Source organism: Notamacropus eugenii, chromosome 4, assembly GCF_028372415.1.
Source record: "Notamacropus eugenii isolate mMacEug1 chromosome 4, mMacEug1.pri_v2, whole genome shotgun sequence".
Lineage (NCBI taxonomy): Eukaryota > Metazoa > Chordata > Mammalia > Diprotodontia > Macropodidae > Notamacropus > Notamacropus eugenii.
Window position 1 is genome coordinate 53,567,733 of NC_092875.1, and position 216,038 is coordinate 53,783,770.

At 42.1% G+C, this 216,038-nt stretch overlaps 2 long non-coding RNA genes and 5 pseudogenes across 6 annotated transcripts; 6 read left to right on the forward strand and 1 right to left on the reverse strand.

The window, feature by feature from the left end:
* The first annotated feature begins 3,781 nt into the window (after positions 1–3,781).
* On the forward strand, positions 3,782–5,137 carry LOC140502188 (inactive phospholipase D5 pseudogene; annotated as a pseudogene).
* A 30,654-nt stretch (positions 5,138–35,791) lies between these two features.
* On the reverse strand, positions 35,792–165,817 carry LOC140499509 (uncharacterized). 5 transcript variants are annotated; one of them, XR_011965472.1, is made up of 9 exons: positions 165,198–165,817; positions 156,262–156,349; positions 76,585–76,733; positions 75,465–75,554; positions 75,220–75,310; positions 74,412–74,499; positions 63,467–63,624; positions 45,842–46,000; positions 35,792–45,232 (listed from the first exon to the last, which is right to left on the reverse strand). It is a non-coding gene; the product is annotated as an uncharacterized lncRNA (long non-coding RNA). The 5 variants fall into 5 exon arrangements; XR_011965470.1 differs by lacking the exon at positions 165,198–165,817 and having other exon boundaries at positions 156,262–164,497; XR_011965471.1 differs by lacking the exons at positions 156,262–156,349; positions 165,198–165,817 and adding an exon at positions 81,262–81,893.
* Positions 53,669–58,803, forward strand: LOC140499505 (uncharacterized). Its single transcript, XR_011965469.1, has 3 exons — positions 53,669–53,761; positions 55,178–55,296; positions 58,726–58,803. It is a non-coding gene; the product is annotated as an uncharacterized lncRNA (long non-coding RNA).
* On the forward strand, positions 59,295–60,425 carry LOC140498697 (inactive phospholipase D5 pseudogene; annotated as a pseudogene).
* LOC140499507 (riboflavin kinase pseudogene) lies at positions 82,010–120,967 on the forward strand (annotated as a pseudogene).
* On the forward strand, positions 139,728–142,707 carry LOC140499506 (inactive phospholipase D5-like; annotated as a pseudogene).
* A 40-nt stretch (positions 165,818–165,857) lies between the features above and the next one.
* LOC140499508 (riboflavin kinase pseudogene) lies at positions 165,858–194,046 on the forward strand (annotated as a pseudogene).
* Positions 194,047–216,038: the final 21,992 nt, after the last annotated feature.

The following is a 216,038-nucleotide window of genomic DNA, read 5'->3' on the forward strand; positions in this document are numbered from 1 at the left end:
TGCTTTTGGAAGCAGATCTCCTGTGGAATCTCCAGAAATCTTTGCTTTGCCCAGTGTACCTTCACATTTCTCTTAGTTACTTAAAGTTATAGAGAACCTTCTTCACTAAATATGCAAAAGGCATAGAGCTGGAAGGAGGAGGTATCAACCCAGTGGATGACAAAGACAGCATAGGCTGCATGAAGATGAAATGTAATGGAAACAAATGCAAAATCATGCATTCAAGGTTTTTTTTTTTTTTTTTTTTTTTTTTTTATGTGAGGAAAGTAAGAGAGGTCTGTCTGTAGAGTGCTTGGAATTTCATTTGGATTGCAAATTTCGCATGGAGGAACACTGGGAATGTCTAAAGAAAAGAAATACGTTTTAGGCTGAAATAAGAGAAAATTCCTTCCCAAGATTCAAGAAGTGATAAATGAATGGTGAGCTTTGCACTGCTTAGACCACTTCAGGAGTATTATGTTCTGGGCTAGCTACCACACATTAGGAAGCTGGGAAAGAGGAATATCTAGAGGAAGGTGACTGGGAGGTGATGAGCATGGAGTTCACATCATATCATGATTACTTGAGGAACTAGTGATTTTGACCCCAGAGAAGAGAAGCCTGTCTGGGGAGAGGACAGGGAAACCTCAGTGAAAAGAGGATTCGATTTGTTCTGCCTACACCTCTCAGGTGGGATATGGAGCAATTGGTGCATCTAAGGAACAACTTTGTGGCTATTAGAAACAAAGTGGTTGCCTTGTGTGATTGGGGCTTCCCTCCCTCTCACCAGAGAACTTCAAGCAGAAGATGTTGGCAATGTTAGAAAGAGGATTATTCTTTATATTCAATTTGGTCTAGATGACCTCTGAGTTCCTTTCCAGCCATGATATACTGTAATCTTTGCTTGATATGGGCATTAGTCAGAAGTTTCATGTGCACAGATATTCTCCCCACTAATGAAGAACTAGGTTCAAGCTGTGTCCTAGCTCAGTCCCTTCCACTGCCATAGACCAGGGAGGCAGAGGTTCTTTCACATATCACTTGTTGGACCTTACACAATCACTGAAATTTCCCGGCCTCAGTTTCCTCATCTGTACAGTTAGAGGGTTGGATCTGATGGCCTTTGAGGTGATGAATAGTTCTTTCTGCAGCCTCCAGGATTGGAAACATCTTCCCAACTCTTTTCACTCCCTGCATCCTCTGGCAGCAAGAGCAGAGTTAAGGGCAAAGAACCTAGAGACCTCCTGGCACAAGGAAGTCTTAGGGACCAGACTTCCCAGGACATACAGGAAAGCTTGGCTGTGCCTTGTTCATGAAATATTTCACTCAGATTGTCCTCAAATCCCCACTCACTATCCAGCCCCTTCCCAACTTGAAAGGCCTGCAGTCTCTCTCCAAAACTTCTTGTTTTCTTCCTCTTAAACTTCTCCCTCCCTTCACACCGCATGACTCCAACATGCCCTGCCTACTCTTCTACTCTAGGCCACCCCAGGGTGTTCAACCTCATTCAGACTTTGTTTCCCATCTCATCTCCCTCTCCCTCTCCATCCCTTCTCTTCTCCATGTCACTGCTTTGTAACCCCTCTTGTCAGGGCTCGATTTTGCTTTTCTAATCCATCCCAGAAAGTATTGTGAGCTCATGAATTTGGAAGATTAAAGGTTTAACGTGATACAACCTTCTCAAAAATGCCTCAGACACTCACAGATAACACTTAGCTTTTGCTCTTCAACTTCTCAATTTAATGCCTTCAGATTTTGATTAGAGGATCAAGGTTTGATTCATGGTTCCACTGCAGGAGGAGAGACACAGAGAGAGACAGGCAGACACACACACACAGAGACACAGAGAGGGAGACAAAAAGAGACAGGGAGAAGGAGAGAGGGGCTAGAGAGATGGGGGGTAGGAAGAGACATGGAGAGACACATAGAGAATTCTAGAGCTAGAAGAGACCCAGAAAGCTCACAGTCCATCTAGTCTGGCCTCCTCCTTTTACCAAGAAGAAAAATGAGATTGATCAAGGTAGTATTGAGTGTCAGAGGCAGAATCTGAAGCCAAGTCATCTCAGACCCAGAGACAGTGGTTGGTCTGTCTTCTATGCCATCATGACACTAGATAAGCACTTGGGTCCCTTCCAAGTCTCAATTTTTGCTCCTAAAATCCTACAAGATTCTCACCATCCAAAGTTCAAAGTAAACATTCAGGAGCGAGAAGACTTTGCTTGTGTCAATTTTTAGATTATATCCCTTCAGAACTGCATTCTGGGTCATTCTTGGTGCCTGTCCTGACTGTGATCACTTCTTCTAAGGTGATTTCCAACTGCTCTGTCCTTGAGACAGTCCTGGAGAAAAGAAAGTGCAGCCAGGACAGCTGACACCACCTCAGGCCTTATGAAGAGGAAAAGAGTGTCCCAGACCAGGGAGATGGAGGCACTGGGCCCTCTGTCCCAAGTGGACTCCATCAGAAAGGTTGGGTCCAGTTGTGGATACCACATTTCAGGAAGGCCAGAGGAGATTGTGTCAGAAGGGGAAGGGAACTCTGAACCTTGTTCTAGGATGATCAGTTGGAACACTTCACCTGGTGATTTTCCTCACTGAGTTACAGGCACAATCGCAGACAGAGGCAGGAAGACAGGTTCCAGGGATGTTGTTGAGGGGTATAGGTCAAGGTGGGCACTGAGTTCTCTCGCAGTGCTTAGATTCAATGTGTCTGCAGCCTCAGGGGACTGGAGAAAAATGTTCCAGTGCTGGAATGCCATCAAAGGGCAAAGCAAACAGATCTGAGCTATGGGCTTCAAGTGGGGAAAAGAAGGGTGAATGGGGGGAGGGGAGTTGTACAGGAGATAGATTTCCACTTAATGTGAGGACATCCTTAAAATCAGAAACCCTGTGGTTGAGCAGGAGAAAGAAAAATCAACCTGCCAAGGACACTATAGAAGGGTTCTCTCCCTGCCAGAGAGATTACATTAGGTGAACATATCTCCACAGTGTCGAGCCCAGTACCTTGCCCATAGATAGAGTTCAGTAAATGCTACTTGATTGATCAATTCATCACTGAGGTTCTGTGGATCCCTCTCACCTTACCTCAGTAGGCTACAGGAAATATATCCACCTCAACTCATCTCAGGATTCTTCACTTGGAAGACCAAGGACACATTGGGAAGGGCAATTGGGTCCCCTGACCCAATGTCCTTCAATCTTGGTCCATAGCATGGGCTCAGTATTGGTCCCCGGCAACTGCAGTTTCTCCTCCAACTTGGATCCCCAAAGCACTGGACAAGTGTTTCTGGAGAGAACTCGGAATGCTGCAGCCCACTGGCTCAGGGATTTCTACAGGCTGCATTACCTGCACATGACAAGTAAGGAGGATCCAAAGGTCTCAGTGGTTGGGAAGGGTTTGTGGAGGTAGCAGATGCTGAAGAGGGACTGAGAGATGGGAAGCAGGGCTTGAGGTGAGCAGAAGCAGAAGGGAGGCACTTGACAAACTTGTACCCCAGAAAGTAGAGGTGACATCAAGACTTATGGGACTGAAACAGTGTTTGGCTATAAAGTTCCTTAGAATATAAGGCATAATGTTTAAATCACAGAGTTTCTTAGAACCTAGAAAGTTAAAGGTGGGAGAGTCTTTAGAAAGGATATTGTCAGAGGTTTGGGGGGGTGCAGTGAGCACTTAGAATCCAGGATGTCAGAGCTAGCAGGGTCCTTAGAACCCAGGATGTCAGGGGCTTACTGACTGGAAGTGTTTGTTTAGCCCAGTGAGGACTCTGGGAGGCCGCTATGGAGCCCCCTGGCTTTAAAAACCCCGATGTTGGTTTTTTCCTCTCTAGATCAGCATCTTTGTGAAAAGTTGCTGCAACTGGCTGCTGAAAATCTTGAGCTCAAATTAGTAAATGATTCACCAGGCCATTTAAAGTTTTGGAAGATGTGAAAATAAAGAGTGCCAAGGTAATATACATTGACACAAACGTTTCCAAGAAAGGTCAGCTCCAATCATCCTTCTGGATCATTGATGAAGAGCACATGTACACTGGTAGTGCCAGCTTGGACTTCAGGTCACTAGGGCAGATGAAAGAACTTGGTGTCATCTTTTACAACTACAACTAGCTGGTCTTAGACTTCCAAACAACATTTGTCCTGTATAGCTGATTAAAATACAAGAGCAGAGCGCCTCCAACTTGGTCAAAGGAGTTGTATGGAGTGTATGACAAGCAAAAAAACATGGCAACTTCAGCTGAATGAAACAAAGTCTCAGGCATTTGTGTCGAATTCTCCTACATAGTCTGTTGCTCTAAAAATAGGAGCTTCGACAGAGATGCCATCTATAGTGTCACTGACGATGCGAAGGACTTGGGTTCATTGCTGTAAGGGATTATCTCCCTGGACTTACACAAGCACCAGAAGAACTTACTGGCCACATTTGGATGGGAAAAACAAGAGAAGCATTCGTTTTAGGAAGAGTTGAAGTTCGACTCGTCAGTTTCTGGAAAGAAACAGATCCCCTCATTGAACTTTATTTCATATCTAAAAGTATTTGCACTGAAATTGCTAACTACAGTTTGAAAGCTAACTTCTTGAATTTAGAAAGAGACAGTGCCTGCTCCTCAAAAGAACAATTCCTTTCCCAAGTGCAATAGAAAGAAATGTAAGGTAACTGATGGAGCAGCTACCATTGGGAATTTTGATTGGATAGGACATGATGTTACCCAGAATGCTGGCACAGGCCTTGTTTTCAACCAGGCAGAGGTGAAAAACAGCACAAGCATCATCAGGCAACAGAAAGAGGTATTTGAAAGGGACTGGTATTCACTCCATGCCAAAAACTTTGAACCAACTAACAGTGACAAACTGAACAAATTGATAACAAACAAGACTGCTACAGCCTACAAGTGAGAATGAGCCCCTGAGTGCACAACATGAATGAAGAACCTAAGTGGATGGAAAGATAAACATTGCCTACCTACTAATAAGAAACTAGGGGAAGTGGGAAAGCAAAAAAAAAGTATTTTTTAAGGCATGATTTTTCTTTAAAAGAAAAAGTATTTTCTTTAAGGAAAATCGTGCATCAAAAATTTTCTCTGAACCGCATCCAGTAATATCTCTTAAACTACATATATGTATGTACAGCTCTATGTACAATGATTAAAGACTTTTATATTTTTTACTTCTGACAATGAATGTGGTTTCTGTTTAAAGGGTAGTTTTCAAGTTTTACATTTGACTTTAAAGACTTCAGTTCTCTTCGTGTTTCCTTGCCTGGTTATCAGCGCAAGATATGAGGAAGAAATGAAGGTGAGTTTTGTGATGCCACCTCAATATCTGGTGACTTGCAGAGGAGAGTGGGTATTTCACCTTAGAAGTGATCCCAGTAAGGGCACATCGATCACCCTCCATTCCTGCATCACCACACCATCGTCCAAGCCTTAGTAGTTTACTTTTATCTGTACATCCTCCAAAACTGTATGTAACAAATGCCATTGGGTCTTCTCACTCAATTGCTTCCAATACCATAGGTTTTATATTCTCTTCACCCCTTGTAAAATATTCTAATTCTAAGGATTCTGTCTAAATTCTATTATGTTCTTTTTCTACAATATTATTTCTTAGTACAGTATCTTTTCCAAATGCCTTATTCCTCTGAATGACTACACAAAGGAAATGGAAGTCTTCAATTTTCCCTTTCCAACTGTGCTTTTCTACTAAGCATTAGGTATCTTTGAACTGCAACCTTCTACATACTGAGCATTTTTGCCAGCTCTAAATGTCAAGTGGATTCCCTATTTGGCCAGAAAAAAATAATCACGACTCATTCCCAACAAGGTTAGGTGAAGTTAGATTTGGTTTGGGTTTGTTGGGCTTTGGATTGGGGGGGGAATGGAATCATTGTTTTACATTTTTATGGAATCTGGTATTGTGGAGGCAAGGCCTGTGTGGAACAGTTATTTTAGTTTGCTTAGAGTCATGATGATGCTTTTGAGAGTAAGTCAACAAAAGTTTGTAGTAGTGTTCCTCTATGACACCAAACGATTTTCAAAGAAACGTAATTCTAAATCCATGCTTTTCATATTTTACTAATCATATTTTCCTAATCAAAAGGATGCTGATTGGGCTTGTTCTATACTCTTGTGTGTCTGTATTTCAGAAATATAGTATAGAGAGCCATAAATATATTAGTTCAGTCTGTTGTCACATGAGAGAGGCATGGTCTAGTTTGAGCACATTGTTGGCTGCCAGGATGAAAACAGTGTCAGGGCTCCTCTTGGCTACCTCTATAGCTGGAGACAATACTCATTCCCTCTTTGCCTCCAGTTTCCATTGGTAATGTAGGGACAGTAATGCCCACCTACCTCAGAGGGATGTTGTGAGGGTTAGGAAATATTTGCAAAGTCTTTTGAAATCAAAAGAGCTGATACAAAGGCAAGCATTATTACACATAAAATTTCCTTTTTTGGGCTGCACTACGTGATATCCTTATGTAATACATATATATATATATATGTATACATATATATGTATGTATGTATGTATGTATAAAGTTCTTCCTGCAGTGCTGTTGTAGGAAAAAATCTCTTCAAAGCTGCAGATTTGGATGAAAAATCTCATGGAGACGTAAGAACCATGATGAAGCTTGAGTTATCATGGATGCTGGGTAAACATTTCATGGAACATTTTGGCTCAGTATGTAGTAACATCAACATGGCAAACTGTGCTGGTCATTTTCTTTGAGAACAACACACCAATGTATTTTCAGAACATGACAAAGCTTTTTCACTGGCCATAATGCTTCTTTTTCACCCACTTCATTTTTACCGTGCCAGAAGAAGTAGAGATGCATGTCAGTTTTATCAGCTGGATCGTAGTAGTTAAGAACGCCTGATGATTTGTCTGACTTTCATAAACGTTTTGAGTTGTTTTAAAATAATGCTAGGTTGGATGTGCCAATCAGCTAGAAAATAATGCATGTGCTAAAATTCCATTTTTTAAAAAGAGTATTTTATTTTTGGAAGGTCAAAGCAAAAAGAACCCAGGATGTCAGAGCTTAGAGAGTAGCCTTAGCATTTGTGTCGCAGGTTTGATCTGGGAAGGGCATTGGGAACTCAACCTTGTCATAGTGCAATTGAGCAAACTGAGATCCACTGAGCAGACTTGACCTAGCCCAAAGCTGCAGAAAATGTCAGAGCTGGGAAAAAAATAATTAGACTTCCAGACCATCCCTACGCTCTCCCAGTCCCATACAAGGAGCTGGAGGTGTTCTCTGTTCAGGGCAGAACCTCATCACTTTCCAAGTGCCTTCTGAGAGTCCCAATGATGAAAGTTTCCCTCAGGGCAAGATGGAGGTCTCAAAGTGCTATAGACCTCACATATCTTATCCCCTTCCAACTTTCCCTTCCATCTATTCCCCTGTGGCTGTTCAATCCTCTTTCGTTTAGAGACCATTTATGCAGCATCTCCAATGAAGTAATCTCTCCAATGCAATGAGAACATGATGGGTGTTTAATAAATGCTCATTCTTTTCTTTTTTAAAAATTTAATGTATTTTTGAAATACATTAATATTTGAAATACAAAAAGTTACAAACTCTCTCACTCCTCCTCATTACCTACTGGAATAAGCTACAGATATGTAGATGTAAATATGGAAAACCATTCTGTGCATTCTTCTCTCCTCTCCCTTCCTCTCCCTATCCTTACCTTCTCTCCCCTCCTCTACTCTCGCTTGCCTCCCCTCTTCTGTCCTCTTCTGTCCTCTTCCCTTCCCTTCCCTTTTGTTTTCTCCTCTCCCTGACCCTCTGCTTCCCACTCCTCTCTTCTTTCTCTTTTTCATCTCTCCATCCCTCCCCTCCCTTCCTCTCCTCTCCTGGGGATCATGCCTGGAATTTCATACATACAGAGAACTCCAGTTAAGGAACTCCCTTTACCAATGTACATCAATATTTCCTTGTACCTTAAAGTCTTAGAGAGTGACATTGCGGGGTAAAGGGTCTTGTCCAGGGTGAAACAGAATCTTCCAGAGGCAGCTCGACTTGAACGCAGGTTCCCACTGTCTATAGCCAAGGCACTGATTGATTGACCCCAGGTTCCCAGACTTACCTCTGAATTTCACCATCACCAGCCTGCCCTATGCCCAGGATTTGACACATTAGATTCTGCCAAGCAGCAAGGAACAAAATTGGCAGCAAGGATGCAGTGAGCTTCTAGTCCCTTCCGTTGGCCTTCTTGGAAGAGCCACAGCCAGCAGCCAGGCTGGGATCTCCAAGCATGCCCTTCCCTGACCTCTCCCCCAGAGCATGGTCCACAGAGAGTTTTAGGAGAGTCCTAGGCAAACTCGATCCACTATGTTCCCTGGAGAATAAGTGGCAAGAAATTGTGATCTACAGATGCTCTAAGAGGATGGGGTCAGGAGGGCAACGCACAGGACCTGTTGGGGGTAAGCAGGACATTCCCCCCCAAATTAGGTTTTCATTTAGTTTGACTGGACTTCTGATGTCATTGATAAGGAGATCTCTCAGGGAAGTGATTCCCTCTACCAAAGCAGGTCAGTGCTTCACCTACTACTTCTAGGAAGTGACCTATTACTTGAAGCAGCTCATGTGGCTAGTGTGCTGAGAGTGGAGTCAGGAAGAGACCTGACTTCCAATCCCATCTAAGAAACTTACTTGAGACCCCCATCAGGCCACTTGGCTACCTCTCCTCAGTTTCCTCCTCTGTCAGTGTGTGGAGTTGAACTTAATATGCTTGAGGGCCCTTTGCCGCTATAAATTTTGGATACTAGGATTTCCTAGCTACATTACAATAAGAGACCTTGGGGATGCCCTAAGATTCAGTAAGGACTCTAGATGTGTTTGTCAGCATTTGTGTGTGTGTGTGTGTGTGTGTGTGTGGGTGGGTGTGTGTGTGTGAATGTATGTGAGGATGGGAGGAGAAGAGAGGAAAGTATCCCTATGAGATAAAGTTTTTGTGGTGGCCCCATCTTTGCAAAGATGACTATATTTGGAGCCAGAAGACCTGGGTTCAAATCCTAATGACATACGTGACCATCATCAAGTCCCCTCTATGGCCTTCAGTTTCCTCATCTGTAAAATGAACAAATGGGATCAGAGGGCCTCCAGTATCCCTCACAGTTCTACATTTGTGATCTCATGATTCAATAGGCTTGTCAGACAGTGAGTGAGTGTGCATATATGAGAATATGTGGTCATAGTTGCATATATGCATCAGACTGGAGGAGTAGTTACTGTGAATGAGAGTGAGTGTAGAAAGTGGAAGTCAGTAGAATATGTGTTTATTCATAAATGAAGGAGGATGTATGTGCCTGAGTGAGAATTTGAGAGAGATTTCTGTGTCTTTGAGAGACAAACAAGACTAAGAAAATGAATAGTCCCTGACATATAGTAGGTGCTGAAGAAATTCTGTTGAATAGAATTGAAAGTGGAGAGGCAGAGTTGGAGAGAGAAGGAATCAGTCATGGACATAGATAGAGACTCAGCAGTTGGAAAGAGAGGAAGATTGAAACAGAGATGGAGAAAGAGATAAGGACGAAGGGACAGGCCAAAATTGAGGCAGAAACTGAGGTAGAGAAAGAGACAGAGAGAAAGAATGAATTTCCTTAGGAGAAAGTTCCAGATAGCCTATTTTCAGACTCTCCCTATTCCTCTCTTAATTAGTAGAGAGTTGTCTCAATGAGGCTCATGAACGAGGCCTGTTTGCCTTCATCCTATGCCTGGCTGGAGATTGGGGGTAGGGCCTGTGCAGAAATGTACAAAGCTAGCAGGGAGGACCATTTCCAGTAACCTGCGTTGCTGGTTGTGTTCCTAGAGTTCACCAGAGCTGCCTTCATGCCCCCTATGGGAAGCAAACGGGGTCCAAAGCTATGCACAAGAGGCTCTCAGCATGGGTCATGCCCCCATAACTACTGACCATCTTCTATTCCTCAATCCTGTACAAGTCACTACGTGCCTGCAGAAAACAGAAGAAGATTATGATCCCCGAAGGCAGAAAATTCCTTAAGAATGGACTATCCAAAAGATGTAGCTAAGTGAACCCAGACACCATTCTGGAGCGGACTCAGTTTGGGCTGGAATAAACACTAGGCCTTCCCCATGATGGATTGGACAGAATACCAACTCTGCCTCTTTCTTATGATTTGCCCTGGTGTGGGTGACTCCTCTGGAGAGCTCACAGGAACTGAGGAGAGAGAAGTCACTCCCCTAGTGTCTAGTGTCCATTATACCTCCTCAGGGGTCATTACAGTTCCCTGGCAGTCTGCTAGGCCCTCACGTGTCCCATCCCTTTGCCAAAATTGAGGAATCCAATCATAGATGATGAAGGAAAAGCCCAGAGCTCATGTAGGTCCTGAATACTGTGACTAAGGCTAAGTGACCAGATAAGCATTCCTGAAAGACCACAGGTCTAACAATTATGCACCACTGGAGTGTCCAGAAGGCAGTGGATGCATCGTTACCAGCAGCATTTCAATCTGAGATTCCCACAACCCCTGGCATCCTATCCAATAACCCTGCTCTCCCTTTCCCACTGTGACCTGCCATTGGGACATGAGCATCCACCTATCCCTATTTTCTAAGGGCTCTGCCTTGCCCAGCAGCTTCACATCACCCTTGCTCAAACTCCTACTCTGCTATTCCTCAGCAGCCTTCCACCTTGCCTCTTCCATCAATCCTATTAAGACTTCCCAACTGCTTTCTGTCTCACACAGCACTTTACTGTGATCAGCTCAGCAGGCTCCTACTGTGACCTCCAAAGCAATTTCCTTTCATCCTCCCACTATGACGTATCCAGCAGGTCCTCATGGCTATGACCTTCTATGAACTTCTTCTGTCACCAGCCTCATTGTCGGATCATCCCCAAACCCTCCCTTTACCCTTATATTCAGGGCCATATCACGCTCTGACCTCCCACTTTCATCAAGGTTACCCTTTCCATCACTTCGGTCTTCTTTACTGGAGCTGTGTCAGTTTAGACAAGTTACCTTCATTCACCAGGTGAGTAAAATGAGAGATTTGAGCTAACGAAGCCAAAAAGAAAGATCCTCTCTAGCCCTGGCATTGTGTTAGCTTGTGAGGGAGATTCCACCCTCACTACCTCCCTTCCTCGAATTCTCTTCCATGCCTGAGTGACCTGCTACTCAGGGTAACATCATGGCCTCCCTAAGAAGACCTCAACTCTAATTGTTTCAACTGATTGCACCTTTTCCTTTGTCTTTTTGACCTTGGTGATTCTAGACTCTTCAGTGGGGAGGGGGGAGGAAACTTAAAATGTTATCTCTACTTTTACTTTACAGAAGTGAAAACTGAAACTCAGTTGCTCATGATGATCATACACGTAGTAATCGTTCTAGGGTTTGAGCCAACATCTACCTAGACGAACCTAGGGCAGCTTGGTGGTGCATTGTTTAGAGCACCAGGACTGGAGTCAGGAAGGCCTGAGTTCAACTATGGCTTCAGACACTTATTAGCTGTGTGTTTCTGGGCAACTCACTTAGCCCTGTTCCCCTCAGTTTCCTTAGCTGTAAACGGAAATGGCAAAGCATTCTAGTATTTTGGGTAAGAAAATCCCAGGTGGGGTCATGAAGATTTTGACATGACTGAAATGAATGAACAACCTTTTACTCCACAGTCTAGCTCTCTTCCCAATATAATGCCCTCCAACTTCACTTCAGTGCAGGAATCTCTCTTTCTATGGCCTCCTTGACAGAGGCTCACAAAGATTTTATTCATCAGAAACTCTCCAGGGTGAGGAGGAGAACTGGAAGAGCCATACCGACCAAGGCTTCCCCAACCCTGGAAGGGAAGAGAAAGAAAGGGTCCAGGAAGAGAGCCCCTCCTCCCATCCAGGGCCATAAGGAGAGCACTGCTAGGGAGAGGGGACATACTGAATTCCCAGGTAGATCCTCTATCCAAAGGCTGGGGAGGTAGAGGCCTGCATCCCAGGGGTATGTTCTGGGGTAGGAACCATGGCCACACAGGGGCACTGGTGGACAAATATTGCCCCTTCAGATATGACTCTTTCCTGCTCAGAGACGTGAGGAGAAGGAACAACACATTCAAGTGCACAAGCGGGAGTAGTTAGAGTCAAGGTCTAGTCAAATGGTAAGTAGCAACATGTTCTTTTAATCTGGAATTGACATGGAGGGAATTGATCTTCTTGGCTTCCATACCATAGGCTGAGAGCTGCCTCCAGACCAGGCACAGCTGCAGCCAGAGGCTGTCTTGTAATCCCTAGCCTTCCCTTACTCCCATCCCCACTCATCTATCACCATCTTACCCACACAGTCAGGAGAGGAGTAATGAGGGTGTAGATTCTTCAGAACACTTTCCAGTGGCAAAGTTGGTGCTAACTGATCAAGATACTCGCATCTTCAGGGAATGGGTTTAGTTTCTTAAAAAAATGTTTATGCCCCTATCCCCTATTGAAAAACCAACCACAAATCCCTTGGAAGCAATATGCTGAGTCAAGCAGCACAATTTTCCACACAGACCAAATGTCTAGATGTGCACCTTATCTGTCACCTCTGTGAGGAGATGGATAGATAACCTGCTTCATAAGAGATACTCTTTGGTGACTGTATGCATGAGAGTTCTTAAGGTCCCTCCCAGCTCCTTATCTTTATAATGTTGTCGTGTAAAATATAAATACTTCTGGTTCTGTTCAGTTGGGTCTGTCCATATATATCTCCCTGTGACCCTTTCGTGATTTCTTCCCGGGTAATCATATTTCCTGACATCCATTGGGCTGGAATTTGTTCAGACATTCCTTTCACTGAGCCAGAAGGGCAATTGTGTCACCCCCAATAACCCAGAGTACACATGCATGCCAGCAAGTTGTGGCCTGGCTGCTATACTTCTGTGGATAGAAGGTGCCTCAGAACAGGGTTTGCTATTCTCCATCCAGACAGCCCTCCGATGAATTTACTTTGTGTATGAAAATTTGTGATTTTGAGAGGTTTCAATAAAAGAAACATAGCCCAGTGGTCAAGATGAAAGAGAAAAAACTAGCTAGCAATTAGCCCTGAAATAAAAATTTCATGCTTCATGGATTGACATTTTGGTGGAAATCTCAGCAGAGATTTATTGATGTCTGTTCTCTGTGTTCTAAATCGTCCAGATTTGCAAACCTCAATTCAATTTCATAGGAATGCCTCCCAGGTCAGAATTCCCTATGGAATTTGTCCTAGATGTCAGAATTCCTGCTTTTAACTCTGCCCACATACAGAACTACACACATACACACACACAGACACAGACACACACACCCATACACACACGCACACATACACACTCAAGTAGAGGGAGGCACCATTTCTTAAACCACAAATTCTCCAAAGTATTTTGCTACTATGCGTCCAGGTCTGTGAGGATAGGGACTTCTAGAGTTTGAACTCTTAGTGCCTTTAGAGCAATTTCTTTGTTAAAAATACTATTTTATTTTTCTGAATTACATATTAACATTCTCTTTTTAAATCTGACTTCTCATAATATACCATTCTCATAACAACTCTATAATGTGGGTGCCATTAAAGACATTTGCCAGATGTGGAAACTGGGGCCTCCTAAAGAGCTTAAGTAACTAAGCCAGCAAGTGAATATGTGAGGTGTGATTTGAATTGAGACCTCCCTGACTCAAAGTCCAGTGTGCTGATTCACTGCACCACCTGTCTGCAACGGGTCTGTACATGGGAATGCTCCCAAGGGTTCTCTTCTGTGGAAAATCTTGAAAAGAGGCAGCCTTGAATCCTAGGAACTGGAAGGGACCTATTAACCCCCCCCCCACCAGAGGAACAAATTGAGGCCCAAAGACAGGAAAGGACCTGCCCTCAAGATCACAAAGCTAGTTAAGAGTCCAAAATAGAATAGAAGCCAAGTGCTCTGCCTCCAAGGCCCACATTCCCATGGGAATCACAGAACTAGAAGTCACCTCAGAAGGCATCTAGTTGAATTCTTCAGCAATGCAGTGATCTCTCTCATTTCTGGGGAAAGGGTATGCTCCAGTTGGCTCACTTGTTCATTCAGCAAACATTTGTTAAAACCTTACTGCATGCACAGTTCTATTTTGGATATGACTGGGGGCAGAGAGAAGACAGTATCTACTGAAACTCTCAAACTTTTCATGTTATGGACTCCTGTCAGTCTTGTGAAACTTGCAGATTGCCTTAAACAGATTGAACCCTCAGGACTTGCACCACAGAGCCCTGAGGAAGAGGGCTAGGGAAGGGGGATTGGGATTAGGGCCTATGTAATGTGCTGAGTTCAACATAGCTCTGCTCTCTTGAGTTGGTGCCATCTTTTGGGCACTCTGAGGGAGCCCTTTCTCCAGAAAGTCAATAAACGAACTCTTCTTCTTCCTAATATCTCTGAGTCTCTGATTCACTGATAAGGGTCTCTGTATCCCACACATAGAGAAGCTTGTCATTTCCAAGAATTCTGAACCAATTCCTTTTGTAGAGATGTGGAATCTCTCACAATGAAAGTAACAGATACCCAGTTTCTCCAGGCTGCCCACCTGGAATATCCCACCTTGAGTTCTTTTAAAGGTGGACCATGCTCACAGTGCGTGTGAACAAATAGGCATCAACCCAGAATGAAATAATATCAAAGAGTCGATTTCTTTGTAGGGTTTGTGAATATTCTGGGTGGCAGAAGAAGAGGTTAATAAAAGTTTTGTGAGCTTGTAAACTTTTTTCTTTGTTCACAAGGACAAGTGTATATGTAGCAAATCTGAGAACAAACTTGATGCATGCACAGTGAAAGGTAAGAAGCCCAAGGGCTGTAATAGCATTTACAAAATGTTTAAGCAACTAAAACTGGAGAAGGATATATACTGTTTCATGGACTTTTATATATGAGCAGATGTAATAAGTGCACAGAATAAGGTATGTGTGAAATGAAATTTTATACTTATGGAAGAGGATTTCATACATGAAAGTCCAGAATCATCAAGGCCCTGAAATGTGCAGCAATGGGTCTGCATTTCCACACGGAGAGGAGTCCACATCCACACATAGGTAGGCATAGGTCTCTGTTCATATATAGGCATAGAAATGAAGAAAAACTACTTGGGATGAAACCACCCTCACATGAACACTGCCATGTGCCCATCTCCACTTCTGTGGGTGCTTCCTCCAGGCAGCAGGCCCTGAGGGGCTAAGTCATCACCCTCAGGGCCATACTCACTTTCTTGCTTCTCCCTGTATATGTTCTGCTTGTTGTTTCAACACCTCATTCATATCTCTGAGAGACACCATTAGATTTCTGTCAAACTGCAAAGACTTGAAAAGGAGAAAGATGGATACACAATGTGAGACGTTTGAAAGGGAACCATCTTTCAGTCTGCTCTGCGGCCTGCTTTATGGTAGGCGATGCTCTCTGGACAGGGGTCTGAGAAGTGGAATGAACATCGTGACTCCAGGTGCACTGGAGACTACCTGAGGACCTCCATCTACAGAGCTGAGAAGGTGTTATTTGGGGGCTATCTGCTGTCTCAGTTGTTGAAGTTTTCCCTCTGTGGATATTTGCTACTTGCAGTGTTGAGAGCTCCAACTCTGAGAACCTCTTCTTAAAATGAGACACTTTGGAGGAGCCAAGGAGTCGAACTTGTGAAGGACGTCCTGGTAGCCACAACAATCAAATTAGAAATCCCCCTGAGATAACTCTGCCAGTACCACCCAGACCTGTAGCTGTGTCTCCATTTCATCTCCTTTCTGCATCAGGTCCAGCTCTACTTCAAGGTCAGGTTATTGGCAGTTGGAAATAGGACACTTTCTTCTGTAACTTGGAATGCGCCACTTCTATCAACTTCTTTTCTCCCTCAACTTTCATTAAATCCCACCACAGATTTCTCTTCTCGAAGTCCAGTCTTTGCTTGGTGCTTTTCAATTCTCTGACCAGCTGGTGCTTGGAATTTGCTTCCTTCAGATATACTTCAACCATCACCTACTAGGACATCCTACAATTACACAGTGATCTTAGGATATGGTGTTGAAGTTGACTTTCTTGGTTAAAAATCCTTCTTTGAATAGTTTCAATGCTCAAACTCTGCAAGCAACTGCTTTTAGGGGGAATTCATGAGAAAGTTTATAAATATATTTTATGAAAACCAAGTCAAGGGTTAAAAGTCTATCTTCATGATCAGGTAAAAGATAATCCTTCTCTCTACAGGGTTTATTACTACATCAATCTGAATTTTCCCTTGTTTCTTTGATTTCAAGGAACTGATGAGGAGCATCACTCTACCTTTGGTTGAAGAAACTGCTCCTTCACTTCCTGAGTCTGTTTTTTTCAGAGCAATGCTTTCTTCTTGCAGGTTTTCCACCTGAGACAGGAAATACAGACACTCTGTTACACCAGCCCCTTGGATCCAGGAAGAAATTCATCCTAAAGAACCACTATCCAAGAGCCTATTTTTAGGCAGCCAAGCATGAAAAACCATCTCAAAGGCCATCTGCCTTGTCCTATTCCTTCCATTCTCCCAGGTTCCCTCAGAGTCTAGAGGAATCCTTGCCCTCCCCTCCCCTTTGCTCATCCCTGAATTCAATCAGTGGACAAATTCTGTTCACTTGACTTCTATCTTCTCTTTCCTCCCACCACTCACAAGGCCACTAACTTTGTTTGGGGCTTCATTACCTCTCAGCAGGACTCTTCCATAAGTCTTTTAATTAGTTTCCCTGCTTGCAGCCATCCCCTTCCCCAATCTATGTTCCACTAAGCAAACATGTCGACATCTATAAAGTTTTATTGATGTCTGTACTCATTTCCCAATATACTGCCTACTGCCAGATAACTCTGCTTTGTGAAGAAAAAGCAAGAAACCATCAAGTAAAACCAGACAACCTAGTGGGCAAGTCAAAGAATATAGGCAAAGTCCCACATGTATGGTAGGTCCCCTGCTTCTGTACTGGAAGGAGGAAAGTGTTTCACTAGCTGTCCTCTAGAACCAATATTAGCTATACCTTTTGATTTGAGTTCAAATTCTGTTTAAATATTGTTTTTACAACATGGAGTCCTTATGTATGATGTTCTCCTGACTCCACTTCCTTTGTTCTGCATCAGTTCGTACGAGTTTTTCTACATTTCCTATTCTTAGAGCACAAGTGTACTCCACTGTACATTAACACTTCACCTTTTGTTCAGCCATTGCCCAATCAATACACTTTGTTTTCAGTTTCTGTGGCCACAAAAAAAGTGTTCCTGTGAATATTCCAGTTAGATATGTGACTTTTCTACCTTTGAACACCTTGGGGTACATGAATATTAGTGGGGTCACTGCATCCAAGGCTGGTAAGAGCTTCTAAATTCATCTTGATAAGGCATGGGGAGAGCTTCCCTTGCTCAAACATCTTTAATGGGGAAATTTTTTGCATGCTTCTAGGATCAAAAGAAATAAATCCTTCTCTCTAGCATTGAGACCTCTCCCCAGTCTCATTCTCACGTGGTGCTCCAGGTTAATTCTCGTCATATTTCTTTCATTTATTTTGCTTTGTACTGGCTGGCTCCTCAAATTCAACACTGCACTTCTGTGCCTTTACAAGGGTGACCTCATGCCTGGAATGGATTCCTCCTTTTCTTTATCTCTTAGATGCCCTAGCGAACTTCTCTTTCTTTGTGTATCTCTATCACTGAGCCTCACACAGTCCTTAAGAAACCCTTCCAGTCATCCCCTACAGTGCTGCAAACCCTGAAGACAGACAGAATGCTCTCCTCCTTTCCTAACCTAGAAATGTTTCACGGAGATGTTCTGATACCTGAGATGGAACCGAGATACAATCATCAAGTCAAAACAAAGCATCAGGGAGACTGACACATTTATCATGAAGAAGGGCAAGAAGAACATCTGGAATTAGAGACTCATAGTTTGAATCATCAGGTTGAAAATCCAGCAGGTACAGGAGGACCTGGGGAAGACTTTGCAGTCAAAGATTTAGTTCATCAGGCATTCCCTGCCAAGCCACCAAGTACATGCTTCCCCCATTTGTTCTCTGAACTACACCAGCGATGTTTAAGAGATGAAGTAGAAGAGCTCTAGACTAACCCTAGTTAGTCTGGCCATAGCTACCAAATGAACAAATACTGTAAAACCAACTTCTCACCATTCTGTGACCAATTCATCCTCTATATTCAGTCCAAAGAGGTATTTCCTAGAACTCAGGTCCAGTCATGTCACCCCTTGTTCCCCCTACCCCCAAACTCCAGAAGCTCCTTATTCCCTCCAGCATCAAATGAAAAATGCTGTTTGGCATTCAAAGCCCTCATAACCTAGCCCCTTCCTCCCTTTCCAGTCTCCTTCCCCCTTATTCTCTCTCTCTCTTTTTAATTTATTTATTTAACTGTTAACATTCATTTTCACAAAATTTTGGGTTCCAAATTTTCTCCCCATTTGTCCCCTCCCCCACCCCAAAACACTGAGTATTCTAATTGCCCCTATCACCAATCTGCCCTCTCTTCTATCATCCCTCCCTTCCCTTGTTCCCATCTTCTCTTTTGTCCTGTAGGGCCAGATAACTTTCTATACGCTTTTACCTGTATTTCTTATTTTCTAGTAGCAAGAACAGTACTCCACAGTTGTTCCTATAACTTTGAGTTCAACTTCTCTTCATCCCTCCCTCCCCACTCCTTCCCATTGGAAGGCAAGCAATTCAATATAGGTCATAACTGTGTAGTTTTGCAAATGACTTTCATAATACTCCTGTTGTGTAAGACTAACTATATTTCCCTCCATCCTATCCTGCCCCCCATTGCTTCTATTCTCTCTTTGGATCCTGTCCCTCCCCAAGAGTGTTGACTTCATATTGCTCCCTCCTCCCATTGCCCTCCCTTCCATAATCCCCCCCACCCTGCTTCTCCCCTTCTCCCCCACTTTCTTGTATTGTAAGATAGGTTTTCATATGAAAACCAAAATGAGTGTGCATTTTGTTCCTTCCTTTAGTCGAATGTGATGAAAGTAAGCTTCATGTTTTTCTCTCACCTCCCCTCTTTTTCCCTCCACTGAAAGTTTTTTGCTTGCCTCTTTTATGAGAGATAATTTGCCCCATTCCATTTCTCCCCTTCTCCTCCCAATATATTTCTCTCTTACTGCTTACTTTCTTTATTTTTATGATTTGATCCCATCCTATTCAATTCACTCTGTGCTCTCTGTCTCTGTGTGAGTGTGTGTGTGTGTGTGTGTGTGTGCGTGCATGTGTAATCCCCCCCACTACCCAGATACTGAAAAGTTTCAAGAGTTACAAATATTTTCTTTCCATGTAGGAATGTAAACAGTTCAACTTTCATAAGTCCCTTATGACTTCTCTTTGCTGTTTACCTTTTCATGCTTTTCTTCATTCTTGTGTTTGAAAGTCATATTTTCTTTTCAGCTCTTTTCTTTTCATCAAGAATGCTTGAAAGTCCCCAATTTCATTGAAAGACCATTTTTTCCCCTGAAGTATTATACTCAGTTTTGCTGGGTAGGTGATTTTTGGTTTTAGTCCTAGTTCCTTTGACTTCTGGAATATCCTATTCCACGCCCTTCAATCCCTTAATGTAGAAGCTGCTAAATCTTGTATAATGCTGATTGTATTTCCACAATACTTGAATTGTTTCTTGTATTATCCTTTTATAGGAAACCTTCCCCAACCCCTCTGCTGCCTTCCCTCTGTGAATTATTTCCTGTGTATCCTGTATATTGCTTGCTTATGCATATTTGTTTTCTTGTTGTCTTCTCTGTTACACTGGAAGATCCTAGAGGGCACACACTGTCTTTTGCCTCCTTTTGTATCCCTAGTGCTTAGTACAGTGACTGGCACATAGTAGTCACTTAATAAGTGTTTACTAACTGATTTTTCAGATAGTGAAACTAAGGCTCCCAGGCATGAAGGAATCTCCCCTAAGTCAGAGGGAGTTAGTATAAGTAAGACATGAAACACAGCTCTCCCCTGAGGCCATAGTCCCTCTTGTGAATCACTGCAAACTGGTGGTACACATGACAATTTTATAATTCTCTCAAAGGACAAGCTGTACAACTTCACTCCATGTATATCTGGCCCTCTATATAGCTGTACATATTAATAGCAGGAGTAACAGGAAGGCTACTGTGCCTAAAAAGAAGTAGGTAGCAATGTTTGCATCATATGCCAGAGGCCACGTGGCCCAAGGAGGTGACTCAGTGGCTTCCAGGGTGGCCTGGCAGACAGGGTCCCCTGCACTGTGTTCCCCAGATTCTGTGTCTTCCTCTCAATCCAATCTCTCACCCTTGGAATTTCTAATGCCATCTCTTCCCCAAGGAAAACTTATATATAAACTTTAAAAAAATCTTCCCAAGTGAGTACCTCTCTGTAATCCCAGCACATGTCATCCAAAGAATGGCCCACTTCCTCACCTGGCTGCACTTGACAACTATCTCCTATCTCAGCTGCTCCAAGAGCTCTCAAGTGACTTCTGCATCCACCTCCAGCTACTGGGCTCCTTGATCAAACTCCTCCTTGCTCTATGGCCGAGGTGAACTGGAAGGAGAGAAGCCCCAGAAGGGGTAGAAAATTGCACTAGGACCCAGCTATGAGCTGAGCCTGCCTTTGCTCTAGCTCAGCTGAGGAGATCTCCCAGGATCAGACCACCCCTCCCCCACACTTAGCAAGCTAGCCCCAGGATAATCCAGGAAACACAAAACAAAAGGATAAACAAAGGTACCTACCCTTCAATTTCCTACACCAGCAGCCCAACAACAGATTCTCCAGCTTTTAACTAAAAGAACCAGAAGCCACAACACACAAAGCCTCACCGTCATGAGCAAGAAACAAAGGAGGGGGGAAAAGACCGTAGAATCTTTCTATGGGGACAAGGACCAAAACATGATTACCAAAGAGGTCAATATTGACACTGTACTCCCATCTGAAACTTCAGAATGGCCTATGAACAGCTCGCATGCACAAAGAGCTCTCCTGGAACAGCTGAAAAAGGAAATAGAAGAAAAACTGGCCAATGATTTTAAAAGTATGCTAAAAGGAATTCTCTGAAGACAACACCTCTTTAAAAAGGAAAATTGAACAAATGGAAAAGGAAGCACAAAACCTAACTGGGAAAATGGGAAAAATGGAAAGGGAAGAACAAAAAGTTATTGGAGAAAATAATTCCTTAAAAGGAACAATTGGGCACATGGAAAATAGAGATGCCAAGGTTAACTGAAGAAAACAATTTGATGAAAATTAAAATTGGAGAAGTAGAAGCTAATGACTCTATGAGACATCAAGAATCAGTCAACCAAAATCTAAAGGAAGAAAATGTCAAGTATCTCATTGGAAAATCAATTGACCTGGAAAATGGATCCAGGAGAGAAAATTTAAGAATCATTGGCCTACCAGAAATCTGTGATGAAAAAAAGAGTCTGGACAACATCTTCCAAGAAAACATCGAGGAAAACTGCCCAGTAGTGCTAAATCCAGAGGCCAAAGTGGTCATTGAAGGAATCCACCATTCACCTCCTGAAAGGGATCCTAAATGAAAAACACCAAGAAATATTGTTGCCAAATTCCAGAACTATCAAGTGAAGGAGAAAATACTACAGGCAGGCAGAAAGAAACCATTCAAATATTGAGGAGCTGCAATCAGGATCACAGAGGACCTTGCAGCTTCTACATTAAAAGATCAAAAAAATGTGAATCTGATATTCCCTAAGGCAAAGAAGCTAGGACTACAACCAAAGATGAATTACCCAGCAAAGTTCAACATAACATCTCAGGAAAGGAGATGGACATTCGACCAAATAAGGGATTTCCAGACCTTCCTGACAAAAAAGGCCAGAACTCAATAGAAAATCTGATCTTCAAATGCAGGTCTCAAGAAAGGAATAAAAAGGTAAACAGGGGAAAAGAAAAACTTGTTACTCAATTTGGACAAACTGATTACATCCCTGTAAGGGAAGATGATATGTGTTAATATTGAAAATTGTACATCTATCATGAAGTATAAAAGGGATGTATATAGATAGAGGGAGTGGGAATAAAGTAAATGATGTCATGATAAAAATGTGATTTATGAATGCAAAGGGATTGCAACAAGAGATGTAAAAAGGGGGAAGCAGAAAATGATAAATTACATCACAAGAAGAAGTACAAAATTATATTATAGTAGAGGGAAAGAGGGGAGGGAGAGCAGCATTGTTTAAGAGGTACTCTCATCTGATTTGGTTCAAGGAGGGAACAATGAACTTAATTAAGTATATAAATCTAACTAGCTCTATAGGCGGTAGGAGGAAAAGGCGGAAAAGAAGAGAGGGAAAGCTAAAAGGGTGGAAGAAGTATATAGGTTGAAGGGGAGCAAAAGGGAGGAGGGCTAAAAGAAGGAAGGGAAGACTGTGGGGGGTGGTGGTCAAAAGTGAAAACTATTGAGGAAGGGAAGGGAGATGCGAGAACTAAAAGCACAAATGGTGAGAAAGAGGATGGAGGGAAAGACACAGATTGTAATCATAACTGTGAATGTGAATGGAATAAACTCTCCCATAAAACAGAGATGGATAGCAGAATGGATTAAAAGCCATAATCCAACAATATGTTGTTCACACGGAACACATTTGAAATAGGGGGATGCACACAGGGTAAAGGTAAAGGGTTGGAGCAGAATATACTGTACTTCATCTGATGTCAGAAAACAAAGGCTAGCCATCCTAATCTCAGACAAAGCAAAAACAGAAATAGATCTAATCCAAAGAGATAAGGAAGGAAACTATATCCTGCTAAAAGGCACCATAAACAATGAATCAATATCATTGCTGAACATGTACGTTCCAAGTGGTATAGCATCCAAATTCTTAGAGGAGAGGTTGGGGGAGTTGCAGGAAGAAATAGACAGCAGAACTATACTAGTGAGGCACCTCAACCTCCCCCTCTCTGAACTTGAGTAATCTAACCTTAAAATAAACAAGAAGGAAGTTAAGGAGTTGAATAAACCTCTGGATAAGATAGGTATGATAGATCTTTGGAGACAACTGAATGCGGATAGAAAGGAATATATCTTTTTTCTCCGTGGTGCATGGCACATATACAAAAATGGACCGTGTTCTAGGGCATAAAACCCCCACAATCCAGTGCAGAGAGGCAGAGATAGTCAATGCATCCTTCTCAGATCATAATACAATAAAAATGATGTGAAATAAAAGGCAATGGAAAGATTAATCAAAAATTAACTGGAAACTAAATAATCTAGTCTTAGAGAAGGAGTGGGTAAAGCAACAATTCTTAGAAACAATCAACCACTTCATTCAAGGGAATGACAATAATGAGACCACTTACCATATTCTTATGGGATACTGCCAAAGCAGTTCTAAGGGGAAGTTTTATATCTTTGAATGCCTACATGAATAAAAAAGAGAAGCAGGAGATCAGTGACTTGGGCATTCAGCTGAAAAAGCTAGAAAAAGAACAAATTGAAAATCCCCAAGTAAATACCAAATTAGAAAAATTGAAAATCAAAGGAGAGATCAGTAAAACTGAAATTAAGAAAACTATTGAGCTGAGAAATAAAACTAAGAGTTGGTTTTATGAAAAAAAGTAATAAAATTTATAAAGCTTTGATCAATTTGATTAAAAGAAAGAAAAAAAACCAAATTAAGATGAACTCACTTCCAATGAGGAGCAAATTAAAATAATAATTAGAAATTACTTTGCCCAACTTTATGCCCATAAATTTGTCAATCTAAATGAGATGGATGAGTATTTTTAAAAAATATATAAATTTTCCCGATTAACAGAAGAGGAAGTTGAATACTTAAACAACCCTATCTCAGAAAAAGAAATTGAGGAAGCCGTCAATGAATTCCCTGGAGAAAAATCTCCAGGGCCAGATGGATTTACAAGTGAATTCTATCAAACAGTTAAAGAACAGTTAAGTCCAATATTACATAGATTATTTGGGAAAATTGGGGAAGAAGGAGTACTTCCAATTTCTATAATAGAAATATGGTTTTGATACCTAAACAAGGAAGAAACAAAACAAAGAAAGGAAATGACAGACCAATATCTCTAATGAATATAGATGCAAAAATTTTAAATAAGATTTTAGGAAAAAGAATAGAGCAACCTGTCATGAGAATAACACATTATGATCAGATAGGATTCATACCAGGAATGCAGGGCTGGTTCAATATTAGGAAAACAATTAGCATTATCAATTGTATGAGCAACAAACCTAACAGAAACTAAATGATTATCTCAATAGATGCAGAAAAAGCTTTTGACAAAATACAACACCCATTCCTATTAAAAACATTGGAGGGCATAGGAATAAAGGGAACTTTCCACAAAACAATATGCAGTACCTACCTAAAACCTTCCACAAGCAATATATGCAGTGGTGATAAGCTAGATGCATTCCCAATAAGATCAGGCATGAAACAAACATGTCCATTATCACCACTAGTATTCAATATGGTACTAGAAATGTTAGCTATAACAATTAGACAAGAAAAAGAAATGGAAGGAATTAGAATAGGCAAAGAAAAAACTAAGTTCTCAAGCTTTGCAGATGATATGATGATATACTTAGATAACACCAGAGATTCAAGGAAAACAACTACTTGAAATAATCAACAACTTTGGCAAAGTTGCAGGTTACAAAATAAACCCACAAAAATCTTCTGCATTTCTTTACATTAGTAACAAAGTCCATCAGCAAGAGACAGAAAGGGAAATTCCATTTAAAGCTAGGATAGACACTATAAAATATTTGGGAGTTTACCTTCCAAAACAAACCCAGGGACTATATGAGTACAACTACAAGACACTTTTTGCGCAAATAAAGTCAGATCAAAGTAAGTGGAAAATGGCACTTTAGAAAAGAGACTAACCCAAATGGCCAAAGAGATCCAAAAAGGCAATGAGGAGATTAATGTCCTGAAAAGCAGAATTGATCAGATGGAAAAGGAGGTTCAAAAGCTGACTGAAGAAAATAATCCCTTAGAGATAAGAATGGAGCATATGGAAGCTAATGAAACTATATAAAAAATCAAAAAAATTTCAAGCAAAGCCAAAGGAATGACAAAATAGCAGGCAATGTGACATATCTCACTGGAAAAACAAGTGACCTGGAAAATACAACCAGGAGAGGCAATTTAAAAATTATCGGACTATGAGAAAGTCAAGATCCAAAAAAGAGCCTAGATATCATCTTGCATGAAATTATCAAGGAAAACTTTGCTGATATTGTAGAACCATCAGATAAAATAGATATTGAAAGAATCCATTGATTACCTCCTAAAACAGAACCTAAAAGGAAAACTCCTAGGAATATTGTAGGCACATTCCAGAGCTCCCAGGTCAAGGAGAAAATACTGAAAGCATCCAGAAAGAAACCATTCAAGTGGAAATACTTGTCAAGATAGCGCGAGATCTAGCAGCTTCTATATTTAAGGATCTCAGGGCTGGGAGTAGGATATTCCAGAGATCAAACGAGATAGGATTCAAACCAAGAATCATCTACCCAGAAAAACTAAGTATAATACTGCATGGGAGGGTGAGAGGAAAGGAAGTGCAAACACTTTTTGTAGACAGCTATCTCAAGGACTTTGGACACCAAAAGAGGAGAGGTAAGGATGGATATCTGTCAAGGAGAGATGGAAAAAATGAAGGGTCTCTTTTGCTTTTCATTTTTTTTGCAGATGGATTAGTAGGGAAACAGCCAATAGACAAGCAGAGATTGAAGATAAGTGAGAGAGTGGGAGAACAGAGGAACACTGCTGCGTGAATAAACTACAGTTTACCATGAGACCATGTAGAGATAATATATTGTCCTGTCTTCCCCATGACTGTGATATGTGCACTCATTTGTAGCAACAGGTAGTGAGGTTGCTGTACTGCCTGCCACATACATCCCAGACCGAGGAGCACCAGGAGGCATGGCGGTGCTGACTAGTGGCCCACTGATGCCTGTGTCCGCTGTAGGTCCTATGGGTAAGTAAATGCCTCTTTTCTTTCTCTTGTGCTTCCTGGGTCCTTGTCTCCCAGTTTTGGAAAAAGGTAGGAACTCATCCTCACAGTCTGAGAACAGGACACTGTTGGTGGACTTTGTAATTAGACTGCAAGAGTTGGCAGCTTCATCTGCCACATGAATTCCTGCCTTGAAGATGCTGTGATAACAGACTTTGAATGAGGAGCTACTGGGGAATTTTATACATTTCTTGTATTCCCTTGCATGTATACCTACGATTTGCCTGTTAAAAGTGAGCTCCAGGAACACAGGGGTCATTTTGATTCTTGTCTGTGCTTGACCAGCACCTCACACTATGAGTGGCAAGAGGAGTAGCTGAAGCCTAAAATCATTGTGAAATGATGGTTTGTTTGAGCAGAACAAGTCCACAAACAGGCAGTTTGTCTGAGCCTGGGTCCCCGTCTCATCTTGTGACAAGATATCAGGAGAGAGCCGTCTAGACCTTGATCCCTTGATATTCAATAATTCTCAGGGTGGCCACCCACCCCAGAGCAGAGGTAGGTGGCTTGCAGAGTTCTTTTGATTGTGGAAAGTGCTTGTCAAGGAGACAGTTGAGCACTGGAGAGTAATGTGAGGGGTTGTGGTTTGGTTGTGGGCAGTGGGGAACTCTGTCCAAACGACTCCAAACTTCCCCCAACACTCTTTAGGAACACTCCAACCAACTGCTCTGCTCACAGGATTCACTAGCAAGGGCGCAGTGATACTAAGGAATCTGAGTGGGTCTGACCTGGAAAGAGAATCAGCAGAGTCCACCAGTGTGCCCATGACAGGCTCTTCCGGGAGAGATTTCATTTCAGACACTGAAACAGAGACATTCACCATGAAAACTCTGCCAGGTACAACAGCCAATTAGGCCTCCCATCTCCCTGTAGCTACTGGAACAAGTGACCTTAGGTCTGAGACACACAAGACAACCATGAACTCATCCATAGAAGCCCCAACTCCACCGGAAACATCTTCTGGAGTCACCATGGGCATCACAAGCCCCACATTCTCCATGACTCCAGCAGAGTCCATATCCAACTTGGGTTCCAATGGTCCCTTAAAGATCAGCCCAAATGGAACAATTTCTTCTACATTCCCTGAAGACACAAAAGAGACATTCCCTACAGAGAGTTCCAGCAACATCCTGACTCCGTGGCACACTCCCATTGATTGATTTCATACGACTGTCTCAGCCCCAGGGATGGCAAACAGCTCTAATTTGCTTCTGTCCTCAACTCCTGCAGCCCTAGTGCTATAGGAAGCAGGCCAAGCCCAAACTTGCCTGTGAGAGAAACCACCCAGAAGAAACATAATACCCAGATAACAGCAGAGCCAGTCTCAGCTGCCCTGTCCTCTACTCTTCCCAGCATCAACCCCACATCTTTCCATCTTTCCCATTGTAGGATCATATTCCACCCATACTTTTTAAAAAGCTTCTCACGTACATGCTCAGAAAAAGCTCTAAGCAAATGTTGATTGCACAGAATTCACCTTCAGCGACAATGAATGCAAAGTATGGGAGGATAATCGGGCAATAAGACAGTCTTCATCCCCTAGACACTGAATTTTGATTATGAGTATCACCTTGGGAAAGGGTGATTTGATCTTGTCAGAGGGGACACAAGCATTTTTTTTGATGTCTATAAAATGGCCAACAGAGGGTAAAACTGTGTCTAGCACCTTCTCAGACAACCCCAGAATCACTCACAGACAGCCCGTGTACTCTACAAGCCCAAGAGGGCCTGACAGGACCTCCGCCTCTCCTCTCAATCATGTAAGTGAAGAACTCAGCTACTGCAGGACCGTCTCCACACCCTCTGCGGAGAACATGACAAACATGGCCATGGCTGGAGCCCAGAGAAGCCCAGCTGAACCTCCTCCCCCAGACCTCAGAAAGCCCACAACCCCTGAGAAGGGCACTCCCTCTGTTTTACCAATAACTGAATTCAGAACCAGGGACAGTGCAGAATCCCAGTACAGTCTGGGAGTCCACCAGCACTCCAGTGGGGAAGACCAGCAGACCAGGTCACCCTGTAGCCTCAGATACCAGCACACTCATCCCAGGGAAGTTTCACCCTGCTGAGAGCACAGCTGACTTCACTGCAAGTCCTGTGGGAGGGTCCAGCCCAGAGTCAGCTGGCTCCATGACTCCATCCCACACCCCAACTTCTATAGGACCAGGCTTGGGGGAGAAACAGACTCATCTTTGGTACTGACTACACCATCATCTGCTGTCTCCATAACCAGCATCTCTGGGGATCTGCCTGACATAAGAACAGAGGTTCCCTGCTCCTTGACCTCAGCTGAAGCTACAGATCTCACCAAAGTTGCTGCAGATACTATATCTGCTTTGCCACACACCTTCTGTCTTTTGTCACCAATCAGCTCCTTTGAGGTTACTTACAATGTGAAGCACATGAGCTCTAAAGTTCCTGGGAGTGAAAGCCTAAGTGTCATCCTCAGTAGCAAGTCATAGACATGGTTTTTCTGTATTCTAAGACCTCTCCCAACCAAGAGCTTCTGGGTAGTGGGAGAGCATAATACAGGTTCTTCACTGATCCCTCCATTACCTGGACCTCCTATGTCCTCAGCCACTCTTACGGGAGAGGTACCAAGTATATTAGGGACCACTACTAGCACAACTCTACAGCTGACTGTAGCTTACAGAGTCTCATAGTGTAACAGCCCAGATGATTGGTGACATTTCTATGGCTCCTGCAGAGCACATCACAAAAGCTCAAGAATGCTGAATCCTGCTTCTTACCACGAGCAGCAGTTCCCTGACTCTCCCTGGACAATTTCCCCCTCATCTACCACAGCTGAAGCCAGAGGTCTTACCATCACTAAGACATCCACATGGCCAAGGACACTCTCTTCATCAACTCCCTGTAACCTTATCCAGAGTTACTCCCTTCACTGAGAACATGAACTCAACTGTCCCCAGGAAGGATGCCAAAAGTCTCATATTCAGCACTAAAATCACAGACATTGTCCCTCTTTCTCCTGTGGTCACTCTCAGCCCTGAGCTTCCAAGTACAGTATCAGAGAAAAGCAAAAATGCCCCTTGACCACTGCTTCTACTAAACTCCGCTGTTCACAGACACTAATTCTGGAGTTTCATTGGTCACCTCTGCTGGCTCAACTTCTGTGAAGACTGCAGGAAACAAAAGAAGGAATTCTGTTTTCACAGGATTAAAACTCCTCCCAGCTTTCAGTGAAAGCAGCTAATCAGAGTTGTGACCTAGCATGATCAGGTAACAGGTCAGCAACCTGTGCACAGTCTTGATGAACTCTTTGAGGGCAAGCCTCTCAGAGAGGAGAATATGAAGTGGGATGTTCAGGGGGCTTCATCTAGCCAATAGATGGCTAGGCAGGAGATTTAAATTTGAGATAGTATAAGAAAGCTTGCATTGGTCTGCATAATTGTAGCAGTCCCTTAGGAGCTACCCCTCCATTCAGAGGAAATGAACATTAATAAAAGCTTTCCTGATTTTTTTAAATTTTCTTTTATTTTTTTAATAGTTTTATTTATTTTTAGATTTTGACAATCATTTCCACAAAATTTTGAGTTCCAATTTTTGCTTCCATCTCTCCCCTCCCCCCATCACATGACACCTTGCATTCTGATTACCCCTTCCCTCAGTGAGTCCTCTCTTCTGTCAAACCCCACCCCACCACCCTTCCCTTATCCCTGTCTTCTCTCTTTTCTTGTAGGGCAGGATAGATTTCTATGCCTCGTTACCTGTATTTGTTATTTCCCAGTTATATGCAAGAACAGTTCTCAGCATTCATTTCTACTGCTTTGAATTCCAACTTCTCTCCCTTCCTCCCTCCCTTCTCATCCCCACTGAGAAGACAAGCAATTCAATACATGCTATATAAGTGTTGTTTTGCAAAAGACTTCCATAATAGTCATGTTGTGTAAGATTAAGTATATTGCCCTCCATCCTACCCTGTCCTCCCTATTTTTTCTATTCTCTCATTTGACCTTTTCTCTTCCCAAAATTGTGTACTTCTAGTTAGTCCCTTCTCCCATTTGCCCTCCCTTCTATCATCCTCCTCACCCCACTTGTCCCCTTCTCCCCTACTTTCCTGTAGTGTAAGATAAATTTTCACCCCCAATTTAGTGAGCATGTTATTCCCTCCTTAAACCACATGTGGAGAGTAAACTTCACTTTTCCCCTCTCACCTCCTCCCTTTCCTCCTCCATTGAAAATATTTTTCTTATCTCCTTTATGAGTGATATTATGCCCCATTCCATTTCTCCCTTTCTCCTCCCAATATTTTCCTCTTTCACCCCTTAATTTAATTTAAATTTTTTTATGGATATCATCTCCTCTGATTCAACTCAACCTGTACTCTGTGTGTGTGTGTGTGTGTGTGTGTAATCCTTCCACCTACTCAAATACTGAGAAAAGTCTCAAGAGTTACAAATATTGTCTTTCTATGTAGGAATGTAAAGAGTTCAGTTTTAGAAAGTACTTTATGATTTCCCTTTACTGTTTGCTTTCTCATGCTTCTCCTAATTCTTGTGGCTGAAGGTCAGATTTTCTCTTCAATTCTGGTCTTTTCATCAAGAATGCTTGAAAGTCCTCTATATCATTGCATCACCATTTTTTCCCTTGAAGTATTATACTCAGTTTTGCTGAATAGGTGATTCTTGGTTTTCATCCCAGTTCCTTTGACTTCTGGAATATCCTATTCTAAGCCCTTTGATCCCTTCATGTAGAAGCTGCCAGATCCTGTGTTATCCTGATTGTATTTCCACAATACTCGAATTCTTTCTTTTTAGCTCCTTGCAATATTTTCTCCTTGACCTGGGAACTCTGAAATTTGGCCACAATATTTCTAGGAGTTTCTCTTTTCGGGTCTCTTTCTAGAGATGATTGGTGGATTCTTTCAATGTTTATTTTGCCCTCTGGTTCTAGAATATCAGGGCAGTTTTCCTTGATAATTTCCTGAAAGATAATGTCTAGGCTCTTTTTTTGTTCATGGCTTTCAGGTAGTCCTATAATTTGTAAACTGTCTCTCCTGGCTCGCTTTTCCTGGTCAGTTGTTTTCCAATGAGATGTTTCACACTATCTTCTATTTTTTTCAATCTTTTGGTTTTGTTTTGCAACTTCTTGGTTTATCGCAGAGTCATTAGCTTCCCTGTCCTGCACTCTCATTTGGAAAGAACTATTTTGTTCAGTGAGCTTTGAAACCTCCTTTTCCATTTGGCTAATTCTGTTTTTTAAAGCCTCCTTGTCCTCATTGGCTTTTTGGACCTCTTTTTCCAATTGAGTCAGCCTATTTTTAAAGGTGTCATTTTCCTCAGCATTTTCTTGGTTCTCCTTTAGCAAGCTGCTGATGCTTTTCAAGCTCTTATATGACCTGATCCCATTTCATATTCATTTTAGAGGCACTGGAGGCAGAAACCTTGACTTCCTCTGATGGTATGCCTTGTTCTTCCTCATCTGAAAGGATGGAAGGGGACACCTGTTCACCAAGAAAGTAACCTTCTATGTTCTTATGTTTTTCCTTTTTTGGGGGATATTTTCCCAGCCAGTCACTTGAGGTCTGAATGCTTTGTCAAGAGGAAGGTCCTAGTGCTCTTCCTTTCCCTAGGACCTTTCTGAGGGCTGAGGTTCAGATCAGCTCCTCAATTCCCCAGAGTCTGTAAGCTGAGGTGCTGGACAATGGACCCAGGCTGCTTCCACTGCCACAGTTGCTGCCCACCACCTGCTGTGGCTGTTGCCGCTGCCTCTGCTGCTACCTGGGTCCAGCACCAGGGGACCCCAATCCCCTCTCACCCAACTGGGAGAGGCCTCCCACATTGACTTTTGAAGGTTTCTTTGTTGTTTTTCGGTTGAGGTGTCTGGAACCCTCGCTGGTGGCGATTCTGCTCCAGAGGCCTGTTCCAGTCCTGTTTCTGTGCCATGTGGCCAGGACTGGGCTCCACTCAGTGTCTTGTGGGAGAAACCTTTCCTGTCCTCCTTCCAGGTTACCTTTGGCTGGAACTCTCTTTCACTCTGTCATTCTGTGGCTTCTGCTGCTTTAGAATTTGTTGAGAGTCATTTTTTACAGGTATTTTGTGGGCTGTGGGGGAAGTGCTAGAGTATATGAGTCTTTCTACTCTGCTATATTGGCTCTGCCCCCCAAGCTTTCCTGATTTCACAACAAGTATTGTTTGTTGTTTAATGTTTCCATGTTTCTTGCATTTGGAGGCTTGTTTCTCACAAGATGGATGAGTATAGTGTCCTACATTCAGACTTAGAGGGAAGCCTAGAGCTTCTTCTGACCACTTTAGCCACAGAGACCACAGGAAGCACCGTTCTAGACAGGGTGAGAGAAGGCATCACCTGAGCTCCTCTAGGGCTCAACACTGGAGCTGAAGAGACCTCAGACATGCCTCCTCCTCTAAGTCCAGCAGAGACTCCAAAAAGTTCTGAGGCCATGATGACTTCCAGTGACATAAGCCCTTCTTCCTTCTGGCCAGGGGGGACCACAGTGACTCCTGAGTCCGTATTGGATCAGGGTCAAGTCTGGCTGCTGTGTCCCAGGCAGACCTCTCTGAAACTCAAAGTCCTTTAATCATCACCAAAGTCTCATGGGAGAGTGACCCAGAATGCCTATTGTCTCTTACTGCCACTGAGGCCACTCAAAGAGTGACCATAACACATTTCACTCTGATCTCAGGACTGGAGGAGAGCCAGACTTACAAAGTTCCATCTCAGGAACAGAGGCCAGTAGGACCTATCTCACCTTGTTTTATCCTTCAAAAAGACCCATGACACATGACACTAGTCGTGAGAGGGGAACATGTACTGACTAAGCACTGTCCACTCAACCAACTGAGAAATGACCTGAAACAGGCACCAGCTTAGCTCCTTTTGTTTCCTAATACTTTGGGAAATCACTGCTTTAGTACCATGGACAATTACCTGAGGGTTTCAAAGTCAAAGCATATCTACTCTGGAGGCTAAAACTGCCCTAACAGTGGGCACTGCCCCTTCTGGGTCCTTTATCTCTCCATTTCCAAAAGGTCACAGCTTCTATCAGCATGGATAAAGAAACAGGCTCAAATGTAGCTCCTTGGGCAGCCAGCCTTCAAGAAATTTGCATTCTAAGGGGGCAGCTAACACATATAAAGGAATGGTAGGCAATGAGTGGCAAATTGAGCTATGCATTTTGCAGGGATGGTGAGTGGGGATTCAGGGGAGTATATGGACACATAACATTGGAGAAGAATGGCAGAGAAGATTGATCCCAGTTCCAGATCTGGAGAAGATGCAGGGGATGAAAGTATACCCACCTGGTTGAGAGTAGGGAGTGAAATGAAACATGACCTTGGATTTTATGAAATACTAGGTCAGCAGAGTTGGCCTCCAATCAGGATTGTGGATGTGCATGGCAGAACTTTATCAGGACAAAGCATGAATCCTGTATGACTAGGCTTTGGTGTGGGCATCAGGGCGAGATGATGACAGTGTAGGTTAAAGTTCTCAGCAGGGCTCATGAAAGTGCTTTTGAGAATGGAGTGTCCATGATGGGTATTGGGGAAGAAAGTGAGGTACTGGTGATTGGGTATTATCCCCAGGCTAGAAGGAATCCTGGTGAGGGGAAAGAGATATCCCTGCCAGCATCACACAAAATACTTAGCAAGTCCTCTGTTCATTGAAGTCCCCATCTGGAGCACAGTAACACTGAAGAGGGTTAGTGGGTGTGATGGGACAAGCAGATCAACAGTCTACCAGCATCTCCATGACTAGCTCCACCGTGAGAGATTCTACTTCAGAGACTGCAAGAGATGTAGTTGTTATGGAAATTACTCCAGACACAACTACCATTCATGGCATTCTTCTCCCTGTGGTCATGGTCATAACTGGGCTGAGACCTAAGAAACACAGAGGAAAAATATTTGTCCCCAGAGAAACATCAGCTCCACCTGAGAGATCTCTGGAGTGATCATGAGTTCTGTAAACCTCCCATGCTCCTTCACTCATGCAGATCTCAGTCAGCCAAGGATGTAGTGAGCCTTTAAAGATCACACTAGTGATCAGGCAGGACCAGAGCCAGGTTGATCTGTTTTGTATTTCACTGCTCCAAGCACCATCCCAATAGATGGTGAAGGGGACACAAGCCCTTTCTCGGTGTCTCCTGATGGGCCAACAGAAGGTACAAACATCTAGCATCTTCCCAGGGAATACAGACACCTCTGGAAGCACTCACAGAGAGCACATACACTCCTCAAGCACAAGAGTAACCCTCTGGTTCGATAAGGCCTCCAATTCTTCTGTCCCCAGCCAACCTGAAGAGCCCAACTACCCCAGGACTTTGACCTCAACCATTTTGGGAAGCATGGCAAGCATGGACATGACTGAAACCCAGACAAGCCCTGCTGAATTATCTATCCCAGAGCCCACAGAGTTCACACGCCCTGAGGTAGGCACTCCCTCCTCCACTGCACCAATGACTCAATTTAGAATCAGGGACAGTGGAAAGTTACAGAGTAGTTTGGCTTCCACCAGCAGCCCAGTGAGGAAGACCAGTGGACCAGGTAGCCCAGCAACCTCAGATACCAGTACACTCATCCTGGGGAAGTTTCATCCTGCTAATGTCACGTCAGGTCCTGTGGGAGGGTTCAGCTGAGAGCCAGCTGTCTACAGAACTTCATCCGACACCCCTGGGACTACAGAGAACAGACTTGGAGAAGAAATAGACTCATCCTCGGTATTAACTGCACCAGCATTTGCTGTCTACATAACCACTATCTCTGGGATTCTTCCTAGACCATGAACTGGGATTCCCTTGTCCTCAGCCTTAGCTAAAGTCTCAGTTGTCATCATCACTGGGGCAGATACCATCCCTGCATGGCAAAGTATACTCTCTCTTTCAATGCTAATAACTTCATCTTGGATTTCCTGTAAGCCTGAGGACATGAATTCAGTTGGCCCTATGTTTGTATCCATAAATCTGACCTTGAGCACTAAAATCACAAATACTGTCCCTCTTTCCTGTATAATCCCTATGAGCCCTGAGCTCCCTAGTGGCAGAGAGCAACACAGATGCCCCACTGACCAATTCCTGTCCTAAAACTCCAGTGATGTCACACAGTGCTCCCAGAGGATCATTGGTCATCTCTGCTGGATTGATTCCACTAGAGAAAAAGGCTAATGTTATTCCACAGATAGACATAGAGAAAACCTTAGAGCTGCCCCTAACCACCTTAGTCCTAGAGACCAATATTTGTCTAAAGACGACTAGAGATATCTCTAGTTCCTTGGGTTCCTCCAAGACTCTGCACCAAAACTGAAATGAGACCTTCAGTTTCTCCTGGTAATTTCTCAGGAGTGATTTTAGCAAGTTCAGTGATTGAGATTCCCAGAAAGAAAAGCTCTCCATCCAGGTGAGCCACAATGACCATGGCATCTTTTGTCAGGTACAAGTCTGGCTAGGGTGAACCAGGCTGTCCCATCTGAGACTCAAAGTCTAGGGATCCCTCAAATATTGCAGGAGAGTGGCACACAATCTGTATTGTCTCTTACTACAGCTAAAGCCTGTGAAGCAGTCTGTAACAGTGTTTACTCTGACCTCAATATTAAGAGAGACTCAGGCTTCCATGGGCACTCTCTCAGGCATAGAAGCCTTATCTTATCCCCTCCATTAGAAAGCCCCAGGACACTACCCCTGACCCAGCCCTAACCAAGCACTCTGCCAACTGAATCACTGGAGAGTAGTCCCTAGCTCAGCTGCCTCTGTTTCTACAAAGCTACCTGAAATCACTGCAACAGCACCAGGGATAGACACCCAAGTGCAGTGGACCTGCTGTGGGGGCTGCCAGTTGTGAATGCTGAGAGATGGTGGAAGAAGAAAAGACACGGACCAGGCTGGGAGTGTGAAGAAGAGCTTTTCATTTATTAATCTGAGGGTCAAGGTTGATGTAGTCTTTGACAGGCAAGCAAGCAGGATTATTCCCATGAGAACATTCAAGCAAGCAAGGTTATTCCCATGAGAACACTTTTAGTTTACTTCTTTTACTTCCTAATCTAGTTCCTCTGGTGGGACCACTTTGGGGGACACGGTCAGGGTCAGGACAGTAGATCAGTAATATCTGGGGCTTTACAAAAACTACATATAGGGACAACATTCTTCAGGCTCTCTTATGAGTTTCAACTTACCAATCTGGGGATCCAAAAATACTTTTTTAATATTCATTCTTAAATTTTGAGTTCCAAATCCTCTTCCTCCTTTCATCCTGTCTGAAACCATTGAAAGGGCAAGCAATATGATACATATTATACATGATGAAATCATGGAAAGCACATTCTGCATTATCCATGTTGCAGAAAAAGCAAGAAAAAAAGTGTGCCTCAATATACTCTCAAAGTTCATGAGTTCTCTCCTAGCAGGCAGATGATGGGTTTCATCATGGATCCTTTGCAGCAATCTTGTCTGAGTTTATTTTTTAAAGTAGGTAAGATTTTTCACAACTGATCATCATTTCAGTATTGGTGTTCCTGTGGATAGTGTTGTACTGGTTCTCCTCACTTCACTTGGCATCACTTCTTAGTTTTCCCAGATATTTTTGAAATCATCCTGCTCATCATATCTGAGAGCATACTAGTGTTGCTATTGAGTCATTTTTCAGGGGTGTCTTACTGTTCATGACCCCATTTGGGGTTGTCTTGGTCAAGAGTGCTTCACAGTTTCCTTCTCCAGCTCGTTTTTAAGATGAGGAACTGAAGCAGACAGGGTTAACTGACATCAGAGCATCAAGCACAACTTTCACCTGCCCAGGGTCTTTGGAGTAGCCCCACTTAGGACATGGCCCTTGGGATATATCCTTGATATTGTCACTTTTCAAGAAATAGTCTGCCCCAAATTCCCCTTCCTTATCCTCTCCCCCATGGAATGTAAAAACACCAGAGAAGCAGGGCACCCAAGGAACGTAGGGGCCACCTAACTCAGAATCTCTGTCTGTATTTTTCTCTAAATTGCAATCATCACTCATCAGTCCTCCACCCCAGCATCGAGCAGTGAGTATTCAGTGACTTGATTTCTCTATTCACCCATGATCTGGCATGGGACAGCAGTGATTCCTCCTCTGCATCCTATTTTAGCCCATAATCTGCCAAGAAAAGGGACAGAGGGAGCCAAAGGACAGCTTCTGGTCTCTCTGCATTTTAACCCTCAATTTACATGGGAATGTTTAATAACCTAGCCAAACAGAGTCCCTTTCTCCATTTATATAGCTTATCCAAGGTAGTTTTCATTCCTGATATTTCTCACGTTTCAGCTCCTGTCTTGTGCAGAGTGACAAAAAATTTCTACTCAATCTGTACACCCGATTGTTCAGGTACCAATCACCTATGTCTCTGCCCTGTCTCTTGTGTAGTCTTAATTGAAGAGTTTCTTTAGAAAGTTAACTGTAAGTGGAGGAGATGGGAGTTGGAGAGAAAGGTGGTGGTGGTGCAGGGGAGGGGAAGGGGGAATGAGAGGTCCTATCACAGATGCATAATTGGAGCCACTATGGTCAGTTCTCCTTCCATTAAAGGACTGATCAATTTCAGTTCATTATATCTTGGTGAGTTGATGGATAGCAGAATGTTACAGTGAAAAGGGCATTTTTCTAAAAGTCAGGAAGACTTAGGTTCAAATCTCACCTGAGACACTAGGTAAGGAACCTTAGACACTTCACTGAATTCTCCCTGTTTCCTCACTTGTCAATTGAGGGGATTAGAAGGTTCATTCCTGGTCTAAATCTAGAATCTTATAAGATGGTGTACCCAAGGCTCAACCATGAGGGTTTCGGTCCTTCCCCCAAAGCAGTCATCAGCCTGATGGAGAATTTCACAATGGAGGTAATCATTAAAAATATGTATTCTGTGGGCAAGAGGAAACAACCAGATTCTGAGAAGTTCAAAGCAGCTGACAACCTCCTACAAAGTCTGGTGAGATTCATCACTTCCTGGCCTGCCTTCCTCCTGTTTGGGACTTCAGTCCACATCTATTCAGAGGTTCACTCATTCTCTCCCTTAGTTTTCATCTAGATCCCTTACCCATATGAGTTGTGGTTCTGGTAACTACATGGGATACAATCTCACCTCGCTGAGGTGAGGACACTGAGACAGATGGTCCCAGGTTGTCAGGGAGCCAGATGATGTCTGGAGGCAGTTCTTTTGATTGGCCCGATGTCACTTCTTATCCACAAAGGCAGGAAGAGTACAGGCCTTACAACACCAACTACCAGGGGTGTTTAGGTAAGGGAGCTTGGACACTTCACTGAATCCTCTCTGTTTCCTCACTTGTCAACTGAGGGGATTAGAAGGTCCATTCCTGGTCTAAATCTAGAATCTTTTAAGTCTGTGTACCCAAGGCTCAACCATGAGCGTTTCTCTCCTTCCCTCAAAGCAGCCAGCAGCCTCATGGAGTACTTCATGATGGAATTCACCATCAAAAACATATACTTTGTGGGCAAGATGAAACAGCCAGATGGCCCAAATTTCAAAGCAGCTGAACACCTGCTACAAAGTCTGGTGAGATTCATCACTTCCTGGCCTGCCTTCCTCCTGTTTGGGACTTCAGTCCACATCTGTTCAGAGGTTCACTCATTCTCTCCCTTAGTTTTCATCTAGATCCCTTACTTAAAATGAGTTGTGGTTCTGGTAACTACATGGGATACAATCTCACCTCGCTGAGGTGAGGACACTGAGACAGATGGTCCCAGGTTGTCAGGGAGCCAGATGATGTCTGGAGGCAGTTCTTTTGATTGGCCCGATGTCACTTCTTATCGACAAAGGCAGGAAGAGTACAAGCCTTACAACACCAACTACCAGGGTTGTTTAGGTAAGGGAGCTTGGACACTTCACTGAATCCTCCCTGTTTCCTCACTTGTCAATTGAGGGGATTAGAAGGTCCATTCCTGGTCTAAATCTAGAATCTTATAAGTCTGTGTACCCAAGGCTCAACCATGAGTGTTTCTCTCCTTCCCTCAAAGCAGCCAGCAGCCTCATGGAGTACTTCATGATGGAATTCACCATCAAAAACATATACTTTGTGGGCAAGATGAAACAGTCAGGTGGCCCAAATTTCAAAGCAGCTGAAAACCTGCTACAAAGTCTGGTGAGGTTCATCACTTCCTGGCCTACCTTCCTCCTGTTTGGAACTTCAGTTCACATCTGTTCAGAGGTTCACTCATTCCCTCCCTTAGTTTTCATCTAGATCCCTTACTTAAAATGAGTTGTGGTTTCTGTAACTACATGGGATGCAATCTCACCTCGCTGAGGTAAGCCCACTGAGAGAGATGGTCCCAGATTGTCAGGGAGCCAGATGATGTCTGGAGGCAGTTCTTTTGATTGGCCCGATGTCACTTCTTATCCACAAAGGCAGGAAGAGTACAAGCCTTACAGCACCAACTACCAGGGGTGTTTAGGTAAGGGACCTTGGACACTTCACTGAATCCTCCCTGTTTCCTCACTTGTCAATTGAGGGGATTAGAAGGTCCATTCCTGGAATAAATTTAGAATTTTATAAGTCTGTGTACCCAAGGCTCAACCATGAGCGTTTCTGTCCTTCCCCCAAAGCAGCCAGCAGCCTCATGGACTACTTCATGATGGAATTCACCATCAAAAACATATACTTTGTGGGCAAGATGAAACAGCCAGGTGGCCCAAAGTTCAAAGCACTTGAAAACCTGCTGCAAAGTCTGGTGAGATTCATCCCTTCCTTTCCTACATTCCTCCTGTTTGGGACTTCAGTCCACATCTGTTCAGAGGTTCACTCATTCTCTCCCTTAGTTTTCATCTAGATCCCTTACTCAAAATGATTTGTGGTTTGTGTACGTACATTGGGTGTAATCTCACCTCTTTGAGGTAAGGACACTGAGAGAGATGGTCCCAGGTTGTCAGGGAGCCAGATGATGTCTGAAGGAAGTTCTTTTGGCTGGCCCGAAGTCACTTCTTATCCACAAAGGCAGGAAGAGTACAGGCCTTACAACAGCAACTACCAGGGTTATTTAACCACCCTTTTTTTGGAGAAGCATTGAGTTACTACCCAGCACGTTCCACGTGCACTAATAGGTAGATAATATAAAGACAAAGGAGTACATGACCTCCACGAATTTACCTTCTGTTGGAGCTACAGGGATGCAATGTGTACACAGAGAAAGGTGTGGTGATCTGAGGAGAGAGAGACAGAGAGAGATAGACAGAGAGACAGTGAGAGGCAGAGACAGACACAGAGAGGGAGAGAGAGAGAGAGAGACAGAGATAGACAGAGGGAGATAGAGAGGGAGGACAGTGACATGGGAGGAATCAGGGAAGATTTTCCATAGGTGCCATGTGAGCTGGCTTCTTTGAAAGGAAGACTAAGAATGCCAGGAGACATGTTGAGGAGGAAGTTCATTGTTGGTATGAGAGATATCTGAAGGCAAAGCATTATGCCAAATCTCAATTCAAGGGATAGCTAATAGGGCACTCTGGTTAGAATGCCAAGTGAGCACTATAAAAAAGATCAGAGTGGAATGAGGAACTGAAACCGGATTGAAAAGAATTTTCAAGGTCTGACTAAGGAATTTTCTTTCACATTAGAAGCAATAGGGAGCCACTAGAAGTTTGTGGGCAAGAGAATGACATAGTGAGAGATGTGTCTTGGGGTGTTTATTTTGGCAACTGAGTGAAATATGGATTGGCCAGAGGGAGAGAGAGTGATGAATTGGAGGGATGGAGGGACTGCCAGCAAGGAGAAGAATCAGGGGTTATTAGAAGCATCTAGGTGAGGGTTGCTGATGAGACTCTTTGAGTGAGAAAATGTGAAAGATGTTGAAGGAAGTGGAATAGCCTATTGACTGGTTGTTTTAGTTGAGATAGACGGACAAAATAAGGGTGACTATGAGGTTTCAAAGCTGGTGATTGAAAAGACAGTGGTGCCTTTAACAGGAATCAGGAAGTCTGGAAGAGAAGACAGGCTTGTGGAGGGGGCAGGGGGAAGGGAAGACATACCACGTTCCATCTTGGATCTGCTGTGTTTCCAGAGGGCAATAGTACACACAGGTGGGAGGAGGCTTTTTGACCTTAGCTCACCCAAAGACAAGCTTGGGACGTCTACACATGCTCCCAAATGCACATGAATAATACATCAGCCAATCACATGGCACATGCTCATAAGGACTGGGTTCATTGTTCAGTCTTCCAATTAAGAAAAATGTCATTAGTTCCAATTAATTTCTATAGCTTAGATCCCACCCTATGTAGGAAATTCCATACCTTCAGAGGTTTGACTCTGCTCTAATTACATTTTTCTCTATTTCCCATTAAAGCCTGGTCTCTTGACATCTGCGAGAAAGTGAAGCCACAGAAAACACTTAGGTGAAAGAATTCAACAGACAGGCTGAGAGGGAGAGAGTAGAACTTTGAAAAACTGCTCTCACACCTTGTAGCTTTCAGTTAGAATCCTCTGTCTTGTGATCCCTAGGGGGACTCAATGGCCTGCCTTGAGCTTTTCCTTCTCTGACACAGCTCAGATCCCCTTTCATTTCCATAATTTTGGTTTGCCTACTACTCCTAGGTTGCCATTTTTCTCAGTCTGAGCCGAGGAAGCTCTGCAGAAGGCTAAGGACATCATTCTTCTACTTTTTCTTGCAATGTCCTTCTCTCTCTCCTTTCTCCTCCCCCATTCTTCTCTCTCTCCCTTTTGCCCCTTCCCCTCCCTTCCTTCCCTCTTGCCCTTTCCTGTCTCGTTCCTCCTATCCCCTCCATCTCTTCCTCTCTTTCCCTTTGTCTTTCCATTCCCTTCCTCGGTCCCACATCCATTCCCTCTTGAACTCCTGGTCTCAAGCCCTCCTGACAGCTCAAAGATTTCAACAGTCCAAATTGCATCCAAGACTGACAGGAAATGCTTGTCCCCTTGCACTACAAAGTTCAGTGTGCCATCCAGTTCTCAGACCTCCATTAGATGAGGAAGAACAAGAAACTCTCATAAATGAACTTCTGAAGAGTTAGAATGTGATCCAATTCCAATGAGATAGCCAAATTGGAATTGTTCAAAGACCCTGAAGTGGATACACAAGGAGCTAACCAACTAGCTTGGATTTTAAAAAAGAAGATATGTACAAAATACTTGAGTATTTGAATATGTTCAAAAGGGGAGGGAACAGAAAGACAATCATAGGAGCAGATTCTTGCAAAATTAGTGTATTGAGTGTAAATGCTTCTAGTGAGTTGGAGGTTGAGTAGGAAGCTAAGGAAAACAGAAGGAGATGTTTTGTAAACGTTGTGCTGTGGAAAGTAGAGGATCATGGGATAGACTTGCTAATTGGGGATGGATGTGATGATGGTAAGTGAGAACAGAAAGAGGAAGCATCCAAAGCTTATCTTCTTGGATGAGTTGTTTGCTCTGTCAAGGGAGATGATTTTTGGAGTAGAAATGATGGAACAAAATGACTCACAGGAAATTCCTTCCCAAGAGAAGCAGAGATGGGAGAAGAGAACACTTTGGTTGCCTTGATGAATTCAAGTGATGTTATTCCTTTTAGGTACGGGATAGACTAGCTGACCACGGAATTCTCCAACTCTCAATACTGTGATTCTCTGAATTGGGGAGGGAAAGGGAGAGGACATTTATGAAGTACCTACCATGTGCTCGGCGTTGTGTGTGCTCAGTGTTTTACAAATATTATCTCATTGAAACTGCAAAACAATTCTGGCAGGGAGGTGCTCTGATGATCTCTGTTTTACAGCTGATGAAACACAGTCAGGCAGAGGTCAAATGACTTGCCCAGGACAACACAGCTGATTAATGTTTGAAGCTGATATGAACTCAGGTTTTCCTGATACCCATGCTTGGCATTCTAATTATGTATACCACTTAGCTAAAAAGACATATTGTACCAACTTCATAAAAGAATGCAAAGTACAAAAAACCCCAGCAAGATCAGCAAAATCAATCTCACACTAAATACACCTACCAAAAGAAGACCACAGAAAGAGAATCAATGAAGAAGTGATGTTGAATGGAACTCTTTAGAGGAAGTGAGTGAAAAGTTGTGTTTGATGTTGAAAAGACTTTGTTGAAAGGTCAATAGTTGCAGTACATTTTTCTTTGGTTGTGTTGATGTTGAATATGACGTTTCCAGAGGTTGCTTGTTGCAGTGGCTTAGAGAGTAGGCCTCAGGAGTCAAGAAATCTGTCTTTAGGTCACCTCTCTGACAGAGACTGATTGTAGACTGATTGTGTGCACCTGGGCACATCATCTAATTTTCCAGGCAACATTATGAGTCGATATTTTGTAGGGAAGATGCTGACCTGAATTCCTGAAGAAAGGTCTATACTCTCCCCTCAGCTCCTTCAATCCATCAAATGATAGTTTCAAAAATTTTTCAAGAAATACTTATTCTCAAAAAACCCTGAAATTACTTTGGAAAGCATCTATGGTCCTTTCTCACTGCAGCTAAATTGGCATGCCTATGGTAAGCCTGATATTTGCCAGTCATTACCAGGGTGTCCTTTCTCAGGTGTGTGAAGAAAGGCACAGCCATTAATGTGATTTGTTACTATGAGAAAAGCCCCACTGGTGAGATCCTGGATTCCAGACAAGTCTATAAACACATGAAGAAGAACATCAAGAACAGCAGAAGGCTGGGGCCCTTGAAGCTCAGTTTAAAGAGCTTGTCCATCAATGGTGAGTACATGCAGTTGCCTGATCTTCATGCTTGGTCCCACTCCTATTAAGCTCTCCTTTGTCAAAGCAGTTTTCTGTGCTTATGAGGATCCAATTTTGCCTGGATGGCACGTGTCTTACTGAAAATACTTTCCTATGATATGTTGAGAGAGGCCCTAGAGAACCAAGCCCTAGATAGGCAGATGGACTTTTGACCTGGGAACTCTGTGAAATCCTCTCTCTTGAGTGATGACTCATACTGTTGCAAGTCCTTTAGCTTCTGTTGCTGTCTTTGATGTTTCTCCATAATCTTTTCTCAAACTCTTCTAGTCTTTCCATATATGGCTGTTCTCTCTCTCTCCATAGGGAACAACTATAGCATGCACCTCTACTCCTTCTTGTGCTGCTGTGACTATTTTTATCCTGGGAACAAAGAGAGAACACTACTTGTCCACCCTGTTCTAATAGGGACCTGGGAAAGAAAGGATGGACCAAGGGCAGGAGAGAGAGAGGGAAGTACCATGTCTCCGTCCTTCTCATCATTTAGGCCTCACTGGTTGACTCACTGGTAAAGCCAAATGGAGTCCATTTTCCCTGTGTCATACAGTCCACACTCTTCCTTGTCCCATGAACATTTGATCAATAGTTTTCATTCATGAAATTTTGCTTCATTTCCAGTGAGAATTAGACCAAGTTTCCATCTGGCTGGAATGTCCGAAGGTAAGATCTGCTTCCATCTCTGATCTCTTCTTGGGAAGGTTTGGCTTACATTTGGCCATGAGACTGAAAGGTAGAGTTCTGGATGTTATGATCCGAAGATAGGAGATCTTAGGATGACCAGGCAGGAAATTCCCAGGTCATGTAGTCTAACTCCTGTCATCCTACTGAGTTGAAGACACTGAGGCCCAGAGTCATGACCCCTCAATCTCCAAATTTGGTTCTGATCAGCTGATTCAGTTGTCAAGCCCAATGGAGTCCATTGTCCCTGAGTCTTACAGTTCATACCCCCTTGTTGTCACATGGTACAAAGTTATGACTTATGGTATTTCCCTTCAGTTCCAGTAACAACCAGCCCATCTCCACGTGAATCACGAATTTCCATCGGTAAGGACTGCTTCCAGTTTCGATCCATTCTTTCCAAGGTTTTGTTTATATTTCTGTATAACACTGATGGATAGGAGATTTTAGGATATTTGGTTTCAAAGACTGGACATCTTAGGATCTCATGGCAGAACAGTTTTCAGTCATCTCTTTGAAATTCTGCTGTCATTTTGACTTGAGTACTCTGGTTCCATAGAAAGTTTTGCTAGGTTTTCGACATGAGAGTGAGAGGTAGGTTATCTTAGCATCTTGGGATTTTAGGATCTCATGGCAGGACACTTCCTGTCCTTTAATCCAACTTAAACCATTGTATTGAGTTGTGAACACAGAGGCCCAGACTCATAATTCAGTCCCCAGCAGTTGACTCACTTGGCCAGACAACATCTATGCCTTGACCCTGGGGTTTATGGTGTACACCCTTTCTTGTCATATGGATATTTGACCCACAGATTTCTTCCATACTATTTCCTTTCAGGTGAAGTAACAGCCAACCGTGTAGTGTCAACAGAATAGTCAACAGGTATGAGCAGCTTCCATCTCTGATCCATTCCCTGCAAAGATTTCCTTACATTTGCCCTGAGAAAGAGAGATAGTACATCTTAGCATCTTATGATTTTAGCATCTGGTGGCAGGACACTTCTTCTCATCTACTTCAACTAGAAACACCTTTTTGAGATGAGGACACTGAGACCCAGACTTCTGTCCCTCTCAATCTCATAATTCAGTCCTCACCAGTTAACTCAGTGGCCATGCCAACAGAAATCCATGTTTCCTCTCTCTATTATTCCATACACCTCCTTGTCACAAAGACATCTGGTCAATAGTTTGCAATCATGATATTGCCTGTCAGATCCAGGAACAACCAACCTGCTAGGTTCATCAGTAATATGCACAAGTAAGGTCTACTTCCACCTTTTAGACATTCTCTGACAAGTTTTTGTTTACATTTGTCTAAGACTGAGAGATGGGAGATTACGCAGTATCTTAGGATCTTAAAATAGAAGATCTTAGCATCTGAGGGTAGGAAATTTCTAGCTCATGTACTCTAACTCCTGCTGTCACTTTGGGTAAAGGACCCTGAGTTTCAGAATCATGTCCCCCTCAATCTCCTAATTAAGTTCCCACTCATCATCACACTGGGCTAGATAAAATGTGTCCATTGTCCCTGTGGTTTACAGTCTATACCTGTCGTGGTAACATGGACATTTGACCCACAGCTTTCTTCTTTGGTATTTCTCTTCAGGGGAAGTATCAGGCAACCTTGATGTATCATCAGAAGAGTCGACAGGTATGATTTGCTTCAGTCTTTGATCCATTCACTGCAGGGATTTCCTTACATTTGTCCTGAGAAAGAGAGATAGTACATCTTAGCATCTTATGATTTTAGCATCTGGTGGCAGGACACTTCATGTCATTTACTCCCACTAGGAAAATCACTTTTAAATGAGGTCCCTGATGCCCAGACTTTCCCCTGAATCCCATGCCTACTCCCCTGGTTAACTTAACCTTTCTTTTTCATGGTCGAAATTATTTAAATTGTTTCCTGCTCCTGAGCTCTGTTCATGTTCCTGTGTTATGCAAAATTTTAGGAATCAATTGAATTCAGCCATAAATGGAAGCAAAGCTACAAAGGACAGGAATCCAGGAGGGTCAGGTGATTAGCAATGTTAGGCAGAATTCAAATTCTATAAAGTATAGAAAGGTATATCCTGTCTCAGAACTTGATATTTAAGAAACCTAAGGTTAAAATACAAATACAGAATTAGAAAATGAATTTGATAACCAGAGCATGATTGGGACATGACTAGAAAGAATTCCTATTGTGAAGTGTTTAAGAGTTTAGGAGTCTGAAATCTCAACCTAATCCAAAGTCTTATGGAAAAATATACTTAGTCCCCATGCAGGTCAATCTAGACCTTGTAAAGGGGAAGAACAAAAATGATTAATCACAGGCCCTTGCCTGATCAGCCCTCATTGAGCATGCTCTGTTGTATTCTGAGGAAACAGGCTTGAGATGGAAAATATAGGGAAAACAAATGGCCCTTATGTGAACTGAAAGCTGCTTCATAAAAGGATTGTTGGAAGGAACTGTGTTTATTTACTACAAATAGAAGGGGCTTTAATGATTATCTTCAAATATTACAAGGCCTCTAGGGTTATTGCACAGCACATCCTTCTCCTTGACGTCAGTGAGCAGAATGAGAAATTTGAATGATAGTTGTTGGGCACTATATTTAGATTCACATTAAGGGAGTATTTTCCATGAATTACACCACTGAAAGTAGAATGCAGGAACAAAGGGGTGGAGCCAAGATGGCGGAGTAGAAAGACACACATACGCTAGCTCCAAACCCACAGCCCATCAAATATCTGTAAAAAAGACCTCCCAACAAATTCTGGAGCAGCAGAAGACACAGAACAACGCAGCAGATGAGATTTCTGTTCCAGAGAGCCTGAAAACCTCTCGCAAAAGGTCTGTCATGCTGCGGACCTGGAGCCGAGCCCAGCCCTGCCTTGGTGGACTGGCACCGAGAGGAGCGGATCCGAGCAGGCTTCAGGGACAGAATCTCCAGTGGCTGCACGGGTTCCTCCACCCACAGGCCCCAAAGGTTGGTGAGAGGGTCTTCTAGGCTTGCCGAGGGGGGACTGGGGTGCCCCCATAACTTAGGCCCCCTCAGGAGGCAGCAGTGGAGGCAGCAGCAGACCTTGGCTCCCCAAGCAGGCAGGAGCTCAGATTCATTGTCGAAGGTCTCCCCATAAACACCCTGAGGGAACTGAGCCCCGTGAGGTAGCCCTGCCCCCACTTGAGCAACTGAACTTAATCTCACACTGAATAGCAGCCCCGCCCCCACCGAAGCCCTGAGGCTGGGAAGCAGCATTTGAATCTCAGACCCCAAGTGCTGGCTGGGAGGATCTGGAGGCAAAGTGGGGGTGGAAAGAAAACTCAGAAGTCAAGTCACTGGCTGGGAAAATGCCCAGAAAAGGGAAAAAAATAAGACTATAGAAGGCTACTTTCTTGGTGAACAAGTATTTCCTCCCTTTCTTTCTGATGAGGAAGAATAATGCTTACCATCAGGGAAAGACACAGAAGTCAAGGCTTCTATATCCCAGCCCACTCAATGGGCTCAGGCCATGGAAGAGCTCAAAAAGGATTTTGAAAATCAAGTTAGAGAGGTGGAGGAAAAACTGGGAAGAGAAATGAGAGACATGCAAGCAAAGCATGAAAAAGAATTAAACACCCTGCTAAAGGAGACCCAAAAAAATGCTGAAGAAAATAACACCTTGAAAAATAGGCTAACTCAATTGGCAAAGGAGGTTCAAGAAGCCAATGAGGAGAAGAATGCTTTCAAAAGCAGAATTAGCCAAATGGAAAAGGAGATTCAAAAGCTCACTGAAGAAAATCGTTCTTTCAAAATTAGAATGGAACAGATGGAGGCTAATGACTTTATGAGAAACCAAGAAATCACAAAACAAAACCAAAAGAATGAAAAAATGGAAGATAATGGGAAATATCTCATTGGAAAAACAACTGACCTGGAAAATAGATCCAGGAGAGACAATTTGAAAATTATGGGCCTACCTGAAAGCCATGATCCAAAAAAGACCCTAGACATCATCTTTCATGAAATTATCAAGGAAAACTGCCCTGAGATTCTAGAACCAGAGGGCAAAATAAGTATTCAAGGAATCCACAGAACACTGCCTGAAAGAGATTCAAAAAGAGAAACTCTGAGGAACACTGTGGCCAAATTTCAGAGTTCCCAGGTCAAGAAGAAGATATTGCAAGCAGCTACAAAGAAACAATTCAAGTATTGTGGAAATGCAATCAGGATAACACAAGATCTAGCAACTTCAACATTAAGGGATTGAAGGGTGTGGAATAGGATATTCCAGAAGTCAAAGGAACTAGGACTAAAACCAAGAATCACCTACCCAGCAAAACTGAGTACAATATTTCAGGGGGAAAATTGGTCTTTCAATGAAATAGAGGCCTTTCAAGCATTCTTGATGAAAAGACCAGAGCTGAAAAGAAAATTTGACTTTCAAACACAAGAATGAAGAGAACCATGAAAAGGTGAACAGCGAAGAGAAGCCATAGAGACTTAAGAAAGATGAACTGTTTACTTTCCTTAATGGAAAGACAATATTTGTAACTCTTGAAACTATTCAGTATCTAGGTACTGGGTGGGATTACACACACACACATGCACGTGCACACACACACACACATAGAGACAGAGTGCATGGAGTGAATTGAAAAGGATGGGATCATATCTTAAAAAAAATGAAATCAAGCAGTGAGAGAGAAATATATTGGGAGGAGAAAGGGAGAAATGGAATGGGGCAAATTATCTCTCATAAAAGAGGCAAGCAAAAAATGTATTAGTGGAGGGATAAAGAGGGGAGGTGAGAGAAAAACATGGAGTTTACTCTCATCACATTCCACTAAAGGAAGGAATAAAATGCACACTCATTTTGGTATGAAAACCTATCTTACAATACAGGAAAGTTGGGGATAAGGGGATAAGCAGGGTGGGGGGGATGATGGAAGGGAGGGCATGGGGAGGAGGGAGCAATTTGAGGTCGACACTCATGGGGAGGGACAGGATCAAAAGAGAGAATAGAAGTAATGGGGGACAGGATAGGATGGAGGGAAATAGTTAGTCTTATACAACACGAGTATTGTGGAAGTCATTTGCAAAACTACACAGATTTGGCCTATATTGTTTTGGGGTGGGGGAGGGGACAAAAGGGGAGAAAATGTGGAACCCAAAATTTTGTGAAAATGAATGTTAAAAGTTCAATAAATAAATAAATAAATGTAAATAAAACATCAAAAAAAAGAAAGAAAGACAGTAGAATGCAGTGCCTCAGCAAGCAGTAGGCGTTAGTTCATGCTAAGCCTGGATGGCATGTTCCTGGAAATGGAGTTGGAAGAGTTCTTCTGCAGGAAGCTTGGACCACAATGAATGAAAGAAGACTTTCATGTGGTAACTGTTGTGCTGAAGGGATCTTTTATGAGCTGAGAGATCACTGGGTTACTCCGTAGGTGGCTTGGGCTTCTGCTATGGTAATGCAGGCCAGAACATAACAGTGAAATGAATCAGGGCTCTCTTTGCTCCATCTAAGTCCCGAAAGCTTTACGGTCCATTCTTACCTCTACCTTCATGACGGATCTTCATGGCACAGTAAGGAAGTGCCCACAAGAATACTACTCTCCTCCCTTAAGGGGATGAGAAGTGCACTCAAACTCTTACCTTCCCTTCCTGTCTAAGGTTCAGGGTGGGCAAGCAGCAAAGGCAGTGCCTCTATCCAATGTCCATTTTCTCCATTTTCCCATCTGAAAATGGTTTAATTCAAAGTCTCTTCATTCATTGGAACTTAGGAATGTGATTCCTCTTGTCTGCTATGTTTTGGCACAAATGCAATCATGATGATAGCTCTTCATCTCATCCTGAAGTTCATCTAATTTCCTTTGTCTTCTTTTTTGATCTACTTCCCTTCATTCTATCTTATTTGCCTTTTCAGATTATCATGAATGCCACCCCAGCCAAGTCTTCAACTGTGTTTTGTTATCCAAATCAACTTTGAGTCCTGTGTTCCCTTTCACTTTAGTCAACTCTGATGTCTTTAGAAAGGAGTTCTATACCCCTCCCACCCCACCCCCACCCCCAAAGGACTGCCTTGATACATAGCAAACTTCCCATCACTAAAAATCATTTTGAAAACCCAAGATGATAAGAATACTTCAGTAGAACGTTCGAAGCACTCTGAAGGCTTTTCTAGAACTGAGAATCTATGTAGGAAATGTCCCAGAGGGAGAAGTAAATGGACTCTAGCTCCTTATGCACCTTCACAATCCAGAAATATTGTTGTATTGCCCGGAATTCTTGGCCCTCTGTCCGAGACAGTACAGCAATTATTTAGCAAGGCATCCCCTTGGAATGCTTAGGGGAATTCACAGTGGAGCTCAGCTCTTGAAGAAAGATTCTGTAAAGGTGAACTCACGATGGTGTCCCTTGTATAGTGTCAGCAGCAGGGTGCTGTAGCCATTGTTCTTATTCAGACTCCTCCTGTGAGAACCCAGGCAGGTAAGTCAACCTGAAGTGTCTGTCCACATTCATTGATTCAGCCTTTTGTCCAACACTTAGGAGGCAATCCCTCCATGTGGAAAATTGAAGTGATGACCTCATTAATATTGGGACACCCTACAGATTGCTTGGCCATAATGGTCTCTGTCAATTTTCAACATCTCCTCCTCCTCCTCTTTCCCTTTCTTCTTCTTCCTCTTCTTCTTGTTATCCTTCTTCTTCTTCATCTTTTAATTTTTCTTTTTCTTTGTGTTTTTGTTGTTCTTCTGTTTTTCATTTATGTTTTTGTAGCTAGCGGTACACCAACTGTTTCATCTATTCCAACTTTCAAGGAGCTCTCAGGGTGTGGAACATTCACAGGTACAAATTGGGCAACATTAGAGTCCTGGAAAATGTCCCCTGGGTTCCACAGGCAAGCTGAGGAGAGAATATGATTTTGAAAAGGAATCTTGATTTCAGCCTTATGTGCTCACCTTCCAAAGAGGGGGGCACACCAATATCTGAGACTGGGTTTAAGGACTTGGGTGGTAGAGGGTAACCGTGCTATGTTACATATTTCTAAGCCCTCACCTCATACCCACATACACACAAACACACACAAAAGGCAGACTTGACTTTTTGTCAGTTGATTTAGCACCAAATCAAAAAGTATTTCCATAGTTCTTTGAACTGATCCTGTGTCTCCCATGCAAAACCTAAAGAAATTGAAAGCCTGGGGCATTCTAGCCAGGAAGCACAGAGCCTGACATGTTTTGTCAGTAGCAGCCATTTCACTAAATTCTCTTTCTTCCTGTGGCCACTGAGCACCATCCTACCCTGCTTTGAGTCCTCTCCAAGGGGTTCTGTGACTCATCCAGCTAATCACTTTGCCCCCACATCCACTAGAAAATTGTCCACACTTTGACTTTATCAGTGCTTTCTATTCTCCATGATTTCTCCTCAGGACCTGTGAGAACCTGTCACCCCCGAGGCACCTCATCAACTGCAGCAACATTCTCTAGCACCTCAGGTAAAAGGGTACCCCTATTATGCATTTCCACGAGTGTTTTATTGTGCTTAACTAGAAGATGAGAAGAACAATGGGAGAGTTCTCAGGAAGGAAGGTTTGGGAATTGCTAGAGAATCCTCTGTGTGGATGTCAGTGTGGCCATGATGTATGAGTTTCCTTCCAGGAAGAAAGAGGCCAACAGAAGAATAGGGTGTGAGAAGGGTCTCTTTGGTTGATGTACCCAGGGATCAGGTATGGGCCGTCAGTTTTCCTCAAATGTGAATCACAGTGAATACAAAAGCCTTTTCTGTAGTCACTGTTGTGCTTAAGCGTTCTTTCCTGCTCTTAGTGATTAGTGGAATAGTCAGTATGTGGCTTGGCCTTCTGCTATGATTCTTGAGGTCAGGACGTAGGAAAAACAACTGAAATAGGATTCTCATTGCTCCATCTCAATCCCCAAAGCTTTAAGGGCCCTTCTTGCCTCTACCTTCATGGAGAACTTCATGGAAGAGGAAGGAAGTAGCTAGAAGAATGCTACATTACTCCCTGAAGGAAATGAGAAGAGAACTCACAAGTTCACTTCATGACTAAGGTTCAGGATGAGCAAATAGCAAAGCCAGTACCTCCACCCAGTGTCCATTTCCTCCATTTGGCAATCTGAAAATGGTTTCATTCCGGTTGCTACATTCATAGGTCGTTTGGAGAGTGAATCCTCTTGTCTGTCATGCTTTGGCACAAATGCTATCATGTTGATAGCTCTTGATATCGTCCTAGAGTCTATCCAGTTTCCTTTTTCTTCTTTTTTGATCAGCTTCCTTTCATTCTGGTATTTGGCTTTACAGGTTAAAATGAATCCCATCAAATGCACATCATAGCAGGTAAGTGTTTTGATATTGAAATGACATTTGAACTGATGTTCCTTTCACTTTAGTCAACTCTGGTGTCGTTAGAAAAAAACTTCTTTCCTTCACCCACCCCCCCACCCCCAAAGGAATGCTTTGAGACTTAGCAAATTTTCCATCACTGCAAATCATCCTAAAGACACAACATGTTAAGAAGGCTTTAGTAAAGGGCTTGATGCACTCTGAGGGCTTTTCTAGTACTGAGAATCTCTGAAGAAAATATCCCAGATGGAAAAAAAAAAATGGACTCTTGTGCACCCTCATTATCCAGAAACATTGTTTTCTTCCCTGGAATGCAGGTCCCTGGAATTGTCGTAGGGTGCATGGGGATAACTTAGCAAGACATCCCCTTCACAAGTGACCTCAGTTCTTTAAGAGAGTTTTTCTAAAAGAGAACTCATGATGGTGTGCCAGCTGGATACTTTAGCCATTGTTCTTATCAAAGACTGTTCCTGTGAGAATCCAGTCCGCTAAGTCCACCCAAAGTGTCTGCCCACATTCATGCTTTCAGTCATTTGTCCAACACTTATTAGACAATTCCTACATGTGGAACACTGAACTAATGACCTCATTAATATTGGGAGGACCTGACAGAGTGCTAGGCCAGAACAATCTCTGTCACTTCTCAATGTCTTCTCTTCCCCTGCCTCTTCTTCTTCTTTTTCTTCTCCTCCCCCTCCTCCTCCTCCTCCTCCTCCTCCTCCTCCTTCTGCTCCTTCTCCTTTTTCTTCTATTTCTTCTTCTCCTTCTCCTCTTCCTTCCTCTTTTTCATCTTCTTCCTCATCTTCTCCTTCATCGTCTTCTTCTTCTCCTACTTGTTTTTCCTTTACCTCTCCCTTGTCTTCTTCCTCTTCTTTGGCTTTTAATTCTTCTTTTTCTTCTTCCTCTCTCCTTTCTTCTTTTCCTCTTTTCTTCTGCTCCTCCTCCTCCTTCATTTTCTTCAACTTGCTCCTCCTCTACTACTCCATTTTCTTCTTCTTCTTCTTCTTCTTCTTCTTCTTCTTCTTCTTCTTCTTCATTTTTTGTTCTTCCTTTCCTTCTCTATATTTTTACAGCTGTTGGTATACCCATTGTGTCATCTCTTCAAGTTTCAAGGAATCCACAGGGCCTGGAGCCTCCACAGGTACCAATTAGGCAACATTCGTACCCTGGGGAACATACCCTGGGTCTAATTTGCATGCTGGGGAGAGAATGTGATTCTGAAAAGGCAAACTCCTTCAATCCTTAAAAATTCTCTCATTCTAATACTTCCCTTCCAATCAGGGAGCAAAGCAGTTTCTGAGACTTGGTGAAACATCTTGGGTGAGCAACACTGACCTCAGTATGCTGAATGTTTCAAAGCCCTTCCTCCCCGCCCCCCCCAAATCTCAAAGTCGAACATGAATTTCTGGTGGTTGATTTATCAAAGTGTCCAGATGACTTTTTTCTGGGAGATAGTTGAGAGGATTTCCCTAGGCTCGATTCCCTGTGTAAGCCCCTTCCATTGTTAACATGCTGTGAGGAAGAGATCCCAGACTCCTGGGTCCTCTGATGCCTTCCCAGTATTGGTGTGATGGTGATGGGTTTCTCATTTCCTCCATCATAAGGCTAAAATGGTATGAGGAAGAAACCCCCGTACCTCTGCATCTTTTGATGCCTTCCCAATAGTATATGCATGGGCATTGCTTTCCTTATTCCCCTGTCAGAGCTTGGGTGGTGAATACTTTTCAAACTTAACCCCAGAGAGGTCATGGGTAGGTGTCAGGTCAACTTTAGCTCAGTGGCAAACAGCAGTATGTATGTGGTGGAAAAACCACCTCATTAGATATCTAGTAGTCCTGAATTCCATGTCCCTTATGAATGAAGTCCCTGAGATTATACGTCAGTTGATGATCTTCAGCTGTTAGACACACACAGACATATATTCCGTTTGTTCAGTCCTCCATTAAACAATCATTCACTTAGCATCATCTATTTGTGGCAAAGTGTGCCTTTGCCTAAAAGACCTATTTCACTCTGTAACCATGGTCTTAGTGTCCATACCTAATGACTTTCCTTCTTACAGCTCCTACATTAACGAGCATACTACCACATGCAATCCCTTTGGGACCTATAAGATCTGGACACTGGACAGGTAAGAAAAGAGGGAAGCATCAATCCCCTGGAGAGGAATGACTTAGTCCCATGCTTCTGACAAGGAAGAATTTGCTGTCTAAAATGGAGATCAGCTCTAGGTCTTTCCAAACCTCCATCATTCCTCTGCAAAATTCAGGCAGGGCTTGGTTTATTACACTGGGTGCCTTATCATGAAGGCTGGAACAGATGTAACTGGCAAACTGTTGACCTTAAACCTTACCAGAATAATCATGTGGAAACATGCTGTCTTGTCTCTTACTGAAAACGCAAGGAAAATGAAAGCCCGTGGTACTCTGTGGATAAGGCCCTGGGCAGACAAATTTTGGCACTGAAAGCCAGGGATATAAGTATCCTGGTCCCCTCTCGTGGTCCCTGAACCTTGCAAAGTCCAGACATGGTCATTTTTCTCCCTCTATTCTTGCAGCTAGTGACCAGAGACTGCAACATTTTACAGTCAACTTCACCATCACTAATTGACCCTACACCCTTGGACACCCAGGCTCTACCAAAATGAACAAAGAAGAAGGGGCCCTTTAGCATCTGGTGAGATTTTTGCACTTCCCACTCTCTACCTACATTCTGTAGCCATTCTTTGTTTATCTGAGCATTCTCTAATCACTTTCCTTTGTCAGCTGAGCCCCTTGTTCACAAATAGCAAGCTATGTCAGAAACTTTCGTGAAAAACAGGAAGCAAGAGAAAGGATGATAGGAATACTGTTTGCAGTGGATGTGACAAGTATGAAGAAGGAGAGAGAGACAGCATAGAACCTCCCCTGCTTTTGGAAGCAGATCTCCTGTGGAATCTCCAGAAATCTTTGCTTTGCCCAGTGTTTTTTCACATTTCTGTTAGCTATTTAAAATTATAGAGAGCCTTCTTCACTAAATATTGAAAAGGCATAATGCTGGAAGGGGGAGGTACCAACCCAGTGGATGACAAAGTCAGCATAGGCTGCATGAAGATGAAATTTAATGGAAACAAATGAAAAATCATGCATTCAGGTTTGTTTTTTTTTTTTTATCTATGTGAGGAAAGTAAGAGAGATCTGTAAAGTGCTTGGAATTTCATTTGGATTGCAAATTTCACATGCAAGAACAATGGGAATGTTAAAAAAAAAAGAAATATGTTTTAGACTGAAAGAAGAGAAACTTCCTTCCAAAGATTCAAGAGTTGATAAATGAATGCTGAGTTTTGCGCTGCTTAGACAACTATGGGAGTACTATGTTCTGTGCTAGCTACCACATATGAGGAAGCTGGGTTAGAGGAACATCTAGAGGAAGGTGACTAGAGGTGATGAGCATGGAGTTCACATCATATCATGATTGGTTGAGGAACTAGTCATTTTGACCCTAGATAAGAGAAACCTGGTTGGGGAGAAGACAGGAAAACCTCACTGAAAATAGGATTCGATTTGTTCTGCCTAACCCCCTCAGGTGGGTTAAGGAGCAATTGGTGGATCTAAGGAACAACTTTGTGGCAATTAGAAACAAAGTGGTTGCCTTGTGTGATTGGGGGTTCACTCCCTCTCACCAGAGATCTTCAAGCAAAGGATGTTAGCAACGTTGGAAAGAGGAATCTTCTTCATATTGAATTTTGTCTAGCTGACCTCTGAGGTCCTTTCCAGCCATGATATACTGTAATCTTTGCTTGATATGGGCATTAGTCAGAGGTTTCATGTACACAGATATTGTCCCCACTAATGAAGAACTAGGTTCAAGCTGTGTCCTAGCCCAGTCCCTTCCACTGCCGTAGACCAGTGATGCAGAGGTTCTTTCACATATCACTTGTTGGACCTTAGACAATCACTGAAATTTCCAGGCCTCAGTTTCCTTATCTGTACAGTTAGCGGGTTGGATCTGATGGCCTTTGAGGTGATGAATAGTCCTTTCTGCAGCCTCCAGGATTGGAACCATCTTCCCATCTCCTTTCACTCCCTGCATCCTCTGACAACAACAGCAGAGTTAAGGCAAAGAACCTAGAGACCTCCTGGCACAAGGAAGTCTTAGGGACCAGACAGGACATACAGGAGATCTTGGCTGTGACTTGTTTATGAAATGTTTCACTCAGATTGTCCTGAGATCCCCACTCACTATCCAGCCCCTTCCCAACTTGAAAGGCCTTCACTCTGTCTCTACAACTTCTTGTTTTCTTCCTCTTAAACTTCTCCCTCCTTTCATGGTGCATGACTCCAAAATGCCCTACCTACTCCCCTACGCTACAACACCCCAGGGTGTTCACCCTCATTCAGACTTTGTTTCCCATCTCATCTCCCTCTCCCTCTCTATCCCTTCCACTCTCCATGTCACTGCTTTGTAACGCCTCTTGTCAGGGCTCGATTTTGCTTTTCTAATCCATTCCAGAAAGTATTGTGAACTCAAGAATTTGTAAGGATTAATTGTTTAATGTGACACAGTCTTCTAAAAAATACCTCAGACACCCACAGATAACACTTATCTTTTGCCCCTCAACTTCTCAATTTAATGCCTTCAGATTTTGATTAGAGGATCAAGGTTTGATTCACAGTTCCACTGCAGGAGGAGAGACACAGAGAGAGAAAGGCAGACACACACACACACACACACACACACACACACAGAGACACAGAGAGGGAGACAAAAAGAGACAGACAGGGAGAAGGAGAGAGGGGCTAGCGAGATGGGGGGTAGAAAAAGACACTGAGAGGCAGACACATAGAGAACTGTAGAGCTGGAAGAGACCCAGAAAGCTCACAGTCCATCTAGTCTGGCCTCTTCCTTTTACCAAGAAGAAAAATGAGATTGATCAAGGTATTATTGAGTGTTAGAGGCAGAACTTGAACCCAAGTCATCTCAGACCCAGAGACAGTGGTTGGTCTCTCTTCTATGCCATCATGACACTAGATAAGCACTTGGGTCCCTTTCAAGTCTCAATGTTTGCTCCTAAAATCCTACAAGATTCTCACCATCCAAAGTTCAGAGTAAACATTCAGGGGTGAGAAAACTTTGCTTGTGTCAATTTTTAGATTACATCCCTTCAGAACTGTATTCTGGGTCATTCTTGGTGCCTGTCCTGACTGTGATCACTTCTTCTAAGGTGATTTCCAACTGCTCTGTCCTTGAGCCAGTCCCGGAGAAAAGAAAGTGCAGCCAGGACAGCTGACACCACCTCAGGCCTTATGAAGAAGAAAAGAGTGTCCCAGACCAGGGAGATGGAGGCACTGGGCCCTCTGTCCCAAGTGGACTCCATCAGAAAGGTTGGGTCCAGTTTTGGACACCACATTTCAGGAGGGCCAGAGGAGATTGTGTCAGAAGGGGAAGGGAACTCTGAACCTTGTTCTATGGTGATCAGTTGGAACATTTCAATTGGTGATTTTCCTCATTGAGTTACAGGCACAATCGCAGACAGAGGCAGGAAGATAGTTTGCCAGGAATGTTGTTGAGGGGTTTAGGTCTAGGTGGCCACTGAGTTCTCTCACAGTGCTTAGATTCAATGAGTCTGCATCTTCCAGGGACTGGAGAAAAATGTTCCAGTGCTAGAATGCCATCAAAGGGCAAAGCAAACAGATCTGAGCTATGGACTTCAAGTGGGGCAAAGAAGGGTGAATGGGGGGAGGGGAGTTGTAGAGGAGATAGATTTCCACTTAATATGAGGACATCCTTAAAATCAGAAGCCCTGTGGTTGAGCAGGAGAAAGAAAAATCAACCTGCCAAGGACACTATAGAAGGGTTCTCTCCCTGCCAGAGAGATTACATTAGGTGAACATATCTCCACAGTGCCAAGCACAATACCTTGGCCATAGATGGAGTTCAGTAAATGCTACTTGATTGAACAATTAATCACTGAAGTTCTGTGAAGTCCTCTCACTTTACCTCAGTAGGCTACAGGAAATATATCCACCTCAACTCATCCCAGGATCCGTAACTTGGAAGACCAAGGCCACATTGGGAAGGGCAACTGGGTCCCTTGACCCAATGTCCTTCAATCTTGGTCCATAGCATGGGCTCAGTATTGGTCCCCAGCAACTGCAGTTTCTCCTCCAACTTGGATCCCAAAACCACTGCACAAGTGTTTCTGGATAGGTCTTGGAATGCTGCAGCGCATTGGCTCAGGGATTTCTACAGGCTGTATTACCTCCACATGACAAATAAGGAGGATACAAAGGTCTCAGTCGTTGAGAAGATTTTGTGGAAGTAGCAGATGCTGCAGAGGGACTGAGAGATGTTCTCATATCTTGAGGTGAGCAGAAGCAGAAGGGAGGCACTTGACAAACTTGTACCCCAGAAAGTAGAGGTGATATTAAGACTTATGGGATTGAAACAGTGTTTGGCTATAAAGTTCCTTAGAATATAAGGCATAATATGTTTAAGTCACAGAGTTTCTTAGAACCTAGAAAGCTAAAGCTGGGAGAGTCTTTAGAAAGGATATTATCAGAGGTTTGGGGGGGGGGGGGTGAGGCCTTAGAATCCAGGGTGTCAGAGCTAGGAGGGTCCTTAGAACCCAGGATGTCAGGGACTTACTGACTAGAAGTGTTTGTTTAGCCCAATGAGGATTCTGGGAGGCTGCTATGGAGCCCCCTGGCTTTAAACACCCAGATGTTGGTTTTTCCCTCTCTGGGTCTGCATGTTTTCTGCAACTGGCTGCTCAAAATGTTGAGATCAAATTAGTAAGTGATTCAACAGGGCATTTAAAATTTTGGAAGACAGAAAAGTAAAGAGTGCCAAGGTAATATACATTGACACAAATGCTTATAAGAAAGGTCAGTTCCAATCATCCTTCTGGAGCGTTGATGAACAGCACATGTACACTGGTAGTGCCAGCTTGGACTTCAGGTCACTAGGGCAGATGAAAGAACTTGGTATCATCTTTTACAACTGCAACTATCTGGTCTTAGATTTCCAAACGACATTTGTCCTGTATAGCTCATTAAAATACAAGAGCAGAGCACCTTCAACTTGGTCAGAGAAGTTGTATGGAGTGTATGACAAGCAAAAAAGCATGGCAACTTCAGCTGAGTGAAACAAAGTCTCAGGCATTTGTGTCAAATTCTCCTAAATAGTCTTTTGCTCTAAAAATAGGAGCTTCCACATAGATGCCATCTATAGTGTCACTGAGGATGTGAAGGACTTGGATTCATTGCTGTAAGGTATTATCTCCCTGGACTAGCACAAGCACCAGAAGAGCTTACTGGCCAGATTTGGATGGGGAAAACAAGAGAAGCATTCGTTTTAGGAAGAGTTAAAGGTCGACTCCTAAGTTTCTGGAAAGAAAGAGACCCCCTCATTGAACTTTATTTCATATCTAAAAGTATTTGCACTGAAATTGCTAACTACGGTTTGAAAGCTAACTTCTTGAATTTAGAAAGAGACAGTGCCTGCTCCTCAAAAGAACAATTCCTTTCCCAAGTGCAACAGAAATAAATGTAAGGTGGAGCAGGGAAAAAAATTGGGAATTTTGATTGGATAGGACATGATGTTACCTAGAATGCTGGCACAGGCCTTGTTTTCAACCAGGCAGAGGTGGAAAACAGCACAAGCATCATCAGGCAACTGAAAGGGGTATTTGAAAGGGACTGGTATTCACTCTATGCCAAAAACTTAGAACCAACTAAACAGTGACAAACTGAACAAATTGGTAACAAACAAGACTGCTACAGCCTACAAGTGAGAATGAGCCCCTGAGTACACAACATGAATGAAGAACCTAAGTGGATGGAAAGGTCAGCATTGACTATCTACTAATAAGAAAGTAGGGGAAATAGGAAAGCAAAAAAAAAAGTACTTTTTAAGGAAAGTCATGCATCAAAAATTTTCTCTGAACTGCATCCAGTACTATCTCTTAAACTATATATATATGTGTGTGTATATGTATATATATATATAAATACAGCTCTATGTATAATGATTAAAGACTTTGATAGTTTTTACTTCTGACAATGAATGTGGCTTCTGTTTAAAGGGTAGTTTTCAAGTTTTACATTTGACTTTAAAGACTTCAGTTCTCTTCGTGTTTCCTTGCCTGGTTTTCACCACAAGATATGAGGAAGAAATGAAGGTGAGTTTTGTGATGCCACTTCAATATCTGGTGACTTACAGAGGAGAGTGGGTATTTCACCTTAGAAGTGATCCCAGTAAGGGCACATCAATTGCCCTCCATTCCTGCATCACCACACCATCGTCCAAGCCTTAGTAGTTTACTTTTATCTGTACATCCTCCAAAACTCTATGTCACAAATGCCATAGGGTCTTCTCACTCAATTGCTTCCAGTACCATAGCTTTTGTATTCTCCTCACCCCTTATAAAATATTCTAATTCTAAGGATTCCGTCTAAATTCTGTTATGTTCTTTTGCTACAATATTATTTCTTGGTACAGTATCTTTTCCAAATGCCTTATTCCTCTGTATGACTCCACAAAGTTAATAGAAGTCTTCAATTTTCACTTTTCAACTATGCTTTTCTACTAAAAGTAGGTATATTTGAACTGCAACCTTCTATATATTGAGCATTTTTGCCAACTCTTAAGAGTCAAGTAGATTCCCAATTTGGAAAACAAATAATCACTACTAATTCCCAACAAGGTTAGGTACAGTCAGATTTGGTTTGTGTTTGTTGGAGTTTGGATTAGGGGAGGGAGGAAATGGGATCATTGTTGTATATTTTAAAAGAATCTAGTATCATGGAGGAAAGACCTCTGTGGAACAATGATTTTAGTTTGCTTAGTCATTATGATACTTTTGAGAGTAAGTCAACACAATTTTGCAGCAGTGTTCCTCTATGACACCAAATGCTTTACACAGAAATGCAATTCTAAATCCATGCTTTCCGTAATTTACTAATCATATTTTCCATATTTTACGAAGCAACAGGATGCTGTTTGGGCTTGTTCTATAGCCTTGTGCATCATTCGTTCATAAATACATGATAGAGACCTATAAATATATTAACAGAGGCTGTTGTCACATGAGACAGACATGGTCTTGTCTGAACGTTATTGGCTGCCAAGATGAAAGACTCCCAGGGCTCTTCCTGGCTCCTTCCATAGCTAGAGACTAGAAACATCACCCCTTTGCCTCTAGTTTCTATTGATAATGTAGGGACAGTAATGCCCACCTCCTTCAGAGGGATGTTGTGAGGGTTAGGAAATACTTGAAAAGTGCTTTGAAATCCAAAGAGCTGATAAAAACGCTAAGCATTAATACATATAATCTTCTTTCTTGGGCTCCACTTGGTGATATCCTAATGTAATGTATACTAAGTTCTTCTTGTGGAGACGTTGAAGAAAAAAAATCTCTTCAAAGCTCCAGATGTTGATGAAAAATCTCATGGAGACATAAGAACCATGATGGAATTTCGAGTTATCATGGATGCTGGGGAAGCATTTAATGGAATATTTTGGCATGTCATTTTGTCTCAGTGTGTAGTAATATCAACATGGAACACTGTGCTGGTCATCCTCTTTGAGAACAACAGACCAATTTGTTTTCAGAAAAAGACAAAGCATTTTCACTGACCATAATGCTTCTTTTTCAACCACTTGGATCTTACCATGCCAGAAGAAACAGAGATATATGTCAGTTTTATCAGCTGGATCCTAGTATTTAAGGATGACTGATGATTTGTCTGACTATCGTAAAAGCTTTGGGTTATTTTAAAATAATGCTTGGTTGGATGTGCCAACCAGCTAGAAAATGATGCATGTGCAAGAATTGCATTTTTTAAAAAGAGTATTTTATTTTTGGAAGGTAAAAAAAAGAAGCCAGGATGTCAGAGCTTAGAGAGGAGCTTTAACATACAGAATATACAAGGTCTGATCTGGGAAGGGCCTGGGAGACTCCAAGCCTGCCATTTTACAGTTGAGCAAACTGAGATCCAGTGAGCAGACTTGGCCTAGCCCAAAGATGCAGAAAGTGTCAGAGCTGGGAAAAAACAATTAAACTTCCAGACCATCCTTACACTCCCCCAGCCCCAAACAAGGAGCTGCAGGTGTTTTCTGCTCAGGGCAGAACCTTATCACTTTTCCAAGTGCCTTCTGAGAGCCCCAATGATGAAGGCTTCCCTGAGGCCAAAGTGGAGGTCTCAAAGGGCCATAGACCACACATTTCTTATCCCCTTCAGACTTCCCCTTTCATCTATTCCCTCTGTGGATATTCAAACCTCTTTCATTTAGAAAACATTTATTTAGCATCTCCAATGAGGTGATATATCTAAAGCAATTAGCACATAATGGGTGCTTAATGAATGCATGTTCCTTTCCTTTTTTAAAATTTAATGTATACTTGAAATTCTTTCCAAACTCTCTCCCTCTTCCCCACTGCCCACTAGAAAATGCCACAGATAGAGAGATAACAATATGCAAAAACATACTAGGCATTCTTCTTTCCTCTTCCCTCCTCTCTCTTTCCTCACTTCCCATCCCCTTCCTTCCCCTTCCCTCCTCTCCCCTCTTCCCTCCCTTTCCCTTCCCCTCCACTCCCCTCTCTCCTCTTCTGCTCTCTCCTTTCCTCTCTCCCTTCCTCTCCTCTCCAAAGGATCATGCCTGGGATATCATAGATTCAGAGTACTCCAGTTAGGGACCTCCCTTTACCAGTGCACATCAATACTTTGGATAATATTTAATATAAATTTTGGACTTTAATAAGGGCCAAAGTTTGAATTCAGAAGAGCCTGGACCTAATAGTCTCCTTGTTTAACTTAGAGGACACCTTTTGATGTCAGGCAAACAAATGGGACTTCCTTACCAGACCCTTCTTCTGGCATCTCAGGAATAAGGAAAAACACAGATATCTTGGGTTGTCACTTCAGCTTCGTCAACTCTGTTAAGATACCACAACTTCAAAGGCCTGGATATCTGTCATCACAGTGGTGAGACTTTCTCCTTATCTGAAGTCCCAGAGACCTGTTACAGAAAGAAGATTCCCCCACTTGGAATCATAAAACCCAACTGACACTACTTTGTTCATTGTCTTACCAAATTTACAATGTGTTTATCTAAGAGAGCTCCTTTCTCATGGTAAAAGGTACTTCAGACAGTCAACTTCTGTACTGAGGGAGCCAATTCTGATCCTGGCTCCATAGTGCTATGTAACTGTTATCTTTATGGGGAATGGATTAATTAATTAAATCATAAAATGTATGCATTTAGCCTGTTGCCTTTTCTCTAATCAAGTTTTCAGGTCAACACTTTGTACCTTAAAGTATTAGAGAGTGACATTGAGAGGTAAAGGGAGTTGTCCACGATCAAACAGAATGTACCAGAAACAGCTGGCCTTCAACCTAAGTCTTCCTGTCTCTGAAGTCAGCTCTCTACTCACCTCACCACATTGCCTCTCAAACAGATAACAGAAGAGATAAGAGTGGAGGCTGGATCTGTAGTTTTGTCCATGAACAGAGCAAGTGCCTGAAAATTTTCCTCTTCAAATGTGGATTTTAAACCCTCTTAGGTGTGAGGAGAGTTGGAGAGTTGACTGGGATAATACAGACTATTTGTTTAGGAATGCATTAGGTCTGAGCATAATGGAGAGCACTTTCCATCTGGGGGCTAATCCTTTTGGGAACTTCTGGACTTCAGACAAATGCAGAACAAAAGTGTCCTGGGATAGATGATCACAAGAAAAGGCTTAGATTAAGTGGCAGAGAGGTCTCTGCATGTAATGAAGAAACCTCACTGCCCTTCAGCCTTTCCACATATCAGATGAGGGAATTAAACTCTTCAAGAAGCCTCCAGCTCTGGTCATCTACGGTTCTAAATCAGCAGACTTTTCCTGGGAGAATTTGGGTGCTTTCTGGCCTCCTGAAATGGACATCGGGGCCATTTTTCTTAGAAAGTCAGCATATGAGCCCGAGAAACAGTCAGCCATCTATCCCTAGAGGAAGAGGACTCTGGCTTATATGACCTCTCTTTGACCTCTCCCAGCTTGGGCTTCCATCAACATCAATAGCATTATCATCTTTTTCTTCTTTCCCCAGAACTGGAACTAACCTTCCCATTATGTGCAGACAAGGCACCGATTGATTGACCCTTGATTCCCAAACTTACCTCTGCAGTTCACCATCACCAGCCTGCCCTATTCCCAGGATTCAACCAAGCCTCAGGGATAAAAAATGGTATCAAGGATGTAGTGAGCGGCCTTGTCCCTTCTGTGGGGCTTCTTGGAAGTACCATAGCCAGCACCAAGGCTGGGATCTCCAAGCATGCCCTTCCCTGACCTTTCCCCCAGAGCGTGATCCACATCAGAGTTTTAGAGAGTCCTGGACAACCTCAATCCACGAAGTTCCCTGGAGAAATTTCAGGCTCAGATCCAATCCAGCTCAGACTCTGTCTAGCTGGGATTCTATCTGGCCCACTTGTGAATACAAGCATTACAAATGCTTAGATTCTTTAAGAGGCAACCCAATTTGGCGAATCTTTAGTAAACTTTGTTTTCTTTGGCTTTAAGAAGACTTGAGTCGAATTCATTCGAGCACGACCCAGACTGTCAGTATTTTGGGGTCCCTATCACCCCTAAACCTCTTCATTTATGGTTCCCTGCCTGGGAAAGCTGCTCATCTCCAGTTCTTCTGCTAAAACTGGAAGGTATGTAAGCCTCCCTCTCTTTCTATCCCCTACTTGCTCTCCAAGCACCTTGGAAGCAGATTTTTGGACCTGGCTTCAGGTCCCAGTGTCAGGCTAAGTCTTTGAACTTTCTGAGCACTGGAGAGTTAGAGACTCAGGCTGTTGGTCCAGTGGCTGTGTTTGAGGTCATGGACCTGGGCATACCCTCCAAAGCACAATTCTCTGCAGTTTCTGGGCACTAGAAGGTGAGAGAAACGTCAGTTAAGTGGGTGCAAGGAAATCAGGGAAAACCTGGTTATTTTTGTCCTCTTGATTTTTTTTCTCAAGGTTTACTTCCACATCCTCCTTTAAGGAGGGGGGGGAGGGGACTTGCAGCCCCACAGCAAGAAATGGGTCAAAGTTCATCAGTCCTAAGGAATTTGCCTTTGGGTTGTCTTTTACAAAATGGACAAAATTTAACTTCTAAAGAACTTAGAAAGAAAAAGTTGATATTCTTTTGCAACACACTTTGGCCTCAGTCTTACCTGGAGGACAATGAAGTGTGGCCCATGTTTAGGACCTTACAATGTAATATCCTTTTACAATTACAATTATATTGCCTCCAAAAGGAAAAATGGAAAGAAATACCTTACATAAAGGCCTTTGTCAAACTCTCTCAGGACCCCATTCTCAGGAAAGATTGTAAGATGCTTGTAGCTAGAGCTGTCCCACAAAAGAAAAATGGGGGTGAATTGGATGTTTTGGATGACCCCCTGTTTATGGCTCCGAGGGTCTCGGCCTCACTTCCTTCCCTATCTCTGTTCCCAACTCCCGCTCACTTCCCAGCCAAGGAGCTTGCTGAGGTGCCTCCCTCTGCAGCCCCTCTCACTGGGGCAACCCTCACTCAGACCTCAGGCCCCACCCCCACGGCAGTCTCTATAGTATCACTGCCTGTAACTCACCCCTCCTTCGGGACTCTACCTCAGTCCCCAACTATGGGTCTTGCTTGGGTGCCTCCCTCTGCAGCCCCTCTTGCTGGGGCAACATTCACTCAGGCCTTAGGCCCCACTCTCGTGGCACTCTCTGGGGCATCTCCCCCTTTGATCCCTACTATTCCTCAGGCACCAGCAGATCTTTCCCCTTGCCAGCCAGATCCCCTGGCCCTGCAGCCTAATCCAGTTCAGCAGGTATTCCCCAACCCCTCCCTCACAAGAAGTAGGACTCCTATCTTCCTCCACAAGCCCCTATCCCCACTGGGCCATCAGGGCTGTTTCCCTGGAGAGAAGTGCCTACCCCACCCAGTGGGACAGCCAGGGTGCATGTTCCACTCTCTCTTTCGGATCTCACCCAGATTCAAGAGAAACTGGGGAGATACTTGGAAGACCCCACTAGGTTCACTGAGGGGTTTAGGGACATATCCCTACAATTTGAACTTTCTGGGAAGGATCTACATATTCTTTTCTCTGTCTGTTGTACCGTTGAGGAGAAAGGGAGAATTTGGCAACATGTCCAAAAGTTTGGGGATCGTATGGCTAGCAATAATCCCATAAAATACCCCCCAGGAGCAGCTGCTGTTCCCACTAGTGACCCCAGATGGGATTATCAAAAGAGTGAGGACAGGGGAAAGAGAGACCTTATGGTAATTTGCCTGTTAGAAGGCTTAAAAACTGCATTTCAAAAACAAGTACATTTTCAAAAAATTAGGGGAATCACTCAGGGAGAAAAGGAAAACCCTGCCCTTTCTCAAAACTGCCTAGTAGAAGCTATTAAAAAGCATACCAGTTTGGATCCTGACTCCACAGAAGGGGCAGCAATCCTTAGCATGTATTTTATTAATCAGTCTGCCCCAGATATTCGGAGGAAACTGCAGAAATTGGCAATGGGACCTCAAACACCTCAGCCCAGTTACTGGAGATGGCCTTCGGAGTCTTTAACAACAGAGGTCTAGTTGCAGCAGAGGAAAGGGAACGAAGGAGAAGGGCCACAAAAATAAAAAAATAAAAAAAAATAAAATAAAACACAAAAAAAGAGAGAAATTTCAATCAGGAGATTCTCTAAGATGATGAGGTCAAGAGGGCAACACATAGGACCTGTGGGGGATGGAGAGGAAGACTTTTCCCCAAAAGGTGTTTTTTCAATTTATTTTTACTGGACCTATGATTTAATTGATATAGAAATCTCTCAGTGAAGTGATTCCCTCTACCAAAGCAGATCAATTCTTCATCTACAACTTCTAGGAAGTTGCCTATTAGGTGAAGCAGCTCATGTAGCTAGTGCGCTGAATGTGGAGGCAGGAAGACCTGACTTCAAATCCTATCTAAGACACTTGCTTGTGACCCCCACCATGTCACTTAACCTCTTGTCAGTTTCCTCCTCTGTCAACGTTGGGAGTTGGACTTGGTATCCTGGAGGGCCCCTCACAGCTCTAAATTTAGGATACTATGATTTCCTAGCATCACATACTCATTATGTCTCAGAAGGAACCCAAATCCATGTCTTCCTTGAAGCCAGGTATGCCACACTACCTCTAAGGGGACAGGAGAAAGACAGCTGAGAAGAGATTCAAGGAAGCAAAGACCTAGAAAAAGTAGGATGAAGAGATGGAAGTGACTTCAGACCCCATCTAGCGAGCCCCTTCATATTGCAGAATGAGATACTGAGTCTGAAAGGGTTTCAGCGATTTACCCAAGATCACTCTTTTATTGAGAAGGAAACAAGTGGGTGGTTTGACCCTGAAACAGGAAAGGAAGGCCCCTTCTAGAAAACTTGTAAAGATGGTGTAGGTGGGCAGGGAGCCTACTGTGGCTAGGATGGTCCCTGGTGCCCAGGAAGGTGAGCTCAGCCCATTGTTTGCATTGATCTAGGCCCACCTGGGCAGGTATCTATCAGAGAGAGATGCTAGCTCAATAGCATGAGTTTTCTCTTTTTTTTCTGGACACAATGTGACCTGAGGATGGGATCCTAGGACATGTTCCTTTTTCTTACAGCTAAACTGGTTCTTCAGAAATGGCACCATCAAGAGCTATTTTTCTGTCAAGTGCAGACATTTAGGTGAAGTTTCTCCCCAGGGCCAGCTCCGTCTAGGTCTCTACTTCTCTCTAACTTCTCAGAGTCCATATTAGTTCTGAACACGATGGTTTGGCTATGTGACCAGATAAGCACCCCTGAAAGACCAGCTGACTGACAATTATGAACCACTGGAGTAACCAGAAGATATTGGATACATCTGTATCAGGAGTCCTCCAATCTGCACAATCTCCCCTTACTCCCATCCCCACCAATCTATCCCCATCCTACCCACACAGCCAGGAGAGGAGTAATAAAGGTCTGGTTTCCTCAGGTCATTTTTCAGAAGCAAAATTGGGGCTAACTGATCAAGATTCACACATGTTCAGGGAGTGAATTTAGTTCCTTAAAAAAAAATAAAAACACTTTTATGGCCCTATCCCCCACTGAAAAATCACCCCAAAATCCCTTGTAACCAATATCCTGAGTCAAGAAACACAATTTTTCACAATGACCAAGTGTCTAGATATGCACCTTGTCTGTCACCTCTGTGAGGAGATGGATGAATAGCATACTTCATCACTGATACTCTTATTACTGACTGTATGAATGAGAGTTCTTAAGGTCTTTTCAAGCTCTTTATCTTTACAATGTTGTTATGTAAATTATAAATACTTCTGGGTCTGCTCAGTTGGATCTGTTCATATAAATCTTCCCAGGTTTCTCTGACCCTTTTGTGATTTCTTCCAAGGCGTTCATAGTCCATGACATTCATTGGGCTAGAATTTGTTCAGACGTTACTTGCACTCAGCCAGAAGGTCAACTGTGCCAACCTCAATAACCCAGAGTACACATGGCATGCCAACAGGTTGTTGCCTGACTGCTATCCTTCTGTGGATAGGAGATGCCTTGGGACAAGGTTTGCTATTCTTCATCCAGACAACTCTCAAATGCATTTACTTTGTGTATGAGAATTTGTGGTTTTGAGAGGTTTCAATGGAAGAAAAAGAGCTCAGTGGTCAAGTTGACAGAGATAAAATCTGCTTGCAATTAGCACTGAAAGAAAAATTTCATGCTTCATGGATTGACATTTTGGTAGAAATCTCAGCACAGATTTCATAATGTCTATTCTCTGTGTGGTAAAGTTTACCGATTTGCAAATCCCAATTTGATTTCATAGGAATCCCTCCCAGGCCAGAATTCCCTATGGAATTTGTCCTAGATGTCAGAATTTCTGCTTATAACTCTGTCACATGGTTGGCTGGTTGTTGCCTTCATCTTTGAAGAGGAACAAAATGAAATCACCATTGTAAAGTGAAATTTCAATGCATCCAACTGCGGCTGATCAGACCAATATGAGCTCAGAATACTGTAACACAGGTTGGGCACAGATAGTCCATGTGAAGATTTGCGGTGAATATCCCAAATTTGTGCAATCTGTGTTTACTTTGTGCTGTCTCAATTCTGCTTTGCTCAAAAACCACAACAACTTTTCTTATGTGGGCATGCCATGCTGAGCAGTCCTATGCCAGTGTCTCCCATAAATCCAAAGTTCTTGAGAGAGACCTTGAGAGTGTCCTTGTATTGTTTCTTCTGGCCACGATGTGATCACCTGGCCCACGCAAGTTCTCCATAAAATAGTCTTTTGGGCAAGCATACATTTGGCATTTGAATAATGTGGCCAGCCCATAGGAGCTGCACTCTCTGAAGCATAGTTGGAATACTTGGCAGTTCAGCTTGAGCAAGGACTTCGGTGTCTGCTACCTTATCCTGCCAGGTGATCCTTAGAATCTTCCTAAGACAGTTCAAATGGAAGCAATTCAGTTTCCTGGCATGGCACTGGTAGACTGTCCATGTTTCACAGGCATACAACAATGAGGCCAGCATAACGGCTGTGTAGACATTCAGTTTGGTAGTCAGTCTAATACCTCTTCTCTCACAAACTTTTCTTTGGAGCCTGCCAAACACTGAGCTAGCTCTGGCAATGCATTGTTGCTGTGTACATCCCTGGAAAGTACACTACCAAGGTAAGTGAACTTATCCACAGCATTCAAAACTTCTCCTTTTGTTGTGACTGATGGTTCCACGTATGGATAGTGTGGTAGTGGCTGATGGAGCACCTGTGTTTTCTTGGTGTTAATTATTCGGCCAAAATTAGCACAGGCAGCAGAGAATTGATCCATACTTTGTTGCATCTTGGCTTCAGAGGCTGCATTGAGTGCACAATCATCTGCAAACAGAAAATCATGCACCAACACTCCCTCCACTTTGGTCTTGGCTTGTAGCCTTTTCAAATTGAAGAACTTACCATCAGTATAGTAGTTGACCTTGATGCCATGTTCTTCCTCATTGAAAGCATTTGTCAACATGGCTGAAAATATCATGCTAAAAAGCATGGGAGCAAGCACACAGCCCTGTTTCACTCCATATGTGACTGGGAAGGCACAAGAGCTTTGTCCATTGTCCAGAACCTGGGTAAACATGCCATTGTGAAATTGACTTACAATATTGATCAACTTCTCCTGGCAATCAAATTTTGATATAATTTTCCATAAGCCCTCATGACTAACAGTGTCAAAGGCCTTGGTCAGGTCTACAAACACTGTGTACACACCTCTGTTCTGCTCCTGGCACTTTTCCTGGAGTTATGGGGCAGCAAACCTCATGTCGACTGTTGCTCAGCCCTTTCTGAAACCACACTGGCTCTCAGGTATATGGCCATCTTCTAGGTGAAAGATGAGCCTATTAAGAAGAACTCTAGAAAGAATTTTGCCAGCAATGACTAAAACAGAGATCCCTCTGTGATTGTTCCAGGACAATCTATTCCCTTTACCCTTGTAGAGATGGACAAAGGAGGCATCCTTGAACTCTTTGGGGATAACTTCTTCTTGTCATATAACCTGGAAAATTTCAATCAGCTTTTGTATGAGCAATGGTCCCCCTACCTTGTAAATCTCAGCTGGAATAGAATTAGCACCAGGTACTTTGCCAAATGAAAGGAGCCTAATGGCCCTCAAAACCTCTGCTTCAGTTGGAAGTTCAGCTAAGGAGGAATTGACTTCAACCTGAAGTAAATAGTCAGTGGCCTCAGCATTGATTGATGATGGTCTGTTGAGAATACTATGGAAGTGTTCATCCCATCTCTCTAGGATCATGTCCTTATCACTAATCAATGTGGCTCCATCAGCGCTGAGTAGATGTGATACACTATAGGTTTTTGGTCCATAAATACCTTTCAGTAAATCATAAGAGCACTTTGGATTATTACTATCAGCATAAAACTGAATTTCATCAGCTTTCTTACTGAGCCAGGAATCTTGTGTCTCTCCAAGCTTGTACTTTGCTTTTGATGGAATTAAACGGTGCCTTCTTAGAGGTGGATGAGCTATACTGCTGGTAAATTCTGTGGAGTCCTTATTTTTCATTTAGAGGGGAGATGACTGAGGATGAGACAATTGGAGTCAAGTGGCTTGCCCAAGGTCACGCAGCTAGTGAGTGTCAAGTGTCTGAGATGAGATTTGAACTCAGGTCCTCCTGTCTCTATCCACTCTATCCACTGTACCACTTAGGTGCCCCCTTCTGGAGAAGGTAGAAATCTAGTGAAGGGGAAAATGGAAGGTGCCTTGGTAGTTTATAGACTCAAAGATGACTTCTTTGCAAATTGTTTTTTGCAATTTAAAAAATCCTGTCCTATAGTCAACATCTTGTTAGCCTGTATTTGCATTTGTATTTGCGTTTAAAAGCCCTTTTTCTATTCGGTGATGGCTTAAGATGAGTCAAATCTTGAGGAAAACTAAAAACCACTAGGTGGTGCCATAAGAAGCCAAATTCTAATGTACTGTGAGGAGCCCTGGGTTACAGCAAAGCCCTGCTCCCACATAAGGTGTTGTATGAGAAGCCCTCAAAATTGAACTCAGTCCATCTTAATCCAGAGCTCATTTTCTGTAACAATAAAAGACTTCAGGTTAATTTGAGAGCTTGTCCAGAACATTTAATTTGTGTACATGAGTTTAATTTTGAGTCCCCTCAAAATTGTGCCATACAGATTTGGAGGACCTATCTAGGGCCATTGTTTCTTGATTGGGAGTGATGTTTCTTTCCCTCATTGGCTGTTCTGCGGTCTTTTTTCGGTCATATCCAACTCTTGTTGACCCCATTGAGGGTTTTCTTAGCAAAGATAGCAAAGAGTGAGTTGTCATTTCCTTCTCCAGCTACACCCTCCAGATGAGGAAACTGAGGTAAACAGGATGAAGTGACTTGCCCAGGGTCACACAGCTAGTAAGTGTCTGAGGCCAGATTTGAACTCAGGAAGATATCTTCCTGACTCCAGGCCCCACACTCTATGCATTATACCACCTCACTGCTTCTTCACTCATAGTGGCCAAGTTTAGACAGACTCTCTGATCAGCATAGCAGGAACAAGCACATCCTCCAAAATAACTATAGATCTGACTACCACATATTTGGTAAAAGGCAGCTCTGATGAGGTTTAAGGGTGCTAGGGACTGAGAATGTTGAATATAAAATTTTGGAATAATCTCTTTGTTCTCTCTGAAGCAGACTCAGAGAATGCCTCTTCCTGTGTCAACAAAAGCCAGGCAGGGCTGACTTCACATTCCTTAAGAGACCTTTAACCTAAGACACTACCTTGAATAATGGGACGTTTTCCATATCTTAATATTTGTAGACATATAGTATGTTATGGCATGTTCATGGTAAAGAAAACACAGACATCTTGGGTCGTAATTTCTATGTGAAACTCTGTCAAACTCTGTTATCTTATTGTATTTACAACCTATGCAATTAAGAAATTCCTTTCTAATGGTCTAAATAATCACTTATGGAGACCATAAATCTGAAGGACACAGAACACTTCTTTGTCCTAAAACATATTTAAGGCTGCCCAATTCTTTCTATCAGTAGCCAGAACATTTCTGGCTCCATAATGCATTCTGTTACCGTTTTCTTTTAATAGGGAATTGATTAATTAATTAAACCATAAAATGCATGCATTGAGCCTGTTGCCTTTTCTTTAACCAAATTTTCAGGTCAACAGGACCCTGAAATACTGACATGCTGGGTCCTGCTGGAATGAATTCAACTCAAGCCTTCTTAAACCAAAGAAAAACTTTTTATTAAAGATTCACCACACTGGGTTGACTCTTAAGGAGCCTAAGCCTTTGTAAGGCTTGTATTCACAAGCCAGCCAGATAGAATCTCAGCTAGACAGAGCCTGAGCTGAATTGAATCTGAGCAACTTGATGGAGGCAAGATGTCACTTAAATATAGAAAATGCTATAGGAAGGATCTGGGGGTGGTCTGGTAGTCTAGGGTGATGGGAGAAGGGGTTGAGGGAGTGTCTTGAGGAGAAGTCCAGGGAGGGAATGACTGGAAACAGCTGAAACCAATCAGGAAATAATAGACAATGGAGGGCTTGGGTCAGAAGCAAGTGGGGCAATCCAGACTTCTAGATAGGGGCAATATGGGAATGACAGGTATCCTGGGGTGAATACTGATAGAGTCTAGGGAGGATCTTGAGGGGAGTGGTCAGCAGCCTGGGGAATGGGGTTTTGATGGGATCAAGGGTGGGGAGTGCAACAGAGACCAGGGGACAGAAGCCCATGGGCTTCCAGAGACTGCCCGAACTGAGACTGCTTGGAAGATTAGATTTCAATAAGAAAGACCAGATTAAGTGGGAAGATTCAAGGGAGCTCAAAGAGGCTCCCAGAGTCTGAACCCCATCAGCTCCTCTACCAACACCCTGCACTGTGGCCTTAGAGTGCCTCTATTTCCCAAATTTCAAACTGAGACACATGGCCATATAGACAAATATCATTCCTTTTCCGAAGGAGGGGGGAAAGGGGGGGGGCCTTATTTAGCAGCTTCCCAGAGTCCTTGTCTGGCCAAACAAACACTTCCAGTCTGTAAGCCCCAGAGGAAAACCCACACCTCAGAGTCTTTATACACTTTTAAGAGCCAGAGGGCATCAGTTCCTTCAGAAACAAAATTAACAAAAGGCAAGAATCTCACAAATCTTCCCAGGTCTGACCAAGGTTGGGAAGGATCCTCCTCAGTCACTTTCTAATACAGACATTATACTTCTTGATAATACTAAAACAAAAAGCAGAAAATCCTACTTTACTTACCATTACAACTCCTAGGTTGGTAGCCTGAAGGCCTGGCAGGACAGCGTTAGCCACTGCAGTCACAGAGAGGTTAGGAGGGGAGGATTGTCTAAGCGGAAAGAGGATGAGCTAAGTTGGGGACATGTTGAATTGAAGATGCCCTATATTCATAAACAAATGTATTTCATGGCAACTTATTATCATCATCATCATCATCATCATCATCATTTCAGCGAACATTTATTATTTATGTTTTACTATGGTACATTTCTGTTCTATTATAAATGATAATGTATTATAGAATTATATTAATTATTAAGTGATCACATAAGTTACTGTACAAATCATTGCACACAGTAGATAACAATGTATCATACAACATAGAACATGTTTATAATAGATTCTGTTAACATGTATTGATGAACACCTTACAGTTTGTATAAATCCCTTACAAATGTCTTAGTGCTAGGCTCACAGCAACCCTGAGAGGTAAATACTACAATTATACCGATTGTGCAGATGAGGAGACTGAGGCAGACAGAAGTTAAGGGACTTGTCTAGCGTAAGCGTCTGATGCGTAGACATCACCGTTATACTTGCAATGAGACATGTTACCTTTTGATCTGGCCATTTGCCCTCTAAGATAATCATCTTCATCACTTTTAAAAGATATCTGTCTATGTATGTATGTGTGTTAAAGGAAACACACAGTGAGGGTACAGTCAGAAACTTGAGCTCTGCACCAGTCACAGAGGCAAGGGCTGGGCTTGGGAAGTTGGGGTGGAGGTAGGGAATCCCAGAGAAGGTCCTGGGAAATCGGTTTACTCACAGGACTTTTTCTTCTATTTCTCAGTCTGTCACCAAGGCCTGAGTTGGGTCCTTGGGGCTTCCCAAACTTCCTAGGTAGGACTGTCAGGATCCTTGAAAGAGAGAGAAATGCTTTTGTCCAAAAGGAATTAGCAAAGTGTAACTTTTCCCAGTTATGGATAGTTAAAGTTATTTGAACAAATTGCTCTTCCAGGGAGAACAGGGGCTTCTGGGTTTGTTAAAAGGCCCCCCAGCAGTGACTCAAACCTTAGCTCATGGAAGTTATTTGGAGGAGAATGTTGAGAATTCAAGTGGGTTGACTCTAACGTGCCATCTTGGTCAACTCCTGGGATATACCTAGGTAATAATCATAACTGAATGTGAATGAATTTAACAATAAAATGAAAGAGGAGAGCATAATGGATTAGAACCAGAAACCAACAATATGGTGTTTCAAGAAACATACTTGAAATGGAAAGATACACAGAGAGTTAAAAAGAAGCTAGTGCAGAATCTTTTATTCTTCTCATGAAGTACTGGTTAGGTAACAGTCATGATCTCAGGCAAAATCAAAGCAAAAATAGACCTAATGAAAAGGGATAGATGGGGAAGCTATACTTTGCTGAAAGATAGCATACATTATGAATGAATATCAATACTAAACATCTAGGTGCTAAATGGTATAACTTCTAAATTCTTCAAGGAAAAATGAAATTAAATTAGAGAGAAATAGAGAGTAAAATTATAATAGTGGGAGACCTTAATTTACCCCCTCTTGGGTCTCCATAAATCAAACCAAAGACAAAAAAACAAACAAACAAAAAGAAAGAAATGAAAGACCTGGATAGGATTTTGGAAAAGTTCAATAGGACAGATTTCTAGAGACAATTTAAAGAGAATTGAAAGGAGTATATCTATCTCAGCTGTGCATGGTCCATTCACAAAAATCAACCACGTATTAAAGAAGAAAAACCTCACAACCAAATGTTGACAAATTACATGTGTCTTTTACTGACCACAATGCAATCAACACAGATGCAGGATAGAAAATAAACTCATGAAATCATCAGTATTTCTGTATATTACAACAAAATATCTGAAGAGTTGTGTTACTTTTTTTTTTTCCAATTTATATCTAGGATAAATGGACCAATTTACAACTCCACCAATAGTGTATCAGGATGTCTATCTTCCTGAAGCTTTTCAACGTTGACTATTCCCCTTTTTGTCTTCTTCACTAATTGGTGTTGTGTAAAGTGGAACCTCAAAGTTGTTTTAATTTTAATTTTTCTCACTACTAGTGTCTTAGACAAAGTTTTTGTGTGGTAATTTATAGTTGGTATACTTCTTTTGAAAATTGTTTATTTTCATACTTTGAGCAACTTACAGATAATTCCTGTCTCCATTTTCCAGATGAGGTGCTTGGGCTCAGAGAGATTAAGCGTCTTGCCCATGGTCACAGAGCTACAGAGTGTCTGAAGTACATAGGATTGATCTGATGTCCAGTCTAATGCTTTCCACTGTACAAAACTGCCCCTAATTTTTAAAAGATAGTCTTTTATTTGGAAAGGTATCAAAGTGAAATTTTACTATATTTCCTTTCATCTATAGAACTATCAGCTCCCACAGAGATTCTTATGGGTTAGTCAGGTATGATTACTACCCTCCTTCCCTCCTCCAGGTAGTGTTTGCTTTAGTATTCAAAAACCAGAATTACAATTCATGCAATTTGCACTTTCATTTTATTCTTGTTTTTCTACAATCCCTGACTTCCTTACCCTTACTCTCCTGATACACACAAAAGATAGGCCTCTTTGCAGCTCTGCTTCATTCAAATTCCATCACCCTCCATCTCAATTCCTTCCTGGCATCTAGAGATGCTAGACTCAATCTGAAGATGTTGGAATTCTAGCCTCAAAGTTAGGGCCCCAGGCCTTAGGATTAGTTTACAAATTGAGATACATCCTTGCAGGAGACCACAGGGCCAGAAATGCAGAGGACACTGAAATGTTCTTAGAAAATCTCCCCAGAATCAAGGTAGCTAGCACCTGAACCTTGGTCCCCTGGGAGGGGAGGGAATACAGTTTTTGTTTGTGCTGGGCCCTAAGGTAAGAACATCTCTTGCCTCAGTTGCTTTCTTTGCTCTGTTGGAGAGAAAATTAATTGGGACTGAGACTGGGAACCTTAGAGGCTAAATTGGCTGAGCCAGACTTTGAAGATGAGATGTTGGGGTCAACATGTACAGTGCATCCAATGGTGGCTGATCAGAATAATATGAGTTCAGGAGGCCCATGAGGTTGGCTATCAATAGTCCATTTGAACATTTGGAGTGAAGATGTCTCTAAATTTGGGCCTGTTTCTTTTGAACTACTGCAATACTGCTTTGTACCAATGAACTGTTCTGACTCAAAATCTGCCACAGAGAAGAGAGCCTCTGTCTCTCTGGAACTTTTGTCCACATATTCAGGTCCATCTCAGAAGACAATCACAAGACTTTTCATCACCACATTGTAAAAGGACAAGAAGCAGTCACAGAATTTCTGTACATGCTCTGTAGCAAGGGTTAGGCCCTTCTGTTGCTCACCATCATGCATTTCTGGAAAGAGGCTCAGCAAGCCTCAAGAAGACATGTGGCTGGCAACACATATTTCAAATGAAGCTGAAGATTACATCCTTGGAGACTTCCAACATGGTGGGGTAGAGAAAGCACTCAGTTGAGTTCTTCCAACATTTTCTTCCAAACAATGTTAAAATCATGTCTCAGATCAAATTCTGGAGTGGCAGAGCCAACAAACTGTCAGAGTGAGATATTCTTCCAGCCTAAGACAATGTAAACAATTGCAAAGAGAGATGTGGGAGATGGTGGTGAAAGCTGGCCCATAGCCCATGTGGATGAAACAGCAGTGGTGGAACCAGATAGGAGTTGAGGGCATAGCATGCTGGGTGGTGCTGGGCCAGTGTTTCCCATGTCTCACAATTGATTCCAAAGTTCCTCAGAGACCCTGAGAGTGTCCTTCTATTGCTTCTTCTGGCTTCCATATGAGCATTTGTCTCATGCAAGTTCTCCATAAAATAGTCTTATGGTCAAATGTAGGTTTGGCATTTGAACAATGTGATCAGTCATCAGTTGCCCTCTCTGAAATAGAGTGCAAATGCTTGGCAGTTTAGTTGAAGAAAGAACCTCACTGTCTGGTACCTTATATTGCTAGGCAATCTTCAGCATCTTCCTAAGAGGATTCAAATGGAAGAGATTCAATTTCCTGGAATGGCCCTGGTAGACTGCCCATGTTTCACAGGCATACAACAATAAGGTCAGCACAATGGCTCTGTCAACCTTCGGTGGCCAGTCTAATACCCCTCCCACACTTTCCTTCAGTCTCCTAAACACTGGATTTTCTCTGGCAATGTATGTGTTAATCTCTTAATCTATGAGGACATTCCTGAAAAGTATACTGCCAAGGTAAGTGAACATATCCATAGCATTTAAAACTTCTCCATTTGCTGTAAATGATGGTTCCACTTGTGGTTAGTGAGGTATTGGGAGCACCTGTGTTTTGTTAGTGTTAATTGTCAAGCCAAAATTAGCACAAGCAGTAGAAAATACTTTGTTGTATCTAAGCACACAGACTTGTTTCACTCCACTGAGGCCTGGGAAAGTGCTAGAGAATCTTCCATTATCCAGAACCCAAGCTAAAGCATGGTCAGGAACTGCTGCAGAATGCTGATGAACTTCTTTGGGTAACTCAATTTTGTCGTGGTGTTCCATAAACCCTCATGACCGATATGATCAAAGGTCTTGGCCAGATCTGCAAATGTTGCGTACAGACCTCTGTTCTGCTCCTGGACTTATCCTGAAGTTGTCAGGCAGCAAACACCATATAGACCATTCCTTGGTCCCTTCTGAAGCCACACTGGCTCTCAGATACATGCCCATCTCCCAAGTGAAGGAGCAGCTTATTCAGGAGGAATCTGGCAAAAATCTTTCTGGCAGTGACTAAAAGAGATCCTTGCCCCTGCGTGATTGTCACAAGACAGCTTATTTCCTTTTCCATTATACAGATGGACAATGAAGGCATCCGTGAGCTCCTGGAGGATAATCCCCTCTTACCATATAACCTGGAAAATTTCAATTAGCTTTTGTAAGAGGAGTGGAGCCCCTGCCTTGTAAATCTCAGCTGGAACAGAATCAGCATCAGGTGCTTTGCCACAGGACAGCAGCCTAATGACATTCAAAAACTCTTCTTCAAGGCAAATGTTAGTCATCACTTCATCTGACTGATGTGGGAGAGGAGGTTGATCTTTACTCACCTCAGTCATGTCTGACTCTGTTGCCCCATTTGGGGTTTTCTTGGCAGAGATACTGGAGTGGTTTGACATTTCCTTCTCCAGCACATTTTACAGATGAGGAAATGAGGAAAACAGGGTGAAGTGACTTGCCCAGGGTAACATGGCTAGTAAGTGTCTAAAGCTTCATTTGGACTCAGGAAGATGTCTCCCTGATTCCAAGCCTAGTGCTCTATCCACTGCACCACCTGGCTGCTCCAGGAGAGGTGGGGTGAGAATAATTGAAAATGCCAAGTAATCTAAGCAGAAAATCTAGGATTTAGGGCAAGAAAAGACCTTTGGAGTCATCTAATCCAACTAATCCAACTCTCTCTTTTTCTCCCGAAGGCAACAATTCAAGAATGCTACATGACCCAAGAGGACATAGGGAAGTAACTAAAGCCAAGATCTGAACCCTGGTCTTCTGAAAGTTATGTTCTTCCCATAGTTATAAGTTTCCTCCTTTCTATGTGGCTTTCGAAGATATGTCATGTTCGAGTTAAAGTCAAGTCAGTCCAACAGGTGTCCATGCATTCATTCATTTATGATTTTGCAAACAGTGAATCTGGGTGGGATTCTTATGTTATTTTAGGATTTTTTAAATTATTATTTATTTATTTTAGCTTTTTTTTTTTTTTTATCTGTCAATTCCCTTTCTCCCTCTTGGCCGCTCAGAACCCTCAGCCAAGGACGTGACCTCCCGCGGCGAGGAGACTAGAAAGGCGGGAGGGTCCTTGTGATTCTGAGCTCTGAGCCGCAGGCACTTTGAGGGAGTGGAGGCAGCTAGGACAGGGAAGTGGGAGGGCAAGGCCCCGGGGCCCCCACAGTCTCACCTGAGAGGCTGGGGCCTCTGAGGTTACCCCGTTCTAGGTCCACGCCTTTGTGGATCGCCCCGGGCCACTCTTCTAGCCAGACAGTGGAAGAGCTGCGCTATAGCAGACGCGGACGCGCCCCACACTTCCCACACCAGAATCTGTCCCTCATCCGGTCCCTTGGCTCCCCATCCCCTCATCCCAAATCCTCGGCCCCCCAACCCCCCCGCAAGCCCCTCGCCACACAGCCCAACACCACACCACAGCGCCGACCCCGTCCCGCCCAGAGCACTGGGGCTTAATCTTCCTCTCTGGCTCTGGCCCACTCGGGAGCATCAGGGGTCACTGGTTTCCTCCAATCGCCTCGAATCCACTTCCCCCGGGGGATCGCGAAGACAGTAAGGGCCTCGCAGTGAACCAGACACAAACAGGGACTAGACAGCCAGGGAAAGTTCCAAGTTCCCGAAGTCACAGGCTCAACAAGGAGGGCACCCGAATGCCAATGCGCAAGCGCACTCGGTGGGCACTGGATGAGCCCGCTAAATGATCTATCCCTGCTCCCCCTTAAAAGGAATGGAGCCAGTTCTGCTCCGTCCGGTCCAATGGAACCTGCCCCAGTATCCCCACCCCATCCCACCCAACAATCCCATGGACACTGTCCCACAGGAGCCTCCTTCCCCGCCCCGGGGGCTCCCAGCCCCAGTGAGTCCCCAGCCCCATTCTCCATGACCATTTAAGATGGTCAGGTCCTTTCAGATCTGCTCACGTCCTAACCCTCCTAACGCGTGATGATCCCTACATACCCCACTCGTGTCCGCCCCACTGACCCCATCCCAGGGACGCAGGCAGGATTCTGCAACAGCAGTAGCCTCTTCAGGAACACCACCATCACTGGGCAGAGGAGCTAGAGCCGGTTGGTAGAAGCTCACCTTGGAAACTGGCGACGTCTGCAACCCAGGGCTTGATGTGCTGCTGTTGTTGATTAGATGGTGTAAACTTGAAAGTGCGTCCAGTGGGTGCACCCTGCCACCCTGCCAGCTGGTAAACATTTACCAGCACACCCCGGATTCAGGCCAGAAGAACGAGGCTGGGTTTTGGTTTTGGTCCACACCTCTGTTTATATCGGAGTAGGGAAATTCCTATGAGAAGAACCTCCCTCGACCTATGAAGATCAGCCTCACTTCCGCAACTCGGGGATGGTTCCAGGGCCCACCTGTCTTCACCGCGATGCTTCCGCTCCTTTGAGTATGATTGGGTATGACTGAGCATCATTTGGGTACGACTGGGTGTCAGATCAAAAACTGCCCTCCAGGCAGAAAAACCTCACTTCAGATCTTGTCTGGATTCTCTCCTATCGTGTGACTCAGAGGAAGTCATTTGACCTGTCTGAGCCTCCAAAATCTAGAAAATGGGGGTAATTAATAATCATTCTATTAACAATACCGTTTCACAGACCTCCGAAGTTTAAATGAGCTACGTATGTGCAAAGGAGAATCGTTCAAACGTGGACGATCAGGAGCTATTGCAGCTTCTGTTGGTCGGTGGAGTGCTGAAGTTCGGTAGTGAGCCGGTTGCCTGCAGCGTTCCAGCTGGGGCCGTTGGCCGCTAGTCTGGCGCTGTGAATTCGCACCTGATCGCGAGCCTGCCTCGCGCCCTTCGCAACGCGCCTCTTCCCGCTCCCCGCTGGCCGGTTGGAAACCGTTGCCCTGAGTTTGAAGGAGACTTCTCCAAACTCTCCCTCTGGACCATCCGTAGAGCCTGCAACCAGCGGCGGGATGAAGCAGCTGCCTTATTTCTGCAGTGGTAAAGTGAGGAGGACGTTGCTCCAAGCAGCTTGGCATCCCCACAGCTACTTTCCTGGCCAAGTAGTAGAGAATCTCCCAAGTCATTTATCTACTGGAATTTACTACGGTTGGGCAACCGTTGCAAAGGCAGATGTCCAGAAGATGGTTTGAAGCCTGGGATGGAACCCATTCTACAAGAATACTAAAAAATCGATGGAAACTCTCGTTACATATAACCTTCAAAGAGAATTTCTATGTGGAAATCCTATGTAGAGTCATGAGTGGTTACATCAGACCAGAGAAGAGCTTGAGTTCCGTGGAGGACCTTATTTCAACAATTTAAAAAGATGAAGAAGCTGCGAGACAGCTGGATTTACCAGAACATTTGAAACTCAAAGAAGACAATTTCTTCCACATGCCAGAAAGCAAAATAATGAGTAGCCATTGATCAAAAGGGATTTTATTTACTTGTTCATTTTTCCCTTGTATTGCCCTCCTCTTTATCACTGATGCAGCCCTGTATTTGTTTAGCTTAAGGGAATTCTCCCAATAGCTGTGAGCTAGTTTATATAGTACAATGCAGTTGCCATTTGATGCTTCAATTCGCTTTACGTTAAACCCATCATGCAGCAGTACCAAAGAGGTTCATTTAGAAATCAAGAATATTTTCTTTTTAATACGCTGAACTCTACAGAAGATTTGTGGAACACACTACAGTAAAAGCAGAGAGCAGAGCAGGATCTCAACTTTTTTAGGATGGCAATGATGAGGGCTAGAAAGAGGGGTGTAAGACCCCCACAAAGAAGACCACGGTACCAGGAGCAGGTCATCTGGAGAAGAATTCATTGATTCAAGCACTGTTGAATCAAGGTAAAGATTTTTTACACTTTTCAGCAGCCAAGAGTCCTTAGGGAACCTGCAACCTTAAAGGGATACAGGGAAAGGATATATAGGATATCCTATAGTATCACTTGCCCCAAATATGCTAACTAGATGTTTGGGGGTGGGATTAGGGAGTGGTTAAGGAGTGGTCAGTTCTTCAAGGAACATGCGCTATTGTTGGCTACTTCTCAGGTATTTTACCCAAAATTACCCCAAGTTGGGAAATAGCCAAAGGGGGAGCTACGTAGAGGTGTGGTTTGGAGCCTAAAAAGTTACTAAGTCAGCCAATGGTCAGAGCTAGCTCAGAAATACTAGGTTGCTCTCATCAATGGCTTGATAGACAAGATCAATCTAAAGGACTATAGGTATATCTCAGTCTAGGATACATATGATTGGTCAGTGAGTAAGTAGTAAATGTTGTTATGACCCAGTACACAGCCAGTTAAGCCAGTATACAGCTGGTTCAAACTAATGAGTTCTACAGATGCAGCTGGAAGAAAGATAACAGTTGCTGCTAGGGCAGGCTGTGTCCTTGCACTGGGGAGAAACTGCCTGGGATAGTGTTTTGAGGCTAGGGAGAAATGTGATTTTTAAAAAGAAATGCAATTTTAGAATGGCAGCCCAAGCACATGCACCCAAGCACCCCCTCAGAAGTGTATGTTTGTAAGTCGAAACTGACTGGCTTAGCTCTAAGTCATTTGTGGCAGATGGGAACAGAGATCATTTGTAGCAACTACAGATTTTCTAGAACACTTCTGACTTCCAACTAATGCCTCTAGACCTAGATAGCATAGAGAAGTAAATGGGCATTGTATGAAGCTCATCGAATGTCCTGAAAGGAAGAAATGGTAGAATGTGTGTTTCATATGTGTAGCGTGTAATATATTTTGTTTGTTAAAGATGAGATTTTGTGGAATTTCATTTTATTGGGGATTATTTATTAAAAAGAAGTATCTTATTGGTATCATGCTATTGCACTGTTTTTCATTTTATATTTGTTTTCATGCCCTGAATTCTAAGGGTTTTGAAGTTTTAAAAATAGTTCAGAACTATCTCTCTCAATTTTCCATGTATTTTCTGTCCTCTTATAGTTGTAAATTTAAATTGGTAAAGCTTTCTATGTATTTCCTAGTATTGTTCATGTAAAATTAAATATGTCTTTATTGTGAAACTTGGAAATCCCAACAGTTAGACAAATGACTTCTGTTGTACATTAAGAATTGTTAGAGTATGAAATTAGTTGTTACAGAGTTCTCTAAAAACTTCTATTTTTCTCAAGTATATTTTATGTTATTAACATTATAATAATGGCTTCAAATTTATTTTTTTGGATCAAATATTTGAGCCTGGCTATTTGAAATGTCTATAAGTTGGTATTAGGTGCACTGGGGATATGGTATAAGGTCTTGTAATCCTTAAACCTTAGAGCTTCAAGATTCAGAGCTATAGCTTCATACTTATAATTAAAATTAGAAAGTTTATAAATCAGTGCCTGGGGTGACTCCCAGGCCTTCGCCTTCTACTTACCTATCCCCGGTCTTCGGACGTCTCCGGCCCCTCTCCTGGTTGGGGGAGGGGAATTCCCTCTCCCTGTTGGGGAAGGGGAATAAACAGGCAGAGCACCCGAAAGGAGTTGCAGCCAGCAAGCTTTATTGCCTTTCTTCTCCTCCAGCTCTCGTGGTCATCCCCTTTTATTATCCCCTGTCTCCTCCCCCGTACCTCCCATGGGCGGGCGAGCTCCTCCCAAGTGCCTCCCCGTGGGTGGAGCCAGCCTGTTACCAGGGCCATCCCAGTACCCCACAAGGGGGCAGGTTCGGACCCTCAGGCATCTCACGGTCCTCACGGGGGACCCCGGTCCAGAGCTGTCCCCCAACATCTCCCCCTTTTTGTTTTACACGGGTAGGTTGGGCGATTCCCCCCATGGGGACCTGCCCTCGCGGTGTCTCAGAGACAAGACATCGCCTTTAAGATTCTCCAGTGCCCGTGTCAATAATTGCAGGAGGCACTTCAGGAGGCACGGCAGGATGAGACACATAAGGACAAGAACTGCAACGGAGGAGAGCACCCCTGGCAGCCAATGCAAGTCCAGGATTCGTTGTAACCAATCGAAGATGGAACGCTCTTCTCGTTCACACTTTTCCTGAAACGTTCTGGAGAGGTTATTCAGCTGATCAATGAGCAAGTCCAACTGATGGATGTCATCTGTGGCGTTATAAGCCAGCATAGCCCCCTGGAGGGCTTTGCGGACCGCCAGCCATTGATTGGGGAAGGTTGAGGAATCAATTGGGAGATTAAGTACGCAAAGCGGGCAATATTTGTAGTGGCACTGCAACATCTCGTAGCGTTGGTGTAAAGCCATCTGGTCTCCTAGCCAAATTACCGTGTCTTGCAGGGCGGTGATTTGGCTTTGGAGGAGATGGTCTATGTGGTCCTGACGGTGCCACACCGCTACCTTTGATTTCATGAAAGATTGGAGAGTGGAAGCTAATAATTGTCCTTCCTCTATTAGTTGTTGAATCTGAAACTCTTCATAAGGCGGGGAGTCCCTGTGCTAATGCCTAGTAGGTGTCGTCCCTTTGATCCCCGGCTCGCTGCTCTGCGGGAGTGGCGTTGTACCATTTGGACTGGACAGCCTCGGACCCAGGAAGGAACTGTTGTAAGGCCATCAGAAGTGTGAGCATGGTTATCTCACGCTGTTTGCACACCCGCTTCGGACGGTGCCTTCCTCTCCGCCCTCGTCTCCTCCTTGCTTTCAGCTTCTCGCAGCTCAACTGCCCATCGTGTGGGGATCCAGATCTCCGTCCCTGGGTCGGCTCCATCTGGTTGGACACAAAGATACCCCTGACCTCTCGCTATAACTACTCCAGGGCCATGCCATTTGCCTTCTTGGTCCCTCCACCGGATTCGAGCTCCGGTGAGGCAGGCAGTAGGGGCCTTTAACGGCCTTTCCCTTCTGCCTCCCATCTCGTGGAGATAAAATCTTTGTGCGGGGCATGTGCCATCGTCTCGGATTTGCAAAAAATTGTGAGTGAAGACGGCTTGTGCCAGATCACCTCGGGAGAGGCGCCCCGCCGCCCTTACTCCCCCTTTTTGTTTTAACAGAAGAGTTTTTATAGTGCGGTTAGCACGCTCAACAATGGCCTGACCTGTGGGATTATATGGGATGCCAGTAATATGAATAATAGAAAATTCTCTACAAAAGGTGGCAAAGGCAGAGGAAATATAAGCTGGCCCATTGTCTGTCTTTATGGCTCGAGGCACCCCAACCATGGCAAAGCAACCATAGAGGTGGTTGATCACTGCACGGGCTGTTTCCTTAGGCTGTATAGAGGCCATAATAAAATTGGAGGCCGTATCAATACAAACATGTATAAGAACTTTGCCAAAATGTGTTACATCCATTTGCCAAAGATCGTTAGGGAGATCACCACGGGGGTTAATTGCGGTGTCTCGGGCAAGAGGGCGAAATGGGGCACAATTGATACACTGTTTGACTATTTGGCGAGCATTTTCTCTGGACAATCCATAAAGGCGTCGCAAAGATCGGGCAGATAGGTGATACTTATCATGGGCTGCCTGTGCTTCTAAATGCAGAGGGAATATAAGGGCTTTATCTACAATATCATTACCCTGATAAATGGGTCCTATGGTGGACATATGTGAGTGAATATGCAATACGTAAAGAGGAGTAGAGCGTTGTAACATGGACTCTTGAATATCATATAGGATTTGAGCTATAGTTGAAGCACGGGGATTAATGAGGGCAAAAGGTAAAGCAGCAATAGCATTTGCACAATACAAGCTATCAGTAACAAGATTAAAGCTCTCATTAGGTAATATGGAGAGAGCATATTGTATTGCCAGCAATTCATTTTTCTGGGCTGAGGAATGCTCGGTGGTGTACACCTTAAGGAATTGCCTGGAAGGGATATAAACCGCAGCCCTATGGTTTTTAGTAGCATCCGTAAAAACAGTGGGTCCCGTAACTGGCTGTAGAGATACAATAGTAAAAGGCATATGGATAGGAAGGACTTCCCATCCTCTAAGCGCTGGGGGGAGCGGAAGCTTTATGGTATTACACATACATAAAAGAGAGGCCCATTATGGAATCTCATCAGAGAAGCACCTTAAGGCTTCCTCTGATGCCTCTAAATTCAAAATGGGAAATCTGCCCAAAGCCAATAGGCAGCTCTCGGCACCTAAAAGAAAAAATTGGGCGACCATTCGCCATTTATGTGGAAGGGCCTTTTTGTTGCGAGGGGGGTACAGCCACTCCAAAATGCCATGTGATTGATAGAGGCACCCAATGAAAGTACTGGCTTTTAATATAGTGGCATAAATGGGTTGGTTGGGTTCCTGCCGCACAACAACTGTGGAGCATCTGTTGAGGATGCTCTTGGCTGCCATTAAGGCCTCAGATGTCCAATGTCTGGGTGAAAGCAGAGCGGGATCCCCTCGCAGCAAATCATACAACGGGTATAATTCACCATCAGGGATAGGGGTAACTGCCCGCATCCACTGTATAGCGCCAATCAGCTTTTGAAAATCGTTGAGAGTGGTGAGGTGAGAAAGATCAATGCTCGGAGGATGGCGAGCAATCCGTCCTTGTTTCAATTCATGGCCAAGATACTGAAAAGGGGGTGTAGTCTGTACCTTGTCTGGAGCCACAGTTAGCCGTGGGCAGCTAAGGTATCGACCATAAGTTGAGTAAGCGCCATCGTGGAATCCTGACTAGGTGTGGCAATAAGAATGTCCATATAATGAATAATAATGGCCTTGGTGAAGCACTGTCTGAGTGGGGAGAGGATGGCGTGGACATACATTTGGCACATAGTAGGACTGTTTGCCATCCCCTGAGGGAGCACGGTAAAATGATACCTTTCATATGGCTGCTGGCGATTTTCAGAGGGAATGGAAAAGGCAAATTTGACTCTATCTTGTGGATGTAAGGGAATTCTATAGAAACAATCTTTGATGTCAATAATTGTCATACTAAAATCTCGGGGGATCGCAGCAGGGCTAGGGAGACCAGGTTGTAGTGCCCCCATAGGCAGCATGCATTTATTAATCTCTCTAAGGTCTATGAGCATGCGCCAAGATCCATTTTTCTTTTTCATAACAAAAACAGGAGAATTGTAAGGGCTTGCAGTGGGCTCAATGCGGCCCTGCTCCAAAAGGGAAGCAACTATAAAGCGTAAGGCGGTGAGCTTTTGAGGGGTTAGGGGCCACTGCTCAACCCACACAGGGGTCTCGGTTTTCCATGTTATAGGCGGGCTGCTCACCGTCACAGTGGCCCCAGCATGTTTAACTGAAGGTGTTCTGGAGTGGTAAGGTGTAACCCAAGTTGCTGAAGAAGGTCGCGCCCCCAAAGGGCTTAGGCAAGGCCGGTCAATTTCAAAGGCCTAAAATACCCCTGATGATTCTCAAAGGTCCAATTCAAATGTTTAGCAGCCCGTAGTGCCAAACTGGCACCCCCTACTCCAGCAACCTGGGCAGCACCATCGTTCACCGCCCAACTGGGGTCCCACTGGGATGCATTGATGACTGAAATATCTGCTCCGGTGTCGAGCAGACCCATGATTGGGCGTCCTTCAACCAAAACTTGTACCATGGGGCGATCGCCCACAATGGGAGAGCACCAATTAACTTGATGGGTTTCCTGCCCGGACTCTTCAACCCAAGGCAGAGAGATACCCCTCCCAACGGGAGTTCCTGGGGCAATGTTTATGGAATAACAATGAGGATTGCTCAAATAAATGGTAGAGGATCCGCTAGCCAACAATTGAGTATGGACTATAAATGGCACATAGCCAGAGGGTCCCACCATCAGACGGGGGAAAGGAGCGGGGGGCACGTCGATCCCTTCAGTATGCCAAGGTCTTATAACTAAATCGGCATCGGGGGAATCCGTGGTAGACGTGCATATTAGGGTTGCAATTTTTGGAGAGCCTGTTGATACTGCTGCGGGAACAATAGGGGTACAGAATTCCCGGGCTGGGGGGCAGGGACAGGGCCTACAGCCTCCACTGGGAAGATCTGTTTCTGGGGTCGGGGGACCCCCCCGAGGGAGGCCCCCTTTCCCGTTTCCCGACCGAGGTGGTTGAGGCTGCTGCTTTAGATGGCAATGTTTGGCAATATGGCCCGGTCTCCCACAGCGAAAACAGGTGGGCAATGCTTCCATTTTAGCGACAGGGCACTGGCTCTTAAAGTGCCCCATTTGGCCACAGCAATAACATTGTTTCTGGGCCTTGGTACCTTGAAGGGCCTGAGTCACCCCTTGGGCCACCGCCATCACCATGGCTTGGTGGGTGTCTTTAGGTGGAATGTCTAACAGCCTCTCTACTATCTCTTCGAGGGAGGCGAGAGGTCCCAAGCCCGCTAGGGCTTGGGAGCATTCTGGACGCAAGCCATCTCGGACCAGCTGAGCTATCAGGGAATCCGTTCCTGGTCCCGAGCCAAGAGACCGCTGGACCACAAGCTGGACCCGACTCACAAAATCAGTGGGGGACTCGCTAGCCCTCTGCTTTAGCCCTACCAACTTGTCCCTCATAGTCCCCGGGGCGTCAATCTTGGCAAAACCCCTAATATGACAATACTGAACTGCAGCCATCACCTGAGGATCGAATTGGAGCTGGTCAATAAGCTGCGAGTATGGCCCTGCCCCTGTTATCATATTCACAGCGTCCTCTGTCTCTGCAATATTGTGTTCCTTGACATATCTGAGCGCCTCTTGTCTAACGGCGGCGCCATAAGCCACTAACTGTCCTGGTGTAAGGATAGCCCCCGACACTTCCTTCCAATCAGCTGGGGCCCACGGCCAAGTGGCTGTGGTATTCGCAAAGAGATGCTTCACATAACGTGACGAAGGGCCATATTTGGAAACGGCCTCCTTCAGTTCTTTCAATAATTTGAAGGGCACCGGTCAATGGAAACGGTTCTCGTTTCCCATCGGATCCCGCTCCACAATGACAGGGCAAGCGCCGGCCCCCTCCCACTCCTCTAAATCTATCTCCTGTCCCTCCGCCAAAGCTGCGGATAGGCTCTGAGTGAGTACACTCAGAGGCTCCGAGGGCCCAGACCGCCCGTAGGTAAATGACCGTGCTCCTTGTGATGATTGTGACAAGGACGTGGTGGCTGGGGAGAAGGAGAGGGCATTCAGCCCAACCTCGGGAGGACTGGGAGTTCCCAAATTCCATTGAAATTTCTTCCTGCGAGTTCCCCAGCCCTCTCTTGCTGTTTCAGGGACTTCCCATTCCTTCTTGAGTGTTCCTCCCTCATCGGACTTTCCCTTTGTCTTGGGAACTTTCGACTCCCTCTTGGGCGTTCCCTCCTCATCAGACTTTCCCTTTGTCTCGGGGGCTTTCCAGGGGACCTTCCACTCCCTCTTGGGTGTTCCCTCCTCATCAGACTTTCCCTTTGTCTCAGGGGCTTTCCATTCCCTCTTGGGCGTTCCCTCCTCATCAAACTTCCCTTTTGTTCTTCCCCTCGGGGCTCTAGAGTCCCACCCCTTGCTCAGCCATGCGCCATCTGGAAGGGCGCAGTCCTGGTCCCTGCCTGCACATTCTCTTAACATACCCCATGGATATAAAGGCTTGGGGTTGGGATCATCCTCATCGGATTCCTCTTCTTCTTCTGTCGTCCCTTGAAGGGACTGCCCTGTCTGGGTCTCGCCGTTTGATCACCAGGGGGGACGGGGATCCGAGCACAAAAGTGCGGCGACCACTTGAAAGAACGTAAAGTCCTCCTCTGTTAATACACCCGGGTTCACCCTCTCATAGGCAACCATCTGTTGTCCCACTATGCCCCATTTAGCTGGGCGTAACCCACAATGTTCTAGCCAAGGGGAGACATCCCAGATCTTTTCCACAAATGCTCTACAGTCCCGAATGTGGGGCTTAAGCCCATAGATCTTACAAAGCTTATACAGCTGACAAGCAAGTACTCCTTTATCTTCGGGCTTTAAACTGGGAAAACTATTTCCCTGACCCATCCTGGCCACTTCCCAATATTAAGACTGCCTGAATCTTCCTGCAGTAGCGAGGCAAGGCCACTTCTCAATACTGAGGCTGCCTGAATCATCCCGCAGTAGCGGGGCAAAGGCGGATTCTCCTCTCCCTACGGCGGTCCCAGTTCGGGCGCCAGATGCCCGGGGCAACTCCCGGGCCTTCACCTTCTACTTACCTATCCCCGGTCTTCGGACGTCTCCGGTCCCTCTCCTGGTTGGGGGAGGGGAATTCCCTCTCCCTGTTGGGGAAGGGGAATAAACAGGCAGAGCACCCGAAAGGAGTTGCAGCCAGCAAGCTTTATTGCCTTTCTTCTCCTCCAGCTCTCCTGGTCATCCCCTTTTATTATCCCCTGTCTCCTCCCCCGTACCTCCCATGGGCGGGCGAGCTCCTCCCAAGTGCCTCCCCGTGGGTGGAGCCAGCCTGTTACCAGGGCCATCCCAGTACCCCACAAGGGGGCAGGTTCGGACCCTCAGGCATCTCACGGTCCTCATGGGGGACCCCGGTCCCGAGCTGTCCCCCAACAAATCAGTTTATGTTAAGGAAGCAAGTTCTATCAAAATTTGTTTAGCTGAATTGAAGCCACATGGAACAGGATGAACAATTTTCTGTGTAAGGTAATTTGGAAATGTATTTAGCTGAATTGAGGTCACCTGATTGGTGTTTTGCTTCATGTTTCAAATCCATATTATTAATGATATTGTGTAGTTTGGTAAACTATTGTAACAAATATGCTGTTAGGAAAGCAGCTTTTCTTTCATCTGTATGCTAGAATGTTGAAAAAAAGTTAAAAGAGAAAAAAAGTTTGAAAATTTATGTGATATGTAATATTCTGAAGTATTGTAATTTAAGAAAATGGAAACTTCCAGGTTTGCCTATAGTCAAAGACGAAATTTGATCACTTATAAAAATGATGAAATTATTGGTTAAGTTATTAAAGGTTATTATGAAAAGGTTAAAACCTATGAAGTACGTAATCAGGCATATTTTTAAAAGGGCAGGATATTACTTGCTCACTTGATAAAAAAGGGAACTTGAGAGGGAGAAAGACCTTGCCTAAATCTCCTTATTTGTAAATCGACCACGTAGTCAAACTCAGCAGGGTCAGTTCTGTGGAGAAAACTAAATCCCCTCCCCCATTGCAGCTCTCCTTGATGAGAGAGAAGAGCAATTAGAAATTTGTCTGTAATCTAGGACTCTGTGGTGAATTATGGATTTATATCCTCAGTGGTCTGTGTTGAAATTACATTTTTAACCAGCTTTGTCTCGCAGGTCCCCAGTCTTTGAAATTTGATTTTGTTACAGAGGTTCATATACCTTAAGACATGGATATCTCCTACTCTGGAGGTTTTTAGCTATTCTCCAGTGTTATTTTTGTGGGTATCTGAGTAAACACCAAAGAACATTATGGTCATTGTCTATGTGAAATTGTAGGCTATAATTATTCTATCGATTGCTTTACACCAGGATGAGTTTAGACTCTAGAAGGAGGCCAAGAAGAGGACATTGAGTATATTATAAAGACCTGGTGAACTTATTGTTGCAATGACAGAAATAATAATAATAATTACCTAGCCCTAACATGTGTTTAGTGAAACTTACTACTTGAGGTGAAATCTCAAGGGACTGTAATCTGATATTATTCTGGGTTTTGATTTCCGGTATGATTGTCTGCATTTTCATGAGGCTAGTAATTGATGGGGAATGCCAAGGGCTGCCTAAAGGGATTGCAATCTGGGAACTATTGAAGGTGGAATGTCTACTGGAAAGTTGAGAGGATGTATGATTAAGGAAATTTATGGTTCAGATTCGCACCTACAATAAGACTCATTTGAGAAGAAGAAGCTGGATATTTTATGGATTTACAGAAAAGGCAAATGCATGAACAGTTTAGAGCTACAGCAGAAAGAATCAATATAGCCTAATACTAATATAATTATAGCAATATTAATATAGATAGAAGAGGAAATAGAAAAATATCACCAATTCAGGGAGGCACCAACTCCCGAATGTTCTCACCTGAGGAATCCCGGGATACAGCTTTCAGGGTCTGAATTGGGAGCAAGTGGTCCCAGGCAGAGCGTCCTCTCCATGGATGAGATTTGAGGACTTACACTAAGCAAGGAGAGTTTATAGGGACCTAGACAAAGAAGGCTTTTTTCCAACGGCTCCGCACACTGTTCCAAGCTGGTCAGGCACATGGCCATGGGAATACAGGTTTTGTCCATCAAGGAGATACCATACGGGGGCCACAAGATATAAGTTAATTAATCACATACTAGGAAGACTAGCCAAATCTTCCAAGTATTATCTATGCGTTCCAGGGGTGGCTAGTTCCCAAAACATTAATACATGGCCAACTCGCGCATGTTATGTTCCTTGAGAGGTCACGAAAAGGACAGAGTGAACTTACTTTATTCAAGGGATATGAAATATTCCTTCAGAGGACAACCTTGGCATGGCTGAAAGTAGAATCTCCTTGACTCAGTTTCCCCATTGTGTTACTTCCTCCTGAACAGGAATCTTTGCCACCTGGTTAAATACTGAGTCTGGCCTTGGCACCATGTGAATGAAGTGAGACTTTGCCAGAAACTTAACTGTGAATCTTATCTAGAATCAAAAAGAACCAAGGTTGCTTTATCCTGATAACACTTGTATTGAGTCATTGTGTCTTTGGGCTTGGGCCTGGGCTGTTACAACCATGTCCCTGTTTCTTCCTCTCATATGAAATTTCTATTATCAGGACAGGCTAACAATGGAAATCTCTCATTGCAATACTGAATCTACTAGTTATTAGAGTACTACTAAGACATCCAAATTTCTTTCAGTAGCAAGTGAGAATGATCTTACTGTTTTCTATCTGTATTTCTAATCATATCCACAGTCAGAAGAAGAGCAAATTAGTGCTTGAACTGTCATATGTCATGTGGACAGTCTTGGGCAGGTAAAAGTGAGGACTTCTAAACCTTAGAGTTTTCATGAGGCCCCCCAGGGAACAGCTGGGAATTGAGGTGTGAGACCCAGGCTATCTCGTGCATTTCTGCCTCTTCCCCATGGGAAACTTGCTGGGGAGAGCATCCCACCCTTGAGATTAATCCATGGTCTGAGCACACCTGTTGTTGTCTAGCTAAGGGTTGAGAGCAGGCACGGTATTTAGGTGCAAACTATGTGGTAGGAGAGCTTAAGTAGGGTCAGGAGGATAAACAATTTGATATAGGTTATATATGTGCAATCATGTAAAACTTATTTTTATATTAGCCTATGTTGTGAAAGATGAAACAGAACAAAAGAAAAAAACAAAAAGAGTGAAAATAGCATGCTTTAATCTTCAGACTATCAGTTCTTTCTCTAGATGTAGATAGCATTTTCCATCGTAAGTCTGATGGAATCACAAAGTCCAAATTTGTCAAAAAAAATAGACTTAGGACTTACACAGTTCCTTAGGGTCATTTAGATTCTAGCTGGTTTGAATTGCTAGGCATTTTAAGGTACAGGACATGATGAAAAGAGAATGGGGTTACTAAAGTAACAGGAAAAGAACTTCTAAAATGGATGAGTTAGCTTTACCCTACCTTCCCAGGATTCTTCTATGGTGAAGACACACTGGCCTACTTACTGCTCCCTACACTCAACACTCCACCTCCTTTCTCCTACCTTTGTACTGCCTATCTGAGTGTACATGCATGAGTATATATATGCACATATATACACCAAATGTATATGTATATCTGAATGTACTCCTGTCTCTTGGAATCTCCAATTTCCTTCAAAACTCAAGTGAAATAACATCTTTACTAAGGATTCTTAACCCAAGCCTATGGAACCATTCTCAGAATGATTTTAAAGGCATTAAAATGAGTATATTGAAATGCAATTATCAAAATGTTTAAAAAATGAGGTAATGTACCCCAGGTTACAAACCCCTGGTTCTACACAAAGCCTTTACTAATCTCCTCAGCTGTTACCGCATTGCCTCCTCAGAACTACCCTTACATATATGTCCACATTTCCTACTGAAATGGAAGCCCCTTAAGAACAGAAGCTGCTTTACTTTTGTACACACCTATGCCTTAGCACAGTGCTTGGCACAAATTAAAATGCTCAATAAATGATGCTGTGTGTGCTCCCATGTGTACATATGCACATATCGTTAGCATCCTGTTCCCTACCCCTATAGTCTATTCCTCTCTGCTCCCCTCTACTTGATTAGACAAGAAATTTAATACAGTCTCCTCATCTGGGAAGAGGTGATTTAGGTCCCATGTACTTTAGGAATCAGACACACAAATGTTCATTTCTGGTAAACATTTTATTTATTCACCAACACAGTAGTTCTAAAACCGCAGCTTCTGGAAGAACCACTTGTTTTTGCCTGTCTTGTACCTAGCCTTGATCAAAAAAAGAGCCTAGACATCATCTCTGCAGACTTTTCATTATCATTTTCTCTACCTAATCTTGAACCTCACCCATAAAACCTTCTGAGATCCTATCATGGCTGCTAACAATGATCCAGCCTGCCCTTTCTCAGACAAACTCCTTGAAAATGTCACATATACTTGGTGCCTCCTCATTCCTTAACCATGCACCATCCCTCCCCACCCAGCATCACCCCAACAATTTATCTTCCTGCTTAATCACTAAACACCAGCTTTCTCCAAAGTTAGTAATGGTCAATTACATGTAAATAAAAAATTTACATGTTTTTTTAAATTTTGAGTTCCCTCCTTTCCCTCTCACCTCCTTCCTTGAGAAGGAAATCTGAAATAGATTTTTACACATGCAGTCTTATCAAGGAAAACTGCCCTGATATTCTAGAACCAGGGCAAAATAAATATTGAAGGAATCCTCTGATCACCTCCTGAAAGAGATCCAAAAAGAGAAACTCCTAGGAACATTGTGGCCAAATTCCAGAGTTCCCTGGTCAAGGAGAAAATATTGTAAGCAGCTAGAAAGAAACAATTCAAGTATTGTGGAAATACAATCAGGATAACACAAGATCTAGCCGCTTCTGCATTAAGGGATAGAAAGGTGTGGAATATGATATTCCAGAGGTCAAAGGAACTAGGACTAAAACCAAGAATCACCTACTCAGCAAAACTGAGTATAATACTTCAGGGGGAAAAATGGTCTTTCAATGAAATAGAAGACTTTCAAGCATTCTTGATGAAAAGACCAGAGCTGAAAAAAAATTTGACCTTCAAACACAAGAATCAAGAGAAGCATGAAAAGGTAAACAGCAAAGAGAAATCATAAGGGACTTATTAAAGTTCCACTGTTTGCATTCCTACATGGAAAGATAATATTTGTAACTCTTGAAACTTTTTTCAGTATCTGGGTAGTTGGTGGGATTACACACACACACACACACACACACACACACACACACACACACACACATACACACACACACACAGCACAGGGTGAATTGAATAAGATGGGATTATATCTTTAAAAAAATCAAATGAAGTGGTGAGAGAGAAATATATTGGGAGGAGAAAGGGAGAAATGTAATGGGGCAAATTATCTCTCAAAAAGATGCAAGTAAAAGACATTTCAGTGGAGGGAAAAAGAGGGGAGGTGAGAGAAAAAACATGTAGTTTACTCTCATCACATTAGACTAAAGGAAGGAATAAAATGCACACTCATTTTGGTATGAAAAGCTATCTTACAATACAAGAAAGTGGGGGAGAAGGGGATAAGCAGGGTGGGGGGGATTATGGAAGGGAGGGCAGTGGTAGGAGGGAGCAATTTGAAGTCAACACTCTTAGGGAGGGACAGGATCCAAAGAGAGAATAGAAGTAATGGGGGGCAGGATAAGATGGAGGGAAATATAGTCTTAGACAACACGATTATTAGGGAAATCATTTGCAAAATTACACAGATATGGCCTATATTGAATTGCTTGCCTTCCCAAAGATAATGGGTGGGGAGGGAGGGATGAAGAGAACTTGAAACTCAAAGTTTTAGGAACAACTGTTGAGTATTGTTCTTACTACTAGGAAATAAGAAATACAGGTAATGGGGTGTAGAAATTTATCTGGCCCTACAGGACAAAAGAGAAGATGGGGATAAGGGAAGGGAGGGATGTTAGAAGGGAGGACAGATTGGTGATAGGGATAAGTAGAACGCTCAGCGTTTTGTGGTGGGGGGAGGGGAGAAATGGGGAGAAAATTTGGAACCCAAAATTTTGTGGAAATGAATGTTGAAAACTTAAATAAATTTAAATATAATAAAGATTGATTACTCTTTTCAGTGGGCAAGAGTTCTTAGGGAATCTGTAACCTTAACAGTGTTCAGGGAATATATCACTTGGGCCAAATATGCTAACTAGATGTTTGAGGGGGGATTAGGAAGTGGTAAGAGTGGTTCTTAAAGGAACATGTACTTTTGCTATTGATAATCATTGAATATAAATTTTGAACTTTAATCAGGGCCAGAGCTTGAAGAAGAGTCTCTTCCTAACAGACACTTTGTTCTCTGAAGTAAACTCAGATAATACCTCTTCACATGTCAACAAAGCCAGATGGGGCTAACTTAGCATTCCTTATGAGACCCTTGACACTTTCTTGAATAATGGGAATTTTTCCATATCTTAATATTTTGTGGACATATGAGGTTATGGCATGTTAATGGTAAAGAAAACACAGATATCTTGGGTTGTAATTTCAATTGTAACTTTGTCAACTGTTATCTGATTGTATTTACAACCTTTGAAATTAAGAACTTCATTTCTCATGGTATAGTTAAACACATATGGCGACCATAAATCTGAAGGACACAGACAACCTTGGATTGTCCTGAAACAGCTTTAAGCCTGGTCATTCTTGTATTAGAAGTTTTTCTGGCTCCATGATCATGTATCCACTCGCTTTAAGGGAATAAACAATATGCATTTAGCCTGTTTGCCTTTTTAACCAAACTTTCAGGTTGACAGTATCTACTGCTCAGGTATTTTACCCAAAATTCATCAGGAAATAGCCCAAGGGGCAGCTACTTTAAGGTGTGGCTTTAGGTCTGAAACGTCACTGAGACAACCAATGGTCAGGGCTAGTTCAGAAATACCAGGTTGCTCTCATCAATGTCTTGTTAGACAAGATGAATATAAGGGAGTATAGGTATGTCTAAGTCTAGGCTATATATGATGGGTCAGTGAGTAGTAAATGTCATTATGTTCAGTGAGTACATAGTTAGTTCAGACTACTAAGTTCTATAGGTGCAGCTGGCTACTACAGCAGGAAGGGAGATAATGGTTGTTGCTAGGGCAGGCTGTTTCTTTGGGCTGGGGAGCAACTGCCTGGGATACTATTTTGAAGCTAGGGAGAAATATGATTTTTAAAGAGAAATGTGATTTTAGAATTGGGGCCCAAGCATATACACCCAAGCACCCCATCAGGACTAGAGTCTGGGAATGTGGTCAGAGCTATGACATACCAGGGTATTGCCAAGTCCTATCGTTTCTTTCATGATGGAAATCAAGTCTCATAAGAATGTCCTTATCTCCCAGGAGGATGAAATCTACTTCAAACAGTTGAATGGAAAACTTGAGTTATCTACTCTACTTGTTTTAGAGTAGGGTTGATCAGAATAACCCTCTGATTTTTGAACTGGGGGACCTCCAGTGGACCTGGTCATGAGACATACTTACAACAAACTCTATTGATCCTCATCCACCTATGTTTTGTCCCACTAGGTCAAAGTCCTATGCCATGCTGCATGAGAGACTCCTAGAGTCCATCAGATCAGAGACTTTGCCTGACTATCCCCAATACCCATGGAATAACCTTTTCAGTGCTTATGCAGTGGGGATTAGGTAGTGGGAATAAAGAGTCTCCCTCTCCTTCAGTCAATGCTTCTGCAGGGAGAAGAGCTTAGTCTTCCCCTCCCTCTTCCCTTTCGGAGGGGTTTGAGAAGTAGATTACAGTCATGTGCAAAAAAGGTGGGGAGGTAGAAGAGAAATAGAATTCCCACCAAACACAATTTCTCCATCTAGAAAATGAGAGGTTTAGACTAGCTCTAAAGTTCCCTCTGGCTCTCAATTTATTGTTTTGGATCCAGTGATACAAGGATTATACTTATTTCAACATGAATAGTTATCACCCTGACCCTCACTTCCTGAAAGCTTTTGTGCCCCTACTCAGGATTCCCTGATACCCTTGTGAGGATAGGGGAGAGTGTGAATCTAAATCAGAGGTGGGGAACCTGTGGCCTCAAGGACTTTGCTTGAGCAACTAAAGGCCAGTATTGGTCTCAAGGCTGAAGGGTCCCCATCCCACATCTAAAGTCTCTGCAAATGGCTCCAGTCCCCACTAATGGTGGTGTTCCCTAAGTGTAGGACATAGGGTCCCCTGTACTCCAGCTCATTTAATTACTAATGGTTGGTCTACCTTTTAAAAAGGAATCTTTATTTCAAAGGTATTATCACAAGTATACAAACATAGCATATGAGAGGCATGATTCTCCTCTATACCCTTACCCCACCTCTGTCTCTGGGGAGAAGCAGGAGATTAAGTTCATAGCTTAGCCTCAGTTCCCATAGAGCACACAGACCCAGTTTCAAGTCCAAACCCCACCTTGGATTGGAATCCCAGGGATCTAGCTTCTCAGGGCTTTCAGGCTGGGCTCTGCCTGCAATCTGGGCTCCACAGTTGCCAAAGGTCAAACTCCTGGGTCAGTGAGGCTCACCACTGGTAACTGAAACCAAAGACAATATACAGAAAACAGAAACATCCCCAGACTCATTTCTGGGGCTAGAGGAGGTAAAGCCAGGAGAAAAGGACAGCTCAGGAGATGGAAATCCTTCCACCTGTTATGTTCATGCTGACCAGGATTTCCGTGAACTGGGGTTTTCTTCCTCTGGAGGAGGCAGTAAGAAATGGGCCCAAAAGAGAGAGACTGGACAGTCTCACTTGTTTCAAAGATGCAGCCTTTTCAGCTCTACTGCCTATTAAAGGAGGCTATCAACATCTATTTAGCAGAAGACTTAGGGGGAAGACTGCATCTTGGGCAATCTGTGTATACCCTGGCAAACTCGGTAACATCAAAGTCCTATGATTTTCTCAGTATGGGTACAGATACCCTGTGCACAGTCTGGTAATGAACTTCTCTAAACTTAACTAGGTTGATCCTTGGACAATATCTATTGTCTGTTATGGGGCCTACACTTGAAGTCTTTCCAGCATGGTAGAATCAGAGTTTTTATTCCATTGGACTAATCTTTGAGAGTCTAGAATTACCACCATGCCACAATGAGACATTGAAGTATAACACCTATAAAGGGCTTCCATGGAATCATCCAGGTGACCTACTAAAGGAGGAGGAAATAGGAAGGGAAAATCTTCATCTCAGTTGATAATTGGTTATTCATTGGAGAAAGAATTAAGAATTTCTGTCGCCAGTAATGGAATTTCTGGTTCAAAGAAAAAGGGTCTGTGTGCTCTATGGGAAAGGAGGCTAAGTTATGAACTTCATCCCCTTCTTCTCCCCAGAGACAGAGGTAGGGTAAAGGTAGAGGAGAATCATGCCTCTCATGTGCTATGATGTTTGTATATTTGTGATTATACCTTGATTTGCATACTTTCAGATGGCTTTCCATAATGTTTTATGTACCATTTCACAACTCCACCAATGATCTATTAGTCTGCCTATCCTTCTACAAACTCATTGCTAGTTTTTGAAATTTTTGCCAATTTGCAGACTGGGATGTAAAACCTTAGGAATCTTTTTTTGTATAATTTTTCTTATTAGTGATTTGGAGCATTTCTATGTGGTTGTGAATACTTTGCAAGTTTTTTTTAGAAATATTTGTTCCTATGCTTTTACCACTTATTTATTGGGGAATGGCTGTTAGTCATATATACGTGTGTGTGTGTGTGTGTGTGTGAGACATACACATATATATAGATATGTATATGTACATGCATGAGTACATATATGCACATATATACACCAAATGTATATGTCTATCTATATAACATACACACATATGTACATATATATCAAATATGTATATATGTGTATAGATATATCCTGGCTATCAAATTCTTATTGAGGAAATTTAATAAGAATTCTTTCCCATTTGACTTCTTTCCTTCTTCTTGTTGGTGCATTAATGTTACCCATGTAGAAGCTTTTGACTTTAAAATTCCATCTTTTACTATAAACACAGTATTATGCTTCTTCAGTTACTTTAGTCTTTTGTTTTTGAATGTAACTCTGTTTCCACTAGCTCTCTTCTCCTCACTCCTGCTCCTTTCTTCCTGTTCATTACAAGTTTCTCTTTAGGGTTTTAGGAGTTCCTTTTTCTCTCCTGCTTTTATCTAGCTGTATATTTCTTCCTTCTGTTAGTCCTATATGCATAAATGCATACAGACAAATACATATACATATACACATGTGGATAGTTTGTATATCTTGGATACCAAACCCTTATCAAAGAAATGTGATAAAAAGATTTTTTCTCATTTGATCATCTTCCTTCTAATGCTAGATACATTTAATGCTATCTATGCAGAAGCATTTCAGTTTCACGTAATCAAAGCTATGTATCTTATCTTTTGTACCTGCCTCTATCTCTTTTGGTTTGGTTAAGAATACATATCTTACCAATAGCTGTGAGAGAGGCATATGATCAGATTCTATTCTTATTTTATATTAAGGTCTTTAATATTAAAGTCTTATATGCATTTAGAATTTATTGTGGTACATGATGTAACCTGTTGGTCTAAGCCTAATTTCTCTCAAATTATTTTACAGTTTTATCAGTAGTTTTGTAAGAATCAAATCAGGATATTTTTTCCTAGGGAGTTCATTCATGGCTTGTTCAATTTCTTTTTCTGAGATGGGATTGTTTAAGTATTCAAATTCCTCTTCTGTTAATTTACGCAATTTATATGTTTTAAAATACTCATCCATCTTTTATATATTGTCGAATTTATGGGCATAAAGTTGGACAAACTAATTTCTAGTTATTGTTTTAATTTCCTCATCATTGAAGATGAGTTCACCCCTTTCATTTTTGATATTTGTAATGTGGTTTTCTTCTTTCTTTGTTTAATACAATTGACCAAAGATTTATCAATTTTATTAGTTTTTTCATAAAACCAACTATTAGTTTTATTTATTAGTTCAATAATTTTATTAATTTCAGTTATATTAATCTCTCCTTTGGTTTTCAGTATTTCAAATTCGGTATTTTTGGGGGGATTTTCAATTTGTTCTTTTTCAAGATTTTTCAGCTGCATGCTCCAGTCATTGATCCCCTCTTTCTCTATTTTATTCATGTAGGCATTGCAAGATATAAAATTTCCTCTAAGAGCTGCCTTTGCAGTATCCCATAAGATTTGGTAGGTTGTCTCCTTATTGTCATTCTCTTGAATGAAGTTGTGGATTGTTTCTATGATTTGTTGTTTAACCCTCTTCTTTTTTAGGATTAGATTATTTAATTTCCAATTAATTTTTGGTTTATCTTTCCATGGCCTTTTATTACACATAATTTTTATTGTATTATGATCTGAGAAGGATGCATTGGCTATCTCTGCCTTTCGCATTGGATGGTGAGGTTTTTTTGCCCTGGAACATGGTCAGTTTTTGTATATGTGCCATGTACTGCTGAGAAAAAGGTATGTTCCTTTCTATCCCCATTCAGTTTTCTCCAGAGATCTATCATGTCTACCTTGTCCAGAGTTTTGTTCACCTTCTTAACTTCTTTCTTGTTTATTTTAAGGTTAGATATATCAAGTTCAGGGAGGGGGAGGTTGAGGTCCCCCACTGGTATAATTTTGCTGTCTATTTCTTGCTGCAACTCCCCCAACCCCTCCTCTTAAGTATTTGGATGCTATACCACTTGGAGCATACATGTTTAGTAATGATAGTGCTTCACTGTCTATGGTGTCTTTTAGCAGGATGTGGTTTCCTTCCTTACCTGTTTTGATTAGATCTATTTCTGCTTTTGCTTCGTCTGAGATTAGGATTGTTACCCCTGCTTTTCTTGCATCATCTGAAGCACAATATATACACAGTACACATTCACCCTGTGTGTTCCCCCCGTTTCAAATGTGTTTCTTGTCAACAACGTATTGTTGCATTATGGCTTTTAATCTATTGTGTTATCTGTCCCTGTTTTATGGGAGAGTTCATTCCATTGACATTCACAGTTATGATTGCATTCTGCATCTTTCCCTCCATCCTCTTTTCCACCATTTGTGCTTTTAATTCTCGTCTCCCTTCCCCTCCTCAACAGAGTTTTAACTTTTGACCACCACCTCCCACAGTCTTCCCTTCCTTCCTTCAGTCACCTTCGAGGACCAGATGGATTTGCAAGTGAATTCTATCAAACACCTAAAGAAAAGCTAATTCCAATATTGTATAGACTATTTGGGAAAATTAGGGAAGAAGGAGTTCTTCCAAATATTTTTTATGATACACATATGGTTTTGGTACCTAATCCAGAAAGAACCAAAACAGAGAAAGAAAATTGTAGAGTACTTTCTCTAATGAATATAGATGCTAAAATTTTAAATAAGATTTTAGCAAAAAGAATACAGCAACTTCAAATGAGAATAATGCATTATGATCAGGTAGGATTCATATCAGGAACGCAGGGATGATTCAATAATAGGAAAACTATTAGCATTACTGATCATATCAACAACAAAACTAACAGAATCAACTTTATTATCTCAATAGATGCAGAAAAAGCTTTTGACAAAATACAGCACCCATTCCTATTAAAAACACTGGAGAGCATAGGGATAAAGGGAACTATCCATAAAATAATAAAAAGTATCTACCTAAAACCTTGAGCAAGTATTATATGCAATTGAGATAAGCTAGATGAATTTTCAATAAAGTCAGGGGTGAAACAAGGATGTCCATTATCACCACTGTTATTCAATAGGGTACTAGAAATGTTAGCTGTAGCAATTAAAGAAGATAAAGAAATTGAAGGAATTAGAACAGGCAAGGAAGAAACTAAGTTATCACTCTTTGCAGATGATAGGATGACATACTTAGAGAATTCCAGAGATTCAAGTAAAAAGTTATTTGAAATAATCAACAATTCTGGCAAAGTTGCAGGTTACAAAATAAACCCACACAAATCTTCTGCATTTCTATATATTAGTAACAAAACCCAACAGCAAGAGATAGAAAGAGAAACGCCATTTGAAACTAGGGTAGACACCATAAAATATTTGGAAGTTTACCTGCCAAAACAAGCCCAGGGACTATATGAACACAATTGCAAGACACTTTTCACACAAATAAAGTCAGATCTATGTGAGCGGAAAAACATCAGTTGCTCTCAAGTAGGCTGAGCCAATAGAATAAAAATGACAATTCTACCTAAATTAATTTGCTTATTTCGTGCCATACCAATCAAACTATCAGATAATTATTTTCTAGAGCTGGAAAAAATAATAACAAAATTCATCTGGAAAAACAAAAGGTCCAGAATATCAAAGGGACTAATGAAAAAAAAAATGCTAGGGGAAGTGGCCTAGCTCTACCAGATCTTACTTTGTATTATAAAGCAGCAATTATCAAAACCACCTGGTACTGGCTAAGAAACAGAAGCATAGATAGTGGAATATGCTAGGTACTCAAGACACAGTAGGCAATGAATATAGCAATCTACTGTTTGATAAACCCAAGGACCCCAGCTTCTGGGATAAGAACTCACTGTTCGACAAAAATTGCTGGGAAAACTGGATGAGTGTGGCAGGAACTAGGCATAGACACTGTACACAAGAATTAAGTCCACATGGGTACACAATCTAGGTATAAAGGTTGATACTATGGACAAATTGGTAGAGGAAAGAATAGTGTATTTATCAGATTTATGGAGAAGGGAAGAGTTTTTAACTAAAGAGCAAGCATTACGAAATGCAAGATGGATAATTTTGATTACAGTAACCTGAAAAGTTTTTGCACAACTAAACCCAATGCAACCAAGATTTGGAGGGATGCGGATAACTGGGAAAGAATTTTTGCAGCTAGTGTCTGTGATAAAGGCCTCATTTCTAAAACATATAGGGAATTGAGTCAAATGTAAAAAAACTTAAGGCATTCTTCAATTGATAAATGGTCAAAGGATATGAAGAGGCAATTTTCAGAGGAAGAAATTAAAGATATCTATAATCACATGAAAAAATGCTCTAAATCACTATTGATTAGAGAGATGCAAATCAAAACAGCTCTGAGGTACCACATCACTCCTATTGGATTGACAAACATGACAGAACAGGAAGATGATGAGTGTTGGAGAGGATGTGGGAGAGTTGGAAATCTAATTCATTGCTGGTGGAGCTGTGAGCTGATCCAACCATTCTGGAGAGCGATTTGGAACTGTGCCCAAAAGACTACAAAAAATCTTCATACCCTTTGACCTAGCAACATTGCTTCAAGAACTGTATCCCCAAGACATCATAAAAATGGGAAAGGGTCCCACATATACAAAAATACTTAGAGCAGCACTATTTGTGGTGGCCAAAAACTGAAAATCAAGGGGATGCCCATCAATTGGGGAATAGCTGAATAAATTATGGTAGATGAATATAATGGAATACTATTGTGGTATAAGAAATGATGAACAGGATGACTTCAGAGAGACCTGGAAAGATTGATATGATGTGATGCTGAGTGAAAGGAGCAGCATGAATCCTGTACAGCAACAATCACAGTGTGCGAGAGTTTTTTCTGGTAGACTTGGAACTTCATTGCAATACAAGGACTTAAAAAAATCCCCAAAGGTTTTATTAGGCAAAAGTTTTTCCACATCCAGAGAAAGAACTACAGAATTCAGTAGCAGAATGTAACAAATCATATCCTTTTGTATTACATTTTGGTTTGTTATATGATTTCTCCCATTCATTTTGATTCTTCTACACAGCATGACTATAGTGAAAATGTATTTAATAGGAATGTGTGTGTAGAACCTATATAAAATTGTATGCTATCTCAGGGAGGGAGGGAAAAAGCACAGGGGTTGGAGGGGGAAAAATCTAAGTTATAAGGTAGTGATTGTAGAATCCTGAAAATTAATAAAATTAATAATAATAATAAATAATCCAATCAGGAAATTTTTCTATGTCATCTCTGATTTCTATTTTATGAATCATTGGGTTATTGAATTCTAGTATTTCTGAATCTCCCTTGTCTAGTTTGTTCCACTGACCTATCCTTCAACTAAGAACAGATGGCTGTGATGAGTGCTGCTTTGTGATATAGTGTCAGGTCTAGAAGTACTATTCTCCTTTCACCCCTAGGGGGAGTTAGGTGGTGCAGTGGATAGAGCACCAGTGCAGGAGTCAGGACGACCTGAGTTCAAATCTCACCTCAGACACTTGACATTCACTAACTGTGTGACCTTGGGCAAGTCACTTAAGCCCAATTGCCTCATTCTGGATCATCTCCAGTCATCCTGATGAATATCTGGTCACTGGATTCAGATAGCTCTTGAGGAGAAGTGAGGCTAGTGACCTGCACAGCCCTCCCTCACTCAAAACAAAGTCAAGTGCAAGTCATGTCATTATTTCTCTGATGGCATGGCCTTCTTCAGCAATGAAGGATGTACACACACATACCTTTCACCCCTACGTCTTTTAATGATTTCCTTTGATATTTTAGATGACCTTTATTCCAGATGAATTTTGTTACTATTTGATCAGGTTCTATAAAGTATCTCATTCGTAATTTGATTGATATTTCACTAAAGTTTAAATTAATTTTGATAGTATTGTCCCTTTTATTATTGGCACATATTGGCACAGTCTAGCCATGAGCACCGAATATTCGTGGATGTATTTAAGTTGGTTTTTTTAAAAATTTCTTTGAGGAACACTTTTTAATTAGACTATACAAATCTTTTGATCACCAGATATGTTATATAATTTATGGTTACTTGCAAAGGGATTTCCCTTTTATTACCTCTTGTGTTTTGTTATTATAATATAGAAATGCTATTGACTTTTGAGAATTTATTTATTTCTCCAGTTTCTGCTACTTTTTACTAATTAATTTTTAGTTTTCAACATTCATTTCCACAAGCTTTTGAGGTCCAATTTTCTCCCCATCTCTCCCCTCCCTCACCCCAAGACACCATATATTTTGATTACCGTTTCTTCCAATCTACCCTTCCTTCTATCACACCCCTCCCTTCCCTTATCCTCAACTTCTCTCTTTTCTTGCAGGGCAAGAGAGATTTCTATATCATGTTACCTGTATTTATTATTTCCCAGTTACATGCAAAAACAATTCTAAACATTCATCACTAAATCTTTGAATTCTAAGTTCTCTCCCTTCCTCCCTCCCCACACATCCCCACTGTGAAGGCAAGCAATTCAATATAGACCATATATGTGCATTCTGCAAAAGACTTCCAAAAGAGTCATGCTGTGAAAGACTAACTCTATTTCCCTCCATTCTATCCTGTGCCCCATTTATTCTATTCTCTCTTTGGACTTTGACCCTCCCCAAAAATGTTTACTTCTAATTACTCCCTCCCCCCATTTATCTTCCTGTCATACTCCACACCCCACTCATCCCTTTCTCCCCTACTTTCTTGTAGTGTAAGATAGCCTTTCATACCAAATTGAGTGTGCATGTTAATCCCTCAAATCAAATGTGATGAGAGTAAGCTTCACTTTTCCCTCTCAATTCCCTCCCCTTTCTCCTCCATTGAAAAAGCTTTTTCTTGCCTTTTTTAGGAGAGATAATTTGTCCCATTCCATTTCTCCCTTTCTCCTCCCAATATATCTCTCTCTCACCCCTTAATTTTCCTTTTTTAGATATTATCCCTTCCAATTCAACTCACCCTGTGCCTTCTGTCTCTACATATGTATGTAAACCATCCAACTACCCAAATTCTAAGAAAAGTTTGAAGAGTTATAAATATTATTCCATGTAGGAATGTCAGCAGTTTAACTTTAGTAAGTCCCTTATGATTTCTCTTTCCTGTTTATCTTTTCATGCTTCTCTTGATTCTTGTGTTTGAAATTCAGATTTTCTATTCTGTTCTGGTCTTTTCATCAAGAATATTTGAAAGTCCTCTATTTCATAGAATGACAAGTTTTTCTGGATAGATGATTCTTGGTTTTAACCCGAATTCCTTTGACTTCTGGAATATCATATTTTAAGCCCTGAGATCCTTTAATATAGAAGCTGCTAGATCTTGTGTTATCCTGATTGTATTTCCACAATCCTCAAATTGTTTCTTTCTAGCAGCTTGCTGTATTTTCTCCTTGACCTGGGAAGTCTGAAATTTGGCCATACTATTCCTAGGAGTTTCTTCTTTCAGGCTCTTTGAAGAGGTGATTAGTGGATTCTTTCAGTGTTTCTTTTTCTTTCTGGTTTTAGAATATCAGGGCAGTTTTCCTTGATAATTTCCTGAAAGATAAAGTCCAGGTTCTTTTTTGGATCATGGCTTTCAGCCAGTACCATAATTTGTAAATTGTCTATCCTGGCTCTATTGTCCTGGTCAGTTGTTTTCCAATATGATGTTTCACATTATGTTCTATTTTTTCAATCTTTGGGTTTTCTTTTGCAACTTCTTGGTTTATCGCATAGGCATTAGCTTCCCTGTCCTCCACTCTCATTTTGAAAGAACTCTTTTCTTCAGTGAGCTTTGGAACCTCCTGCTGCATTTGGCTAATTCTGTTTTTTAAAGCTTTCTTCTCCTCATTGGCTTTTTGGAGCTCTTTTTCCAACTGAGTCAGCCTCTTTTCAAAGGTGTTATTTTTCTCAGCATTTCCTTGGTTCTCCTTTAGCAAACGGCTGATTCTCTTCAAACCCTTATATAACCTGATTCCATTTCCTATTCATTTTAGAGACATTGGAGGCAGAAGCCTTGACTTCCTCTGACAGTATGTCTTGCTCTTCCTCATGTGAAAGGATGGCAAGGGATACCTGATCACCCAGGAAGTAACCTCCTATGTTCTTGTGTTTTTCCCTGACCTTTGAATCATTCCTTCTTGTTGTTGAGTTGAGGTATCCGGGACCCTCGCTGGTGGCGACTCTTCTCCAGAGCCCTGTTCCAGTCCTGTTTCTGTGCCACGTGGCCAGGACTGGGCTCCACTCAACATCTCATGGGAGAAACCTTTCCTCTCTTCCTTCCAGGTTACCTTTTGCTGGAAATCTCTTTCACTCTGTCATTCGGTGAGTTCTGCTGCTTTCAAATTTGTTGGAGGCATTTTTCACAGGTATTTTGTGGGCTCTGGAGGAAGTGCTAGAGTATATGAGTCTACTCTGCTCTCTTGCCTCCACCCCGAGCTTTGCTGATTTCACAACAAACATTGTTCGTTGTTTAAGGTGACCATATTTCTCACAGTTAGGGGCTTGTTTCTCGCAGGCCTGGTGATTATCGTGTCCCACATAGAGACTTAGAGGGGAATCCAGAGCTTCTTCTGACCACTTTAGGCACAGAGACCACAGAAAGCACCATTCCAGACAGGATGAGAGAAGGTTTGACCTCAGCTCCTCTAGGCCTCAACAGTGGAGCTGAAGAGGCCTCCTCCTCTAAGTCCAGCAGAGACTCCAATAAAGTTCTGAGGCCATGATGACTCCCAGTGATATAAGGCCTTCCTCCTTGTGGCCAGTGGGGGACCAGAGTGAGCCGTGAATCCATATTGGACTAGGGTCAAGTCTGGCTGCTGTGCCCCAGGCTGACCTCTCTGAAACTCAAAGTCCTTTAATCATCACCAAAGTCCCATGGGAGAGTGACCCAGAATGCCTATTGTCTCTTACTGCCACTGAGGCCACTCAAAGAGTGACCATAACACATTTCACTCTGATCTCAGGCCTGGAGGAGAGCCAGGCTTCCAAATAGCCATCTCAGGGACAGAAGACAGTAGGACCTATCTCACCTTCTTTTATCCTTCAGAAAGCCCCATGACACATGACACTAGTCATGAGAGAGCAGCATGCACTGACCAAGCACTGTCCACTCAACCAACAAAGCAATGAGCTGAAACAGACACCAGCTTAGCTCCTTTGGTTTCCTAACACTTTGGGAAATCACTGCTTCAGCACCATGGACAAGTACCCAAAAGTTTGAAAGTCAAAGCACATCTACTCTGGAGGCTAAAACTAACCTCACAGAGGGCACTGACCCTTCTGGGCCCTTTATCTTTCCATTGTCAAAGGTCCCAGCTTCTATCAGCATGGATAAGGAAACAGGCTCAAATGGAGCTGCTTGGGCAACCAGCCTTCCAGACCTGTGCATTCTAAGCTTCAGATTCACCTAGTACTTTCTCAGGAGACATTTGAGCAAGTTCAGTGGTTGAGATTCCCAGAGAGAAAAGCTCTCCATCCAGGTGAGCCACGGTGACCATGGCATCTTGCGTCAGGAACAAATCTGGCTGGGGTGACCCAGGCTGACCCATCTGAGACTCAAAGTCTAGCAATCCCCCAGATATTACAGGAGAGTGGCATAGAATCTGGATTGTCTCTTACTACAGCTAAAACTTGTGAAGCAGAGCCCATAACAGCCTTTACTCGGACTCCAATATTAGGGGAGGCTCGGGCTTCCATGGGCACTCTCTCAGGCATAGAAGCCTTATCTTGTCCCCTCCATTAGAAAGGCCCAGGACACTAACCTTGACCCAGCCATAACCAAGCACTCTGCCAACTGAATCACTGGAGAGTAGTCCCTAGCTCAGCTGCCTCTGTTTCTACAAAGCTACCTGAAATCACTGCATCAGTACCAGGGATAGACACCCAAGTTCAGTGGACCTGCTGTGGGGGCTACCAATTGTGAAGGCTGAGAGATGGTGGAAGAAGAAAAGACACGGACCAGGCCGGGAGTGTGAAGAACAACTTTCCATTAGTTAAACTGCGGGTGAAGGTTTATGTAGTCTTTGACAAGCAAGCAAGCAGGATTATTCCCATGAGAACATTCAAGCAAGTAAGTTTATTCCTATGAGAACACTTTTAGTTGACTTCTTTTGCTTCCTCCTCTGGTTCCTCCAGTGGGACCACCTCGGGCTACACAGGCTGAGTCAGGACTTTCTCATCCTTGCATATCAGCAGTGGGATGGTGAGCCAGTTATCTGGGGAATGTCAGCCCTCATGCTAGCCCAAATCTCAAGTAAAACCTGGATGGTATCTCACATTCTGGATGCCATCAATACTGGCCCTCTACACCCAAGGGTCTTCTGAGATAGATGAGGCACATCTACCCTGAAGGCCTGGGTACTACTGCTCTGGTAGTTGAGTGTTGCTGTGACTTTCAGGTTTCCTTAGCAATGGTCATAATGCTTCTACAAACAGTGTCATAGTTGCCTAGCAACAGCCCCTCAGATGGGTATAAATTAGCTCTACCCCAATGATCCTGTTACCATCTTGTTTGGACCTTCCTTCAACTCACCACCTCCCTGCCTACCTGAAGTACCCAGTCCCATAGTACAATCTACAAACCCGAATTTTTTTGCGAAGTAAGTAGACTTCTTATGAAACCTCACATTAAGGGGAATTGATGTGACTTTGGAAAATACATTTGGAGCAGGGATATGACAATTGTGTCTGGGTTGATGATGATGATGATGATGATATAGGTAGTATTTTAGGGCTTACAGAATTCTTTATCAATATTGTCTCACTTTAGCTTCACAGGAAAGTTGAACCTTATTCCCATTTTATAGATGAGGAAACGGAAGCAGACACAGATTAAGTAACCCTTGCAAAGTTGACACAATATACTAAGTGTCTGAGGCTACATTTCACTCAGATCTTCCTCATTCCTGATTCAGCACTCTCTCTACATTGCCAGAAGATTTTCTTTCAGTTGGTAATTTTCTCTTTGGACCTCTACTTTGGGCCATTTTTGGACTTGAGTGGTCCACTCCCTTGTAGTAAAATCTACTGGTGCTTGTACTCAGTTCCTTTTCCTCATTGATTTGGTGAAATGCTGACATTTGCAATGATTCTAACACATGTCAGGAGTCAAAGGGCAGCAGAGAAGTACAATTTGGGGCTTCACAAAAAGTACATACAGGGACAACATTTGTCACAGTGTCTTATGAGTTTCACATTAGTGATCTGAGGATCCAACAATTCTTTTTTCCTAGTCATTCTTAAATGGTGAGTTCCAAATCCTCTCCCTCCTTTCATGCTGTCTGACACCATTGAAAGGACAAGCAATATGATACATACTATACATGAGGAAGTCATGGAAAACACATTTCTATATTGTTCATGTTGCAAAAAAAAGCAAGAAAAAAAGTGTGCCTCAATAGACGCTCAAAGTTCATGAGTACTCTCTTAGCACGTAGATGATGGGTTTCATCATGGATTCTTTGCAGTAATCTTGTCTAAGTTTATTTATTAGAGTAGGTAAGATTTTCACAACTGATCATCATTTCAGTATTGGTGTTCCTGTGTATAGTGTTGTACTGGTTCTCCTCACTTCACTTGGCATCATTTCTTAGTTTTCCCAGATATTTCTGAAACCAACCTGCTCATCATATCTGAGAGAATACTAGCGTGGTTGTGGAGTCATTTTTCAGTGATGTCTTACTGTTCATGACCCCATTTGGAGTTGTGTTAGTCAAGAGTGGTTCTGCAGCTCATTTTTCAGATGAGGAACTGAAGGAGACAGAGTTAAGTGACACCAGAGCATCAAGTACAACTTTCACCACCCGAGGGTCTTTGGAGTAGCCCCACTAAGGCATGGCCCTTGGGATATATCCTGATACTGTTACTTTTCAGGAAACAGCTTGCCCCAAATTCTCCCTTCCTTATCCTCACCCCCATGGAATGTAAAAACAGCAGAGAAGCAGTGCACCCAAGGAACGTAGGGGCCACCTAACTCAAAGTCTCTGTCTGTATTTTTCTCTAAATTGCAATCATCACTCATCAGTCCTCCACCCCAGCATTGAGCAGGGAGTATTCGGTGACTTGATTTCTCTATTCACCCATAACCTGGCATGGGAAAGCAGTGATTCATCCACTCCATCTAATTTTAACCCATACTCTGCCAAGAAAAGGGACAGAGGGAGCCAAGTGACGGCCTGTGGTCTCTCTGTGTTTGAACCCTCAGTTGACATGGGAATGTTTAGTAACCTAGTCCAACAGAGTGCCTTTCCCCATTTATGTAGCTTATCCAAGGTGGTTTTCATTCCTGATATTTTTCACCTTTCAGCTCCTCTCCTGTGCAGAGTGACAGCCAAATTTCTAGTCCATCCATCCACCCAGTTGTTCAGGTCACCTATGTCTCTGCCCTGTCTCTTGTGTAGTTTTAATTGAAGAGTTTCTTTGGAAAGTTAACTATAAGTGCAGAAGATGGGAGTTGTAGAGGAAGGTGGTGGTAGTGCATGGGAGGGGAAGAGGGGAATGAGAGGTCCTACCACAGATGCATAATTGGAACCAGTATGATCAGTTTTCCTTGCGTTAAAGAATTGATCAGTTTCAGTTGGGTATCCCTTGGGGAGTTGATGGATGGCAGCATGATCCAGTGAATAGGGCATTTTTCTAAAAGTCAGGAAGACTAAGGTCCAAATCTCACCTGAAACACTAGGTATGGGACCTTGGACACTTCACTGAATCCTCCCTGATTCCTCACTTGTCAATTGAGGGGATTAGAAGGTCCATTCCTGGTCTCAATCTATAATCTTATAAGCTTATGTATCCAAGGCTCAACCATGACGGTTTCTCTCCTTTCCCCAAAGGAGCCCGCAGACGGACGGAGAATTTCACAATGGAGTTCAACATTGAAAATGTGTATTTTGTAGGCAAGACGAAACAGCCAGATTCTGAAAATTGCAAAGGGGCTGAAAACGAGCTACAAAGTCTGGTGAGATTAATCACTTCCTGTCCTGCCTTCCTCCTGTTTGGGATTTCAGTCCACATCTGTTCAGAGGTTCACTCATTCTCTCCCTTCCTTTTCAGCTGGATCCCTTACTGCAAAGGGGTTGTGGTTCGTGTACTTACCCAGGGTTCAATCTCACCTCTTTGAGGTAAGGACACAGAGAGAGATGGTCCCAGGTTGCCAGGGAGCCAGATGATGTCTGGAGGCAATTCTTTTGATTGGCCCGATGTCACTTCTTATCCACAAAGGCAGGAAAAGTACAGGCCTGACAACACCAACGACCAGGGGTCTTTAGGTAAGGGACCTTGGACACTTTACTGAATCCTCCGTTTCCTCACTTGTCAATTGAGGGGATTAGAAGGCCCATTCCTGGTCTACATCCAGAATCTTATAAGTCTGTGTACCCAAGGCTCAACCATGAGCGTTTCTGTCCTTCCCTCAAGGCAGCAGGCAGCCTCATGGACTACTTCATGATGGAATTCACCATCAAAAACATGTACTTTGTGGGAAAGATGAAACAGCCAGATGGCCCAAATTTCAAAGCAGCTGACAACCTGCTACAAAGTCTGGTGAGATTCATCCTTTCCTGTCCTGCCTTCCTCCTGTTTGTTACTTCAGTCCACATCTGTTCAGAGGTTCACTCATTCTCTCCCTTCCTTTTCAGCTGGATCCCTTACTGCAAAGGGGTTGTGGTTCGTGTACTTGCCTGGGGTGCAATTTCACCTCTTTGAGGTAAAGACACAGAGAGGGATGGTCCCAGATTGCCAGGGAGCCAGATGATGTCTGGAGGCAGTTCTTTTGATTGGCCCGATGTCACTTCTTATCCACAATGGCAGGAAGAGTACGGGCCTGACAACCCCAATGACCAGGTGTGTTTAGGTAAGGGACCTTGGACACTTCACTGAATCCTCCCTGTTTCCTCACTTGTCAATTGAGGGGATTAGAAGGTCCATTCCTGGTCTACATCCAGAATCTGATAAGTTTGTGTACCCAAGGCTCAACCATGAGCTTTTCTGTCCTTCCCTCAAGGAAGCAGTCAGGCTCATGGACTACTTCATGATAGAATTCACCATCAAAAACATGTACTTTGTGGGCAAGGTGAAACAGCCAGATGGCCCAAATTTCAAAGCAGCTGAAAACCTGCTGCAAAGTCTGGTGAGATTCATCCCTTCCTGTCCTACATTCCTCCTGTTTGGGACTTCAGTCCACATCTGTTCAGAGGTTCACTCATTCTCTCCCTTCCTTTTCAGCTGGATCCCTTACTGCAAAGGGGTTATGGTTCGTGTACTTACCTGGGTGCAATTTCACCTCTTTGAGGTAAGGACACAGAGAGAGATGGTCCCAGGTTGCCAGGGAGCCAGATGATGTCTGGAGGCAGTTCTTTTGATTGGCCCGATGTCACTTCTTATCCACAAGGGCAGGAAGAGTACGGGCCTGACAACACCAACGACCAGGGGTCCTTAGGCAAGGGACCTTGGACACTTCACTGAATCCTCCCTGTTTCCTCACTTGTCAATTGAGGGGATTAGAAGGTCCATTCCTGGAATAAATCCAGAATCTGATAAGTCTGTGTACCCAAGGCTCAACCATGAGCGTTTCTGTCCTTCCCTCAAGGCAGCCAGCAGCCTCATGGACTACTTCATGATGGAATTCACCATCAAAAACATGTACTTTGTGGGCAAGGTGAAACAGCCAGATGGCCCAAATTTCAAAGCGGCTGAAAACCTGCTACAAAGTCTGGTGAGATTCATCCCTTCCTGTCCTGCCTTCCTCCTGTTTGGGACTTCAGTCCACATCTGTTCAGAGGTTCACTCATTCTCTCCGTTCCTTTTCAGCTGGATCCCTTACTGCAAAGGGGTTGTGGTTCGTGTACTTACCCAGGGTGCAATCTCACCTCGCTGAGGTAAGGACACTATGAGAGATGGTCCCAGGTTGCCAGGGAGCCAGATGATGTCTGCAGGCAGTTCTTTTGATTGGCCCGATGTCACTTCTTATCCACAAAGGCAGGAAAAGTACAGGCCTGACAACACCAACGACCAGGGGTCTTTAGGTAAGGGACCTTGGACACTTCACTGAATCCTCCCTGTTTCCTCACTTGTCAATTGAGGGGATTAGAAGGCCCATTCCTGGTCTACATCCAGAATCTTATAAGTCTGTGTACCCACGGCTCAACCATGAGCATTTCTGTCCTTCCCTCAAGGAAGCAGGCAGCCTCATGGACTACTTCATGATGGAATTTACCATCAAAAACATGTACTTTGTGGGCAAGATGGCCCAAATTTCAAAGCAGCTGAAAACCTGCTACAAAGTCTGGTGAGATTCATCCCTTTCTGTCCTGCCTTCCTCCTGTTTGGGACTTCAGTTCACATCTGTTCAGAGGTTCACTCATTCTCTCCCTTCCTTTTCAGCTGGATCCCTTACTGCAAAGGGGTTGTGGTTCGTGTACTTGCCTGGGGTGCAATTTCACCTCTTTGAGGTAAGGATGCAGAGAGAGATGGTCCCAGGTTGCCAGGGAGCCGGATGATGTCTGGAGGCAGTTCTTTTGATTGGCCCGATGTCACTTCTTATCCACAAAGGCAGGAAGAGTACAGGCCTGACAACACCAACGACCAGGGGTCCTTAGGCAAGGGACCTTGGACACTTCACTGAATCCTCCCTGTTTCCTCACTTGTCAATTGAGGGGATTGGAAGGCCCATTCCTGGTCTACATCCAGAAGCTTATAAGTCTGTGTACCCAAGGCTCAACCATGAGCGTTTCTGTCCTTCCCTCAAGGAAGCAGGCAGCCTCATGGACTACTTCGTGATGGAATTCACCATCAAAAACATGTACTTTGTGGGAAAGATGAAACAGCCAGATGGCCCAAATTTCAAAGCAGCTGAAAACCTGCTACAAAGTCTGGTGAGATTCGTCCCTTCCTGTCCTGCCTTCCTCCTGTTTGGGACTTCAGTCCACATCTGTTCAGAGGTTCACTCATTTTCTCCCTTCCTTTTCAGCTGGATCCGTTACTGCAAAGGGGTTGTGGTTCGTGTACTTGCCTGGGGTGCAATTTCACCTCTTTGAGGTAAGGACACAGAGAGAGATGGTCCCAGGTTGCCAGGGAGCCAGATGATGTCTGGAGGCAGTTCTTTTGATTGGCCCGATGTCACTTCTTATCCACAACGGCGGGAAGAGTACGGACCTGACAACACCAATGACCAGGGGTGTTTAGGTAAGGGACCTTGGACACTTCACTGAATCCTCCCTGTTTCCTCACTTGTCAATTGAGGGGATTAGAAGGTCCATTCCTGGTCTACATCCAGAATCTGCTAAGTTTGTGTACCCAAGGCTCAACCATGAGCTTTTCTGTCCTTCCCTCAAGGAAGCAGTCAGGCTCATGGACTACTTCATGATAGAATTCACCATCAAAAACATGTACTTTGTGGGCAAGGTGAAACAGCCAGATGGCCCAAATTTCAAAGCAGCTGAAAACCTGCTGCAAAGTCTGGTGAGATTCATCCCTTCCTGTCCTACATTCCTCCTGTTTGGGACTTCAGTCCACATCTGTTCAGAGGTTCACTCATTCTCTCCCTTCCTTTTCAGCTGGATTCCTTACTGCAAAGGGGTTATGGTTCGTGTACTTACCTGGGGTGCAATTTCACCTCTTTGAGGTAAGGACACAGAGAGAGATGGTCCCAGGTTGCCAGGGAGCCAGATGATGTCTGGAGGCAGTTCTTTTGATTGGCCCGATGTCACTTCTTATCCACAAGGGCAGGAAGAGTACGGGCCTGACAACACCAACGACCAGGGGTCTTTAGGTAAGGGACCTTGGACACTTCACTGAATCCTCCCTGTTTCCTCACTTGTCAATTGAGGGGATTAGAAGCTCCATTCCTGGAATAAATCCAGAATATTATAAGTCTGTGTACCCAAGGCTCAACCATGAGCGTTTCTGTCCTTCCCTCAAGGCAGCCAGCAGCCTCATGGACTACTTCGTGATGGAATTCACCATCAAAAACATGTACTTTGTGGGCAAGATGAAACAGCCAGATGGCCCAAATTTCAAAGCAGCTGAAAACCTGCTACAAAGACTGGTGAGATTCATCCCTTCCTGTCCTGCCCTCCTCCTGTTTGGGACTTCAGTCCACATCTGTTCAGAGGTTAACTCATTCTCTCCCTTCCTTTTCAGCTGGATCCCTTACTGCAAAGGGGTTGTGGTTCGTGTACTTACCTGGGTGCAATTTCACCTCTTTGACGTAAGGACACAGAGAGAGATGATCCCAGGTTGCCAGGGAGCCAGATGATGTCTGGAGGCAGTTCTTTTGATTGGCCCGATGTCACTTCTTATCCACAAAGGCAGGAAGAGTGCAGGCCTGACAACACCAACGACCAGGGGTCCTTAGGCAAGGGACCTTGGACACTTCACTGAATCCTCTCTGTTTCCTCACTTGTCAATTGAGGGGATTAGAAGGTCCATTCCTGGAATAAATCCAGAATCTGATAAGTCTGTGTACCCAAGGCTCAACCATGAGCGTTTCTGTCCTTCCCTCAAGGCAGCCAGCAGCCTCATGGACTACTTCATGATGGAATTCACCATCAAAAACATGTACTTTGTGGGCAAGGTGAAACAGCCAGATGGCCCAAATTTCAAAGCGGCTGAAAACCTGCTACAAAGTCTGGTGAGATTCATCCCTTCCTGTCTTGCCTTCCTCCTGTTTGGGACTTCAGTCCACATCTGTTCAGAGGTTCACTCATTCTCTCCGTTCCTTTTCAGCTGGATCCCTTACTGCAAAGGGGTTGTGGTTCGTGTACTTACCCAGGGTGCAATCTCACCTCGCTGAGGTAAGGACACTATGAGAGATGGTCCCAGGTTGCCAGGGAGCCAGATGATGTCTGCAGGCAGTTCTTTTGATTGGCCCGATGTCACTTCTTATCCACAAAGGCAGGAAAAGTACAGGCCTGACAACACCAACGACCAGGGGTCTTTAGGTAAGGGACCTTGGACACTTCACTGAATCCTCCCTGTTTCCTCACTTGTCAATTGAGGGGATTAGAAGGCCCATTCCTGGTCTACATCCAGAATCTTATAAGTCTGTATACCCACGGCTCAACCATGAGCATTTCTGTCCTTCCCTCAAGGAAGCAGGCAGCCTCATGGACTACTTCATGATGGAATTTACCATCAAAAACATGTACTTTGTGGGCAAGATGGCCCAAATTTCAAAGCAGCTGAAAACCTGCTACAAAGTCTGGTGAGATTCATCCCTTCCTGTCCTGCCTTCCTCCTGTTTGGGACTTCAGTTCACATCTGTTCAGAGGTTCACTCATTCTCTCCCTTCCTTTTCAGCTGGATCCCTTACTGCAAAGGGGTTGTGGTTCGTGTACTTGCCTGGGGTGCAATTTCACCTCTTTGAGGTAAGGATGCAGAGAGAGATGGTCCCAGGTTGCCAGGGAGCCGGATGATGTCTGGAGGCAGTTCTTTTGATTGGCCCGATGTCACTTCTTATCCACAAAGGCAGGAAGAGTACAGGCCTGACAACACCAACGACCAGGGGTCCTTAGGCAAGGGACCTTGGACACTTCACTGAATCCTCCCTGTTTCCTCACTTGTCAATTGAGGGGATTGGAAGGCCCATTCCTGGTCTACATCCAGAAGCTTATAAGTCTGTGTACCCAAGGCTCAACCATGAGCATTTCTGTCCTTCCCTCAAGGAAGCAGGCAGCCTCATGGACTACTTCGTGATGGAATTCACCATCAAAAACATGTACTTTGTGGGAAAGATGAAACAGCCAGATGGCCCAAATTTCAAAGCAGCTGAAAACCTGCTACAAAGTCTGGTGAGATTCGTCCCTTCCTGTCCTGCCTTCCTCCTGTTTGGGACTTCAGTCCACATCTGTTCAGAGGTTCACTCATTTTCTCCCTTCCTTTTCAGCTGGATCCGTTACTGCAAAGGGGTTGTGGTTCGTGTACTTGCCTGGGGTGCAATTTCACCTCTTTGAGGTAAGGACACAGAGAGAGATGGTCCCAGGTTGCCAGGGAGCCAGATGATGTCTGGAGGCAGTTCTTTTGATTGGCCCGATGTCACTTCTTATCCACAACGGCGGGAAGAGTACGGACCTGACAACACCAATGACCAGGGGTGTTTAGGTAAGGGACCTTGGACACTTCACTGAATCCTCCCTGTTGCCTCACTTGTCAATTGAGGGGATTAGAAGGTCCATTCCTGGTCTACATCAAGAATCTGATAAGTCTGTGTACCTAAGGCTCAACCATGAGCTTTTCTGTCCTTCCCTCAAGGAAGCAGTCAGCCTCATGGACTACTTCATGATGGAATTCACCATCAAAAACATGTACTTTGTGGGCAAGGTGAAACAGCCAGATGGCCCAAATTTCAAAGCAGCTGAAAACCTGCTACAAAGTCTGGTGAGATTCATCCCTTCCTGTCTTGCCTTCCTCCTGTTTGGGACTTCAGTCCACATCTGTTCAGAGGTTCACTCATTCTCTCCCTTCCTTTTCAGCTGGATCCCTTACTGCAAAGGGGTTGTGGTTCGTGTACTTACCCAGGGTGCAATCTCACCTCGCTGAGGTAAGGACACTATGAGAGATGGTCCCAGGTTGCCAGGGAGCCAGATGATGTCTGGAGGCAGTTCTTTTGATTGGCCCGATGTCACTTCTTATCCACAAAGGCAGGAAAAGTACAGGCCTGACAATACCAACGACCAGGGGTCTTTAGGTAAGGGACCTTGGACACTTCACTGAATCCTCCCTGTTTCCTCACTTGTCAATTGAGGGGATTAGAAGGCACATTCCTGGTCTACGTCCAGAATCTTATAAGTCTGTGTACCCAAGGCTCAACCATGAGCGTTTCTGTCCTTCCCTCAAGGAAGCAGGCAGCCTCATGGACTACTTCATGATGGAATTCACCATCAAAAACATGTACTTTGTGGGCAAGATGAAACAGCCAGATGGCCCAAATTTCAAAGCAGCTGAAAACCTGCTACAAAGTCTGGTGAGATTCATCCCTTCCTGTCCTGCCTTCCTCCTGTTTGGGACTTCAGTCCACATCTGTTCAGAGGTTCACTCATTCTCTCCTTTCCTTTTCAGCTGGATCCTTTACTGCAAAGGGGTAGTGGTTCGTGTACTTACATTGGGTGCCATCTCACCTCGCTGAGGTAAGGTCACACAGAGAGATGGTCCCAGGTTGTCAGGGAGCCAGATGATGTCTGGAGGCAGTTCTTTTGATTGGCCCGATGTCCCTTCTTATCCACAAAGGCAGGAAGAGTACAGGCTTGACAACCCCAATGACCAGGGGTCTTTAGGTAAGGGACCTTGGACACTTTACTGAATCCTCCGTTTCCTCACTTGTCAATTGAGGGGATTAGAAGGTCCATTCCTGGTGTACATCCAGCATCTTAAAAGTCTGTGTACCCAAGGCTCAACCATGAGCTTTTCTGTCCTTCCCTCAAGGCAGCCAGCAGCCTCATGGACTACTTCGTGATGGAATTCACCATCAAAAACATGTACTTTGTGGGCAAGGTGAAACAGCCAGATGGCCCAAATTTCAAAGCGGCTGAAAACCTGCTACAAAGACTGGTGAGATTCATCCCTTCCTGTCATGCCTTCCTCCTGTTTGGAACTTCAGTCCACATCTGTTCAGAGGTTCACTCATTCTCTCCCTTAGTTTACATCTAGATCCCTTACTCAAAATGTGTTCTGGTTCCTCTAACTACATGGGATGCAATCTCACCTCGCTGAGGCAAGGACACTATGAGAGATGGTCCCAGGTTTTCAGGGAGCCAGAACATGTCTGGAGGCAGTTCTTTGTTTGGCCTGATGTCACTTCTTATCCACAAAGGCAGAAAGAGTACAGCCCTGAAAACACCAACGACCAGGGTTGTTTAACCACCCTTTATTTGGTGAAGCATTGAGTTACTACCCAGCAGGTTCCACGTGCAGTAATAGGTACGAAATAAAAAGACAAAGGAGTGCACGGCCTCCCGGAATTTACATTCTCTTGGTGCTAGAGGGATGCCATGTGTACACAGAGAAAGGGTTGGTGATCTGAGGAGAGAGAGATAAAGACAGAGACAGACACAGAGACAGAGGGAGAGAGAGAGGGAGGACACTGACATGTGGGCGGAATCAGAGAAGATTTTCCTTTGGTGCCATGTGAGCTGGCTTCTTTGAAGGGAAGACTAAGAATGCCAGGAGGCATGTTGAGGAGGAAGTTCAGTGTTGGCATGAGAGACATCTGCTGGCAATGGGTTATTCCAAATGTGAATTCAAGGGACAGCTAGTAGGCCACTCTGGTTAGATTTCCATGTGAGCAGTATACAAAAGATCAGTGTGGAATGATGAACTGAAACCGGATTGAAAAGAATTTTCAAAGTCCGACTAAGGAATTTTATTTCACATTAGAAGCAATAGGGAGCCGCTAGAGGTTTGTGAGCAAGGGAATGATGTAATGAGAGATGTGTCTTGGGATGTTTATTTTGGCAGCTGTGTGAAATATGGATTGGCCAGAGGGAGAGAGAGTGATGAATTGGAGGGATGGAGGGACTACAAGAAAGGAGAAGAATCAGGGGTTATTAGAAGCATCTAGGTGAGGGTTGCTGATGAGACTCTTTGATTGAAAAAGTGTGAAAGATGTTGAAGGAAGTCAAATAGCCTATTGACTGGTTGTTTTAGTTGAGATAGAGGGACAAAATAAGGGTGACTACGAGGTTTCAAAGCTGGTGATTGAAGACAAAGTGGTGCCTTTAACAGGAATCAGGAAGTCTGGAAGAGAAGACAGGCTTATGGAGGGGGCAGGGGGAAGGGAAGACATAACATGTTCTATCTTGGATATTCTGTGTTTCCAGAGGCCAACAGTACACACAGCGGGGAGGAGTCTTTTTGACCTTAGCTCACCCAAAGACAAGCTTGGGACGTCTACACATGCTCCCAAATGCACATGAACAATACATCAGCCAACCACGTGGCACATGCTCATAAGGACTGGGTTCATTGTTCAGTCTTCCAATTAAGAAAAATGTCATTAGTTCCAATTAATTTTTATAGCTTAGATCCCACCCTATTTAGGAAATTCCATACCTTCAGAGGTTTGACTCTGCTCTAATTACATTTTTCTCTGTTTCCCATTAAAGCCTGGTCTCTTGACATTTAGGACAAAGTGAAGCCACAGAAGACACTTAGGTGAAAGAATTCAACAGACAGGCTGAGAGGGAAAGAGTAGACCTTTGGAAAACTGCTCTCACACCTTGTAGCTTTCGGTTAGAATCCTCTGTCTTGAGATCCTTAGGGGGACTCAGTGTCCTGCCTTGAGCTTTCCCTTCTCTGACACGGCCCATCTCTCCTTTCAGTTCCTTCCTTTTTGTTTGCCTACTACTCCTGGGTTGCCATTTTTCCCAGTCTAAGCTGAAGAAGCTCTGCAGAAGGCTAAGGACATCATTCCTCTACTTTCTCTTGCCATGTCGTCCTCTCTCGCCTTTCTCCTCCCTGACTCTTCTCTCTCTCTCTTTTTCCCCTTCCCCTCACTTCCCTCCCTCTCTCCTTTTCCTGTCTCATTCCTCCTTTCCCCTCCCTCTCTTCCTCTCTCTCCCTTTCTCTTTCCATTCCCTTCCTCTGTCTCACATCCATCCCCCCTCTAACTCCCAGTCTCAAGTCCTCCTCACAGCTCAAAGATTTCAACAGTTCAAATTGCACCCAAGACTGAGAGGAAATGGTTGTCCCCTTGAAGTACAAAGTTCAGCGTGCCATCCAGGTCTCAACCCTCCGTTAGATGAGGGAGAATAAGAAACTCTCAGAAATGAACTTCTGAAGACTCCAAAGGTGATCCAATTCCAATGAGGCAGACAAATGGGAATCGTCCAAAGAGCCTGAAGTGGATACACAAGGAGCTAACCAACTAGCTTGGATTTTAAAAAAGAAGATATGTACAAAATACTTGAGTATTTGAATATGTTCAAAAGGGGATGGAACAGAAAGGCTATCTCAGTAGCACAGTCTTGTAAAATTAGTGTCTTGAGTGGAAATGCTTCTAGTGAGTTGGTGGTTGAGTGGGAAGCTAAGGAAAACAGAAGGAGATATTTTGCAAATGTTGTGCTGTGGAAAGTAGAGTATCATGGGATAGACCTGCTAATTGGGGGTGGATATGATGATGGTAAGTGAGAACAGAAAGAGGAGGCATCCAAAGCTTGTCATCTTGGATGAGTTGTTTGCTCTGTCAAAGGGGATGATTTTTGGAGTAGAAATGATGGAACAAAATGACTCACAGGAAATTCCTTCCCAAGAGGAGCAGAGATGGGAGACGAGGACACTTTGGTTGCCTTGATGAATTCAAGTGATGTTATTCCTTTTAGGTACGGGATAGACTAGCTGACCCCTGAATTCTCCAACTCTCAATACTGTGATTCTCTGAATTGGGGAGGGAAAGGGAGAGGACATTTATGAAGTACCTACCATGTGCTCGGCGTTGTGTGTGCTCAGTGTTTTACAAATATTATCTCATTGAAACTGCAAAACAATTCTGGCAGGGAGGTGCTCTGATGATCTCTGTTTTACAGCTGAGGAAACACAGTCAGGCAGAGGTCAAATGACTTGCCCAGGACAACACAGCTGACTAATGTTTGAAGCCGATATGAACTCAGGTTTTCCTGATACCCATGTTTGGCATTCTAATTATGTATACCGCTTAGCTAAAAAGAAATATTGTAACAATCTCATCAAAGAATGCAAAGTACAAAACCCCCCAGAAAAATCAGCTAAATCAATCTCACACTAAATACACCTACCAAAAGAAGACCAGAGAAAGAGAATCAATGAAGAAGTGATCTTGAATGGAACTCTTTAGAGGAAGTGAGTGAGAAGTTGTATTTGATGTTGAAGAGACTTTGTTGAAAGGTCAATAGTTGCAGTACATTTTTCTTTGGTTGTGTTGATGTTGAATATGACGTTTCCAGAGGTTGCTTGTTGCCGTGGCTTAGAGAGTAGGTCTCAAGAGTCAAGAAATCTGTCTTTAGGTCACCTCTCTGACAGAGAATGATTGTAGACTGTGTGAATCTGGCAAACCATCTAATTTCCCTAGGCAACATTATGAGTCGATATTTTGTAGGCAAGATGCTGACCTGAATTCCTGAAGAAAGGTCTATACTCTCCCCTGTCCTCAGCTCCTTCAATCCATCAAAGGATAGTTTCAAAAATGGTTCAAGAAACACTTATTCTCAAAAAAACCCTGAAATTACTTTGGAAAGCATCTATGGTCCCTTCTCACTGCAGCTAAATTGGCATGCCTATGGTAAGCCTGATATTGGCCAGTCATTACCAAGGTGTCCTTTCTCAGGTGTGTGAAGAAAGGCACAGCTGTTACTCTGCTTTGCTATTATGAGCAAAGCCCCACTGGTCAGACCCTGGATTGCAAAAAAGTCTATCAACACATGAAGAAGAACAACAAGAACAGCAGAAGGCTGGGGCCCTTGAAGCTCAATTCAAAGAGCTTGTCCATCAATGGTGAGTACATGCAGTTGCCTGATCTTCATGCTTGGTCCCACTCCTATTAAGCTCTCCTTTGTCAAAGCAGTTTTCTGTGCTTATGAGGATCCAATCTTGCCTGGATGGCATGTGTCTTACTGAAAGTATTTTCCTATGATGTGTTAAGAGATGCCCTAGAGAACTAAGCCCTAGATAGGCAGATGGACTTTTGGCCTGGGAACTCTTTGTGGAATCCTCTCTCTTGAGTGATGATGCATACTGTTGCAAGTCCTTTGGCTTCAGATGCTGTCTTTGATGTTTCTCCATAATCTTTTCTCAAAATCTTCTAGTCCTTCCATATATGGTTGTTCTCTCTCTCTCCATAGGGAACGACTATAGCGTGTGCCTCTGCTCCTTCTTATGCTGCTGTGAGTATTTTTATCCTGGGAACAAAGAGAGAACACTATTTGTCCACCCTGTTCTAAAAGGAACCTGGGAAAGAAAGGATGGACCAAGGGCAGGAGAGAGAGAGGGAGGCACCATGTCTCCGTCCTTCTCATCATTCAGGCCTCACTGGTTGACTCACTGGTCAATCCAAATGGAGTCCATTTTCCCTGTGTCTTACAGTCCACACTCTTCCTTGTCCCATGAACATTTGATAAATAGTTTTCATTCATCAATTTTTGCTTCAGTTCCAGTGAGAATTAGAGCAAGTTTCCATCTGGCTGGAATTTCCGAAGGTAAGGTGTGCTTCCATCTCTGATCTCTTCTTGGGAAGGTTTGGCTTACATTTGGCCATGAGACTGAAAGGTAGAGTTTTGGACGTTAGGATCTTACGATAGGAGATCTTAGGATGACCAGGCAGGAAATTCCCAGGTCATGGATTCTAACTCCTGTCATCCTATTGAGTTGAAGACACTGAGGCCCAGAGTCATGACCCCCTCAGTCTCCACATTTGGTTCTGATCAGCTGATTCAGTTGTCAAGCCCAATGGAGTCCGTTGTCCCTGGGTCTTACAGTTCCTACCCCCTTGTTGTCACATGGGTTTTGGTACAAAGTTGTGACTCATGGTTTTTCCCTTCAGTTGCAGTAACAACCAGCCCATCTCCATGGGAATCACAAATTTCCATCGGTAAGGACTGCTTCCAGTTTAGATCCATTCTTTCCAAGGTTTTGTTCATATTTCCCTATAACACTGATGGACAGGAGATCTTAGGATATTTGGTTTCAAAGATTGGACATCTTAGGATCTCATGTCAGAACAGTTTTCAGTCATCTCTTTGAAATTCTGCTGTCATTTTGACTTGAGTCCACTGGTTCCATGGAAAGTTTTGCTAGGTTTTCGACATGAGAGTGAGAGGTAGGTTATCTTAGCATCTTGGGATTTTAGGATCTCATGGCAGAACACTTCCTGTCCTTTAATCCAACTTGAACCATCATATTGAGTTGAGGACACAGAGGCCCAGACTCATGTCCCCTCAGTCTCATAATTCAGTCCCCAGCACTTGACTCACTGGGCAGACAACATGTGTGCCTTGACCCTGGGGTTGACAGTGCATACCCCTTCTTGTCACACGGATACTTGACCCACAGTTTTCTTCCATGCTTTTTCCCTTCAGGTGAAGTAACAGCCAAGTGTGCAGTGTCAGCAGAAGAGTCAACAGGTATGATCTCCTTCCATCTTTGAAGCATTCCCTCCAAAGATTTCCTTATATCTTCCCGGAGAAAGAGAGATACTACATCTTAGCATCTTACAATTTTTGCATCTGGTGGCAGGACACTTCATGTCCTCTACTCCTACTAGAAACATCATTTTGAATTGAGGATCCTGAGGTCCAGAATTACATACCCTCAGTCTCATATTTCAGTCCTCAGTAGTTAACTCAGTGAGCATGCCAACAGAAGTCCATATTTCCACTGTCTGTTTGTTCATTCACCTCCTTGTCAAAAACACATCTGCTCCATAGTTTGCAATCATGATATTGCCTGTCAGGTCCAGGAACAACCAACCTGCTAGGTTCATCAGTTATGTGCACAAATGAGGTCTACTTCCACTTTTGAGCCATTCTCTGACAGGTTTTCTTTGCATTTGTCTAAGACAGAGAGATGGGAGAATACTCAGTATCTTAGGATTTTCAAATAAAAGATCTTAGCAGCTGAGGGTAGGAAATTTCTAGGTCATGTAGTCTAACTCCTGCTGTCACTTTGGGTAAAGGAGCCTGAGTTTCAGAATCATGTCCCCCTCAATGTCCTAATTCAGTTACCACTCGTTATCACGCTGGGCTAGGTAAAATGTGTCCATTGTCCCTGTGGCTTCCAGTCTATACGCTTCCTTTTCACACAAACATTTGACTCAACGTTTTCTTTCCATGATATTTCCCTTCAGGTGAGGTAACATCCACCTGTGCAGTTTCATCAGAACGATTGACAGGTATGATCTGCTTCCATCTGTTTTCCATTCTCTGCAAGGATTTCCTGAGATTTGTCCTGAGAAAGAGAGATAGGAGATCTTAGAATCTGCGGATTTTTGCATCTAGTGGTACGAGACTTGGAGTCATCTACTCCTATGGAACCATTATTTTGAAATGATGACACTGAAGCCCAGACTCATGTTTCCCTCAATCTCATAATCCACTCCCCACTCGTTGAGACATGGGGCTGGGAAAATGTGTGCATTTTCCCTGTGATTTGCAGTGTACATATACCCCTCCTTCTCACATGGACATTTGAGCCACAGCTTTCTTCCATACCTTTTCTCTTCAGGGGAAGTATCAGCCCACTTTGATGTGTCATCAGAAGAATCGACAGGTATTGTCTGCTTCCGTCTTTGATCCAGTCACTGCAGGGATTTGCTTACATTTGTCCTGAGAAAGAGACATAGTGGATATTAACATCTTTCGATTTTAGCATCTCTTGGCAGGATACTTTATGTAATCTACAACAACTGGAAACATCATTTTGAAATGAGGACACTGAGGCTCAGACTCATGTCCCCTTCAGTCTCATGATTCAGTCCCCACTCGTTGACACATGGGGTAGGCAAAATGTGTGCGTGTTCCCCATGGTTTCCAGTGTTTAACCCTCTTATCACATGGACATTTGACGCACCATTTTCTTCCATGCTATTTCCCTTCAGATGAAGTAAAAGACAACCTTGCCATGACATCAGAAGCGTTGACAGGTATAATCTGCTTCCATCTTTGATCCATTCACTGCAGGGATTTGCTGATATTTGCCCTGAGAAAGAGAGATAGTAGATCTTGGCATCATGTGATTTTAGCATCTGGTGTCAGGACACTTCATGTCATCTACTCCCACTAGAAACATCTGTTTGAAATGAGGTCACAGATGCCCAGACTTTACCCTGAATCCCATGCCTACTTCCCTGGTTAACTTAGCCTTTCTTCTTCATGGTCGAATTTATTTAAATTATTTCCTGCTCCTGAGCTCTGTTCATGTTCCTGTGTTATGCAAAATTTTAGCAATCAATTGAATTCAGCCATAAATGGAAGCAAAGCTGCAAAGGACAGGAATCCAGGAGGGTCAGGTGATTAGCAATGTTAGGCAGAATTCAAAGTCTATAAAGTTGAGAAAGGTGTATCCTATCTCAGAATGTGGTATTTAAGAAACCTAAGGTTAAAATACAAATACAAAATTAGAAAATGAATTTCCTAATGAGAGCATGACTGGGACATGATTAGAAAGAATTCCCATTGTGAAGTGTGTAAGAGTTTAGCAGTCTGAAATCTCAACCTAATCCAACAGTCTTATGGAACAATATACTTAGTCCCCGTGAAGGTCAATCCAGTCCTTGTAAAGGGGAAGAACAAAAATGATTAATCACAGGCCCTGGCCTGATCAGCCCCCATTGAGCATGCTCTGTTGTATTCTGAGGAAACAGGCTTGAGATAGAAAATATAGGGAAAACAAATGGCCCTTATGTGAACTGAAAGCTACTTCATAAAAGGATTGTTGGAAGGAACTGGATTTATTTACTACAAATAAAAGGGACTTTAATGAGTATCTTCAAATACTGCAAGGCCTTTAGGGGCATTGCACAGCACATGCTTCTCCTTGATGTCAGTGAGCAGAATGAGAAATTTGAATGATAGTTCTTGGGGACTATATTTAGATTCACATTAAAGGAATATTTTCCATGAATTATAGCCATTGAAAGTAGAATGCACTGCCTCAGCAAGCAGTGGGTGTCCCCTCATGGAAGGTGTTCATGCTAAGCTTGAATGACATGTTCCTGGAAATGGAATTGGAAGAGTTCTTCTGCAGGAAGCTTCGACCACAATGAATGAAAGAAGACTTTCATGTGGTAACTGTTGTGCTGAAGGGATCTTTACTATGCTGAGAGATCACTGGGTTACTCAGTAGGTGGCTTGGGCTTCTGCTATGGTAATGCAGGCCAGAACATAGCAACCGTGAAATGAATCAGGGCTCTCTTTGCTCCATCCAAGTCCCCAAAGGTTTACAGTCCCTTCTTACCTCTACCTTCATGACAGATCTTCATGGCACAGTAAGAAATTGCCCACAAGAATGCTACTCTCCTCCCTTAAGGAGATGAGAAGTGAACTCAAACTCTTAAATTCCCTTCCTGGCTAAGGTTCAGGGTGGGCAAGCAGCCAAGGCAGTGCCTCTATCCAATGTCCATTTTCTTCATTTTCCAGTCTGAAAACAGTTTAATTCCCAGTCTCTTCATTCACTGGAACTTAGGAATGTGATTCCTTTTGTCTGCTATGTTTTGCCACAAATGCAAACATGATGATAGCTCTTCATGTCATCCTGAAGTTCATCTAATTTCCTTTTCCTTCTTTTTTGATCTACTTCCCTTCATTCTATCTTATTTGCCTTTTCAGATGATCATGAGTAAAACCCCAGCCAAGTCTTCAACTGTAAGTGTTTTGTTATCCAAATCAACTTTGAATCCTGTGTTCCCTTTCACTTGAGTCAACTCTGGTGTCTTTAGAAAGAAGGTCTATACCTACCCTCACCCCACACCCCCTGGCCCCAAAGGACTGCCTTGATACATAGCAAACTTCCCATCACTAGAAATCACCTTGAAAACCCAAGATGATAAGAATGCTTCAGTACAATGTTTGATGTACTCTGAAGGCTTTTCAAATACTGACAATCTAGATAGGATATGTCCCAGAGGGAGAAATAAATGGACTCTAGCTCCTTATACACCTTCACGATCCAGAGACATTGTTTGATTGCCTGGAATTCCTGGTCCTCTGCCCGAGACTGTGCAGCAATTACTGAGCAAGGCATCCCTTTGGGATGGTTAGGGGAATTCACAGGGGAGCTCAGCTCTTGAAGAAAGATTCTGTAAAGGTGAGCTCACGATGGTGTCTCTTGTATAGTGTCAGCAGCAGGGTGCTGTAGCCATTGTTCTTATCCAGACTCCTCCTGTGAGAAGCCAGGCAGAGAAGTCAACCTGAAGTGTCTGTCCACATTCATACATTCAGCCATTTGTCCAACACTTAGGAAGCAATCCATCCATGTAGAACACTGAAGTAATGACCTCATTAATAAGGGATACCCCAACAGATTGCTTGGCCATAATGGTCTCTGTCAGTTTTCAACAGCTCCTCCTTCTCTTTCTCTTTCTTCTTCTTTTTCTAATCCTCCTCCTTCTTCATCTTTTAGTTTTTCTTTTTCTTCATCTTTTTGGTGTTTTTCTTTCATTTATGTTTTTATAACTTGATGTACAGCAACTGTCTCATCTCTTCCAACTTTCAAGGAGCTGTCAGGGCCTGGAACATTCACAGGTATAAATGTGGGAATATTGGTGTCCTGGGAAATGTCCCGTGGGTCCCACAGGCAAGCTGGGGAGAGAATATGATTTGGAAAAGGAAACTTGCTTGAAGCCTTATATGCTCACTTTCCAAAGAAGGGGGCACACCAGAATCTGAGACTGGGTTTAACGACTTGGGTGGTAGAGGGTAACCTTGCTATGTTACATATTTCTAAGCCCTCACCTCAAATCCACACACAAACAAACATACAAACACACACAAATGGCAGACGTGACTTTTTGTCAGTTGATTTAGCATGAATCAAAAAGCATTTCCATAGTTCTTTGAAATGAACCTGTTTCCCATGCAAAACCTAAAGAAATTGAAGGCCTGGGGCATTCTAGCCAGGAAGCACAGAGCTTGACATATTTTGTCAATAGCAGCCATTTCACCAAATTCTTTTTCTTCCTATGGCCACTGAGCACCATCCTACCCTGCTCTGAGTCCTCTCCAAGGGGTTCTGTGACTCATCCAGCTAATCACTTTGTCCCCACATCCACTAGGAAATTGTCCACACTTGGACTTTATCAGTGCTTTCTATTCTCCATGATTTCTCCTCAGGACCTGTGAGAACCTGTCACCCCCGAGGCACCTCATCAACTGCAGCAACATTCTCTAGCACCTCAGGTAAAAGGGTACCCCTATTATGCATTTCCACGAGTGTTTTATTGTGCTTAACTAGAAGATGAGAAGAACAATGGGAGAGTTCTCGGGAAGGAAGGTTTGGGAATTGCTAGAGAATCCTCTGTGTGGATGTCAGTGTGGCCATGATGTATGAGTTTTCCTTCCAGGAAGAAAGAGACCAATAGAAGAATAGAGTGTGACAAGGGTCTCTTTGGTTGATGTGCCCAGGGATCATGTATGGGTCTTTAGTTTTCCTCAAATGTGAATCACAGTGAATACAAAAGCCTTTTCTGTAGTCACTGTTGTGCTTAAGCATTCTTTCCTGCGCTTAATGATTAGTGGAATAGTCAGTATGTGACTTGGCCTTCTGCTATGTTTCTTGAGGTCAGGACATAGGAAAAACAATGGAAATGGGATTCTCATTGCTCCATCTCAATCCCCAGAGCTTTAAGGGCCCTTCTTGCCTCTACCTTCATGGAGAACTTCATGGAAGAGTAAGGAAGTGGCTAGAAGAATGCTACATTAGTCCCAGAAGGGGGATGAGAACTCACACGTTTACTTCATGACTAAGGTTCTAGATGGGCAAATAGCAAAGGCAGTGCCTCCACCCAGGGTCCATTTCCTCCACTTGGCAATCTGAAAATGGTTTCATTCCAGTTATGACATCCATAGGTCCTTTGGAGAGTGAATCCTCTTGTCTGGCATGCTTTGGCATGAATGCTATCATGTTGATAGCTCTTGATATCATCCTAGAGTCTATCCAGTTTCCTTTTCCTTCTTTTTTGATCAGCTTCCTTTCATTCTGTTATTTGGCTTTACAGGTTATAATGAATACCCTCAAATGCACATCATAGCAGGTAAGTGTTTTGATAGTGAAATGACATGTGAACTGATGTTCCTTTCACTTTAGTCAACTCTGGTGTTGTTAGAAAAGGCTTCTTTCCTTCACCCACCGCCCCCCCCGGAAAGGAAAGCTTTGAGGCTTAGCAAATTTTCCATCACTGGAAATCATCCTAAAGACACAACATGTTAAGAATGCTTTAGTGAAGGCCTTGATGCACTCTGAGGGCTTTTCTAGTACTGAGAATCTCTGAAGAAAATATCCCAGATGGAAAAAAAAATGGACTCTAGGTCCTTGTTCACCCTCATAATCCAGAGACATTGTTTGCAGGTCCTGTGTCATAGGGTGCATGGTGATAACTTAGCAAAACATCCCCTTAACAACTGACCTCAGTTCTTTAAGAGAGTTTTTCTAAAAGAGAACTCATGATGGTGTCCCAGCTGGATATGTTAGCCATTGTTCTTATCAAAGACTGTTCCTGTGAGAATCCAGTCTGCTAAGTCCACCCAAAGTGTCTGCCCACATTCATGCTTTCAGTCATTTGTTCAACACTTATTAGACAATTCCTACTTGTGGAACACTAAACCAATGACCTCATTAATATTGGGAGGACCTGACAGAGTGCTAGGCCAGAAGAGTCTCTGTCACTTCTCAATGTCTTCTCTTCTTCTTCTTCTCCTCCTCCTCTTCCTTCCTCTTTTTTGTCTTCTTCCTCATCTTCTCCCTCATCATCTTCTTCTTCTCCTATTCTTCCTTTACCTCTCCTTTGTCTTCTTCCTCTTCTTTGGCTTTTATTTCTTCTTTTTTTTTCCTCTTCTCTCTCCTGTCTTCTTTTCCTCTTTTCTTCTACTCCTCCTCCTTCATTTTCTTGAACTTGCTCCTCCTCTACTACTCCATTTTCTTCTTCATCATCTGTTTGTTCTTCCTTTCCTTCTCTATATTTTTACAGCTGTTGGTATACCCATTGTGTCATCTCTTCAAGTTTCAAGGAATCCACAGGGCCTAGAGCCTCTCCAGGTACCAAGTTGGGAACATCTGTACTCTGGGAAACATCCCCTGGGTCTCATTTGCATGCTGGGGAGAGAATATGATTCTGAAAAGGAAAATTGCTTCAATCCTTAAAAATTCTCTCATTCTAATACTTCCCTTCCAATAAGGGAGCAAAGCAGTTTCTGAGATTTGGTGAAACATCTTGGGTGAGCAACACTGACCTTAGTATGCTGAATGTTTCAAAGCCCTCCCTCCCACCCCACCCCCCCCCAGCCAAATCTCAAAGTAGAACATGAATTTCTGGTGGTTGATTTATCAAAGTGTCCGGATGACTTTTTTCTGGGAGATAGCTCAGAGGATTTCCCTAGGCTCGATTCCCTGTGTAAGCCCCTTCCATTGTTAACATGCTGTGAGGAAGAGATCCCAGATTTCTGGGTCCTCTCAATACCTTCCCAGTATTGGTGTGATGGTGATGGGCTTCTCATTTCCTCCATCAGAAGGCCAAAATGGTATGAGGAAGAAACCCTGTACCTCTGCATCTTTTGATGCCTTCCCAATAGTAGATGCATGGGCATTGCTTTCCTTATTCCCCTGTCAGAGCTTGGGTGGTGAATACTTTTCAAACTTAACCCCGGAGAGGTCATGAGTAGGTGTCAGGTCAACGTTAGCTCCGTGGCAAAGAGCAGTATGTATGTGGTGGAAAAACCACCTCATGAGATACCTAGTAGTCCTGAATTCCATGTCCCTTATGAATGAAGTCCCTGAGATTATACGTCAGTTGATGATCTTCAGCTGTTAGACACACACAGACACATATTCCATTTGTTCAGTCCTCCATTACACAAGCATTCATTTAGCATCATCTATTTGTGGCAAAGTGTGCCTTTGCCCAAAAGACCTATTTCAGTCTGTAACCATGGTCTTAGTGTCCATACATTCCTTTTTACAGCTCCTCCATTAATGAGCATACCACCACATGCAATCCCTGTGGGACCTATAAGATCTGGACACTGGACAGGTAAGAAAAGAGGGGAAGCATCAATCCCCTGGAGAGGACTGACATAGTCCCATGCTTCTGACAAGGAAGAATTTGCTGTCTAAAAGGGAGATCAGCTCTAGGTCTTTCCAAACCTCCATAATTCATCTGTAAAACTCAGGCAGGGCTTGGTTTATTACACTGGGTGCCTTATCATCAAGGCTGGAACAGATGTAACTTGCAAGCTGTTGACCTTATCCCTCACCAGAATAATCATGTGGAAACTTGCTGTCTTGTCTCTTACTCAAAACGTAAGGAAAATGAAAGCCCGTAGTACTCTGCATAAGGGCCTGGGCAGACAAATTTTGTCACTGAAGGCCAGGGATATAACTATCCCTGTCCCCTCTCATGGTCCCTGAACCTTCCAAAGCCCAGACATGATCATTTTTCTCCCTCTCTTCTTGAAGCTAGTGACCAGAGACTGCAACACTTTTCCAAATTTATTTTAGTTCTCACCATTCATTTCCACAAAATTGTGAGTTTGAAATTTTCTCCCCATCTCTCCCCTCCCCTCCCCGCAAAATGCTGAGCATTCTAATTAACCCTACCACCAATCTGCCCTCCCTTCTGACATCCCTCCCTTCCCTTATCCCCATCTTCTCTTTCGTCCTGTAGAGCAAGATAAATTTCTATACCACATTACCCATATTTCTTGTTTCCCAGTTGTATGGAGGAACAATACTCAAGAGTTGTTCCTAAAACTTTGAGATCCAACGTGTCCTCCTTCCCTCCCTCCCCACCCATCCCTATTGGAAAGGGAAGCAATTCAATATAGGCTATATATGTATAGTTTTGCAAATGATTTCCATAATAATCATGTTGTGTAAGACTAACTATATTTCCCTCCATCTTGTCCTGTACCACCCCCCCATTTCTTCTATTCTCTCTTTTGACTTTGTCCCTCCTCAAGAGTGTTGACTTCTCTTGCTCCCTCCTCTAATTTGCCTCCCTTCCATCATCCCGCACCCTGCTTTTCCCCTTCTCCCCCACTTTCCTTTATTGTTTTCATACCAAAATGAGTGTGCCTTTTATTCCTTCCATGAGTTAAATGTGATAAGGGTAAGTTTCATGTTTCCCTTCTCACCTTCCCCCTTTCTCGCTCCACTGAAAAGTCTTTTTCTTGCCCCTTTTATAAGAGATAATTTGCCCCATTCCATTTTTCCCTTTCTCCTTCCAACATATTCCTCTCTCACCCCTTAATTTCACTTTTTTTAGATATGTTCTCTTCCTATTCAACTCACCACGTGCCCTCTGTCTGTGTGTATATATCTGTGTGTGTTTGTGCATGTGTGTGTGTGTGTGTGTGTGTGTGTGTGTGTTTGTGCAGAATCCCACCAACTACCCAGATACTGAAAAAGTTTTAAGAGTTCAAATGTTGTCTTTCCATATAGGAATGTAAACAGTTCAACTTTAGTAATTCCCTTATGATATCTGTTTCCTGTTTACCTTTTCATGCTTCTCTTGATTCTTATGTTTGAAAGTGAAATTTTCATTTCATCTCTGGTCTTTTCATCAAGAATACTTGAAATTCCTCTATTTTATTGAATTAATTAATTTCATTATGATTTACATCCCTGAGATTATACTTCAGCTGAGGATCTTCAGCTGTAAGACACTTACACACACACACACACACACACACACACACACACACACACACACACACACACACATACACACACATTCCATTTGTTCTTTCCTCCATAATACAAGCATTTATTTAGCATCATCTATTTGTGACAAACTGTGCCTTTGCCCAAAAGCCCTGTTTCACTCTGTAAGCATGGTCTTAGTCCATATGTAATGACACTTCTTTTTTCAGCTTCTCCACTTCCAAGGGTACTACCACCTGCAATCCCTGTGGGTCCCACAAGATCTAGACACTGGACAGGTAAGAAAGGGGAAGCATCAATCCCCTGGTGAGGACTAACAGTCCCATACTTCTGCCAAGAAATAATATGCTGTATAAAAGGGAGACCGACCCTATGTCTTTCCAAACCTCCATCATTCATCTGCAAAACCCAGGCAGGGCTTGGTGGGTTATACTGGGGTGCCGAATCACAAAGACTAGAAAAGATGTAACTTTCAAGCTGTTGATCTTGTACCTCGCCAGAACGAACATGTGGAAACTTGCTGTCTTCTCTCTTACTCAAACCGCAAGGAAAATGAAACCGTGTGGTACTGTAGCATAAGGCCCTGGGCAGACAAACTTTGACAGTAAAGGCCAGGGATAAAAGGATCCCTGTCCCCTCTCATGGTCCTTGAATCTTCCAAAGCTCAGACATGTTCATTTTTCTCCCTCTCTTCTTGCAGCTAGTGACCAGAGACTGCAAGATTTTACGGTCAACTTCACCATCACTAATTGACCCTACACCCTTGGACACCCAGGCTCTACCAAAATGAACAAAGAAAAAGGGGCCCTTTAGCATCTGGTGAGATTTTTGCACTTCCCACTCTCTACCTACATTCTGTAGCCATTCTTTTTTTCTCTGAGCATTCTCTAATCACTTTCCTTTGTCAGCTGAGCCCTTTGTTCACAAATAGCAGGCTATATCAGAAACTTTTGAGAAAAAACAGGAAGCAAGAGAAGGGGTGATAGGACCACTGTTTGGAGTGGATGTGACAAGTATGATAGATGAGAGAGAGAGACAGCATAGAACCTCCCCTGCTTTTGGAAGCAGATCTCTGGAATCTCCAGAAATCTTTGCTTTGCCCAGTGTTTTTTCACATTTCTGTTAGCTACTTAAAGTTAAAGAGAGCCTTCTTCACTAAATATGCAAAAGGCATAGAGCTGGAAGGAGGAGGTACCAACCCAGTGGATGACAAAGATAGCATAGGCTGCATGAAGATGAAATTTAATGGAAACAAATGCAAAATCATGCATTCAAGGTTTTTTGTTTTTTTTTTAATCTATGTGAGGAAAGTAAGAGAGGTCTTTCTGTAAAGTGCGTGGAATTTCATTTGGATTGCAAATTTCACATGCAGGAACAATGGGAATGTCTAAAGAAAAGACATATGTTTTAGGCTGAAAGAAGAGAAACTTCCTTCCCAAGATTCAAGAAGTGATAAATGAATGGTGAGCTTTGCACTGCTTAGACCACTTCAGGAGTATTATGTTCTGGGCTAGCTACCACACATTAGGAAGCTGGGAAAGAGGAATATCTAGAAGAAGGTGACTGGGAGGTGATGAACATGGAGTTCACATCATATCATGATTACTTGAGGAACTAGTGATTTTTACCCTGGATAACAGAAGCCTGGTCAGGGAGAGGACAGGGAAAACTCAGTGAAAAGAGGATTCAATTTGTTCTGCCTACACCTCTCAGGTGGGATAAGGAGCAATTAGTGGATCTAAGGAACAAGTTTGTGGCTATTAGAAACAAAGTGGTTGCCTTGTGTGATTGGGGCTTCCCTCCCCCTCACCAGAGAACTTCAAGCAAAGGATGTTGACAATGTTAGAAAGAGAATTATTCTTCATATTCAATTTTGTCTCGATGACCTCTGAGTTCCTTTCCAGCCATGATATACTGTAATCTTTGCCTGATATGGGCATTAGTCAGAAGTTTCATGTGCACAGATATTCTCCCCACTAATGAAGAACTAGGTACAAGCTGTGTCCTACCCCAGTCCCCTCCACTGCCATAGACCAGGAATGCAGAGGTTCTTTCATGTATCACTTGTTGGACTTTAGACAATCACTGAAATTTCCAGGCCTCAGTTTCCTCATCTGTACAGTTAGAGGGTTGGATCTGATGGCCTTTGAGGTGATGAATAGTCCCTTCTGCAGCCTCTAGGACTGGAAACATCTTCCCAGCTCCTTTCACTCCCTGCATCATCTGGCAGCAACAGCAGCCTTAAGGGCAAAGAACCTAGTGACCTCCTGGCACAAGGAAGTCTTAGGGACCAGACTTCCCAGGACATACAGGAAATCTTGGCTGTGCCTTGTTTATGAAATGTTTCACTCAGATTGTCCTCGGATCCCCACTCACTATCCAGCCCCTTCCCAACTTGAAAGGCCTGCAGTCTCTCTCCAAAACTTCTTGTTTTCTTCCTCCTAAACTTCTCCCTCCCTTCACGCCGCATGACTCCAAAATGCCCTGCCTATTCCCCTACTCTAGGCCACCCCAGGGTGTTCAACCTCATTCACACTTTGTTTACCATTTCATCTCCCTCTCCCTCTCCATCCCTTCCACTCTCCATGTCATTGCTTTGCAACCCCTCTTGTCAGGGCTCGATTTTGCTTTTCTAATCCATCCCAGAAAGTATTGTGAACTCATGAATTTGTAAGGATTTTTGGTTTAATGTGACACAACCTTCTCAAAAATACCTGAAACACCCACAGATAACACTTATCTTTTGCCCCTCATCCTCTCAATTTAATGCCTTCAGATTTTGATTAGAGGATCAAGGTTTGATTCACGGTTCCACTGCAGGAGGAGAGAGACAGAGAGAGACAGGCAGACAGACACACACACACACACACACACACACACACACACACACGCACACACACACAAAGGGAGACAAAAACAGACAGACAGGGAGGAGGAGAGAGGGGCTAGAGAGATGGGGGGTAGGAAGAGACATGGAGAGACACATAGAGAATTGTAGAGCTGGAAGAGACCCAGAAAGCTCACAGTCCATCTAGTCTGGCCTCCTCCTTTTACCAAGAAGAAAAACGAGATTGATCAAGGTAGTATTGAGTGTTAGAGGCAGATTTGAACCCAAGTCATCTCAGACCCAGAGACAGTGGTTGGTCTCTCTTCTATGCCATCATGACACTAGATAAGCACTTGGGTCCCTTCCAAGTCTAAATGTTTGCTCCTAAATTCCTAGAAGATTCTAACCATCCAAAGTTCAGAGTAAACATTCAGGGGCAAGAAGACTTTGCTTGTGTCAATTTTTATATTATATTCCTAGAGAACTGCATTCTGGGTCATTCTTGGTGCCTGTCCTGACTGTGATCACTTCCTCTTAGGTGATTTCCAACTGCTCTGTCCTTGAGCCAGTCCTGGAGAAAAGAAAGTGCAGCCAGGACAGCTGATACCACCAACATCTGGGTGTTTAAAGCTAGGGGGCTCCGTAGCAGCCTCCCAGAATCCTCTTGGACTAAACAAACACTTCCAGTGAGTAAGTCCCTGACATCCTGGGTTCTAAGGACCCTCCTAGCTCTGACATCCTGGATTTTAAGGGCTCACCCCCACAAACCTCTGACAATATCCTTTCTAAAGACTCGCCCAGCTTTAGCTTTCTAGGTTCTAAGAAACTCCGTAACTTAAACATATTATGCCTTATATTCAAAGGAACTTCATAGCCAAACACTGTTTCAATCCCATAAGCCTTAATATCACCTCTACTTTCTGGGGTACAAGAAGAACCTCCCCTTATGAAGAAGAAAAGAGTGTCCCAGACCAGGGAGATGGAGGCACTGGGCCCTCTGTCCCAAGTGGACTTCATCAGAAAGGTTGGGTCCAGTTTTGGACACCACATTTCAGGAGGGCCAGAGGAGATTGTGTCAGAAGGGGAAGGGAACTCTGAACCTTGTTCTAGGATGATCAGTAGGAACACTTCACTGGTGATTTTCCTCAATGAGTGACAGGCACAATCGCAGACAGAGGCAGGAAGACAGGTTCCAGGGATGTTGTTGAGGGGTATAGGTCGAGGCGGCCACTGAGTTCTCTCACAGTGCTTAGGTTCAATGTGTCTGCAGCCTCAGGGGACTGGAGAAAAATCTTCCAGTGCTGGAATGCCATCAAAGGGCAAAGCAAACAGATCTGAGCTATGGACTTCAAGTGGGGAAAAGAAGGGTGAATGGGGGGAGGGGAGTTGTACAGGAGATAGATTTCCACTTAATGTGAGGACATCCTTAAAATCAGAAACCCTGTGGTTGAGCAGGAGAGAGAAAAATCAACCTGCCAAGGACACTATGTAAGGGTTCTCTCCCTGCCAGAGAGATTACATTAGGTGAACATATCTCCACAGTGTCGAGCCCAGTACCTTGCCCATAGATAGAGTTCAGTAAATGCTACTTGATTGATCAATTAATCACTGAGGTTCTGTGGAGCCCTCCCCCTTACCTCAGTAGGCTATAGGAAATATATCCACCTCAACTCATCCCAGGATCGTTAACTTGGAAGACCAAGGCCACATTGGGAAGGGCAATTGGGTCCCCTGAACCAATGTCCTTCACTCTTGGTCCATAGCATGGGCTCAGTATTGGTCCACAGCAACTGCAGTTTCTCCTCCAACTTGGATCCCCAAAGCACTGGACAAGTGTTTCTGGAGAGAACTCGGAATGCTGCAGCCCACTGGCTCAGGGATTTCTACAGGCTGCATTACCTGCACATGACAAGTAAGGAGGATCCAAAGGTCTCAGTGGTTGGGAAGGGTTTGTGGAGGTAGCAGATGCTGGAGAGCGACTGAGACATGGGAAGCAGGGCTTGAGGTGAGCAGAAGCAGAAGGGAGGCACTTGACAAACTTGTACCCCAGAAAGTAGAGGTGATATTAAGGCTTATGGGATTGAAACAGTGTTTGGCTATGAAGTTCCTTTGAATATAAGGCATAATATGTTTAAGTCACGGAGTTTCTTAGAACCTAGAAAGCTAAAGCTGGGCGAGTCTTTAGAAAGGATATTGTCAGAGGTTTGTGGGGGTGAGCCCTTAAAATCCAGGATGTCAGAGCTAGGAGGGTCCTTAGAACCCAGGATGTCAGGGACTTACTCACTGGAAGTGTTTGTTTAGTCCAAGAGGATTCTGGGAGGCTGCTACGGAGCCCCCTAGCTTTAAACACCCAGATGTTGGTTTTTCCCTCTCTAGGTCTGCATCTTTTTGAAAAGTTGCTGCAGTTGGCTGCTCACAATGTTCAGATCAAATTAGTAAGTGATTCACCAGGCCATTTAGAGGTTTTGGAAGACATGAAAGTAAAGAATGCTGAGGCAATATACATTGGCAGAAACGCTTACAACAAAGGTCAGCTGCAATCATCCTTCTGGATCATTGATGAACAGCACATGTACACTGGTAGTGCCAGCTTGGACTTCAGGTCACTAGGGCAGATGAAAGAACCTGGTGTCATCTTTTACAACTACAGCTACCTGGTCTTAGATTTTCAAACGACATTTGTCCTGTATAGCTCATTAAAATACAAGAGCAGAGCGCCACCAACTTGGTCAAAGAAGTTGTATGGAGTGTATGACAAGCAAAAAAGCATTGCAACTTCAGCTGAGTGAAACAAAGTCTCAGGCATTTGTGTCAAATTCTCCTAAATAGTCTTTTGCTCTAAAAATAGGAACTTAGACATAGATGCCATCTATAGTGTCACTGACGATGCAAAGGACTTGGGTTCATTGCTGTAAGGGATTATTTCCCTGGACTAGCACAAGCACCAGAAGAACTTACTGGCCAGATTTAGATGGGGAAAACAAAAGAAGCATTCGTTTTAGGAAGAGTTAAAGTTCGACTCCTAAGTTTCTGGAAAGAAAGAGACCCCCTAATTGAACTTTGTTTCATCTCTTAAAAGTATTTGCACTGCAATTGCTAACTACAGTTTGAAAGCTAACTTCTTGAATTTAGAAAGAGAGAGTGCCTGCTCCTCAAAAGAACAATTCGTTTCCCAAGTGCAACAGAAATAAATGTAAGGTAACTGATGGAGCAGCTACCACTGGGAATTTTGATTGGATAGGACATGATGTTACCCAGAATGCTGGCACAGGCCTTGTTTTCAACCAGGCAGAGGTGGAAAACAGCACCAGCATCATCAGGCAACAGAAAGGGGTATTTGAAAGGGACTGGTATTCACTCTATGCCAAAAACTTTGAACCAACTAACAGTGACAAACTGAACAAATTGGTAACAAACAAGACTGCTACAGCCTACAAGTGAGAATGAGCCCCTGAGTGCACAACATGAATGAAGAACCTAAGTGGATAGAAAGATAAACATTGCCTACCTACTAATAAGAAACTAGGGGAAGTGGGGAAGCAAAAAAAAAAGTCTTTTTTTAAGGCATGATTTTCCTTAAAAAAAAAAAAAGTATTTTTTTTAAGGAAAATCATGCATCAAAAATTTTCTCTGAACTGCATCCAGTAATCTCTCTTAAACTATATATACGTATATACAGCTCTATGTACAATGATTAAAGACTTTTATATTTTTTACTTCTAACAATGAATGTGGTTTCTGTTTAAGGGGTAGTTTTCAAGTTTTACATTTGACTTTAAAGACTTCAGTTCTCTTTGTGTTTCCTTGCCTGGTTTTCACCACAAGATATGAGGAAGAATGAAGGTGAGTTTTGTGATGCCACTTCATGATCTGGTGACTTGCAGAGGAGAGTGGGTATTTCACCTTAGAAGTGATCCCAGTAAGGGCACATCAATCACCCTCCATTCCTGCATCACCACACCATCGTCCAAGCCTTAGTAGTTTACATTTATATGTACATCCTCCAAAACTATATGTAACAAATGCCATTGAGTCTTCTCACTCAATTGCTACCAATAGTATAGGTTTTATAATCTCTTCACCACTTATAAAATATTCTAATTCTAAGGATTCCGTCTAAATTCTATTATGTTCTTTTTCTACAATATTATTTCTTACTACAGTATCTTTTCCAAATGCCTTATTCCTCTGAATGACTATACAAAGGAAATGGAAGTCTTCAATTTTCCCTTTCCAACTGTGCTTTTCTACTAAGTATTAGGTATCTTTGAACTGCAACCTTCAATATACTGAGCATTTTTGCCAGCTCTAAATATCAAGTGGATTCCCTATTTGGCAAGAAAGAATAATCACTACTCATTCCCAACAAGGTTAGGTGAAGTCAGAATTGGTTTGGGTTTGTTGGGCTTTGGATTGGGGAGGAATGATATCATTATTTTACATTTTTATGGAATCTGGTATTGTGGAGGAAAGGCCTGTGTGGAAGAATTATTTTAGTTTGCTTAGAGTCATTATGATGCTCTTGAGAGTAAGTCAACAAAAGTTTGTAGCAGTGTTCCTCTATGACACCAAACGATTTTCAAAGAAATGTAATTCTAAATCCATGCTTTTCATATTTTACTAATCATATTTTCCTAAGCAAAAGGATGCTGATTGGGCTTGTTCTATGCTCTTGTGTGTCTTTATTTCAGAAATATAGTATAGAGAGCCATAAATATATTAGTTCAGTCTGTTGTCACATGAGAGGCATGGTCTAATTTGAGCACATTGTTGGCTGCCAGGATGAAAAGAGTGTCAGGGCTCCTCCTGGCTCCCTCTATAGCTGGAGACAAGACACATTCTGCCTTTGCCTCCAATTTCTATTGGTAATATAGGGACAGTAATGCCCACCTCCCTCAAAGGGACGTTGTGAGGGTTAGGAAATATTTGCAAAGTCTTTTGAAATCAAAAGAGCTGATATAAAGGTATTTATATTACATATAAAATCTCCTTTCTTGGGCTGCACTTGGTGATATCCTTATGTAATATATATATGTATAGTTCTTCCTGCAGTACTGTTGGAGGAAAAAATAATCTCTTCAAAGCTGCAGATTTGGATGAAAAATCTCATGGAGATGCAAGAACCATGATGAAAACTTGAGTTATCGTGGATGCTGGGAAAACATTTCATGGAACATTTTGGCATGTCATTTTGGCTTAATATGTAGTAACATCAACATGGCAAACTGTGCTGGTCATTTTCTTTGAGAACAACAGACCAATGTATTTTCAGAACATGACAAAGCTTTTTCACTGGCCATAATGCTTCTTTTTCACCCACTTCATTTTTACCATGCCAGAAGAAACAGAGATACATGTCAGTTTTATCCTCTGGATCCTAGTATTTAAGAATGACTGATGATTTGTCTCACTATTGTAAAAGTTTTGGGTTGTTTTAAAATAATGCTAGGTTGGATGTGCCAACCAGCTAGAAAATGATGCATGTGCTAAACTTGTATTTTTTAAAACAAGTATTTTATTTTTAGAAGGTCAAAAAAAAAGAACCTAGGATGTCAGAGCTTAGAGAGTAGCCTTAGCATTTGTGTCGCAGGTTTGATCTGGGAAGGGCATTGGGAACTCAACCTTGTCATAGTGCAATTGAGCAAACTGAGATCCAGTGAGCAGACTTGACCTAGCCCAAAGCTGCAGAAAGTGTCAGAGCTGGGAAAAAACAATTAGACTTCCAGACCATCCCCACACTCCCCCAGCCCCAAACAAGGAGCTGGAGGTGTTCTCTGTTCAGGGCAGAACCTCATCACTTTTTCAAGTGCCTTCTGAGAGTCCCAATGATGGCTTCCCTGAGGCCAAAATGGAGGTCTCAAAGGGCTGTCGACCTCACATGTCTTATCACCTTCAGACTTCCCCTTCTATCTATTCCCTCTGTGGATATTCAAACCTCTTTCATTTAGAAAACATTTATTTAGCATCTCCAATGAGGTAACATATCTAAAGCAATTAGCACATAATGGATGTTTAATAAATGCTTGTTCCTTTCCTTTTTAAAAAATTTAATGTATATTTGAAATACATTAATATTTGGAATATAAAAAGTTCCAAACTGTCTCCCTCCTCCCCACTGCCCTCTAGAGAAAGCCAGAGATAGAGAGATATTAATATACAAAAACATACTATGCATTCTTCTTTCCTCTCCTCTCCTTTCCCTTCCCTCCCATTCCCTCTTCTCCCCTTTCCCCTCTGCTCCCCTCTCTCCTCTTCTGTCTTTCCTCTCCCCTCCCCTCCCCACTCCTCTCTTCTCTTCTCTCTCTTTCTTCTTTCCTCTCTCCATCCCTTCCCTCTCTTCCTCTCCCTCTCCTCTCCCAGGGATGATGCCTGGGATTTCATAGATACAGAGAACTCCAAGTAGGGAACTCCCTTTCCCAGTGTACCTCAATGTTTCCTTGTACTTTAAAGTCTTAGAGAGTGACATTGAGGGGTAAAGGGACTTGTCCAGGGTCAAACGGAATGTACCAGAAGCAGCTCGACTTGAACCTAGTTTTTCCTGTCTCTGAAGTCAGCTCTCTATCCACCTCACAAAGTTGCCTCTCAAGGGAATAACAGAAGAGATAAGAGGAAACACTGGATCTGTAATTTTGTGCATGAAGAGAGCAATTGGTGAAAAAGTTTCTTCTGCCGATGTAGATTTTTAAACCCTCTTGGTCTTAGGAGAGTTGGAGAGTTGGCTCGGATAATACAGACTATTGTATTATAAATGCATTAGATCTGAGCACAATGGAGAGCATTTTCCATCTGGGGGCTACTGTTGTTGGGAACTTGTGTAATTCACACAAATGCAGAAAACAAGTGTCCTAGGATAGGTCATCACAAGAAAAGGCTTAGATGAGTAGCAGAAAGGTCTCTGCATGTAATGAAAAAAACCTCACCGCCCTTCAGCCTTTCCACAGGTCAAATGAGAGAACCAAACTCTTTAAGAACCCTCCAGCTCTAGTCATCTATCTTTGTAACTCAGCAGACTTTTCCTGGGAGAATTCAGATGCTTTCTGACCTCCTGAAATGGCATTAGGGCCATTTTTCTTAGAAAGTCAGCATATGAGCCAGAGAAACAGTCAGCCATCTATCCCTAGAGGAAGAGGACTCTGGCTTATATGACCTCTCAGGATTCAGCCAAGCATCAGGGAAGAAAAATGGCATCAAGGATGCAGTGAGCTCCTAGTCCCTTCTATTGGGCTTCTTGGAAGAGCCACAGCCAGCACCCAAGCTAGGATCTCCAAGCATGCCCTTCCCTGACCTTTCCCCCAGAGCATGGTTCACATCAGAGTTTTAGCAGAGTCCTGGACAATCTCAATCCACTAAGTTCCCTGGAGAATAAATGGGAAGAAATTTCAATCAGAAGACTCTCTAAGAGGATGGGGTCAGGAGAGCAGCACATAGGACCTGTGGGGGGTGGAGAAGAGGACTTTTTCCCAAAAGTTTTTTCTATTTATTTTTAAAGGACCTATGATTTCACTGATATAGAAATCCCTCAGTGAGGTAATTCCCTCTACCAAAGCAGATCAATTCTTCATCTACAACTTATAGGAAGTTGCCTATTAGGTAAAGCAGCTAGTGTGGCTAGTGTGCTAAATGTGGAGGCAGGAAGACCTGACTTCAAATCCTACCTAAGACACTTGCTTGTGATCCCCACCATGTCACTTAACCTCCTCTCCTCAGTTTCCTCCTCTGTCAACATCGAGAGTTGGACTTGATATGCTGGAGGGCCCCTTACAGCTCTAAATATAGGATACTATGATTTCCTAGCATCACATACCCACCATGTCTCAGAAGGAACCCAAACCCAGGTCTTCCTTGAAGCCAGGTATGCCACACCCTAAGGGGACAGGAGAAAGACAGCTGAGAAGAGACTCAAGGAAGCAAAGAACTAGAAAGAGTAAGATGAAGAGATAGAAGTGACTTTAGACTCCATCTAGCGAGCCCCTTCATATTATAGAACTAGATACTGAGTCTGAAAGGGCTTCAGCAATTCACCAAGATCACCCTGTTAGTGAGAAGGAAACAAGTGGGTGACCCTGAAACAGGAAAGGAAGGCCCCTTCTAGAAAACTTGTAAAGATGGTGTGGGTGGGCACGGAGCCTACTGTGGCTAGGATGGTCCCTGGTGCCCAGGAAGGTGAGCTCAGCCCATCGTTTGCATTGATCTAGGCCCACCTGGGTGGGTATCTGCCAGAGAGAGATGCTAGCCCAATAGCATGAGTTTTCTCTTTTTTTCTGGACACAATGTGGCCTGAGGATGGGATCCTAGGAAATGTTCCTTTTTCTTACAGCTAAACCAGCTCTTCAGAAATGGCAGCATGAAGAGCTATTTCTCTATCAAGTGCAGACATTTAGGTGAAGTTTCTCCCCAGGGCCAGCTCTGTCTAGGCCTCCACTTCTCCCTAACTTCTCACCCCCAAGATTCCAGGAAGCAGCTCTTGGTGGAGACCAGTTCCCAGAACAGACCATGTTCAGAACAGAATATCCCATCCAGCCCTTTCTCTGCTATGCCTCAGGAACCTGGAGTTTTTGTCTACTCTTTCCTTCCTTCCTTCCTTCCCTTTTTCCCTTCTAGAAGCTGTCTCAAATCAGCACCCAGGGAAAGGGATCTCCTGGGCTGGGGTGCAGAACCTTCAGTCTCAAGGCTATATGTGGCCCTCTAGGTCCTCAAGTGTGGCCTTTGGACTGAGTCCAAGTTTTTACAGAATAAATCCTGTCACCTTTCCCTGTTTTTACATTGGATCCCTGCACTATCACCCTTTCTTGTCCCAGGGTGTGACACTGGAGTCCCTGAACCATCATTTCTGCCTTGAAGTGTCCTTCCCTTAGTTTGCCCAAGGCCTTTTCTCCTATGCTCTGAGCCTCAGCTCCTTTCTCTACATTCACTCTCCTAGTCTGCCCACTCCCTCTCCCCTAGGTCAGCTTTTTCTGAAGAGCAAAGGTTTGGGGGTGTGGGAAGTGGGGGGATGCTATGGGTTGGGCTCTTTAGCCTCCATCCTCCCAATGCATTGCTCTTTGTCCCCTCCCCATAGGTTGGAAATTCCCAAGGACACAACCCACTCTTTGCTGTTCCCCTATTGGCATGATGGCCCCTCAGCATTACCTCTTTTTCCCCCAGACATGCCCTATTGAGCGATCATCCTCATCTGCCTTACTGTGGTCCTGGGGCTGTGCTACTGGGGTTTAGCCTAATAGTGCTTCTTTAGGGAACCCCTAAGAGCCAGTAAGGACTCTGTGTGTGTATCAGCATTTGTGTGGGGGGAATTGTGGGGAAGGAAACAAGAGGAGAGTATCCCTACAAGATAAAGTTTTTGTGGTGGCCCTGTGCAAAGATGACTATATTTCGAGCCAGAAGACTTGGGTTCAAATTCTAATAATATATGTGACCATCATCAAGTCCCCTCTATGGGTTTCAGTTTCCTTATCTATAAAATGAACAGATGGGATCAGAGAGCCTCCAATATCCCTCCCAGTGCTATATTTGTGATCTCATGATCCAATATGCTTGTCAGACCATGAGTGAGTATGTATATATGAGAATGCAAATGTGGTTACAGCTACATATATGCATCTGATTGGAGAGGAGGAGAAGTCAATGTGAAGTTTAGAAAGTGTAAGGCACTAGGGTATGTGTCTATTCATAGATGAAGGCGGGTGTGTGTGCCTGAGTAAGAACTTGAGAGAACAGATTTTTGTGTGTCAGGAGAGATAAACAGAGTGAGAAAATGCATAGTCCCTGACATACAGTAGGTGTTTAACAAATTATATTGAGTAGAATTGAAAATGGAGGGACAGAGATGGAGAGAGAAGGAATCAGAAAGGGGCATAAACAGAGACCCAGCAGTTGGAAAGAGATGAAGATTGAAACAGAGATGGAGAAACGGGTAAAGATGAAGAGATAGGCTGAAATGGAGGCAGAAACTGGGCTAGAGAAACAGACAGAGAGAAAGAATGAATTTACTTAGGAGAAAGTTCCAGGTAGCCTTCCTTCAGACTCTCCCTATTACTTTTGTAATTAGTAGAGAGTTCTCTTAATGAGGCTCATGAATACTCTACCTATGTACCTTCTTCCTATGCCTGGCTGGAGGTTTGGGGGTAGGGGCTGGGCAGAAATGTACAAAGCTAGCAAGTAAGACCATTTCCAATAACCTAGGGTGCTGTTTGTGCTCCTAGGGTTCACCAGAGCTTCCTTTATGCCCCTTATGGGGAGCAAACTGGGTCCAAAGCTATGCACAAGAGGCTGTCAGCATTGGTCATGCCCCTATAACTCCTGACCATCCTCTATCCCTCAATCCTGTACAGGTCACCATGTGCCTGCAAAAAACAGAAGAGGATTACGATCTCCAAAGGCAGAAAATTCATTAGTAACAGACTATAATAAAGATGTAGCTAAGTGAATCCAGACACCACACTAGAGTGAACTCAGCTTGAGCTGGAATAAACACTGAGTCTCACCCATGTTGGATTGGCCAGAACACCAACTCTGCCTCTTTCTTACTATTTGCCCTGGTGTGGGTGACACCAAAGAAGGGCCCACTGAAGGAACTGAGGAGAGAGAAGTCACTCCCCCAGGGTCTAGGGTCCAGTATACCTCCTCCAGAGTCATCAAAGTTCTCTGGCAGTCTGCCAGGCTCTCATATGTACCCATTCAATTGCCAAAATCGAGGAAGCCAATCTTAGAGGATAAAGGAAAAGCCCAGAGCCCATACTGATTCTGAACACAATGGTTGGGCTAAGTGACCAGATAAGCACCCCTGAAAAACCAGCTGACTAACAATTAGGCACCACTGGAGTAAGCAGAAGACATTGCATGCATCTGTACCAGAAGTCTTCCAATCTGCACACAGCCTCCCTTTACTCTCATCCCCACTAGTCTATCACCATCGTACAGGAGTAATAAGGGTGTAGTTTCTTCAGGCCACTTCCCAGTAGCAAAACTGGGGCTAACTGATCAAGTTTCTCACATCTCCAAGGAGTGGGTTTAGTTCCTTAAAGAAAAAAAAAACACTTTTATGCCTCTATCCCCCACTGAAAAATCACCCCAAAATCCCTTGTAACCAATATCCTGAGTCAAGCAACACAATTTTCCACACTGACCAAGTATCTAGATGTGCACTTTGTCACCTTTGTGAGGAGATGGATAGATAACCCACTTCATCACTGATACTCTTATTACTGACTGTATGAATGAGAGTTCTTAAGGTCTTTTCAAGTTCTTTATCTTTACAATGTTGTTGTGTAAAATATAAATACTTCCGGGTCTGCTCATTTGGATCTGTTCATATAAATATTCCCAGGTTTCTCTGACCCTTTTGTTATTTCTTCCAAGGCGTTCATAGTCCATGACATTCATTGGGCTAGAATTTGTTCAGACATTACTTTCACTCAGCCAGAAGGTTGATTGTGCCAACCTCAATAACCCAGAGTGCACATGGCATGCCAGCAAGTTGTTGCCTGACTGCTATCCTTCTGTGGATAGGAGGTGCCTTGGGACAAGGTTTGCTATTCTCCATCCAGACAATCCTCAAATGAATTTATTCTATGTATGAGAATTTGTGGTTTTGAGAGTTTTCAATGAAAGAAAAAGAGCTCAGTGGTCAAGTTGACGGAGATAAAATCACCTTGCAATTAGCACTGAAATAAAAATTTCATGCTTCATGGATTGACATTTTGGTAGAAGTCTCAAACCAGATTTCATGATGTCTATTCTCTGTGTTATAAAGTTTCCAGATTTGCAAACCCTAATTTGATTTCATAGGAATCCCTCCCAGGCCAGAATTCCCTACGGAATTTGTCCTAGATGTCAGAATTCCTGCTTATAACTCTGCCACATGGTTGGTTGGTTGTTGTCCTTTGTCTTTGAAGAGGAACAAAATGAAATCACCATTGCAGAAATTTCAATGCATCCCACTGTGGCTTTTCAGACCAATATGAATTAGGAATGCTCTACCACAGGTTGGGCACAGATACTCCATGTGAATATTTGGGGTGAATATCCCAAATTTGTGTGTGCTGTGTTTACTTTGTGCTGTCTCAATTCTGCTTTGCTCAAAGAGCACAGCACCTTTTCTTATGTGGGCATGCCATGCTGAGCAGTCCTGTGCCAGTGTTTCCCTTGTTGCACAGTCAAATCCAAAGTTCTTGAGAGAGTCCTTGTATCATTTCTTCTGGCTACCATGTGATTGCTTGCCCCATGTAAGTTCTCCATAAAATAGTCTTTTTGGAAAGCACACATTTGGCATTGAACAATGTGGCCAGCCCATCAGAGTTGCGCTCTCTGAAGCATAGTTTGAATACTTGGCAGTTCAGCTCAAGCAAGAACTTCAATGTCTGGTACCTTATCCTGCCAAGTGATCCTCAGAATCTTCCTAAGACAGTTCAAATGGAAAAGATTCAATTTCCTGGTATGGACCAAAGAAAGGAAAGGACCTGCCCTCAAGATCACACAGCTAGTTAAGTGTCAAAAATAGACTATGAAGCCAAGTCCTCTGCGTCCAGGGCCCACATTTACTTGGGAATCACAGAACTAGAAGTGACCTCAGAATGTATCTAGTCCAATTCTTCAGCAAGGCAGTGATCTCTCTCAATTCTAGGGAGGGGAGGATGCTCCAGTTGGCTCACTTATTCATTCAACAAACATTTGTTAAACATTTACTGCATGCACAGTTCTATGTTGGATATGGTTGAGGGCAGAGAGAAGACAGTATCCACTGAAACTCTTAAACTTTTCATCTTATGGACTCCTCTGGGAGTCATGTAAAACCTGTGGACCTTATCCCATAAGAATATTTTTAAATGTATAAAATAAAATACATAGGATTGCAAAGAACTACCCCTCCCACACAAAATAGAGGATTACATAGGATTTTTAAAAAGATGTCTTCTTTCCATTCAAGTTGATGGAATCCCCTGAAATCCATTCATGGACTAATGGACCCTTTAACTCCAATGGACCAGGCTAAGAACCTCTGGGCAAGACATGATTCCAGTTCTCATGGGCCATAGTCTAATCAATAGAATGAGACAGAGAGGTATTTCTACAGCTAAGTAGCTGTACTTAATTCCAGATTCTGGCAAGTTCTCTGTCCTAGGAAGCTAGCTAGAAACAGAGATAAGGGAATTCAGGTGGATAAACGGCTCTTGTCACAGGATATACTTAAGGGAGAGGATCTCTAAGCACCCATAAAGCTGCCAAACACATAGACAGGAAAGATGAAAAGTTGAAGTTATAGGAGAGTAAGAATCAATGTATTGGGAGCCAGAGATAATGGGTTCAAATCTTGACTCTTTTACTACCTAAGTGATCTTGGACAAGGTTCTTACTCCAGTCCTCAGGTTCTTCATCTATCAAAGGCAGAAGTTGAGCTGGATGACCTGCAAAGCCCCTCCCAGCTCTAAACCTATGAAACCTCAAGAGACCATTTGGCACCCAACCTAGGAAGAAAGGATGGAACCTCTCACCAGCTAACTTGACCTTGACCCTAACTAGCCCTTCTGCTTGTGGGTGTGGATCTGGTGCTCTCTTTCCTAGACTGTCAGAGTTCAAAGAAAGCCCAAATGTTGTCCAAATGCAGGAATCACCTCTGCTGAAAGTTTTTCGTTCTCTTGACCTCTGCCCTTGGGGCATTAGAGTTTACTTAATGTAGCCTAAGACTGTCTTTGCTCTCTCAGAAGTTATGTTACACTTGGATAAACATGGTCATACATACTCAGAAGGAAGGGCAAGATCTCCCTGTCTCTTCTCTTCCAAGAATCAGCAGGAAAAAATGATTATAACAATAGTGGAGGTTTCGTTCATTCATTTATTTATTCGTTTGATAAATATTCATGAAGTGCTAGTGTGAGCAGGATCCTGTCACCCGTGCTTGGTGAGGTACAAAGTCAACACAATCTGTCCCTATAGGTGAGTAGGGAGATAAGACACATGTAGAGACCCCAGGAATGGAGGGGGCTTCAGAGGTCATCTAATACATCTCCCTCCTTTTACAAATGAGGAGAGTGAGTCCCCAAGATCTGTCCAACATCTCACAGATTGACATTAATGGAGGAATAAGAATTTGAACTCGGGCCCTCTGACTAGAAACTTAGAATTCTTTTTATTGCATTGCGTTCCTCCAACATTTTCTGACTATGCCAACATTAATTTCTCATCTGATCCTTCCAAGAATCCCATCATATCATAGTAACAATGTCAACCATAACAAGCCACTGATATTGTGCCTTAAAGTTCACAGTGTGTTTTCCCCACAATAAGCTAGGTCATTCAGATGTTCCCTACATGATAAATTCTTCCTGGAAGGATCATTTTTTTTTTCTACCTGAGCTGCCCAGTGTAGGTAGGTAGTAGTCATTAGATCTGACAAGTCTTAGGAAGCTATCTAACACAGCCTATTTGCATGTCCTAAGATGCCAACCAACTCTCTGTTGCTCATGTCATGTTAACAGATGGTCACCTTAATCAATGAATTAGTAAGAAGCCATGAATCATCATTACGTAGGTCAGATAGATTGCATGAGCAACAGCAAAGATTGTAGTCTGTCTGCTTAATCTCCAAGCTGCTTTTCTGCAGAGATCATGGCTTTACAGATTTACAATTTTTCTAAAGCCTTATACATGGTAGGTGTGAAGTGAGTTACTTCTTGGTGTATTTTTATAAGTCTGGTTGAACTGTAGGTGTAGGAAGCAGAGGAGAGCAAGACTATATTGATCCTTGGAGAAAGAGGAAATCACCAAAAGGTTGGATTGTGTAACTCTAGCAAGCCTGGGTGCCTTTTCCTTTGTGAAAGAGCCCCATTCAGGACGTATTATAAGTCTGAAGAATTCCATCAGAATAACTGGAGGTAGGAGTCCCCAGAGGAAACAACTACTTGATGCTTTGGCTAAATGGAAACCTGTCCACTTGTGATGGGGGCTAGTGGCTACCCAGAGTATGCTTCTAAACCTGGAGGGTCATATGGGTTTCTGGAGAAAATGTTAATGTTCATCCTTCCTTGCAAAAGACCGTGCCATCAGAGAAATAACAACATGACTTGCACTTGACTTTGTTTTGAGTGAGGGAGGGCTGTGCAGGTCACCAGCCTCACTTCTCCTCCAGAGCCATTTGAATCCAGTGATCATCAGGGTGACTGGAGATGACCCAGGATGAGGCAATTGGGGTTAAGTGACTTGCCCAAGGTCACACAGCTAGTGAGTGTCAAGTATCTGAGGTGAGATTTGAACTCAGGTCCTCCTGACTCCTGCTCTATCCACTACACCACCTAGCTGCCCCCTTTTGGAGAAGGTGAAAATCTAGTGAAGGGGAAAATGGAAGGTGCCTTGGTAGTTTATAGACTCAAAGATAATTTCTTTGCAAATTGTTTTTTGCAATTTAAAAAATCCTGTCCTACTGTCAACATCATGTTAGCCTGCATTTGCATTTGTATTTGCATTTAAAAGCCCTTTTTCTATTCTGTGGTGGCTTAAGATGAGTCAAAACTTAAAGAAAACTAAAAACCACTAGGTGGTGGCATAACAAGTCAAATTCTAATGTTCTGGGAGGAGCCCTGGGTTACAGCAAAGCCCTGCCCCCACATAAGGTGTTGTATGAGAAGCCCTCAAAATTGAACTCAGTCCATATTAATCCAGAGCTAATTTTCTATACCAGTAAAAGACTTCAGGTTAATTTGAGGGCTTGTCCAGAACATTTAATTTGTGTGTATGAGTTTAATTTTGAGGCCCCTCAAAATTGTGCCATACAGATTTGGAGGACCTATCTAGGACCACTGTTTCCTGTTGGGGATAAGGCTTCTTTCCCTCATTTGTTGTTATGTGATCTTTTTTCAGTCATGTCCAACTCTTATTGACCACATTTAGGGTTTTCTTAGCAAAGATACCAGAGTGAGTTGCCATTTCCTTCTCCAGCTACATCCTCCAGATGAGGAAACTGAGGTAAACAAGATGAAGTGACTTACCCAGGGTCACGATTTGAACTCAGGAAGATGTCTTCCTGACTCCAGGCCCCACACTCTGTGCATTATACCACCTCACTGCTTCTTCACTCATAGTGGCCAAGTTTAGACAGACTCTTCTGATCAGCATAGCAGGAACAAGCACATCCTCCAAAATAACTATGGATCTGACCACCACATATTTAGTAAAAAACAGCTCTGACAAGGTTTAGGGGTGCTATGGACCCCAAAATATCAACACACCAGGTCCTGCTTGAATGAATTCGACTCAAACCTTCTTAAACCAAAGGAAAACTGTTTAGTAAAGATTCACCATACTGGGTTGACTCTTAAGGAGCCTAAGCATTTGTAACACTTGTATTCACACGGGAGCCAGATAAAATCTCAGCTAGACAGAGCCTGAGCTGGATTGAATATAAGCACCTTTGTAGAGGCAAGATGGAACTTAAATACAGAAAAGACTATAGGAGGGATGTGGGGGTGGTCTGGTAGTCTAGGGTGATGGGAGGAGGGGTTGAGGGAGTGTCTTGAGGAGAAGTCCAGGAAGGGAATGACTGAAAACAGCTGGAGGCAATCAGGAGATATCAGACAATGGAGGGCTTGGGTGGGAAGCAGGTGGGGCAATCCAGAAGTCTGGATAGGGGCAGTATGGGAATGACCGGTACCCTGGGGTGAATACTGATAGACACCAGGGAGGATCTTGATGGGAGTGGTCAGCAGCCTGGGGAAATGGGGTTTTGATGGGATCAAGGGTGGGGAGTGCAACAGAGACCAGGGGACAGAAGCCCATGGGCTTCCAGAGACTGCCTGAACAAATGGGAAGATTAGATTTGAGTAAGAAAGACCAGATTAAGTGGGAAGATTCAAGGGGAGCTCAAGGAGGCTCCCACAGTCTGAACCCCACGAGCTCCACTACCAAAACCCCTGCTCTGTTGCCTTAGAGTGCCCATATTTCCCAAATTTCAAACAGACACATAGCCATATAGACAAATGCCATTCCTTTTCCAAAGGAGGGGGAGAAAGGGGGGGCTTATTTAGCACCTTCCCAGAGTCCTTGTCTGGCCAAACAAACTCTTCCAGTCTGTAAGCCCCAAAGTAAAACCCACACCTCAGTCTTTATTCACTTTTTAGAGCCAGAGGGCATCAGTTCCTTGAGCAACAAAATTAAAAATAGGCGTGGACCTTACAAATCTTCCCAGGTCTGACCAAGGTTGGGAAGGCTCCTCCTCAGTCACTTTCTAATACAGACATTATACTTCTTGATAATACTAAAACAAAAAGCAGAAAATCCTACTTTACTTACCATTACAACTCCTAGGTTGGTAGCCTGAAGGCCTGGCAGGACAGCGTTAGCCACTGCAGTCACAGAGAGGTTAGGAGGGGAGGATTGTCTAAGCGGAAAGAGGATGAGCTAAGTTGGGGACATGTTGAATTGAAGATGCCCTATATTCATAAACAAATGTATTTCATGGCAACTTATCATCATCATCATCATCATCATTTCAGCGAACATTTGTTATTTATGTCTTACTATGGTACATTTCTGTTCTATTATAAATGATAATATATCATTATATTATTAAGTGATCACATAAGTTACTGTATAAATCATTACACAAAGTAGATAACAATGTATCATACAACATAGAACATGTTTATAATAGATTATGTTAACATGTATTGATGAACACCTTACAGTTTGTATAAATCCCTTACAAATGTCTTAGTCCTAGGCTCACAGCAACCCCGAGAGGTAAATACTACAATTATACCGATTGTGCAGATGAGGAAACTGAGGCAGACAGAAATTAAGGGACTTGTCCTAAGTGTCTGATGTATAGACATTACAGGTAGACCTGCCATGAGACATGTTACATTTTGATTTGGCCATTTGCCCTCTAAGATAATCTTCTTACTTGTTTTTCAAAGATATCTATGTATGTATGTGTGGTAAAGGAAACACACAGTGAGGGTAGAGTCAGAACCTTGAGCTCTACCCCAGTCACAGAGGCAGTGGCTGGGTTTGAGAAATTGGGGTGGAGGTAGGGAATCCCAGAGAAGGTCCTGGGAAATCTTGTTTACTCACAGGACTTTTCCTTCTATTTTTCAGCCTGTCAACAAGGCCTAAGCTGGGTCCTTGGAGCTTCCCAAACTTTCTAGGTGAGATTGTCAGGATCCTTGAATGAAGGAGAGAGAGATGCTTTTGCCCAAAGGGAGTTAGCAAAGTGTAACTTTTCCCGGTTATGGATAGTTAATGTGATTTGAACAAATTGCTACTCCAGGGAGAACAGGGGCTTCTGGGTTTGTTAAAAGGCCCCCTAGCAGTGACTCAAACCTTAGCTCTAATTAGGCTCTCACAAAACAGGTAGGGTGCCCTCAGAGACCTGGGATCCAGCAGGGGAGATTTACCAAAATTCATCTCTTGTCAGATGATTCTAGACATAACACCACCACCATTACCTTCTGTTGACCTGAAAACTTAATTAGAGAAAAGGCAACGGGCTAAATGCATACATTTTATGATTTAATTAATTAATTGATCAATTCCCTATTAAAGACAACGGTAACATAATGCATTATGGAGCCAGAAATGTTCTGGCTACCCAGTGCAGAAATCTTCTGGCTTATATACATTTTGCCGTGAGAAAGGAACTCTCCTAGTTGAACAAATCATAAATTTAGTAAGACAAGACAATTAACAAAGTAATGTTGGTCAGGCCTTGGGATTCCAGCTGGGTAAACATATGTCTCGGTGATAAAGAAGGAAATCCCACCACTAGTAAGTGGCAGGCTTCCTGCCCTAAACAGATAACTGACATAGGAAAGGGTAAACAAAGTTCAATAGAAATTATGACCTAAGATGTCTATATTTTCTTTACCATTAATATGCCATAGATAATAAGATACAAAGGAAAGTCCCATTATTCAAGATATAGTGTCTTAGGTTAAAGGTCTCCTAAGGAATGTAGAGTCAGCCTTGGCTGGCTTTTGCTGACATAGGAAGAGGTACTCTCTGAGTTTACTTCAGAGAGAACAAAGAGATTATTCCAAAATTTTATATTAAACATTATCACTTCCCAATAAAACAGATATTTGTTTGGCAGTGTCCCGGCTTCAAAGGACGTTCTATATCTTATCTCATTTACCCCTCAGGGCAGATATGTGTGGTGGGATCTAGAGATATCATTAAGTATAACGGGAACTGGTCAATGACAAAGCATGGTTCTGAAAACCCATGATGATGGGTAATAGAGAGGACCTGCTCTGATTCGCAGCATGCCCAGAGATTCTGGAGCTGTTTCCTCTCTACTTATCCCACAGTTAAGAAAAGTTGCTGTTGGTTTTTTTAATTGGCCACTGAGCTTGATCTGAGGCTATACACAAAAGCCACCAGTAGAACAACTTGGCCTTTCCCTCTCTTTGTGGTGACATTTGATAGAGAAGAAATGCTTTAAACCTCCAAACAGGGAGAGAGTAGCAGAAGCTACAGCAGCCTGCTACTGCTACCAACTATCTTCCACTCCATCTACCACATGACCATGAAAATGTGGTGTCACTGTTACTGTCTCTGTTGTATTGAGTCTTCCCTCATCCTAGATGAGTATTAGAGATGGAATGACCTGAGTGCATCTACTTCCCAGAAGCTTACAGCATTTCTTTGTTCTCACTCAAATGCTGCCACAGAGAAGATAGCATCTGTCTGTCTGGGACTTTTGCCCACACATTCAAGTCCATCTCAGAAGACAATCAGAAGGCTTTTCATTGCCACATTGTAAATGGACAGGAAGCAGTTACAGAATGTCTGTACATGCTCTGTAGCAAGAGTTAAACCCTTCTATTGGTCACCATCATGCATTTCTGGAAAGAAGCTCACCAAGCCTCATGTGGCTAGAAACACATATTTCAAATGGGGCTAAAGATTACATTCTTGAAGACTTCCAAGATGGTAGAGAGAAAGCACTCAGCTGAGCTCTCCCAACCTGGTCACCATGAGGCCATAAATACATGGCATTTTTGTCTTCTCTGCTGTTTTGTTTTTTTTTTTTGTCTAACATAGTTAGAATAGATCTTGTGAGCTAGATTTAGGGTGGCTGCAGCAGCTAAGATAAGGTCATTCCATCTCTAATACTCACCTAGGAGGAGGGAAGGCTCAATATAACAGAGACAGGAACAGTGTCACCATATTTTCATGTCCTTGTGGCAGACAGATGGAATGGGAGATAGTTGGTAGCAGTAGCTGAGCTCTCCCAACATTCTCTTGCAAGAATGGTAGAGCAAACAAACTGTCAGAGTGAGATATTTTTCCAGCCTAAGACAATGTAGGAGGTTGCAAAGAGAGATCAAGGAGGTGGAGGTGGAATCTGGCCCAGACCCCAGGTGAATGAAACAGCAGTGGTGGGACCAGGTGGGAGTGACAAAAAAGCAGAGGCAGCTTCAGGAGCTCTCAAAGACACTAAGGGCATTGGATAATTGGTTAGAAAAATATTACACAGGACTTGGCTGGCACTGGCTAGATCTGGCACTGATTGGCAACTTTCTTACCCATATGCAATTCTGGGTCACAGTACTAGGGCAGAGAAAAGCCTTGAAGCACAAGGGAGCAGGCTCCCAGGTTGCAATTCGAAATCAATGAGAATGCTAGCATTTGTGGCTATAGGGGGACCAGGAACCCTTCCTGGTGAAAGAACATAGGGCAAAGCCAGGAGAACAGGAACCATACCTCTCCCAGACTCAAACCACCTTGGAAGCACTAAAAACTTGCAAAACCCCAGAACCAGCTCTTAAAAGAGCAGCATAAAAAAGCCTGAAGCTCAGTGTCTCCTATCCTGAGGTGACCAACTTTATTATAAATTTGAAAGTCAAGAAAAAGGTTGTTGCTGCTGCCACATGTGTGGGCTCTGGATAAGCTGTTACAAACTCCTCCTGCTGACCTCCTAAGTTTTCCTTCACCTGAAAAAATGTCTTAGCCTGACCTTCTATTAGCTCTGCTTGCTGTATTTCAGGTGTTGTTTTAAAGTTATTAAGAGGAGAATGTTGAGAATTCAAGTGGTTGCTCTAATGTGCCAACTTGGCCAACTCCCGGGATATACATAGCTAATGATCATAACTGAATGTGAATGAATTTAACAATAAAATAAAAGAGGAGAGCATAATGGATTAGAACCAGAAACCAACAATATGGTGTTTCAAGAAACATACTTGAGGGGGGCAGAGCCAAGATGGCGGAGTAGAAACACACAAATACGCTAGCTCCGAACCCACAGCCCATGAAATATCTGTAGAAAAGAGCTGCCAATAAATTCGGGAGCAGGGGAAGCCATAGAACAGCGGAGCAGATGTGATTTCTGTTCCAGAGAGCCTGAAAACCTCTTGCGCTGCGGACATGGAGCTGAGCCCAGCCCTGCATTGACCACCCAGCGCCGAGAGGAGCAGATCCGAGCAGGCTTCAGGGACAGAATCTCCAGCAGCCATGTGGGTCCCTCCACCCACAGGTGACAAGGGTCGGTGAGAGGCTCTCTTCGCTGGTTCAAGAGGGGAGTGGGGAGCCCCCATGACTCAGGCCCCCTCGGGAAGCACCAGCAGAGGTGGGAGCAGACCAGGGCTCCCCAAGCTGGCAGGAGCCCGGATCCATTGTTGAAGGTCTCTGCATAAACCCCCTGAGGGAACTGAGCCCATGAGGCGGCCCTGCCCTCACCCAGGCAGCGGAACTTGATATCACACTGAATAGCAGCCCTGCCCCTGCCCAAAGACCTGAGGCTGGAAAAGCAGCATTTGAGTCTCAGACCCCAAGCGCTGGCTGGGAGGATCCAGAGGCGAGGTGGATATGAGGAGAATATTCAGAGGTCAAGTCACTGGCTGGGAAAATGCCCAGAAAAGGGAAAAAAACCCAAAACTATAGAGGGTTACTTTCCTGGTGAACAGGTTTCTCCTCCCCTCCTTTCTGATGAGGAAGAACAATGCTTACCATCAGGGAAAGACACGGAAGTCAGGGCTTCTGCATCCCAGCTCACTCAATGGGCTCAGACCATGGAAAAGCTCAAAAAGGGCTCAGAAAATTTTGAAAATTATGTTAGAGGACTGGAGGAAAAACTGGAAAGAGCAATCAAAGACATGCAAGCAAAGTATGAACAGCAGATCAGTACCCTGCTAAAGGAGACCCAAAAAAATGCTGAAGAAAATAACAGCCTGAAAAATAGGCTAACTCAATTGGCAAAGGATGTTCAAGAAGCCAATGAGGAGAAGAATGCTTTCAAAAGCAGAATTAGCCAAATGGAAAAGGAGATTCAAAAGCTCACTGAAGAAAATAGTTCTTTCAAAATTAGAATGAAACAGATGGAGGCTAACGACTTTATGACAAACCAAGAAATCACAAAACAAAACCAAAAGAATGAAAAAATGGAAGATAATGTGAAATATCTCATTGGAAAAACAACTGACCTGGAAAATAGATCCAGGAGAGACAATTTAAAAATTATGGGCCTACCTAAAAGCCATGATCCAAAAAAGAGCCTAGACATCATCTTTCATGAAATTATCAAGGAAAACTGCCCTGAGATTCTAGAACCAGAGGGCCAAATAAATATTCAAGGAATCCACAGAACACCGCCTGAAAGAGATCCAAAAAGAGAAACTCCTGGGAACATTGTGGCCAAATTCCAGAGTTCCCAGATCAAGGAGAAAATATTGCAAGCAGCTAGAAAGAAACAATTCAAGTACTGTGGAAATACACAAGATCTAGCAGGTTCCACATTAAGGGATCGAAGGGCGTGGAATAGGATATTCCAGAAGTCAAAGGAACTAGGACTAAAACCAAGAATCACCTACCCAGCAAAACTGAATATAATACTTCAGGGGAAAAATTGGTCTTTCAATGAAATAGAGGACTTTCAAGCATTCTTGATGAAAAAACCAGAGCTGAAAAGAAAATTTGACTTTCAAACACAAGAATGAAGAGAAGCATGAAAAAGTAAATAGCAAAGAGAAGTCATAAGGGACTTTACAAAAGTTGAACTGTTTACATTCCTACATGGAAAGACAATATTTGTAACTCTTGAAACTATTCAGCATCTGGGTACAGGGTGGGATAACACATACACACACACACACATAGAGACAGAGTAAACAGAGTGAACTGAAGAGGAGGGGATCATATCTTAAAAAAAAAATGAAATCAAGCAGTGAGAGAGAAATATATTGGGAGGAGAAAGGGAGAATTGGAATGGGGCAAATTATCTCTCATAAAAGAGGCAAGCAAAAGACTTTTTAGTGAAGAGAAAAAGAGGGGAGGTGAGAGAAAAACATGAAGTTTACTCTCATCACATTCCACTAAAGGAAGGAATAAAATGCGCACTCATTTTGGTATGAAAAGCTATTTTACAATACAGGAAAGTGGGGGATAAGGGGATAAACAGGGTGGGGGGGACAATGGAAGGGAGGGCATGGGGAGGAGGGAGCAATTTCAGGTCCACACTCATGGGGAGGGACAGGATCAAAAGAGAGAACAGAAGTAATTGGGGGCAGGATAGGATGGAGGGAAATATAGTCTTATACAACTCGACTATTATGGAAGTCATTTGCAAAACTATACAGATGTGGCCTACATTGAATTTCTTGCCTTCCAAAGGGAGGGGGTGGGGAGGAAGGGAGGAAAAGAAGTTGGAACTCAAAGTTTTAGGAACAACTGTCAAGTACTGTTCTTGCCGCTAGGAAATAAGAAATACAGGTAAAGGGGTATAGAAAGTTATTTGGCCTAACAGGACAGAGGAGAGGATGGAGACAAGGGTACAGAGGAATGATGGAGGAGAGAGCAGATTGGAGATGGGGGCAATTGGAATGCTCGGTGTTTTGGGGTGGGGAGGGGACAAGGGGGGAGAATATTTGGAGCCCAAAATTCTGTGAAAATGAATGTTAAAAGTTAAATAAAAAAAAAAAAGAAACATACTTGAAATGGAAAGATACAGAGTTAAAAAGAAGCTAGTGCAGAATCTTTTATTCTTCTGATTAAGTACTGATTAGGAAACAATCATGATCTCAGGCAAAGTAAAAGCAAAAATAGGTGTAATTAAAAGGGGTAAATGGGGAAGCTATACTCTGTTGAAAGATATCATACATTATGAATGAATATCAATACTAAACATCTATGTGCCAAATGGCATAACTTCTAAACTCTTAAAGGAAAAATGAAATTAAATTAGAGAGAAATAGAGAGTAAAATTATAATAGTGGGAGACCTTAATTTACCCCCTCTTGGGTCTCCATAAATCAAAAATCTTTCTGGCAATGACTAAGAGAGAGACCTGTGTCCCTCTGTGATTGTCACAAGACAGCTTATTTCCTTTTCCATTATACAGATGGACAATGGAGGCATCCTTGACCTCCTGGAGGATAATCCCCTCTTACAATATAACCTGGAAAATTTCAATCAGCTTTTATAAGAGGAGTGGTGCCCCTCTCTTGTAAATATCAGCTGGAACAGAATCAGCATCAGGTGCTTTGCCACAGGACAGCAGCCTAATGACATTCAAAAACTCTTCTTCAAGGCAAATGTTAGTCATCCCTTCATCTAACTGATATGCCAGAGGAGGTTGATCTTCACTCACCTCAGTCATGTCTGACTCTGTTGCCCCTGTTGGGGTTTTCTTGGCAGAGATATTGGAGTGGTTTGACTTTTCTTTCTCCAGCACATTTTACAGATGAGGAAATGAGGAAAACAGGGTGAAATAACTTGCCCAGGGTAACAGGGCAAGGAAGTAAGTGTTTAAGGCTGGTTTTGAACTCATGAAGATATCTTCCTGATTCCAAGCCTAGTGCTCTATCCACTGCATCACCTAGCTGCTCCAGGAGAGGTAGGGTGGGAATAATTGAAAATGCTAAGTAATCTAAGGAGAAAATCTAGGATTTAGGGCAAGAAAAGACCTTTGGAGTCATCTAATCCAACTAATCCAGCTGGCTCTTTTTATCCCGAAGGCAACAAGCCAAGAATGTTACATGACCCAAGAGGACATAGGGAAGTAACTAAAGCCAAGATCTGAACCCTGGTCTTCTGAAAGTTATGTTTGTTCCTTTGTTCTAAGCTTCCTCCTTTCTATGTAGCTTTGGAAGATATGTCATGTTCGAGTTAAAGTCAAGTCAGTCCAACAAGTGTTCATTCACTCATTCATTCATTTATTATTTTCCAAACAGTGAATCTGGGTGGGATTCTTGGCGGCTCAGAACGGACTGTCAAGGACGTGACCTCCCGCGGCGAGGAGACTAGAAAGGCGGGAGGGTCCTTGTGATTCTGAGCTCTGAGCCGCGGGCACTTTGAGGGAGTGGAGGCAGCTAGGACAGGGAAGTGGGAGGGCAGGGCCCCAGGGCCTCCACAGTCTCACCTGAGAGGCGGGGGCCTCTGAGGTTACCGCGTTCTAGGTCCACGCCTTGGTGGATCGCCCTGGGCCACTCCTCTAGCCAGACAGTGGAAGAGCTGCGCTCCAGTAGACGCGGACGCGCCCCACACTTCCCACACCAGAATCTGTCCCTCATCCTGTCCCTCGGCTCCCCATCCCCTCTCCCCAAATCCTCGGCCCCCCACACCCCCCGCTAGCCCCTCACCACACAGCCCAACACCACACCACAGCGCCGACCCCGTTCCGCCCAGAGCACTGGGGCTTAATCTTCTTTTCTGGCTCTGGCCCACTCGGGAGCATCAGGGGTCACTGGTTTCCTCCAATCGCCTCGAATCCACTTCCCCCGGGGGATCGCGAACAGTAAGGGCCTCGCAGGGAACCAGACACAAACAGGGACTAGACAACCAGGGAAAGTTCCAAGTTCCCGAAGTCACAGGCTCAACAAGGAGGGCACCCGAATGCCAATGCGCACGCGCCCGCTAAATGATCTATCCCTGCTCCCCCTTAAAAGGAATGGAGCCAGTTCTGCTCCGTCCAGTCCAATGGAACCTGCCCCAGTATCCCCACCCCATCCCACCCAACAATCCCACGGACACTGTCCCACAGGAGCCTCCTTCCCCGCCCCAGTGAGTCCCCAGCCCCATTCTCCATGACCATTTAAGATGGGTCAGGTCCTTTCAGATCTGCTCACGTCCTAACGCTCCTAATGCGTGATGATCCCTACATACCCCACTCGTGTCCCCCCACTGACCCCATCCCGGGGACACATACAGGATTCTGCAACAGCAGTAGCCTCTTCAGGAACACCACCGTCACTTGGCAGAGGATCTAGAGCCGGTTGGTAGAAGCTCACCTTGGAAACTGGCGACGTCTGCAACCCAGTGCTTGATGTGGTGCTGTTGTTGATTAGATGGTGTAAACTTGAAAGTGCGTCCAGTGGGTGCACCCTGCCACCCTGCCAGCTGGTAAACATTTACCAGCACAACCCGGATTCAGACCGGAAGAACGAGGCTGGGTTTTGGTTTTGGTCGACACCTCTGTTTATATCGGAGTAGGGAAATTCCTATGAGAAGAACCTCCCTCGACCTATGAAGATCAGCCTCACTTCCGCAACTCGGGGATGGTTCCAGGGCCAACCTGTCTTCACCGCGATGCTTCCGCTCCTTTGAGTATGATTGGGTATGACTGAGCATCATTTGGGTACGACTGGGTGTCAGATCAAAAACTGCCCTCCAGGCAGAAAAACCTCAGTTCAGATCTTGTCTGGATTCTCTCCTATTATGCGACTTGGAGGAAGTCATTTCACCTGTCTGAGCCTCCAAAATCTAGAAAATGGGGGTAATTAATAATAATTCTGTTAACAACGTTTCACAGACCTCCAAAGTTAAAATGAGCTACGTATGTGCAAAGGAGAATCGTTAAAACATGGACGATGAGGAGCTATTACAGCTTCTGTTGGTCGGTGGAGTGCTGAAGTTCGGTAGTGAGCCGGTTGCCTGCAGCGTTCCAGCTGGGGCCGTTGGCCGCTAGTCTGGCGCTGTGAATTCGCACCTGGTCGCGAGCCTGCCTCGCGCCCTTCGCAACGCCCCTCTCCCCGCTCCCTGCTGTCCAGTTGGAAGCCGTTGCCCTGAGTTCGAAGGAGACTTCTCCAGACTCTTCCCCTGGGACATCCCTGGAGCCTGCAACCAGCGGCGGGATGAAGCACCTGCCTTATTTCTGCAGGGCTAAAGTGATGAGGTCGTGGCTCCAAGCAGCTTGGCATCCCCACAGCTACTTTCCTGGCCAAGTAGTAGATAATCTCCCAAGTCATTTATCTACTGGAATTTACTACGGTTGGGCAACCGTTGCAAAGGCAGATGTCCAGAAGATGGTTTGAAGCCTAGGATGGAACCCATTCTACAAGAATACTAAAAAATCGATGGAAACTCTCACAGATAACCTTCAAAGAGAATTTCTATGGGGAAATCCTTAGTATAATCTTAACTGGTTACACCAGACCAGAGAAAAACTTGAGTTCATTTGAAGACCTTATGTCAACAATTTAAGAAGCTAAGAGACAGCTGGATTTACCAGAACATTTGAAACTCAAAGAAGACAATTTCTTCCACGTGCCAGAAAGCGAAATAATGAGTAGCCATTGATCAAAAGGGATTTTATTTACTTGTTCATTTTTCCCTTGTATTGCCCTCCTCTTTATCACTGATGCAGCCCTGTATTTGTTTAGCTTAAGGGAATTCTCCCAATAGCTGTGAGCTAGTTTATATAGTACAATGCAGTTGCCATTTGATGCTTCAATTCACTTTACATTAAACCCATCATGCAGCAGTACCAAACAGGTTCATTTAGAAATCAAGAATTTTTTTAAATATACTGAACTGTACAGAAGCTTCTTCAAACACACTACAGTAAAAGCAGAGCAGAGCAGGATCTCAACTTTTTTTATAATGGAAATGATGAGAGCTGGAAGGAGGTTGTGAGACTCCCACAAAGACCGGGGTACCAGGAGCAGTTCATCTGGAAAAGAATTCACTGACTCAAGCATTGTTGAGGTCAAGGTAAAGACTTTTTATGGTTTTCAGCATGCAAGAGTTCTTGGGGAACTCTTAAAGGGGTACAGGGAAAGTTTATATAGGATATCCTACAGTATCACTTGTGCCAAATATGCTAACTAGATGTTTGGGGGTGGGATTAGGCAGTGGTTAAAGAGTGGTCAGTTCTTAAAGGAACATGCACTTTTGGTATCTGCTGCTCAGGTATTTTACCCAAAATTCACTGGGAAATAGCCAAAGGGGGAGCTACCTGGAGGGTGTGGTTTTAGTCCTAAAAAGTCACTAAGTCTACCAATGGTCAGAGCTAGCTCAGAAATACCAGGTTGCTCTCATCAATGGCTTGATAGATAAGATAAACATAAAGGATTATAGATATGTCCAAGTCTAGAATACATATGATTATTCAGTGAGTAGTAAATATTGTTATGACCCAGTACACAGACAGTTAAGCCAGTACACAGCTGGTTCAAACTAATGAGTTCTATAAGTACAGCTGGAAGGGAGATAACAGTTGCTGCTAGGGCAGGCTGTGTCCTTGGGCTGGGGAGAAACTGCCTAGGATAGTGTTTTGAGGCTAGGGAGAAATGTGATTTTTAAAAAGAAATGCAATTTTAGAATGGCGGCCCAAGCACATGCACCCAAGCACCCCCTCAGAAGTGTATGTTTATAAGTCAAAACTGACTGGCTTAGCTCTAAGTCATTTGCGGCAGATGGGAACAGAGATCATTTGTAGCAACTACAGATTTTCTAGAACACTTCTGACTTCCAACTAATGCCTCTAGACCTAGATAGCATAGAGAAGTAAATGGGCATTGTATGAAGCTCATCGAATGTCCTGAAAGGAAGAAATGGTAAGATTTGTGTTTGATATGTGAAGTATGTAAGATATTTTGTTTGTTAAAGATGAGATTTTGTGAAATCTCATTTTATTTATAAATTTATTTATGTATAAATATAAATATAAAATAAATAAATTTATAATAAATATAAAATAATATAAAATATATTATTAAATATATATGTATACATAATAAAAATATACATATAAACTTATAAATTTATAAAAATTTTATAAATAACAATTTATTTATTTATTAAAAAAAGTTTCTTATTGGTATCATACTATTGTACTGTTTTCCCATTTTGTATTTATTTTCATGCCCTAAATTCTAATGGTTTTCAAATTTTTAAAAATAGTTCAGAACTATATCTCTCAATTTTCCATGTGTTTTCTGTCCTCTTATAGTTGTAAATTTAAATTGGTAAATATTTTTATGTATTTCCTACTATTGTTAATGTAAAATTAAATACATCTATGTTGTGAAATTTGGAAATTCCAACAGTTAGAAAAATGACTTCTCTTGTATGTTAGAAATTGTTAGATTATGAAATTAGTTGTTAAAGAGTTGGCTTAAAACTTCTGTTTTTCTCAAGAATATTTTATGTTATTAACATTATAATAATGACTTCCAAAAATATTTGTTTTTTTCTGATCAGATGTTTGAGCCTTGCTATTTGACATGTCTATAAATTGATTTTAGGTGCAGTGGGGAAATGGTATAAAGTCTTGTAATGCTTAAACCTAAGAGCTTCAAGATTCAGAGGTGGAACAGATAGCTTCATACCTGTAGTTAGAATGAGAAAATTTATAAATCAGTTTATGTTAAGGAAGTAAGTTCTATCAAAATTTATTTAGCTGGATTAAAGCTGCATGGAACAAGATGAATGATTTTCTGTGTAAGGTAATTTGGAAATGTATTTAGCTGAATTGAGGTCACCTGACTGGTACTGTGCTATGTTTCATGCTTCAAATCCAAAATATTATTAATGATATTGTGAAGTTTAGTAAACTGTTGTAGCAAATGTGCTGTTAGGAAAGCAGCTTCTCTTTCATCTGGATGCTAGAACTTTTAGTAAAAGATGAAATTTTATCAGTTATCACTTATAAAAATGATGAAATTATTTGTAAAGTTATTAAAGGTTATTATGAAAAGGTTAAAACCTATGAAGTATTTAATCAGGTATATTTTTAGAAGGGCAGGATACTACTTGCTCACTTGATGAAAAAGGGAATGTGAGAAAGAGAAAGACCTTATTTAAATCTCCTTATTTGTAAATCTGCCACATCGTCTAACTCAGCAGGGTCAGTTCTGTGGAGAAAACTAAATCCCCTCCCCCATTGCAGCTTTCCTTGATGAGAGGGAAGAGTAATTAGAAATTTGTTGTATTCTAGAACTCTATGTTGAATTATGGACTTTTATCTGCAGTCATCTGTATTGAAATTACATTTTTAACCAGCTTAGTCTTACCAGTTCCCAATCTTAGACATTTAATTTTGTTACAGAGGTTCATATACCTTAAGAGATGGATATCTTCTACTATGGAGGTTTGCAGCAATTGTCTAGTGTTATTTTTGTGGGTATTTGAGTAAACACCAAACAGCATTATGTTCATTGTCTATATGAAATTGTAGACTATAATTATTCTATTGATTGCTTTTACAACAGGGTTAGTTTAGATTCTAGAAGGAGACAAAGAAAAGGATATTGAATAAATTTGTAGAGACCTGGGAAACTTATTGTTGCAAAGAGAGAAATAATAATAATAACCTAACCCTAACATGTGTTTAGTGAAACCTACTATTTGAGGTGAAATCTCATGGGACTGTAATCTGATATTATTCTGAGTTTTGATTTCAGGTAGGATTGTCTGCATTGTCATGAGGCAGATAATTGATGGGGAATGCCATGAGCTGTCTAAAGGGATTACAGTCTGGGAACTATTAAAGGTGTGATGTCTACCGAAAAGTTGAAAGGACAATCTTGGCATGATTGAAAGTAGAATCTCCTTGACTCAGTTTTCCCATTGTGTTACTTCTTCTTGAACAAGAATGTTTTCTACCTGGTTAAATCCTGAGCCTGGCCTTGGCACCATGTACAGGAAGTGGGATTTTGCCAGAAACTTAACTGTGAATCTTATCTAGAATCAAAAAGAACCAAGTTTGCTTTATCCTGATAACACTTTCATTGAGTCACTCTGTGCCCTCGGGCTTGGGCGTGGGCTGTTACAACCATGGCGCTGTTTCTTCCTCATATGAAATTGCTATTATCAGGACAGGCAAACAGTGGGAATTTGTCATTGCAATACTGAATCTATTAGTTATTAGAGTACTACTAAGACATCCAATTTTTTTTAAGTAGCAAGTGAGAATGATCTTATTGTTTTCTATCTGTATTTCTGCTCATATCCATAGGCAAAGCAAGAGCAAATTAGTGCTTGAACTGTTATAAGTATAAAATTAAGTTCCTGAAGTATCTCATTCCTTCAGAATGACATAGGAATAATTAGACAATGGTATGAGAATTTGTGCAACCTGGATATAATTTTCCTATCTAGTGAGGTCAAATCAGAAACATTTTCTATTTTAGGTCAAAGAAAAGAATTTCAGTGCCATCATTTTTCTTCAAAGAGAGAAGCTTATGAACTATCTTGTGCTGCCTTAAAAGGAAATCCAGTTTTACAGAAATGTATTATTTAATGTCTGTGGAGCATGATTTGAAGGGTGAGTATGTGTTACTATAAATGACACATTTGATACAATCTGGAGTTATTTACTTAATCTATTCCTGCACCCCATTACAACTGCATGTTACATTTGAAGTGAAATAAGCATCTTTTGTTTAAATTAATTTGTGTGATTAGTGAATTTAGGCATAGAAGTCACCCACTTAGAAAGTTTGTTGTTTGGGAAAGAAGATATACAGGCAATGTGGTATAGAAATCTATCTTGTATTACAGAAAAATACAAGGGGAAAGTGATAAGAGACCAGGGGTGATAGAGGGGAGGGCAGATTGGGGAAGGGGCAATCAGAGTGTACACCATCTTGGGGAGGGGGAGATGAGACATGGAGAGAAAAATTGGAACTCAAAAATCTTATGGAAGTGAATGTTGAAAACTAATATTAAATATTATTTTAAATTAAATTAATTTTTTAAAAGGGTGTTGTTAGCAATATGCTCAAGTATAGAACTGATTCCTTAGTAGCATCTAAACTTCCTAAGGAATGTTTGAGCAGCTAGATTAAATAACTAGAACTGATACTTCAAGTTAATAGCTAGAGTGAAAATATGATTACATATGTCAAATATAAATTTTTCTAATGGGATAAAAAGCCTTGAGCATGTTCTAATAACTGATTGAAAACTTTATGATTTCTCTGATATAATTTGAATTTCTGAATGTATCAAGATAACAATTTGCTAATTTAAATCGCAAGAAAATTACAGGCAATTAACTGAAGATTTTCCTCTTTCTGGGATTGAAATCCAAGGAGAAGGATGAAATAGATGGATGCTAGGAGTTAAATGATGGTAGAGTTAATGTCAATTTTAAAAATTCCTTTTAACCTAATCTTACATAACTATATTGGTAAATATCAAATTCATGACCAGAAGGGCTCATTCTATAGGTTATATCCTCATAGATTCTCCCTCAAACCAGTTGTTGGCAGTTTCTAAATCAAGTACCTAGTTTAGAGATGATAGGAACAGCAAAGAGCATGGAAACAGTTGAAATTGTGTTGTCTGGTGTTTTATGAGAACTCTAAGATTTGAGCTAACTCTTACGATATGACCTAGTTATTGGCAAAGCAAAATTAAAATGACTGAATTCAGTTGCATGGAGATCTACAAGTTAGAGATTTTAACAAACATGAATCTCTACAAGTGATGTGAACTGGAGATACAGATCTGCTAGAAGAAGCTACTCTGTAAACCTGTCACTCCAGAATGTCTAAGAGGAGAGATTTCCAAAAGACCAGATTATTGAAGTAGGAAATTATCTCAGAAAGCAGAGAGACATCTGAACCCTAAGATATCATTGAAATGCACAGTGGGACAGAGGTACCTTTTCCTTTCATTCCTTCCACATATTTCTTTGTTCTCTGCCAGAACTAAAATGAACTGAACTCCATTACACATGGCAACCTCTGAAGGCCATGCAAACATAGTAGAAGTTTTATTTAAGCATGGTGTTGGTGTCAATGCAAAAACCATCCCTTTTCAATCATTCCCCATGTGTCTTTGTTCTCTGTAAGGCCTGCTTGCCAAATGAGCCAAAGGAGAGATCACTGACCTCAGTTTGTTGATTTTTAAATAGCTTAATTAATAAATGTATTTTTTTCATCCTGAACTTTGCCTCTCGGAATTTTACTTAAATTTTCCTTTAACTAGTATCTATGTATTCTCTTTCAAACTATCCCAGTAAAAGTTCTTAAAAGTTACAAATGTCATTTTCCCAGATAAGAAGTAAGCAATTTAACCTTATCAATTCCCTTATAATTAATTATTTACTTATGTTTCCTCTGATTCTTATATGTCAAATTTTCTGTTCATTTCTGGTCTTTTTCTCCAGAATGTCTATAAGTCCATTAATTAAATATCCTTTTTTTCCATTGCAAGATTACACTCAAATTTGTGGATTAGGTTATTCTTGATTATAAATCTAGCTCCTTTGCTCTTCAGACTATCATATTCTTGCCTCTGGGTCTTTTCATGTAGAAACTGCTAAATCTTGTGTGCCATTGTAGTACCATAACACTGCACAATGCTGGAAAGACACAGTATTTAAATAATTTCTTTCTACTAGATGATAATAGTTTCTCTTTGACCTGACAGCTTTGAAACAGACCGATAATGTTGCTGTGAATTTTCATTTTGGTATCTCTATCAGGTAATGATCAGTGGAAGTTTTCAATTTCAATTTTCTGTTCTAATTCTAAAACTTCAAGGCAATTTTCCTTCATAATTTCTTGAAATATAGTGTCTAGACTTTTGTTTTGATTATAAATTTAAGGCAGTCCAATAATTTTTATATTCTCTCTCCTCAATCTGTTTTCTATGTCAGTTGTTTTTCAAATGAAATATTTCACATTCACTTCTAGGTTTTAATCTTTTAATTTTGTTTTATTATTTCTTTATGTCTGATGAAGTCATTAGCTTCCCCTTGCCCAATTCTAATTTTGAAAAGTTATTTTTTCTATAAGCTTTTGGATCTTTTTCTAACTGGTTGATTATCTTTTCACAATTTTCTTGACTTTCTTGCATCAATCATTTTGCCTCCAGATTTTTCCTCAACCTCTCTTATTTGATTTTTAAAGTCTTTTTAAAACTGTTCTAGGAAATCTTTTTGGGCCTCTGGTCATTCTACCTTTTTCTTTCAAGTTTTATGATAGCCTGTTTTGTCTCCTTCTGAATCTAGACTCTGATCTTCTCTATCACCATAGTAACTATTTAGGGTCAGGTTCTTTCTCTCTTTTTTACTCATTTTTAAATGGTTTATTTTCTTAGCCATTAACTTTATGGTAGAGTCAGGCTCTGCTCCTAGAGTGTGGGAGATAATATCTCGGTCTTCAGGGTTTTTTTGGCTGTTGTTTTCTGAACACCACCTGTGGGGAGGGTTGATTTCTGGGTTCTTCCACTGTTCTGTAATCCATAGCCAGATGTACTGAACTTCTGGCTCAAGATGTGATCTATAAGTGACCTCAGGTACTCCTCTCCCATCTGAAACTTGACCAATATCACTTTCACCACACACTTTCTTACTCCTTTTTGTCCCTCTGTTGATTACAAGCATCATGTCACCCCTCTGCCCTGGAACTGAAAGGGACTCCACTCTCTTGCAAATGACCACAACCAGCAACGCCCCCTGTGACCATACTCATTGCTGAGTGCTTACTCCTCCTTGGCTACAGCCATAGCTTGGGATCATTTCTGATGGACCCCATGTCCAGTAGTAGTGGAGGGCCCTCACATTCTTCCCCTCATCAGCCATCCAATCCCCACACTGTCAGTGGGGTAAAAACTCCAAAAACTGAAGCTGCCAATGACATAGCTGCCCCCAGGGCTTTCTGTTTATTGAGTCATGATATCTGCCTGGAGGAATCTGCATTTCAATCAGTCTAGACCACCGTCCTGGAAGGTCAGATCTTTACTAATATCCTCCCAAGTTGTCTTCGACTAGACAGCTGCTTTACCCTAACTTTTCATTATTTCTGCCTCTCTGTAATTCACTTATAAGGTGTTATTTTAAGTTATTTGTAGCAGAATTTGAGAGAACTATGTAATTTCCTGCCTTCTCATTCATCCAACTTCCCACAGTTCCCTTGATGTCTGTTTTTTAGCACTTCAGCTACCAGAACAAGCACCTTCAAAAGAAATAAAAATTAAAAATACAGTCATATTCTTCTTTGCTAGTCCAATTAAATATCATATCTCATGGCCTCCACCAGAGGACTGGTCTTGAGGAAAAGAACTGCAAATATTGTGGTGACAAAGTTCATCCATGTTTTGGGGAGGAGGAGGAGGAAGAGAAGATGCCTTCTCTTCCCTCTAATCCTTTCCTTCATTTCCCTCTCAAGGCATCCTCAAAATTCCCATTGTGTTGAGGAGAGGGGGATCGCCACTCTCCATGCTTGATCTCAGCTTCTTATATTCCCAACAGAAAAATAGATATAACTCCCAGGATATTTGCAGCCAACTGAAGCCTTGCCAAGAAGTTTACTAGATTGCCCACAATTGTCATCTGTGTACCCAGGAGCTAAGCTGGCTGAGAGTAAGCTTAATATAACCCTTCCCTTTGGAGCAATCATGGAAAGTAACTGAACCTTGTTGTAAAGTAGTCAGAAATAAGCACTTGGTGGTATGGGAGATAGAGTAGCAGACCCGGAGGAAGACTCATTTTCCTGAGTTCAAGTCTGTTCTCAGACACTTACTACTTTGTGATCCTGGGAAAGTTGTTTGCCTCCATATCTTCATTGGTAAAATAAGCTGGAGAAGGAAATGGTGAGCCACTTTAGTATCTTTGCAAAAAAAACTCCAAATGGGGTCACAAAAAGTCAAACATAACTGAAAAATGACTGAATAACAATATCATTAATAGATGCATTGTGCACAGAATTTTGTCTCTCAGTTCACCTTAATTTCTGCTGTACCACTACTCATACCAGAGGAGAATCATTCATTATCTGTCAGACATCCAGAGCACTGAGGCTTGAGATGGAATGTCATGAAGGGGGGATACACCAGGTGAGACAGTTTGACCAGAAAGTTAAGTATAAGGAAGGAATGAGCTCTCACTGAGAAAAGTTTGGTTGATTTCCCTTCTCTGAGGTGACTGACAGGGAGACCGTCAGTTTGGCTCTTGTGGGCTGGCTGGGTAAACCCAATAGGGACTTTAATCTCCAGGTATGGACATTTCCAGAAAATGTCAGAAAGAGGGTATGAGAGTCAAGGAGAGGAGGCAGACTGTCACAAGTGAGTCTTATGCTTCTCATAGAGAACCATAGGCTCCAGGTTTTATGGACTATTAAAACACACCAATAAAGAGAACCACGCTATACAATACTACCTGAGTGCATCACAGTGCAAAACAAAGCACTATTTGAAGTTCATAGATAAAGGTCATTAGTTAATAATCATCTGAGAGATGGAGAGGGAGGGCATTCTAGGCATAAGGAATAATGTGAGCAAAAGCACAGAGGTGGGAGAGTACTTGGCATATTGTAGGGAGGACAAGTGAAAGCAAACCATTTTAGCTTAAGAACAGAGTACATTAAGAGAAGAAATCAGACATGGCTTGAAAGACTGGATGATACCATGTTGTAGTTGCCCCTGAAGGCCAGGCAAATTTTTTGAATTTTCACTTGGAAGCAACGTGCTAAAGATCCTTGAGCCAGGGAGTTGATATGACTAGATCTATGTGGAAAAATATTTGTTCTGGCAGTAGTCACATGAAGAACAAATTGGGTTGGGATAGAGTGTGAAACTAAGAAGATCTGATAGGATTCTATTTATCTGTGGGAAGGTATGGGGATAGAAATTAAAGGACGGGGAGGCTGGGAAATGACTTTGTCCCCTGCAGTGTTAATATGTATTGATTTCCTGTTTATTATGATGGTCTTGGTAATTGGTTTTCTGGTGTCTGATTAAATGTCTTTTTGCTACCTCCTATGTGAAGAGTTTGGTATACTTTGCCATTCTGAACTATGCTGGCATTTTCATAGTTGCCCTTGGTGCTGTGAATATTGCCTGGGCAATACAGGGAGGACTTAAAGCAGTATGGGATGATGCTCAGCACCCACAGGTGGAAACGAATATTCTCATAATAAGCTGCTCCTGACAAAACTTGTCAGGCTCTGTGCTTCCTGCCTAGAATGCCCCAGGCCTTCACTTTCTTTAGATTTTGCATGGGAAACATGGAATCATTTCAAAGAACTACAGAAATACTTTTTGAATTGCTGTTAAACCTACTATCAGAAATTCATGCCCTTCTTTCACGTGCCTGTGTGTGTATGCATTTGTGTGTGTGTGTGCATGCACTAGTGTGTTTGGGAGGAAGGCTTTGAAATACACAACATACCAAGGTCATCCTTACCCCCCCTAAGATGTTACAACAAGTCTCAAATACTGGTTTGCCTCCTTGTTTGGAAATTTAGTATTTCTTAGAATGAAGTGATTTTTAGGGTTTAAGGCAATCTTCCTTTTCATAATAATATTCTTTCCTCAACATGCATGTGGGATCCAGGGGACATTCCCCAGGGTACTAGTGTTGCTGAATTTCTACCTGTGACAGCTGAGGCCCTGAGGGCTCTTTGAGAATTGCAAATGATAACACAGTGAGTGCACCAAAAGCTGTAAAAAAATAAAATAAACAAGAAGAGTTGACAGAGAAAAGTGACACAGACCAGTGTGGCCTACCACTCTGTTGGGTCATCCCAGTATTAAAGGAGTCATTAATTCAGTGTTCCACATGTAAGTAATGCCTAATAAGTATTTGACAAATGACTGAATGAATGTGGACAGACACTTTCACTTGACTTTAGCTGCCTAGGTTTTCCATGGGAGTCTTTGGTAAGAACAATGGCTATACAAGGGACACAATGATGAGTTTTCCTTCAGAAAAATCTCTCTTGAAGAGCTGAGGTCTACTGTTAATTCCCCTGACCATCCCATGGGGATGCCTTCCTAAAGTATCACCATGCAGCCTCAGACAGTGGATGTGGAATCCCCCACAGTAGAATGTAAACCCCTTCAAATCAAAGATTGCTTCATTTGTTGACTCTGTACTCTGAGCACCTAGTTCAGTGGCTGATACATAGATGGAAGTTAAGAAATGTTTGCTAAGTATTTTATTGATTGTGAAGAGAGCTTTACAAGTCATCACCTAATTTCTAGTAAAGAAAGTGGAAATATTGGAAGATGCCATGGTTCCAGGGCAAGAAGGACTCAAAGTATCTTGAGTATTCTTTCCCTTAATTGGAGCCTTTTCTTCACAGAATGACCAAAGCCTATAATATCAGAGCTGAAATGATGCTCAGAACACATCTAGTTGAAGAATACCTAGACATTCTAATAACCCTGACAACTGGTCCTTCAGCCACCATTTGAAGGCTTCTAGTGATAGAAAGAAACTTCCTCATTACTTCCTCAAGGCTGCTCAATCAACTTTGTGGATTCCTTTCTCATAACATCTGAATGGGCTACAGGGTCAGGGGCTTGGGCAAAGGCATTGGGTTCCAAGTCTAGGCTTCAAGAAAGGAATAAGATTCAGGGTTCCCAGAGGGCCAAGGATTATGAAGAGATTAGAGTGTCAATATACTTACCAACAATTGGTAGGTCTGATCCATGTTCACTATAATCTGGAAACCAAAAGGTGGACAATGAGGGTAGTGAGCTCAACATGACAGAAGAGAAAAAAGAGAATACTCTGAATGAACCACTTAAACAGGATCCAGTTTGCTTCACCTGATCACTTGGAAGACAGATTTGCTTTTTGGAGGAGAGTGTTACCTCTCTGGCATGAGATAAGGAGAATGGAAAACTTTCAGTTATCTGCTTCTTGGATGAGAGCCTTACCTGTCTGACATGAAACAGGGAGAATAGAAGGCTTGAAGCTTGGGAGGAATGAGAATGAGACAAAGAGAAACTATGTGCATGAAATAATTCACTTGTTCTATTGTGGCCTATAGGAAAATAGAAATGGTCAAACTAGCTGCTCTCCTTACTCGCCTGGCTTGATGAGAAGCTTAGGACCATAACTAGAGCATTGGAAGGGACTTCAGAGCCTATCTAATGCAACCTCTTCCTTGTGCAGATGAGGAAATTTTGACTCAAAGAAGCTAAATAACTTATCATTAAGAGCAGCACAGTGGACTGGTGTTGGGCTTGCAGTCAGGAAGACTTGAGTTTGAATCCTGCCTCAGGCCCTTGCTAGGTGGGTTTAACCTCTCTCAGTCTCAGTTTCCTCATATGAAAAATTAGGATCTTATTGTGAGGACCAAATGAGATAACATATTCAGTGTTATAGAAATACTATTATTATTATCATTATCAATAGGTAATTGTTATTAATACAAGGATTTTCCTCAAGGTCACCCAGTTAGTAAGTGTCTAAAGGTAAAATTTGAACAAGATCTTCTTGATTCCAAGTCCAGGACCCTATCTACTAAGAAAGGGTAACTTTTGATCACACCAGTCACACAGGCATTAAGTGACAGGGCCAGCATCTGAATACAGATACCCTGACTCCACATCCAGCACATTTCCCACATGCAGTCTTTCACTAAGATGACTGAGGCCATCTGATGGGATTTTCCTCAACCAGAGGGAACTAAGACAAGAGTAAAGACTAGCCAAGATGACATCAGAAACCTGCATGAGCTCCCTGCCTAGATGCTCAGATGCAGAAAGGACATGGAAGATGTCAATTACAAATTCATCATGAACCAGAATTTCCATTATAAAAATACCTACCAACAAGTGACCATTCAGCCTCTGCCTAGAGGTCTTTCAGGTACAAGGAAAATTCAAGCCCCACATCCAAAAACAGATCCTTCTACTTTGGGACAGCTCTGAGGGCTAGTCAGTTGTTCCTTAGATTATGGAGCCAAGTCAAATAGTTCTGTGTCATATGCCCAGGGACAGTCCCTTCAATCTCCTCTTCTCTGTACTAAACAGTTCAAGTTTCTTCAATTAAGCATAGCTTCAAGTAACTTTCCATCAAGATTGTAACATTCTATAGGGATAACCTAGCTTGTCAATGATCCCTGAATCAGACCATTTCACTAGCTGCTGCATGACTCTCCATGCTATTGAACTTTATGTCTGCTGAATAGTGGACATGGTTCCAAGACTGGACATAGCACTACAAAAGTGGCTTGATCAAGACAAGGGACAACAGGACTGTCATACACGTTTTGCATAACTGCACATGTATTACCTATATCAAAAAGTACTTGCTTTCTCAATGATAATGGGGGTAAGGAGAGTGGGAGAGAATTTAGAACTCACAATTTTTAAAAACTAATTTTAAAAATTGTATTTTACATGTAATAGGTGAAAAATAAAATATTGAATGAACAATAACCACATCCACAAAGAACCAGGACTATCCCATCCTTTCTCCTAGACACTAAAATTCTTTCCACATAGACTTACAGGGCCAGAGATTTTTTGCTTACCATATAAAACTGTTGGCTTGTAGCTCAGTAAGACTCTCAGGATATCTTCCCATAAATTGTTATAGTAGATAGCAATGTCTTCCCTATTCTGTATTCATGTAGAATTTTACATTTATTCCTATTAAATTTTAGCTGGTTGTATTTATCACATTATCTCAACTTTCTGGATTCTGGTTCTAACCAACATATCAACTACCTTTTCTCTCCTAGTCTCAAGGCACCTATAATTGGCTTCCATCTATGTTTCTTTCCAAGCCATTGATTAAAATATTGAACAAGACTGGACCAACGACAGCTCTCTATAGTGGTCATCAGGTGAGAGCAAACCAAAATGTTCTAAGAAAATCACTCCTTAGGGGAACAGGTACGGTCTCTAAGGTCTGTCTTTTTGTCTTCTGAAATTCTGGATGAGATTAGAATGTTGTTCATAGTGGAAATGTCAGAAGAAAAGACAAATTTTCAAATTGAAACAGATGAGGATAAAAGGGAGGCAGGGATAGGGGTTAAGCATTCCCTCCATGAGACTACTTACCATTGAGGTAGAGACTGTCTTTGTCCAGGAAATAGTGGGCCAATTGCTGGATACCACGAGTTCTGTTGCTCAGCTCATGGGTAAGCTGTTTGGCATCCAGAGCAGTGCTGCTGGAGAACTGGAGATAGGTGCAGATGGCATCCACAGCTGTCTGATGCTTTCTTCATAGACCTAGGAAAGGAAATATTATTGATAAAACCTATAAATACTGGAAGGGATACAATCCTTTATACCTATTTTGAAAATGAGAAAAACAGTAATGATACCTCTCATTTCTATAACGACAATGCAAAGTGCTCCTTTAAAGCAGTTTTATAAAAAGAAGGTGTGGGTGTTATCTTCTCTGTTCTACAGATGAGGAAACTGAGAAAAGGGAAGTCAAGTTATTCAGCTCATATAACATGCATTGTAGCTGGAATTTGAACTCAGGTCTTCTGATTCCAATGCAATTAGGGGCAATAGAACCAAGAAAGGGCTCCAGGCATAGTCAAAAATGTGCTCAAATCACAATGACTCTTTTGCTTCTCCCCAAGAAGAATGTAAGCGCCTTGAGGTCAAGGACTTTTTGGTGGGTTTTTTTGGGGGGGAGGATGTTTGGTTTTGTTTTGCTTTTATATCCCCGGGGACTGCCATTGTGCCCAGAACATAGCTGATACTAACTAAATGCTGCTGAGTGGATGGATGGATGAATGATAAGAACAGAACTGGCTCTAGATACAAACCCAAAAACATATGTCCTCTGGAGGTCTGGGAGAGAAAGAAGAGATGCCTTTGGACTTGCGAAACTATAGGAAATAGAATTGAAGAGACAATGTGTAGAACATAAATCTTTGTGCTCTGTGGCTCAAACCCAGAGCACCTTCCAGGTGGACTCACTTTCAAGTCCCCAGCTTGGTAGCCTTAGCTGAGTTCAGTTACCTTGCATCCAGAGTACAGGGAGCCAATGCTGTTATTTTTGAACAAGTGACCAATATGGTAAAGAGAAAAGAAAGAAACTAAAGGTGAGTATGTCAGGTGGATGTGTCAGGACATGAGGACAGCTAGGAAGGAGGGGTGGAAGTGGGTAGTCTCACCAGATGCTGCTTGATGGTGTCTGTTATATTGAATTTGACTGAATTCTGATATCCCATATCTGCTGAATAGTGGAGGTTGATGATAGTGAACTTCAGTGTGAAAGGCTTCAGGCTAGTTTCCATGGGTACAGTAGGGGAGAGAGAGAGATGCCCAGGTTTTCAACTTGAGCCAATACTTGCCTAGTGCCTCTTGTGCGTAGAGTAGAGGAACAGCAAGCCATACTGTGTCAAGGAGTGGGCTTGGAGTTGGGAAGACTTGGTTTTACAAAACCTCTGACACTTACTACCTATCTGACCACTAAAAAGGTCACTTGACTCCTCTAATCTTCAAGCAAATATGTAGAACAAGTCTGTAGAAAGGATACAGTATGCACCATTGACATAATAATGTGGATTATGATTAACTCTGGAATAAACACAAAATTGAGATGAGATGTGATCTTAGAGTTTCTTATGCCCTCATAGAGTCAGAAACAAGCATGGAATAGGGCAATAAAGATTCATAATCTCTTAATGTATTAGAGATATAAGAAAACTTATTTCCTTAGTTAACTAATCGAACACTTTAACTGTAGGAAAATAAAACTATAGCCCAGGGAGAGAAAGGCTTACTCAAGTCTACAAAAATGAATTACAGGAGATAATTCTGTTTGGAGGAGTGTGTTTTGGAGAAAAGAGCTGCATAGATTAGATACATATATGGGTCTGACAAAGTTTCTGAAAACCAGTCCAAAAGGGTTCAGCTGGATATGGTGAGAGTCATTGTAATGTAGAAAGAGCAGCAATTTGGCTTTAACTGTAGGAAAGCTGGGAAAATTTCTCCAACTATTACTTTTGCCTTCCAATCTTTATAAATCAATCTCAGTAATCTACATGGCCATATATCTATGGGTATGATAAGAACTGAAAGGAATTTATTGGGTAAATAATTCAAATATCAGGTGGTCCTGGAAGAATTGTCACTTGGGGCAAGCAAAGTAGTCCCCTAAAAGAACTACTTGACCTGAAAGTTGCTTGCTGTGCCAACTGGGTGAAACTGTGGATTTGATTCATGAATAGGCTGGAATTTCTCTGTGGCTATGGCCTGAGCTGTAACCACTATCCTACACTGAAATAGTTACTAAGTAGCTACAATTCACTGAATGAGAAGCACAAAAGAAGTATTGGATAATGGCTCATGACATAACATTTTCTTGAAAAGATACTTACCCAAAAATATTTTGAACATGAGGACAGCTTTTTGGGTACCATATTTGAAGGAGCTATGTCCTAGAGCAGGTGATTATTTGGTTCGTTCTATTCTGCAGCATAGTATGGTAAAAGCTTAGTTTAAAGATGATAATTTTATCAATGTTAAGTGACTGAGTTGTATCCTGGAACAAATAGAAGGAAGAAGCTATCTGGATTGATTCTTGGGAATTACATAATATTTCTAGTGATCCCAAACTAGCCCATGATAGAAAACCTCATTTTACAAGAGTGATGTTATCATGGAACAATATAATTTTTGAAGAAACAAAATTGAAGGAACAGAAATGGCAGACATAATTAGGTGCAGTATGTTACCCATGATGACTCATACAAAAGATGTGGCATAAAATAAAACATCCAGTAAGTGTACGATTGCCTAAGGAGATGGGTTAGTCATGCAGCAAGAGAGAGGGATAACAGATGGATAATCTCAGTGTCCACAAAGTATTCAAAAATCTAGGGAAGAGCCTCCCGTGCTTTGGATAGGTCTTCTATGGAGTATATAGACAATGATTATCCAGATTAAAAAGTTATTGATAGGTGGAGATCTGCCATGTTGGAAAGAATATTTATTTATAAGATCAATTGACTTAAAGAGGATATTTGAACATGAAGATATTTCATCTGTGAACAAAAAGTTGTCAAGGAGAAAACAAAATAGCCAAAGAAAGACTGAGAAGGATGCTTCTTTCATACATAAGAATTTCCTCATTAGTGAAGTACATTGTGCAAAAATTTTAACTTTTCTGCTTTGTCACCAAAAATAAATTATGCTCTAAAGTCACTGAAAAAAAGGGAGTAGCACAGCTCTAAATATTTCTTTCTTCTTCATTTATCTGAAAATTATAAACTAACATTTTCTTCCTCTGTGTGCCTATGCATGGGGGGAGGGATTGAATATGATAGGTGGTTGAGGGAAGCATCCCCACATCTGGGGTCTTATCCTTCCTCACCTTTGCCTCTTATAACCCTTGCTTTTTTCTGGGCTCAGCCACCTTCAGTTGGAGGCCTTTCCTGCCCTTTCCAATGGCAAATGCTGTCCTCTTAGATTACCTTTCATAAACTCTGTATATATTTTGTATGTAACTTTATTTACATATATACCTCCTGTTGTAAGCTCCTTGAAGATAGGGATTATTTTCATTTTTTCTTTATATTTTCATCACTTAGTAGAGTGTTTGGTGCACATGGTAAATATTTACAAAATTCTTGTAAGTATTGAAATATTTGAGTATATGTCAAATAGGTTGGAAGGGGGAAAGCCTAGAGGCAGACAAGCTAGTTTAGAAATTGATGCAGCAATCTATGAGTTAGACTATGAGAACCCAGACTATGGAATGGTGCTAGAGGCAATGGAGGAGGGCTAGATCTTAGATGGAATTCTTCAGAAGAATCCATGTGACTGACTGAATAGAGGGGAAGCAGATGGATGAATCAGAGATGACTTCCCAGGTGGAAGTCTAGATGAAGGGTAGAATAGTGATATAAATGATAGGGAAATGAGTGGAATGGGAAGGAATGAGGAAGAGTTCAAACTGGGAATATTGTTTCAAGCAGCAGGAAGACAAGCAAGTGAAAATGAACAGAGAGATTCTGTGATGTAGAGTTGCAGCTCATGTGAAAATAGATGGCACTTTTGGAATCTTCAGCACAGAGAGGATACTGAAGTTGTGATTTATTTTGAAGGGCATTCCAAGGGAGTTTTGTACTTAGAAAATAAAGAGCCAAGGAATGGGACTTGAGGAATATGATGATTGAGAACAATAATGACAACGGCCAATACTACCAACAGTTCTGGGACAAGTTACGATTTACAAAGCCCCTTCATCACAGCAACCTGGAGACAGAGCAAGCATCATTATGGCTCTCATTTGACAGGCAAAGAAACTGTGGCTCAGAGAGTTCAAGTGATTTGTGAAGAGTGACAAAGCATATTGGAATCAGGATTTGAAACAAAATCTCCTGACTCCAAGTTTAGGAAGCTCTTTCTATTATATCCTGCTGCTTCAATGGAACCCACTAGAACATAATACCATTAGAGTATTTTTAGAGGGACATTAGAGGCCCTTTGGGACAGTTCAATGACTCAGTTGAGGTTTTGGGGGTTAATTCAATCCTAAGCTTGGCAACCCAAGAAGAACTGAGACCTTATCTTAGGGAACCAAGAAAATGATGGTACTAGAGGCAGAAACAGGAAAATTCGAATGTGATAGTAATATGTCCACCCCTACCCTTCCTTCTCTGTTCTTCTCTATCCATGCCTCAACTCAGTGTTGGGGATGAAGGGTAGAGTGAATGAGCTGTTTTATTCCAAATGAGGACCCCAGGAATGTGGGGAAGTGGAGATACTGAATACTTACATTTTTTCTTTTTGGTATAGGCCAAGGTCAGATGATTATAATCTGGAGAGAGAAAGAAAGAAATGCATTGTGAAGAAAGACAAAAGTTTGAGGAGAAAAGATCTTGGGCCCACAGGATCAGGAAATAGGGGAGTAAAAATGGCAGAGCTGGTGCTCTTATTAAAGGGAAGAAGATCCAGGTCAGTGATTGGTTGTACTTCAGGAAGCACAAAAATTTTCTCTCCTCCAAAGATTTCATTGAAGGCTTAGTCTCTAGCTATGTGCTGGCTTAAAACACTTTAGAGAGCAGACAGCTTCCCAAGAAGAAGCATGAAGTCTGGGTCACCTCATAGCATCTCTGGAAACTGGGTAAGCAAGAGAAAAAATCTGGGTCTCAAAAGAGTGAACTGAGGACATGTGGCCCAATCTCTTGAAATAAGGAACTAAAACAAAGAAGTTCATTTACAGACCTGGGCTACTTGCCATTGGATAGATGGATGAACTGAAGGCTAGATGGATGGATGGATGGATGAAAAAGCACTTATCAAGCACTTACTATGCACAAAGCACCGTGCTCATCATTGAGATACAGACTTTTCTCATCTAGGATGTAGGGCCCCCGTCTGGTGATGTTCCATGTCTGGTTGCTCATTTCCCAGTAAAGCTTTTCTTTGTCTAGGATAGAGCTGTCAGGATCTATCTGACAACCACAAGTGAAAAAAAAACCTCTGGTTGCTGTTCCTTCTATGAAAGGTCTGGGAATGGAGATAAAAATGGGCATTGGAAGCCTGAAATGGGACCTGAAATGTCTGATAACTCCTGAAGTAGAAGCAGTCACCCCTGAGAAGCCTGAGGCAAACACTGAAATGAATGATGGGAAAGGGAATTTTTGTGGGAAATTGTGAAAATTCCAAGTCTGAATTCACCTCCCTGAGATGATGTAGCAAGAGGATGTGGATCAATTCGTTGAGGAACTGGAAAATCTCCCTGGGCCCACATTACAGTAGGCTGGATTCATCTCCTTTCCGAAGGGCACCAATTGATAGCATGCTTCATGAGGCCAATAACTCCCAGGGATCTCACCTCATCAAGGTCAGCTTGCATCCACAATATTGAGAGCCAGTGCTGGTCTTTTCCAACAAGGAGCTGAGCTGGAAGTAAAAGGAGAAATTGGGACTTCTAGATCAAGCCTCAATACTCAGGGCTAAGGAAAGCAGCCTGGCAAAGGGGATGGAAGGGAGTCATGTTTCATCATGTACTTCAGGGTACTTTCTGTGTCAAGTGGATTGAATGGAGTCCATTTGACCCATTTCTGCTGTATACATCAGGTTGATGAGAGTGAAGGTTGGGGTAAAAGGCTCTAAGTTGAATGTGTCAGCTACAAAAAAGAGAGGAAGAGATATCTAAAATGCTCCCTGTATGTCATTTAGGGGCATCCAGTTCATGTTGTCCTTGGAAGAGAACTTAAATATCCTGACCCTATTAATAGCATCCATGAGGGAACTTCTAACACTCCAAACTTTTCTCAGCCTCTCCCATCTCTCAACATCATGATCAAACAAAGGCTACTATGTAGGAAGGAGAGACATTCCCATGCCTGAACTTCAGAAGTGTCAACTCAAATGAGTTAATATATATGAAGTGCTTCACGAACACTAAAGTACTGTATAAATGATAGACGATAATAATGATGACCACCTTCTAGATGCTACATATATTAACCATTATATCACTATCATCAGCAGGAGCAGAATCTCAATGGTTCTATCTTTGGGTTTTGGTTCTTTGGTACTTCAATGTACTGCCATACCTATGTTATGTTGTGTTTTTCATTCTCCATGCTTCTAACAATTGCTAAATACTGAATGTGTGTGGTCATGTTTTCAAAGAAAAAAAATAATGCAGACCATCACCATCATCATGAAGGACACCCAGCTGAAACTGTCCTATTCCTTCTTCCAAGGAAAACTCAGCAGAATGAATAAAGTAATGAATCATTCAGGCAACCTTTAACCATAAACCTACTCTTCCGGTAACACAATTCTATGGAAAGAATATTGGATTTGGAGAAAGAAGACATAGGTTCCAATCCTAACTATCTCACTTCCTACCTATATGACTCTGGGCCTCAGTGTCCTCAACTCAAAATGATGGCAGGAGTTAGACAAGATGACCTGGAAGTTTCCTGCCATGAGAGCCTATGATCTACTATATTAGGATCCTAAGATCTTAGGATCACCTATATCTCAGTCTCATGGACAAATGTAAGCAAATCCTTCCAGAGAATGGATCAAAGAAGGAAGCAGACCAGACCTGTTGAAACTGATGATGGAGCTGAAGGGCTAGTTGTTACTGTTACTGGAAGTGAAGGGAAATATCAGGAATGGAAACTGCAGACCAAATGTCCATGTGACAAGGAGGTGTATGGACTGTAAGACACAGGGAAAATGGACTTCATTTGACTTGTCCATTGAGTCAACTGACTGGGGCTGAATTGTGAGAATGAGAGAGACATGGTGCCTTCTCTCTTTTACACCTTTGGTCCATACTTTCCTGCCCAGGATGTGTAAAAGCAAGTACCCCAAGATACACAGGAGGGCCTGCTATCCCAGGCTGTTAGATGTCAATTTCTAAAAGGAAGGACAACTTTTGAAAGATTCACAATCACTTTAATCAAGCACATGTATCATTCACTTGGTTCAGGGGAAAAGTCAGCACCCCAAACTTTAGAGAAAATGTAGAGAAAATCAACAGACAGGCTTCCGACTGCCTGACATATATCACAGATCGACAGAGAATTACCTGACTGTACATAGTTACCAGAGAGAGAAGCACCAACATCTGGGGGTTTTTTTGCTGGAGGAGCACTGGTCAAACAAAAACTACCAATGAGTAAGCCCCAAAGTAAAACCTCACCTCAGAGTCTTTATACACTTTTTAGAGCCAGGCATCACAGCCATTTAGAATCAGTGCCTCATTGGCAAAACGTATGGGTCTTCCTACAAGGCTTAGCAGGCCTCTTAATGGGTCAGGAAGATCTTCCCATTTAAGCAAAATCATATAAACAATAAGCAACAAATGCATCATCTATACAGGATGCTATGAGAACAGGGTCAGATGAACACGTGGTGTTCTCTGTTTGCTCCCAGGGGTATACTCACAATAGCTTATGCAGGAGAAGAAGGATACCCTATAGCTGTAACCTACAGAGAAAGAGGGAGAGAGAGAGGGAGGGAAAGAGAATCACCAAGTATAGAAGGACTAGGGGATTTTGAGAAAGGATGAATAAAAATCTGAAAGAGCATCTGACACAAAGGAGTTGAAAAAAATATGGCTCATCAGCTAAAAGAGAACATTCCAGAAAGCTGTACCCTTGTCAGGAGTCCATCTGCCCATCTAGTGTCCTTAGGCTTACTCCTGTGGGGCCTCTTCTCCTCCTCAGACTCTAAACACCTCATAGGACAGTACATTCAGTAAGATAGGTGCCATTGAGGCAAAGCTGGGTCCTCATGGGCACAGAAAATTGCTTTGGCAGATGAGGTCTTCATAGGAGTTCATAGGAGTGGGACAAAGCATGGAGGTCAAGGAACTGCATGGCCTGGGCAGGGTTATACTCACCATTGATGTAGAGGTCCTTCTTGTCAAGGGTATAGGGAACAGCATGGTAATTTTATGGATCTGACTGCTAAACTCCTGGTAAATCTTCTTTCCGTCAAGCCTAACAATGGTGGGAACCTTGTAATGGGTACAAAGAACATTCACTGCAGTACTTTTTTTCACAGACCTGAGAAAGGACACATTGGTAATGATTGTCAAATATCTGCCTTGCCATAGGCATGCAAAAGTTAGCAGCAGTTAGAAGGGAGCATCAATGCTCTGCAAAGTAATTTGGGTTTGTTTAGAATAATTACTTATTGTAATTTTTTTTTTTGCTCGAACGATCATTTTATTGATTTAAGGAGCTGAGGGCAGAGGAGGGCATAGATCTTTCCTGATTAGTGCATGTCAGAATCTTCCCAGCAACATAGGGACTGAGGACCTTTGCCTGGGGAAATTAGATGATTTGCCGAGGGTCACACAATCATTCTGTGTCAGACAGAGGACCTGAACCCAGGTCTTCTTGACTCTTGAGTCCTACTCTCTAACTCACTGCAACATAGCACCTCTGGAAAGTTAACATTAAATAACACAACCAAAGACATATACACTGCAACTACTTTCCTTTAAACCAAGTCTTTTCAACACATCATACAAAGTTTCCCTCACTTTCTCTAGTGTTCCATTCAAGGTTATTTGTTCATTGATTCTCTTTCTCTTCTTTTTGTAGGTGTATTCAAGGTAAAGTTTATTTTACTGATCTTGCTTTTTTCTCTACTTTGCACTATTTATAAAGTTTTTTCCAGATTTATTTGTAGTTAATTGGTGCAGGTAACAGAAAACCAGGCATGGGAGTTAGGAAAACCTTAGTTTAAAACCAGCCTCAAATATTTACTAGCTGTGTTGTCCTGGGCAAGTCATTTAACCTCTGCCTGTTTGTATTTCATCAGCTGTAAAACAGAGATCATAAAAGCGCCTACTTCCCAGGGTTGTTTTGAAGATCAAATGAGATAACATTTGTAAAACACTTAGCACACACAACACTTGGAACATAATAGGTATTTAATAAAGTACCTCTTCTTCTTTCCTCCCTTTCACTTCTCAATTCAAAGAATTATAGGATTTAGAGTTTGAGAACTCTGTGATCAGCTAGTCAATTCCATATGTAAAAAGAATAACATCATTTTAATTCATCAAGGCAACCAGGTGTTCTTGTCTCATGTCTCTACGTATCTTGGGAATGAATTTCCTTTCAGTCATTTGTGTTCTGTCATGTTTAGTACAAAATCATCCACCTTGAGAGAGAAAACAAGCCATAAAAAAATCAAGCTCTTCTGTCTTCTCTTTCTGTTGTCAATTATCATCATGACATCCACCCCCAAGTAGCAAGCCTATACTATGATCCTCTTTCCCCAGCACAGCTTTAAAAACAAATACCACATTTTCTTTCCCTTAGCTTCACAGTCAACCTACAACTCACTAAAAGTGTTAGCACTCCAGACACTATTTTTCCAAGACTCAGCTATTGTTATAGTCTTCCTGTCATGCCCCTTTTGAACATACTCAAATACTCAAGTATTTTGTGCACATCTTATTTTTAAAAATCCAGGCTAGTTGGTTAGCTCCTTCATTCACTTCAATCTTTTATGACAATTCCCATTTTTCTGCTTCATTAGAATTGCTTCACCTTCTGGGCCTTCAGAAGTTCATTTCTGAGAATTTCTTATTCTCATCTAAGAGAAGGGTGAGAAATGGAGGGCATGGTGAGCTTTGCATTCATGGGGAAAAGCATTTCCTCACAGTCCTGAATGCAATTTGGACTGTTGTAATTTTTGAGTTTGCAGAGGTACTTGAGACCAGGAGTTAGAGAGGGGGTGGAGGTGGGACAAAGGAAGAGAATGGAAAGATAGGGGGAGATACAGAAGAGTAGAGAGGAGAGAAAAGCAGAGGAGAAGAAAAAGGAGAGGAGGGAAGGAGATGGAGAGAGAGGGAGAAAAGGATAGGGAGAGGAAGAGAGAGAGAAAAAGAAGCTCTATGTTAGGTGACTCATATAGTTTCTTGAGTGTCTTGCTTGTCTGTTGTGCTTACCTTCCAGTAGAAGAGGATAGGGGAGGGAGAACTTGATGCAGGTTGACTACTTCCTCAAAAGGCATAAAATCAAGGATATGACCCAAGGGGGAATGTCCTGAGTGCGGCTATTTCAAAGAGCTTGGAAAGGTGAAAGCTATGGTTGATGCTGTGGTTGAAGAGAGCAGTGGAAGAAGGATTTATTGTTAACTGAAATAGCCTGCAAAGGATGAAACTTGCTTTGCTTTTGACCTTCCTCCCCAATCTGCCTTTTATTCCTTTTAAATCTGTTTCTCTTCTTTCCCTATCTCCAACCTGTTTCCCTCCTGAGTTTAATGCACTTCCACATCTACCTGTGTATAGGGAGTAGTGCAGGATGGAATTATATATGTTCAAGCCTCCTTTTTCTGGCTCAAATCAAAGATACTTTCATGTGATGTAAGCTTCCTCCCTCCATATTTGTATGCTCTTTTTCTAGACCACTCCACTTATGAGAAATAAATTCCACCTTGTTCCTTTTTTCACCACCAATACATTCATTTTCCCCTCACTTTTCTCTTATAATAGACATTGAGAAGGGGCTTCACTTTTAAAGTGGCCATGTTCTCATGGGACAGAAAAAACCCTTCAGAATCTCAATTTCTTCAAAGAAGTTCATTGCCAATTATATGGGAAATAAATGCAAGGTAAACATTCCAGGTGCTATCCAACTCAATTCAATTTGATAAGCATTTCTTAATCCCTGCTCTATGTGCAAGACATTGTGTTACAAACCCCAGAAAGCCTGGGTCTTACCAATCTTAACTAATATGACTACCTTTCATATACTCTCTGCCAACCGGATTACTCTTCAGCCTTCATGCCTATCCAGAGGTTTCCTCTCTGTGTCTTTGCTCGCACTATTTCCTGTGTATAGAATGTTGCCTTTTCATCCCCCCACCCACACTCAAATGCAGTATGATTAAATCCAACCCATCTTTTCAAAGTTCAATTTTAATGTCCCCTCCTTTGTGAAGCCATTTCTGATTTTTCCCAATGATTTCTTACTTAAGGCATGAGAATATTCCTTAAACATACCCAATATACGACCAATTGCTTTCAGCACTGAGTGTCCCTTATAATTCTTCTGCAAAACCTCTTTAGTCTCAGACCCGCTAGTTTCAGCAATGAACATTTCCTATAATTCTCCCTCCAAGCTTCTTCAGTCTCAGACTTACTACTTTCAGTACTGAAAGTTCCCTATATTTCTTCCTTCAAGCCTCCTCATGTCCAAAGAGCTGAAAACAAGGTCCCAGGAATGATGTGAGCAAAAGATTAAGAAATTAGGTCTTCTACTTACCTGCGGGGCTAATATTGGACACGGAGGTCAGAAGGTCACTTGTTAGTGTTCCCATACGTTTTGGTGTTCCATGATCTGGGACATAAGTGATGGAAATCATGCTATCATCTATATCATCTGTATCTGCAGGAAAGGATGAGGGAAAGGACCTAATGTTCATTCAAGCCACATTCATGAGGCACCCAAAGAATGCCTTCATATAGAATGTCCCCATATGGCATTGTAACTGCAAAACCCAAAATGAGTGCATACCCTCATACTGGCTCCAGGAAAATCCCCCTCCAAAGTCCTTCCTCACCATTGGACAATATACCATAGAGGGGAAACTCAACAGTGAAGTGTGAATAGTGTTCCTGAACTCTGAGAACTAAAGTGGTTCAAAAGAAAGACTCTGAGAAGGAAAGAACAGGGAAGGACATTACTGCTTTTCTGCCCAAAGTTTTCACCTCCCTGAGCAGCCCCCCAATCCATATCTTCCAGGGCCACACCAAAAACCCTTCTAAATGGGGAGTATTACTTAGAAGACTGCCTACTTGTGAACAGAGTGGAGCTTACAGGTATAGGATGAAAACACAGTCTTTCATCCCTGTCCTGGCACTACTGCCCTCTCAGGCTCTGTAAGTTGGGTTGATATCAGCAATGGCAGGAAAATACAGGATCTGAGTGCTACCTTGTCTTGCCTCAAATTCTGGGTTCAAAAGTAAAGTTTGCCTAAAAAGGGAAATGGGAGCTCTAAGGAAAAATTGCTACCAGGAGGATGAGATCCTCAAAGTATTCATCCAAAAAAGCCTGCAGGGATAAATGGTAGTTAAAACTCTCCCCTTATACCTCCCCTGTCTGCTCCTGAGAAAAGGAAGGGAGTGAGACGAGGAGGGAAGAAAGGGGAGAAGGGAGAATGAATTCTGGGAAGGATCCTTTTGAAATTCATTAGAAATATGTCAGAATAAATTACAATTCTGAGTTTTTCACTGGTCTGAATTAGAATTCAAAATCTGTGTGCACCCTATAATGCTTTGTCAAATGTGTTCTCTGTGTGTTTTTGTGACGTGTTTCATGTTTCTGGTGTAAGGTTCAAAATGCCCTCAGTCAACCAGCAAGGAATGCTGCTTTCTTTTTATCTCCCATTTCTCCCTCCCTCCAAGCATTTGTATCAGAGGAGTGAGTGGATGAGAGAGATAGGTATTTTTGCTGTTTGACTTAATATATTTTTAGAAATAGTGCTAATTGAGAATTTGATAACTTTGAAAAATTGTTTAAAAGAACAAATATCTTTATTTCTGCTTTCTAAACTCTGGTCAAGTTTTTGAATGTGAAAAGAAAGGTAAGAAAGGTAAAGGAACTGGGGAAATGTTTTTCCCTCAGATGGGGAGGGGCTGCCATACCTAAAAGTAAGATTTTTCTGTGAGATGGGATACAACTGAAAGGTGATTTAATTCATGCTGGTTGTATCCGGAAATGTGACAAGTAGAATGTGTCACTCTTAATTTATTGCTTAGCATTTATTAAAAGCAGGGAGAAACTCTGCTGGAAGATGGTGAAAATTAGCAAATAAAAAAATCTCAAGCAGGGCAGCCCAGAATAAGTCTGAAGGTTTAAAGTCAGGTTTAATTAGATCTCAAAGCTAAAGTTTGTACTTAATGTTCAAATAAATCAATATGTCTAACACAAAAAAAAAAAAATTAATGAGAGGTTTTTTTTCTGTGTTTTAAGATACTTCACCCAGAGCTTTTCTATGATCACCTTAAATGGGATTCACTTCAGAATTTAGGTAATTTGTTTTAAATGCATGCTAACTTTACAAAAGCTCTTTGTGAAGGATATGACAGAAATACAATTTTCTTGATTTATAAATTATTAAGCATTAATTCTCTCCAGATTCAAAAAGAAGAAGACCAGCAGGACAAGACAAAAAGGAGAGTATTTTGGCAGTCAATTATTTGGGCATTATCTTTGGAAGCTATGTAGGCTCCTGTCTGGGGAAACTGGCAACACCCTGTCAGCATTAAATTCCTCTGTCTGGGACAAAAGTAGCTGTACCACCTATTCTTACAATATTGGCATATTTTAAGCTTACCTGAGGAGAACAGGTATGATTTCAAGCTCTTTGTAAAACTTTATATGCATTTTCTAGTATATACAGCCTGAAATTCCCAAAAGGATGGAATGGGAAGGTGGAATGCTTAGGAAACCACTTTATCTGATAGGGATCAAAAAGAGACAGGATTTCAACTCTTTAAGAAAGCAGAGGAAAAAGTTTATTCAGAACTGGAAATGGTCACCACTTTTCTTCAAGGAAATAGGTGAATTTATGGATAATATTTTCTTTTAAGTACCAAGAGTATTTGCCTTAAAAAAAATGTGGCTCTCTTGATTTGTAAATTGTATGCATTTCACTAAGAATGGAGGTAATCTAAGTAGAGACTGGGAAAAAGAGATGGAAGATTTGAAAGAAAAAAGGACAGATTTAGATGACACAGGAGTCAGCCCATGTGCCTCAGTAGATCTTAGCTACTCTCTTGCACCACATTCAAGAGATCTGGGAAAGAATGCAAGATCAGAAAGATGAACCTGTAGAAGCTCCCCCATATAGCCCATAAAATACCTGTAAAAATAACTCTAAACAAATCCTAGAGCAGCAAAAGTCACAGAGTGACAAAGTGAAAGAGATTTCCAACCCAGGACAGCCTGGAGGGCCTACAGGAAGGCTCTATCGCACCTGCATGGAGCAGAGCACAGGGTAGCCCAATGTGGGCCATGCTGTGGAGTGGGACAGGACCCAGATCAGCTTCTGGAAGCCACTGGGTGGCAGAAGTTCTCAGATTGCTTGGCCCACAGACACCACAGAAAGCTTCAAAGGTCAGTGAGAAAGATCCTTCACCCAGAAGGCATCGTGTTCTGGACCCAGGGCTGCTGCCACTGCAGTCCATTTGTGGAGCCCTCACCTGGAGCCCCTGGGGGAACTGAGCAGCTGAACTGAATCTCAGGCCTGAGAGCAGCCTTGGGGTGAGAAGGAATTCTCGCATAGTGGAGCTGGAGGCAGTTGTGGAGAGGGAATTTTGCTCCCAGATCTTGGGCAGGAAAGTTTTGGTTGCTCCCAGACCAGTGCACAGACCAGGAGAGGAGTAAACTCCTCTCCTTTGATTTTGCCACCTTGGAGGAATTGAGAGCTTACAGGTCCCCAGAGTACAGCCTCTTCTTGACAAATGACTCAAAAGTCAAGTAACTGGTTGGGGAAATGCCTAAAAAAGAGTGGAAAAAATGAGACTATAGAAAGTTACTTTTTTGGTGAACAAGTGTTTCCTTCTATCCTTTCAGATGAGTAAGAAATATGCTTACCATCAGAGGACATCAGGCTTCTGCATCCAAAAATCTCTAAAATAAATATCCAGTGGTCTCAGGCCATGGAAGAGCTCAAAAAAGATTTTGAAAATCAAGTAAGGGAGGTGGAGGAAAAAATGGGAAGAGAAATGAAAGCAATGCAAGAAAATCATGAAAAGTGAGTCAACGGGTTGCTAAAGGAGACACAAAAAATGCTGAAGAAAATAACACCTTTAAAAATAGGCTAACTCAATTGGCAAAAGAGGTCCAAAAAGCCAATGAGGAGAAGAATGCTTTAAAGAGCAGAATTAGTCAATTGAAAAAGGAGGTTGTTGAGCTTCCTGAAGAAAATAGTTCTTTAAAAGTTAGAATGGAGCAGATAGAAACAAATGATTTTATGAGAAACCAAGAAATTACAAAACAAAACCAAAAGAATGAAAAAAATAGAAGATAATGTGAAATATCTCATTGGAAAAACAATTGAACCAGAAAATAGATCCAGGAGAGACAATTTGAAAATTATGAGACTACCTGAAAGCCATGATCAAAAAATGAGCCTAGACATCATCTTTCATGAAATTATCAAGGAAAACTTTCCTGGTAGTCTAGAACCAGAAGGCAAAATAAATATTGAAAGAATCCACCAATCACCTCCTGCAAGACATCCAAAAAGAGAAACTCCTAGGAATATTGTAGCCAAATTCCAGAGTTCCCAAGTCAAGGAGATAATATTGCAAGCAGCTAGAAAGAAACAATTTGCGTATTGTGGAAATACAATCAGGATAACACAAGGTCTAGCAGCTTCTACATTAAGGGATTGAAGGGCTTGGAATGTGATATTCTAGAAGTCAAAGGAACTAGGATTAAAACCAAGAATCATCTACCCAGCAAAATTGAGTATAATTCTTCAGGGGAGAAAATGGTAATTCAATGAAATAGAGGACTTTCAAGCATTCTTGATGAAAAGACCAGAGCTGAAAAGAAAATTTGACTTTCAAACACAAGAATGAAGAGAAGCATGAAAAGGTAAACAGGAAAGAGAAATCATAAGAGCCTTTCTAACATTGACATTCCTACATGGAAAGATAATATTTGTAACTCTTGAGACTTTTCTCAGTATTTGGGTAGCTGGAGGGATCTCACACACACACACACACACACACACACAAACATATGCAAACATCTATATATATATAAATATGTGCATATGTGTGCACATATTTATATATAGACAGTGCACGGTGAGTTGAATAAGAAGGGATGATATCTAAAAAAATAAAAGGAAGGGGTGAGAGAGGAATATGTTGAGAAGAGAAAGGGAGAAATGGTATGGGGCAAATTATCTCTCATAAAAGAGGCAAGAAAAAACTTTTTCAATGGAGGAGAAAAGGAAGGAGATGAGAGGGAAAAAGTGAAACTTACTCTTCTCACATTTGACTTAAGGAGGGAATAACATGACCACTCAATTTTGTATGAAAATCTATCTTACACTACAAGAAAGTAGGGGAGAAGGGACAAGTTGAGTGGGGAGGATGATAAAAGGGAGGGGAAATGGGAGGAGGGAATAATTAGAAGTAAACTCTTTTGAGGAGGGACAAGGTCAAATGAGAGAGAAAATAAATGGGCAAGATAGGATGGAGGGAAATATAGTTAGTCTTATATAATATGACTATTATGGAAGTCTTTTACAAAGCTACACATATATGGTCTATATTGAATTACTTGCCTTCTCAGTTGGGATGGATGGGGAGGAAGGAAGGGAGAGAAGCTGGAACTCGAAGTTTTAGGAACAAATTATTGAGAATTGTTTTTGCATAAATAAAAAATACAAGTAATGGGGTATAGAAATATATCTTGTTCTACAAGAAAAGAGATAAGATGGGTATAAGGGAAAGAAGGGGTGTGATAGGAGGGAGGGCAGATTGGGAGAAGGGGTAATCAGAATGCATGCTGTTTTCGGGTGGTGGGAGGGGGGAGATGGGAAGAAAATTTGAAAGTCAGAATTTTGTGGAAATGAATGTTGAAAACTAAAAGTAAATTAATTAAAATTAAAAAAAAGAAAACAAGAACAAAAAAGAAAAAAGTACAAGGTCAGAAGACCAAAAGCAAAAATTTGTAGCCTGATTGGAGAACCGGTAGACAAAGCTATAGAAAGTTTTATAAAATTTAAAAATGGGTACTGATATTGATAAATGCATAAAGATATTGATTACTGTGATTTGTAATTATTGCTATTCAATTAATTATTTAGGTTCAGAGGTGCTATGGTTCCAGTTCTTTAGATCTCTTTTCTGTGGCCAAAGGCAGCAGTTAGCATACTAACGTAGCACATTTTAATCTAACATAATTTCACACTTTTAAATTGTTTAAATAAATAATAGAAAAATTTTTTGATTTTGGACTTAAAATATATATAATAGATAATATAAGTGCATAATTAAAGTGTTTACATATTGTTATTTGGTGTTTATGATTGTAAAGTTCTTGACACAAGGATGGACTTACGTAAGAGACAAGATTACTATCATCTTTCTCATTTAATGTAATTGTTAACTTTGACGTGGGTTTTTTAAGATTGTAGAATTTGAGAGACTATGGTGAGGTGGAAATGGTGTTAACACAATTTTTAAATATGGATTTTGTTATGTATGAATTGGGCTTCTAAAAAGATGTGACAGATTTGATCATTTGAAAGTTATATGTGGTTAAAAATAAGCAGTGATAATGCTAATGATATAATGGTAGATTTTCCATTTCATATTTTGGCTATTATGAAAATGCATGCAGTGGTTTTAGAGTGATAGTTTCCACAAGCTGATGATGAGATGAATGAAATACATTAACTTTAATTGATAACGGGTTTCTTCAAGTTTTAAAATACAATAAATTATTTTGTTGAGAAAGGAATTTCTCTTATCTAAATGTTGTTAAAAAAAAATTAACGGATGGGTTAAGAAGCTGTTACGAATTGTGTGTAAGAGTTGCGGTGATGAAGAGTTCCTATTGAGAAAATGAAAATCCTTGAAAAAATATATTTACCTATAGACGTGTGATTTTCAAGCCTGTTTCATCTAAGGATGTATTAAGTATGCTAAGAAATTTATTTCTGCTATTATCAAGGAAGTTTTATTTAAAATTGTTTTTGTTATGAAGTATTTACAAAAGTATGTTTGTGAAAGGAAACTTGGTAATTATGCAAAAGCCTTGGATTTACATTTTTTTGTATGCTTTGTCAATTAGGTTCAAGAGGCTTTTGTAATAAATTGTAAACTATTTTTAAGGAGGGGAAATATTTTTTGTATTTTGTAAAATCTTTTGCATGATTTTTAGAATGTCTACAAAATTTCTATTTGTAATCTAATTTGTCATAATAACTTGATACTGAAGTGAATTAGGCTGATATAGAAGTTGTATTGGGGTCAAAATATAAGGGAGACATGGAATTTTATGGCTCCAGGAAACTCTGTAGTATTTTAAGGTAAATGGGTCACCATTCCCCACCCCCTTTCCTTTCTAAGTGCAGTCATTATTACAAAGTACTTCTTGAGATACATTCTTAACTCGTAGAGCTGCCCAGAAACATCTGGGAAAATGTTAACTCTTTCCTATTGTTGAGTGATATGGAAATGAATGTCTCTTTGGTCAGGATCAAGTGACCTAAGTCCATACTCAAGACTTCATTTTAATACAGCCCACCTCCTAACATGTGGGTCGAATTCTAAGATAGTAAACTAAGTTATTCGGGGTTCACTGTTTTAATGCTAAAACTAAACCTGGTGATTGATTGCAATGTGTTTTGTATGGAAAAGAGGATTCTGCCCATTCAGAGCAGTCCTAAGGACTAATAAAAAAATTACAGTCCCTAGCAGCTCTGGAGTCATGGAGTTCCTAAACAAAGAACTTGTTTTGGTGATAAGTAAAATCTAGTGATCAACTTTTAGGACAAATTAAAATTTGAGTTGTTAAGTCCTGGCAAAAGTTTGTGTGGAGTAAAAACTTCTGGAACAATAAAAAATTGTGTTCTGGTACTGGGAGAAAATGTGACTGTTACAAGTGGAGATCTTCCTCTAGAAAAGCTGAAAGGACAATCTTGGCTTCTGCCTGGGATAGGATCCTTCTGGCTTGGTTTCCCCATTGTGTTCCTTTGAAAAGGAAGATTTTCCCACCTGACTATTCCTGAATCTGACTATAAGATGGAGATGATATCTAATTAAGTCCTTGCCTTTCATCTTTATGGCACATTTCTGTAATCAAAGCAGGTACTTTGAGATGCTAACAAAATGTAAGCATGTGGAATCTTGCTGTTTTCCATCAAATAATTGGGTAAATTTGTACTCTTGAATAGTCTTGGAAAAATAAAATCCCTGGATTAGAACATTCTTTTTTAATGATATGGGAATAATTAAATAGGGGAAAGGAAACAGAAGTACAAATACGATATTCAATCATTGTTCCATGGAGAGAGGCTGGGGTTTAAAGTAAACTGTAGTAAAGATGTATTTGTATGGAAGTTTCAAAGTTATATAAGAGCAATTGGGTATTGGTACAATTGACTGAGTAAATTACTGAGATTAAATCGGAGATATCTTCAGTATGGGGAAAAGAATTTCAGTTTAAGTTTCTTAGAGGTGGGTAGCCTCTGGTAATACTTTTGCATTGACGGAAAAGTTAAATGTTTCTGTCTTAAATTTGAATTTATTCCATGACCTAAACATAAGTTGAAATTAAGTGTTTGAACTTATCATATATATATATACATATATATATATAAAATTTTGTTTTAGAATGAGTATGGTTAGAAAAGGATACTTGGGAAACAGATACAAGTCCCTCAGGGAAATAACTTGTGATTTTAAGGGTTAATTTGATTTTGTGGTGTAATTTAACCAATAACTAGAACAAGTATAGAAATGCATATGCAGGCTACTTAAGGCTCACTTTAAAGATGTTCCCCAGCCAAAGTGAAATTATAGTCATCTGAAACTGATTATTGGAGCTTGCTATTTTCAGATTTTATGGGACTGCTGACTTTTTCTGAGTCTAACTCCAGGTGTGGATATCAAGAAAGACTGTCTGAGCCATGATGCCAGCCGTCTATTTGGGGCAGATATGAACTGCAAAGGGCTGATAACTTATGGGAAGGTCGGGAGAACAACTTTTCCGCCTGAGCTGAGGTAGGATTCTCCTGACTCAATTTCCCCCTCTGGCACTTGGCAGACTTTAAGCCTGGCTAATGATCAGTTGGCAATCCACACAACTTTTGCCTGGAATTGAGGAGAATTTAGGAAACTGTTGTTCCCTTACTATAGCTGAGTCTCTACTCTTAATGGCAAATTCCTATAATCAGAAGTTTTGTAACCGTAATACTAGATCTATTAAATAATAAGTTGGTATGGGAACATCTGATGTTAAGATGTAAGTCTAAGATTAAGATATAATGCTTAGGATTTTATAACTATAACTATTTAGTCTTGACATCTATCACTTGTATATACATACATATGTACATGCATACATGCACAAATATATACATATATGCACATGTATACATATACATATATATGTATATGTGTGTATGTCCATATGTATGTATACATATATGTATCTAGGTATAATCCTGTATAAGTTAGAGTCCTGTAATTCTTAGTGGTGGTGTGGAGAGTTAGGTAAGGGGCTTGTAAAGTTACCATACTTAATTAATATTATACTTGTCTCAGTTCATTAATGTTAAAAAGAAGAATGGTTTGTGGTCTATTTTGTAAATGCTTTAAAGGAAGCATATGGTGACCAGAAGCTGGAATTGTTTTATGACTTGATATGTACTATGTTAAAAAAATTGATAACTTATTGCATTTATGTATGTACTGGAGGCTGTTATTAATTCCTTAGTGAAATCTCATCCTCTTTATTGGGGAATGAATATTAGATTAATATAAAATGTAAAAACTGGGTTCTAATGTGAATTTCTTAAACATGACAATTGGTCAAGTTTCCAGTTTTGATTTTGTAAGGATAGCAGTTTTGTAGGAGAATGGACACCTGGGTTTCTATGGCAAGATGACAAGAAGGTGCTGAAATGCTGTGCTGAAGATGGCTTGAATGAGCATCCAGACCAGAAAACTGCATCAGATGATGTTCCTTCCCATACTCCTGTATGAGATGAAAATTCTAAGTGGACTATTCATTGATTCACATTTTTCTTTTGAGTCTCTGCATCTGTATTTATAAAAGGGGACTGCCCCCTTGTAATTTGTCAATGTGTTGATCAAATTTGATCCCTTCCCATAGTCACTTAAGGAGGAAATAGATGAGGGGAAGAATTTATATAGGAAAGAAAGTGAGGAGGTATTAACTAGATTTAGGTATGAAAACAAAAATTTTTATTAAAAAGGGGGGTATTGCTGGGAAACAAAAGAAGGGATTCAGTTTCCATAGGGTTAAAACTCCTCCCAGCTTTTAGTGACAGCAGCTAATCAGAGTTGTGATCCAGCATGATCAGGTAAAATTTCTGAACCTTTTGTTCTGACTTGATGAGCTGTTTCAGGGGAAGCCTATCAGAGAGGAGAACATGAACTAAGGTGTTCAGGAGGCTTCAAATAGCCAATAGGTGGTGAAGTGGCATGTTCGGTTTGGGGACAGCATAAGAATGCTTACATTGATCTGAATTATTGTAGCAGTCCCTTAGGAACAACCCGTTCATTCAGGTGGAATAAACATAAAACATAATAAAAACTTTCCTGATTTCACAACAAGTTTTGTTCTTTCTTTAAAGTGAGCATGTTTCTCACAGTTGGGGGCTTGTTTCTCACGTGACTGATGCTCACAATGTTCCACATGCAAGCTTAGAGGGGAGCTAAGAGCTTCCTCTGCCACAGAGACCAGAGAAAGCACCGTTCCAGTCCGGGTGAGAGAAGGTATCACTTCAGCTCCTCCAAGGCTCAACACAGGAGCTAAAGTGAGCTCAGCCATTTCTCCTCCTCCAAGTCCAACAGAGATTTAGAAAATTTCTGAGACCATGATGACTCCCAGAGATATAAGCCCTCCCTCCATGAGCCTGGAGGGACCACTGTCACTCCTGTCCACATTGGATCAGGTTTAAGTCTTGTTGCTATGTGTCAGGCTGACCTGCCTGAAACTCAAAGTTCATTAATCATCACCAAAGTCCCATGGGGAAGTGACATAGAACGCTCATTGTCTTCTACTGCAACTGTGGCCATTAAAACAGTGGTCATAACAGATTCCATTCTGTTCTTAGGGCTGGGGGTGAGCCAGGTTTCCAAAAGTGTCATCTCAAGGACAGAGGCCAGCAGGACCTATCCCACCTTTTTTTCTCCTTCAGAAAGCTCCATGACACATGACACTAGTCCTGAGAGGGGAACACATAGGGACCAAGCACTGTCCACCTAGCCAACTGAGAAATTACCTGAAACAGGCACCAGTTAGGCCACTTTTCTTTCCAAAACACTTTCTGAAGTACCCAAGGGTTTGAAAGTCAAAGCATATCTACCCTGAAGGCTAAACCTGTCCCAGCACTGGACCTGCTGCGTCCTTTATCTCTCCATTGTCCAAGGTCACAGCTTCTATCAGCATGGATATGGAAACTGTGTCAAATTAGCTCCTTGGGCAGCTAGCCTTCAAGGAATTTGCATTCTAATGGGGGAGATAACAAATATAAAGGAATGGTAGGCAGTGAGTGGCAACTGACTTATGCATGGTCCAGGGATGGTGAGTGGGGACCCAGGAGAGTATATGGACACATGACATTGGAGAAGAATGGCAGAGAGGATTTGATCATAATTCCAGATCTGAAGAGGATCTGGGGAATAAAAGTGTACCCACTTGGTTGAGAGTAGGGAGTGAAATGAAGTCTGACCTTGGATTTTATGAAATAATAGATCAGCAAAATCAGTCACCAATCAGAACCATGGAAGTCCAGGGCAGACTTTATAAAGACAAAGCATGAATCCTTCAGGACTAGTCTTTGGTGTGGGCATCATGAGTGATCTCCAGAGTATAGGTTAAAGTCCCTAGCAAGGCTGAAAGGATGAAAGTGCTTTTCAGAATGAAGTGCCCATGATGGGTGTTGCAGAGGAAAGTGAAGTACTGGAGATTGGGTGTTGGCCCCAGGAAAGAAAGAATCTGCTGAGAGGAAGTGTATATCCCTGCCAGAATAACAGCAACGCTCCCCACACACTAACCAGGTCCTCTGGTCGTAACAATCTCTACCAGAAGCAGAGTAACACTGAACAAGGACAATGGGTCTGATGTGACAAATCTCCAGAGTCTACCAGCATCTCCATGACTAGCTCCACAGTGAGAGATTCTGTTTCAGAGACTACAACAGACAGTTACCATGAAAATCAATCCAGCACAGGTACCAATCAGGACATTCTTCTCACTGAGAACATGGTCAAAAATGGGCTCAGACCTGAGACACACAGAGGAACAATATCCTTTCCCATAAAAACACCAGTTCCACCTGAGAGATCCTCTAGAGTGATCAATGCTCCTTTTGGACCAAACCACCCATGCTGCTTTTCTCCAGCAGATCTCACAGTCAGCCAAGGATCTGGTGAGCCTTTAAAAGCCATACTATTGACATGTGATGCTCAGGCAGGACCAAAGTCAGGCTCAGCTGCCTTGTTCTTCACTGCAGTAGATGGTAGAGAGGACACAAGCCTTTTCTTGGTGTCTACAGAAGGGCCAACAGAAGGTACAACTGTCTAGCACCTTCCCAGAGAACAAAGACACCCCTGCAAGCGCTCACAATGAACACATGCACTTTCCAAGCACAGGAGTAACCCTCTATCCTGACAGGGCTTCCACTTCTTCTCTGTCCATCTTAACTGAAAGACCCAGCTACCCCAGAACTATATCCTCAACCTCTTTGGGAAGCATGACAAGCATGGTCATGACTGGAGTTCATACAAGACCAGCTGAACCAAAAGCCCACAGAGACCACAGAGCCTACACCCCCTATGATGGGCACTCCATCTGTTGCATCAATGACTGAATTCAGAACCAGGCACATTGGAAAGTTAAAGAGTAGTTTCTCTTTCACCAGCAACCCTGTGTGTGAGACCAGCAGACCAGGTACTCTGCAGATACCAGCACATTCATTCCAGAGAAGTTTCATCCATCATGTCAAGTCCAGGGGGAGGATGCAGTCCAGATTTAGCTGTCTACAGGACTTCATTCCACACTGCATACTACATTCCCAGGTAGCACAGAGACAAGGCTTGGAGGAGAAATAGAGTCATCCTTGGTATTAACTACACCAGCATTTGATATCTCCACCACCAGTATCTCTGGAACTCTTCCTAGAACAATAACTGAGGTTCCATGGGCCTCAACCTTAGTTAAAGCCACAGTGGTCACCATCACTAGGGCAGATACCATCCCAATGACACTCTCTCCTTCAACTCTAATAACTTCATATCGGGTTGCCTATAAGATGTTGATCTTTACCTATCTGCCAAATTGCCTTCCAGTGTTCTCAGCAATTTTTATTAAATAATGAATTCTAATCCCCAAATTCTTTGATCTTTGGGTTTATCAACACCAGATTACTATGGTTATTTATTGCTTTATATCGTGCACTGTGGGAAACAAAGGAAGGAATTCTGTTTCCAGAGGGTTAAAACTCCTCCTAGCTTTAAGAGATAGCATTTAATCAGAGTTGTGACCTAGTATGGTCAGGTATAAGGTCAGAAACTTGTATGCAGGCTTGATGAGCTGTTTAGGGGAAGCATGTCAGAGAGGAGAACATGAAGTCACATGACCAAGAGATGGTGTGACTGGAAGCTCAAACTTGGAACAGTCAGTATAAAGGTCTTGCATTGGTCTGAACAAAGTGTAGTCTTCCTGTGGCCTTATTGGGAACTAACTATTCATTCAAGGGAAATGAAAGTAAAGATTATTAAAAGCTTTCCTGATTTCATAATAGTATTGCTCTTTGTTTAAGGTGATCACATTTCTCACAATTAGGGGCTTGTCCAGGATCTCTGGCATCAGAAATGAAGCTTACTGTGGGGGATAGGAAGTGTGCCCATTGGTTTTCAATGGCCCAAACATCCACAGGCAAGTTTCCCCTCTTCTGATTGCTAGTTTCCCTAGAACTGTTTGGAATTGTTGAGAACCCAGAAACACAGGTAAAACAATAGATTGAACGGCCCTAGACAGTGTAAATCAGTGACCTGAGCAACTGCAGGAAAATAGCGGTGGCTAAGTACTGCTTTGTCTATCTCAGGATCCTAGGTTGCTAAATGAGGTTTGCCTAGGGTTGGAAGTGAGTGTTCTTCTATGAAGTACCAGCCCAAGCATGAGGGCAGTCAGAGGGAGGTCTTAGCATAGGGGATCTTAGTCACAACCAGTCCTTTGGGGACCTTCAGAGTCTAAGTCCTAAGATGGGAAGTGTGCATTCCTAAGATAAGGAAAAGAGATAAAGAATCCTCTGAGTATTCCTTTGGAAGACTGTCTGAAGGAATGTTGGCTATATTCCTTTGCCTATCTGTTCCCAAAAGACAGCAGAGAGGAGGATGGGGGAGGAGGGAGAATCTAGATTCTGGGAAGGAGTAAATAACAACTCTGAGTTTTTGACTGGTCTAAATTTAAATTCAAAATTGATTGTGCACTCTATAATCCTTTGCTAAATAACTTGTCTGTGTGTGTTTGAAATGTTACATAAAGTTGTAGATGCAGCCAGCCAGCAAGGAATGCCTTCCCCTTTATCTTCCCCTTCTTCGACCCACCACCCTTGGAGAAGTTTCAGAGGAGTGAGTGGGATGGAAAAGAGAAAAATATTTTGCTATTTGGATTAGTCTAGTTGCAGGAACAGTGCTAATAGAGAGTTGGAAAAAAAAATTTTTAAGTTGCTTTAAAAAAATCTTTCTGCATTCTAAACTCTGGTCAAGTTTTTGAATGTGAAAAGAAAGATAAAGGAACAGGGGGAATCTTTTTTTCCCCTCAGATTGGGGAGAGACAGGCCAATCCATGTGGTCATTTCCTGCCTCACCTAAAGGAGAGGTTTTTCTGTATTGGGATAAAAAAGAAGAATTGAATTCATCCTGCTTGTATTGGGAAATGTTAAAATTGAAATGAAGAAAAAGAAGGAAGAAGGAGAAGAAGAAGAAGAAGAAGAAGAAGAAGAAGAAGAAGAAGAAGAAGAAGAAGAAGAAGAAGAAGGGAGAAAGAAGAAGGAGAAAGAAGAAGAAGAAAGAAAGAAAGAAGGGTTTTTCTATCATAGCCTTAAATGTGATTCACTTTAGAATTTCAGTGATTTCTTTTAGATGCACGTTAAGCATTACTTCTCTCCATATTCTAAAAAGTGAAGGCAAGGAGGGTGAGTACTTAGGTAGTCAATTATTTAATCTTCATATTTGGAAACTATGGAGGCTCCCCCTGGGGAAACTGGCAATGCCCTATCAGCATTGAATTAAATTCCTTAGGTTTCTGCCGGGACCAAAAACCTAGTCGTAAATATTAGCATATTTTAAGCTAACCTGAGGAGAATAGGTGCAATTAAAAAACTCCTTGTAGAACTTTATCTGAATTTCCTAGTATTTACAGCCTGAAATTCTCAAGACAATGGAATGGGGAGCTGGAATGCTTAGGACAGCTCTTTATCTGATAAACCTCAAAAAGGAGAGGGATTTCAACTCTTTCAAAGAAGAAGGAAAAAAAGGTTTTCCAGATCTGAGAACTGTGACCACGTGTTCCTTCAAGGGAATATGTGACGTTATGGATAATGTTTACTTTTAAGTACAAGAGTATTTGACATGAAAAGGGGGTTAAAATGTTTATCATTAGTGATTATAAATTCAAATTTGATATTATTCAAGTCAAAATCTGTCTTGAAGGAATAAAAAGAAGGATCTGAGAGTGCTCTTCCTAGCAGGATTAAGCAGAAAAAGATATTGTTATTTGGCATTTATGATTGTAAAGTGCTTGACACAAGGATGGGGATATGTTAGAAGCAACATTAATCTAATGTAATTGTTACACAATTTTTAAATTGGAATTTTGTTATATATGGACTGAGGTTATAAAGGGATGTGACAAAAATTTGATAGTTTGGAACTGTTATGTTTGTTTATAATGTAAGAATGCTATTAATGTTTGGCATAATGGTAATTTTTCCATTTGAAATCTTGGTTATTATGAAAATGTAGATACAATGGTTAGTGTGTGTCCATGTGCTGGTGAGGAAATGAAATTCTGTGCAAGGTGATGTGGAAATGCATTCACCTGAATGAATAATGGGTTGCTTCAAGTTTTAAATATGTAATAAGGTATGTTGTTGAAAAAGTAATTTATCTAAATGTGGTTGGAAGCAGAGCCAAGATGGCAGAGTAGAAGGATGGACCTGTAGAAGCTCTCCCCACATGGCCAATAAAATACCTGTAAAAAATGACTCTAAACAAATTCTAGGGCAGCAGAAGCCACAAAACGACAGAGTGAGAGATTTCCAGCCCAAGGCAGTTTTGAAGGTTGACAGGAAAGGTCTATTGTACCAGGCTCAGAGCAGAGTGCAGCCCAACCTTGACCACGTGGCACAGCACTCATAGGACCAGAGCAGGCTTCAGGGTGTGGAATCATGGGCAGCAGCTGTGATTTCTAGATTGTGCAACTCACAAACACCAAAGACAGCTTCAAAGGTGAGTGAGAAAGCTCTTTCATCTGTGTGAGAAGGGAGCAGAGTCCTGACCTAGCCCTGGCCACAAGCAGAGGCAGAGTCCATTTTTGGAACCCTTGGACTAAAGACCCTGGGGGAATTGAGCTGTTAATATGGATCACAACCCTGAGTGTCAGTCCTGTGGTGCGGAGGAGCACTGGCTGATGGAGCTGGTGGAGGCCCTGGAGATGGAATCCTACTCACATATCCTGGGTAGAAGAGTGCTTGTGGTTGTTCCCAGACTAGAGCTCAGTGAGGAGAGGACTAAATTCCTCTCCCTTGATTGTGCTGCCTTAGAAGAACTGAGAACTTATAGGTCCCCAGAGTATACCCTCCACTTCACAAAGCACTCAAAAGTCAAGTAACTGGCTGGGAAAATGCCCCAAAAAAAGGGGGGGAAAAATTATGAAATGTTACTTTCTTGAAGAGCAGGTATTTTCTCCCATCTTTTCAGATGAGGAAAAACAAAGCATACCATCAGAAGAAGACATACAAGTCAAGGTTTCTGCATCCAAGACCTCTAAAAAAAAATGTGCAATAGTCTCAGACTATAGAAGAACTCAAAAAGGATTTTGAAAATCAAGTAAGAGAAGAGGATAAAAAACTGGGAAGAGAAATGAGAACAATGCAAGAAAATAATGAAAAGTGAGTCAACAGCTAGTTAAAGGAGACCCAAAAAAAGATGCTGAAGAAAATAATACCTTTAAAAATAGACTAACTCAAATGGCAAAAGGGGTCCAAAAAGCCAATGAGGAGAAGAATGCTTTAAAAAGCAGAGTTAGCCAAATGGAAAAGGAGGTTCAAAAGTTCATTGAAGAAAATAGTTCTTTAAAAATTAGAATGGAGCAGATGGAAGCTAATGACTTTATGAGAAATCAAGAAATTACAAAAGAATGAAAAAATAGAAGACAATGTGAAATATCTCATTGGAAGAACAACTGACCTGAAAAATAGATCCAGGAGATACAATTTGAAAATTATGAGACTACCTGAAAGCCATGATCAAAAAAAAAGAGCCTAGACATCATCTTTCATGAAATTATCAAGAAAAACTGCCTTGATATTCTAGAACCAAAGAGCAAAATAAATATTGAAAGAATCTACCAATCACCTCCTGGAAGAGATACCAAAAGGAAAACTCCTAGGAATATTGTAGCCATGTTCCAGAGTTCCCAGGTCAAGGAGAAAATATTGCAAGCAGTCCAAAAGAAACAATTTGAGTATTGTGCAAATACAATCAGGATAACATAAGATCTAGCAGCTTCCACATTATGGGATTGAAGGACTTGGAATATGATATTCCAGAAGTCAAAGGAAGTAGGATTAAAACCAAGAATCATCTATTCAGCAAACCTGAGGAAAAATGGTCATTCCATGAAATAGAGGACTTTCAAGCATTCTTGATGAAGGAACTAGAGCTGAATAGAAAATTTGACTTTCAAACACAAGAATCAAGAGAAACATGAAAAGGTAAATGGGAAAGAGAAATCATATGGGACTTACTAAAGTTGAACCATTTACATTCTTACATGGAAAGATCATATTTGTAGCTCTTGAGACTTTTCTCAGTATTAGGGTTGTTGGAGGGATTATATACATATAAACAGAGGGCACAAGAGGAGTCGAATAGGAAGGGATGATATCTTAAAAAATAAAATTAAGGGGTGAGAGAGGAACATATCAGGAAGAGGAAGGGAGAAATGGAATGGGGCAAATTATCTCACATAAAAAAGGCAAGAAAAAGCTTTTTCAATGGAGGGGAAAAGGGTAGAAGGTTAGAAGGAAAAAGTGAAGCTTACTCTCATCACATTTGACTTTAGGAGGGAATACCATGCCACTCAATTTGGTATGAAAGTCTATCTTTACACTGTAGGAAAGTAGTGGAGAAGGGGATAAATGAGGTGTGGGGGGATGATAGAAGGGAGGAGGGAGTAATTAGAAGTAAACACTTTAGGGGACAGATAAGGTCATAAGAGAGAATAGAATAAATGGTGCACAGGATAGGATGAAGGGAAATATAGTTAGTCTTTAATAATAATTATGGAAGTCTTTTGCATGACTACACATGTATGGCCTATATTGAATTGCTTGCCTTCTCAGTGAAGATAAGAGGGAGAAAGGGAAAGAAATTGGAACTCAAAGTTGAAAATTGTTTTTGCATGCAACTGGGAAATAAGAAAAACAGGTAATGGGAAACAGAAATCTATCTTGCCTTCAAAGAAAAGAGAGAAGATGGGGATAAGGGATGGGAGGGGTGTGATAGAAGGAAGGGCAGATTGAGGGAAGGGGTCATCAGAATGCATGGTCTTTTGGGGTGAGGGAAGGGGAGAGATGGGAATAAAATTTGGAACTCAAAATCTTGTGGAAATGAATGTTGAAAACTAAAAATAAATTAAAATTTCAGAAAAAAAGAATCTACATACAATAAATAATTAAAGAAAATTGTCCTGAAGCATTAGACATAGGCGATCAGGGAGACAAAGTAGAAATAGAAAAAAAAATCCATCAATCATCACTTAAAAGAGATCCTATAAAGAGAACTCACAGGGATATCATAGTCAAATTCTGAAACCCCTAACTCAAGGAGAAAATATTAAAAGCATCAAGATTAAAACAATTTAAATAGGATGGAGCCAACATTGGAATCACACAAGACCTAGCAGCAGACACATTAAAGGACCATAAGTCTTGGAACACAATATATTAAAGAGTAAAGGAACTAGGCCTCTGACAAAATACTGTACCTTATAAAGTTAAGTATTATTCTGAATGCAAAAAGTGGACATTTAATAAACTCTCAGACTTTCAAAACTTCATTTAAAAAAATCCTGAACTTAATAGAAGATTCAACATAGAAGGATCAAAAGAAACATAAGGTATATACCACTGACTGAGTATAAGGGATTCATAAGTAAAGATTGTTTTCCTTTTGTATATGTAAAATGTATGTCTAAGATCCTTATTAATAATTGGGTAGCTCATAACAAAGATTGGGATAAACCTGACCTAGATAAAAAATTTTAAAGTAAAACCATTTTGGAATAGCTAAAAAGAGTAATCATTTTATACAAATGAGGTACAGGAGGAAGAATTGATACAGAGTAATTAGATGGGGGAGGAGAACTGGTAGTTCTGGTAACCTACTTTGATCAGGAATGGGTTTGAGAAAATAATACATATATATTTAGAAGAATATAAAAATCTTTTAAATTCAGTGGAAATAAAATAGTAGGGACATAGGGAGGGGGGAAAGGACAAGGGAGGAATCTTGAGAGGGGAAGGTGAGGGAATAGGAAAAAGAAGGGTATAGGAAAGTGTTTAGATTTATGAGAATGTGAAGATAGGGGAGGGAACCTTGGAGAGGGATAGGGAAGTAATAGAGGGATAAGGTAGGGGGTAGAAGTAAAGTAGAGGAGGCAGGAGGGATAGGAAACAAGAAATATGTACCAACATAAAAACAAAGACCAGGAGAAGAATATTTTGGGGAAATATATGTACTTATGTATAATTGTGTGTGTGTGTGTATAATATATATATATATATATATATATATATATATATATAGCTATGGAGAAACATATATGAAGAAACATAGCTAAATTCCATTGTAGCCTTTAAGTAAGAGAGGGAGGGGAGAAAAGAATAAAGTAAAAAAAGTACTTGGCAGAGAACAGTAGAAAACTCACAAGGAAGCAAAGAATAGATGGACCATTCTCAACACAACATATACTATTCATTATACAGGCTTTTGTGTAATGAAAATTTATTGTTACATATTTGAAATCTTTTATGTTTTAGTGCACATGATGTGTTTTTTCATTCTTTTATTTAAGTTCCAATATTTAAGTTTATGATATGCTTTTGTTTCTTTTCTTTATTCTGTATTTGTGTTTTAGCCCATGATTCCAAAATAAAATTCTTTTAAATAAAAGAAACACTGGAGAACATAGGAATAAATGGCACATACTTTAAAATGATAAGTAATGTTTATCTAAAACCATCAAGAAGCATTATCTGTAATAAGGATAAACTGGAAGCCTTCCCATAAAATCAGAGATGAAGTAAGAATGCCCTTTATCACCACTATTCAATATCATACTAGAAATGCTATCTATATCAATAAGAGCAGAAAAGGAAGTTGTAAAAATTAGAATAGACAACAAGAAAACAAAACTATCTCTCTTCAGATGATTTGATGGTATGTATTTAGAGAATACTAGAAAATCAACTAAAAAAAAGTGACAGAATATAAAATAGAAACCCACATATCACTGAATTTCTATATATTACCAATAAAGCATCAAGAAATAGAAAGAGGGATTCCATTTAAAATAAGTATAGACAACATAAAATACTCAGGAGTCCACCTACCAAGACAAATTCAGAAACTTCATGAACACAACTGCAAAACTTTTCACACAAATAAAGTCAGATCTAAACAATTGGGAAAACATTAATTGTTCATGGGTAGGTCAAGTCAATGTAATAAACATGACAATTCCATCTAAATTAATCTCCTTATTCAGTGCTGTACCAATCAAACTACCAAAAAAATTATTTTATACTGTCAGAAAAATGACGAGAAAATTCATCTGGAAAACAAGAGATCAATAATATCAAAGGAATCAATGAAAAATAATGTCTTCTTACTTAAGAGAAAGAGAAAATGCCTACAATTATTAACATGCTATAGGATGCTCTTATTCAAAGAGAACAATTTGTTCCAAAGGGAAAAAGGGTGTTCATAAAGTACAGTCCATTTGTCTTGGAGAGGAACTAAAGAATGACAATAACTGAAGAAAAATGATAATATTCTTCACATATTTGAGAAATGAGGCTTTTACCAGATATAGTTGCTATAAAATTTCCCCCTAGTTTTCTGCTTTCCTTATAATCTTGGTTGTATTTGGTTTTGCTTGTAACTCTTGAAATTTTTCTCAGTATTTGGGTAGTTGGAGGGATTACACACACATACACACACACACACACACACACACACACATACACACACACACATATAGACAGAGGGCACAGGGTGAGTTCAACAGGAAGGAATGATGTGTAAAAAAATAAAATTAAGGGGTGAGGGAGGAATATATTGGGAAGAGAAAGGGAAAAATGGAATGGGGCAAATTATCTCTCATACAAAAGGCAAGAAAAAGCTTTTTCAATGGAGGGGAAATGGAGGAGGTGAGAGGGAAAAAGTGAAGCTTATCCTCATTACATTTGGCTTAAGAAGGGAATAACATACATACTCAATTTGGTATGAAGATGTATCTTACCCTACTGGAAAGTAGGGGAGAAGAGGATAAGTGAACTGTGGGGAAGATGGTAGAAGAGAGGGAAAATGGAAGGAAGGAGTAATTAGAATTAAACACTATTGGGGAAGGACAAGGACAAAAGAGAGAATAGAATAAATGGGGAACAGGATAGAATGGAGGGAAATATAGTTAGTCTTTCACAACATGACTATTGTGGAAGTCTTTAGCAACACACGTGTAGCCTATATTGAATTGCTTTCCTTGTCAGTGGGGAGGAAGGAAGGGAGAGAAATTAGAACTCAAAGTTTTAGGAATAAATGGTGAGAATTGTTTTTTCATGTAACTGGGAAATAAGAAATACCAGTAATGGGGTACAGAAATCTATCTTGTCCCTACAAGGGAAGGTAGGGATGTGATAGAAGGGAGGGTGGATTGGGGGAAGGGGTAATCAGAATACATGGTATTTTGGGATGAGGGTGGGGAAAGATGGGGAGAAAATTTGGAACTCAAAATCTTGTGGAAATGAATGTTGAAAACTAAAAATAAATAAATAAATTGGAGGAAAAAAAAAGGGAAGGTCTGGAAATCCCTTATTTCATGAATGTCCATATCCTTGCCTGAAATATTATGCTCAACTTTGCTGGGTAATTGATCCTTGGTTGTAGTCGCAGCTCCTTTGCCTTACAGAATACCTTATTCCAGTCCCTCTATTCTTTTAATGTTTAAGCTATAAGGTTCTATGTGATCCTGACTGTAGCTTCTTGATATTTGAATTGTTTCTTTCTGGCTGCCTGTAGTATTTTCTCCCTCACTTAATAGTTCTGGAATTTGACAATTATATTCCTTGGTGTTTTTAGTTTGGGATCCCTTTCAGGAGGTGAACAGTGGGTTCTTTCAATAACAATTTTGTCCTCTGAATCTAGGACTTCTGTGCCATTTTCCTTGACTCTGGAGGAGTGATTTCATGCAACTCTGCCTCACTTAAATTCAATTTATGTGCGAATCAAAAGACCGATACCATTTTACTGTTATGCCTCAATGTCCTACGACAGGCAAATCATGAAGCAGCAGGTATGGATACCCTGGGAGCTGTAGTCACAACCCTGCACACAGGTGGCCCAGGCCATAGGGTCATTTCTGACTGGAAGCAGCAGTGGGACTCAGGAACCCCCTGCATGTCTGAGCAGCTTTTTAAGGATCTCACTGTTCACCTCCTGGTATAAGGAAGGGGACTATAAAAGGTGCCCTCAAAATTGTCTGCTTACCCAACCCTGGCATGATTACCACTGCAGGCAGGGAATCCCACTATGTGGTCAAAAAGAAAAGTATAAAATGTATAAAAACACCTGCAAAGATGATTCCATTCACCATCGGTGCATGGAACATGTGCATGCGTATAGACAACACAAAATCCAGCAGACCTGAAAGATGAACTGCTCTTGTTGCAAAAGAAATCAACATGTATAGCATCCATTTGCAGAATACATAACATAGCAACTTATTACCAGGGTGGTCAAATGGCTTCAGACAAACACAAAGATATAGGCATAACATTACATAATTCTTTGAGGAGTGATCAAACAGCTACTCCTTCCTCAATCCCAAAGAGAAATGTCCAAGCAAAGTCCTACTTGGGGTGTGTGTCCTCCCCACCCTGCACTCTCAGGTTTAGGCTATAATGAGCCCCACTTCCAAGTCCTAAGGGGTGGCTGGACAACAAAGTCATCAGAGTGGGGTCCTTGGGGGTACATGATACTTCCCTGACCATAGGCAACTTCACCCCCTGGGTCCCAAAATATCCCAGGACAACACTTCAAAAAAGCATGCTCAGTGCCTTCCTGTGCAGTCCCAATCTTGCCCCAGGGCTGAACTTCTACCTCCAGGGTTCCTCCTCCTCCAGCAGGAGCCAGTCCCTTCCAGCTCCAGTCAGAGTCTGTGTGAAAAAGTAGCTCTGTGCTCCCATTCCTCTCACTTCACCATGGTCATCTGGGTCAGTACAAGAGAGTGTTCCTCTCAAAGGCAAGAGTTCCACTTGGCTTCCAGGGCTCCATTCCAAATTTTCGCTACTCTGATTGGATTTCTGAATAGAATACACTTTAAAGACCTTCACTCTTCCAGTACTGTCTGGAACCAGGCTAATCCACTTGAGCCCTGGCTCTGACCACCCCCACCTCCTGGAGTTCCACAGAATTATAACTGCCACAACTGGGAAACAACAATTATCTCAGCACACATACTTCCCTTTTAATTTATGCAGATACCATCCTCGTCACTATAATGTATCACTAAGCACCCCAATATAACAGGGGGTGCCTGCTATCACAGGTTCTTAGATATGCATTCATAAAAGGAAAAGCAACTTTTGAGGGGTTAGCAATCACTTTAATCAAGCATATGTATCAATCCTTTAGTCAAGCACATATATCATTCACTTAGTTCAGGGGAGTCAACACCCTGAATCTCAAAAAAAATACAGAAAAATCAAAAGTCAACAGACATGCTTCCAAAATGTCTGCCCATTAACATACATACATCTTTACAAGAGAGGCAACATCTGGGTTTTCAAAGCCAGGGGACTCTTTAGCAGCTTCCAGGGTCCTCCTCTGGCTAAACGAACACTTTCAGTCAGTAAGCCCCAAAATAAAAACCACACTTCACAGTCTTTACACATTTTGTAGAGCCAGAGGACATCACATCCCTCAAGAACCAGTGCCTCATTAACAAAAGGTATAGACCTTCTTACAAATCTTCCCACACCCAACAATGCGGGGGAAAGATCCTCTTAATCACATTCATATAGAGGCATTATATTCTTGACTATATTGAAACAAAAATAACAAAAGATCCTACTTTACTTGCTATTACCCCTCTAATTCCTTGGTTTATGCACCCCTCCAAAAGTCTCTCCCTTATCTTCTTCTCTTGGCCATCTAATCTTAATCTATATACTCTTCTATAAATCCCTGGCCTACCCTACCCCTCAGTTTCCTCATCTGTCTAGATGTTTAGAAGACTTCTAAACCTCTACAGATATGTATAGATAGATAGATAGATAGATAGATAGATAGATAGATAGATAGATAGATAGATAGATAGATAGATAGAGATGAGAGATAGATAGATAGATAGATAGATAGATAGATAGATAGATAGATAGAGATGAGAGATAGATAGATA